This window comes from Phalacrocorax carbo, chromosome 24 (assembly GCF_963921805.1).
Source record: "Phalacrocorax carbo chromosome 24, bPhaCar2.1, whole genome shotgun sequence".
In the NCBI taxonomy this organism is placed as follows: domain Eukaryota; kingdom Metazoa; phylum Chordata; class Aves; order Suliformes; family Phalacrocoracidae; genus Phalacrocorax; species Phalacrocorax carbo.
The window spans coordinates 7,779,263-8,059,601 of NC_087536.1; the positions used below are offsets into that span (position 1 = coordinate 7,779,263).

General features: G+C 48.9%; 6 protein-coding genes and 2 long non-coding RNA genes across 14 annotated transcripts in view; 4 read left to right on the plus strand and 4 right to left on the minus strand.

Moving 5' to 3' along the window:
* Positions 1–19,945: 19,945 nt before the first annotated feature.
* On the minus strand, positions 19,946–71,775 carry KAT6A (lysine acetyltransferase 6A). Of its 2 annotated transcripts, XM_064472694.1 has the most exons (19): positions 71,637–71,775; positions 69,753–69,802; positions 68,869–69,639; positions 48,591–48,699; positions 47,909–48,024; positions 47,581–47,662; positions 46,421–46,556; positions 44,412–44,725; positions 43,092–43,210; positions 41,693–41,740; positions 39,857–39,972; positions 37,507–37,648; positions 36,914–37,075; positions 35,888–35,981; positions 34,338–34,569; positions 32,986–33,196; positions 31,271–31,963; positions 30,189–30,504; positions 19,946–25,040 (listed from the first exon to the last, which is right to left on the minus strand). In XM_064472694.1, exons 3-19 carry the CDS (start codon positions 69,469–69,471, stop codon positions 22,453–22,455), a joined length of 6,081 nt encoding a protein of 2,026 aa, XP_064328764.1. In that variant the 5' UTR covers positions 69,472–69,639; positions 69,753–69,802; positions 71,637–71,775; the 3' UTR covers positions 19,946–22,452. The 2 variants fall into 2 exon arrangements, with proteins under 2 accessions (XP_064328764.1, XP_064328765.1); XM_064472695.1 differs by lacking the exon at positions 41,693–41,740.
* A 4,383-nt stretch (positions 71,776–76,158) lies between these two features.
* Positions 76,159–85,109, plus strand: AP3M2 (adaptor related protein complex 3 subunit mu 2). Its single transcript, XM_064472700.1, has 8 exons — positions 76,159–76,519; positions 78,710–78,881; positions 79,414–79,551; positions 80,091–80,176; positions 80,791–80,924; positions 81,796–82,003; positions 82,855–82,999; positions 83,431–85,109. The coding sequence occupies exons 1-8, from the start codon at positions 76,247–76,249 to the stop codon at positions 83,529–83,531; spliced, it is 1,257 nt and encodes a 418-aa protein (XP_064328770.1). The 5' UTR covers positions 76,159–76,246; the 3' UTR covers positions 83,532–85,109.
* On the minus strand, positions 84,156–102,359 carry PLAT (plasminogen activator, tissue type). 3 transcript variants are annotated; one of them, XM_009515023.2, is made up of 14 exons: positions 102,173–102,359; positions 96,464–96,565; positions 95,406–95,445; positions 94,871–95,002; positions 94,360–94,473; positions 93,837–94,011; positions 93,181–93,272; positions 92,748–92,922; positions 92,328–92,413; positions 91,723–91,918; positions 91,089–91,225; positions 90,860–91,000; positions 89,278–89,426; positions 84,156–88,416 (listed from the first exon to the last, which is right to left on the minus strand). In XM_009515023.2, exons 2-14 carry the CDS (start codon positions 96,542–96,544, stop codon positions 88,258–88,260), a joined length of 1,677 nt encoding a protein of 558 aa, XP_009513318.2. In that variant the 5' UTR covers positions 96,545–96,565; positions 102,173–102,359; the 3' UTR covers positions 84,156–88,257. The 3 variants fall into 3 exon arrangements, with proteins under 3 accessions (XP_009513318.2, XP_064328768.1, XP_064328769.1); XM_064472698.1 differs by lacking the exon at positions 102,173–102,359 and adding an exon at positions 100,526–100,630; XM_064472699.1 differs by lacking the exon at positions 102,173–102,359 and adding an exon at positions 98,820–99,096.
* A 1,919-nt stretch (positions 102,360–104,278) lies between these two features.
* On the plus strand, positions 104,279–118,068 carry IKBKB (inhibitor of nuclear factor kappa B kinase subunit beta). Its single transcript, XM_064472697.1, has 21 exons — positions 104,279–104,461; positions 104,544–104,638; positions 105,358–105,475; positions 106,227–106,296; positions 109,154–109,242; positions 109,728–109,817; positions 110,184–110,308; positions 110,627–110,734; positions 111,031–111,160; positions 111,619–111,813; positions 112,062–112,176; positions 112,536–112,659; positions 112,920–113,071; positions 113,184–113,245; positions 114,322–114,431; positions 114,695–114,744; positions 115,318–115,417; positions 115,606–115,753; positions 115,964–116,091; positions 116,816–116,906; positions 117,455–118,068. Exons 1-21 carry the CDS (start codon positions 104,357–104,359, stop codon positions 117,521–117,523), a joined length of 2,274 nt encoding a protein of 757 aa, XP_064328767.1. The 5' UTR covers positions 104,279–104,356; the 3' UTR covers positions 117,524–118,068.
* A 206-nt stretch (positions 118,069–118,274) lies between these two features.
* Positions 118,275–133,954, minus strand: VDAC3 (voltage dependent anion channel 3). The gene is made up of 9 exons (XM_064472706.1): positions 133,851–133,954; positions 129,211–129,282; positions 128,090–128,139; positions 123,986–124,138; positions 122,808–122,860; positions 121,213–121,440; positions 120,159–120,309; positions 119,018–119,075; positions 118,275–118,766 (listed from the first exon to the last, which is right to left on the minus strand). The coding sequence occupies exons 2-9, from the start codon at positions 129,275–129,277 to the stop codon at positions 118,675–118,677; spliced, it is 852 nt and encodes a 283-aa protein (XP_064328776.1). The 5' UTR covers positions 129,278–129,282; positions 133,851–133,954; the 3' UTR covers positions 118,275–118,674.
* A 1,020-nt stretch (positions 133,955–134,974) lies between these two features.
* POLB (DNA polymerase beta) lies at positions 134,975–150,139 on the minus strand. Of its 4 annotated transcripts, none has more exons than XM_064472702.1 (15): positions 150,002–150,139; positions 149,865–149,922; positions 149,686–149,752; positions 149,096–149,170; positions 148,505–148,563; positions 146,998–147,047; positions 146,514–146,565; positions 145,503–145,557; positions 145,345–145,417; positions 144,786–144,856; positions 144,025–144,111; positions 141,904–141,968; positions 141,242–141,381; positions 140,477–140,583; positions 134,975–138,791 (listed from the first exon to the last, which is right to left on the minus strand). In XM_064472702.1, the coding sequence occupies exons 1-14, from the start codon at positions 150,060–150,062 to the stop codon at positions 140,489–140,491; spliced, it is 1,008 nt and encodes a 335-aa protein (XP_064328772.1). In that variant the 5' UTR covers positions 150,063–150,139; the 3' UTR covers positions 134,975–138,791; positions 140,477–140,488. The 4 variants fall into 4 exon arrangements, with proteins under 4 accessions (XP_064328772.1, XP_064328773.1, XP_064328771.1 ...); XM_064472703.1 differs by having other exon boundaries at positions 134,975–139,228; XM_064472701.1 differs by having other exon boundaries at positions 134,975–140,583.
* LOC135317094 (uncharacterized) lies at positions 150,138–170,629 on the plus strand. The gene is made up of 5 exons (XR_010376207.1): positions 150,138–150,418; positions 169,856–169,906; positions 170,155–170,249; positions 170,450–170,490; positions 170,577–170,629. It is a non-coding gene; the product is annotated as an uncharacterized LOC135317094 (long non-coding RNA).
* Positions 170,630–276,346: 105,717 nt separating this feature from the next.
* Positions 276,347–280,339, plus strand: part of LOC135317091 (uncharacterized) — a 20,654-nt gene continuing 16,661 nt past the window's right edge. Inside the window, exons 1-2 of the long non-coding RNA XR_010376203.1 lie at positions 276,347–276,381; positions 276,471–276,511. This is a non-coding gene — a long non-coding RNA (uncharacterized LOC135317091). The remainder of the gene's footprint in view (positions 276,382–276,470; positions 276,512–280,339) is intronic.

Below are 280,339 nucleotides of genomic sequence, written 5' to 3' on the forward strand. Positions count from 1 at the left end.
CCCCTCAGTGCCTCCTCCCCCTCCAGCGAGCCCTTGCAGCAGCAGGGTCTGCCCTGCCCTGACATCCCCCCCATCCAGCTGCCCACAGCTGCCTGTATTCGGCTTGTGTTCCACCCGCCAGCCGCCCCCCCATCACAGCGCTGCATTTCCCTCCTGCCTGGAAATGTCAGGAAAGGACACAGGCACCGGCTCTAAAATGCCTGGCTAGCTAAGTGCTGCACAAGCTGGTCTTCGCTTACAACCGACTTCAGTATTTGTGGACAACTATTTACTGGGAAAGGGATGGACTTCCCAAGTCGAACACAGTTCATTATATATTAGCTCACATTATCTGAGAGACTAAGCTCTCTTGGCACCACATCCTGCAAAGGGCAAGGCAGACAGTGAAAGAAGAAAAAGGTAAACACCAGAGAGGAACGGCTGCCTATAAATGTTCCGATTTTTCTCATTGGGCCATTTGAGAAATTTCTTGGTCTGTGCCCGTTGCAAGGAACCATGCTGAGCTGGAAATTCCTGTAACCTCCCCCCCCCATGAAGGAACGTTGAGATCAGTATGATTTCTGCATTGCCATTTTCCTTCCTGCGCACAAATGTGCCGTCCACTGTCCTCTGCCATCCCTCCCCCATACTTAATGCGAACACTGGAAAGAAAATACGAATGCTGGGAGCACAGATGCTCCAGTCACAACCAGCGCATGCTGCATTGCAACCTAATAGAAAAATGCTAGAGGGTGATTGCGAGCAGCAGCGAGTGAAATTGGACAGAGTTTAGTCAAAGGTAAGTTTGAAACAGCCTCTTCTTCCTGCTGACTCTGTACCAGAGAGACACAGAGAGAGACGGGTTGGAAACCTTGGTGGGTTGAGAGAAATATGCCTCTTATAGGGCTCAGACAGCAGAGCAGTACAGCACAGCGTAGCACCGATGGTTTTTTTACTCCTGACAGCATTTCCAATTGCACAGGACTCCAGCGGCAGGTCAGATAAACAGCATCAGAGGAAGTCGTCACACACAGCCCCTGTACTTCACAACCCAGCCTAAAGCAAGAACTAAATATTTATTAGGCTTCTATGAATCAGAGGTCTGACTCTCCTGACAGTGCAGCCAGCTGACGTCATCCTCCCCAAATCCTGACGGGACTTGCTTCCCCAGCAACCTTGACAGAGCTCGGAGGGTCACGGTTACCTCGTAGTCGCACAAAGCAGTTCTGCGTTGGCGCACTGGGCAGAGGTGGGTGCCGATCTTCCGCAACTGCTCCATCCCCCAGCGCACCGTATCACCTGCAAAGGAGCTCCTGCTTCGCCCCAGTTTGCCAGCAGCTGTGCATACAAAACACCTCCCCAGCTTTACACACTGGACATTTGCAGCAGAAAAGATTCAACACCGTACTGCTGCATTGAACCTAGCACACACAACCCACAGAAAGATTTAAGAGCACCCTTTGCTTTGCAAAATCCTTTTGAAAGCCTACATAATAGCTAGATAGTTAACAACCGAGCCCATTCCTAGTCACAGAGTTTAATTCTTTGTCTACACTGTCCCTCTGGTTACATTCAGAGTGGTAAAGCCAGGGCTTCCTTGAGCCTCAAAGTCTTTGGCTGTCCTGACATCCCATGCCCCTTCTCCCCGCCACCACACAGCAGCATCGTGTTCCAGGCAGAAAATACCAATTACTTTGCAGGGAAAAGTGCCTCAGAGAGAGAGTGCTGGAGTCCAGACACCAAATCGTGGCTGCAAAGGGCTGCTGCCAATAGCTGGAGCCTGGCTGGAGCATCTGGTCTCCTCACGGCCTCACCTTGTGCTGATCTCACATGGTCTCTTAAAGGTGCCTTTTTCAAGCTGTGCCACTCCACAAGCTGGTTAACTCCTCCGGGAAGGTGCCTGCATGGTCACTGCTCTTGCAGTGCAAGGAGAGGCAGGAGGGACTTCAGCCGATGGAACGGACAAAACTTGCAGTGGGAGACAACAAAAGTTGCAGCTGGAGCAGTTCCTCTAGGAGCAGGCAGGGGAGGGAGACACAGCAGCTTTGTGCTCTGAGACTCTGCAGGTAGCATCGTCCTTTTGCTTGCTGGTGAGCTCCAGCTTGCAGGTTAGATAGCAACACAGCCCCCAGCAGCCAGTGAAGCCCTGGGTGGCTGACAGTCCTCACGTCTTTGGCAGGATTTACTGGCATGAATGCAAGAATCCAGGTAGTCCAACCCAGCAACTGCACCAGGCCAGGCACCCATGGGGGGAGTGCACAGTGGTGCTCGGAAGTCCACTTGCCCTGGGGATATTCTGAGCCCTCTGCAGCCCAAGTCTGCTGAAATCCTTTGCCCTCCTTCTGTCCATCACTCTGTTCCCTGCAGCCCCTCTAAACCCGGCGCAAGCTGAAGGCTGCTGCTTAGTGACAGCCCTTGGAAAGGACGGCAGGCAAGCAGAGAGAATAGCCCCAGTGGCTTCTCCTTGGCAGCACTCCAGCAGCAATTTCTCACCCCAGTTTCTCATATGCTTATTGCATAATTCTGACAGAGGTGTCTGGATTTTCCAGCTCAGGAATCCTAAGCTTGGACTGAAGTTCCACCCTGATACAGCTCATCAGTGAACAGCAGGTGAGCAAGCTCTCTCGCTTGCCACACAACAAGCACAAGCATGGCCACCCTATGTGGCCTCTGATTGTCCTGCTACGGAGTCATCTGTAATTGTTCCTCTGTCTGATTGAGCTTGTGGCTGTTGTGCCAAACCCTACTTGACTTGTTCTGTTTCCCACATTTCCCTAGCTTCCTAAGCAAGCAAAATTTCTTTAATGTAAAAGCATTCTCATTAGCATCCTCCACGTCATAGAATCATAGAATCATTTGGGTTGGAAAAGACCCTTAAAATCATCAAGTCCAAACACTGCCAAGTGCACCACTAAACCACGTCGCTAAGCTCCACTTCTCAGAGGTGCCCATCCAGGATCTAGACCCTCTCTCTCAACTTACCTCACACACCTCAGCTTGGAGTTTCTTCTGACAGTTGATGTCAGCCAGATATGTTTACATTTATTCCTTATCCATGCTTGAGAATACAAAGGAGGTCACGCAATCCTCTGTGCTCCCTTTGCCCTTTCCCGCCACTTCATTCTAGCTGGTGGAAGAGCTTTCTCTGCCACAGCTCCTCCAAACAGAAACACCTCCCCCCTACCCCCCCACTTCAAACTCTCACAGATTTCTTGTCTCCCTTCTCTGAAGCGCCCTCCCAGCCTCTCCTGCTGGGATGTATTTCAGTGCGTTAATAGTGAGCACTAAAATATTTCCTGCTGCAGCATGCAGAGGAAACACTGCACCAAGTATGGGTGCCAGCCTAAACTGCGGAGAGTCATGAACCCTCAAACTGGTCTGTGTGCTGTTTCCAGGAAACGGACGACTAGAAAAAAGGTAAGGTTTATGTGGAATGTTTCTTATTAGGAATCATTTTCTTTTACCATCCAAGACCGGATGGTGCAAGACGCTCTACAAATCCATAACGAGACTATCTTGCACTTGGACACTTGCAAGACAAAGAAACTAGACAGGAGTGGAAAGGGAAAAGCGGTTTGGTCCCTCCCCCAAAGAAAGGAGAAAAAAAAAATAATTATAAGTTCAGGCAGCCTTGTCCTCTATTCTTTAGATGCCCAAGCAAAGCTTATTCTGAATATACTGAGAGGATGTATCACATCTTTCCTAGTAATAATTTATCATTTAAACATTGACAGCAATTACCGTAGGAGTTTCCTTCTGAGCTTTTGGTTAGATTGTTATTTCATCCCGTAGCCACAGTTATGCTTGACACAGACTGCACCTGCTCTCACATGTGCACCTGCGGAGTTCTTTGGACATCATTAGCATTGCTGCTGTTACTGAAGTGCTATTGGTCTTGTTTGCTGCATAGCACTCTTGTCGTAGATGTTTTAGAGGTTCCAGCTTCCTGCTCCATGAATCCCATGTGCCCACTCACCCACTGAACGGCACAGCTGGCATCTGCCTCTTCGTACTCCTCAGATGAAGGTCTCTGCCCCTCTTCGTGCTTGACTGGATATTTGGCTGAATTTGGTACCAGGATAAGTATATTTCAATAGGAGGAATGATTTTCATAAAAGTATTAACTTTTTTAAAACTTCTTAGTGTCAGTCAAAGCTTGTCAGGTTGCAAGGCACTGCGGGCACTAGCAATCTATCCTGGGGGCACTTGGTACAGCTGCAAGTTTCCTGCAGGTGCGTGTTTGACAAAAAGGGCAAGCCAAGTGCTCTGGGCCCCAGTTTGGGGGTTAGACATTTTAGGCCCTTTCTAACACCTGTTCGGTGAGCTCTGGTAATGCTTCCAGAATTCCTGGGAAAGGTTTTGGTCCATTTTCTGCCTTTAGTATATAACCACAACACCAAGCCACATGCATCCCAAAAAGGACTCGGTACCAGCGTGTTCACATAACAAGTTACAGACCTGCCTCGCAAATTGCGTCAAAACATCACATTCTCACAATGTGTTCTGCTGCTCCCGCTAACCCTGCAGAAGGCAGGACTGGGTCTTTTAGTTGCTCTGTGAGACTTCCAAGTGAGGGCTTTCTGCCTCTCGAGGTAGCCTGGCCACAGCGCACCTGCAGTGAAAGGAAGGAGGCATTCCTGACCATCACTACCTCCCAGAACCACAAAAAAAAAAAAAAAAGACAGGTAGCTGCATCCAAAGCACAGATATTTCTACTGTCTGTACCGCTTGCCTTCAGTGCAGCTGGCCACATCAGACTCCACACGCAGCCCAGCAGCGCTGAGTGGCTCTGGTCCCTGTCAACCAGCCATCCAAGCAAAATGCACAGAGATTTGAAGCTAGGGTACTGCGTCAGGAAGAGCAAGAAGCCAACCCCGATGATGTTTGGCAAATTCTCTAACGGCAGTAAACTTCTGTTATTCAATTCACACCCTCCTTTGCTCACAGGCTGCTGTCACACCTGCCTGTCTGCAGGGCACCCTGAAAAGCCACTGCCACATTATGCTAGACCTCATAATTCCCCAAATTCAGTGCTTGCGCTAAATTTGGGACGGGCGGGACTGTGGAAGGCTTGCTCCCTGGGGCCGTCCTCTGACTGAGGTGACCTCCCGCTGCGCTGCAGAGCCCACAGAGCAGGAGCACTCTTCAGGACGTGTCTGGCTGTTTAATAGACAGCTCGGCCCAGAACACAAGTGTGGTTAGGCTGCACAGAGAGCAAGGGCGAGTGACAAGATACCATTCCTTAAATCATTGATGCCACCCCTGTCAGATGAACCATCAGCTCTCATCATCTGAGTTACAAAGGTTGGGGGCAGGGAATACTGTAGGAGCAACAAGGTTATACACCTGGACTGTCCCTGTGCTCTCAGCACAGGGCAAATGAGGCACACACCACGAAAATGAACAGTACGAGGTCAGTCAGGTTCTCATTACATGCGCTTAATACAAAAGCCAAGAAATTGCCATGGAAACTAAAAAGCAACAAATATAATCACGGTCCAAGGAGAAGAGTTCTGGGCCACCCAGGATTAAGTAACAGAACTCACTGCCTCCAGGTGTCGCAGGACACAAGGTTCTTGCAGGATTCAACTGTGTGTTTTGTGGGACACAAACACACGAAAATGGCTGGAAAAAACCTCCTGTGCCCCAAGACACAGCATCAGCTTGCATGGGATGAGAAGAAACTTGTTCTGGGGCTGTCGTCTCCTTCCTCTGGCATGTCCACTGCTTTGTGTCATGCAAACACGTCCTTGGATCACAGGTTACCGCTCTAGTAATAATTTGCATGGCAGTGGTGCGGGGTGGGCTCTGTCATAAACCAAGACACTGAGATGCTGCACTGAACAAACACAGAGCAAATAAACAGCCTTTGCCCCAAACAGCCTATATCTGTGTATGCAGCAGGAGGCAGCAGGCGGGCACAGGTGGAGGAGCAGAAGGACCCAGTGGCACAACAGCAGTTTCAGTCCATTCCAGCGGCCAGTGCAGGAGCCCTTCGAAAGAGAGGCCTTTTGCATAGACACGTGCACCAACGTGTTCTGGTAGCCCTCAGCTTGGCCCCAAGGAGACTTGTACAACAAACCACTACCACTAGAGACACTCAGGTGCTGGGGACAGGGGGATAGGAAGAGACCCCTGGCCCAAATGCAAGATCTCCTGGTTTGGTGGTTCTTCACACCAGAACACCTGTACAGCCCTCTGGCAACGTGAAGAGAGAAGCTGCTGTCAGCCCCGAGGATAAAAGGCCCTGCAGGGAAAAGCTTTGGGCCTGCATGCAGTAAGCAGGTATCACTGAAGAAGGCAGCATCCAAATTGGCAGTGTGGCAACTGAAAGACCCCCCACCCACGTTCCCAGCTGCTGTCTGCAGACTTCACATCTGGCCAGAATGTGTCCACTGACCTCCCCCTGACTAGCTGCTCTCTGCAGGCACAGACCCCTCCTGGGCTGCGCTGGTCAGATGGCCCGGCATTAAGAAAAGCAAACATCCTTACACCCAGCTTTGGTCCCAGGAGGGGCCCTGCCCACCCTGAGCATAGTCACCGAGCTGAGAGGCAGGCAAGCCTCCCTTGCCAGCATGTTCCCTGGATTCACCACTCAGCAAGGGACAGCTGAAGATCAGCTCCTCCTCAGTGCACCAGAGCCCTAATTTCTGCAGGGAGACCTTGCTCAGTGCCCCCGTGCTGTGGAAATCCCAAACAGTATATTACACAAAGCTTGTTTATTGCTGTAAGGTCTATCCCATCCCAGCGAAACAGACCCCTTTGGGAGTGTTGGAGAAGCGGTGCTTCTCCAGCTCCCTCGCTTGCGTCAGCATGTCTTGGCAGCAAGAGGAACTCAGGTCTCTCACAAGGAGCTGGCAAGAAGGTGCCCTCTCTAGTACCTTCCACATGAGGAAGCCCAGACACATCACAGGTGTCTTTGGATCTCCCAAACCATCACCAAGACACATGTGCACTGTGCTTCTGGGTGGGGGACGCAGAAGGGAAGAGGACGGTTTTCTCAAAGACTCACAGAGTGAGTCTTCACCAGAACAGGGATGAACGATGTCTAGGAATTCCAGTGTCCAGGACTAGCCCAGACAGCCTGAACCAGCAGTTGTCCAGCAGCGTGGTAGGAAGAATGAAAGTCTGAGTGCTGGTTAGCAGTGCCTGTCCCCAGCATCTCAGCAAGACTCTTCTCAGGACTCTCAGGGCACAGCTATTGATGTGCTCCAAGCACTACAGCTCTGCTGTGAGGCTTTTGCTCAGGAGGGGCACATGGAAATCTCCAAGTCTTTTGCTAAAGGCAGAGGAGAAGCCCATCTAAGGCATCCCTGTATTGCAACCTCCTCTCACATATATCCTTGATTACCCTTGGTTTCACCTTTCTCCTCACTGCCTCTCTGCATTGATGCATAGCACATACACCCTCGGGTTCTGCTGTGAGAAGAACATCCAGCTCAAGAGGTCTTCAAGGGGCAGCAAAGCTATCTTAGCAACATGCCTGCTCCTGCAGGAAGGTGGTGGCAAGAAAAAACTGGCAGTGACTTTCCAGAGAGGAGCTACAGCCTGGAACAGCTGGCGGACCCAAGGCTCCAGCACGTCAGTGTCAACAGAGGGGAAAGACACCTCTTCTTGCTCCTGACCCCCTGCTCACCTGCTGCCAGCAAGTAACATGCCTTAGCCAGGAGCGGTGACCTGTCCCACTCACAAATGTAGGCTGCCCTAGGCAGCAGCAGAGCTCTCAGTCCCTTGCACAAAACTGCTTTCTCTGCTAGTGGTCTGCTCCTGCTGCGCCCTCGTTTCAGTGTTCTGGCAGAGATCAAGCAGGGCACGGAGGAGGCATCAGAACTGCTCCTTCACTAAAGAAAGGGGTCTCTTGCCCCTTTGCTCTGCAGATGCAGGGCAACTCTGGGAAACTGCATGAAGCTAGAAGCCAGCAATTTTATCTTAGAGATCAAATCTGTTACTGGGCTGAGTGAGCCTCTTTAGCTGCCTTGACAAACCCCTCACTTCCCTTCTCCCTTCACCAGGCTTTTTTATAATGCCCCCCTCCCCGCCCTGGCCCCCAAGCTGTCAGGGCAAACAGCAGATTCCTGGCCCCAAAAGTTGTCCTGTGTGATGGACTGTTTCTTGTGCTGAGTGCACATAGATTTGTACAGGGACCAGGCTGCCCCTCTGTCACCTCTCCCCCGCCGCCCCCCCCAGCACAAACAGTACTCGCTGCCACAAGCACGGGCATCTGGATATAGGGCTGCTTGCCCCAGTGCCACTGACCTTTTTCTTCCGGTCCCGAGAGCGGTTCCTGCGCTTGCGATTGGATTCTTCCTTCTCCTTCTGCTCCTGCAGAGCCTGAGCCTCAATATCTTTGATTTTCTTCAGCTGCTTAGCTGCTTGAGCCATGGCCGGTCAGACTGCAGTTCTCTCCAGAGCTCACACCTGCACTTCCCAGACAGCACCCTCCAATTCCCGGCCAAGAAAGTCCCTTCCCCTAGCTCAAAATGCTGTCAACCCAGATGAGTGTGAAACCGGTAATGAGAGGAAAATAGAAAGCAGTCAGCAAGCCCCAAAGGGCAGCCGATGTCTCCAGCTGATTGCTAGATGGAGCCTGGGACACCTTTATAAAGCATTAATAATCCTAAATCCAGCTGTTCCAGCGGTTCTGTGCACCATTGCAGAAGCCCCTGACTGCCCTGGCACATCATGCAGGATCCTCCTTGTGGGACAGGACACCGGGCTGGTGCTGGCCGCTCTTCCTCACTGTCTCTCCTGCAGTACGAGAAGAGATGCAGGCAGTCAGCCACAGGAAGGAAAATAACTCTCAGCAATTAATGCATGAAGACAATAGAGAAACCCTGAAAAAGGAGGCTGATGCCTTTCATCCCGAATTCTGTGTTCCCTGTAGCAATGCATGAAGAACTGTAACCTGCATGTAGTCAGTCAGTGGCTTTACCACTGCAGTGCTGCTGAGGCAGGCACATATTCCAGTCTCTCCAATTTTCTTCCTCTCAGTCACTCTCTGTGCAGCAGCCGCATCACTCGCTCACTCTCTGGGTTATGATTCCAGCTTCTTTCGAGGGGAGCAATAGGGAATCGCTGCACTGGTTAGGAGGCAGGCAGCATCTCTGCTCAGAAAACAGCCGATACTGCAAAGGATGTGCCAAGTACTGGAGCAAAGTGCAGCTTAACAGCATCCTTTCCTCCTCGCATCTCTCCACTGAGAGAGCAGCAAGGGGAGGGGAGGGATCTTGGCTGTGAATGGGAGACAGAAACCAAGGCTCAGTCTGCTCTTTGACTACACAGGACCAGAAAAGTAAACCAGAGCCACCAGCTCCTGCCCATCGAGGCATCACCAGAGCTCAAGTCCTCTCTGAGGACCCCAGGTCAAGGCTCCTGGAGAGTCAGCAACCCCTTCTCCACATGCCTCTGTACATTTCACCTGCAGCTGCCTTCCAAAAGCACAAACAGTTCCGTGACGGAAGCCGGGCTCAGGCCTGGAGGTGTAACTGGTTGCTCCACACGGCACCAGTGGGTGAGGGGGCCAGGATAAAATGGGGGTGGACTCTTTGGCGGTGACCGTAACATGACCTGCAGCGAAGGGTGCTTTTACTGTTCAGGCACTTCTGAGCAGCCCTGCCTTTATCAGGTCAATTTTTGTCCCTCAGAAAAAACTGTCTCCTCTGTCCAAACCCATGGGCAAAGCCCTAGCAAAATTATCTGTCCAGGTGGAAGCCCTGCACATGCTGCACTTTTCTGGCACGGTACCCCCAGTCTAGACAGAAGGGGTCCCTTTTGTGTCAAAAGATGGCGAAGCAGGGATTAATGTCCATTTCTCAGCAACTACTTGACAGCCACTTACAGGCTATTTAGACTGGCAAGAAGCTGAGATGCAGACTTACTGTACTGTACAGACTAACTGTACAGACACTACAGGTCACTTTTCTGTCCCAGTAAGTTTTCCTGCATTTCTTTTCCTTTTAATGTTCCTTCAGTTCTGTGGTTTCACCCCCAGACCAAGGAAGGTGATAAAAACAGGAAACAGACTGGCATATCATATAGTTTTTAAAGAATATGATGACTGAGAATATAGAGAAGGTCCTAAAAAATATGAAGAATAGGAAATCATCAAATTTTACAAGGCTTTTCCAAGGACAGCTTTAGTTCTGTGTACTGTACCCACATGGATAAATAATTGACTCAAGTCTAGATACAGCTGCACATCTTTATATAGCAACATCGTGTGAATGCCCATGCAAAAAAAAAATTGCAGAATTAAATAGAAGCTGCATAGTGAAAGGCGCCACAGATAGGAGGTGCCAGGAGCACAGCTGCACTAATTGCACCTCTTCCACATGAGCACTTTGCAGACCAAGTGAGGCAGAGGCCAAGCACAAAAAGAATGACCTGTGGTCAACAATAGGCATGCAGGAGGCAAAACAGTTGTCACAATTAACCATAATATGCTGAGAGCTCCTCACTTCTGTACGCTTGACTTTGCATCCTAAACCAGCTCTCTGCTAGTTTAGAATTTTCTGACGAATTTCCTAATTTTTCAAACAGGGAATGAAGCCAAGTTCTGCTTTATACAACAGCGTCAGTTCCCACCCCATGTACTCACTAGTGTTTGGGCACCAGCCTTGCAGTGCTGTGGAGCACACCGAGCTCCGAGCATGGCTAGCAAGGCTGTAGTGAGACACTGCTGCGGCTTTACGTCTCACCCCTAACCTGAGCCCTGCCTTCCAGGTTCCAGCACTTAAGCTGGGTCAGACTTCAGCAACCCAGCCCCGCCACGTGGCAGGGTCCGCACGCTCGCAGGCAAGCGATAGCTGTGCGACACTCCAGGCTTTGGTACAGGCATCCCTTTCTCCCTGATGTCAACAAAGCATCCGCTATAGACGCATCGAAAAGGCATCAGGCGCGGCAGTACACTCAGTCTGCCTGCATGACTGTAGGACAGTGCCTCCTACAAACAGATCCCACCTCTTAACTCCTTATAAGCCAGAATAGAATGAGCACAGGACAAGAGTACTAATCATCAAGGGAGAACAGGGATACGGGGAAAAAAGACACAGAAGTGAGTGGAGTCACGCTTTTGCTGGTCGAGGGGACAAAACCAGAAAAGCACCTTCCTGACCCTGTCTGAAAACCTGCTCCCCCCTCAGTGTGCACACAGGAGGAAGGAGATCCAGTCTCACAGACGGAACAGGAATGTTTTAATGAGCTCCTCAATTCTGAGTTTGGGATTCTGTCTCAACATATTACAGGCCACAGGCTGAAAACCTCCATCACAGTCAACCAGGTAGTTAGCAAAGCCAGTTCAGTGCGGAGCCCCTTGCATCCTACCGACTGTTTTCCTGCAGCAAGCTTTGTGGCTGCCCCATGCTTGCCACTGACTGCATAAAGCTGCGGTCAGGAAAGAGAGGTGGGGTCAGAGGAGGAGGGCAAGGTGCTGGGACCTTGCTATCTCTCCTAGGTTTACCGGAAGTTACACGTAATGTATTTTTTCATACATTTCCCAAAAGCCGTTGGTTCTGAAGTCAGAAGAGTATAAATTTTCCAAAAACAGCTTTAAACCCTTAATGATTGCAGAGAAATGCTGAAAAGGATGGGTTGGATGGAACCCACAAGGTGAAGAGCCAACTGCCCACCCCAAAACCTTTTTAGTGCTGAATTATCCTTGTGTCTTAAAGAGAATCCTTATAAGGACCTGGGGCAATTCTCCAAAGCTGGTGAATGAGCCTGCCACACATGATTCCAGGCAAACAGGCAAAGGGCACACACGTTCTCTCCCCCTTTCCCTCCACTCAGGCTCAGAAACATTGTTTGCCTTCCTTCAGTTCCCCTGTACACCAGCTTTATTCTATACTTGAGGCAAAATTCAGACAGCTCAAGGACCAACAAGCACAATCTTTAGATCGGTCTTTACCAGTGAGGACTAGATGCGGTCTTTACCAGTGAGAACCACCATCAGAGCTTATGGAGCAGGCATGGTATTTTTCCCAAGCCTGTGGCAGAGATCTGCAGTCTGCATAGCTCTGGCCTACTGCAAAAATTACCCACGCAGCTTGTTGGTATCAGAAGATGGTAGAACGTCACTAAGAAATGTCTGGATATTACAGCAACTAGCAATGGCTACAGGAGAAAGATGCTGCACGGAATGATCCAAGAGGCTTCCATAGAAGAAAAATGGAGGAAGTTAATCCTGTATTGATTGAACTCTTCAGGGCATGCAGAAATCAGATTTGACACCGTTTCTGCACCAACTGCGCCTGCTTCCCATGAACAGTTTAAAACACGAGAGGGTGTGAGCACTACACTGCTGCAGCCACTGCTCTCTGTGTAGGCCCGGCTGCAGGGAAGGGCTCAGAGCCACGCCGGTTAGCTGAATTCTCCTTCACCCCAGCCCTGTTTATACAGCGGGCCCCGGCTGCCCAAGCCTGTTCCTGCGATCGCTGAGCTGCCAGATCGCCACCAGTGAGACCACATGGAGACCAACGGACCTAGCCTGGTATCTGCTTGGTTGAACTACCTCCTCCAGCCTACGCTTTACAGTACTGCTCCCCGTGAGATCAAAGCGGCGATCTGGAGGGTTACAATGACTACGGAGCAATTCCACAATGCATCACTGCCACTCCAGGAGCAGAAAGTCGCTTCAGCTTGTTTCAGATGAAAGCTAGTTACAAATACCACTGAGACCCCAGCACTACAGCTGGGACAAGAATTGACCACAAATTAACATAGCACAAATCTGGTATCTGTGCAGTAGGACAGACGTCAGGGGATGCTCAGCGGCTACAGCATGAACCCGGGCACTAGCACCAGGTGCATCTTACAGTCCTACAGCCTGAGGCTGGTAGGCAGCGTGCACAGTTACAGCACACACCAGCCGTGGCACGAGCCCTGACCCCAGGACACACGAGCAAGTGTCCTAGTGTGCAGTCTGTACAGCAGTGCAAGTCCTAACTCTAATGGTCGTGAGGGAACAGCACGTTGTCATTGGGCTAGCAGTATGAACCGAGGGCCTCATGCCTGGTCTAGGAGAGAAATGGACTCTGGAGACTCAGCAGGGGTAATGGCTCAAGCTGCTGGTTTCAGAACAGTGAAACTCAAGATTTCTTTCTATAGTGCTTGTCCTAAGTTTTTTCCTCACTGGCAAATAACCCGGGACTGACGGGTAACATGCTGAGGCAAGTCAGCCTCTGCGTGCCCACAGCTGCAGAGGACACTACCTAGCTCGGAGGAGAGGCCTCTCAGCTGCTAAAAAGGGAAATTCCTAAGTTTGCTCTGGGCAGGAGGAGCAGGGCAGCCACTGCCACCAGCTCCGGGCAGTACATGAGGGAAAGGGCAGGCCTGCTCCCACACCTGCCAGCACCACTGTGCATTCAAGGAAACGCGATGGAGAAGATGCTGACTAGGGCACGACTCTTCTAGTGACCAAGAAAGGACCATGCAGCAGAAGAGCTAAGAACCCTCACCTCCATCAGTTTGTTGAGCCTAGGAGTCTCTTGGAAAGTTTTTCATGTTGTCACTGCTGCTTTATCCTGCTATCCCATTTGCTGGCTTGTGCATCAGGCGCTGTGTTCTTTCTTTTTCCACACAGTGAGAAACATGTGAAGGAGAATGTGTGAGACCTCAGTTGTCTACTTCCCTTTTCCTCTTCCAGGCAGCTTTAGGCAGTGTTGCCAGATGTGCCAAATAAAGGGCTGCTTGGCTCAGAAAAAGCAGCAGCAGTAAAGAATAGGGACATTTAATAAACTCAGAGGGTAGAATTCTAAAAGCCATCTAAGAAAGAAGTTGTTATTAACCAAACAGACCTGGGACATACTATTACAAGCTAGCATTACAGCTCAGAACTTAACAGGGTTCAGGAGAACTCAGAGATACACATGCAAGTGCTTGGAGTGACCATAAGGGAGACATTTTTCAGAGAAGGTGCAAGTCCCATTAACAAAGGCGTAATTAGCTGCCAAGTCAAAGAAGGCCTCACACCGTGGGCAGGCTATTCTGTAAGTGCAGACCCTGATAACTAGTTGAGTGGCCATTTTTGGGGCCTGGATACGCTTAGGCATAGCTACCCTAGTGTTCTTCACCTTTGCCTGCAGGCTTACATGTGATAATTCCTCCAGACACCTTTCTTTGGATGCTCAGCTGCCATCCTGTTTAATACAGAATAAAGCATGCGTTCAAATAAAAATAGGGAAAAGATGCTAATGATTCTATGAAGAGACATGAAATGCTTACAGCAAGGCTGGAAGGAACCTCTCAAGTACTGACAGGCAGACATTTTAGAGGGCAGCTCCGCCAAGCACCAGAATTGCACTAGAATTGTCTGCGCTTTGCTTTAGGTGACCCTGCTTGAGCAGGGGGTTGGACCAGATGACTTCCAGAGGTCCTTCCCAACCTCACTCATTCTGCAATTCTGTGATACACGAAGGGACAGCACGTACTAGCACAGAATCTCCAGACTGGAAGGAAGGTGATAAAGGAGCAGAGAAAACTGTGACCGATATATATAACACACAAAATTAAAAAATAAAAATTCAACATTTCACACGAAAGAAGAAGCAGAAGCAGCATATTTAAAATAACAAAAAATAAATCTACATTCTTTCTACTTGACATAAAAATGAACTATGGAATTCACTGCTATGAGATGCTGTGAACACCAAGCCATACATGAGTTAGATAAATTTGGGAAGAATAGGTCCCTCACGGAGTATTGAACATGTTGGTCTGGGCACAGTCTCCTTCTCTGGAGGCCCTTAAAGCACAGCTTGACTAGAATGCTGCAAAGAGGTGCTAACGGGAAGGTGAGATGCAGAGAACTTTCCAAAAGACTGTTCCTGGCCATAGCATTTATCCTAAAGCACCCTCCCTCTTGCCCTATGCATTACTGCGCGGCTGATCATGACTGGAAATCCATTAGACACATGAATTGCAGAATAACCCTAGCCCCTGCCTGCCCACAAAGCAGAGCAGGGAATTATCTAGACTCCAGACAGCCCCAGGTTTAGACTCCATCTGTAAATCAGAGGGATTATTGACCTACTACCCTTGAGGTGCCCTGAAGGGCACCAACAGCATCATCTGCCACCCCCAGAAAAGGAGGATGCGCTTGAGCTGATGAGTCGCTTTTACCAGTACAGCTGAGAGGGATACCCATGCTTTTCCAAGGCCAGAAATGTTACCCTGTTCAAACTAATTTTCCTCACCACCTGAGCCAGAGTAATATTGTATTCTTCAGAACGTGACTATGGCACAGTGATCCACAGCTGTACATACACTGTCAGAGCCTCCAGGCGGTACCCCGTAACATCACAATTCTTTCTACCTTCCTCCTGCACTAACATTTGCTGCTTAGATTCACCGAGCCCTGCACAGTATTTGTGATGAAGGCTCCTGAGGACAGTGGTCATGTTTCCTAGCAGATCAAAGTGCCCGTCTCACAGCTGGATAGACAGAGGGATGATCAAGGGTGTCTGCGATGGCCTCTAAAGACACTGTTTTTTCAGTGTTTTCCTTTGTCCCCAGTCTTTCAACCATCACCTGCTGACCCCTTGCTGTATATGCCCAGGCAGTTCTGATCGCTTTCTGAGGACCAAATTCTGCGGTTTGCTTTGGTCTGGAGAGCATGCTCACTAACACAAACCAAAGGAGGACAAGGACACTCCTAAAGCGACTGCAGTCTTGCCTACTTCAGACTGCAGAAGACTTTTTTCAGAAGGGAACACAAAGCAACTCGAACTTGCTGCTCTGGAGAACAGCTGACTGAAACCCTGGTTTGGGAAATCTGATGTCCAGTATGAACTCAGTTCTTCCTTTGTAACACACTTTTCCCTTTCCCCTCAAGACACCAGAGAGGTTTTCATCCCTATTGAATTCTAGGTCCGGAGTTATCATCCTGGTACAACCCTAGCTGCTAGCATTTGAAGTTATATTTAGCTCTCTAACTTGAGGGGGAGTGACATGCCTGCTAAATGGTCTTTGGAGTCAGTGGTGGTTGTTTTTGAAACATCTGTCTTGAATTCTGACAGCATGATTTAAATTCTGAGTTAACTGGATTTAGGTATCTCTGCCATACACGTAAGATTGTCCTGTGCAGAGGCTTACACTCGTGGTGTTCTAAGTTGTGAAGCATTTGCCCTATGACTGATGCCAAGATTTTATGTGCTGTAAGTATATGGTTGGTAGAAAGGGACCCTAGAGATCTGCTGTACATGAAGAGAAGCTCATCTTCTCCATTCGTGCTCTTTCAGCGAGGACTCAGGACAGGACAAGTGGGAAATGGACTTAGTAGTAATTTCACTTAACTCACCATATAATTTTTTGTCCAACAGCGATTTTTCCTTCCTTTGGAGGAGTTGGGGAAATATCTGGAACAGTGGATGTGCCATGTCTTGTTGCTGCTTGTTCCTATTGGATAAAATGGGGAAACAGAGGATGACAGGGTTTCAGTAAGCAGACTCCCTCCTTTAGTGGAAAGGTACCATCTGCATATACTAGCCAGCATGTTAGTAGAAAAGAAAATTTTCAAGAGCCTTATTTAATTATTTAGCACAGAGCACCAATTTTATCACTTCTTCCTTGAGAACAGATTATTTGTCGTATGATAACTCTCTGGTACCTCAGTCAAGAGTATGGGATTCTACCGTGTGACACAAATAAGAAACATACAGACAACAGAGTCACTGTTCCACAGAGTTCACAGTGTATAGTATTTGGCAAGGGAGAACAAACAGATACTGACAGGGGAACCCTTAGGAAAATGATCTCACAAAACGAACAAGGTCATTAAGTGCCAATTCCACATACAGAGCTCTCCTCTGGAATAGGAAGCACAGAAACAGATTCCCGACTCTGCAAGGTACTGCAGCTCTTTCAAGAGATCAAACATGTAGCTGGAGTCCTGCCCTGCTCTAGGTGAAGATCAATGTTTGGTGAAGTTGCTGAGATTCTCTGTGTTAGGGGCAAAAGGATTTTACATTCAAAGCTCAACTTCAGGCAGCTATTTTTAGGTAAATTATTCTGGCTGACAAGCTGTGAAGATAAAAGATGCTGCAGGCCCCACCTTACCTGCTGTAAACTTGGTCTGCCTCAGTCTATCTGCATTCCTCTATTCCTGCAGAGATAGGATCTCAGCAAGCAGCTCTCTCCCCGAGATAGGAACCTAATTACGATGGTTCTGTTCTTTTTAGCATTTTCTTAATTATCTCACTGATGAGCTTTCAGAACCATCAGACGCCTTTAAGAGAATTCTCCTTTCAGTTAGCCTCCTTCAAAACCACAACACGATTCCCGGGCAGTAGTTTGCATGTTCTAGTGGCTTGCATTCAAACTCCTTCCTGCATACTGAGAGTTGGTAGCAGACATTTTGGCCCACATATCAACTAATTTATAGCAAACCTGACAGTGCTGCATGGACAACTCTCACGTGTCCGCAGTATCGTATCTGGCTGTGGCAATCAGAACCTGCAGCAGCAGCAGCTCTTCACACCACGCTATAAGGTACTAAAGGTTCTTGCACTTCAGGACAGTCTGATTTCAACCCTGGTCTAGCTTGGCAACTCTATCTTAAAAAAAAACTCAACAAAAAACTCCTCCCCTATTTAGTCGTTCTCTAGCGGTATGATTTGATAATTTGTATGACAAGACTCTAAAAAAGAGGTCACCTTGTTCATGGCTTCTATATGTGGTTATCATCAAGTTAGCCCACACAAACAGGTTTTCTTTTTTTTTTTTTTTTGTGAACAAGCAGAGGCTACAGTACAACCTATTTGATCAAATAATACTTTTAATAAACATTTCTTAAGCAGCCGCTACTGTTTATCAGCTCATTAACTCTGGAGTCACATTTCCCTGATCTTGTTTATAGATTTCCATAAACGCTTTTGTTCCTTGGCCCATAAAGCCAGAAAGTTGTTATAAATTGTTATGCTCCTATCTAGGCATTTGCTTTTTATTTTAAAAATAGTTTCAGCTACCTTAAGAACCAAGAAATGCACAAGAATTTTGATTTTAATTATTATTAGCATTGGCCCTGCTCACCTGTAGCTTGACAGCTTGTGTTTAAGCACTGCAATTTGAAAAGCATTTCACATCAGCATGTGTAACAATGATTTGGTGCCAGGGCATCAGATAGAGACTTTGAATTGCCCTACTTGTCAGTTTATGATACAAGCATTTAACTAGAACATAACTATGCTGTTATTTCACGGAAGTCATTTGCCCTCACCATTTCGAATTCTAGAGTTACCTAAAGCAGCAGAATTACACTCCAGTCGAATCACTCAGCACATTAATTCTGGAAGTCAAAGCCATTTTGAATTGCTGGAGGACATGCAACTGTTTTCAGTTAGTATTTTCTTTTAAAAACCATAAAAACGAGAGATGTTTCTGAAAATTAGTACTAAATAAAAGCTGACTCCAACAGTATCATTTTTAGGTAACAATTCAAGCTGAGCACATTTTAATGGTCAAATCAAATCTGCTAAATTCAGTGTATACAGAAAATGACAACCAAAAGCCAAAAGACCCCAAGCCACAATTGTTTAAGTATGGAAATAACAGGGCACACTGGGGTGGCACCCACCTCATAACTTTGCTACTGGACAGTGCCAAAGCTTCCTTTAAGGAACAACTTAAAACACCTAAAAGTAAGCTAAGAGCAGTTAGACACACCTTTCTGGCACAGAATGGTTCAGTCTTAACTCCAGCACTATGGGAAAGTAATCATATACACGCAAACACACAGGATGCGCATCTGCCAAGATCCGGATGTCTCTTACCTGTAGCACTGCTGATGCGCTCACTGAAATTCACATGTGATTAAAGCAGTGAAAACCTTAATCACAGGTCACCTTCTCTCTCCTTCATGCTTGCATAACCTAAAAACTGTTGTGAGAATAAATGAATTAATCGCCCAGAAGCGCCACCGTACTAGTAACTTCTGTGTCTTGATGTGTTTGATCTGGGAATTAATGTGTCTCAATAAAACACTATAACGAGTCCAAGGGAAAATATATCTGCTTAAAGGAAGATGCAGCATCATCCTCACCTTACGCAAACTTGTGTTCCGTCTTGGTGAGGACTGGAGATACGAAAAGTGCATCAAACTTAATTTTACTAGTTCTCAAGATCCTTTTCCTTTATCTACCATGACACACAAAGACAATTTGCTTACTTGAAGACATACTTTTGACAGCACATCTGTGGGAAAGCCTTTGGAAGGCTCCTGTCGCCTCTCCCCACGCGTCCCCGTTCCCCATGCCCTGGAGCCCCCGCCGGGCTGCAGGGTGGCCGGTGCCCTCCGGAGCCTTGGGCACCAGAAGCAACGGGCAGCCTGCCCTCGAACTGCCGAAGGAGGCTGCGTCTGTCACGGGGCAAGGCTGGCAGCCATCGCGCGCTTGCTGGGACTTTGCTTCCATCTAGCGTTTCGAACGTTACGCGCCGGCGGAGAACCCGCAGCGACGGAACGAGCCGGACGGCACCGCCAAGCTCGCGGCCCATCCAACGCTGCCTTGACGCTGCAGGGTAAACGTTCTAGGTAACATTTCTAGTTCTCCTATCCAAAGTGCTAATTATAAGGACGAGAAAGCAACTGGAGGGGTGGGGCAGAAGCTCCAAACACACATGACAATTTTTTTAATTGCACAAGTCAGAATTCTCAAGTGATTGTATGAACGAAGCTGGCGAAAAACAGCCAACGCACTTTGCTTAAGCTTCGGGCAGCCCTTGCAGAGAGGAATTTAAAGGGGATGATTTCTGGAGAAGCATTCAAGTTTTTAGTTCTTCTTCTTATTTTTAATCTTTCTCTGATTAGAAGCTGTAGATAAAAACTAACACGGTCAGAGATCTCGCAAGTAAATGCCAAGTACCGCCTCTCTTCCAGATCAAAAGGCCAACAGGGAATCCCATTCCTGGGACCCAGGATCAGTGACGGAGTTCACCACTCAAACAGAAGAAAAAAAACCCACATGCACAACTGACATCCAAAATGGCTCAACATAATTTATTTTTTATGTTAAAATGTACAGAGTTCTTTTGAAAGTACTTGCTAGAAAGGGGAAAAAAAAGTGATATTACATACAAGGAGAGGAAGGGAGACCATCCAGCCAGGAGCGTATGACATGGAGAATTACAAAGGCATCTAGGCACCCCTTCCCCTTAGCTTACAAGTCACCATGAACAAAGTACAAAGAGGTTACAAAACAGGAAAAGCAAATATAAACAGACAGGAATAGACTCAGCTTCATTTGTACATGCGGCTTTTAGAGGCATCTGGAGCTCCTATTCACACACTCTAGAGATCTCTTTAAAGAGAATTTTTATCTTTCTTAAAATAGTTTTTAATATTCTACAACAAAGATAAAAAATTTTAAAGATGGAATGAAATGAAAAAGCTCTTATTTTTAAAAGGCATCAAAGTCACTAACAGTGAGATTTTTTTAATTTCTTTTAGAAGATTACCCAAGTTATCTTGCTAAAAATACATATTTTTTTTTTTTTAAACAGAAGTGAAAAAATGGTAGGTACCAATATTACTGCGTTGGATAATTTCTTTTTATATATAGAAAAGAACATTTTTTTTTTCTACAATAGTTCTACAATCACAAAGGCTTGTGGAAAAGGGAGCTGCCCAATTGATAAAAAAACCATACAAAACCAAACCAAACGTAACAGCAAACAAACTAAATTCACGGCCCTCGTTTCAACAGCTTCTCCTCCTGTCTTGGACCCCCCACCCCCCACCCCCCAGCAACCAGGAAGCAGTGACACAGCTGAAGATCTAGGAAGGAGAGGGCAGCACAGTGCGCTTTCTACATGGGTTATTTGGAACTGGAATAGTATATACAGAGAAATGGGGTCCTACACAGCCTTGTACATGCTCAAAACTAAACAGAAATAAAAAGTGGAAGTCCTTTGAATTCTGCCTTTTACGGTTAGCAGTTATTGGAGGAAAGTCCATTTTAGTGCATCTGAAGAAACCCCAACTTTCTTTTAGACTCTTTTGGTTTAAAAACAAAAGAAATTAGTCTTATTAATGTGTCTGTATTTCTACTTCATATACAATAAAAAAAGAACTTTACATTAAAGGGTATCCCTTTTTGTATTGGGTGACATGCCAGCAGTGTAGCCAAAAAAGAGTGTAAATTGGATTATGCAGCAACAAACAGCAAGAACTTGCTGCCTGCGTCCTACTATGATGTTTGCACTGTTTCACTCCTATAAAACAGGCCGATTCCCTTCTTTTCCCACACTAGATAAAAGTGTGGCTATTCCTATAAAACGGGTCTCAAACATAGTGGGAGGATCGGGGAAAACATCACCGACTCCCCCAGAGCATGGCACATTCAGCAACTTCCTACGCCATACCAGGAATGGAAGAGTGACAAGGACACCACAGGGTACTCGTCAAGTCACTTAAAACGCACACTTTCTATTCCAAGATTACCTACGTAAAGAGATTAAGAGGCAGACCACTGGAAACAGCTGCTTTTGAGCTCAGCCTGACTCCAAGGCTCAGAACCAAGACCCTTGGCATTTCGAAGTACATACTAAAGCAGAGTTTAGGATCTCAGAGTTGTGGCTGACTTGCAGTTCACCAGAAGAGCCTGCAGCCGTTTTCTTGTCCTAAGAGACCATTAACCACCCCATCCTCCTCACGACTGCATATGAGATACAAACGGTTCTCTCTTGAGATGCTTCCAGTAGTTCAGAGTGACAGAACATGTGCGCATGCATGCACGTGTGTGTGCACATGCATGTCTGGGTGGTGAACGGGATCATTTTAAAATTACATATTTTCAGCATGAAACATACAATTTCAATTAACTCATCTACAAAAACACCAATGTGAATAGCTTATTGTTTACATGTAACTCCAAATTGTACTGAGGGCGAGACAGTCAGGGAAAGTTAAAAGATTAAAATTTTTTCCTGACTTGCAGAAATAAAGAGCTTCATTTATCCTCTGTGTCCCCTTCCAAGTCTCCCAATAAGTGCCTCCTGCTAGAAGTAGGAAATGCTAGGTGGGGTTTAGAGGGAAGAGTTATTCTTTGAGATGTCAAACATTTTACATGACTGCAGCACTAGAAGCTGCGTACAGAGGGGCACAGGGGAGGGAGAAGGACATACATTTGAAAAAAATTTAGAAAGATGATTTCACTGTTACACATATTCTGTCCACATTGTCAGCAAAGTAAGGCTCTTTTAAAATTATGAAAAGATTTTGTGCATGTTTTCCCCTCTAAAAAACATCTGTAAATGATTTTAGCTGTAAAATGTTTCAGGATTGTGAAGAAAACAAAACACAAAACAAAAAAAATCCAAAAAATAAAGACCAGGCTTCCTAAAAAATAAAATAAACCAAAGAAAATCCCTCTAAATCTACAGCAATATTTTTACTGGAAAAAGGTCCGTTTTCTCTGGTTCGTCAGTATAAAAGGTTCCTTTATTTATATATATTTCAGTTTTTAGGATGCAAGTTCATCTTGCTCATCTTCTCATGTATGGTCCATTGAGAGACTGCTTGGGCACTCCAGCAGCATTCATGTAGCTGTGATGGGAGGGGCCAGTGTACATCATGTTCCCATGAGGATTTGGCTGCATAGGCTGCTGGGTATAGGCCTGGCTCCCCATCATTCCCATCTGCATCTGCATAGGATACTGTGCTGTCTGGTTCATGTAGGCAGGGTTACTATGGTAACTGCTGTTCATCATAGGCTGCGTCATTCTGTAGCTGTTCATGGCATTCAGGGTGTTCATATTCATGGAATTAACATTGTAAGGGGTGGTCGGCATGAGGTTGACTCCCATGTTCATACCCCGCTGAACAGCTAACGTACGAGGACCAGCCTGCATGGCAACTGCGGGTGGGCTGCGGCCGTAGAGCTGCTGCTGGTGTGCAGTTGCAGAGGGCAGTGGTGCTGATTTAGAGCGGATGGAAATGTGCCCCTTGACCGGCATTTGCCCCTGCAACCTCTGTGTGTGTGGAATACCAATATTGGTAGCAGACATATTACACTGAAGCAGAGGTGATGTGAGGTTCATGGTGGTGGACGCCAGGTTTGGAGGGGGTGTCATAGTGGCTTGTGCTTGTGGTGTGCCTGCTAACGGATGAGAGGGAGCTAGCTGAGCCAGTCCTGTGTTGGACAGAGAAACGCTGGTTGCATAGGAAGTCACAGCAGGAGAATGGCTATAAGGCATGGCATGAGGGTCCATAATGGTGTTTGTCAGCTGCTGCAATTTGGCTAAACTGAACGTGGCTGACGGCTGTGAATAGCTCCCAGCACCAAAATCCCCCGGAATCCTCTCATAGATACTTATGTTACCAGTGCTTCCTGATTCAGGTATTTCCATGATCATAGGTGCTGGGGTGAAGCTGTTGTTCATGCTACACTGCGACAGTGGAGGTTGCTGCTGGGGTGGTGGCGGGGGCTGCGGCTGCTGTGACTGAGGCTGTTGCTGTTGTGGCTGTGTTGTTGGTTGCTGGTTACTCGGAGGCCTTTCTACTACACAGCTCTGAGGTGACTTGATATTGCAGTTTGCTGCAGGCTGGACAGTGTTTTGCTGCATCATGCTGCAACTGCTGCCAATGTTTGCCATTTGCTGAGTGACAACACAACTGTTCTGAGTGAGGCTGCTAGAAGACGACAGTCCTCCGTAGGAACAGCTGCTCTGGGAAGAGTTATTTCCACAAATACTGCCTCCCATAGTGGAGTCATAGCTGCTGGGGTTTTCATAATTCTCTGTAGTGCTCTCAATGCTGCCAAGGTCACTGAAGCCACTATCCACCACCTGCTGAGAGTGGTCCGATACTGAAGGCACATCCATCATGGGGCTGGTCTCCATGTTCTGCATAGAGGGTGCGGACAGGGATCCTTGTTCAGGACTTATCTGGGTGTAACTGCTCTCCAGAGCAGGCACATTTGGGCTACTGACAGAACGTACAGACTGGCTGGGGTGGGACTGAACAGAGGATATTGGACTGTTATGCTCTGAAGCCTGGCAATCTTCAACCATTGATATCTGAGGATCCTCCTCAGTCTGGGTGTAACTCTGCAAAGTCTGACAAGCTGCAAGAGTTTCTTCACAGTCCTGGTAAGCTACATCATGCTCATTGCTTTCCTCCTGTGTCAAGGACTGGACTGCCTGAACAGTTTCAAGATCTAGTTCACTATGAGGAATCTCTTCCTCTTCCTTTAATTCAATCAACCCTTCTTTGTTACTTTGCTCTTCTTCGTGATCATCTTCAGACCCAGGGACATGCTCTGAGCCCACCGATGTCTCATTGGAAGCCTGCTCTTCCTCAGAATCTGCCTCTGCTTCATCTTTTTCTTTTGCATCTTCTCTACTGCTTGGTATGCTTGTTTCTAAAAAACATTCTTGCACCTGAGGCTCCTCCTTCACCCCTTCTCTAACAGGCTGTTCCTCCAATTCTTTTTTCTTCACAGACTCCAGATGACCGTCATCTTCATCATCAGCATCATGATCTTCATTTTGATTTGTCACTACTGCAACTTCCTCTTCTTCCTCATGGTCATGCTCAGGTTCGTCTAGTTCTTGCTGTTCTTCTTCTAATTGCCTTTGCTCTTCTAAAACCCGTGGCTTCTCCTCTACCTCCTCTTCTATCTCAGGCTCTTTTACTTCTGGCACTGGACTGCTGTTGCTATCTACAGGAGAAACTGCTCTTACTTCACTGCCAGCTATATCTTCCTCTTCTCCCTCTCCCACTTCTTCTGTTTCCATATTCACATCTTCTTCTTTCCTTTCCTCAATAAGAGGCAACTCTTCTTTCTGCTCAACACTTTCTTCCTTATCTGAAATTTTGGGCTTACGCCCTGGTTTTGAATTAGCTACCACCGCATCAACTCCTTCATCCTGAACTGATGGTGGCACCTTTTCCCGGTTCAGTTTAAAACCTGGTTTTCGACCAGGTCTCTTCTTCCAGTGGACTGGTTTTCGGCTTTTCCCTTTTGGCCATCCCTTCTTCTTTTTCATGGGTGTAGAAGTATCTGGCTCAAGTGAAGAATCCTTTGCTTCACATTTTCTCAGCATAGATAACGGTTTCAAAGTTGGGTTACCTGAAAACACAAATTAAAAGATACTGTTCAAACATTTTTGTTTGACCTGAGCATTCATGGAAGCTTTCCCAAGCATTCCCATCCTGTTTATCAGCTTTATGTATCAATACTAGCTTATAGATTTATTGTGAAGGGTAACAAGAAATTGCACATCACATTTTCAGAGAACACCAATGCTTTCAAGATTTTGCATGGTCAAAGCTCTGAGCCTTTAATACACAATTCAAATTAAACACTAGGCTATATGAAAAAGTCCTGGAAAGACTCACCACCCTTTACGAATTTTATTTATACAATACGTTCACAGATTAAAATGTTCCAGTGTAAGGGAACACGCGAAGTTGCAATAAAAGCATGTTTCCATTTAGATCTGTATTTTGTGAATTGGCTGAAGAAAGGAAATACTTCCACTTTTTTCATGGCTTATGCTTTTAAATGCCAATCAAAATACACAGATGACTGAATTTGGCTACTTTTTTTTTTTAATCTGAGCAATCACTAAAAGGAAGCTGAATTTCTCTCTCATCTTTTATTTGATGAAGCAAGTTTTGCATTTCAGTAACTTTCCAAACACTAGAATAGGTTCAGACCTTATCCAGCCAGAAAGGAATGTGATCATTTACTGAGAACTTACTGAATACTGTAAGGTATTCCTGAATTAACTTTGTTTTGAACCTGTCAATTAGGATGGTCAGTGACATTTTACACAACTGTTGGTGAACTACTGCAACAGTTAATTCATTGACACTAGTTGATAATCACACTTTGTCACCTGAATTTCTGTTTTTAGACACTGAGTTTACTTAATCTGCTTTTGTATTAGTTTTCCTTTTACCTGCTAGGCAGAAAATCTCTCTTACCAATTAACAGTGCTCACCCGAGTAATCTGTAAATTTATCAGGTCACTCTTTTGCTTTCTTTGAATCTATGATTACAGAACATTTGATCTCGAGTGTCAATCACCCCACGACTATTCTTTCAATTATTCCAGTTTATCAATACTCTTATCAAGTGTGAATAACTGAGTAAAGATGGTTGTAGTAGTTTTAACAAAGCTAAATAGAGAGATGACAGGATGTCTCTACTCCACTTGAGATTCCCCTGTTCATATATTTAAGGATCATTTGAATCTCTTTGGCTTTGAGGTAGAAAACCATGCTAATTACTGGACACGACCTTCAAATACTCTCTCTCAGACTTTGTCAGTGAATTGCCCTTCACTTCATTTACCAAATCCCTCTTTTTCTGTCAGCAGCTATGTTATTTTTTAATCTATCCATAAAACAGCAGCACAGACACATGACGCAGACCAATCTCCCTTAGAATAGAATAGTTCTGTTGGAATGGACCTACAACATCTAGTCCAGCTGCCTTACACCCCACTAAGAACAAAGCTGCTTAATTACTCCTTGTTTGCAGTTTGATTTATTTAATATGTATTAGTTTGATTCTGTAACATTTCAGCAAATGGTTTTGATTAAGTCAAATACCTCCCATGACACTAAGTACGTAACATCAATTACTCTTATTAACCAAGCCGTAGACTTGTAAAAATACACCACTGTATGACAAATACATTCTTCACATACCAGTGTTCATTTGTATTGCGCAAAGAACCCTCCCAGGACTTTCTACAGATTAATAAGCCAGTCACCCTGCTATTTAAATCAGGATGAATGTCACACTGACGGGCCTGTAATTAGGCTGCTTATCCCACTATATGGATGTAAGATCAATTTCCCCCCCAATATTCAGAGTGCATTTATTCACACTTCTGCCCTTTCTACCATCTTAAAAAATGCTACTGATTCCACGCTATGAATTTCCCAGGAAGAGCTGTTTTAAGTCCACAGTTATGGAACGAAGGTGAAACTAAATAATATGCTTCTAGTAGTTCACAAACACTTCTTAAAACCTAATCATAGGTCAGCTGAGTTACTCTTGCCCTTTGCTCAGGCAGGCATTTATTCTGAATATCTCTGATGAGAAGCACTCTGAAAAAAACCTGCATATTAAAAAATGAATTTAAAGCAAATACTGAATTCAAAATTCAACAACTGCTTTAAGTCATCCATAAAACAAATATTTGGAATGTTAATAGAGGGGAAAAAAAGGGACTGTCACAGTCAGCATTTCACTGGGCAGGAAGAAGAAAACACTACTTTCACAGTATTTGTTAAAACATTAATACTTCAGCGCTTAAAAAAAAATATCTATTCCTCTTCCCTTTCTTTCACATTTCCTATCTACTAGGAGAGGATTAGATTTACCACCTCTTAGGTAAGGACCCTTTGCTTTTATCTGTACTGTCATGGATTTAATATTTTTAGGAATAATAATAAAAAAAATTATGTTACGATGGCAGGATCCCCTTATAATAATGTAATACAAAAGGTGTTCGGACTGGTCACCCCAGTACGAGACAGACATGGAGCTAGTGGAGAAAGCCCAGCAAAGGGCCACGAAGATGCCTAAGAGACTGGAACGTCCCTCTGATGAGGAAAAGCTGAGAAGAGAAGGCTGGGGGCGGTGGAATCTTATCAATGTGTACAAATACCTTAATGTAAAGAAGATGGAGCCAGGCTCTTTTCAGTGGTGCCCAGTGCCAGGACTAGAAGCAATGGGCACAAACCGAAATACAGGACGTTCCTTCCGAGCATTAGGAAACGCTTCTTTACTGTGACTGAGCACTGGAACAGGCTGCCCAGAGAGACTGTGCAGTCTCCCTCCTTGGTGATACTCTAAAGCCATCTGGACATGGTCCTGAGCAACTGGGTCTTGGTGGCCTTGCTTATGCAGTGGGGCTGGACAAGATGACCTCCAGAGGTCCTTTCCAACCTCAATGGACTGTGATTCTATGATTTTTACCATATGCACTTGACATCATCTTTGCAAAAGAATATGGATTTGATGACCACTGAAGATTTCATGTGCATCATTTTTTAGGATATTGAGAAATATATGTACATGCTCATTCAGTTGCACTTAGTTAAACATCAGTGTGCACGCAAGCTTGAACAGAAGATCCTTACAGTATTCACATTCACGGTAAAACTTACAGGTAGAACTAAGAAAAGCAAAATAATACAGCCCAGCCTATTACAGAGCTCCATCTTCCCCTATGCAACACTAATCAAGTTGCACAGAATTGGTAGAATATAGAGAGACAAGCTTTATTTGTTTTCTACACCACAGAAAACACTCTGTCTTCCAGAATGCCTAACCCTTATTAAACACTGGCCTCAAATCACCACACCACACTACCCATTCTCACTGTGGCACTGACAGGAATCTGAACCAATTTGAATTCTCATCAGACACAAAATTTAAGAGACTGCAATGTTACATTTCAGAGAGAATCTAAAACACTTCCAGTGCACTGCTTCAGCCAGATATTAGGTTCTCAGGGAAGAATCTAACTCAAACCACCCTTAGTGAGAAAGTTTTTGGGTTTTTTTTAAAGGCAATTACAAGCAGGTTTCTGTAGTGATGGGAAAACTTCCAAGAAACTCTAAGCTTCCTACAATATTCTTAACTCATAGTTATGATTGCAATAGTCTAAATCTGAACCAAGTATTAATGACTACAATCCTATGTTTCTGAATTGTCATAAGGCAGTGCTGCCCCCCTCCACCCAGCTTAATTTTTTATCAGAAAATGCCAGCTGCTTATGGTGACTGATTATCCCCGTGGGATAACATGTTTAGGTAATTCAAAGTATGCTGTATTTTCTCCAAGATCATTGCAGTCTTACTATGTATGTGCAAAGGCACCTGCATTAAAGGCATAAGCAGCCAACAGATACTGTTAGATGTCAGGAGCAGCAATACCCTAAAACAGTGTGCTTGCTATATTACTTCAGAGGTTCTGACAAATTTGCAGAAGTTCAGGAAAAAAAGCAACAGAAGTGACACAAGGGAACAGAAAGCACTAAATTAAAGTATTTATAAAGTAGGTGAGCAAGAAATTTATCTTTGTAGTATATAACAGGTGTGAGTTAAAACAGTGGCTTTCCAAATACCATTTTTGATCCCTGGGCACTCTATGGACTGTTTGTAGTCTGCAAAAGATGGTTAAAAATCATTGATGTATTTTACAAAGCAATACATGTGTGTGTAATCTCTACAAGGACCTGCATCTCCAGCAGAAATTTTCAGAAAAGCACAAATGAAGACGACTGAAAATCACTTATCTGAGTAATCTGATATGAGTAATCTGATCACAACAGAATTAAAAAACCAATTGTGTAAGATGACTGTGCATATATTCCCACTGAGCAAACAATGCTGCATCAACATGTGTTTGCACTAAATGTACATAGTTATGTGCTATAAGGATGGAAGGGTAACTGATGTTAAATGGACAGTACACATGCTATAATCATATTGTCGCTTTCAGTATTTAAGTACTTTTGAAGAAAAATTCTCCTCTGCTAACCACAGGCTAGTTGAAAGTAATAAATTAATGAGTTCATTCCATTAATGATTTTTTATTGTGGGACAACAGCACTGTACTTCTCTTTCACACAGTTCTTTGTCTTTATTTGGCTGCCTGCCTTGCTCCATGCAGACGATTAAGAGGAGAAAACATGTAACAGCCATAATGAAGTTTACTAATGGATCATCTGAAGGAGAGATGTTTCTTTTGAATTGTCAGTGCACTCTAAGTAACCAGTTCAAATCAAATTATTTTATGAACTGAAGGTTCAGAGAACTTTAAGGAGATACGAGAAGCTGAGAGGCAGGACATGCAATGCCATGAAAAGGATCTCAGAAGAGAGAATTTATTATTTCTCTTTGCTACAGAAAACTGAGGGCTCTCCAATTCATTTCTGTTTTACTTCTGTAAGCAGCCCTGCTGCATGGGTTCTTCCACAATGACAGATACCAACTTCACTAGGAAAGCTGTATCAGAAGGACACCCTGTGATCAGGTCATTGCTAGTAAGATAGTTAAAAGCATGCACCACATTTTCATAGGACTTGGGAATGTCTGAGGCTGATTTCACTGGTAATGTACGCCTAACCCCTCATTTTGGCTAGAAGTTACAAGACAAGGTAAGCAGCTTGTTCCTCATGAGCTAGTATCATCTGACACTCACTGGCACACTATCTGTATCAAACTTTCAACAGCATACCACCAAACATACCATTAGTGTCATCAGACTCCTCCTCATCTTTGGACTTCCTCTTAGAAGAGGGTCTATGCCTGAGTGTGTCTGGTGAGGCTAAGTGCCGAAAGTATCCACTGGGCAAAAGTTCATTCTCCTCCTCTTCATCCTCCTCCTCCTCTTCCTCCTCCTCAATCTCGAAAGTAGGCTCTAATCGGGGCATTGGACGTTCAGAGTCTGAGTCCTCAAATGGTTCATCCAGCACTTCTGTGGTCTCCGAGATTGTTTCAGTGACAACACTGCTGTTGTGGTGCTTACGCTTGCGGACTCGCCTCTTCCGATGAAGAATTGGTTTCTGAAAGTGGAAGGTGGAGAAGAGAAGACGTTTCATCACGTGCAGTGGAAATAAACCACTGATAAATAGAGTTCAACAGTCTAAATAGGACCAGAGTGTTCCCTTCAGACTTCACTAGAAATACTGACTGGCACCTGCCTGCAGTTAGAGAGATGTCAAATACAATGCGAGATGACCGACTTCCATGACGATTGCTAGACTGACGCTAACGGCCCACCCATAACAGCTGAAAGTTCAGAGACACTACAACATAGATGTCAAGAGTTTAGAATAAGCTGCAAAGATGATATAGAAGAGAACTTTTTACTGCAGCGTCCCACGAAGAGAGGATTGTTAGTCACGTTAATAGAATTCACATCTCCATGGTTAATCATTCCAAAGACTTTATGCTGTGATTTTAGTTGTTTAGATAGCATTTGTGTTTTGCAAGCTTCTTTTAAAAGTAGGACCATATCTGTTTCTACTTTGTGTGACTGAGTAAAACTTTAATAACCAAGGTGGAAAAGTCAAAAGCACAAGTTAGAATTAAAAAAACCCAACAACAACAACAAAAAACCCTCCAAACTACCTCTGATTCTACAAAAACCATTGCTACAAAAAAGCAGCAGAAAGTACCCTCCAGAGCGAGCTCTGGAACGCTGAGCAGACACTAGCGGTATGCTTAATACAGTAGCTCATGAATTGCACAGTCCTTCATAAGGCACCAACATACTGACAAAATAGACTGGATGATATAATCAGAGACAACAAGAAATAAGGCACACACCTTTCGTTTTAACGTTGGCTTGGTGAGAACAGGTGGAGAGCTTGATCGAGGACTCACAGGCTCATCATCTTCCTCTTCACTACTCTCACTGAAACACCTTAGAAGTGCCCTATCACCATCGCTGTAGCGGCGGGGTAATCTGTCACAGTCCTCTGGGAATCTACACTTCAGCGCCTCTGTGTTCTTTTTCAACTGCCCTCTCCACCTTTCCATACCTTCGCTGTACCGCCGACGGGGAATTGCAGATTTTTCACCTTTGCCATACTGCCCCTGGGAAACTGCAGATTTTTCCTCATCTTCAGCATACCGGCCTCTTGGGGCTGGAGACTTCTCCTCACATTCACCACATCTCCCCTGCAAGGCTACTGACTTCTCCTCACAGTCACTGCACCGGCCTCGTGAGGCTGCCGATTTCTCCTCACATTCACTGCATCGCCCACTGGGAACTGCTGTTTTGTCCTCAATGGGCAATATTGGCTCTTTCTCACAAAAGGGCTCCCGCAGTTTTTTGCCCTTGCGGTTCCATCGACCTCTGCGTGATGGCTGACTGTTTGCAGGAAGACTATCCAGGGGAAAAATGTGCTTGTTTGGCCGTGCAGAATTGGCTGGAGCAACAATGTCTGGCTTTTTTTCACTCTCTGTAGGCGAGTAAGGCTCTTGCTCTTTCTTCTCCCATGACACAGATTTTACCATCTGATTTAAATAAAAACAAATAGATTTCACACTTACCATTTAAGCACGCATGTCTATCCTGAATTCAATTCCACAAAGCTTTTGAACAAGAAGTCAGAAAAGTTTAACAAGAATGACTTTCAAGAATCTGAGAATAATGGAAGAATTGACCTTTACGAGATTCTGACTGTGCGAACTGCTACTCCTTTCCTCCCAGCTCAATTACCTTCCCCACAAGTGACTTCAGTCAGCAGCAGCCATCCAGTGGCCTGCTGCAATGCAAACATCGTCTTGCTACATTCAAACACAGTATTTGTGTAATTTTCAATTAAAAAGTGAGACAAACTTGAAGCTGTTTTTCAATTAAAACTCACAAGTAGTTTAATGTAAATACAGTAACAGCACATAATTTGCCTCTTAGTGTTCTAGTCCGGGCTCATCACCTGATGTGAGGGGGCAGCCGTTCAAGGACAGCAGCCTAGATTTCAGAAACCTTCGCTGCTCTGTGGACAGTAATTCTAAAGCTATTAGTGGTTCTGCAAAAGCACACAGCAAAAACCTTTGGTGAAAAAAGGTTTTTTTGATTCATTTCCATTTATGCTATTTGTCACTTACAGAAACAGTGGATCCTTCAAACCTCCACGTATTTCAATAATTTGGTGAGAGACCAGGTTGCTTGCGAGTGGTAGGCAGGTTTTTGGTTTGCTTGGTTTTTTGGGTTGGTTTTTTTTTTTTTTTTTTTTTTTTTTTTAATACTGCCCCCTTCCCCCCCGCCCATACTGCAAAAATCATTAAGGGTACAAAAAGCCTTTTTGCTCTTTTCAGAGATCATCTTTAACGTTCCTCTAGACTATGCCTCAATGTTTTCCCTATTTTTAGCTTCTAATCTGAAACTATAAAGATACATGAACTAATCATGACTGCATTGCTTTTTACAATTATGCCAAATGCCCAAGCTTGGCATTTGAAATCTTGTTAGTATTGCCTGCAAAAGCACCAAGCGTAAACTACATGCCACAGAGAAGAAACAGATTCATTCTTACACTGGTCTCTGGATCCTTTTCTTTCTGCTGTTGTTGCTCTTCATTTTCCCCATCCTCTGTCTCTTCTTCTTCATCTTCAGACACAACTGAGTTGGAAACTATAACAGGTGTCCAACGCAGACATTCTGCATCCACATCTATAGGTCGGACATTAGTTCTAAGCTTTGCCATATGTTCCTGGATAAGTTTCTCCCGACGAATGATCACAAATCTAAACAGTAATAATACTCTGATCAACAACAGGCTACGTACTATAGACGATGTCATGTGAAACAGATATAAAATATTACAGAAAAATCTGTGTACTCCCAGTCAGTGCTGCCATGAATAACTTCAGAGAGGACAGAAAGCTCATTAGAATTGCACAATTTGCAGTACTGTCAGACTACCAGAGAAAACATCTCAAAACCGAGACAATGTTGCTAAATTCTATCCACTTCTTGTTCATGGTGAATCCATTATCCTTCCAGGATAAAATTAATCTGCAGAGTATCACTTTTATTATGTGTTAAATGGACAAGGGGTATGACATTCAGGGAACAGGCAACATAAGGTGAAAGATGCTGAATGGTAAAAAAAGGACGGCTTTAAGAAGTTACAATCCCACCAGCAGAGTGGCGTTTATTCAGGAGTCTCGGAGTAATATCACTGATTAAAGTATACTGTGAAACAAGGACAAAAAAGCGTTCTCAAATAACTTCAAGATTTCCAAATAAGTTCCAAGTTTAACACAAAACACAACAGAATACAACCCCATTCCCAAAACTGCTATGGTCTGAATCAAGAATAGTTCCCCATATTTCACTTGACTTGTACACTCAGCTGGGCAAGCAGACTACCTCTGCTCTATATCCACACACCTCATTTCTCCCAGTGATCTATCCACTGTTCAAGCATCCCACGTTAATCCACAGAGTTAATGGCATCTTTGAGGCACAGAGAAAAAAGGGGGGAAACAACTGTCTGCTTAGTGACTGGAAAAAGGAACATATTTCCCTCTAGAGAAGGGAAGTTGCTGTTCTTTCCTCTGTTTCGCAAGTATGTTAGACTGATTATGCTGAGGGACCCCAACAGAACATGGCCAAAAGACCAGCTTGCTTTCTCTCACAGCTGCAAATTACTCAGAAGTTCCGCAGCTGGAGATCCACACAGCTGGAAACATGGTCCAGCTTCGGCATTGAACAATTCTTGCATCGTACGTGAGCATCATAAATCTCTACAGCCAGTAGCTGGACGCTTAAGTCTTAAATAAAAATAAAGCTTATTAGATGTGACTTGTCTCCAAACACTATTAAATTTCATTCAAATACATTGGAAGCTATTTGGAAATACAACTGGACTCCTGTACTCACTGATCACTACGGAAGTCAAGCATTCGTAGGTGATGTAAAGTGGAAGTGATATCTTGAGGGCAGATCCCAGTCAGTTTACTCAATTTCTTGATGCTTAATTGCTTGTCACGTTGATGATAAAGGCACTCCAATATTACGCTTTTCCAATAAGCCATATATGAGAGGCGCCCCAGGTCTGACAGGGGCTTCTCTGGTGATCCTGCTTGACCCTCACGCTTTGAAAGCAAATAGCCTAAAGATATACAAGAAAAAAAATTCAAAAAATTAGAATATATAGCTTCTGTTTCCACCCCAACTTTTACAAAGGCATTTTCCAGAAAGTAGCTGAACGCAGCCTACAAGATATACATTATAATTTTGAAGGATACACTGAGCGGTCTGGCCAATTTTTTTTTTGTTTAAATTCCTGTTATTCAATGATAGAGTATGAGATTTCTATGTTGCCATCAGACATTGGCTATGGGCAATGCCACGAGATGGCAGCAGTTGCCTACCTAGAAACTATACCAAGCCTGAAGTACACCGTCTGCCGAGTATCTTTGAATTGCAATAGCAATTCTGAAGACGACAGATGGAAAATGTATTTTAACCATTTAAAACTAATATGGCAAACAATTTTCTTGAAAATTCTCAACTGTTGAACTCCAAGGCCATACTGGAGAGTACCAAGCTCTATCTGCAGACACTTAATCAATTTAAGACAATGATAAACTGCACAGGTTCAATAGGGACCGAGAGGTTATATCCTCCCTGGTATGACAAAGAGGGGAGGGGTGAACCGGCAGACAAATGTGTCTTCTCACTGCTGCTCTAATATAGCCCACATCTGCCGATTTCTCAAGATACATCACTGGAGTTCCTTTGTTTCACCAATATTTTCAGGAGAACAACTACTTATCTACATAAGGATATTTACCAGCAAAATCATTCTAATGCAATTATACCGGTAGGGTTTTTCCTCTGGACATTGATTCCAAAATTAGCATGTCCACAGGGAGTGCTACACTAGATTGCACTCAGCATAATGAGAGAGACATAGTTACAGTGGGAAGTTTCCCCATGAACTTGCTGAGATCCACTTATGAATCTGAGAATTGAGTATTCAGAGCCTAAGTATGTCTGGTTTTGTTGCTCTCAAAGCTAAACTAATAACTATGACTATCTTTTGCTTAAGACACTTGTTCACTTAATCAAGCTGCTGAAAATTTCAGACTGTGCAGTTTTAGGGTTGGTTTTCTATAGGAGGAACTACATGCACAAAGTAAGCTTCTGCTAAAAGCGCTACACTGACACATGCCTATAGTTTCCACCATAAGTTGCTTACACAGGAAACATGAGAATTAGAGGAAAAATTATCAATTTGCCTTTAGAAAGGAAGCTTTCCAACAATAAGAGTAAACTGTGAAGTTCAGATCATTTTCTGAGCTTTAGAATCCTTTGCCCCAAGATGTTTTTTAATTTGAAAAATATCCTCCCTCCACAGTTAAGCCTTTCTTTAAAACATGAAAAAACTAAAAAAAGTGGGGGGGGGGAAAAAAAAAGTTCCTTACTGAAGTCAATTAGGAACCTGCCATAGCCCTTACGCTGGTATTGTGGAAGAATCATTATACACGAAACATTGTACTTCTGTTGACAGTGTTTTTCCTGTTGGAAAAAAAGGAGGAAATGAAGACACCAGTGAGAAATAGTAGAAATTGTTCTGTACAAGTCCTTAATTCTATAGCAAAAACTGAGACAGAAAGCCACAGTCAAAGCATCTTAGGAACAACAATGTACATGAGCCAAGGAAGACTTTGAGAGAATAATATTAAGACTCTACTACCATCATTTCAGTTCAGAAAAACAAAAGAGAATGAAACCTTGACATAATTACCACCTTCTGCTTAGATACAATACAGTATTTACTATGCAGCCCATGTTCTTTAAAGTTCAAAGCATAAATCTGAAGGCAGCTAAAGTCACTGAAAAATATTCTAGCGAATCTTCAAACATTATAACCATAACATACTAAAATCCAATCTCAAATCTGCTGTTCAGAAGACTGAAAGGAAAAGCTTCAATTAAAGCTATTTTTAAATATGTAAAACAATTACAGATAAAAATCTTAAGAAAAGGCCTATCTGAAATCTCAGCCCTGTTCCATCAAAAAAATAAAAAGGTTTGAAATGAGGTGCAAAATTGCCACACTTGTTTGGAAAACAATATATTTACAGAAGGAAAGATGAGACAGAACTACTTGGTAACAATGTCTCTCTCACAAACAGTACTTCCCATCATCACCAAGAGTAGGAAGTAATTGGAAGAGGTGGGGGTTTTTTAGCTACTAGATGCAGTAAAAGTTCCTTAGAGAATATATGCTATTCAACATCATGAGAAAACTTGTTTTTATTAGTAGGTGGTCTCTGAATGTAAGATAAGTAAAATCTGGTTGCAACAGGTGTCTGTATCTGTATTATCTAATGCATTATATAAAATGCAAGGGCTTACATCACAACAATTTAAGGACTCTGAAGCAGCATTTCTCACCATAGCAAATGCAGTTCCAAGTCTGAAGTACTCAAATACTTAATACTTGCCTTGGAAAAGTAGCCAACAAGATGACAGCCCTTGACATCATTCTGTGTCAGCACGTAGAAAAGAAATGGCTCCACATCGTAATAGAGAGTCTTGTGGTCCAGGAAGAGTTTGGCTAACAAGCACAAATTCTGGCAGTAGATAGTGCTGACATTGCCATCAACCTTACAGAAACAAGGAAAAGTGTTGTCACTCCGTTTGCTGTCATGCAAGGACATGATTCATTTGGGTCTCCCTGTACATTTGAAATGACTAATGTGAGAGGAAGACTGTCACAGGTAGCACCTCAAAGGACTTAAACTTCCACAGCATAACATGGCCAAGTCACTGTTAAATTCATTAGCTTAAGAGAACACTTAAAATGCTTTTTCCTGACATGAAAAAGCATTTTACAAAGCGAGCCTTCTCATATGTTTTATGGATGAATAATCTATACGTGAGGTCAGCTCCCACTGCTTGCTTGTGGTTATTCACTCCTAGCAACTGAATGCTTCAGGAATGAAGATCTTTAGGGCTACGGAAAACTTATCACACAACTGGGTGCTAAAGATCCTATTTTATAGATAAAAGTGAGTGGCTTAGTTACCTAACTTACCTCAAAGACTGAAATATTGTTTTTTCTGTAAATTTCATTGGCTGGAGGATGAAACCAACCACATTTTTTCATATGCTGTTGGAGAATAGTTCTGCTTTTCATATACTTTAGACAGAATTCACAAAGGTACAACTTGGGTAGTCTGTAAGCAGAGACAAAGAAAGATCAAAGACCAAAGATACAGACTTTTGTATAAAATTTCTCACTCCTGCAGATAGAGAACTTGATGAAAACAGACCCAGTATATACTGACCTTGTGTATGTGCTAATCAGGCCAAAATCACCTTACCATACTTAAAGTCACAGTACTTATTCTGTAACAAATGCATGTTAAGAAAATGTCCTCCATAATTACTTTTACATGATTATGTCAGAAGAAATACATGCATCAACTAAAATCCTAGAAAAAAAGCAGCAGAAACCCCATAGTTTTGCACTAGTGACACTAGGATAGATTAGATAAATAGTTCCTGTTCTCTCCCTTCCCCTCCTCAGAAGACAGCTGTGTGTACTCCTGAGCAATGGGTCACACCAGCATCTATTTGCTTTATAACTATTTTCCATACTACATTGACATGAACAATTTAAATCACAACAATATTGGGACACTTGCATTCAACTCTATTTACATACTCTAGCTTGAGCCGGGATGCTATTTTCAGTTACCTGTAATGCCTTTAGCAGAGCTAGAATAATTCCTCATGACAGACCACATGCTCTTATTAAATGGTAGAATAAAGAGTTTTATTCAATTTTCTCTCAAGCTATGGCCCTTAGAAGTTATTCCTCTTTCTGAATCAAGTTAAATTGCAGTTTAGACAGATTGCAAAGTTCTTAAAGCAAGAGAACATTAAAACAACTACACATGCATCACAGCAGAACAATCCTTCAGATGCCAAAACGTGTAACATTAAACACTTCTTTAGCTGTGTTGAACTACATACAGCATAAAAAAAAAATCATATGTCCCAGTAATTCCGGCAAAATTTCCATCTATTTTTCTCTTTCAACTCCTCTAGATAGTTTACAGCCATTTCTAATCAAAGAATTTAATACACAGTTAACATCCTATTCCCTAAAAAAATTTATTATTTTTTATCATGAGGAGTGCTGCAGTTGATTCGCTGGAGGGAAGGGATGGCACCCAGAGGGACTCTGACAGGAAGAGTGGGCCCATGTGTACCTCGTGAAGTTCAGCAAGGCAAAGTGCAAGGTCCTGCACCTGGGTTGGGCAATCCCCAGTATCAATACTAGCTGGGGGATGAATGGATTGAGAGCAGCCCTGCAGAGGAGGACTTGGAGATACTAGTGCATGAAAGATTGGATATGAGCCAGCAATGTGTGTTTGTAGCCCAGCCAGCCAGTCATATCCTGAGCTGCACCCAAGGATGTGTGACCAGCAGGTCGAGCGAGGTGACTCTCCCCCTCCACTCCACTCTTGTGAGGTCCCACCTGGAGTACTGCATCCAGCTCTGGGGTCCTCAGTACAAGACACGGACCTGTTGGAGTGAGTCCAGAGGATGGCCACAAAAATGATCCAAGGGCTGAAATACTTCTCCTATGAGGAAAGGCTGAGAGAGTTGGGGTTGCTCAGCGTGGAGAAAAGGCTCCAGGGAGTCCTCATTGCAGCCTTTCAGTCTATAAAGGCGCCTTATAAGAAAGACCAAGAGGGACATTTTACTGGGGCCTGCAGTGATAGGACAAGGTTCAATGGTTTTAAAGTGAAAGAGGATAGATTTAGACTGGACAGAGGGAAGACATTTTTTATAATAATTGTGGCCAGACCCTGGACCAGGTCACCCAGAGAAACTGCAGATGCCCCATCACTGGAAGCGTTCAAGATCAGGCTGGGCAGGGTTATGAGCAATCTGATGTACTGAAAGATGTCCCTGCCCATGGCAAGGGGGTTGGACTAGATGGTCTTTAAAGCTCCATTCCAGCACAAACCATTCTATGATAGCACTTGTAAAGAACCAATGTACTCTGAGAGTCAGATACTCTAATCACTTACATGCTTAATAACAGCCCAGTACCAGGTCATTTAGCTCAGGCTACTCCCTCCTCAGAGCATGGAATATGTCAGTTCTTTGGGAATCCACCTAATCATATATTCCTGTGGCAGTTCGAATGCTCACAGCATATGCAGGTTGTTACAGAGAGCTTATCAACTTTTTGACTCAGCCTAAAAAGACCTTAAGAAATCTATTAACTACCATGAAAAGTATCTGGATTATGTGTACTTTGATTTTGCCCTACATTCAGATAGAACCTTAAGATTTCTATGCCTGTTGGAGTACAGCTTTCCCATAAACACTGAAGCAGAACAAAGGAGAAGAATGTTCAGTCATACCTCGAGTATTCTTGTGGATATGGGGAGGAGTACCAGGTCTGGATTTCATACTTGCCAAATTCAATGACAGAAGGGCATCGGACTTGTGGATCAGGAGGCCCAGTCACCCCTACTTTCTATGCAAGGATGAAAAAAAAGAGCTTTTGTGAATTTCCAAGTGAAAGACTTCAAAGCTGAAATGAATTAAAACATCCTTATCTACACAGTCCACCCTAACTGAACTTACAGAATTAAGAAGATGCAGACGTTGCGTTCTGACACTAAAAACCAGTACCAGTCACACTTCAAGCGTGTGATTCACAAAAAAGGAAGAATTAGTTAAGCATTGTCATACCACATACCTCCACTACCTTTCACTCTGTTTCTTGTTGTAGTTCTAAATACAAATTAGTACACAGGAAAATTTAATAAAATCTTTTTTTTCAGTCCTGTTGCTATTTCCTTTCTTGTTATTTCAATAGCCATGAACAGAAACACATAACCTGCTCCTGCTGTTAAGATCTAGAATATTCAAGTATCTAACTTAACACATCAGTGTGTTCCCAGCTCTGCAACTACATGTACTACTGGGAATGCAGTATCTACCAAAACAATATTCACGGTACAGCTACCTGCTTATCATCATAAGTGCAGAAGACTTAAAGAAAAACCTCAAATTATTTATTAGAAGAAAAAAACAAATAGAAAAGATAATATTTTTAAATTACTTACACAACCTCTATTTCCCCTGTCTCTCTGATAGTAACTGTATAATTTATGGGAACTAAAAATAAAGGAGCTAAATGCTCTGCTTTTGAAGAAAACAAACATTTTGTCAGTTCATGAAGATTTTCTCTCAAAAGATTGTCACTCACACAATTAAAAACCCAAATACTCCCACTGTTCTTGCATTATCATATGAACCACCTGGACTGCAAAGCTATTAATAAATGAGACCACGTTTCATGCAGGAGGTCAGAAACTAATGTGAAGAGAACCAGTGAATTACCTATATGCACATTTTTGATTGCTTAATTAAACAGCTATACCCAGGACAATGGTTTAGGGTTTGAAAGGCTAACATTCAAAATTAACATTTTTCTAAGTTTCCAAGTGGGACTGGTGTAGGCAGAAGTCACCTCAGAATCTAACCCTAGGCATACACATTTTACAGAGCTCTTATTTAGATAAAAAAGAACAGTAATCTCCTAATAAAATATTTAATCCAAGAGCTCCAAATAAAGCCATCAGTAACTCATTCATGTTTCCTTCTATTCTTACTCAGAAGATAAACAGAATATTTCAGTAGTCTGCTAAATAAGGTCTTAGGGCTTACTACCTGCATATGATCCACAACCACCTAACTCTTTTTTTCCCCCCCATCAGTTTATGGATTTATTCCTTAGGCTTTGCCTTTCATGTTAGACTACCTACTAGGACAGAAACTCGATAAGAGAGTCAATTTATCTTACTTCAACTCAAAAGCTAGGTTTAATAAGAACAAACTCCCTAGTACTTAAGAAAAAAAAATTAAGACAATACTATTAAATAAGCACAATCTTGGATGCTGAATGCTTTTGCTATTTGTGAGGATTCTACAAGGAAAGGAAAGCAGAACCTCTGCATTTTTGGTAACTGATACAAGGTTGCACGCAACACAAGAATTTCACACCTTGGTAGAACAAACCACCAAAAGAGCAGTTTATGAAGACAGCTCTTTATAACTATGATAATCTGCAGTCAAGCACTTCCTGCACTGTAGTTTCAAAGGAATCACTATCATCACCCAGTACAATAGGTCAATAACAATTATAACAGGGATCTGACAAGTCTTAAGGAAAACGGAGTAACATGGACCTGCAACGAGTCCTCCACCCATGCCTTCCTTGCAGCAACAAACCCATCCTGCAAACGAAAGCCAACACACGTGTAGAGACCCAGCTCCCATCCAGCTGTTAACAGACCACAGTCATTAGAAGAAAGCCCTCTATAGCAGACTCCTGCTGCAGCCTCTATGCTAGCTGCAGAGAGCTCTGAACAACTTTCTTCTTGACCATTTAATACGCAGTATCTTTTCCTCAGCTCACTCAAAAGCCTTTGGTACGTCACTCTGTATTTCCATTTTCTTTGGTGAGGCAGTTAGCTCAACGTACACGCAGAGTCCCTGTATCAGCTGTATCACAACTCTGGTCAACCCTTTCCTCACCAAAACCAACCAACCAGCCACCTTAAATTTAAAATATTTAATCTACAAGTATTTTCCCCACATGGAGGGGGGAATATCTCTCCAAAACTTGCTCCTTCTTCTAAGCAGATGTTTGGAGATTAATATTTTCTCTATTCTGGGTATATTTCCACACATTTCATTTTAGATCTTCAGTTATTTTTCTAAAACATAATTATGGTCACAAGCTGTACTCTCATGTGCAATTTGCTCAACCCTGTATTAAAGTTTGAAATAAGCAGCGTGTTGTACTTGCACTTCAATAAGAGAGTTAACTGCACTTCATCTTAGTCCACTTTATCACACACACAGTGTAGTTTGGACTTACCACAATTCATTGTTCATTAACTCTGTTGGTACAAGACTATATTTAGTACAGTGGAATTAAATCAGCCTATGACAGAATCATAGGTAAATAAACAGAAGTCAGAAACTGGAGAGGTTTAAAAGTACAGTTACATTTAGTGAAGGACTGTTCAGGGAAGTCAGGGCATAAAGTCAATTGACCTCTTTGGCTTCAGAAGGAGTTAAGTCATAAGACCATTCAAGTTATTGAAATGTACAGGTAGAAAGATACACACACATTAAACACATATATATGTGCATATACACACATGCAGTAATGCCCTATCCTGCTCCATAAGTTCAATTATCTAGAAGAAGGATGTTTTAATTAGCTAGAGGCCCTATGTACACCATGTTGCTAGCAGAGTCCCATATTTTATTTTTTAACAGTCCACACTTTTTACCAGCTATTTAACAGCTCCATCTTCTGATACAACTAAATTCACAGCCCTCAAGGGTTTTTAGATGCCCACTTTAACCTCTGCCACTCTTATGCACGCTTTTATATTATCCTTCAGCTCTCTTGAGATCAGTTTCCCATTACTCTCAAGCAGCAGAAACCAAGCACATTAGCTTCCATGACAGACTGACTCATCTGGAGTCTGTATTTCTTGTTGCTGGGATGGGGTGAGGTTTGTTTAAATCTTGTTTACAGATTTGGTACAGACACTGAAAATTTAACTTTACCTGCAGTGCTTGTTCCTGAATATCTCTAAACAACTCCATGTCTTTTTCAGTTAAGACATCCTGGCTCCCAAAAAAACGCTCCTCATTTTCCTGTTTTCCATCCCAGCCATCTTGATTGTCTGTAAATAAGAGAAAATTGTCTTCACTTACATTTACAAGGGAGTACTTGCTTTTTAGTGCAGCGACAAGCACCTTCTGGTTGTATTCACACACTGTGCTGAGGTTTTTGATGGGATTTTTCTATTCAGATTTGGGACCACAAAGGAAGAACCAGTTCTGGATTTGTGATCATGTAAGAAGTACTGTCATATATTTAACCAGGTCCAAAATTCACCACTTAGACATTCATAGTATCATGAAGGCATCTGTAACAATGAGACAGCTTTGGATAAACGGCTTACTGCTATGCCTGTTTCTCACAAACAAGGATCACAACTATTTGAGTGCTGTATCTGGTGCAACCAAAACCAGGACTTCTAGGTTCATCACCCAAGAAACACCCCTTCCACAAAAAAAGCAAGCAAAACCCAAAAGACACTCTACCTCACCCCCAAAACATAAAGATACGTTGTTGTTCTAGCACCAACCAGGCTAATGCACATAACTATTCCAAAGCAGTACAGTTTGTGTGTTACTGTGGAGTACTTTACATCGCTCGCTTAGGAACAATTCAAGCTATGAAACTGTTCAACAAGACTGTTTCAACAAAATCTGATACAGAGATCAAATCAAGGTCTAGTCATAGATTAAAGTCTTAAGCTAGAAAAGAAAACAAGGAAAGTAGAACTGTGTTCAAAAGAAGGGATGCTCTCCAGCAAAAAGGCGCCAAGCTGCACAAAGCAGGCTCCTCTCTGGCTGAGAAAAATCAAGAAATATTTGCATACAAGCCTATACCATAGACTGGAAACTCATGGGTCTGTCAGACTGGTTTTAATTATCTGTTTCCCATCTCATACTTCTACCTTGCTGTTATTTTTGTTAACCACTCCCTACGTTACTGCTTTCAAATGTGACATTATTTAGCACCTTTCCTACGGCTATGTGCAAGCCCCTCATTACCAAAGGGAATTTTACCTCACAGCAATCATTTAATTGCTTATCACACCTTGCCATCATATATAAAGAGGCAAAGGTCTCTAGGATCGCTTCCTTTTTCCAACAGGTATTCCACCTCAGAGCACCAAACATCACTGCATTTGAGTGTTAACTTTCAGCTCAACGTTTCCAGCCTCTAACAATTCTGTTCACTTCAACATCCTAGCCTTTGAACATTTTCTTGGTGTACAGGATACTTACATTGGCAGGGTGAAAAATCTTTACCTGTGGGCCATTCTGAAGTGCTAGATTTCCTGGTACCCTTTTTCCTGATCCTATACTGCTGAGAGTAGTCTACCACTTCCCCTCGAGCTTTTCGTCCATCAGGGGAGGGAGTGAAGAATTTAGTAAGGCCATCTATAAGCCCTTTGGTTTTCTTGTTAAACTTCAAGGTGGTGCTGCCATCTCTGCAGAAGTCCAAGATGTCTGTCTGCTCCAGGTATCCTCCTTCTGATGATGCTGACTGGCTAGACAGAGCGATCTTACGCTTCCGACCCCGACCAGGGCCAGTTCGAACTTTGCTGAAAGGGCCTTTTGATCTAAAGAATGAGAAGGGAAAAGGTATGGTCAGAAGATTTGGAAAAGTGGTTTGTTCTGGGTTGCACAGTGGACCACCGTCTTCCCTGCTTATTTATCAATCACAGAGAAGTTAAATGTGAACTAAGAATTTAATAATAAAGGAGTTGTCAAGAGCCTGTGTACCCTAGAGGAGCCAGGATTCTAAATATCTCAGTAGAAGTACTGTACTATTACTCCAAACTGAATATTATGTGCAATTAATTTGAGTATAAACAAGATTTTCACCAAACTTAATATTTAATTTTAAAATCAGTAGCCAGAATTAATACATTGTACAGAAGGTTTCAACTTACGCAGTCATTGAACATCTACACTTGTCAACGTTTTTGTACTGATAGGAATTTGTCATAAGGATTACACCGAGAGTTAACGCATGCAGGACATACGCATTAGCTAAGAACATACACCACTGATGGTCAGCTTAGCAGAAAGCAGCACTGATCTCCAAGCATCTGCTGTCTTTCAGGCTGAAAATTTTAAAACTCTATTGAGATAACCAAGTATTTAACATTTCTCAAAGTGACTGCCCTAGACTGTGCTGTTTCAGGAAGCTGACTGTTTTTAGCTACAATCTTTGCAGCTACAGAGGATAGAAATAGGCTGCTTTTTCCTACAAAAAACCAAACCAAGGATCTGTGCATATTTCTGTGGATATATTTTTCAAGTGAAATGATGGAACAAAGGCAAAAGAAATTGTGAATAAATCACGATAAAAAATTGAGACAAAACAGCAATAGCAGATAGCTAGCTTTCTTTTTGCCCCTCTGAATTATATCAGGGGTTCCCCGAAGTGAAGGTATTACACAGACCAAAAAGATTAGGATATTTAAGGGAGACATTCCCTCCACATTTTTATAAGCATTGAGCTTTGTAAGGTTTTTTCCAGAACATACTTTGGTGCTATTGGTTAGAATCAAGTGTCAGTTCAACCTTTTTTTTAAGTTCATCTGATGCCCAAAATGGAAGTTCTTGTCACATCCTTCTTCATTGTTTTGTCCCCTGCACAGTTAATTGTGCCGTATCACAACAAGCACTGCACAGCAATCTTAATTCAAGGAAATTGCTCTGGCTGAACAGTTACCCAAATAATTCCTGCCCACCCAAATCCGATTCCCTGACGACCAGCTGCCCCACAACCACCATGACATGGCCACACAATCTGTCCCAGCACAATAGAGTGCCCCACTAATGCAGAAACATGAGGAATGGAAGCAGCAAGGGGCCAAGTATTTTCTGGCAGCAGTGTCAGATTAAATATATGTCAAACAACAACCTCACATACTTTATTGCAGATTACTTAGTTTCTCTAAGCATCAGAAAGGGTTCTTGAGAAATGCAAAGCAAAATAGTTATGCTGGAAGAAGCAGCCACCCAGCAAAATAGACTCGACACAAACAGCAAAATTCATCTATGACTATACGGAATAGTTCAAAACTAAATAGTAAGTTAATACGAAGAGTCAAAAATCTAGGCAAAAGGAAGCACTGAGATTACTTCTAGTCTTTCACAGCACTCTTCAGAATTTCTGTATTAAAGAGTAATGAAAAGCCATCCATTGTAAAAGAAAAACTTCTCACAGAGTAGACCAGACACTTCAGAAATATCCACTGCCCTACAGAATCTCACACCTTACTCCTCCTCATAGAGAGACTTACGTTGTATTTTGATTCTTTAACCTGTTTTTGGGACGTCCGATTGGGTTAGCATAGCGTCGTTTTATCTGTGCTGCCTTCTTGTGTAAAAGTTTCCTTCCTTTCTTCCGTGGCCGACATATTTGACATATCCACATACCTATAAAGACACAAATCCTCATCACTGAATGCAAGGGACAGCTATATAGGACAAGAAGGGCAGGTCACAGGCCCTCCAACAGAAAGGGTAGGAACAGTACCAAAGGCCCCAATTATCACATTTACGTGTAAGAAAAATTATGTGTATATTCCAGCAATCTAAACTCAAGTCCATTTCATTTCCCACCCCTCTCCCCCAGATATTCTTCCCACAACCATACAGGAAGTCTAATTTGCAGCATGTTATCAGAAAAACGTAAAAAAGTAACACATTTCATTATCCAACATCATGCCTACAACTATACCACTTCTAACTATCTTCTATAGGTAAATTTTCCTTTAACTCTTAAGGAAGAATCTTCCATAGATAACCTGCCTTCTGGTGGAAAAGAGAAGTTTGGTTGTACTCCAGGATTCTCTATCGTCCAAACAGATGTGACTTCAAAAACTTAGAAGCCCATCTCTTTCTTTTGTACAAGATCATTTAGAAGATCATTTCATCAATGATCAACGGAAACAGATCATTTTAGTCTGCAAGGATCACTTCTATTCCCTCGAACCTCAAAGATTAACACAGGAAGTTCCACGTCAACATGAGAAAACCCCCTTCCCTGTGCGGGTGCCAGAGCAGTGGCACAGGCTGCCCAGAGAGGCTGTGGGGTCCCTTCCCTGGAGACATTCACCCCCCGCCTGGACGCGGTCCTGTGCCCCTGCTCTGGGGGTGCCTGCTCCAGCAGGGGGTTGGATGGGGTGATCTCCAGAGGGCCCTTCCAACCCCCGCCAGTCTGGGATTCTGTGATTTTTTTCAAAACCCTTCACAGACAGTAATGTACAGGAAGCAGGAGACAGTGGAAAATCCCGATGTGAAGCTCTGACCCATCTCTAGTTTCTAATACCTGAAAAGCAATGCTGTAAAGAACAAACTAAATGTAGCTAAAAGAGGACCAAATATGTGGAAGCACTTTCTACCCACTGATCTCTTCCAACACCATCTTAAATTACCTTTTTAATCACAAAGTCCTCACCTTTTGGCATCCTGGTAAGAGGGGGGTCACAGCACTCCATGTGAAAGCCACGGTCACATGAATCACAAAATAGCATGTTATCCTGTTGAAGACAGATAAAGTTAATCTCTCTTTAGATGTGCATCAGCACCAATTTGTCACCGTCTCAGAGAACATGCACATAGTTTTCAACTACAGACATATCATGGTATTTCACAGGTCTCAAAGACTACCAGACTCAAATGAAAGCTGCAAGTATTTGACTATGGAACAATTTTATTTTGTAGGTTAACAGAACGATCACATGACTGATATCCTCTTCATTCAGTCCATATTCCACTGTACTCACAGCATTTTTGCCCTGATCTCGACAGGAACTGCATGTTTTGCACTCAATACACTGCCATCGCAAAGCTTTCACTCGAACTGTCAACTCCGGAGAGAACTTCAAACAGGACGGATGACCTACAGAAAAAGGAGAAAATTACACCAGTATAATCATTCCACTGCTGTTAATGCTCACAGATAGCTCACAGAGAGATTACGTTATCAATTACATATTACCATGCAGAATTTTGGTTATCCAGATACTTCTATTTTTAGGTGCTTCTATTCTTATCTACTTATAACACAAAAACAATACCCTAGATAGCAAGCGGCGGGCCCACATACAAAAGAACACCAAGATAATTTTTCATAACTGAATTGAGAAACCTGATAAAACTGGTCATCATTACCACATTTCTAAAGAAACCTCCAGTAGCCAAATGAACTATTTCCATTAGGTTAACTTAACTGTCTCCCCTCTGGGAGCCTGAGCTTCAGCTGAACTGCATTCCATGCCACAGATGCATACTTCTCATATGTATGGGTCAGGAGTAGTCACTATACTAGATTTCTCTGTCTCAAGTGGCAAGGTTATTTATAGATGCATACTCCTCATATGTATGAGTCAGTAGCAGTCAGTACACCAAGCTCTTCTGTCTCAAGTGGACGGGTTATTACTAGCAGCACTGTAAACGGTCACCTACCACTGTTGCCACAGTCAGCACAAGAGATGAGCTCTTCAGGTTTCTTCTCCCGATTTTGCTCTTTTGTACCAAGGCAGAAACTGCAGATTGGAATTGGTTCAGCAACCGGCTGTGAGGAAACCAGACAATAAAAGCACTGAGTATATCAAGGGAACAAATCTTAATACACAAAATCACACAGACATTTATATCACACATAAACAGTACGCAATACGTGCTGTCTCTCACAGTTTTTAGTGGTCCTCACCATACAATGCTGCATTAACTGTAACCTGAATAGAAGTCAGATCTCCAAAGACAAGAGACAATCCCAGGTACAAAGAAAAAGAGAATGGAATTCCAGGGCTAGGGGGAACCTGGAAAAACAAGCTGGGGAAAAGGGCTACACATTAATAAATAATTGAATGCAAAGTTAGAAGAAGTTGGTGCCTTAATTTGTCAACAAATGAATGAGCTATGAGGTGATGCAGGGGTGGAAAAAGGGCACAGAACACAGGGGCCTTAGAAATTCCCAACAGCTATCCAGAAAGCAGTAGTGCAATCGTCAAAAGTATTTGCAATACTTTACCTGGAAAAAAACGTACTATAGAACAAGTAAGCAACTGTACAATTATTAACATGGTTATGAAAATGAAAATAAAAGGAAGTTCTCTTGTAAGAAGTTATATGAGTATGCTGTTTAGCACTCAAAAGCAGCACACAAAAAGGTTTGCTGTCTTTGAAAAAATTCAGGGGAGTGTTAAACATTATGTAGGGGAAAAGATGTATTCAAGATGAGGCACAACACTAGAAAATAACAAATAGATATTAACTAGTCAACAATACATCTGGCCTCGAATAAGCAGGAAGCTCTTAAACCAAAGGTCTGACATTCTACAAGAGCCTCAAAGAAGTAACAAGTGCAATAACTGATTGTTTTAAAGTGGCACTTGATCAACTAATGAGAGGGAAAGAATAGCCTTATCTCCAGTAACATTAAGTGCTGGATTTCATAATCCAGCAAATTCTTCCTAATTTGATTCTGCACTTTCCAGAACAAGTCTGTGATTTATAGTTTTCAAAGCAAAGAATTAAGCAAAATTTAATTTAAATATATAACAAATACATGCTAAAATCACATTTAAAACACTGGAAACATGAAAAATGTTATATTATGGTAGATTTTGAGACACATTCTTTGGATAGCTGTATCATGTTACAGCTAATGATTTTACACATACCTTTTCCAGAGTATATTATGCAGCTACACATGTACATACTGTTAATTCTTGTATGGAAGCATATGCCAGAAGAACTTCAAAGAATCTTAATTCTGGCTAAGCCAGAGCAAAAGCTATATCCAGAATAACTTCTTGCAGAAATCAGGTTGGTTTATATTACAGTAATATAGAAACTGGAAGTTTCAACCTATATCTTTACTTCGGTGTACAGACCTAGTATACTTACAGACTGAGGCATGTTCCTTAAAACATCTGCTAGATGGAAACGATCAGAACACTTTAGGAAATCTGCTGCTTCAGAATTAAGCCACACAATTCAGAATGACTACTTGGGAATGAAAGCCCAACGTTCCTCACCCTGAACACAAGTATTTATCTTAGCCTTTGGGTAAATTCCAGACAACGTTGAAGTGTAAACTAATATGAAATCACCTGCCCACCAAACTATTTCAGTCTGAAACACACAGGTTTAGTTAATTGAAGGATTCCAGTTTCTGCTCCTTTTGAGAGAGGGAGAAAACAAGACAACTGTAGATAGTTATGCCAAGCATACAGATCATTAACATCCAAAGTGGGAGGGAGAAACTAGCATCTTCACTTCCACGAGACGTTAGGAAGCATTTTTCCAGCCTTATCACCACAGTAATGCTGGCTAGAATCAGCTATGTAGGGCATCCCCTATCCTCTGTTAACACAGAGCAGGGACTCACTGTACACTGAGGAATATTTACTACCTCTTGGAAAAAGTTATTATTAACTAATCTTCATCTTTCCTGTAAGAATAACAACTTGTTCTTTTTTTGCTATTTTATTCACATTTCAATACTACACAAAGTAGATAAGGACCATTATTCCCATTTTCAGATAAGAAAATGCTCAGAGAAAATTCCGTAAGTAATGTCAACAAGCAGATCAGCATGAGAACTAAAGAATGCAGTGATCCCTGTGTAGGCATCTGCTGGTCCTCTCTGGAAGAAATGCCGTGATCTTGATCCACCACAGACTTGCAGTAAAAAGGTTTAGAATCCTTTAGAATACAATTTGGCATGTTCATTCATCCTTTATACTTGGTCATGTATTAGCTCAGTCAGTTAAAATTAAAAAAAAAAAAAAACTAAAATGAAAAATTTACAGAACTCTAGATCTTCCTTTAAATAAAGCAAATGGTAACTTCCACAATATTACAAGTGTGGTTTTGCCAGAAATGGACTCAGTGAACATAATGTCACATCCCAGAGTCATTCTTTTTCCTCTGATTTCAGTCCGAGGTTATGATAAAGTTTCAGAGAATCTCAACTACATTGTACCAGTCTTTCAGGCAGAAAGTAAATAGGAACATCGATTCTTTCTAATAGTTAAATTTAATGTGACTGGACGTTCAACAGCATCGATTTCCCTGTATGTATCGCTAAACCTTACTGTCTGACACAAACAGTTTACTGATTTTTAACTGATAGTTAAGAGCCAATGTGACATTTAAGTTGCACTATCAAACGCTGAGGTTTACATCTGGTATTAAAAAAAATAAAAGCAATGAAGCAGAAAAAGGGTTAAGAATGACAACCAAACCATGACAAAACATTTATGTTACTCTACACAGTTTTGTCAGCTTTGAAGTTACCAATTCAAAGCAGAAATAATTAAGACTGCCAGAAATACAAAAAGAAGTCATGATTCAAAACCCCAGCACTTCCTTGCTCTGAATATAGAATAATCTCAGTGAGACCGTAATAGAACGGAACAAGCACAAAGTGTTGGTTTTCTTAATACAGAAGGGACAATATACTTTCAGAACTGAAATCTGCACAAAATTTCAATCTAAATTGCTTACATATCTCAAGAAAACATTTATGGCTTTCGTTCAAAGGGCTGTAAAATGATGAGATAATTCAGAGACTTGAAGTGAGCCTAAAATACCTAGTCTGCAAATCTGGATACATAGAATCAAACTCCTAAAGCTAAGTATTCAGAAATGCTGTTAACACGTAGTTACAATTAAACAACCAGAAGAATTTAATTTTCCACCGTATTTGTAATCACGGTAGCACCTGGAGAGACTACTTATTGATCGAGAAGGGCCGTACCCCCACATCATCAGACAAAGAAACCAGGCAAATCATATCTGCGATCACAGAGGAAGCACTGATGTTACCACCATCCCTTACAGATCGCATCAAGAATCTGCTTGGTTTAACACCTGCAAGTGTAGTGAAATGGACTTAATTACGCGGTCATACCTTATTAACTGTATTACTGAACTGCAATATAACCACAGGTAAGACATCCAAACTTTTGGAACTACTGAAAGAGCACATAAATACCATTTGGTAATTATGTTTCTCTCTTTTTTTTTTTTTTCTTTTGAGAAATGAAGGAGAACAGCTTTACTACTTCTGAAGGAGTCATACGCTACAGCCCCTAACGAAGTGATGTAGTTTGAAAAACTGAATCCCTCACAAAGCATGATGTATAAAAGGCGATTTCTTCCCTCTGGTCAATGTCACAGGAGACACCATGGAATGAGAAAAAAAATCACGTGAAAGAAGAAAAGAAGATCGCAAGATTTTTGCCAGCAGTATTAGGTGTACGTGAAGGACACAGTAAGAATTAACAAATTATTATTGGGCAGCAAGTAAGAGAAATAAGGAGAACAGAACAACCTACAAGAAGGGGAAGAGAGAAACAAATGGCAAAAGGCTCCTTGCAGGGAGCAGATGATAAAATAGCATATTATGCAAAAAAGGAATAAATATTTCCTATCTATTTTTGCTTTCTATGTTTAAATAATACAGGCAAAGACAAGAAGAATATAAAACAGAAATTAATTATCAAGGTTATGATTAGGATTGTATGTCTAGCTCCAATATTCACATACTAGCAGGATGTGGAAATAATTGTCAAAGGACAGACAATAAAATTATTTAAGAATAGATGACCTACAGAAATGCATATACTCAAGAATGACTGAGAAATGAATTGGACACTAAATTTAGGTATTTATACATGGAAGAAATATAAACATATTTACATATTAATACAGAGCAACCTTTCTGACAAAGCAACAGCAGATGAACCAATTCCCAACAGTCAGATAGGCACAGTCTTAAACTATTACTTGACTTGCATATAGAAAATAAAGATAAAACAAGAGAAAACCATAGTCAGCAGATGTATAGATAATAAGAAGCTCTCCTAAATGTATTATGGGTAAAGAATCCTAAGCACAGCTTTTCTTACAAAACATCACATTACTGAAAACATAAGAAAGGCAGAAATATTCCACAAGTATTTCTTCTTTTTTTGAGAAAAAAGCTTCTGAGGTAATCCTGCCACATGATGGCAATGAGATGCCCTCCTTGGCAACCCTAAGTAGTTCCCATTCAAAAACCTCCCCAAAGTTACAGTTCATATGCCAACAGCTGATGCTACTAGCACTTCAAGCCTTTATGGTGCTTATTAAAGAGCTCTTTCTGTACACCTTTGAAACAAACAAGAACTAACAGCTTAAATACATCCTTTCTGCCCATACCTTCTTACCTAGTGGGAAGCCTTGTGGCACTGAACACTGCAGTCCTATATATTTATTAATCAAAGAACAATAGGAGAGTAAAAGGAATTAAAAAAAAGACTCATTAAATGTATGATGCAGAAATATTGTGCATATAAACCCATTGTATACTTCAAGCAATATTAACTACACCACACCAAAATTCACACGTTGGCCCAAACTTTCATTTAAATTATATGTCAGCCTCTACCATGAATACTGTTTGATATAGTCTTAGATGACACATGCCCACAAGTTTGAATCTCTAACCAAGTACATGCAATTCATTCACACAAGAACGGACATTTCACAAGCAACAGCAGACATTTCTGGATACAAGTGACACCGTTATCTATTTAAGTTATCAACCCCTTTAACATCAACTGCATATTCATATCTTGGTGGCCCCAACGCTGCGGTTAGTTTTTGCAGAAGTAATTTTAAAATATCAACTTGCTAAACTGCTTGCTAAACTGCATGCAGAGCACACTGGAATAGTTTTTGCGGAGCAGAATAACACTGAGGGCAATTTCACCCCTTTTGGCACAGAAAAGCCAGCAGCAACGAACAGTGATATCACATGCTACATTGTACAGGAACATAAGTGACATATCATTCAATGTAATTTCTGGAAGCAATCTGATCGAAGGTCTGACAGACATCCAAGCTCAGAAGAGACTGTAGATGGCTATGCCCCTTTGAACGATATTTAGAGCTACTGCCTTTCTCCTGATGGCAAAAACCAAGCAAACAACTGTTCAACAGTGCAGGCTACATTATCAGCACCAGTGAATGGTGTTGGGAACTCCACTCTGACTTTTTGATCCAAGAGACTACAGTATTTTTTTCCCCAGAAGTAAACCACACGGTTTGACCCAGTGTTTCTTTTTATTTGTCTCAGACCCATGACTTTTTTTTTCTTAAAATGCAATCCCCTGTAAGAAACTGCCATGGTTCCTGGAAATCAAAACCTAGGGGTTAAACTACTAATATAATCTGACATGCTTTACAGCAGTCTAGTACATTAATGAGGCAGTTTGCCTTTGGAGGGGGTATGGGGAGGAAGATTACCATACCAGATTTATAAAAGTGTCTTTTATAAACATATCTTTAGTCAATCAATGGATCGTTGTCAGAATGAAAACTTCCTGAGCTGCAGACCTATGTTTAATACATGAAACACCTGCTACTCTCCAAGCCTTTTGCTGAAGGTTTTACCACTACATCCTAAAAAACATGTCAGCTTCCTGCTCCTTTAATTTGCTCCCTCACCTTCCATGAGAAAGGCTAGTACGGGAAGAGACACAGCAGGGAGGGAAAAAAAAATGTACCTGGAACTTAAAGCAGAAGTCAAGTCTGGTTTTTGTTTTAAATAAGAAGTTACTATTTTACAGCATACAGTAAGCAACACGGCAGTCTCAGAGACACTCCCTGACAAAAGTCTGTCAGAGCATGAATTACATGATCTACTAATGGACGAGTTATATTTCCTTCGGAACAAGTGTTTACTCCAGGCAGCAGTACCCCAAAGTGTACTCACTCTTTTTCCTGGCCGGCAAGGACACCTCTGCTTTATCAACAATGATCTCCACTTGTCTTTGCTTTGATTTACTTGGTTGTGCAAAGGAAACAACATTTCCCTTTCTCAAATTCTGTTATTAGAGTTCAACTTCAGCACAGCAGTTACACTGAAACTGAACAACTCCAACGCTCTCATTGTCATTTCAGCTACTTTCATTCAGCTGTGTGTATGCACTACTACTGAGTATCACCCGATATGAGTAAGGGAAGATTATTTTTCTTTTATCTCTTTGACTTGAAGGCAAAACTTGAAGCAATTGTGCAATCCAGGGCAGCTGATCATTCTACTGAAATGTTTTAGAATTTGATTATAATGTAACAACAACATGACACTAAAGAGCAGCGAGCATGAAAAAACAGGTACAACCAAGTAAGCTTGTGTCTGATGTATTTCATCACACTGCTATCCTGCTTCACTAAGGAAAAGACTCAAAATTACTTTCCTAGTCCACACACTTTCACTTGCATTCTTTTCTTTTGCTCATGTCTGCATTGCATTTGTATTTGCAAGTCAATATCATTAAACTGCATTTAGCTATGCTTCTATTCACCTTGTACATGCTTCTATCCAACTTCACCTACGAAATCCTGATGTGGCTGCGGCAAAGTATGTGACACTAGCCAGAAGAAACCTAATTTGTAGGAAAAGGTGACTTACAAATAAAGTTAATTCAAGTAATCAAGAAACCAGACTTTAATGATACTCCCATGACTGCCATACAATGTTGCATCAGGGAGTCCTCTATACCACCGGTGAAACAGAGTTGGTGTAATATACTTTGTCCTTACATTAAAAAAGAAGCAGCACTACCACGGCCCCTGCAGACTTGTATACAAGTTACAGGGAATTAATTGTATTAGCAGTTCACATCTGAATTGTTTCAGATTCAATGATAGCTTCACATGATTACATACGCATTCCAGCCATGTGACTGAGGTAGTTACAAAATGCCTATATGACCATAATAGCTGCATATTCCTCGTGAAACTTTAGAAGACATGAATGATTAAAATTGTTATGGTTCTCCCTGTTTCTTCTTTTTCTCTACGTTCTTGACTAGCAAAGTTTAGCAATGAACTTCAATAGCTGTCTTGCAATTTTCTTCTTCTTGAATATAAATGCTTTTCTGTGAACAAGAGGAGCAGAAGGTATATACCATTTCACTGAAAAAAATTTCCCCAAACACAGCTGGCCTCCTCTAACAGTGGCTGTCCTATATCATTTGTGAAAACAACCTTGTGAAAGCAAAGCTGGAACATTCATGTAACTTTTCAGGGAAGAACTAAACTATTTCATGTATCCTCTGCAAGAAGTTCATGAGTAATTTAATCAAAGAGAATTTTATAGAACCTCTGTACAGTCAACAGTCTAAGATAGTCTTTCTTATCTCTTCCAGCCAGTATTTGTGCACACCCTGTTCATCCCCATAGTCCTTTAAATTTGGATGTCCACATGTAAACACTGTCCAGCTTTAGAATTACCAGATCAAAGAATATCCTTCACAGCTTCAATGTTTCCTGTATTTACCACTTCTGACAAACTGCAAACACTTAACATTTAAAAAACAAATTAGGTACAGTTTGGGGAACAAGGAATAAGATTCTACTAGAATTCAAACTGTTTTAGAATAGTTCATTAAATTAGAATAACTTTGAAAGTGGAGATCAGGATTACTCGTCCAAAGCTTCTGTGTGAGACTGTGATGCTAAGTATAGAGAGATTTCACTGCTGCTGTGTTTGTTCAGCAAAGAACATCCTGGCAAGTGAAAAACGCAAGCACACAATGAAAGATTCGTGAAAACAAGACTGAAAGCAGCCAGCTCAGTTTCATACTGCAAACTTTTGGCAGACATTCAACTCCTTCTGCTGTTTTTCTCACAAGCACATCTATCTGTGTGATGTCACCAGATTCAGCGAGGGAGGGAGCCAGAACAAATTGGACTGACAGTGTCTTACAGCCTGCCAGCCTCTCAGCACATGTTGTTACTATACAAAGGATGTGTAGAAACCAAATGTGCTCCACAGAATCACAGACTGTACCCCCTCCCAAAGGCGATTAGAGAGAAGTGCCTATGGAAAAAGTGGGAGGGGAAGAATTTTAAAACCTCAGTTTTGGCCAATCCATCTGCTTTGTAGTAATTTTAGTTTAGGAAAAGTGAAGTAGGGAACTCCTCAAAACTCAGAGCCAACTCTGTAGCCTGCACTGTCACAGTGGTCACTGTCAGTAACCTCAATGCACTTTACTTCCTGCAGACATTTTAATACCATCAGAGGCTCACTAGATACCAGGACTGTCTTTGCCCCATCATCACACATCTGCTTGTAGCAGTCATTGTGGTTGGAGTCGAGTAGGTGTAAAAATAAGGCCAGTCTAAAAGAAACACATAAACTCACACCAACTTTTTTTTTAAAAAAAACTTTGCTCTTCAAGACATCCTGCATGTGAACCCTCTGGAGAGGGAGAATCTACCACAAAACCATCCCCACTACAGTACATCTGTTTCTTAGCTAAAAAGTTATCATCCAGGAGCACTGATAGATGGCTTCTGAGAATTCATGCTAGGTAATGATTTTTTGCGTGTCTGTTTTTAAACAAGTGACAAACCATTACTCTTCACTTCAAATAGCCCATGCTGTTGCAAAGGTCTGCCTCAAATGCTGAAGCTACTGGAAAGAAGTAGATGAACCATAAAAGCCAGAGGGGAAGCACAACCTACACCATGTGAAGAAAATTATTTAAAACATGAGGAAACATGTTTCAGTGAGCAGGACATCACGGAGCTTGGATTCCATGCCTTTTGGATCAGTGGCTGGAGAAGAAAATTGCTTGAGTTCCAGACCTCAATAAAAATCAGAACTAATGTATTTTATATTACCAAAGTAATTTTACAAATAATGTTCTTTTGTTATATATAGGGAGAACAGCATAATTTGGGAAACACTATTCAGTAATACCAACTTCTGGCAGCAATGGGTTGGTTTTTTTACCTGGAGAATGACTAACCCTCCTTCTGAGTTGCCAAATCACAATTATGAACATTCTCTCCAGACGGTATGGTGAAAAAAAAAAAACCACATGAAGCAACCAAGAGTAAAACTAGAAATTCCTTAAAATACTCTTTGTGCACCAGAACACAATGCTAAATGTATTTTAATAGATACATGAAAAACTATTACAAAAACACATGCATGTATGATTCCCTGTGTCAATGGATATTTTGTCTCCAATTCACTTAGCTGAGTCTCACTTGAAAGAAAGAAGCGTATTTATGTGGCAGAATGATGGCCTGAAACATGAGGCTACATTAAAACAAATGTAAAGGAAAAAAGATTAAAAAAGCATACAGAAGAAACGACAAGCGTGAAATACATACATCTTCCTTAGAGAAACAGGGTCATTTAGAAAGAAAAATCAAAGGACATTCAAAATAAGTGCTGCTGGTTAAGGAAGGACTATTACAATAGAGAGAACATCCGAAATGCTGCTACAAGAGTAAAGTGAAGTGTGAAGGTTAATAGCTTAGATTCCAGTGCAGTATATACAGGCTGCATTCTATGCAGTGGTTATGACATTTGGAAACGTAAAAAAAAGGCAAAAAAGCAATGTGGATACTACTCGGGGCTGAGACGCAAACTGAAGAAATTGCCTTACTATGCACATGATAAGAACTTTACAGAATGCCAACTGGAAATATTTAGACAGTCAATTGTTAAATAACCTTCCCAGAGCTAACAAGTCCTCTTATAAGAGGATTAAAAAAATTCAAGATTTGTACGTCACAATCAGAATCACATGCCAAGACTTCCTGCCTGCAAACTGGGGAGGGTGGGGGGGTGTGGGAAGGGAAGGGAGGCTCAAATTTCTTTATTTGCAGTATAAACTCCCTTCATTTGACACTGATTCAGGAACCTGGCAGTTTAAGTTCCTGAAGTTTTCTTTACCCAAAGCTATATAGCCTGTAAGCCCTCTCCTATATTTTGTCCCAGCTTCCTAATTTTCAAGAAAATAAAGGATGCTGTCTTATGAGCAACAAATGTTTATATCACTCAATTTTAGATAATATTTCAAAGAACTCTCAGACTTCCACTGCTGCAAAAGCCAAGCACACCCCTCAATTCAGCAGCTAACTAAAATCATGACTCCTCTTATTGGAAACAGTTTGCATTCTGTGATACTTTCGTTTTCACAAGAAAATAAGGAACTTCAGTATTAACTTTGGTTCCTAACAAATTACTTTGGGGAGGAGACTTTTTAAACACCTAAGCAATTTCTGTGCATATAGGTAATTATTCCATCTTTAAACACTGTACGCTGCTTTACTTCAACATTAGCTGCATCCCTAAAAGAAGAGAAAATGCTTCAGTTAGAAAACAAACCTGATGAACAAAAACATTTAACAGAATGCAGGGGCCCACCGTAACAGAGGGGCCCACATCGTAACAGAGAAGGTACAAAAGGAACAGTGAATAAGAATATCGTGCATGTTAAAAATATCTGATACAAAGCTGCTATTTGCAGTTTACTCAGGATACCCACACAAGTGCAAGTATGGACCAAATCCTTTTTTTTTTTTTTTTTAAGATCTACCACCTTGAACAGGAAATCGGAGAAAAAAAGAAAACAAACACTCTGCATGTAATTCTTTGCTATCAAAATCCACTGCTCAATATAACACTCTTGTCAGTAAGATTTAACCAAGTCCCATGTTCTTGACCCACAGTTCTCATTCAGTGCTATTCTCCTTCCCCGCACCCCACAGACTGCACAAGCACAGAGCACTCCCACATGAGCAGCCCTATGCAGCAGGTGTTACAAAAACCTAAACAGGAGCAGATAAAACCTTTTCCAAACAGGTCTGCTGCTGAGAGGGACTGCCCACGGAAAGGTACCCTGAATTTGCAAAGCCGGGTGAAGCCTGTGCTGAAGTAAGGCAGTCAGTTGCTGTATTTTTACACATGTATATTAGAAAAAAAAAAACCACAAAAACAAAAAAACAAACCAAAACCAAGAAAAACAAAGCAAAACAAAGCAAAACAAAAACCATCCACAAAACACAGCAGCAGCACAAAGCGAGTGCATCTACTTTTTCCCTGATATCACTAAAGGTTTTGCATGCACCTTAATGATTAGCAGCTTCTGAAACTTAGTTGTTATAACACTAAGCAGCACAATTACCTTCTTTCCTTCCACACACACCTTCAAGGAATTCACTGAGTGCAGACAAGTTCAGATCTCCAGCACTCCAATCGAAACACCTCATCATTAAACATCCAGGACTGAGTCTCAAAGACTGACGAGAAACCTAATTCCTGGAAGAGGCTGTATATTGTTGAAGAATTTTGAGTTAAACCCCCACCCCCACATCTAAAAGCTGTATCCATGACCAATTTTTCTGAACTTTTAAGATTAGATGGGACAGTTTAACAGAGATGGGGAGAAATGCATAGAAATGGTGATTTCCTTTATAATTCAGAGCACCTTTAGTTTTGACATAATTTCCATTTTACACATGGATAAATGGAGGGAGAATGGTGACTCACCTTGCTGATAAAGATTTAAAAGCAAAGATTCCAGAAAAGGAAGAGCTTCATTCTCATATTTTTAATAACACTTGTGCAGGTACTACCTGTTTACCAAGATCCATAATTCATTCTACCCAATTTTCAGAAATAGTGTGAACTGATAAAGGTGTTCAGAATTAGAAGTTTTAGTAATTCATAGGGGTTCACAGAAACATGCTTGGAAGATCCAGTATTTTCAACCCAGAATTCATCGTTCCTGCATGGTTCCACAGGCTGGTTAACCGGCCTTCGAAAGTAACTCAGACCAAGCAAATATACTACCAATGCGATTCTGTTTGCTATGTGAGGGTCATTCTTTCTGGACACCCATCTCCCTCCTTTCTTTTCAATCTCACTACAAGTCCAGATTTACCACAATAGCAGGAATAATGGAAAGACTGCCAGATTCTTGGACAATGAAACAAGCAACGAGCTACAATTTCACACCCAATGCCTGAAGCAGAATTAGTAACTGTTCCAAGGAAATGTTCACATAGTCAGAAAAAATTGGTGAGGACAGAAAAATTAAGTCAGATTTACACAACAAAAAAAGAGAAAACCTAAGTAGGTGGAACAATGACTAACATGACTTATCACAACTCATTAGGATAAATTTAGTTTGAAACCCTTTAACAAGGCAAATAGGGTATCTACCCACCTACTCCACAGAGGACAGAGGTCAAAGAACTCACACATAGGATTCGTTTACCAGATTTTCTGTTGATTGCATATTTGTACTTGTTTTAAGAACATGGAACCTATCTTTCAACTAAATTGGCCTTCCTTCATTTAATATTTATACCTTTTTAACTGTTTTTCCCGCCACCACTATGACTTAAGATAAAATTGCTGGGAAACTAGGGGAAGGGCAGGGACAGAATTATCTGCCCTCATTCTCTCTGATGTTTCTTCCCTCGCTACATAACAAAGCTAACACTGGAATCAAGCTGTTGTTTATTTAGTAATGTTCTCTATAATCTACCCTCCTCCTTGTCTGACTATACTTTAAAGCTTTGTAGTAAATAAGGTTCCTTTATTAACCAATCACTTGATATGTGTTATTCTGTATCTGTCAATCTCCAAGACAGCCAACTAGTCTCCTCCTTTTTAACCAGCTAGCCTATGCTCAGCTTCTGCTGAAACTGTATCAGAGAATGCAGTTAAAAACGCTTCCTCCCCAGTAGTACTCTATTGACATAGGTACTCAACACAACATCTGATGTCTTCCCACAGTCACAAACTTTGCCTTTAAGTTACCGCTACTCCAGATATTGCCAGAGCCCCTCTTGGTATCATTCTGCACCATTTCACCCTAAATGCACAGCGTCGTAGCATCCATTCATAGCTGCCCATGACAGTAACATTTCTGACATCCTACATTTGCTCTATTGCTAAGAGCTACTTCACCTGTTCACTAATCACGTGAATCAAGTTCAAAATAATTTTTTAGCACTTGAATTTCCAGAGTTACATAGAGTACAGATGGAGGCCATCTGTTATCAACCACAATTTTTTTTTAGACAGAACTACAGCCTTCTCTTCCACAGAACCAGCTGGAAGAGAGTGAATCCTAATCCTCCTCCAGCTGGGAGCCGAAGCTTGAAGAGCGCCCTTGGAGAGCAAGGGTGAGCTCTCAAAATGTAATTACAATGCTCTGGTTGCACATCATTTACGTACTCCACCCAAAACAAACCAATCCACAAACAACTTCCTTACCAGTAATGGGACAGTCCTTTGCTTTAAGACATGGAATTAACAGTTATTAACCTAAACCAGGCACAATATAGCAATAGCTATTGTATGCTTAAAGGCCTTCAAAACAACTACGATGCCGTCAAAGCATATGAACTTTCTAAAAAGATACAAGAAGTTTGGCTTCATGTGATAAACACGAGTGCACACTGGGATCTAGCACTATTATTTGCAAGAGGGAAGGCCTAAAGGATGCTGCATGTATAATAAGCCATAGATTAAGTGACTGATAAGTACCAACAGATATAAATAGCAACACAAAACTAGGAAACAGACATGACATAAGGAACACGTGTGACAGCAGCACAGGGAATCTGCTTTAAATATTCTTCCTATTTTACAGCCACAGAGGTTTCCCTCTTTTTTTCAGGAAGCACTTTCAGAATTTTGTTTTTATACTCTCAGCAGTACTACAGGACAATATTAAGAGATTTACTTAAAGGCTGCTAAGCCATACCCGTTTTAACTGACACAAAAGACAGCTTCAAGGAGAGTGCAAATGGAGATCAATTAATACCATCTGTATTTTCCTTTTAATTGCAGAAGAAACAGTCCTACTATTGTCCTGAGATCAAATTTCAAATGCTCTGGAAACATCCAAAATGTACCTCAATTATTTCACCTTCTCCTTCAGTTAGCCTATGTGTTAACATACAATTTTCTTTTAGTAATAACACTTTTACAAAAATTCTTACAGCCTTTTAACCTGTATTCTGTGGCAAGTGTCAACAAAACAAAAGCAGAGCAAGATGTCTTTAGAGCTTCCAGCCTTAAGACCTGTATCTTAGTAGAGCTTAGCTCCTCATAACAGTACACCAGGCAAGAGCTCTCTGCTCTTAAACAGTACCAAATATTACTGTATTGTAGTAATCTTGTAGTAGTGCAGCAATTCTTGCATTGTAGTAACATTATAATTACAGCATATATCATATATATAAAGTAATAAAATAACTATATTAAACAGTACTTATTAATTTTAGTCGTACTGCAAAAAAAAATCAGGCACGGACCACACAAATGGTAAATGTACTTCCTATTTGCTAAATACATTATTACTATTTTTGTTGACAGTGAATGGATAAACAGAACATGCAGGGTAGTGAAACAATAGACTTTAGCATTCTGGGAATAACAGCTTTAGCATTTATCAAAAACTGCTGATTAAGAAGGTAACACAGTTTGCTTGCACTTTTATACAGGTACGACATTCTGATCTCCCACATCCTCACACATTTTTGACTAAAGCTCATATTCAAGCTGTGGCTAGGTTCTTCCTTCTAGTTTGACCACCATGCTACACAATTTTAAAAACACACTAAATGATTCCAAAGGAAGACAGACCCTGCAGTAAGTGCTACCATAATACACAGTCATAATTTTTGTAGTCCCCAGATTATTAATGCATTAGTTTTGTAATGACTAAAAGACATGATTAAAATTTTCAGCATGTAGCTAATATACCATGACCTTTGTTACACAGGTAGTATTATCTTGTGCTCTCCACCTCATGAGTGTTGTCTTATTTCATATTAAATGCCAACTTTCTAAAACAAGATGCTTTTCAGTTACACTTTTGTAGAGTGCCAATACAATATGCCTTGAACTACTAGGTACCATAGCCCTAGAAATAAAGGCTACTGTACCAATGAGAAGTGTTCAGGAAGACAACCCAGGGCTTTCAAGACCAACAGAGGTTCAGTGAGCTCTTCTGCTTCAACAAAACAGAAAGGGAAAGAAAAAAACAAAAGAAGAAAAAAAGGCAGCAAAATTATCTATTTCAAAGTTTCTGGATCAAAATAGACTCTTAAAGTATCACAATCTGCAATTATTTCTAAAGGATGTAGCACACAACTGCATAAGAAGTTTCTCACAATTAAATATATAATATGCATTTGATAGCCATACATAAGCATCAGATACTCGTTACTTTTCAGGCTTCAAGTGCACAAGGACCATATTTCAAACTAAGTGCCTGTAAGAGAGAGAAATCAGTCTCTCTTCTCTGGCAAATGCAATGCACCTTTTGTGCCAAAAAGTAAACAAAGAAATAAAGGTATCAGTGGTACAGATAAACCAAAGGTATAGCAGGTTGCATGGCCAACTCAATAGCATGCAACCAAGGCCTCTGATGATGTGCCAGTTCACAACAGAGATGATTAAAGAGGCTACCGCCCTGCATCGCCCTCTCTGCCCCTTCATCAGCAATTCTCTCCCTCCAGCAGCAGCTGAATTTCACAACACAGAACATTAACTTGAACTAACAATTTAATTTAATAGTAATGAACTGAGCTACAAACGGCAGCAGTTGAGGAGCAAAACATTACTTGCTTTATCTTTGCAATGGCTATGGTAACCTCTGGCAGAGACGCAAGGTGCCAGTACGAATAAGATTAACTTCCTAAATCATCTCTATAGCACCTGCCCCAATTATGAACAACAACAAAAAAACCACCTGAACCAAAACTAAAAACCCAATCAAGTGGTGGTGCAACATCCCAGAAAATTTCATCAAGATACTCTAAGTTTTTTCTGCATACTCATGTCAAACCTTATTCCCAAAGACATCTCAATAGCCAGTATATGTTAAAACAATATCATTGTTTATTCTGTTTAGCTTTACAAAGATGACAAAAAAATTCTGCCCTCAGCTATCTAAAGATGCGTGGCATTCATTTAAAGGTAAGTTATGGTTTCCAAAGCAGTGCCGAAACAATATTCTCTCCCACCTCAGAAAAAGCATTTTTAAAAATCATAATTAGTAGAAAGTTTCAAGAAATAAAACTGTTCCTCTGAACAAATACTAACATACAGCAATTTTTCCTCAAGGAAAAAATACTTTCAAAAGTAAAAATCCAGGTTCAGTCTTCAAGTGTACTAATTACACATGAAACAGAAGTGACAGCTATACTTTACAGAAATCTTTCATGCATATTTAATCAGGGCTTTACTGTAGAAATTGTACTTTAACAGTGGGATTACTTATTTTAGAGTCTAGCTTGCACAGTATTGCTCATTCCCTACCGATGTCACTGATGGATGGTGGACTCAGCACCGAATGTTCTTTGCTCCATGCTTATCACCTCTTTGGGTGACCTAATGTGGGAGGCCTGACATCTACACTTCCTCACTTCCAGCTACGTTGAAGATATAGTGCTTGCCTGATACTTACCCAAGAGGCAGCAACTCAGCTGTCATTACAATTTCAGTATGAACTCCCTTTACTTTTACATATTGAAGCGATTTATCACCCCCCCATCCCCTTCCTTCTTTCCACAACAGGGGCAGGTATTGTGAATCTTACCAGTCTATCACCTATCATCGAAACACCAAAGTCAAGTCCAGCATTTACTCCAAAACACTACAAGGAATGCAAAAATAGCTCTTAACTGCAATTCCCATTTTAGCTTCTAAACTAGAGGAAACTGAAAAGAAAGAAAAGGCCACTTCCCTAAAGCCTACACTAGTGAAGGCACACATAGCACTTAAAACTGAAATTAAAGACAGCTTTTCTTTTGTCAGCCATTGTCACTAACAGATAAGCAAATTTCAGCACTGAGCTCTGCCCATCAGCAGGGTTGTTTTTTTTTTCTGTTGCTTGTTTTCATCCAAGTAGTGCTTTTAGGCCAGGGATTTCAAAACCATAATGTCAGCAGCATGTCATTACTACCTGGTAAACCATGATAATTTGCCAGGGTTTTTTTGCCCTTGAATGCTAGAATGTGGTATTCACAGAACACTGAGATAAAAAATAAGACCTGGAAAAGAGCAAATAATATTTACTAAATAAAGTTTCTGTATTTTGTTTAAAAACTATAAGCTTCAACTTTCATAGACCTCCTTCAAGGTACTCTGTTTCATAATGCACAGGAAAATACCCAGAACTGAATGTTCACTTCTAGACAGATAAACAGAGTGACACTACTATCAGAGACAGGCAAGCACTTGCAGCTGAGTGGAAGCTACATTTCAACAAATGAAAGGAAGACATATTACACCTTTAAGATTCATAAATTTGGATCATATGATATATGGAGAGTTCTTACATGGATGTTAAAGACCAAACAGTGCAAAGAGCAAAAGATTAACAGAGAACAAGAGACAGGTCATGAGGATTTCGCAGGTTTGGGAGGTTGAGCTGGTGTTCATGTTGTTGCCAAGGCTCTTCTAAGAACCAAGAGAAACATTGTCACAATACTCCCAAAGAATCTGTAATGAATAATTCCATTACAGGGAGAAAAAAACCAAACCAAACCAAACCAACAAAAAAAACTCCAAACAAACCAACCCACAGCCACCAACAAATCACACCACCCCAAGAAAATCCCTCACCACTCTCAAGCACTCAATAAGTCAAGAAAATTACTACAGCATAGTAAGCCTTTTGCATCTGCATAACTGGTTGAGATTTAACACAAAATAGCATTAAGGAAGATTATCACATACTGCCTGCATTTAAAACAAACAGACAAAAAAAACCAAAACAAAAACCAACAGTCTTAAAAATCCTGTAGAATAGAGACTGATCTTTTGCCTTCTACTAGCTTGCCAGTCAATTAATGCTGGCAGAATCTACGTAGATGTTTTAATACCATACCTTGAAAATTACTTAAGAAACTCGTATGAAACTCAGCATGGGTTACACAGCACAGGGATGGCACATGAAGAGCAGAAATCTAGGATGCTAGTTTAAAACACACACACACAAAATATATTGAAGAATTTACTGAAGAAATCCCTTGCAAAATTTCTACTACATCTACTGTGCATACTAATGTTACTAACAATCCTCCTAGTGTTCAAGCTGCTCAGACCTGAGCAGGTGGAAAGCAATTAAGGAGCATATGTAACAGCGTAACACGCACACACATACACATGTGCATGTGTTTATATTTATGCACACATGCACACAGAAGAACTCGATACACATATTGGTCTGGGGTTTTTGTCCCCTTGAAAAAATTCAGTATTTATAGTAGCCCATATTATCATTCACCCCTCTGAGACATCCCATTTTAAGAAAACCCCAGGGAACATTTAATCTGAAAGAATATCAAGCTGGTCCTGAGTTTTAGCACATTACAAGAAGACTCAATAGCCTGCAAAACATAGTATGTTAATAATAATATGCACAGCTAATATTTTTCCACTGTTAGTACCACTTTCAATCCAGCTGCCTCATGTGCCAGGCTTGTTTACATGCAGTTTTCATACCATTTTACAGCTACACTGATTTTGTTACAGATATAGCCAGAGAAGTACATAGGAAACATTTGTAGACAGAACCCTAGAAAAAAGGATAGAGGAAGCTGCTGGAATTTTCAGCATAATACTTACTTCCTACATTCCCCCAGCCCACAACACAACACACTGACTAGTTAGGTACTCTGTCCACAGTAGAGCTCCCACAGTTAAATTAGAACTTCAGAGAAACTTTACTGGTGATAAAAAAAAAATCTGCACAGCTGCTTTAAGAAGTCTCCTACAGTAGTTTTAAGCCTTCAAACCCTAACAGATCATAAAGCAGCACTCTCACCAGAGAGCAAAGCTGACTTGAAAAAACATGAGCAGCACACACTCACAGAACTCATCCCCAAAGAATATATTTACAACAATTAAAGATTTCCAACACTGCTGAAAAATGTACCTATTATGGACAGAAAAAATAATTCTCACATTCTAGAAGTCCTGGAGACTAGTAGTGCAAAGGTATGAATTACTGGCAAATTGTTCTTCAATAAGCAAAGATGGACACCCGTTCTACTCTGCTTCCACAGTAGCACAAGTACAAGAAAGATACTGACTGGGTATGAATTTCACTCCAACAGCTTAATCTTGAGGTTGGAGTGGAGGGTCAAAGACCTTAGGCATGCAGAAGAATGGAAGAAAGAAGGGGGAAAAAAACCATAAAAATAAGAGAAAACAATAGAAAAATACTTTGGTTTGTATAATGGACTGTATTTAAGAAAGGTGAGGGAGGCATACAAAATGGAGAAGTCCATGAGTGCTCATTCCAGCACTTCCATGCTCTCTACACCATCTGATTTCACTCTTCTTTTCAGCTTCTGTATCCTATATACCTTTTCTTCCTATTTCACAACAAAACTGTTCTGGGACAGAAAGTGGTTTTTACACTGTGAACAAAGAAAGCCTCTATGACAGCATTAGGTGGCAATTGCTAATGAGCCCTTCGCTATGTTATCTGTATTCAAACAAGAAGCCAAACTGGCAGTCAAATAAAAATGTGAAAATAAGGATGATCAAGTTTGCTTTGCAAATCCACCTCACCTTAAAGTGAGAAAGCTTACTTCCTATGTTTTGCTAACATAACTAGAGTAAGCCTGTTATCATGCACTTGATTCCACTGTACAGAAGCGTTAAGAAGTAAATTCCCCACAGGAGGTCATTTGCAGTTTTCAGGTCCTAAGTACAAATCATGATCTATTACGCTTCCTCTGATCACGCTTAGAAATATGGACACAGTAGGACCCCGAATGCACATTAGTAATTTCTAACTTGCGAGATGCAAGTTAAAACAAATCACTGAACTCAGACTGTGACTCTGTATTGACACATTTCATCAATCACAAGAAAATGCCCATGCAAACTGTATCTTACCTTATCCTTTTCATGGGGAAGGAGACACACTGGAGGGAGACAGGAAAGAGACTCAAAACTCTCCTTCCCATCAGCATTAGTGGTTGCTTTAGTGTTGAGTTGGTACAGAGGTCCATCTTTAAGGAGCCTACCATGGCCAACAGCACGTTTGACAGCTAATCGTAATTGCTGGTGAAAAATGGAGGCAGCGCTACCTCCAAATAACGCAGACACATCTTTCTGACTTTTCAGAAAGCGCTCGATGTTCTTCAGGGATGACCCGCTAGACTCAGCCAAGCCCTCAATCGCCCGTTTGATAAGTTTATTCCAGTCCACGTTTGGTTTACCATCCAGTTTGCCATGGTTCCGAGGCTTCGGAAGTGCTATTCTCCCAGGATTATCAGGATCCTTGTAGGAGTTGAGACCCTTGTTGGAGACTTTTAAAATAGTTCCATCTTTAACACTCAACTCTAACTGTTCCAGAACAGTTTTGCGGTCCAAGCCGTGCGAAGATGACACTGCGTTGCATATTCTCTCCTCTGAAGGACGCTGTTTTTGCTTCTTTACCTTTTTGATTGCCTCCAAAATCCACTCTGTATACAGCGGGTTGGCGAGTTTTACCATGGTGAAGAATTCTGTATATCCATAGAGTCGTTATCCTTTATCCCGATGCTGAACAAGTTTCACACGATGAGAAAACAGATTCTCGAGTGATGGGAACCAGCTAACCATAGCATACACGTTTTCTGTTCTGAATGACTCCTCCTTTCTCAAACATTATTTGTTTTCACACTGAAGACAGGGAAGCAAAACAATTAGATACTTCCTCACTCTCTCCAATAAATCCCATATCAGCTTTAGAGAAAGTTTTTCCACAAAGGTATAAAGATTTCAGGATATCTTACCTCAGCTTCTGGTCTGCACACTCACAATCAGAAGAGCTGTAACATTAGGCCTGGAAGAAAACAAGAAGAGAGACATTGCCAAAGAACAGTTAGAAAAAAAAGTGGAAAAAAAAGATTACAGCCAGCATTAATTCATTAAACACACAGCACAGCTTTGATCCACTACTACAGTTCTGAAACACCGAAGTAATACATAAAGTTTTATCTTCACTACTAATAAAAGCATGCTTTAACACTGAAATAATTCCACACAGCCTAAAGAAATCAGTATCAATTCTATGCCAAGTTTTATATCATTGCTGAGCACAACCTAAATTAATATGGGGGGGCAGGGACACCCACAGCAAAAATCTTTAAAAAAGAAGCAGCTCTTTGCATTTTTGCACATGGAAGACACTGCCTGAAACTTCAATAGAAAGCAGTAAGAACAGCCAAGGGTCTTGAACAAGCAGCAAGAAACTTTCAGAGCTGTTCCAGGAGCATAATCATAGGTCTGATTCCCTCCTGCTAAGAAAAGCTATGACAGTTGTTCCATCAAGGAAAAAAAGTGAAGAAATGCAGCTGGAGATTGTAATTAAATGTTCCACTTTCAGAGACCATAGAAGTCTGGCTCAGTCAGTCAGAAGACACATAGAAGAAGAATATAACATTATAATCTTCAATATAGATGAGGCACACTGAAAACACTTGAGGACAAAGTAACAGGTGACCATACACAATAAAGAAGGAATGCTTATGACTGTGCTACTTAAAGGTGCAGATGGAAGGGTACGAGGCTCTATTTCGCAGCCTTTAGTCGTCTTTGCCAAAGACTTTTTCTGAGTGCAGTAACGGTATGTTGTGCTGAAGTTCTACTGCAAAAGTATGCGAACCGAGAACGATTTATAAACTGTTTATTACAGGGAAAAATGATTTTCTGCAAGGGAAGTTTTAGCACAATCTAGTCGTCAACACAGTTCTCCCATTCTGCTTTCTAGTAAGTACCGAAGAATTTATTGACACGCAGAACACATTTGCATACAGACATCAGACTCAACGGCACAGCTCCATACAGCCAGCACTGGAAAGATTCAGAACTACTGTTTAGACCAGGAAGGACGCAGCGCTCGCCTAAAGTTCTCTCACCACAGACGTAAAAAGGGCAACACGGTGCCCGAGGCCCGGCTGCCGGGCCGAGCAGAGCCGCACTCCCGGGGCGGCCAAGCCCGGCGGACCCGGGGCCGCGGAAGGCGCCGGTTCTGCCCCGGCGGAGCCCCAGGCGCAGGGCGTTGCGTAACTGCCCGCCCGGGCGACACCGGGACGGTCCCAGCGCCGGGTCCCCCGCCCGCCGCCAGCCTGACGAGCGGCCCCTGCACCTGCTACCGCTCGTCCCCATCCCCGTCCCGGCCGGGCCCGCGCACGGCGCCCCGAGCAGCGCGCTGCCTGCGCCGAGGGGCTCGCGCCGGCGGAATCGGGAGGACCGGGGCGCAGGCCGCAGCCCCAGCAGCCAGCGGGCCCGTGCCGTCCTTCGCCCTCCGCGGAGGCGGGCAGCACAGCCCGGCATCTCGCACCAGTCCGGCCGGGCCCGCGCCCGCCTCAGCCGCACTCTCTCGCCCCAGAGACGGAGAGGAGCTCGGCCCGCGCCCCCGCGGCCCGCGCCTCCCGCCTCATCCACGCCGTGCCGCGGCCGCCGCCTCCCCAGGGCGCGGGCCCGGCGGGCCCCAGGGGAGCGGGCGGCTGGGTCCGGGCCTGGCGCAGAGCGGCGGCGGGGCCGGAACAGGCCGCGAGCCTGGAGCGCCCAGCGGGCCTTCCCCTTCCCCAGGCCGCCGAGCTCGCCAACCGCCGGTCTCTAAGCTCCCCAACACCGGGCACCCGCGCCGGCGTAGTCCCGTCGGCGCTGCTTACCGAGGCCTGCGAGAGACGGGAACCGAGAAGCAAAGGCCGGACGGCGGCGAAGCCCGAAACTGACACGGCGGCCATCTTGGGTCCAGAGCTCTGCGGCGGCGGGAGGGGGCGCGAGAGGGGAACAGCCCGCGGCGGGCGGGGGTGCGCGAGGGGAACAGCGCGGCGGTGCGGGTGGGGCCGCCGCCGGGAGGAGGCGCGGTGTGGGTGTGCGGCGGGAGCGAGGGGCGTGCGGCGGGCCGGGCCCGCGGCGGCGGGAGCGCGCGGCGGGGAGAGGCGGAGCCGCTCCTGGGGCAGCCGGAGCGGCCGGGCCGCCGCCCCGGGGCCGGCTGCCGAGGGCGGCCCGCGGCGCCATGTGGGCAGGGTGTGCGGGGCAGGGTGTGCGGGGCCGGGGCGGGGGGGGGGGGCGGTGCTCGCGGACGGCTGATTGGAAGCAGCGCTTGGCGGGAGCCGGGACAGCGGCTGTCGGTGCCGTCTCGCTGTGGCTGTGGGGAGCCCTCCGCAACCGCGGGGCTGCGACCCGGGTACGGCTACCGGCAGCTCCGGCTGCCGAGAAGCGGGCGGGAACGGCTGGGCGGCGGGGGGCACGGGCCCCTCTGGTAATACGTGGTTATTAACCGTAGGGTAGGAAATCCATCTCTTAGGCTTAGTTAAGCTCGCGCTTGCAACAGTCAGTCGGGGTTTTTCTCGTCTAAAGGTCCTGAAGTGGTGCAGGATGCTGAAACAATACCGTTTGGCTTGGAGAGTGGGTACGCCTGGCCTGTGCCTCTCATCTGTGCGCGTTTAAAGACTGCTCTATCGTCGGGCATCTTTGTGAGGTAATTTGTGTGACTTTCTGACACCTTTGATACGTTTTAGTTCGTAGAGTCAAAATACGCGGCCAAAACTTTGGCTGTTCTACACGGGAATAGGTATAGGAGCTGGCTAGGTACTTCGGTCGCGGCTCTGCAGAGCTGCCTGCCTGCCACTGAAATCCAAAGGGGTCTGTCTGGGAGCCGAGGTCCACCCTTGACCGATTTGTAGAACAACATGGTTCTCTTCCGCTCCGCAGAGGTGTAACTTTGGGCTGGCATGTGCTGAAAGTTGGCAGAAATGAGCAAAGAGCAAATTCTCATTTTACAGCATTCTCTCCTAGGTTATATTTGGTTGAAAGAATCTCATTTTCCTGTCTGTCTTGAATGGCTGTGTGCTGCGTGCAGTTCTCTAACCTTTTCTAACCTTTGGCTCATTTTACGAGTTGTGTGTACGTGTTGTAAAGTAGGCATTTTTCACCATTGTCTTAAAGGACAGCTATTGTGTAAAGCTTCATGTGAACTTCCCTTTGTAGCCAATGAAAAAAATATCTTAAGAAACATTGTGGAGACAGAGTTGATGAGGCAAACTCATGATGTTTTCTGAATAGCTATGGTTAACGTTTTGAGGTGAGAAATTTCTGTTTTGAGCAAGAGGAACTCTTGGTGTTTTAACAGACTAGGTTTTTCGGTGCAAAAGTTAAATGTTCTCAGTGAGTTACTTATTACTTGAAGCCAATGGAGTTTGAGACGCTCTCGAGGTACTGTACAAACAGTTCTGTTTCTGCCATGTAGACTATAGAGGTTTGGCTTTGTCTCGTCAGAGTTGGATTCTCCCTACAAATTAATCTCCCACCTTTTCCCAAGCCTTCACTGCACTACCTAGCAACAACTAAAACATCAGTGTGTTATCAACATTGTGTTCATACTAAGTCCAAGGCACAGCACTGCGCCAGCCACAGTGAAGAAGATTAACTCTACCCCAGCTAAAACCATGACAGGGTGCTTCTATGCTGTGTGGCTTCCAGTGCCTTAAAGTACAAGGCTGTGGTGCTGTATTAAGAAAAGCTAATGGAGATATAAATGTAACTTCCAGATATGAAACTCAAGCAAGACTAAGAGGATTCAGTATATACCAGTGAAGTGCAGTTGCATTCCTACAACACAGAGTATCAGTCTGTAGACTCTATTCTGTTTCAAAACTGGCAGTAGGTTATTATTAGCACCCTTGAAAAATTCATTGTTCTTGTTGACTATTACAAGTAAAAAGCCTGTTTTTTTCTACTATCTTTTCTTATTTTCACAGCACAGGCTAGCAGTTAAATCATCAAAATACCTGCATATGGCAAACTACAGATGGTAAGGAATTGTTTTATCATAAGGATGGCACACGTTTTGGCAACACCATTTTGTAGCACCGCTCTTTGTGCTTAGGTTTCTCTGGGAGTTCGTGTACTGTGGCTCAAGTATAGTACCCTTCAATGAGTGGTTTTCAGACTGTCGGTAAATAACCAGCAACATGAAATTACGTTCTGATAGCATCTTCTGCCATGTTCTCCGTTTAGGTTCCAGTTTATATAAGCTCCCGAGCCACTGTGGGGACTGACATTCAGGAAAAAACATGCTAACAGTAACTAACTCTGCAGCAGTAAACAGTGGTGTAACTGCAAACTGTTCTCTGCAGGTGCCAGCAATATACTTTAATAAACCTGTCTGATCTTAAGGCAGAAATGTATTTTCCCCTTCCCCTCAACAACCTTTTCCTTTGGTGTGCAGAAATAATTAATTACCCTATGGTTGCTTTTGTATTGGCACCAATGCTCTTGATGGCTAAAGAAACCAAAGTAACTGTAGGAAAAATACAGAAGTGGCAGCAAGATGAACTGGGTAAAATACTAACAGTTGTGATGATGGGTGCAAGCAGAGGGAAATGGCAATTTTTAAACAATGTCTAATGCAGTCAAGACTGAATTGCATTTCATGAGACAAAAAATAAATGCCTGTGTTGAAAACACATATCGCAGGACTGTTGATTTTAAGGTCCATTTTAAAATCAGAAAGGTTTGAGTTTCTCAGAGAACCAAATGTATAAAGACTTGTTGGTTAGTTCAACCGTGTGCTGCTGCTTCTTTCTGTCTGTGACATCTATATGACTCCCACTAATACAGTCTCTGAGAGCCTCACAGACTGATACAATAATCTTTACAATACAAAAGTAAAGTGATTATATTAAAATCATAAATAATAACTTTAACTTTTGAGGTGCTGTAATTAAATGACTAATTATTACCCCTTTGTGGCTCTCAAATGTGTAATTCCCAACAGTGATTTGAATTAGACATTTAAAAAACCTTATTTGATGCTTAAAAATGCATTTGGTACAAATCATGGCTGTAAAGAAGAAATTAATATCTAGGTCACTAGGCAATATTGGAGTAAATAAACTGACCTCCGGCCCATTTGGGGCGGGGCGGGGGGAAGCTACAGCATATCAACAGAAAATAAGATCTGATATAAACTCTGAACTGTGCTGGGTTTTGCGTTCTGACCTAATCAGTCCATTCACCTTACTCCTCTTCCAGGCACGGTGATGTCACTGCTTAGGAGGTGTGCCCACCGTCGTGAAGCATCATCAGGTGTAAAGGCTCAGCCCCGAGCCTTTGAAAGCTTGCGCAGCAGCACTCACCAGCTGGCAGTTGCCTCCCTCCCCACGTAACACAGGCAGTGTGCTCGGACAGCTGATTTGCTGCCATAGAAAGGACATCTTTTTTGTTGTTCTTGTATTTATGTTTGTTCCCAGCAGAGAAGTAAAATTGGAGAGTTATTTGTAACAGCATCTGCCTGACTCAGAAGCCCAGAGGTCTGCTATGTGAACGGAGACACCTGTTTTAGTTACACTAAGGAATCGCTTGGCGTGGAGTTTAGATGCGTTTTTGCATGACAACTGCCATTTTCGTGCCAGCTGGATTCTGTTTCCAGTAGCATTCCTACTCCGCAGCAAACAAACCGGCGAAATAATCACGGAAAACATTCCACTAGCTGCCCCTCGCTGCAGGAGGTGGGTTACTTCGCATGCTTCACAGACCACGCTACGGCGTTGGCGCAAAACAAGGGTGCCCCTAATTCGGAGCCGGTGCGGTTGTCGAGGCCACGGGCCCCGGTGGCCCCAGGGTGGACTGCTGTTCTGACCAGCCCGCCTGAAGGTAAGGGGACGAGCCGCGGCCCCCGGTCCCGGGACGGACGGCCTGACCGACAGCCGCGCCCCTCCACCCCCGCGAAGCGGGTGCCGGCGGCCTGGGGAGGTGAGCTCCGCCCCCCCCCGCGCGCCCCCGCCTAGCCCTTCGGCGCGCGGGCCTGCCCCGCGGCGGCGCCCCCTGCCGGCCTGCGGCGGGTGGCGCGCGTCCTGCGTGAGCGGTGGGCGGGGATCGCGACGCGCGCTCAGGGGCGGCCCGCCCCTCCTGGGGCCTGCAGCCGGCGGGGCATTGTTGCAAGACGTTGCGGGGCGCGCTCCCGGGCCCGTCCGGACCCCTGGCACAGCTACTCCCGCGGCCGTATCCCAGCGCGGCGTCCCGTTCTGCTGCGTTACCGTCCGTACGCCTGCCCCCCGGCCTGTCGGGCGTGGCCGTTAGCGGGCCGCCCAATCAGAGCGCTCGGTGCCGAACCTCCGCCGGGAGGGGTCGGGAGGAGGCTTGTGGCGCTGCCAATCGGCGCGCCAGGGGGCGGGGCTTCCGGCGCCGCGGGGGCGGGGGTCGGCAGCGGGGCCTGGCTGCGGGTGCTGACGCGGGGCGGCTTGGAGGCGCCGGCCGCCCGCCCGTCGCAGCCATGATCCACAGCCTCTTCCTCATCAACGCCGCGGGGGACATCTTCCTGGAGAAGCACTGGAAGAGTGTCGTCAGCCGCTCCGTCTGTGACTATTTCTTCGAGGCGCAGGAGAGGGCCTCGGAGGCGGAGAACGTGCCGCCGGTGATCCCCACGCCGCACCACTACCTCCTCAGCGTCTACCGCCACAAGATCTTCTTCGTGGCCGTCATCCAGAGCGAGGTGCCGCCGCTCTTCGTCATCGAGTTCCTGCACCGCGTCGTCGATACCTTCCAGGTTCTGCCGGCGCGGCCGCGCAGGCCCCCTCGGGCGGAGGGTTGGCTGGTGTCTGCGGGGATGAGGGGAGGGGGAGCCCCCGGTCCCTGCCGTGCTGCAAAGGGGAGCGGGGCGGGGGGGTGAAGGGGAGCCCTTCCAGTCAGCAGCAACTGGTTTTCTCTTTTTCCTGTCTCTCGGTTCTCATCCTGCGCCTGCGAGGATCTTAGAGCGGGTCTTGAGGGCTTGTGGTGGTGCGGAATGCGCTGCCTAGGGTGAGGGTGGATTCAAGATCAGCCTGTGCTCACAGGAAGGACCTTTAAGCCATCAAGATTTATATTTCTGTTTTGCAGCCTTGTCTCTTCTAGGAGCTGTGAACTAAGATCGAGCTGGCCTTGTTCTCACAAGGAGTTTTAGCGATTCATAGCTATGTGCTTCAGTCAGTGACAACCTACCTATGTTCGTATATCTAGCGATATTTCTTGCAAGCGGATTTGCCTCCTCAAGAAGTGGGTCGGAGGAGTTGCCCCAGAGCAGCCATGTTCCCTCTGTGCTGTGGCTGACATGGCTGCCGGTCAGTTTAGGGAGACAGTGAAGATGTCTGTCTTCTGCCTGCCAGCAGCAGATTGTGTAGTCTGGATGTGGAATGTCTTGTGACCAGCATCCTTCCAGAATACAGGGAGGTCAAACTTGTACCCAGCCATATAGCTTGGTCAAACAAGTATCATGTGAGCTTTTTCTTCCAGGCACCGGTCAGAACCTGAGCATAGGCCAAGTCACGTCCCGCTGAGTTCAGGGAGTGGACTGGCTGTTTGGGGCAAAAATGTAGCAAGTCCGTCACTTAGATCTTGGTTTTTACGAGGGGGTGAGGCGTGAGTGTGTCTTCACTGGCTTGGCCGTGTGTTATAATCTGATATGTCTGAAAAAGAAGTAGTGTTTTGTACACAGTTTGTGGATATTCACGCTCTGTGCGGAATGCCTGATCTCTTTAACTGCTCTGAGTAACTAGAAGCTCAGGTTTGTGTTTGCATGCGCATGCTCGCTTTCTCTCTCTGGAAAGCTGCATGAAGTCCCCACAGAATAAAACTATGAGTAAATTAAATGTCCAATTTTTAAAATTGCTGAATTATTGGGACTGCTTCCTGTAACATATGCTGAATCTTGAAAGATCTCCACTTGGTTTGCTATAGCACATTGTGTTACAGGTTAACAATTTGACTTGGTATCTTTTTACTGCAAACTTCAATATTGAAAATTATTGTTTTGGAGTGGGAGCTGAAGAAACAGTAGAGGAATTAAGCTGGGGAATAAACTGGTCTGTGGATCTTTTATGATTCATGTTCTAGGGTTCTGCTTTATACACCTCGTAAATTATTAGGAAGGAGGGGTTTGTTACATGGATAGAATTATTTTGCAGGCTTCAGAATACTGGACTTCTGCTATTAGTCCAATACATCTCAGGATGTGTAAGCAGTCTGTACACCCCAAGTGGTATGAGAATGAAAAAACACAGGTAGTGTGTTAGATGGGCTTCAGAAGTATTCTTCTATAAAACAAACATGGACTTAAGCAGAATGAGCAGAGAGTTTGAAGCTGTGCTTCCCGTATATACCACATCAAAATAAATTCTAGAAAAATATTTACAGAAATGAAGTTAGTAATTGTATTATTGCCTATATGTATGCAAGCATTATAACAAAAATAAATTAAAAGCTTTGATGAGGAGAGGTTGAATTCCTTAAACAGCAGTGCTGCTTAGTTAAACTATTGAGAGTACTGTGGGTAAAGACTAGGGCAGTTGAGGAAAGATACACAATACTGGAGTCTAATGAAAGGTGTCACTGCACGCAAGTCAGTAGTGGCTGCAGGAAGAAAGTTTTTCATATTAATATTGCTGCTTAATCGGTTGCAACTGAACTGCATCCAAGTGCTAATTAAAAAATCTGTTAGCTGTCAAAGGATATTAATAAGAGCAATTGGTAAAGCAGTGATTTGCCAGCGTGCTGGGGCAGTGGCAGAGGTATGCTCAGAGTTGTGCGTGTCTGTTGGAGCGGTCAGCCTGTCTGATGTGCTTGTACAAATACATGGAGTTTCAGTGTTGTTTCCCCTCCCTCAGGAAGAGGCTTGATTTATTTCTGTGTGGGAGGACACCGACCTGAATGATCACTAAAACTGTTTCTCAGAGATTGTTGAGTAATTATTTCTTTTGCACAGGATTATTTTGGTGTCTGTTCAGAGGTGATGATCAAGGACAATGTTGTGGTGGTTTATGAGGTGCTGGAAGAGATGCTGGACAACGGCTTTCCATTGGCAACAGAGTCTAATATTCTTAAGGAACTGATAAAACCTCCCACTATCCTGCGAACAGTTGTCAACACCATCACAGGTACAGGGAAACAAAAAGCAGATAAACTGGGGAGGCTGTGTGACGATATTCCTGCATAAGAAAATTAGGACATGGGTGAAGAAGATTTATCTTGTACTAAACCATTCCAAACCCCAGCCATGGGTGTACTTAGGGAGTCCTGCGGTAGTGCTTTGCTTTGAGGTTCCTTCCAGTTGCAGCACCAGCTGCACTCCCCCCTTGCCTCCTTCCCTGAAACAGACAGATTACATTTCCAGGTACAGCCATGACATGACTTCCTGGATGGGTTAATTTGGTGTGGGTTTTTTGTTGGGGTGGCTTTTTGTTCTGTTTTTAGCTACACTTCCCCATGCCTTATGTGGTATGCTTTAGCATTGGATGTGAGAGAGATGTAAATTGTAGAATACAAACAGTGAGTCTGGAAGAGTAATTGCTCTCCTACAAAGAGAGAGAGGTTCTTGGAGATTAATTACAATTAAATTATACGAGGCCAAGGACTTGTTCCAGAGCATTGTCTAACTTTTGTGGTTGTTGTGATGCCTTTCTTTTCCAGGAAGCACTAATGTGGGTGACCAGCTTCCTACTGGACAGCTATCAGTGGTGCCTTGGAGACGTACTGGTGTAAAATATACTAACAATGAGGCGTATTTTGATGTGATTGAGGAGATAGATGCAATCATTGACAAATCGGGTATGGAAGTTGCTTCTGGCTAAGATGAGGGTAACTTGTCCTGATAGTGCCTGAAGAGCAATTTAGGGTTTCACAAAGGAGCTCCCCCATAAGTGTGGGAAGCTCTATTCCTTTTCTTGCGCTGGAATGTTGCCAACTTCTAGGTGCTGTTCTGTCAAAAATTTGAGAGAGGTACCAAGGTTTTCACTTGTCCTTGTTCCTGAGGTCTTGTAAGCAATTCTTTATTGGGAAAATAGTGCTATGCGCAATTTTAATTCGCCTTCTATCTCCTTTGCTTTTGTGCACCTTAGTCTTGTTAGAATTGGGAGCTAGTTGTCATTGGCCATTAAAATGGATGTTGCTGGTGTCAGTGGTTCTTATTTGCATGCATCTACTCTAGAAGTTGTTGAGAATGAGAAAAAATGTTGAGTGGGCCGTATAATGTGCCATGACATTTCATAAAAATAATAAATTTCCTCCCTCCCCATTAATAGTTTTTCCACACTGGGATTTTTTTGATCAGGTTCACATAACCTCCCATGTTTACTGTATTGTCGCAGGTTCCACAATTACTGCTGAAATCCAAGGGGTGATTGATGCTTGTGTCAAGCTGACTGGGATGCCAGACCTTACCCTCTCCTTTATGGTAAAGCTCAAGGATGTATCTTTACTTAAGTATTTTGAAAAGGGTTTTGCAGCCCTGCTACTAGGATCTCAGTCTCATGCTGATGGATTCCAGTAGATCAGAACCTGGGTATGCCAAACAAAAAGAGAAAGAACTGACAATGGAAACTCTTGGTGAACTTCAACAAATTTGAGCCTAAAGGTTTTATTTTCAGATTCTTTGTTAAAAGTACTGTTAGAGTGTGCTGTGACTTAAGTTTCTAAGATATGGTGCTTTGGGCAGATATCCTAAAGGGTTAACTTTTTTATGAGTATGCATCAATGTAATTATTTGACATGACTGAATTTTCTAAGATAGGATAGAGGTTACTGAGTACTGCTATCACAGAATCATAGAATGGTTCAGGTTGGAAGGGACCTTTACAGGTCAGCTAGTCCAACCCCCTGCAGTGAGCAGGGACAATCACACAGATGTAACACCATCAAATGGCTTAATGTTTCTGACTGTAGATACCTTCAAGAGGGCAGAGCGCATCAAATGGTAGGACCTTCATGGACAGAAGATTGAGGAGAAGAAGAGGAGGTTATTTTAAGTAGTACTGCCTTCACTAACTTTGTGACTTTCTTTTATTTCAGAACCCTCGGTTACTGGATGATGTCAGCTTCCATCCATGTGTGCGTTTTAAGCGCTGGGAGTCGGAGAGAATACTGTCCTTCATTCCACCTGATGGAAATTTTCGCTTGCTCTCCTACCATGTCAGTGCTCAGAAGTAGGTGATGAATGTAGTGCTGTGAATTATGAAATTTGGATCTTTCTGGCTTGGGAGAAAAAAAAAAAAAGGAATTGCTTTTAAAGATCAGGTGGCATGTTGTGCCAAATGAAGCAGAGATGTGTGGTACCTTGCACTTCTCCTTTTTAAAAACACATTTTCTCCTTGTTTGAAAAATGCTGGCTGACCAAAAAGAAATGACAGAATCACTGCTCCAAAGACTGGTAGCAGATGAACAAGCTAGAGAGGGAAAGAATTAGACAGTATGGAGTAATCAAGGTGTTGATTTTCTATGTTTATTAAAAACTTCTAGAATAAAACAAGATAGTTTGGTAATCTTTTTGGGGTTTTGGCATCTCTCTTAATAGAACTACAAGTTCTTCACTGTTTGCACTCTTTTCTAGAAGCAGCTTACTGAATACTAATTGGAGTTAGAGATGCTAAAGCATTTTGTTAGACTTTGTTGACTTGTCTCAAGTAGGTGAAAGGAGTGGGAAATCCAACTGAAAGCACAAACATGAAGTTCAAGTGCTGCTGCACCGCCTGGAACTACTTGCCAGCTTGGTTGTGACATGGCAAAACATTCCGCATTCCTTGCTCAAGTCTCCTGTTACATTGGATGTAGTTACTTGTCCTGTAGAGAGGTAGAAAACTAAGATACAGCAAGCTTGATTAAAAGAAGTGTAATTAAGACTTGAGAACAGGATTCTGACTTTGCTCTTACATCGAACAAATGAGCATTGGGTTTTCCTTCTCTTTTAAGGAGATTGGTTTCCAGTGTTTTCAGTGTAGGAAGGAAGGACTGCATTAGGAAAAGCAAAGATAAAGGTGAGAGATTGACAAGGACTTTATTTTCATGTCTTTATTCTAGTCTTGTGGCAATTCCTGTCTATGTTAAACACAACATCAGTTTCCGTGATAGCAGCTCACTGGGACGTTTTGAGATCACAGTGGGGCCGAAGCAGACTATGGGGAAGACTGTAGAGGGAGTGATGGTCACTAGCCAGATGCCAAAAGGTGTCTTAAATATGACCCTCACACCCTCTCAGGGAACACACATCTTTGATCCAGTTACAAAGGTAAGAGGAAAGACAGAAATTAGATTTATTATTTTTTTTTAATCTTTTTTAACTTTCAGCAAATGAAGCAAATGAAGTTGAGCTGTTCATGCTTGTGTCAACACTTCCTTGAACGTTGCTTTTCTGAAGGCAGTATCTTTTATTGGGTGAAAACTTTATCTGGACAATTGCATCCTAGAAGTTGTCTTAATCCCCACAACATATAGGTCAATGTCTTGAGCGAATTGTAGTTCTGGTTGCTTGGTGTGTGCAGAAAATCCAAGAACTGGTATTGTATGATGAGGCATTAGTCTGGTGGATGGTTTACAAGCTTCTGCATATCTAGTTGTTATGCCTAGTACTGCATGATAGACTTGGTCCTTTGCAAAAATGGAGGATTTGGGCTGGTTAGTGGGTTTCAATTTGTTTTGATGTTCTAGTTTTGTTGTTTGGTGGTTGTCCCTGGAGTTCACTGCCTTCCCCCCCCCCCCCCGGCCTTATTGCAAACTTAAAGTTGATTGTTTACCCACAGTAGAGCCTCAAGCAACACTGCTTCAGCCACTTGGAAAGGAGGCAATTCTGCATTAATTTTTGTCACTGTTACACACATGAAATGGGGCCTGTAGCACAAGTAGTGGAAATATAATTCATGGTAGGCTTTTGGGGAACCTCATGGAAAGACAGAGGGAGAACAGAGGTCCAAGGCTGCTGCTTCTTAAGCCTGTACTGTGTCTGTCCAACATGAAAGGCAAGATAGTAAGACAAAAACCTTTTCCATAAAGCAACATTAAAAGCTGTCATTGGAAGGGGACTATTCTTTAGAGGGTGTTGTAGCATTTCTGCTTCACTGCTGCATTTTCTGTTCCTTGAAGTTGCTGTCCTGGGATGTGGGGAAAATAAACCCTCAGAAGCTGCCAAGCCTGAAGGGGAGTGTGAGCCTGCAAGCTGGGACATCAAAACCAGATGAAAACCCCACCATTAACCTGCAGTTTAAAATTCAGCAGCTGGCTATATCTGGTAAGTGACTGTCAGGTAAAGAAGCTGAATATTCTCTGCTGTGTCAGTGCTCACTCTGCAGGTAGCTGAAGTAGCTCTGCAGGACTTCTGAAGTACATCCTATTTTAAATGTGTTCTTTAAGTAAAAAAATTGCATGCTTTGACTACAGATACATGGATTTGTTCTCTCTGATGCTCTGTGAAACAGCCTATCTACATTTCCCTGCATTTCATTCTTTCAGGGACCTATAAAGAATTCTAGGGTATGGGTGTAATTGTAAAGAATTATTCTGACAATTAGCAGTTGTCAGCTTTTCTCCGTTCTGTTTACTGCTTGCAAAAACTTTCCCTATGCTTTCCGCACCTCTAGTATGATCTTCTGTTCCTTTATCCTGAAGGCCTGTCTGCTTTGTTTGTGGCAGCAGTCTTATGCTGTGTTTGTTTACCTTTAGGACTGAAGGTGAATCGCTTGGACATGTATGGGGAGAAGTACAAGCCCTTCAAGGGGATAAAATACATGACTAAGGCTGGCAAGTTCCAAGTCCGAACCTAGAGGATCCCGATAGTGAGGAAGCGTACTCTCCTATTTCTCTTGTCCGTGGCTGTTGGATGCAGCCTCTTACCCCATCCATCTGTTTAGGGTTGCTCCCTTGCCTGTAGTAGCATGAGCAGGAGAGCCAGTGCTTAGGGTGCTGGGGAGCAGGGAAAAGTAAGATTGACCTGAAATCATCTCATCCCTCGCTGAGTCTGGAGAATTTGGAAAGATGCAGATGGGAGAGGTGTTCAGGTCCCTTGGGATTAGAGAGTCAGCTATGTAAGCTTGTATCACCTTCATTTTGCTGTCTTAAAGGAAGTTCTAGGGATTTATTGCCTTTTGTAACTCCTTTTCCTTATATTTTGTCTGGCTCTATCCCTTTGAAGATGATACAAAGTTGAATTTCCACAAACTTCATCTCCAGTGTGTTGGTCTGGCATCTGCCCTTCTCCATCACTGGGCATTAGGGTGGAGACACGTATAGTTCTTGGAAGCAGAGAGATCATCTAGCCTCATTCTGCCTCAAAGAGACTGGAAGAAGTGGAAAAGTAGATTGTCCCACCTGGGATGGGAAGTTAAGAAGCCTGAGATTGGGGATGGTGCCACAGAGGGAAGAAGGGAAGATGTGGATGCTTTTTCTAGATATTTCATAAGCCATCTTGGTCATCAGGTATCTTGAATCTCTGGAGATGGACTGGAAACCCACCCAAATTTTAGTATGATATTTTATGAAGGGCTGACTGTAGCACACGTGATCTTGTAACTGATGGGTGGTGACATCTCAATGTAATTCTGCATCTCTTCTTATTTCGTCAGTATTTGAAGGTAGGGATTCTCCTAGCTTCTTTAGGGACTCAGGGAAGATACAGACAGGCGGGAGAAGTTTTGTGGACACACAGCACTCTGATGGAAACTGAAACTGTGGCTAAATGAAGATGATTGCTATTGTAACTTGTTGGAACCTCTTTTTGTCTCTGCCTGCCTATTACAAATGAAGGTGATACTGCTGTTCTCCTGCTCACCGACGTCTTTCCTTGAGATAATTGTGTCCTGGTACCTCTGTAGTGTTTCTGGCTGTCCTACCTCATTCGAGTTCCTGTACCAATCAGCTGCTGTGCAGGTGAATTCAAGCCTACGCTGGATTTTTCACTGGGACCATCTGTTCTGCAGGAGCTGTTGCTGCATCTGCCATTCCAGTCTGAGCTTCATCTGTACAGCAAAAATATGAAATGAGAGGCATCTGCACTGTTCTTTATTGTCTGTAATGTGCTCATTGGCCACTAGATGCCAATGTGTTTTCTCTGTGGCAGCAGAACTTGTCCCTAAGCTGCTGTGCAAGTGACTACAGGTCAGGTGGCTGTGCAGCATGTACAGTTCATACGTGTGAACAGAACAAGGTGACCCTAAATGAAGGATAACATACATTCTGATTTGCATGTGATGCACACTTGCAGCGGATGAGTGGCATCTTGCTTGTGGAAATGCAAGTTCCAGTGCAACTGATGAATGCCATAGCAGGTGGCCTTACTGCTGAGCGTGTTCAGTGCAAATACCACCTTCAGCAAGGGCATCAATAAAATTCATTTTTACATGTCATCTGTGTCATTTCAGAGTGGTTTGTGTGGGCTTTACAAGAAATGCAGTTGGTATTTGAGGAGGAAGGTAAATAATGCCAATTGGATTGTGGCTAGTTGGTGTCTTAGGGAGATAAATGTCTGTCTGTAGTTGGGAGTGTAAGCTTGGGACTGAGTCACTGTCTGAAAAGCTACAATTAATTACTTTCTTGGTAATTTTTCTTAACGTTTCCCCAAAGGACTACTGAGCTCTTCCTAGACCCTCAGTGAAATTGTCTTTAGGAATGCAGCTAAACCATTTTTGTTCGTGAGGTAGGGTTTTGGGTAGCAGGCTAAGGGCTGTGCTTTAATTATGAAGACAGTGAAATACCTCTTCACCTTCCTGCTCAAGTACTGCTATCATCCTTTGGCTTTGTAGCTTTGTTTTTTCAAGTATCTTTTCTTCCGTGCTTAAGTGATTCTTGTTACTTGAGATCTTGAAAGGCTGCTTATATGCATAAGGGTGTCTGGCATAACCTTATGACAAGCTTTCTGTATCAGTCTGACATGTCTGCAAGTTGCAATGGAATGAAAGATGAAGTGGGGAGCAACATCAGTGAGATAACTTGGTAGATGATGATAAAAGGAGTTTTGGAGGGAGAAATACAGAGTGTTGCACTTCAGTTACAATAAATGCTGAAAGAACTTGAACGTGATGATACCGACTGTGAAGTGAGTGGAAAGATGAGGCAAGCAGATGGCAATCATTATTGTCTTAGACCTTGTCTCAAGACGGTGCTACTCTGTGCTGGAAGAGGACAAGTAGGATAAGAAGAGGAAAAGCTGATGTAGAGGTGGAAACCATCTTGGGGATTTTTATCAGGGAGGGATGTAATAGGTAAAGAAGCCAGAGAAATGCAGTCAAATGCACTGAGGTAGGTGGCAGCAACTTTTGAGAAATGAAATGCGAGAAGTAAGGTTGGAGAAACATCAGTTCTAGTTAGTGGACTGGTATTTAGTAGATCTCACAGATTAAGGATCTGTTACAAAATGAGAGATAAAGAAGCATTTGGAAAAAAAATTGAGTCTATTCTGGGCCCTTTAAGTCAGCTACAGAGAAGATGTCACAGAAGACAGAGCAGGGTGGAAGGAAGTAGCTAGTACAGAGATGGCAGCTAAGGCTTGCATAGCTCTCTTATTACCTTGGATATTTCATCTAAGGGTACTTTCAAGGAGCTGGTAATGGCTGTGATGTAAAACTGTTCTCTGCAACTTATATTTTTGAAGGATGTATTTTTCTAAAAGATAGCAGTATCAGGTGTGGTTCAGTTACATTTTACTGGTGGCTGTTAGATCACATCAAGCTCAAATAACGTATTTAATAGACTGAATTGTCAAACAAAAGTTGTGTTCTTGAGGATACTTACCTGTGTCACTCATCGGAACAGTTTTGGGTGTTTTACAGGCTGCAAATATTTGGCAGGCTTGTGAATGGCAGGATAGTGAGGCATAGCAGCACTTGGAAATGGGTTTAGGGGAGAGGAATGGAAATTAAGTTGTCTTTTTCTCAAGGTTTATACTTAATAAAATACAAATAACAACAAAAAAAATCACACTCAAAAACCTGCACTGTGACTCTTTTTCAATAAAAATCTTGGGTTTGGTTTTTTTTTTGGCCTTCCACTGGCTGGAATATGTGATTCATTGCTGAAGCTAACTGGACTTATACCCCTGTTTCTCTGAGGACATTATGGAAGATCTCTTCGAGGTCAGTTTCTAAGGTGGTAGCTAGAAAGACATGGACCATTTGTAAAGCTGCCATTTACAAAACCCATTTGAGGAAGTAATGGCTGTCGTTACCAAATCTCTCTTCTGTACTTAGTTTCTCTATGTGACTGGAGGCTGTCCTAGTAGATCATCAGAGAGTTCCTTAAAACTGTGAGAGTAAACATTTTGAGTTACAATGTTTTGCCTTTCCCAAATAAAGCAGACTAGTTTTCTAGCTACAATGCCTGATTGATACTAATGCTAAGCTCCTTTTGTAGCCTCAATATAATGTTTTTCCTTTTGTAAAATGGTAGCCACACCTGCTTCCTCTTACTTTATACAACAATTGGACAGGAAAGAATCTCTCAAAGAGGCTTAACTCTTAGGATGTGTATAGATACCATTTAGCGTCACACAGCAACTGCAATGCAAGTAAGTAATGCTTGATTATTGAGATTCTAGTTCATGGTGACTTGGTTATACCTGTCCTGCTTTCTGTTACGTGACCTATGCAGCCTTGTGACGTTTGACCTGATCTTTACTTGGGGATGTAAATCTAGCAGCTGCCTGAAATTGCCATCATTACAGTTACCCTTTGCCCCACCCTGCTGTGCTAAAGAAAGAGCTTTTGCTTTCATGTCAGATGATAATGCATAGAAATTTTAATAGTCAAAAAGTAATGTGTTGATTCTGTGGCAGATAAGGCTGGTGGTGAGATTTGTACCTGTTCGATATTTATTTAAGTATTTAGTTCCTACCAGGAGGAAAAGCAAGTGGAAGAATGGAATGTCCTAACAAGTGTGCCATCCTGGATTTGCTCAGAGAGTTTAAGCTCAGACCCAGTTAATGAATGAGTTCCAAATTGAAAAAGCAAGTAGTATATTGATATGGAAATAAGCAGCCCATGCCTACAGCCTTGCTCTTTCTATTGGAGTCAAGCTGAAAGCAGCTTAAATAACCAAAGTAAAATAGTATAAGGACAGAGCTTAAGCCTGACTGGAATGTCTTCCAAATTTACAGCCAAATAAGGAGGGAGATGAAGTTTTCAGAAAACAAAATCTGTCCCCTTTGCCTTCAGTTCACACCCATTCCCAAAACAACATAGCTGTTCACAGGATGCATGATTCTCTCTCTTGGTTTATTCTCTCAGGCCAAAATTTATTTTTAATTGTACTCATGTGATCTGATGCAGGGAGAAAGCTTGGGGGTGGGGGGGAGAGGAGTGTTAGTTTCCGGTTACCTGTAACAAGGAAAGGAGAGTGATTTGAGAATGTGCCCTTCCCACATGCTGCAGTTTGTCGTCATCTTGTACTGAAAGTCACAAGCATCTGGACCAACAGAACGCCCTGTCAGCGTCCTTAAAGCACCCAGATGGAAGCTGGGAGGGCATGGCCGCAAGAGTGTGGATAGTTCGTTTTTCTTTCTCAGGGTTTCATGTTGTCCTGAATCCAGTCAAGATAACGATTCACATTTGTATAAACACCAGGCATGTCTTTGCGGCCACAGCCTATTCCCCAGCTGATGATTCCAATTAGATACATACGATCATCCTTCATACAGACCAGAGGCCCTCCAGAGTCACCCTACAGAGAAGCAGCAGGTTAGTAACAATCTCCTTTTTTGTTTGTTTGCCTGTTTTTGTGTTGGTTCCCCACACACACACACTGACTCTAGTGGTGTACTTGTGTCTACGGAAATACCCTACGCAGCACACTCAAAAATCAAGAGCTCTTAGTAACAGCACTTTCACATAAGCCACTTTTGTGTTCCAGACTCCCTCAGTGCTGCTCCCATGGGGAGAGACCCCAACTAACACTGAAGTGTCTAACTTTGTATGGCGTTCATTTATGACATGTAGGTGAGATGTTGATGAGAACGAGAGGAATGCTCTTATTCAAGCTATGAAGGTCCAGGGTGGTGTTTTATACTGCTGTGTGTAACAGTAAAACAAAATTATTAAAGAGTGTTTTTAAACAGAAAGGATGCGGATTGAATGCATGCCCTCCTTTTTCCTCATGTTTTAGGTGCTCATTCTCCACCATCTTTTGGCCTTTATTTTTCTTTTCTCTGTTTTTCAGTAGAGCAGCACCCCCTTCCTCTTACAGAACCTCCTGCTGAGTGTTTTGCATGCTCACATAAGAGAAAATATTAGGAAGTGCTGCTAAGGTGGAGTTTCCTGCTCAGTTTTGTGCTATTTCCTACATTTGGGACTTTCAATCTGTATTGTTCTGGTTTGCTTGGTTAGATGTAGCCTGCTTTCCCAGCTATGAGGGGCAGGGGATGAAAAAAGAATGAGGAGCCATCAGTTCTGTTCAGTGAAAGTCTACTAGAACTTCCGCGTAGCCAAGTGCAGAACTTAAAAAATTTTCTGAGGCTTTTTGTTTGGTTAGCTCCGACTATCAAGGACAGACCTAAAAAGAAAAGAGGACCAGAATTGGGTTTACCTTGCAGGCATCATCAAGGTTCCTCGTGTCTCCTGCACATAACATATTGTCTGTAACTGTCCGGTTGTCGAGATGCTGTGTTGTGCACCGACTGGCTGGAAACAGTCTGACATGGCCTTCTTTCAGGTGCTCTGAATAGAATGGAGAAACTGGAAGAAAAATGACAATATAGATATGTATATATGTCTGTGTGTATATATTTAAAAACAAAAATTGCGGTTCCGTTTCTGTAGTTTAGGGGTGTGGGGGTGGCTAAAACATTTCCTTGCCAAAGGGTCATCTTTAATTCTTGGGGGTTCTGCTTTGCTAGTGACAACAGCTTAAATCTGGCTGAGAGAGAATATTGCTTCTTTAGCAAGCTTAAATGCTAAAGAGGTTTTTGTAGGCTCCAAATTAAGGACTGCTGGGTTTCTTGGATGTGTAAGTCATCTTTGCACAGTTACATCAATCCAAATGAAATCACAGGAAGTGTCTATGAAAATCACTAACTGTATGGAACAGGATCCTGACTTTTTAACGTTAGTCCTGCACTAACAAAAATCAGATGCCCTGTCGTACACGATACTGAGTAACTGGACAGGAATGTATGTTTGTGTTATGTTGGAATGGAAGGGATTTGTTTTTTTTATTTTGGGTGTTGGTTTTACTCTCCTGCATAGCTGCAGTTGCACAAAGCTGAAAGTTGGCAGGATTGTTGTTTTTCCTTCTAGCTTTGAATTACAGTTGCAGCATCCTTTCCCTCCCAGAGAGTTTATCCTGTACTCTCTGTAGGCAATGCTGAGGACTAGCTTTAAAAGCACTTTAAAAACACTTTATGCCACACTTATATGTTAAATCTTTAAGTCTGTTCCAAAAACCCTATGGGTTCAAATCACAATTAGATCTTGTTATGATGGTTGCTTTGCAGTCTCTGTCTCAAAGAGTTTACAAGATAGAGAATAAAAAGACATTAGTAGAAAGTGCCAGTAAAATAAGAGCTGGGTTTTCTTGTTTGTTTTAAATGTAGGTCAGCCTGTGTATAATTTCAGACAGGTTTTATTCCTGTTTGTTGTAGCTCATTTTTCAAAGCATTTAGCCAGCCTCCTAATATATATCTGGGACTGTTATTTCTTTAGTTTGTTGGGTTTGGTTCTTTTTTTGCTAATCACTGTACAGCCAACGTATCTTTAGAATAATGCAACTGCCTGTAACTGTGTAGTATATTAAATCTTGACAGAAGTGGATTTATGTCAGAATGACAATATCTAAATATACTCAGTACGGCCGAAGTGTGGTAGCCCAACTGCAAATTTTCTGTCTTTCCTCCCTTATCCATTGTGCCATTTTTTTGTGTTTCTACTGTTGGAGAGTATCAAGGAAGACTCTACTAGCCCTTGCAGTTGACAGAACTCAGATGAATGAAATACAGCAAAACTTGTGTTTGTGTAAGTTATCTCCCACTTATGCTGTGCTGATATAAGCCTATATAATAATTCAGGGGTCACACATTAAGTGATGCTAAAGGCCCTTGTTTGAGGGCAGGGGACCCAAACTTCAGACATAGTATCTTCTACTTACATGTAGACATGTATCTTCTACTTACATTCTTCACTTCTGCCATAACCAGAGATCTCACATTCAGTCCAGTCAGGCAGCTGCAGTTCTCTTGCAGGGAGGCAGGCAGCACGGACAGTGTCTGTTTCAATAGCACAGTCTTCTGCATCTGAGTTCAACTGCAGCAGAGCTGAAGAGGGAAAAATATCCCCATGTCATTAACCACGAACTTGAGCCAACTATGACCTTTCCAGTCATGAGGTCAGAAAAGTTCTTACCAATATCATTGTTGAAATTTTCTGAGTCAAATCTCTGATGCACAATGTAGTTCTTCACTTGAAACTTTTGTTCATTTTTCTCGGGAGTTGCTCGGGAGGTCCTACCCAGCACAACCTTCAGCTGATTTGTACTAAAGCTGAAGAACAAGAGTCTTACTTCATTCCCCTGTTAACTGGAGTGGACCCTTCCCTTGAAGATGTGCTGTTGGAGCTTCTGCTTCTCTTATTTTAGCACTATTACTAATTCATTACCCAGGCAGTTTGACCTCAAGTGTCCTATTTGCCTTTGTTTTTTGCTCTAATTGCTTACAGTCATCATGGCAAAGTTCCTCTGCCAGCCCCTAATTGTTCTCAAGTTTCAGATGGCTCTGCATCTGCACTGACAACTTTGTTCTTCAGCTATTTGATATTCTGCTGTGGTACCTTAATGCCATGCTGCTAGTTTGCCCAATAAATGCCTGTCTGTAACGCTCAGCACAATTAACTCTATAATCTTTAGTGTAGAATGACTTACTGGGATAAAGAGCTTGCTTTTTTTTTTTTTTTTAAGTCTTTTACACTTCGAGTAAGGCTATACTGGATGCTTTCCATATTTATTTTTTTTTCCCCAGGCAGTACTGAATTGTCAACTTACCCTTCCTCAAAACAGTGAGCAGCTGACAAAACCCAGCAGGAACTGATCAGAATTCCTCCACAGAGGAAGTGCTCTCCAGGTGCTTGGCGATACTTCACAAAGATGGCAGCTTGCCATGGGTGAGCTGCAATGTCTGCATAGGAGCCACCTTTAATCCTGTACTGGCGTACTCTGCGCTGCCTTAAGCCACAGGTGGCTGTGGATGACAAACCCAGAAATTGGCTTTTTTTTTCAGGCACTCTTGCTTTGAGTGAGGGTTAAGAGCCTGTTAGTTGTCAGTGCACGTTGAGGCAGCCTGGCGTGAACTGTTTAGTATCTATCTGACTCATTCCTGTCTCTTAGGAAACTTGTAATCTGATTTGAAAAATACAGTAAGGAAACCCTGCCTTTTCTGTCCTCCATTTTTGCAATCTTCCCTTCTGGCAGGGAAAAAAAAGGCATTTCTGTGAGGATGGAGCCACAAAATCCCTTTCTACTCCAAAAACCTTTTTTTTCTTTTCCCCCAACTCTTATTTTACTGTAAGAGGCTTGAGTTTAATACAAATGACATGCAGAACATTAATGCCTCAAAGAAAGAGAAGCATCAGGAGCGCTAGGATCCTTACAGCAAGTAGGCACATTGCAGTACTCCCATGTGAGCTGATTTCCTTTCAGTACATGGCACCAGGGCTTGCTGTCATTGTCAGGATTCCTACAGCACAGGGAAGAGAAGAGATATTTGTGTTATTAGATGCAGAGAGTTTGGGGAGACCTAAAGGTGGCACTGTGACCCGAGTGTAGTCTTTTTGATTGTTCTAAAGATACAGAGGGCCCTAGGGACATGTGGAATCTGCATTTATGGGGTCTGATGTTAGAGAAGCATAGGTAGGTCAGGTGGAATAAAATTGCTATTGTGAGTGAGCTTTATTCCCAGCAGTAATGTATTTCCTGTGCTTTAATAATGCATGTAAAAGACCAGAGCCCTGCCTCAAGAGTACTGCAAAGAAATTTGGGTTTTTTTAAAAATTCTGTAACTGACTACATACCGGCAGAAATTGTGGCTTCCAAGGCCCAGCTGGTAAGCGTCTCTTCTCCAAGCAGTATATAACTTGTTGATAAGGATTCCAGAATTCCACCTCAGACAGGTAGCTCCGGAACTGGTAACACTGTGGCTGCCTCGGTAATCTGTGCCTCTTCCAGATTTGCAGTTGATGTTCCCAACTTCAATAAGAAAGCTGCACGTTAACTGATGGATGTGAACCCACCAGCTGTTCCTAACTGATTTCTGTGAAGGCATCTATAGATTAGCTATACTTACGTCAGTCTCTCGGTGTCATAAATATTAAAAGCTTAAACATGATTTAACAAGGGAGTCTCAACTTTTCAGGCTACAGAAACCGAGTAAGTCCACAGAGAACCCTTGTATACGCAGTGAATCACAGAAGCTCTGAAGTCCCTTCCCTATCCCCCTGCATGTACCTTTTGAACAGGAGGGCACACTGCAGTGTTCCCAGATGTACTTTCCCCCTTTATAGATATAGCACCAAGGTCTGGAATCCTCATCTGGGTTTCTGAAAGAGTTATGATATTATGCATCATTATCAAGCTATTGTTATTAGTCCCATGTCTGCCACCTGGTTCGGTAGCTTAATCCTGTTCTGTGGTGAAGACATGGACTGAACCATCAGAAGTCATTTGGATTGCTATTTTAATTATAAAATTGTAGAGTACACGGAGGTGAGGATGAGACAGCCAGTAACTAGCAGGAGTGGACAGCTTGTTCAATTCATGTGCAGGAAGCACTATATTTTTAGAATTTTGAGCAGGATCTGAAGCTGCAGGAAGCTGGCTTACAAAGGAAGTTTTAGGCACTGAGAAGGGACAAGGGGGAAAGACTCTGGGGTGAGAGATGTATGTATTTTGTAGCCTGTCATAAGCATCAAGCCTAGATAGATCTGAAGTTCAGGTATGTCTACAGAAGTTGCAATCGCTGCTCACGGGCTGCACTGTATTTGCACCTGTGCCGAGTGTTCTCTGCTTGGTATTAGACTGTTGCAAACAGCTGTTTCTTTGCTCCTAGCTCCTAGAATGGGCTGATTCCTGTGGCTCTGACCTGTGTGCCATCAGCCCCTCACCTGCAATAGTTGTGATTGCCCAATCCCAGCTCAGCAGCATCCTCTCTTCGGCTGCTGTATGTCCGGTCCATCAAGCCATTGCTATTCCAATTTAAACATTCAGTTCCACTCTCTGTCATGCTCCATGTACCCCTGTATGTTACTCCAGCATCTTTGTAGCACTTGACTTCAGTATCTGAACAAAAGGGCACAAAATGTTACTGTAAGGTCAGCATCCCAAACTCTGCTTTCCCAGTCTTTGCTCTGTTTAAACTTGGCTCCCAAGTGTCTTGTCTAGTAAGTCAGTGAAAATGCCTTGCCAGGCAGACTGTAAGTATACACAAAAGCCTTCAGCTCCAAAACACAGAGTTTTATTAAGATGAGAACAGGCCATGTGTCCTTCTTAAAAGTTCTTTATAGAATAAAAAGAGGCAACTTAACAAAGAGCCTAGTATACAGCAGCAGCTTCTGGGTACCTCATCCTTCTGCACTGCAGAGCTAAACCCAGCAGCGTTGCTCACAGTAATTGAGATGGCATACTTGCCTATTTCACACTGCTTCCCAGAGAAACCTTGGTGGCACTGGCAGATGAAGAGCTGTGGGGAATAATACGCCTGTGAACACTGGCCCCCGTTGTAGCATTTATTTCTAGTGCAGGCTGTGGAATAAGCAAAAGCCAGGAAATACAGTTAGAAGTAAGAAGCTGGCAATATATACCCATCTTTCCTCTCCTGTCAGTCTCCTTTAGCCTGTTGTATTTTTCCCTGCCTACCTGTTATTGTCATGTACTTACAGTCTTTTCATGTAGTGCTTACATTCCTCCTTTGCTCCATTCTCCCCACATACACTATTAGGAGCCTTCCTCAGACTCTTGCCCACTCCCGCTTAGTCCTGCCTGAGTCAGTATATAGTAGTATTTTCATTTCTATCCTGTTCTATTTCAAGCCAAGTTTTCTGTGTGATGACTCCTTCCCTGACAGTGGAGTTCTTCTTTAGGATGATTAGATGGACAGTCTCTCATCCCCCACCATTTCCTTTCTCTTTTTCATACTCACCTCTGACAGGCACAGTGTGGCAGCGACTCCGACCACTGTCGCACCTACAGTATTCTATTCTGCTCCCTGAGAGCCTGAGCCAGGTCCCCCTGTGCTGGTAAATTTCTCCAGATGAACTGTCTGTGCAAATGGCTGTAGTTGGAGAAAGGAAATCCTCTTTTAGAGATTCAGGGAAAAGACCTGACTGAGCAAAAGAACTGTCTTCTCTTTCCAGGACAAAAGTATCCATGATGGGAGCATCTAACGGGCTGCCCTTCTTCCTCCTCAGACCACAATTCTCCTGTCTCTCTCACTGCTGTGTTACTGGATGTACTTTTCCACTACTGACCGGCCTCTTTTTGAAGAGCAGAGGGAGGGCAAAACTTTGTTCTTTGAGTTGTGGGTGGTATTAATGGTCTGGTATTCTGCCTTCTGAATCTCTCATCCAGATAACCATGACAAACAGCTTTCAGGCTCCATTCGCTCAGCATCATCTGCTTCCCCCTCCGGGGTTCGCAAAGCTCCAGGTAACAAGGTTGTAGTTTGCCTGGCTTACCTCTAGATCTGGCTCCCCGTTTGAAACGTACGCGCAAGCCCTGCAAGCAAAGGAGGTTAATTCTGTGAGTAACTGCTCTCCTAAGAAAACTGAGAGAACAAGTGCCTCCAAAGCGCCAGCCCTCTTCTTGAGGGCTTGTAAATCAGGGGAGCTCTGAGCAACTGTCTGCCCCCCCGACAGTCCAATGAAGAGTGCCTTTAGTACGTCAGCATGGGTACAGAGAACTGTAAATCACTGAGTTGCCACAGTTTACCAGGTGATTGCTCGTCATCTGAACGACATGAACTTGGGATGTGCTGTATTTGCACCGTGCACGAAGTGACTATGTGCGCTTGGGGCGTTGCAAGTGCTAACTAAAGCTTGTCAGCTTTCTGCTATTTGAAGGAGGTTCAAGCAAATAATTTCCAAAGAAGTAAATGTGAACAAGCAGTTATTTTTGCTCATTGACATGCAGTTTCCCCATAAGCCTCTGTAGCTTGATTACCTTTGAGAGATGTCTCCTGCAGCCAACTAAATAAATATTTTGGATAAAGTGTTGAGGAACAAACCAATTTAGAAAGCTTCTTTATCAGGCCACAAGAGAAAGAATAACAAAAAGAAAGAGGAAGGCTGGGATAGAAAGTTTTTGAGAAAGAGACTAAGCATTTTAGCACTGTGTAAGGTTTACTCAAGCTGTACAATGCAAGGCTTAAAGTGAAGGGACATGGGAACAACTGATGTCCAGTTCTAAGTCAGAGTAACGATGAAGGTGATAACAATAGAAAGACAATTAAAGGGTGATCACAATAGGACTCTTAATTGAAAGGTGGCAGTGAACAGATACACCAAGAAAATTTGGAGAAGACTTGCTTACTGACATGAAAACCAGCCAGGATAACACCTTACTGAAAATCCCAGCTTAGAGGTAGACTACTTTGTAAAGTTTTCCTTCCTCTGCTTTCTAATGATAGAACCAGATTCTCCTGCTGCCTGATGCAGACAGCTGGAGTCTGGTAAGGAAGTGCTGCTGGAAACGCAGGAGGATGGTAACAGCATTATTTGATGAATTAGCCTCTTACCTGGCACTGAGCAGTGATGGTTGCTCCCACCAGCAGGAGGAGACATGGCAGTATGCCTTCCATTCTGAGTGTTTTCCACATCACCTCCGAATCCCTGGTTATCTATAGAGACAAAAGGAAAAATAAGATGTTGAACAAAGGCATTTTACAGCGTGAATGGAGTTCAAGGTCATGAATTTAAATCAAGGTTTTAAATTATGAAAATTCTTCTTATGTTAAAAACACACTTTCTAGCCTGCAGTTCTCAGCCATGTGGGCTAGCTGTCCTGGCGTCCCTGGTCAGGGGAAATGGCCAGGCTGGACCCAGACATGCTTTTACTTGATAGACTACAAAACCAGACAAGCTAAAGCACACCCTTTGGGATCCGGAGGAAACTCAGTGTTTCCTGGGGAATAACACTGGTAGAAGTAAATTCCAAGTCGTTTTTCCCAAGGTTGCTGGAAGCCAACGGTATCATGTGCATTATTACAGTGATGGACTTGTCTAATGAAGGAGTGTAATGCTGACTGGAAAGTGTTGCTTGAGATTCAGGTCACTGAGGCCTATCGAAGAGGTCGCTTGCAGGGGCACAAACATCTGCAGAGTCAGTCTGTGATAATAATGGTTTAAGAGGATTTGCATTTCTGCGGAGACTGCTTCTTTGAGTGAGAGCGAGGGCTTTTCTGTTGTGTAGAGGATGCGCCAGCAAGGAGACTTAGGTTGTTGATAGGTAGGGACAGCACTGCCATGTCTTTGATTTTCAGTATTCCTACAACTTCTCCCCGGCTTAGCTTTTAGTTTCTACTGTTGTCATATGCTTTTGCTAAAAATGGAGAGTATGGCAATTGGGTTTTGGCCTGGCATTCTCATTTATTGGTTGCAGCATTTCCTTCCTTGTGTCACTTCCATACACTCACAGCTACATCTTACTTCCTCTAATCCGTTCAACAGCTTTACACTTCAGACAAAGCCTTCTCCCATCCCACATGAAGAGTTTCTGCTTCCTCCAGACTAATTTACATAGTCTGTCTCCTACAGCAGTAGCCTTGGGAGAGAACCTCCAATGGTCTGTGGGTGATCATCAGCTGGTATGGTGTGGCTGGGATTAAGGCTGAACCTGGGTTTCTGCCTCCATTCATCTCATTTGCTTTGAAAATCTACTTCTCTCTTCACTCATCAGAGGATGATTTCCTACCTGGTGAAATTGCTGCTCTGACCTGGCCACAGATAGCTATAGGAAGGACATTTGGGTACTGTGATCCATCTGTAATCCTTCCTACTGTAGCAAAATTTATTTCTGTCTGGCCTTGAGCCTGCAAGTTTCTTGGCAGAAGAGTGAATTTAGATCTCTGTAGCCACTCACTGCAGTGAGATGCACTACCCTCTTGGGTACTAGTTTCCCCTCCCCCAGTTTGCTTCCTGACAAAGGAGGAAAAATTATTTCTTTCACTGAAGCCAAGTGCCTGTGTAAGCACTGACTTGTTTAGGACAGCTGCTGGCCAGACAGAAAATTCTCAGCAGCTCATAACGCAGTGGCATCTTGAGCATATACAAAACTTTACCACTGAAATTAAGCAACACGGGTTTTTTCCCTTGCTGTAATAAACACCATTTCTAATCTCATCCTCATAGCAGAAAAATGCACTGGATGTGACAGACAGAGGCAGTGAAGGGCTTTCTGAGGTGGTCTGGTGCCTATGAAGGCAGTGCACTTTGCTGTGGGCTTCCAGCTCCTCCGATAACCCCTGTAGGAAAAATCCCTGAGAAGATGTATTTTGCCCATTCTTTTATCTTGGTGACCTTGTAGTAACTGTAAAAGAACAGGCAAATGGATGTATAAAAGAGAACTCCAGTAAAGCCTGACCTTAGCAGCATGACTTTGGTAGCTAGCAAAGTTCTATTTTATATTTAGAAACACTGCTGAACTTACGGACTTTAGATGAGGATTTACTGGTACGCCACCAGGACTCTGTTGCGGAGGGAAGAGGCTGTTGTTCATGGCAAAGCTTAAACTAGTAAGATGGATACAAATGATTTTACAGTGTCAGAAGTTTAGCAACTTAGTGCCCTTAGGAGTTTTTGGAAACATGGCATTATATAGTAAGGTCCAATACATCTATTAAAAATTATGAAGGTATTATAGATTTTCACAGCTGAGTAATAGCTTTTAAGGACTGGAGTTGTCATTACTATGTAATCCGAAATCTTTACAATAAGACAGATAACTTTACCACAGATTTGCTGACTTGAACCCATAATTTTCTTCCTAAAAGTAATAGTTACTTTACTGCATGCAGGAGTATCTCTTTTTTACAATTGAACGAGACATAAGTAATCACTAGCGTGAACAGATTTAGCCTGATCCTCTGTACTAACCAAAACCGCTGCAGCAGTCAGTCTAGATGGCCGAGATGATGAATCACGAGAGCGCGATGTAGATGGGAACCCCCCTGCTTTGAATGAGCCCAGCACCAGAGGTTCATTTTCTCTCTTGCTTTGAAAACATAATGCCTCCTATACAAACCGAGAGCTGGGAGCAAGGTAGAGTAGCAGGCAAGAAGACAAAATTTCGTTCCCAACCTCTGCAATTGATCTGCATTTCCAAATCTTCTAGATAATATTCAGGCACTGTCTCCCTTACTATCAGCTTTTTATCATCTACATTGTATGATCCCTGAGCAAGTAGAAAGCTACTCCAATTATTTGAGAAAACTACTACTTTCAGAAATTAGGAGCTCAGGCTCTGTTTATGTAAAGCCAGAGAAGGCAACTGGATAATAGCTGATGAAATTGGAGTGTGACTAATATTAACAAATTAGGATTCAAGGCTAAAAAGGCAGAGAGTTTGTGGGTTGTTGTTTGGTTGGTTTTTTTTGAGATTTATTCAAAGAAAAAGCAAAAGGCACAAATGCTACAGTCTCTGAAGCAGAACTGGGAGTACAGCAGGACAGTTTAGGCTGTGGTTTCTCATCATTAGACCACACAAAGAGGAGACTTAAGTTGCAAGTCAGACTGAAAAGATTCACAGGAACAGCTTCCAAGAACCTTAGTTACTCCAAGTCTTGTCACACAAAGGTCACACCTTGATGATGAGATCTTTGTAATTCAGAGCATATCTCAGGGATTTGTATTAGTACGCAGACTTTGTGGTATACTTTTTATATACTTTTAAGCCCTTTCTCACCTCTTAGGAAGCATTTTGCATTGTAGAGCAAGCCTTTTTAAAAGCTGTAAGAGCTATTTCCAAACAGGCATTGACTTCAATTGAATTGGAACTAAATCAGCAGCGTTCCCAAAGCTGAAGCGGACAATCTGAACTGCTACCCAGAGTCATCTGGTTGCTGCTGTAACCCTGTGCTGTATTATCCTTACTTCCTGCAGCTGGAGCTCATTACTGGAGCTATGCAGGCTTGTGTTCGGCATCCCACAGGAGCAAGCTTTTAACTTGCTAATTGTTAGTACTGCTGGTCATCTTTGTTGCTGTCTGTGGAGAAGGCTTGAAGTTCTTAGAGCTTTAAGAAATTAGATTCTGCTAGCTGAGACCTTGTTATGGGAAGGTTCATTCAGTGAAGCTACTTACCTGAGTTGAGCTGCTTTGTTAGAGTTTCTCTCTAGGAAGCACTGTAAAGAACTGTTGAGTCCTCATTTCTGAGGCCTGCTGAGATGCCCCCAAAACAAGGCAACACTGGTGAAATAAGATTTTTTTTTTTTTTTTTTGTGGGAGGACAGAGTGTCAAAGCTGGCTTAAGTTAGAGGAAGTCCCAGCTGCGTGAAACCAGCAGGAAACTATAGCTAGTTTTCAGGGGGGAGGGGGAGACATCTTTCAAATTAAAAAAAAAAGGCATTTCAGTCTTGGAGACTGACATGAAAGGAGGAGTCCCTGTTTAAAAAGCACCTGCATCAAGTTTACGGTTATAATTAATTTTATCCCATATCTGCTTGTATAGCAGACTATTTCTAGTCTTACACAGCACGTGCTTATACTGCAGAATGTGACAGACAGTCTCCCTAAATTCACCTTGCATTGGATGCCACATCCTTTCTTCCACTTACTCCTGCTGCCCCTGTTCAGGCTAGCTTACCTTACAACGCTGCAGCCCGCCCTTCCCTCCTTCCCCATCTCCATGGGGGATGCCTGTCCATCCACTGGTGGCTGCTGTCCCACCGTGCATGGAGGACTGGTAACAGATGTTGCCAGATGTTTATTTTCCGTTTTGGGAAAGGTACAACTTAGGCCAGTCAATTGGAATGTTCCGAATGATAAGCCCTATCAAACTGAAACCATATGGGTCTTTGAAAAATACCATGTTTACAAGACTCTAAGCAGAAATCTGCAAGCAGTGTGCTTTCTGGTAGGGTTCTCCTAAACAGTTCGTGCCCTCTGCTCTCACCCTTTCACAGTATCACAGAATGGTGGGGTTTGGAAGGGACCTGACCTCTGGAGATCATCTTGTCCAACCCCCGTGCTTGAGCAGGCACACCTAGAGCAAGGGGCACAGGAACACATCCAGGCAGGTTTTGAATGCTTTGCTTCATCTCTGATCAAAAATACTCTAGCAATAAGCCAGAGGCCTAGATGTGGTGCTCTGACATTTCGATTCTATGCTTTCAAGTACATTTGGACATAAAGATATAGGATATCCTAAATTTATCTCTTTGCTGAAGCATCAGCAGCAGGAATACTTTAAATCCCACATATTAATTTATTATTATTATCAGCCCTTCTGAGCATTAAGAGTGTATTATCCTACCAATGTGGAATAAGACCTAAAAAAGGGATGTATTTTATCAAGGTCGAACAAAAAGTAATTAATAGAAATTAAAAGTAGCTCTCCCCCCCCGGCCCCCCGTATGCCTCCCAATAACCTAGTATGTCCGTTCCAGAATACTTTGATTCTGAATCTACAGCACTAATAGCTTTCTTGCTGATGAACAGCTATCTTGATCTAGGTCAAGCTAAAGACTGCAAATCCTTGCTGCTTTTCCCTGCCTTCTGGAGAAAGAGCTTCTGTATCCCTTTCCTAAACTGAGCAGGTGAATATCAGAGTCGTACAATTTCTCTTTAAAATATAACAGTGGACAGACTTCTGCTTTTGGAGAAAAGAATTTAAAAAAAACAAACCAAACCAAAGTAAGATTCTGTAGTCTTCGAAGACATCAGAGGAAATGGATGTTTCAAACTCTGGCTTCGTTTTGGGAATCATTCTCAATATTTCCTGTGGTTTTGGCCGCATTTGAAAAGAAGCGTGTTTAGGGAGAACTGAAGAAGACCCGCCCTCCTCCTCTTTGTCCCTCCATTACCCTGGTTGGGAGCCTGGTGTGAAAGGCATAGTCTGATCTCTCCCAGGAGGACGATAAATTATTCTTTCACAGCTAGCTCTCTGGGTCTCTCCTTACCATCAAGATGTTTGTCGGTAACTCTTCCTTTGTTTTAAGTTCTTCTGCTAATGTTCTTTGTGCAGGGGACTCCTCCCTGCCAACTGCTCAGAGCCTGAGGCTGTCAGCCCTTTCCCTGGAATAGCTGAAGCTTGCTTGAAACAAAAAAAAGCTAGCAGCTTTACCCAGCATTATGAATCTCTTCAAAAGCTGAAAGGCAATAGCTCAGTTAACTACCATGGTGCTTCAGTGGGATTAATTAAATATTATTATTTAATAGTATTTAATGACAATGCCACTGATGTTGAAAACGGGAAATGCACTTTCTGAAACAGGTGCTGAGCAGTACCTACCTTTTTGCCTTTTTCTCGTCTGTATTCTGCTGATGATTTCCTTTCCAGACCCGTCTGGGGTTGTTTTTTCTGCGCCTCTGCTCTGATCTCTCCGAACAGCTCCCGTCCTACTTAAAACTCCACTCGAGGGGGTGGAGACTCGAGAGGGCAGTGGGGCGTGCTTCCCCCCAGCCCTTCCAGAGGATCGGGGGATGGTCTGGGGCAGTGCCCTGTGGCCAGGCTGTCAGAGAGTCTGTGCGGGACAGAGGACAGCTTGCTTGCAGAAGTGAGCAGGGTGTGCTGGATTTTACAGCCAGTTTGTTTGGTTCTTTCTCTCTTCCAGTCAGAGAGCAGATGCAGCCTTCAAAACAATTTTTCCCCATTGACCACCTTAAGCTTCAGTGACGGCGAGAATAGCATGTATCTCGTATGACAGACAGTCCCATCGTGCTGCCAGGAACGTGAGTGCACAGCTGTATTATTTCTAACATGACCAGGGGTCTGCAATCTGCAGACTTAGTCCTAGTACTGAGAAAACTTTAAAGCAAGAGCGTAGCGTGCTGTGCTCTGAATGGCATCCCTTGAGGATCTTCAGCAGAGACGCCCTGACCTGTATGTGGAGCAAAGCATGCCATGAACAATGCCGCTGGGAGGAGAAATGGTGAGAGGAGCTCTCAAGCTAAGTGGGGACAATGAGCAAAGCCCCTGAGGATCGTTAGAGCGAAATAAGGAATAGCATGTTGAGGACCAAAGAGTTAAATATTCGCTGATACTGTCCATCCTAGAAAACGAAGATCTCACCAGGGTGGGGTCACAGGTGCCAGGTTATCAAAGTGCGGCAGACAAATCTGAATGATCGGTTTAGAGCTGAACTTAAGGCTGCCTTTTGAAAACTGTCAGTGGTGGTGCAATTGTTTTAGTACTAGATGTGTCCTGACTTTTAGGAACTCATTCTCTAGAAATCAGGTTCCTGTTACAATTTAGTGTAAGCACAGACATAAGAAATGATGTGTGAAGGACCTCTGTCTTCGGGAAGGAGCTGCACAGAGTCTTCAGTTGGGAAGCGTGGCAACGATTATTTTGCATATTGGAGAAGATGAAACACTGGTGACTCAAGGTTTAGCTCTTCTCTGTACGGAAATCTGTGTCAAGATTACCACATGTATTTCCCTGAAAGTCGCAGTGCTGGTGGTAACATTACTGCCATAAGTCTGACTTAGAGCAGCTGTGTTTGACTGTTTCCAGAAGGGACTGCCAGTTGTTGAAAAAAAGGCGATTGGACACTGCTGAGAACAGCTATTTGCTGCAGGACTCCTAGATTAAAGATGCTAACAAAGTAATGGCTGTGGGAGTTTTCAGAAGCTATTATTTCCTGGCTTTTCACACCTTAAGGACAACTATAGCTGTCTAGAGAGTGTGGTGCGGGTGCCATTTGTAGTGCTTAACATATTTTAGGAAAGCCAGCAACAATAGCATCTCCTCTCTTGAGGACCATCTACTGGTTTACCTCTAAGCTGATCCTGTTTCGGGATAGAGCTTTGGCAGGACTGCTTAACATTAGCGATGAAATGTGTCATCGTGACATCCTACAGCAGGCCTGCATCCCCCCAGCGGGACCCCCCTGTGCCCGGTGGCCTTTGCGGGTTCAGCGCGTGCGACTGGCCGTGCTGCGGGTCCGGCTGTGCACCTCCCTCCCTGTACTGTTGGGCATCTTCACAGTGGCCTTGCAGTGCTTCACGCCAGCCGGCCCGGAGGAAGCTGTATCTAAACGACGTAATGCACGGAACAGTGTTTTGGCTTGGGTGGTGAAGTGGGGAACTGAGATAAAGAGCATATTTCAGTGCGTTTAGCAGATTTTAAAGATGCTGTGGGAAGGAGAGCAGCTCTGTGATTTTCCTTAACTCGCCCACGAGCTCTGTTTTGCTTTCACCCCGAGTCCCTGACTTCAGGAAGGATGGCGGCCGCGACCATGGCTACGACGCCACTGTTCGGCAGGGTGGGCTTGGCGACAGGGCCGGGAGCTCCCGCCCCACGCACCTGCAGATGCGCCCGGGCAGCGCGGCTCCTTTAAGGGCGGGCGGGCGCGCGCCCGGGCAGCGCGGCTCCTTTAAGGGCGGGCGGGCGCTCGCACCCCCTGCCGCCGGAGCCGGAAGCGCCGGTGGAGGCAGCGCCGGGCCTGTGGAGCCGAAGCGCGGCGGCCCCGCCATGAGCCGGCCGCCGGCCCTGCAGGCGCAGACCTGCGGCCCCTGGGAGATGAAGGAGCGCCTCGGCACCGGCGGCTTCGGCAACGTTGTCCGCTGGCACAACAAGGTAGGCGACGGCCGCCCGGCCCGGCCCGGCGTGGGGCCCGCGCGGAGCCGAGCCCGAGCCCGAGCCCGTGCTGTGTCCGCAGGAGACCGGCGAGCAGGTGGCCATCAAGCAGTGCCGGCAGGAGCTAAGCCCGCGCAACCGCGACCGCTGGGCGCTGGAGATCCAGATCATGAAGAGGTGAGGCGGCCCGCCCCGGCGGCGGGCCCGGGCCTGGGCCTGGCGCTGCCGGGCGGAGCCCGGTGCCCGCTGGCCGCCGGGGCGGGGCGGCGGGGGCGGCCGCCGGCGCGGAGCTAACGGCTGCGCTGCGGGAGCGGCTGTCGGCCGTTTGCCGCCCGACCCACCGCGTGGGAGGACGCGCTGGAGAAAGCCTCGCCTGTGTTTCGTCAGAGTCCCGGGTCCTGGGCTTCCTCCTTCGGGGCCGCTGCCGCCGCCCTCAGCGTTACAGCCGTTCTGCCGCGTAGCTGCTCTTTTGCCTAGCTTAGCGCCTGTGCTGGGCTGACCTTCGGGGCTTGGGTTGACTTTGTGGGACGCAACGGTCCGATCGCCGCTTGGGTCTTTCCTGGAGGGCGGCAACAGGCTGCATCACGCTCCTTCGCAAGGCGCCTTCTGTGGCTCCTCGGTAGATCTGCTGTGCACGCGCATCGAAGGAACGGGCTGGCGGCACGTGAAACGCTAAGAGTTGGGATGAGTCCATGGACCACAGGTCCGTGAAGGATGGGTGAATTGCAGACCTTTAGAATTTGCTAGTTCAGCTTCTAAAAGGATTAACATCTTTGTAAGAGTTTGCGTGATGACTGTGAGCATGATAAACCGCAGAGCTGTTGCAGAACAATCGTCTTTCAGGTGTTACTCTGGCTCTGCTCATCCTGTGTACTTGCCCCATTTCCACTCCTTAGGCTGAACCATCCCAATGTGGTGGCTGCCCGGGACGTCCCTGAAGGGATGCAGAAGCTTGCACCAAATGACTTGCCCTTGCTGGCCATGGAGTACTGCCAAGGTGGAGACCTCCGCAAGGTGAGGTCCCTGGGGTGGTGACCAAGGGCAGGGTCACCTTCTCAGCCGATCCTAGGGTTTCTGTTGAAGTTTCCCTGCAAAGCCTCTTTACATCCTGATATGCCCTAATTCTTGTCATGGCATCAATAGGTTTTGGTGGGTTGGTCCTTGATAATACATTCAGCTTTTGAAGACCTAAGTGCTTTCAGAAACTCTTCACGGTTGTTTGGCTGCAAGTGACCCTGTGAGGAGTTTGCATGTAGAGGATGAGGGCATGTGCGAGGGATGCACAACAGGACGCGAGTATGGCCAAGACCGTCGTAGGGCAGGGTACATTTGTGGGCTATACCATTCCTGGGGGTGATTAACTCTTATCTGTCATAGGAAAAAATAACACGTTAATTTTAATCTTATTGTTTTTCTGACCTTTGCTATAATCTGTCTGTAGATAAAACCCAGAGTTTAGAGCTGAGATATGAGTTGCTACTGCCAGGCACAGGGGAAATTACTATGAAAGATGGAGCAAGCAGAAGGAAGAGAATAGGGATGACGCTCACTTCTTTCACCTAATCTTTTCTCCTCCCATGTGGTCAGACCAAGGCCTGAAGCTCGAATTGCTGCTACTGGAGATGACGATCCCATAGAGTTTTGTGCCTCTAGAGAACTCCATTGCTGTTACTGGAATGTCTTGTATTTGTGAGCGTTTGTGGGTCTGTGAGCCTCACGTGGGATACAGGAGGGAAAGATTATAGTCTGTGTTGTTTTCTTGCAGTACCTGAATCAGCTGGAGAATTGCTGTGGCTTACGGGAAGAAGCTATTCTCATCTTGTTATCTGATATTGGTAAGTGGTAGCAATACCTTCAGTTGTCTGAACTATGGAAGCCCTTTCAGTGCTGAATCCACTCTAAGAATATGCAGCAGTGACCTTAATGACTCCATCTTAGACTGACCTTTGTTCAGAGTAGACTTGTTTCCTGTCTTGTTCTGCCAACCCTCCCTGTGGGAGAGCCAAACTTTGATTGTTGTTCTTGAAAATGTAGAGATGGATTTTCTTGCCCAGCAAAAATGCCAGTCAGGATTTCCTGGAAGGTTCTGGGTAGCTGAATGCTCGCCAAGTGAGTCTGGATTATGTTGCACATTCAGTCTCTACCCTCAGTTTAACAGCTGATGATCAGGACTTCAGAGTATGTGTGATCAGTGTGTTTCCTTAGCATTTGGGCTACTGCTATGTGGAATATTAGATAGTTCTGGTGCAAAGATTGCCAAGTGCTGTCTAGAGACTTTTGGGTGGAATTTTTTAGGCAAGTGATGTTGTGATCTTACTGAGTTGTGGCTGAGGCAAAACTGGACAGGTGCTAAGGCTTTAGAGAAGATACTTAAGAAATGCATGTGAGACAGATGTATGCTTAGAAAGTGAGCTTGTGGCAAGAGAACAAATGTGCATTTATCATCGCTTTTATTGCAGGTGTGGCTGTTAGGCATTATCTCCCATCCTTTGTGTTCCCAGAGTATTTATAGTCTGCTGCCTCATCCTTACACTCCTTAGTGACCAGGAAATGATACTGAGTGCTGACCAGAGACAATGGCAGATCATGTTTAGAGTGAAGTTTGTGTTCACGTGCTTATATGTGTATGGGAAGAGCAACGGACCCAAGTTTTCAATTTTATAATCTGAATTGTAGCTGATAAGGAATTTTTCTGACTATTGATATAATATTGGTAAGTGTTTTCCTGATCACCTACAGTGCATGCCTAGTTGGTCTTTCTAGGGTTACTGTCCTTCAGGAGAAGGACAGTTATATTGTTGGTAACTCCTGAAAGTCTAGCTGGATCATTTTGCACTGAACAGGAGGGCTCTGCCTGGGAATGCAACGCTGTCAAACGGGACGTGAGGTCTCTGAGAGCAGAAAAGTGAGTCCCTTTGGCCCAGGGCTGAGTCATGGCCAAAAAGCCCAAACTGGGAATGGTGCCAAGTTTTGTGTTCCCTAGCACCATGATTTTTTGCAGGAGGGGAGATATATTAAGGTATTAACCTTGAGCAAGTGTGAGAAAATGAAGGGCACTTATTCTGCCTTTGTGTATTCTTAAGATGAGATTTTTGTCTTACTAGTACTGATGGAATTCATCAGTCTGCCAGTAGTGGGGTCTCAGTGGTTCTCAGCAGACAAAATATGTTGTATAGAAATCCCCTATGAAGAATTCTGCAGGTGAAATGGGGAGAGGATCACCTTGTGGGCGGGACAGAACAAAGTGTTTGGTAGAGCAGCTTTTGAATTCTAGGTTAAGACTGTTAAAGAGACAGACAGGTAAAGAAAAGCTGACAATAGCCACTTGATTGCCCAGCCAGGATATTAGCACTGATGAGTTAATCTGTAGGTGGTCAGGAGAAGTTTTTGTCTCTCTGGATTGGGAGCCCATGTCCTTATGGGAGATTTTAACTTCCCAGACGTCAGCTGGGAATATCATACTGTTGTGATGAGCGGTCTTGGAAATTCTTGAAGTTTGTGGGAGATAACTTCCTGTCACAAGTATTCAGCCAACTAGGAAAGATGGCCTGCTAGATTTGCTATTTGTGAATAGAGAAGAACTTATGGGAGAAGTGATGGTAGGTGGCTGTCTTGGCCATAGTGATCATGCAACGGTTGCGTTTAAAATCTTCAGTGTAATGAGAAAAAAGGACAGTAGAATTGCTACCCTGGACTTCAAGAGAGCAAAATTCAAGCTGTTCAGGGAGCTATTTAGCAGAGTACCCTGGGAATCTGCTTTTGAAAGCTCAGGAGTTGGTGAGTATTGGTCAGATTTGAAGAACCACCTTTTGGAACCACAGGAGCAGGCAATTCCAATGTGTTGTAAGTCAAGCAAGCAGGACAGAAGAGCAGCTTGGCTGAACAGGGAGCTCGTCGTGGAGCTCACAAGGCAAAATGAATGGTATGATTTCTGGAAGTGAGGTGAGGCTTTGCAGGAAGATTACAGAGCTGTGGTTCATATATGCAGGGAGAAGACATGAAAGGCCAAAGCTCAATTTGAGTTGAAACTGGCCAGTGTTATGTCAGACAACAAGAAAGGCTTTTTAAAGTCCACTAATAGCAAGAGGGGGGTTTAAAGAAAACATTGGACTGGTACCTGTTGAAAATGGTCACCTGACTAATAGGGATGAAATAAAAGCAGAGACATTCAATGCTTTTTTTGCTTCAGTCTTTAATAATACTGACAGACCTTGGGCTGCCCAGTCCCCTGAGTCAGAGGACCACGAGTGTAGGAACAGTGACTTTCCCTTTGTGGACACTGAAATTGGTAAGGGCCCAACTGTATCAACTGAATGTTCACAAGTCCGTGGGGCCTGATGAGATTCACTCCAGAATACTGAAGGAGCTGGCAGATGTTAGGGCAGGACCACTCTCAGTCACCTAGCAAAGATCTTGGGAGCCTGGGGAGGTCCCTGCTGCCTGGAAGCTAGGAAGCGTTATTCCAGTTTACAATTGAATATGGGTGAGGGAAGACCCAGAGAGCAAACTCTGTGTCTAGAGGTGTTTGACACCAACTTTTCCTCTTGCATTTGGTGTTTCATTATGTATCTGATTGTACAAGAATTGATCCCAAAGCTGTGCTTATACTAGGTAGAAATGAATCCTGACTGAGCTCATGCTAGGTACTATTAGTTACACTCGTAATTACAAGTAGCTTTTTCTGTGTCTCAGCTTCTGCTCTCAGGTACCTTCATGAGAACAGGATCATCCACAGAGACTTGAAACCAGAGAACATTGTGCTGCAGCAAGGAGAGCAAAGGGTAAGAAGGAACCAGGTGTCTCTGCCTGCACAGGCAAGTAAGTGTAGGAACAAGCATGTCCTTCATTCAGTTACAGCGGTAGCGGTCCCTGTGCAGGAGCACTCAGCCCTGGCTAACAGGTAGCTCAGATCTGTGTGTCACATGAACTAGTGTCCTGCGTGCAGCTGAGACGAAAGGTCGTATTAGACTCCTGGTAACACCTGACATTTTGACTTTTGATTATTAAGGAAAGAACCAGGCTGTACTGATTAACCAAAGATCTGAATTAGCAGTGATGTCTCCAGCTTTGTGTGTATCAAGCCAATGGCAATTTACATACTTTGTGGTTTTAGGAATCTACAGGAGCCTCCCATTTCCACTTTGATCTCTTCGTTGGCACCTTTCCTGCATGTCTTTGAAGAGTTGAACCTTTTATTTCTCTGCTGTATGGTGTGCTTTTAACAGGACTTCTCTCTAGTGTTCTTATTTTCTGTTGTGTGTTTCAGTTAATACACAAAATCATTGACCTTGGTTATGCTAAGGAGTTGGATCAGGGTAGCCTATGCACTTCCTTTGTTGGGACTCTACAGTACTTGGTAAGGAAGGAGCTCAGCTGGAAGAGCAGCTACCACTTTGCAGTGGGATAGAGTTCACTGTTATTAGGCTTTGGGCTGGGATGAAGTACTTGTCCTGGTATGGGGTATGTTTGGGGGGGCGCTGCAGCTAGCAGAGGTAACTGGTTTTGTGCTGACGCTGGGTTTTCAGTGTCTGCTAGCTATGTCTGTTATAAATAAGCAGGAGCGCCAATAACCTCTGCTGTTCACTCTGAGACAGTCTCAAAGCTCATAAGAGGCAGAGCATTCAGCACCGTCTTTAATCTGTTGTACAAATGTTAATGAGCTCTTAAGGGATAGAGCTAAGAGGTGGGTGGCTTTGTCTCATGTGTGTGTAAACTGTCTCAGGCTCCAGAGCTGCTGGAACAGCAGAAGTATACGGTGACGGTGGATTACTGGAGCTTTGGCACACTGGCCTTTGAGTGCATTACAGGCTTCCGACCGTTCCTACCCAACTGGCAGCCAGTGCAATGGTGAGATGGGGCCAGGCGATGAGAGTGCGTGCAATGTGACCTGTTTACAGTAGAATTGTGGTCCCTTGATTCTTAGGGCAATATCCCTATGTTCCTTGTCCTTATGGAGACTCCCTTCACAGGAGTTTGACCTACCTGAGCAAGTTCAGCATCTCTGATACTTGCTCTTTTGGATCAGGACTGACTCCTGCCGGTCAGGCAGCAGAAACCAAAGCGGCATCTGTATTACATCCATAGAGTAGCTTTTAAAGCCTTCTAACATGCGGGCTGGGAAAGGCAGGCAATTGTTTCACCAGTGTACTTTCTTGAATTCATTAGGCATACAAAAGTGCGACAGAAGAGTGAGCTGGATATTGTTGTTTCAGAAGACTTATCTGGAGAAGTCAAATTTTCTAGCAGCTTACCCTGCCCGAACAATCTAAACAGGTGAGGACTAGGAATCTCATTCCATACTGGGATACCTTGTTTCTTCTGCAAAAGGACCAGGTTTATATTATATGCCTTACTATGTTAATCTGAATAAATTGAGTGCATGACACAAACAATGCTTGTGTCCTTGTCAGACTTGTGTAGTTGCGAGTCTCTCTTTCTGCCTTCTAAACACTGCATTTGTGATCAGGGTGGGGAAGTTATTTGTCAGTCCTGGTGCAGGGACCAGACTGTATGGTGACTCCAAATGCACTTTTACCTCTTCTGATCTCCTTCTTGTTTTGGTCCTTCAGTGTTTTGGCTGGGAGGCTGGAGAAATGGCTGCAACTCATGTTAATGTGGCACCCACGGCAGAGAGGTACAGATCCTACCTATGGACCCAATGGGTGTTTCAAAGCTTTGGATGACATTTTGAACTTGAAGGTGAGCAATGGGTCTGTATTACCCTGAAAAGATTTCCAGAGAGCAGTTGTCCATAGACCATGAGAGAAGAGGCTTGAGTCATAAACCTGGGAAGAGGAACAGCACAGAATCTCATTTAGCTGTCTCCTGGTAGTGATAGGTGCTTTCTTCTTGTTTATTTGAGGGTAAATACACCCTGAGCTTGTTGGGAATAGCAAACAGCTTCTGTGTGTGCTCAGTATCACATTCTGGTGCAGGATTCTGTGGCTGAAGCTGTTCATTTGCCATGTGTCCTCTCCTCCAGTTGATGGAGGACAAGGACTTGGCATAATGTTATGAAGTAGCTGTGAAGTGATTTCTTGAGCCCTGCAAGTGCTTTGAACAGTTTATCAGTGGCCAGTGTCTCAGTCCTGGGATCTCTGCTCAAACATGACCAATGTGCCTCCAGCCCTTCTCATGTCACACTACTCTTCTTGTAGTTGCTTCATGTTTTGAACATGGTTACGGGAACTGTACACACCTACCCTGTGACAGAGGAGGAGACTCTGCAGTCAGTGAAGGCCAGGATCCAGTCAGATACAGGAATCCCAGAACAGGACCAGGAGCTACTGCAGGAAGCTGGACTTGCATTATTTCCTCAGAAGCTGGCTGCTAAACATATAGCTGATAGCAAGGTGAGCCTGGATACTCCCATGCTGTTGAGTGAATCAGCAGGCACTGCTCTCACTTCAGGAGCACTGCACTCCCTGCTGTTCTGGCAGGCTTTCGTCATAGTAACCACACAGACCTAACAGCCCTTGCAGAATAGGCACCCTGTTCCCTTTGGTGTTCAGTCTTTGGCTGAGGAGGAATGTTCTGTTTATGGTGTTACTGAGGCTTGCGTTTTCTGAGAGAACCTAGTTGGGTCTTATGTCTTCTGCAGGTGAATGATACTGCAGCTGCAGACACAGATCTCCTCTTCCTCTTTGATAACCAGAAAGTTGCCTATGAGGCTCAGGTTGCCCTGCGTCCTCATCCGGAAAGTGTTGACTGCATCCGTAAGGACTTTCTCTAGCATGAGTGTGAGAGGTTGTCTGTGTTGAGAGGGCTGCCTGTGTTTTGTGGGTTGTATCATGTGCAAAGAGTAGAGAGAGCTTTTGCATATTGGGACTGAAGAAGCTGTAAAATGGACGGGCATAGCATTCATTTATTTTGTCAAAATAAATAAGGAGAGGAAGTGTTTGATTTTGATATACTGGGGAAGCTGCATTAAGGTTTAGCCAACTATAGGCTTGGCAAGAGGTAACATGCCCTTCAAAGGAGTGATGGTTTGGTTTGGTTTGTCATGTGATAACACCACTTTCAGGCTTCATGCTGATACGTGCATTTCCCTCCTCCCTCTCCCCTCTGTTTCCAGTTCAGGATCCAAAGAAGAATCTCCACTTCTTCCAGTTGCGGAAAGTGTGGGGTCAGATCTGGCACACAATCCGGATGCTGAAAGAGGACTGTAACCGGCTTCAGCAGGGGCAGCGAGCAGCCATGTACGGTGGCAGTTTCTCTAGAATACTTGTCTCTGCCTTCTGCTCCCTGGTGAAAGGGAAAGGACAGGAATGGGACCCCGTTGGAACGGGGAAGCCCATGAGCAGAGTCGTTAACAATAATGAAAAGCTGAGAGTTCCGTCCTCTGACACAACTGCTTTTGTGCTCACTGCTACACTCTGAAGTATCTGCTTTTGATATAAATGGAAGTCTGTGTTTTTTAGTTTGGGAGGGTAATGAGACCTTCTTGTTGTCCATGTAGGATGAATCTGTTACGTTACAATAGTACCCTCTCGAAGATGAAGAATTCTATGGCCTCCCTTTCCCAGCAGCTGAAAGCAAAGCTGGACTTCTTTAAAACAAGCATCCAAATCGATCTGGAAAAGTATAAAGAGCAGATTGAATTTGGAATTAGTGAGTATAGCATCTGGCAAACAGAGGTCTTTTTATGCCTCTTATCCCCACAAAGTATCTACCTTTGCTTTTCCGGGTTCATCAGGAAATCACTCTTCTTTCATTCCTATAGCTTCTGAGAAGCTGCTGTTTGCCTGGAAAGAGATGGAACAAGCTGTGGAACTTTGTGGGCGCGTATGTCTCTAAATCTAACTGCTTATCCTCAAGAAAAAGAGGCCTGTTTTTATTTCATTTGTTTTGGTGGTTGTTGTTGTTTTGTTTTCTTCATTGTCCTCCCTTAAATAGAAACAACTTCTGTCTGGGCTGATTCCAGATTGACATTGCCTTGGTTTGGGTGGCACCATTTTTGTCCATTGCCACTACCTCATGAAGCTCACTGTGTTTGTTAAGGCTTAGGAGGGGGAAAAGGGAGATCTTGGGGAATGCAAGAGATGTTGCAGTGGTTGCACTCAGATGTCCTGCTAACCCAGTCCTGGAGCCAGGATAGCTGAAAAGAGGATACGGAACATAGGTTAAACTGAGCAGGAAAGCAAAAGCTGAGATGAGTGAACACAAGAATTTTAAGCATCAGTCTTGAATTTTGAAAAGGCAACAGTTTGTTTCCCATTCTTGGTGCATATTCTGCACCTGCTCCCAGTAATGCACTCAGCCTTTTGACGCAAGACAGTGTAACCCCTGTAAGTAGGGCCAAGGACCATCGCTGACAGAAGAGCAAAAGGTGACTAGCTGATTGCTTATGCTTTTCCAACACTGGGTGGTCCCCTGTTGGGAGGAGGCAGAGGGCAGAATGCCTGTCTGATAAGAGGCAGCTTCTGCACATGATGAATGAGTTCAAGTGAAAAGCAGAATTTGGGGTGCCAGGAGTGGATGTGGTTGTGTGCTGAGGGAAAAGGGGAAAAGTTGTGATGGATAGGATGAGAGAAGAGATCTGGAATAGCAGAAGAAAAGGAGGCATGGTGGCCTGGGAACGAGCAGTACATTTACTACAAAGTCTGACCCTTCAATGGCTATTTGTCGTAGCCCAAATTTTTTATAAAAAAATTATTGAAAGTGGTTTTATCCCAGAGCACCAAGCTAATTTCCTTGAATTGAAATTACTCATATTATCATTTGTCTTTGACCAAGGCTGCTGTTTGCATCTTGCTGACGTTAGTCTGTAGAAATGTAAATGAGAAGGGAAGAGCCAGTGTGAGTGGTAGTGTGTCTTAGCATGAGACTGTCCCATTGCTTACGTTCTTCCCTGCTTTCAGGAGGATGATGTGGATCAGCTAGTGAAGAGGATGATGGCCCTGCAGACAGACATTGTGGACCTGCAGAGAAGCCCGCTAGGTCGTAAACAGGGAGGAACACTGGAGGATTTGTGAGTTGAACTACCTCAAACTTCAGGTGCAGGAGACTTGCTAGCTAAGCTTATTCGCTGCAGGACAATGAAAGTGCTCTCTCTTCAGCCCAAATTATGGGGGACTGTGAGGACTCTGACACTGAGAGACAGTGTTTGACTCCTTACTTGTCATCAGTCTGAAATGGCAGACTGGTATATAACAGATATGACTTCTTGAACTACTTGTTTGTAACTTAGGTTCTAGAGAAGTCCTTTGTGTTCTGTGCCTTTTTGTCTTCTAGAGAAGAACAAGCCAGAGAGCTGTACCGGAGATTGAGAGAGAAGCCAAGAGGTAAAAGACATTTTAGCTCAAAGTCAGCTTGCTTTTGTGTGGGTAGTAACTTCGGAGATGCAATAATGAGCACTGAGAAAACATTCTCTACGTTCTAGGCCTGCCTGTGTGCTCTGCCTGTATGCTAGCTGCACATGGACTCTACTGCATTCACTTTTTTCTTTTTTTGAGGGGGGAGTGAGTGAGTCAATTTTAAACTAGGCCAGCTTTGCTTTCTTGGTGCCTTCTGAGCTCTTCTTGAAAATCCTCTAGAGGTCCTCTCAGAGCAAGCTGTTGCTGCAAGCATACACTGCTGCTTCAGTGTAGGAAGGATGAAAGATGTAGCTGTTCCACTGAGCACCTGTGCAGCCCCAAGGCGTTAGACCCACCCTGCCAACTCTGCTTTCCAGTTCTTATCGTTTTGAAGAAGGTGGTGGTGGCTAAAATCCAGTGCAATTCATCCCACTCAAACTTGCATGACCTTAACTTGGGATGTTTCAGGATTGAAGCAGCAGTGGAAACAAGCCACTAAGAATCTTCTCACTCTGTCCTATAAGCCTAGCTTTCTGTGTAATACTCTGACTTCCATTCCAGATCAGAGGACTAGTGGTGACAGCCAAGAAATTGTGCGACTGCTCCTACAGGCAATCCAGACCTTTGAAAAAAAAGTCAGAGTCATTTATGCTCAGCTCAGGTGAGCTTTGTAGTGTCAGCTTTTATTGAGGATTGAGAGAAAGCATTTTCTTTTTCAGAAAGAGGTTTTGTTCTACAGGTTTAAAAACCGGTGCATACAGCTAATGAGATCACACAGTGTTACACAAAACAAACTACAGAAATGTTCCCCTACTTGCCCATGTGTGATCTGATTATTTTCTCTAATAGCAAAACTGTGGTTTGCAAGCAGAAGGCACTGGAATTGTTCCCCAGAGTGGAGAAAGTGATGAGTCTGATGAATGAAGATGAGGAAACAGTTGTTAGGCTTCAGGAGAAACGACAGAAAGAACTGTGGAACTTGCTGAAAATTGCTTGTGTAAGTAAAATAAAAACTCCAGTTTAACCTGAAAATATGGTTTGTAGCACAGGTTACTTAAATAATGAATGGTAAATTTAGTATGTCCTATGGTTCTTTTCTCTGATATTTTGAATTAGTATTAAAGCCAAGTTCCAGGCTGGCTCATACTCTTGGCTGCTGGAAATTAGTGGAAATAGTTGCAATCTGAAATCTTTTTTGTTTCTTCAGAGTAAAGTACGCGGTCCTGTTACCGGCAGTCCAGAGAGCATGAACACCTCACGTCTTGGTAGCCCTGGTCAACTGCTGCTGCAGGTCCCTTCTGGAACTTACAATTTATCAGAATCTGTCAGGAAAAGGTGAGGCAAAGTCTGGAGTTTGTAGCGATGGCATTAGCAGCTACAGAAGCTGGGGCTCCTGCTTTGTGAAATAATGACATGCAGGCTTTCTCACATCTTACACTTTGTGTTCAGCTTCCATTGTCAGCAGTCTTTTCTACCTAGTAGCTGGACTTCCTGGGGCTTGTGATTCTTCCTTATGAAAAATGGAATCATGTATCACTTCACTTCCCCCTGCCTCAGTAATAAAGGGTTTGTTTTATCTGGAATAGTTAGGCTCACTTGAAGTACACTGCCAACAAGAATTGTTGGAGCGCTGTCATGTAAGGTGATAGCTGAGCTGTATCATAGAGGAGAGATTGCTATGACCAAGCACGTGTAGTTCTGGCTTGCCTGAATGAACTGGGTTACCAGTTGGAATGACAGACCTTGATTTGTTTACTCGTATGTTGCTTAATCCTCTAGTTTATAGGCTGTTTTGCAACTTTTCCTCTAGCAACAGTGACTCCACACAGTAAGAACCCAACTCTAACTTGGAATATGCTTCCTTTCCCATGGGCCAGTAAATCTGGGGATGCCACTGACTTTCCCAGTGACAATATAAATTACTAGCTTATGAGCTGAGTGGTAATGGTTAATGTTCTTCAGTGCTCTGCAGCATACCTGCATTTCTTTACGGTAGAGGCGGCATCTCTTTAAACAAAACTGCCATGGAAAATAACTGTGTAATAATTGTCTCTTTCAGTGAGGAGCTACTGCTGGAATCACAGAAACTCTGTAGCCAACTAGAAAATGTGATGCATGACACAATGAAGGATCAGGAGCAGAGCTTCATGGTAACATAACTGATATTTTTCTATAAATGGACTGGGGAGACTCATGGCTTCAAACTTCTGCTTGTGTAACTCTGCCATGAATAAGTAATATGGCTAATAGAAATATGCATATGACTTCTGAAGAAGGAGAGAGTAGGAGTTGTTGGAGATAAGCACCTCCTCCCCCACTTGGACTGCTGATGGACATATTCCTTTCTTGCTGGGGACTTAAGTTGTGCTGGACAATAAAGGCTGGGGGAAGGTACTTGGCTGTTGTAGGAAAATACTGCAAAATTGCACTCCTAAAATCGGGATGGTCTTGTGGTGGCAACAGGTTGGTAGGCAGGGATGGCTATTTAATGAGGCAGAATATTGAAAAGAAGAAAATATTAAGAGGAAAAATAAGTAGCTTAAGGGTTTACTTTACAGGAGTTGCACTGGGTCATCATTAAACTATATTGACCCACTTGTTCACAGTAAAATTTATGAGTCTCTAAACTGCTTTATTCTGGAGAACTCTCAACTGTGTAAACTAGTGTTGAACTTTGTAGTTCTTGTTTTTTCTTTAGGCTCTGGATTGGAGCTGGCTGCAGCTTCAGGTAGAAGAAACAACCAGTCCAGAACAAACCCAGATGTAAAATCACTTCGGTTGCCTCTGAAGACATGCTACTTCAGGAAGCCAACTGTGAAAAGCTGCTGCCTCTGAGAAGGGAAGTTCAAGTGCCTCCTTCTACTGTCACCTACTGCTTATGTGATACACACAGCCTCGCTTTTAGTATCCACCTCTTGGACAATTTTTTTCACAAAGATACAGTAGGAAATGCCTTTTCTAACTGCTTGGAGAAAGTGCTTAATTGTGCCTTAAGACAGCAGCTATTTCTATTCTCTGTCCTGATGTATCTTCCCTTAGGCATGACAGGTGGTTGTTTTGCTGCCTTTTAGGCTTTCTAATGAGCAGTGGCCAACGCATGCAGTCAGCTTGCACAGTCACTGGTAGATGCTACCTTCCTAATATACTTGAACTGTGAACTTAATTTCTTAACTTTGCTGATTTGCACTTTTTTCCTTAAGTGTAACAGTTGTACTTACCTAATACTTGTTTCCTATATGGGAACGAAATTATCTACCATGTAAACTTTTGGTTTGCTCTTTTTGATACCCTCAATAAGATTTTAATGGAAAAGCTGCTTTCACTGTGCAGGTCTCTAAAACATGAGAGGTGTAAGATGTTATCCTAGAGACCACAGTGTAGATGTACAGTTTAACAAAGCATTTGCAGATTATCTATTAACCATGCTTAAAGTTGCACAAAAAAAGAAAAAAAAAAAAGCACAGCTTGGTGGAGCATAGCTTTTTTTCAATCTTGCTGAGAGACAAGACACACCAACATTACATTCCAACTGTGACCAATTTATTTCATTCTGATGTAAACCCAAATTTCCACTACAGCACAGAGACCACCTTTTATAAACGGTTGTGAAGTATAGGACATGCAGGATGCAATACACTAATGGGGAGAGGTGGAATTTTCTTCTGTTTTTAGGAATAGATTTAAAATATGGGAAACTGAAGCGAAATGTGGCACAAACATCATAACTTCCATGCATACCTTCAAGTATCTTCCTTCGTGCTGGCACTCTGTGGACTTCAGTGTTGGGTTAAAATGATTCTTTGGAAGAGTAGAAAGTTCACACCTCTTGAAATTTCAGAGTAATATTAAGGCCGAAACACACTGGGCACACCTCCTTTGCCTTCCAGAGCACCACCTGTTGTTTTACTTAAAGCTGCATTAAGCTTCCAGCTCAAATCCCAGCCCAACTTTGTGACCTCCAGCACTGAAATTCTTGCCATCAATCAACCCTGAGAGGGTCAGCTTCACACCTAGGAAAACAAGTAATGAGACCCTTTGTACACCACTATCCCCGTACAGTGCCCTCCCTCAAGTACCTGAGCCTCACTAATGTGTCTTAGTTGCTGTAGGAACTTCTATACGTACACATCCTTTACTTCCAGGAGCCTATGTAAGATTTCTAGCATATTTGTTTATCTGCTTGGTTCCAGAGATGATGACAGTAAGATAGCCCATAGTGTAGTACAAGTACTCTTTGCTGCTACCAGCTGAACTTACGTACCAGGTCGGAGGGCGTGAGTGTAACCAACTCCAATCAGACTGGCATTGTTCACTTTAGCCTACAGGAAACAAAGAAATCACAATACTTATATGCTCTGTGTATTCAGACAGCGGTGTCCCAGTGCCCTGAGAAGGTGCCTTATGCATTAACTCTTCAGCTACTTGTAGACTAACCTCTAGCAGCGGCCTATGCCAATCTTTCTTTTCCTTTTCTCCTCAAGAGTTTCCAGTTAAGCTGTAACAGGTTTAAGTAATAGGTCTAATCTCTCCCTCAAATTGAGACCCATTATGCTGACAAAAGGCCATGCTGTCCTTCACTGCCCCAGGCATTGTCTGTCTATAGCCTTTAAAGGGCTAGTTACAGCAGTCCCTTAATAGCTAATGCAGTCTGTCTTGTTCACAAATTACTTAGTAGTGATTTTTTTCAATAAGCAACAAATATATGAATATATGCAAACCCATTTTTGCATTATTAAGTTTTGAGCTGTTTGCAATAATATTTAACGTCTTTAATTTTGGCTAAATTGTCCTGGAGCTAGTTCTTGTTTTGAAGCATAACGACTGCTACTTCAGTGCTTAGCATCAGAATGGGCACAGTTACTTTTATTCAATCCTGCTTTGCCATGGAAATGTTTTGTCTCCTGAACCTCCCTCTCTCGCTATTGGGACTTTTTTTTTTTTGGCCCTAACATTTCTGCAAGAATTGGCAAGCATAAGTAATAACACTTACCTCAGGACCTCAGCTGACTTTCAAGGGTTAACCGATTGTCAGGAGAAGCCTGTAAGCTGAGCTGAACTTCCATGATTTTACTATAGTACAGTTTTATATTATGCATTAGATAAGAATTAAAGGGATGCTGCATCCTCTCATTACCTTTTGAAAATGCATTATACACGGGCTCCACGCACACTAGTCAGACTAGTGACTCTCCATGGAGAAATAAAGAAGGGCTTTAGATTTTTTTTTCATCGTTTCACAAATATGACCTGTGAGGTCCCAATTTAAAGTTGAGCCACAACAAAAGCCACAGTTTGACATCTACTGTACTCCCTCAGTAACCATTTGAAGCAACTACTTCACACCACAAATTTTCAGTAGTTAAGGGAGCGTGAAATATTCACTCCTGTTACAAAATTCTTACCACAATGGAAGTCTTCTCATCCAGTTGGTACTTAGCAGCAATACCAAAACGTGTGTTGTTACTGCCAGCAGTCCATGCAAGATTGACTGATGTCTCAACCTTATTATTAACCTTCTGATAAATAGACCCACCAAACTCGGTGCCATCGTTCCTGTTTGTAATAAATAGATGCAAGCCTGTCAAGCCTTGCCTTGTTTAGTAAACAGTAACTCTTTAGATTTACCCTTCCCCTCAATCACTTCATCATTATCTCTTAAAATGAACCGAGAGCTCCAATAGGTCCCTGGACCCATGCTCATCATCTTCCTAGCTGGAGCTGGCAGACTCCTGCTAGGATGGGTTTTTTACCCAAAACAAAAGTTTTGCTTGCAGACTGGAACAAGACTTTCCAACAGCTGAGCCTTATGGTTTGATGTTCTAACAAAAATAAAAAGAAAACCAACCCAGGTAACTTGCTTGTCTTAAGGTAAGAAAGCAAGCCTGCAATAACGCATAAAAAGGGACAAATCCAGGAGACTTAAGTCAGTATGGGAACCATGTTGTTGCATTGCAGTTGTTTAAATGCACCAGCTTCAAAGACACTCAGAGCATCTGAATGCCAAGAGCTAAACTGTGATGACAGCTGGCAACACCAGAGCACAATGCAACACACACCTCTCGCTGCCAGCTTGGGCACTTCTGAGCCAGAAGCTTTCTGTCTGGTGGGGAGGGGAGGAAGGTACAGTAGCTGAACTGAAGGCTCTTTTATCTAGTGCCAAAATAGAAGTTTACAGATTTTTAACTCCAAATTAACATTATAAAGTGCCTTTACACCACTCTCTTATATATACTAAAACCAAAACTACCCTGAAACAAGGTCTCAAAAGACAGCCAAGAGTTGGAAAGTTGCCTCTGCTTTAGTTGTACTGAAGATGAAAACACCGAATATAGATTATTTCAAAACAGCATCCCCTGCCATCCACCCACCTGTCATCTAACTCCACTAATGCTCACTATTCATCTAGTTTGGACCCTCTGATAATGCTTTTCTAGGCTCAGATAATACAATACTTACACATTAGTGTGCAGCTGAAAGTCTCCTGCCTTATATCCCAAGGCAAAGTTATTTTGTGAAAGCTTAGACTTGGCAGTGTCAAAAGCCATCTGGTAGCCAGCAAGCCAGCCTTCATAGCCCAACACTGCCCAGCCATAGATGGTTGGTCCAGAGAGATCAATGTCTATATTGCAGCCTAGATTTACATATTCTCTTTTGTAGGAGGTCTTCAACTTTCCACTCTTCTTCCTGCAGAGAGAAACATGGCATTTTATTCCTGGTAGCATACAAGTATGTATTATGTAGTTTTATTCAGGTATGTACGTCCCTTAAGGCCAGTTAATTAAATGACTGTAATGCCTACTCAAAGCCTAATATTTAACAGCTCCTAAAGAGGGCATGGGATAAGGGTATTACGTATATTTATGTGGTACCACTTTCTGCTCCACCATCTTAAACTCCTTAAAATCCTCAAGAAGCAAAACAGACAAAACCGTTTCTGCTTAATGCTCTAAAAAACATCAGGTCACAAATTTTGCTCTCCACAAGTGACTGCAATGCATTATGGCATCATCAGTTTCTTTCAAGAGCATCTATGACACCCGGCACCGATAGCTGGCCTTTCTGTCCTACAGGGACCTTTTGTCTGCTTGCTTTCCTTCATATACAGTGTTTGCTTTCCGTCCTTTTTCACTGCTGGATACCAGCCTTCTCTGTCAAAAATCAATTTCCTCATCCTCCAGACATCATCCACTTAGCCTTTTTCTGTCCCTCTGGAGAAGCCTCTTCCTCTCTCTCCAATGTGTCTTTGTGCTCATTTATTTTGCTAAAAAATTAAAACTTAACTGAGACAAAATTTTATCACCTCCTTAATCCTCTCTCCAACCTCCTGGCTCTCCCACTGAAGACAGAGAGGAACACCATGCTGCCTGTCACCCATATCCAGACCTGGGGTCTCATTTTTGACTTAGCTTCTAATTCCTTTCATCCAAGCAGTATTTCAAACTGATTTTTCTGATAGGCACTCCCCAACAATGAAGAAACACCAGTAATTATTTACAAAGCACTCTCAAGCTTTGTGCATTATCCAGACATAAACACCCCTCCTTTGTTCTACTGCCTACCAAAAATCAATACACAATAATTGAGGAGGACAAAAAAGTGCTATTCCACTGCCTTCTATAATACCTGTGTAGTTCTACCTCCTCATTCAGTTGTGCATAGACATCTGCCCAAAAGCATCAGGGAAGAAAAGTTGGTTTGTGTTTTTAAGGCACTGAGTTGACAGCAGTACGACTGTCAACACCACGACAAAGATGGTACAAGTTAAGTGGTCCATGTAAGGCCTAGTTGTTTAAGCGGAGCGTTACAAAAACGTTAATACCTACTGCAAAACAACAAATTTGCCAATGGCCAAAAAGCTGAAGAACCATTTTTAACAGATCCTGTCCTTCTGAGTCCTGTATTATCCATTGCCTTTAAAATATTCTACAGTGCCTGCAGAATATTCTACAGTAAATTTTGAGCATTTACACAATGACCAGAATAAGCATTTCAAATTCAAAGTTATGGAAAATTCTAGCAATCCTTAGATAAAGGCAACAGAAGATAATTACCCTGTGTTTGGTACAAATGTAGTGTCAAGAGCCACTTTCAATCCTTCAGCCAACTGCAAAAAAAACCAGAGATGTCTGCTCAGAACTCTGCTGAAACATGGTTTGCCACTACTAGAATGCTACTTCCTTTCTAAAGAGAAGACAAAACATGACCATAATGTCTCTGACATGTTTTGGAATGAAACCTGAAAATGCTGTATGATGAGGGATTAAAATTTGGACTTTTCCTCTTCACAATGAGGCCCTGTAATAGCACACGCTTTTTAGACATGTTATTACAGGAAAATTTCAAGTTTAGTATTGAAAAGAAAATTGATGAACTATGTTAAAAGAAAGAGAACTGTTCAGTTAATGTTTGCTTATTCCCTATGGTTCCAACAATCCATACGGTAGCTCAAGAATCTCAGAATCTACAACTATTCTTTTAAGACACAGTACTACTTGACGGGCCAAACCATGTACCTGCCTCAGGTTTCCCACCCTTGTTTTGAGCTGGACAGCGTTTTCCATTTTAAGGCACAGGTAAAAGTGCAAAACCGTAAATACAGAAGCTGATGGCCATACGTGGCGGAGGGCATCACAGAACTTTTACTGCCTTTGGCACCATTACCTTACATTGCAGGCATTAAGTGAGAAGCATGAAGCTATTACTTTGAAAAAGAACTGAGAGTGCTTGTATGCTAGCAACTCTTTGTGTAAGCAGCGCCAAGCTGCAAATGCTAATCCTTCTCTTCAATCTTACAAAATACATTCAATCTCAAGGCAGCCAAACTTAAGTGCTTATGTATTAGCGCATTTAAAACTACGGGACCCCTCTTTTGTTTTTCCTGCATGACTGCAGCAGTGACAGTTCTGCAAAGTTAGAGTGCATCTTTAAACAAAAACTATTTGGAATGGATAGTTGTGATATTCATTCAACCAGCTAGATAATTTTGCATGCCCGTAACTGAAGTAACTCTGTACCTTTAGATCATTGCTGTGGGAACTCTTGCGCGCACGCACACACGCCCCCATTCATGATGCTTTCAGTCTGTGCATTCTGCAAATATAAGTAACTTCTTTCTTTTTAGTACTCCAGATAGTTTTGCGCAACTTTCACTCTTCAGTGTTTTTTGCTGAACTTAATAGTTTCTCATACCAGTTGCAAAAACATTTTCAGAGTATCTACTTCCTCTTACCTGATCCTCCATGGAAACTTCTGTTCCCAATGTGTTATCTGTGTTCCACTTCTGGGTGAATGTAAGTCCATAGTCTTTGATCTTATATTTGGTCTCTAGACTGCCTGAGGCCTTGCCTGTGTCTGTATTGGAAGAACCAGCTGCAGTGAATTCCTGCCAAGAGCATAATATGAGTTTCAGCACACTGATATTTAATTACATTCAGCTTTTCCACTTGTCAAGTGCCAGCACTCACACTTGCGACCCTTAGGCCTTTTGACAGAACCCTCAAAATCCTCCTCCTCTTCCCTGTCCTCACCAAAAATTGTTCACTTTTGCATCACAAAATGCTAGTCCTTCTGGCATCTCTCTTCTGGGTATTTCTTTTATTGAGGTGTACTGATAGAGCCCTGGAACTTGCCTAGGTTGGAAAAAGTACTATTACACAAAGACCTGACATCTTCACTTACTTTTCATTTGCATCATGACTTGATTGCCTGCTCCCCTCCTCTAAATCTTACCACACTTTTTACCTAACTTATCCACCGATCTCCCTCACACCAAAAAAACCACATTTTTCCGCTGTCTTTTTTCTGCTCCAAGGTGGCGATCGTTATTTCAACATTCCACAACTTGCTCTGTACCTTCACATGGATCCATACCCAGATACAAAAAGATACTTGCTCGAGATACAAAGCTGATCATATCCTTGGGCTTTTCCTCACAATCTCCTCTAATTCCCTTTACCATCTTACCAGTACTGTCCCAATTGTGCATGAAATAGCACCCATTATAGTCCTTCTGGAAATCCGCTTTCCCTTAAGAAAAACAATCCTACATCCAACTTACACCGCTAGATGAATAGCAAAAAAAAAATAATTTATTTTTCTCTCATTTCTCCAAATACCTTGTGCGTTAATTCCTTTTCATTCTTTTTTCTTTTCCCCCCGTCAGCAGTGAAAGTGTCTTCTGGAGAATGGTTATTGATGCTTTTCACACCAACAACTGCACCCTAACATTCTTGTTTCCCCTATCCTTTATACTGTTGTCACTTAGACTCTTCATATGCCATGTTGATGACTTTAGCACCTTCTCCTTCAACCTAACTTCTCTGTCATTACCTCAGCCAGCAACTGCACTTTAGAAGCTAGGTCACCCCTTTGTAAGGCACCTTAAAATTGCAGACCTTTTCTCCTTCACAGAATCGGAAAATAACCTGACCTAGCAGCACCTTGACATCCCTCCATCAGGCTGCTCCTTCACTGACTAGTGTAATTGAGTCAACAACTTTGAATTTTGCATAATAAGTATCTTGTAACATGTTGTCCATTGCTGTTTGGCCAGTCCCCCACACATCAGAGCTTCCTGTTATTTAGGGGACTTGAAGTCTCAATAAATACCTCTCCTCCTGAAATAACTCAGAGGTAGCCTGCTCAGTGTTTCATGCACAACACAGTATAAAGCAATGAATATTTTTGCAGTAGTAAGCCTAAGGTGTACGAGCTAGGTTTTAAGAAGCATTTGAGAACTGATCTTATTTCAGTTGTCCTCATCTCTCAAATATTTTCCTTGTAGAAAGGTAATTAATCTGCCATTACATTTCCAAGTAATGGAAATGGCCTCTTTTGAAGTTTAAATATTGAAAGATACAGTGCTTAAGAGATGACAGTATCCACTGCCAACACATCCAAGCTTTGGAACCCTGACTTTCCAGATCAGTCTCATTCCAGGACAGTATTCTTGGATGCTCCGTATGTTACGTTCACAATTCTGGACTTTGCAGAGTGTGTACAAAGACTGTCTGTAAATGGTTTTGAAGTGCCAGGGAAGTACAGCCAGGTAACATTCCTTACACACCATGGGGGGGTGAAAACAAACAAAAAAAACCCCCACACTTACTCCGGCCAATGCACTACTACAACAGCACAACAGTTTTGTTACACATCTAGCCAGCTAACAGAAACACGTGATGCAAGTCAGGATGTGTTAGAATATCCTTTAAGACATAATTGCTACCCACTGCTCTAATGTCACTTCCACAAATTCAGTGTAAAGACATCTCAAACCTGCATCAGAATGCAGAAGTAACTTTCTTCTAGTCTTACGGCAGGTAACTGTTTAGAAAGGCTGGATTTGTTTCTCAGACCAAGCAGAGGAAAGATTGTAAAATGCTTTTCTCACAGCCAAAGGAAAAAAAAACCCTGTGCTGTCATATGATCAAAAGCCAAAGGATTTCACCAGGTGTTAGAACTGTATCTGCTTCTGGAAGCAGAAGGCACACAGTCAGCATCTGCTGCCATTAGTCTTTAACTGCCTAAACTAGAGACATCTCATCAAGCCATCTTGTGTAGAAGCATCTCTTGAATTTTTTTGTAGATAAAAATCAAACTCATTCTGGCTCCATGTCACACTCTAGTCAGAATCAGCAGTCAAGCTCAGCTTCTCGTTGACCTTCTAGTCTAGGTGCCTGGCACCTTCAGGAACACCATGTGCTTACTATACCAAACCATTTGCAATCTATGAAACAGTTATAACCAATAGGCACTATCATTGTTGTTTTCTAAGTCCACAGGAAAAACATCCAAAACATTTCTGTGTCATAACAATCAGAGGTACTATTAGTATCCAAGTACGAATTCAATCTCACATTTTGTTCCTAACCTCGTCTCCGTCCCCAAAACCCCATTTTGTTGCAGCAGAATGCTCATTAGAAACACTAACAAGCACAAAACCTGAAGCAACAGACAACTGTATTAGTACCATATCTATCTTCTTTTCCCTCCTGCTGTTTTTACAGTGTTCTTATTGCAGATTGTTGGACAAAGATTGCAAATGGCTTTACATACATGGATCATGCAGCAGGTTAAGAGCTAGGGACACAATCGGACTTCATGGCGTGGATGATAACAGGAGTAAAAACAATGAAAAGGTTTACGAATGACAGTATGCACCACAGAAAACCTCTCTAGACAAAGCAATAAAGAGCCAGCATGCCAAAACAGTCACTATTCTTACCAGCTGGATAAACATCCAACATGAAAGTTGCATGGAAAAGTAAAAGCCCATTTTAGTACTTAATGCGGTTGTTCATATTCCATCACATTCAGAAGACAACGTAATTAACCATTAGCATATTGTTTGAGAATCACAACTTCCAGCCTGGAAAACTATGCATATCATGATATGCATGTCAGTAACTGGTAGCAGTCATAGTATAGAGACCACATAGTTCCTCATGCCTCCACATTCCTGGTGCACAATGCAAGTAATCCATCAAAAGCTCAACCGAGACAGAATACAGTAATATAAAAGGGATGACTTACACCATTTGCATGCAAGAAGAATGCAAGAGGAGGAGGGAGCTAAGGCAAATATGAAATAGGCTGAAAAGCAGCACAGTTTATCAACCAGAACAGCAGCAAGCACATACAGACCTTAGACTTGGTGTAAGAATAAGCTTATCTAGTAAACAATATATGCCTGTGGTTAAAGCCAAAATTACAAAATCTATTCCTGGTTTTGCCAGCACCCTTGTGAAATCATGAGGAAGCTCCACTTCCCCATCATTAAAGTGGGGATCATAGTATTTTCTAGTTACCTGAAGTGCTTAATTAACATCTATAAAATGCTCTCAAGTTGTACATAAAGGGTACTGCAGGAGGACTATTCAGTTTTAATTAAGTCTTGCATTGTAAGCACAGTGGAGGTGACTGAAAATGAAGTTAAACCATGGCTCTTATTTGGCCCTTGGCCTTTTGGATAAAAAAACCCAGTCTGGACTCAAAATCCTATAAAAACCAACAACAGCAGAGAAACTCAGTTGCATTCATAAGCAGAAATGAGAGCTATTTAGGGTGGCCATGGGAACTGGGAGGAAAGCCACATGTCCACAACAAAATGTGGGAAAATTCTTGCACGCCGTGGGAAAATTCTTGCACGCCATGGGAAAAGTAGTACTGCTACATCAGTTCCACACATCATTATAGAAATACCTCAGTCACCTACAGGTTTCAAAATGAGAACAGAGAAGCAACACCTGCTAGCAAGTTATTACCACCAAGCAGCTCAGGAATTTGTCCTGGAAACTGTCCAATGCTAGTGATGGTGAAAGCCCCCAGTACTTACCACCCCAGTGGAAGACTTGGTCTTCAACTCTAGCTTGACCATTCCAAATCCTGAAAATAAAAGAGTACACAGTATCTGCTCCACTGCAATATACAGTTATTGATCTTACTGGGGAATGCCTGAAGGAATTTTGACAATTCAAAGTGGGTGGCCTCATAATTTATAGTCATAACAGTCACCCATCATCAAGTATCTCCACCTTCCGTAGCTACCTGCAGCCTGGGACCAATCAAGAGTTACCATTTCTTCTGATTTACTCAATTTACTTGTATATATCTGATTGCAGGGCAGGAATTTTTCTTCTTCCCTTCTCTGAGAAAAATGTGTTTCAACTTACTTCGACCACTGCCATATACAGAGATACTACTGTGTTCTTTTTCTTTCTAATCTGCTATGAATCTAGGCAAATACCTGACCCTTGCACAGAGCAGAAAAGCCTGAAACAACTGCCGCTAAAGCAGGGAACTTGAGTCGAGCTTTAGCAAAGCCTGAACTCCAGGGTAGTAGACCCAGACCAGAGTTCTTTTTCATTTTATAGAACATAATGGATTTGGGATACAAATGCAATCTTTACTACACACTCAGAAAACCAGATAAAAAACTTCAACACTTTTAGTACTGCTCCCAGAAAAAGGGAATAATATCAGAATATCTCCATTGAAATTCTTTGAAGTGGAATGCAAATATTGTGAAATTATGTCCACTGTAGCTATGACAATAGGCTAGCCTGATTAACATAAAGATCATTCTACCTCAGGAACCCGTTTGTTGCCACATATGGTCTCCTATGTCAATCTACACGAGTTTGACTGACTTAATGCCTCTAAATACAAAAATCGGAAAGTAAAAAAACCCAAACCCAACCATTCTTCAGAGACTGTTCTGGAGTGCATTTTAAGGTCAAACTCATAGCTTTCCCCTCTAACTCTTTGCCTACTGCAACATCTTCACAATACACATCTGAAGTTCAAATTCAGAAGGGGCTAGATGCTCCAGGCCTCTGCTGAATTCCTACCACAGGGCATTTAGGGGATCTCTGCGGTACTAATGTTTTTTTTGTCATTTTCAAGGCACCTAAGAAAAAATACAAAAGGTTATTGAACCACATTCCTGTTACTTACCATATCCCTTGTTGAATACATCCCTGGCAGACTTTCCCAAGTCAATGTATGATGGTGGGACAGCCATTGGATCTGAAACATATTGGAAGCTGTAAGAATATCTTAGGTTTAACAGCATAAAATCTAAACTATATTCAAAGCATTTATAGATGTCTGCCACTAGTACTGTCTGCGTACTTCACCAGTATGGAACTGCATGACCTTTGAAGAACATTCATCAAAGTCATCCTTGCATCACTGTTGCTTGGTCAGAAACAAAGAAACTTCAATTCAAAAAAGTTAGGAGAGCCAATCCTTTATTCAGAATCACTAAACACTAGGAACAGTATCACATTCAACTACATATGTAGGCCTCACATTCTTACATTGCAAAAATTGCTCACAGGAGCTTATTGCTGTTCCAATAAGGAGCAAACATTGCTTTCATCACAGGACCCTTTCAGAAAAGAACCCAAAGTGGCAAAGCCACATCAGCACTGAACAATCCCAAAGGAAAAGATACCGGACTTCCGTGGGCACTTGTGACTTGTTAGAAAGTTTTTTCAGAGATCTGTAAAATATAAGAGATCTCTGTACACTGTCCAGTATCCACCAGGGAGTATTTCTGCATTGTGTATGGACAGCAGCAGAACCTACATTTTCTAATACAGGTAACTGTTGCAACGACTTTGGAGGACAAAACGCAACAGGACAGGCATGTGATATTACAGCTTGCATGACATATTTAATGTTAGTTACCACAATTTAGGGATTATGCATCAGAAAATCCACATTAAAAGAAGCAGGAAGACTCTTCCCCAGTGGAAAATTAGTCTTCCCCTTCTAGACTAAGTGTGCATGAATGCAAAGGCACAACTGCTCCAGAAAAGAAAAGCTACCAATGATGATGCTTCTGTTTGATTTTAAGGGTAACTGCCACTTAATCCTTTGTACAGATGATACATTTATTGCTACTCTTCTCTGCAACACCTGACACCAGAAATCCCTGATCCCCCATTGTTACTTATACCATACATAAAGACTAATCTAAAAAGTAATAACGCAAGCAAAACATGTAAAATCATAGAATCGTTAAGGTTGGAAAAGACCTCTAAGATCATCAAGTCCAACTGCCAACCCAACACCATTATGCCTCCTAAACCATGTCCTGAAGTGCAGCTTGATGCAACTTGAGGCCATAAAGACTAGTGACAGGACGAGAGGAAATGGCCTCCAGCTGCATCAGGGGAGGTTTAGATTGGATATTAGGAAAAATTTCTTCACTGCAAGAGTGGTCAGGCACTGGAACAGGCTGCCCAGAGAGCTGGGGGAGTCACCGTCCCTGGGGGTGTTCAAAACACATGTAGATGTCACACTTTGGGACATGGTTTAGGAGGCATGATGGTGTTGGCTTGATGGTTGGACTTGATGATCTTAGAGGTCTTTTCCAACCTTAATGATTTTATGATAGTTACTTAGCAGAAGAGACCAACCCCCCCCTCACTCCAGCCCCTCTCAGGCAGCTGCAGAGAGCGAGAAGGGCTCCCCTCAGCCCCCCCTTCTCCAGGCTAAACCCCCCAGCCCCCTCAGCCGCCCCCCAGCACACTTGTGCTCCAGACCCTGCCCCAGCCCCGCTGCCCTTCTCTGGACACGCTCCAGCCCCTCAAGGCCCTTCTTGTCCCGAGGGGCCCAAACCTGAGCCCAGCATTCGAGGTGGGGCCTCACCAGTGCCGAGCACAGGGGCCCCATCCCTGCCCTGCTCCTGCTGGCCACACCAGTGCTGACACAAGCCCGGGGGCTGGTGGCCTCCTTGGCCACCCGGGCACTGCTGGCTCATGCCCAGCCGGCTGTCAGCCAGCACCCCCAGGGCCTTCTCCGCCGGGCACTTCCCAGCCCCTCTGCCCCAGGCCTGGAGCGTTGCCTGGGGCTGGTGTGACCCAAGGGCAGGACTCGGCACTTGGCCTAAAGTCATCACTAATCTCGCTAAACTAAAAGATTTAGGACTAAATCCCTAAATGCGTCACTTCTCTTCCACCATTTTAGTTGCTTACCGGTGTACTCAGTTCCTCTGTCACAAACGCAACAGTATCTCTATTAAGCAATTAAGTCCTGTTTTCAGACAGCTAGCCCTTTCCTACAATGAAGCACTCGGGCAACTTATACCCCTTAGCAGACAAATGCTCTATGGCCAGTGTCTTAATAACTAACCTGCACTACGGATCTATCAATACATGGACTTGACCCTTATGGGTCCCTTCCAACTTGAGATATTCTGCGGTTCTATGAATATATACCTGTGGGGTTAGAGGATCTAAAATACACGACTGCAGGTTCCTTAGCTGAAGATTAGTACACAAAACAGGTATTTCTCAAAATTAGTATGTAAAAAGGCCTTTTTATCTGTCAAACATGGAGGGAAAATTAGTGAATCACTAAACTGACAAAAGAGAAACAGAACATGTATTTTTATGACAGCATAGTTGAAAATATTACAATAGTTTTAGCAATACAACTATGGAGCATATTTTTCTTTAAAACGTTGGTTTTTCACACAAATCTCTCAATTCAGAAGTTTGAACTCATATTTTAAATTTTGGTTTGGGGGATTTTTGGTTTTGGTGTGCTTTTTTTGTGTTTTTGTTGGTTTGTATTGTTTTTTAACAGGTTTATCAGAATAGTTCAACCCACTGATTTCAAAAGCTTAGTAACTCAAGTTTTTGGACCAAGGCTGATGCCTGGACATTTTAACATGGTGATACTCTACACATGCAGTAACTGCCTAACCTTGAACTTTGAACATTTTTTTCCAGCAAAAAACAATATGAAACATAACTCCTCGCATAAGAATTCACAACACACAAGCAGATTTAAAAAAAAAATGCTCTTTAGTCACAGCTGGCTTTCAGGGACCTGTCCAGCTGTTGCAAACATGACAGGAACACTCCATAACCATGTGGATTTGTAGCTGACCTCCAAACCACATAACCTATTTTCAGTTAGAAGTTTGACAACAACCAGCAGTAAGCCACAACACATTCTGGGAATTGGGACTGACCTATTCAGAGCTTAGAAGACATCAGTCTAACTTCCAAATTACTTGGAGATGTTATATCGAACAAAAGCAAGAGCTTAAATAACAACCCCCCCACCCCAGTTTCTGAAAACATGCCACAGCTGGCTTTCATGCTTTGCTGGCTGTTTTCCTCAGAGAGGGGCACGGGCTTTAGAAAGACAAATGACAGCGGAGCTGACCACCAAGTAGTCCTGAGGCTCTCCTCACCAGCTTCACTGAAAACACTTCAAGTAAAGGAGGACTTTACCATCCTGCTCTGCACGTTCTCAACCTAGATCTCACCCTTTTGGCTGATGCCCTGTTCTGTTTACACATCATTTTCATAAGGCTGTTGAGACATCTTGGATATTGTGAGCCAATTTACTCTCCTAATGTCTCCTCCCTTTACACTATACAGCCATATTTTCTGTATTCTACATGTTTTATTGTATATGTTAAATATTATGCAAGTATTTAATCAGTATTAAAAAAAATATTCTTCAGGTTAGCTCATGCTGAAATACAGAAATTCTTTGTTAATAACAAGCAGCTCTGCTTGCAGGCCAGAACTGTTCAGAGGAACTGAGCTCACGCAGCTATTACCACTAAATTTGAATCGGTCTCCATCAAGCAGATGCGATGACAACAGCTGACAAAATACAACGTAAAGCGGGGAAGGGAATATTGAGCCAGAGATCTAGAATTAAGCCACGGTGCTCGTTTTTAGCACCTCGTTTTTAAACAAAGCCTCCTTAATCTTGTGCTTTGCCTTTCCCTCCCACAACACCGCAATCGGTACACCGCCACGGGAGAACATATATCGAGGAATAAAAGGTCGGGGACACCTGACGCTCAACGACGTCACCCTCAGATTCAGCACCACCGCAAGCCACCGCACGCGCCTGAGCTGCAACGCACACCACCACATCGGGAGTTTCGATGAAGAAAGAAACGTCAGAATGCCCCCACCGGCCCGCCGAACGCACGCAAGAAAAGCGACGTACACAGGGCCGAAGGAGGAGAGCTGCCGTGCGCGGGGCCGGGCCCCGGCGGGCCCCGCCGCGCACCATGAGCCGCGCGGGGCGGCCTGGGCGGCCACCAGCGCCACGGCACAGCGCTCACGACGGGAGCGGCGCGGCCGCCGCCGGCGGCTCCTCCTTCTCCTCCTCCCCGGCTGTTACTGAGGCGCGTTGCGCAACGGATAACGGAGCGCGGCCCGCCGGACCTCCCCGGGTTCCCCCTGTCCAGGCGGCCGAGCCTCGGGAACGCTCGGTCGCTGCGGACCCCGCAGGCTCGTGCTTTCCGGCCGAGAAACCAAAGCGGCCGGCAAGACGCTCGGCCGCCCACCGAGCGAGAGCCGGCCCGCTCCCCGGGGCCATCGCCTCAGCCGCACGCGGCCGGGTCGCCAGCCCCGAGGAGGCGGAAGCGCCGGCCGGAGCGAGCGCCCGGCCCCCTCCCTACCCGGGGCTCTGGCCCAGCCCCGCCGCAGCAAGGCGACCCGAGGGACGTCCGCCTCAGCTCCGACGACGCCAGCGGGCTCCGCCCGAACAGCGCCGCGGGCCCCGGTGGGTCCAGTCCCGTCCCGCCCCGGTCCGGGCCCCGCCGCTACCTGCCGGCCGCGCTGCCTCCAGATGCAGGTCTCAGCGCCCCAAAGCCCGCATGCGCCGCGCCGGCGCCGCGCATGCGCATCAGCGGGCCTCCCCGTGCATCGGCCCCTCCTGTCAGGGCGGGAGCCGCCCCCGCGGGGCCGCCCGGGGAGGGACTCCGTGCCGCCGCTCCGCACCACGCACCCTCGCGGGAGCGGGCCGGGCCGCTGTACCCCTCTGTAGGAGGGCTTCTCAGCGCCAGGCCCCGCCGCTGGTGCAGGAGACGGCGGCGAAGCGGCCCGAGCCGACGCGGGACTAGGCGGCCAGCAGGCGGTGGTAACGCCCGCTCGAGAGACGGAAGAGCAGCCTGGTATGAACGGCCCCGGGTGCCAGGACGGCCTCTCTTCACCCAGCCCGGCACGCAGTCGGTGCGAGACTACAGCGGGTGCTACAGCTCCTCTCACCCCCCTCAGCTCCCTTACCAGCCAGCTCCTCCGTCGCCGCCAGCCCTCTTTCGAACTCAGCCTTATCTTCCCTGAGGCTAAGGAAGGAGCCAGGCATACCCAGTCTCGGTCTAAGACCTTGCAACTGGGACAAGAGGGAAGACTGACAGCCTGTATCATTCCCCATCCCCAAAAGCTAGCCTGCGTTAGGGTTATGTACGCCTAAGGTTACGTACGCACAAACAACAGTATCTGCCCACTTACATAAGTTCACTATGATAAGCACAAGGTTGGCAGCTATTGCCTCCTGTGATCACCAGGTACCTTGCAGTCCCACACTGCAGGAGGAGGAGGGCAAGAACTGTAGGCCAGCCGAAGAATAACGGCCAGTTAACCAGGGAGGGCAGTGGGGAGAGACACACATTTATATTTATATATCTCAAGAAAAACAATACGAGCAAGCCATTTTTCTCACACCTACTAGAATTCACTGTTACAGAAAGAGACTGCAAGGCCAGCAAATTCTGCCTCAAGTCCCAAGACAAAGCAGTGTTCTAGGCTACCTGTTGAGGATGATGGAGAATGCATCAGTGTAATGCCATGTGCCACCCGCGAAACATTTGTAAACACGGTAAGCTTGTGTTACTGCTTTTTGATGCTCTTAAAATTACAGCTGGAAAAAAACCAAACAGGATTACACATGATGAAATTTTCACTTTGTTTATTCCCATTGACTATTGAAGAAAACACTGAATACATCAGCTATAGATATTTTTACTATGAGGCATCAGAAGACTTCGCATAGTTAACTTCTAGTCACATTACATACCACTGCATTCATTAGGGCTGGGGAACATTCCCAGAAAATAAACTCCCAATAGGAAAAACAGAAGAAAATAAAGGGATAAACAAGAGTATCAGTCTATAATCTCTATTACCAAGAGTGATGAACACTAATTCTATAAGAACAAGTAAAAATGTAATTGTTTCATAGGCTTAAGTCAGATAAAAGTAAGAAACAGTTGCACATCTGTTTCTGTTTCGTCATTCAAGTCAGGTTAAGTAGCCTGGCAATACAGGTGCAACCTCCTCTCTGCCCCATAAAGGCAGATACAGGACCTAATAATTAACAAATCAAGAAAAGCATTATGTAAGTAGCAATAGTCAATTTGACTGTGTATAAAATAGTCTTGCCTTTTCAAGGTTGCAATTCTGCAATACATTTGCCCTATACTTCTACAAGGTATTCAAATACCGTAGCAGCTACACAATCCATGCTGATGCTTTATAATACTTCAAAGTTAGTAGTTTGCTTTAGTTAAGTTTTAAGTTAACCAACAGAATTCCTGTCCCAAATACAACTAGTAATGCAATCTTGACGGGACCTCCTCTCACATCCAAAATAGTCATTACCTTTCACAAGGATTTAAGGGGAGTTATAAAATCAGAGCTGACAGGTTTGCATATTAAAAAGGGCAGATCGACTCTATAGGAGTGGTAGAAATGCATCAACTAATCAGAGTAGTTGTCTTGATAATGGCAAGTTCAACAAAATATAGCACACTGCAACTGAAAGTACTACAGCACATCTAGAAACAAAGAACACCGGTCATGTGCAACCTGAGAATGGTCACATTAGCATGTGGCCATATTGAAAAGTTTTAGAAGTAAGGATATGGAAAAGAGCTTAGCATAAGCTTCAACACTGCACCAGGACACTCAACACAGAGATAAGGAGATACAGATACTAGTATCAAGCAGGGGCATTGGACAAGATGGTCTCCAGAGGTCCCTTCCAACCCCTACCGTTCTGCGAATCTGTGAAAGTGGTATTCTTTAGGAGTGCTTCAGGACACAGCCAGCTTTCTCATTCTGGTGTCTACACATAAGATACAAAGAACTAGAAACAGATCAGAAGAAAGATCTAGCAGACAAATATGCAGTTCTCAGTGGGCAAATGTCTACATCAGTTCCAAAGTTCAATCTCTTAACTAAGAGAAGGCTGGTTAACCAAGAGAAGAGGTGCAGTCTGTCTTCAGAAGCAGGACGGTTGCTGCTAGATTAAGCAGTTGTCAAATAATATATAAAATTGTCTAACATAGGCTTTTAAATTGGGTGGTTGGGTTTAGTGTCTGTGTTTGTGGTTTGTTTTTTACCTGCTAAAAAAAACTAGAGACCACTTATTCTTCATCACTCAACATTTCTGGATCAAGGCTTGATGTCAAAAAAAAAAGTAACACTTACATAAAAAATAGGATCTATGGCCTTCATTGAGAACGGATCTTTCTGTCTTTAAAGATTTATGCGGGTAGAAGTCTGTGAATGATTAAAAATATCAGGAGAAAGAGATAGGTTGATTGTTCTCTCAAGGTACCAGGACAAATGCACCACAAGGCAAAGTATCCCTACTCTTCAGAGACTCTACAGTCTCTCATCAGAATTATCATCTCCTTTCTCTACTCTCTAGGGAAATTCAGTGCCATTTCTCCTCTTCCTGTCACAGCATATCTGCAACATGTGGCTATTTGCTCTCAGCTGCCTCCTCCGACACTAAATTATCATGAGAGCTACACCCACAGTGCTGTTCTGTATTAGTGCTTCCTTTACTTTGTAAGTAAAAGCAAGGTCCATCCTGACAAAAGCCTATGCCTGCAAACATAACCTCCATTGTGTCACATGCAATGACAACATTCTTTTGTTTTAGACTCACTTATGAGGAATAGGATAACAGCAAAATTCTCATAACAGTAATCTAGTTAATGTGCATAGTAATGTTCTTGGGGAAAAAAAAAAAGTGGAATGCTTTCTGCTACCACTGTCTTTGGGCAACACAAAGCTCTCGGGAGCTCCCAACATTTGCAAACAGTCGTCTGTGTTGCTGTACCACTCAAAGCCCATTAAATGAAGAGTTAAGCACATAAAATAAGAACTGCAAGTACTCACACACCTGCTTACCCAACTGGAGAAACGGATACATAGAAAAACTATTCTGGAGAACTTCCAAGGAATTCTCCAGAATATGTCACCGCACTCTAATCAGAGACATAGAGAACAAAGACAGAGGCAACTGTAGAACACACTCTACACAGCCACACATTCTCCTGGTTTTAAAAGCCACAAGAGCAGTTCTTACAGCCAGTTTCAGTTGGACAAACTCTATAGGGAGGACATTAGCAGATACATCATTTAGTAAAAGAAAAGCACACCGCTTTTAACACAGCAAACTCGGCAGCAGAGCCAGTGCAGAGGAGGAATAAAATAATCCCTTTACATACATCAAGAATTTCCACACGTTTACAAAGTCTCTCCATACCTCGCCAAACCCGTAATAGATGCTTAGCCAGTAAACAAGGATTAGTTGGTGGATAAGAGAAATATCCACAAAGGAGATACAAATTTGTTCAGAACTGGCAAGGGAGGGCTCTTGTATAAAAGAAACCACACTTCAGCATACATGATGGTGTAACGTTCTGTGTTCCTTACAAGGGAAAACATGGAAACCTTTGGATTTGCTCTGGTTCTCTTAAATAATTTCCGTAGGACATTTGGGGCTGAATAAAAGGAGAAAGCCAGAATGAGGCAGGGGAAGAAGGTCACTAATCCACAGCCAGGGCATGTTAAGCATTGATTTGTCACAGGGAAAGCAGCTAGGAGGAATCTGTGGACAAGACAGAGTGGCTGAAGAAAGGACAGAAAGGCAGATCAGATGCTGCTTGTCATAGGCCAAGAGGGAGAAAACTGCCTTTGCACCTCAGGCTGTGCTTCTGGGCTTTACAGCGCACATCATTTCCAGACCAGAATCTGCAAGCCAGTTAGTTCCAAGTGACACTGCTCAACATCCAGAATTTTTTTCAGCGCTGTGACTGTGGCTTCAGTTTGTCTTGTCAAACACTAGTCAGCAGAGCAGCACAACTGATCACACCTAAGCACCTGCCAAAAACCTAAGACATTAGTAAAGCAAAGCAGTATAAAGGATGGGCATTTTAATCTAGAGTTATTTGTGCACTGTGACACAAACTCAGGTCTCCCCTTCTGCAAGCTAACAGCAGCAACTAAGGAAACATCAGCCTGCAACACATAAGCACCTTAACACCTTAAATTTGTTTCAGTCCATAAACCTGAATGATAAGCAATTGTGTGTCAAATAGGCTGATGCGGTGCTAGAAGATTGAATCCTGTCCTTTCTTCCTAGGCAAGCAAGTTAAGTGAGGATCAGTTTCTTCAAAAAGCTCAAAAGAGTATTTTAAAGTCTAGATCCCTCAAACATTTCCACCTGGCATCAAAATGACCTGTAACATTTAAGAATGCTGCAAAAAAGGCAACTGGCCCAGCAGATTTCACATTCTCCATTATTGGAGATTTTTGACAGCAGCCAACAAAGACATGAATAATGCTTTAAAAACTCCACTTCAAGATCAGGCGTCGTCTTCCAAAGACATGTAGCCCGTTTCCTTTTCCCATTTGCTCCAGTTATTGCAGAGCTTGAATACAACATCCTTGTCCGATTTTGAACTTGAAATCCTACAGAAAATTGTTAGTTATGTCTGGCTTGAGTGTTACATGCATTCTATAGTCACATAAAAATGTGGCATTTCAATAGCACCAATGATAATGACTTTGCATTCTGTAACTATGTGCCAAGGTGCAACTTCAGCACTAGAATTTATGACATTTCTGCCTTTCATGTTTCTCATTAAATTTTGGTGTTCTGATATATTTTTAAGTAAAAAAATATTAGAGCAGGTAGCTGTGCAACTAGGCACGTGGGCAGTCTTTTTTAGCCTGATTTCTATGTTCCGAAAAGCCTGCCTCAACTTGTTTGCTGTCTAGTCGGGAGTCATAATTCATTGTTTTGCATAACAAATATTAAAAGTTTTTTATACTTTCATCTACTCAGTGCAGGTAGGAAACACACTTCTAGGTGCTTTTTTCCACCCCCCACCCCTTCAAATATGCATCTGAAAAGAAAAACATAAACATACAGAGTCAGAGATCTCAGCGCCTTAAGAATAATCTTATAATAATTATGGCACTTAAGTGCTGTAAGAATAATGCTCTCCTAATACAATTCTCCTAGTCTCCTGAGATACATATGAAACAAACTGGTCTCATACTGCAGTTTCAGAACTATTTAAAGTTTTCTTAATTGTACTAATTCACTCCCATGGCCAAATCTGATTATGGTTATTTATAAAGTGGCTGCTACTACACACAGACACTGTAGATTATATACTCAAGCAATTTAGGCTGGCAGCTTCTATTAGCAGAACGTTTAATTGAGTATTCCAGGACACTCTACAGACATAAACTGCATTAAAAAAGAGAAATCACACATATTAGCGAATTTGCAATAGCAGTAGTTTTACTTCCAATCCTTTCAACCTCAATGTAAATAGCAAAAAAATGTACATTATTTCCTCCAAGAACTGCCCACGTTTTAGATATTAGATATTAAGCAGTTAGTGATGTTTGCACAGAGTATGTCTGTGTATATGATATTTAAACATGGGAGCGTCAGAACTCTGACCATCTTTTTCAAAACTACAAGAAACAAGCTAAGGAGGCTTTGTTCAGTTGTAAATATCCAGACTTTTCTAATAATGAATGATCACAGCTCAAGGGCTACTAAAATTGTTAGAAAAGACCTAATAGCTTGATCACCACAGGTGTTATCAAATCAAAGCACATAGCCTTTTATAAAAGGCTAATATTGTTTTGTAAGACTTTCCAGTGACTCCAAAGAACCAGCATTAACTTTGATTGACAGCCACCATCTTCAAACCAAGCCACAAAAAATTAAGTTAGATGAAACATTTTGCCTTGACATCAGACCTTTCTGCTCATCAGGAGTTTTATAGAAACCTGTGTTTTATCATCTGATCATTTTTCTCTAAATCCCAAAGCAAAAGACAATATGCGTTCTCTAAGGGGTCTGGACCACCACATCACCTTCCTCACAGGTTCTTCTAGTATCGCAGCCCATTCAGTTAAACACAGTGTTTTAATCAGCTTTGGCAGGGGAGGGAGGGAGGGAGGGATCAAAATGAGACCTTACAGGATTTAATCTTCACTACACATTCTGTGCTAGTGCCATGGACTTGCTTTAAACATCAATAATGTACCCTTTTTGCAATAACATCCAAAGAAAGAATATACACTTTGTATGTTCAGGAGAAGCTATGAAAACATGTCGCTAGGTTACAAACCTAGACAAGCAGTTATTCACTCCGATCCTTTGGCTCTCGGTATTTCCACTGGATGTAGTCAAAGATGTCTTTTTCACATTCTACTGGCAGGGCCTCTCCAGCAACTCCTGCAAGCAAATTACAGGTGCTATTTGAAAGGTAGAAGGTCTGTACAATCCTGAAATACCAAATGCATTGCAAGATTAAGACAAAACTGCTGTAAGCAAAAGAGACTTAGAAAAACAAAATAAAACACTCCCCACAGACCTTTTCATGCAGCGTTTAGGTACACATCTCATTAGTGTCAAAGGAAATAAGGTAATGAATTAACTTTGGGGCCATGTGGTTATGCAGTTAAATATATTTATATTTGTGTCTCTGTGTGTTTATATATGTGTGTGTGTATATACATATATATATATATATATATATATATTCAGCCCCCCTCCAAAACAAAGCCACTGAAGGACATGACATATCTTGTTAAAGAGTGGGAAATCATGTATGTGTTGTGCATGACACTGAAAAACCAATCTTTAGGTCAGTAAGACTTTAAGTAGATTAAATGGCCCAAAGAGGTAACTGTGTGCCACAACACAGCCTGTGCGTAAGTAGGGTGCCTCCTCCTGCTACAACAGTGTCCAGTACCAGAAAGGACACTGAAAACCTTAATGAACTACAGTATTTATCAGAAGTATCTGCAGTACACAGAGAAATGAATTTAAGGAGACGATCACACAAAGCACGTAACAAGAAAGAATCCTCTGTACAAAGGCCCAGACTGACCAGTGACACCCAAAGGACGGATTGTATACTCATTGATCGTGAAGCCCTTTTCCAGAGCATGAGCTCTCATGTTCTTATTGAATATATCACTTCCTGTGAAATACAGTACACCACAGTAATACTGATCTTTGGGGATAAGCCTAGAATAAAAGTGGAAGAAAAGTACAGATTTAGAACAAATATATAGCAAAAAAGTTACAAGACATTTGGAAAGCAGCCATTCAAACACTGTTCTGGGTATACTTCCTATATACATGCACTCATTCTGCAACTCTGAGCAGTTCACCTTCCCATAAGCCAGATGCAGGAATGAAATGAATTGCATATCAAAGAAAGGCTCAGCACATCTACCCTGACCCAGGAGTCACTGGTGTTCAGCTACTACACTGTTACGGTGCTTGCACACCTGGATACAACATCATGATTTAAACTACAGCATTCTTGCTAATGACCTGCTGTAGATAACTGGCAGTTGTACACCAGCTTCCATGCTGCAAAGAAATTAGAAACCCAGTAAACGCTATGTTCATGCCTTTTCCAACCTATACGATTCTGTGATTCTGAACATGGAAGCAGACATCTGAATGCAGAACTTGATGCAAATGCCTGCTATGTAGCAGACAGTTAGAGGGGCTTTGGGGTTTTTGTTTCGGTGTGCGTACCGGATATCAATTCTCCTATGTGGATAGGCTGTTCCATCATCTTTATTTGGCAGCTGACAGACACCCTGTGAGGAAGGAAAACAAAGCAAGAAATTAAAAAAGAAATTAAACAGATTTGAGATCAACCTTCACCTCCCCACCCCTAAACAACCTCTAAACAATCCTCAGTCATCCTGGAGAGCAGTTAAATGCCCGCTGAACATCTTAAATATTCTACTAGAACAACTGGATGTCACAGTACCATGAATTTCTGTTTTACACTGCTAAGAGGACCATAGTTCAGTGCAGTGTATAACTACTGCTTCTGAAGTTTTTGTTACAGCAGGAAGGATCACAGGACTTCATTTCTCATTCTTCTGCCCTATTATCAGGCCTTTCAGTATGCACAAACATCAGCATGTTAAGGAAGACACAGACAAAGCTCAAGCTAATAGAAATTAAAAAGAAAGAGCTTGAGAAATCCTCTGCCACTTAATTTCAAACTGCTTTGTAATCTTCATGCAATTCACATACCAGCTTTTTCTTTTCCCCCCCCAGCCTATGATCACCTTAAATGACAAAGCTGTAGCGGGGAGGGACAGGAACCATAAAGAATGATGAGAAAAGTTTACATACTAAGCCATTTCACCAACTGCAGCTTCATGCTAAGACTTCTCTATTCTTAGCTTTGTTTTGAAAGCTTAACGTTTCTTATGCTTTTAAAATTATGTTGTCTGTCTCCTTAGTGAGACTTGCTTTTCTTGGATTCTCAGCTGCAGCCATATTTCCCTTTTTACAACATTCCTTTCTTAGATTCCACTTCGAAGACAAGAGCTATTCTGCAACTGTTTAAGACTGACAGGATTATACAGAGTAAATGGTCACACTATAATGAGCTTGTTGAACTGTGAATGCAAACTGGGAATGCAGTGTCTCTGCTCCTTTTTTGGCCCACAGATGTACATAGCTTTAAACTCACATGGTATTCACACTTAAACCATTTGGCAAGAATGAGAGCAACTTTCACGTATTCCTTTGAGAGATCAGGATTCAAAAAAAAAAAAAGCCATCAGGTTTCATTCCCTCTCAGAACACAACACAAACTAAACTCAAGACAAATTCTCAGAGTTTTTTTAGCTCTTATTTTAAGCAAAACTAATCTGACAAACAAAAAAATAAAATAATCAAGTGCTCCAACAGCCCCTTTGATCTTGGGAAAGCAAGTACCTTTAACTGTAGTATTACATATTTAAGTGTTTATGCCTTCCAAAAGATTAGCTGAATATAATGGTATCTTGATTCTTGTATAGGAACTCTTAAATCACGGACCTTTGGTGAACCCTCCTGCAGGACCACTCCTCTGAGCTTCCAAGCAATTCCATAAAGCAGTATGAGTGACTGACAGGAACTAACTAGTCCTCATTTCCACTCAGCATTGCTTATGGTTCTACACTTCTCTGTTAGAATTAACTTTTAACTAGCCTGTAAGATCAGAATACCTGGGGCCTGTAAAGAAAATTAAGTGAAGCAAGATAACACCCAATCCACATGTTTACGGAAAAGAAAGTTTTGCTGTGAGCAAGGGACCTAGCAAAATGAATGTTCCTGTAATTCATTACTTTCTTCATGCATCCCACATATTCCCTATTATATCCTGAGTCTAGCAGCTTATCCATTCTATTTGCTCTGCCAACTAAATTGACAAAAAAAAAAAAAAGAGACAAAAGTATATTATATATTAGATTAAACAAGGTAAACTCAGGCCCGAGATCAAAGATAGTGCTTCCAAGATCTTGAGGACAGAGTTACAAAATTGGTCACTGGTGCAAGTGAAGAAGTGAGGTTGTGCTAAGGTTCTGGAGAAACATCAAGCAAGAGGGACACAACTGGCATTTTGTGATGAAGGTTATGTCAGTGGGGTTCAGAACTACGTGAATATTGTAGATTTTTCTAATACTGAAATCTTACCATAAGAGATTCACCAAGAGTTAACTGCAGAAAGTTTTTATGGGGGGGGGAAGGAAGAGAAATTAAAAAAAAGTTTAAGAAAATCACAACTCCAGCAGTCTAAACGACATATGTTGTCTATGTCCTAGCTTCTGTCAGGAAAGGTAACGTCCCTCACCATCAAAAATGCCTTACCATGAACTTGGTGTCACCTTTAGACAGCATATCTGTGACAAAGTGGACTTTTTCCAGTTGTTCTACAACTTGACGCAGAAGTTTTGACTAGGAAGAGTGACAACACAGAAGTTTTTTCACAAGTAACATGAATGTCTTCCCCGTTTACCAGACAATGGCCCACATAAGTACAGGACATCCCTATAATTATTATTGTACATGCAGTTTGACCCAGAGGGGAAAAAAGATAATACTGAGACACAAATTTCCACAAAAATCCCAATTTTCCACCAAAATTGCTTTCGTTGGAAGTGACAAAATTCATCTCTAGGGTTGAGTTTCCAACTTTTAAGCAACATACCTATAGAAGTAACACAAGAAATACAAACTGTCATTAAGACTTCTCTACAGTTAGTCCCAAAAGATTACAAGAGCAGCAGGACATTTGCTTCTTTATCCAGATAGCTGTTAACAGTTCTACATTGTAAAAGCACATGAATTCGAGGGGGTGGGGGAGTGTGGGTAAAAGGAAGAGGAGGGACAGAAGGATAAGAGTAAACACACTGAATAGTTTTGCAAGAGGAACACAACATAATATACGTACCTGAGAATTGATAACAACTCCTCCAAATAAACATGGTGATCCAAGGAAGACTTTACTATTACAGTAACAAAAAGATGGAAGAAGCTGCAATACAATCTGACTACGTATCTTCTGAATTAAAACATACCCTTGTGGAAGTAATGCACAGTACTGATCCACAGCAGCAGAGAAAACACACCTGTTTGGATGATTCAGATGTGAAACTTGGATGGGTTAGGAGAACATCCATGTCACCACTTGACTCTGCGCCTAGGCAAGTAAGAAGCAAAGAAAAATCTCTCTGCGTATGACAAAGTATACTAACATTAGTGAACATCCATATAACCTACTCCTATAAAGTGTTTTTCTGGTAGAAAAGAGTCAGTCGCTATTCAAGACAGTTGTGAAAAAATTGTCTTAAAGTAAGAGAACCTTGTTCATCCATCAAAAAGTTTATATCCCTACGTATCTCAGAAGACACACAAGAATTGCTTGCTGCACCCTACAGCGATAAAACACAACTGTTAATGTAAAAGCAAAGCACACAATTCACATGTTACAATACACTACTCTTTATGGAGGCAGGGTGGAGAACCAAGGATTTATGCAGGTGTTTCACCACTGAACTAACCAGTTAAGACAATACTGACAGGATAAAGCCAGGTTCCAACATAGCCCTTCCCTCTAGAAGAACAACATATATCGTAAAGTGCCTTGCTTATTAGCACAAAATAAACATAAGATCACAGAGTACCAACCTCGTCTAAAACTGCCACAAACTGTAGCAATATAGTCTGGGTCCAGCTTCTTTACCTCTTTCAGCACAATTTCCTATGTAAAAAGGAAAGGTGTGTTTAAAGGTGTCACTCATTCACTGGCCATCAGTGCCTCACACCCTCGATAAAGACATTCTTACCTGCATTTGCAGCATTTCTTCCCTCGGGATTCTTTTCTCAAAATCTTCAAAATATCTGCATATATAAAAATAAAAGTGTCTGACAGTGGCAAGGGTAGCATCTTAAAACTTTAGCCAATTAAACGTGTATCAGAGGAAAGAATACAACTTATGGTACTGTCACATCTCAAAAAGGTCACCATTCTCTCCAAACATCTTAGAAAACATCTTGCCAAGCAACAGTAAAAACTCACAACTGCAACAGTGACAATGCTTAGAAGATGGTTTCGTTGCAACACTGGAAGCAGACCCAAGGGCAACGTGTGCACTAGCAAGATGGATAGGTCAGGTGAGTTTTCTTATACTCACTTAACAGTGAAAGGTTTTCCCTTGAATGCTCACATATACAAAGGCAGGGATGCACCCACGAGTGCTGAGGGAGCTGGTGGATGTTCTTGCTGAGCCACTCTCCATCATCTTTGAAAGGTCGTGGAGGACAGGAGAGGTGCCCGAGGATTGGAGGAAAGCAAGTGTCACTCCAATCTTCAAAAAGGGCAAGAAGGAGGACCTGGGAAACTATAGGCCAGTCAGCCTCACCGCCGTACAGCTCCTCCAGAACTAGAACACTGGAACAGCCACACAGCAAGCAGCATCCAAGCTGCTAAGTATTGAGGGGCAGGTACATGTTCTGCCTGGCATTCTCAAGTTCAGACATGCAAAGGTCTTACCTTGCTCACAGCACGTAACAAAAAATAGCCTGGGTCACCTTTATGCAGATGCCCAAGAAGCATCATTGCAACTTTGCCAAAGTGATTCTCCATGAGCTAACCAGAGAAGTACTTTGAAATTAATTGCCTTCTGGATGGAGGCTAAGCCTACTGAATTTCAACCCCAATGAAACAAAAGCTCTGAAAAGCACGTTGAGCACACGGAGAGAAGAGAACCTTACTTGGCCTGTGTATCCTTACATTACATCCTGGTGTCTGAAGGAGTCATTAGAAAAGCCAAGCACTTGCACCCAAGAAAGCTTACTTCAACCCGATTCGCTGGTGATGGGTCAGCTTGTGCTCATTTTTTCTTAGATCTAGAAGAATTAAGAAAAACAAAAAAAAAGTTACTTGAGGACCAAAAAAATCTTACAGTTAAGTTTCCACCAATGCAGTGACAATACACAGGAAAAATCCATAACAAGAAAACAGCAACCTCAAAACACAAAAGGAGGAGATTTTAAACTGACTACTGAACAGCTGATAAGATGCATAGAGCACTCCCCAGTGAAGACGTCAATAGACTATTCACCTCAAAGCCAAAACCCTTGTTGTTTTCCATGTAATCTGTAACTACTTTACTTCGGATATGTATGTAATGCCTTTGGCCTGTGCACTAACTTTAGCATCTTATACACCTTCCTCAAAGCCTAGGGCATATATGCTATTGCAGTACCACTGCAGAACAGGCAGCTTGACAGAAAAACACATTACTGGAGTGTAAACTGAGGATCCAAAGTTACACTTACCTTCTAAAGTCTTAATTCCTTCCTCGACAAACTTCCTCGCAGCAGCAGGACTGCAAAGAGACAAGGCAATCTGCCATCAGGAACAGCAAGAATCTTACAGCACTGAAAAGGACATTAGAATTCACTGTAACTGGCCTAGGTTCCTCAGGGGCAAGACTAAAGTCACTTCCAATGCTTACCCTCTTCCCAGCATATGCATTTTTAGTTAGTACTTTCAATCAGCAGAGATGGCTATCCAAGGCTTGGCCTGCACATTTTTTTAGCATTGATATAACTATAAAGCGATGAGTAATTGTTAAAAAGAAACAAACAAAATCTCACCGAATAGGCAGTATTGCTTTAGACAACACTGAATGCATGATACAAACTACTTTAACCACAATCAGTCTCTGAACCAGCTTAAGGCAACAGCAACACAGAAGTGCCTTTAGACTAGCACTTAAAAAAACCTGACAAGCCTCCAGTTTGCAACCTAGAGTACAGCAAAGCGGTCCCGGCTCCATTTTGGCCAGAGAGTTTGCCTTAAGCACAACACTCAAGTGAACGATTAAACCTTCTTCCCCTTTAAGGGTTTGTCATTATTCTGCATGATGCTGTGGGGAAAGAACAGCATTTCAAGTGCAAAAGAGGCGTTCGAGTAATGTTATACCTATATACCTATCCAATATCCCACTGAGAACCATCAGCCTAGAAGCATAGTCCCCTCCTGGGGGACTACCCTCCAGCTACTCTAGAACCCCACGGTTATAGCTACACCACCCTTAAAGACTTTGAATCCACTTGCTCAATAAAACTCTTACATTACAATAGAATATCAGATCTTGACCTGCCATTTAGTTCCTTTCTCACCCTCTTCTGCATCTCTTGCTGGATTCCAGGCCAAGAGGGGCAACTTCCACTGTCCCAAGACAGGACAGCACCCCAGCTTCTCCTTCTGCACCCCATACCAATTTCTCAAAGGCATTCTCAAATCTCAGCATATTCTCAAACTTTGAGTGCATTTTAGAATTACATGAGAACAATTGCATTCCCTACCCTCAAACTCAAAGGTTTCAAATGTTGCACAAGTGCTTGATGGTTTTTTGGGGGTTTTCTTTGTTTGCTCTTGTTTTGTTGCCTGTTTCAGGGCTGTACTACTTCTACAAACGCATGACAGAGCATTGTTGTCCCTGGGCCCAACTTCCCACCAAAGGTCCCAAAGGGACTCTTCTCAGTCCTTCAGGGTTCTGTTCTTGATGAGCTCATCTCTCCTTTCCCTCTCAGCTTGCACACAGAAGCTTCCCGCTTCCATTCCCCTACTGCAAAGTCTGTAACTGATGATTCTAAACTCTTTCTTCTCAGTCAATCTTGTCATCACAACTATGGTGTCTCAGTGTGGGCGCTACAGCATCAGCTCGAACTCATTCTCTTCATTATTTGCAATCACCCAAATTCTGTTTGTAACTCCACTAAATAAACAGAAGAAGGAAAAAATCCAAAACCAAAAACCAAACAAACAAAACTTTACCCAATGCCAGTAACTCGGGTCAGGAGATTGATAGATGCACTCGTATCGTCTTGTCGAATCTGCAAAAACAAAACCAGTGCAAACCAAACCCTTCTTTACTCCATTTGTAATAAACAAAGAAATCTTGAGAAGATCAAACAGCTTAATCACACTCTGCTTCGGAGCTTTGCTATAATCAATGCAATACAGTACCAAGCGTAGTACTGTGTATTGCAGTGATGCTGTATATACCAAGCCTGAAAACTGCCCGACCACCCATGCTAAGGTGAACAGCACGGTTAAACCACAAAACTCCACAGCATTCCAGAGTCAGAACTCCACTTCTCACAGAAGACATTCACATGCTGATTATATAGCCTAAAATATTTTCATAAGTAGTCATTTTTGAGGCTTTGGCTGAGCTTCTCATTCCCTGCTTCCTATTTGCTGTAGGCTCCACGTCCACCATGCTTAAGCTTGACATCAGTCTCTTGAGGGACGACAACAGAAATTGCACAAAGCAAACAGGCTAACTTTGCCAGTTACAAAGAAAAGCAACTATTGAGAAATCTCACAAAGTCTTTGAAAAGGGCAAAAGGAAAAGAAACCCACCTTTTCCAATTTGCGTAGTTTTCCAGTGGATAAGAACTCATCAATCTTCTCAGCTATTTTAGCACCTACTCCATCCTAAATATTGGGGGTGGGGGGAGGACAAGTTAACTTTGAGATAATGTAAAACCATTATATCTAGACAAAAAGGAAAGCTCCCCAGAATTCAGAGGGCGGAGAGAACAACTCTGAGAAGGCCACTGAGACCATAATAAAATATTGGACCATAACGGAGCACAAGAATTCAAGGGTACAACGCAAACACCATAATAGGAACTGTAAATCAAGGGCTATGTTAAAAGTTCCCCCAAAGCAATAATTTTGAAGAAGGCGTTGCTTATTTCTGCTCAAGTTCCCCAAATTTAGCGAAGCAGTGACAGAACAAAGGGGAAACCTGCCACAGCAGAATCCCGATGCAGGCAGACTCAGCTGGAGTCCCCCGTTGCAGCCGCCAGACCCGCCACAGCAGCTGCACCGCGACCCCGCTCGGCCGCCGGAAGGAGGGATGGCACCGGCGGGCTCGGGCTGGCGCTGCCCCCGGGAGCCCCCAGCACCGCACCCCGGGCACCGGCAACCTGGGCGCGAGCACCTACCAGCTTCTTGGCTTCAGCCCCGCTCCGGATCTTGCTGGGATACCGGGAAATAACCGAGGCCGCTTTCCTGCGGAACACCGCCGGTCAGCGCCCGCGGGCGGAGGGCGCTGCCGGCGCAGCCGGCGGAGCGACGGGGCGGGCCCCGAGGCGGGTCGGCGGCGGGGAGGGGGAGGCGATACCTGTAGGCGTTGTACTTGTGGATGGCCCGGTTCACGTTGCGCTCGTAATTAGCCAGCTCTGCAGAGAGAACTACGGTGAGGGCCGGCGGCCCGCCGCCGGCCCGCCCCCGCCCCCGGCCCCGGCCACCCACGCCTACCGGTGAGGAAGTCGGTGATGCCCTCGTTAGGGCTCTCCTGGGGAGCCTTGCGCTTGCTCATGGCCACCGGCAGCACCCGTCGGCGGAAGCCCGGGCCCGAGATGGCAGGACGGTGCTTCCGGCGGTGACGTCATAGAGCGCGGCTGCCTTCAGTGCGCATGCGCTGCGCCTGCCCTTCCGCACGCAGCCCTCTGCAGGGGGCCCGGCGTCCTGTGGGTGCAGCTGCTGGGGGCGGCGCGGTGGAGGAGCCCCGCAGAAGCTCTGAGTACGCAGGCGCGGGGCAGCCCGGCGCGGCAGCAGTCGCCCGTTCCCCGCATCGCGGCCTGGCAGCACGGCTCTGCGCGCATTTTGCTCTGCCTCCCGGCATGAACGGACTGTTTGGCGTGGGCCCCTGGTGTTGTCTGAGAAGCAGTTTCAGTGAGTGAAACAAGCCCCTGCTTCTGTTGCTGCCCTGGCTAGAGTTTGTTTCACATTAGCTCAGTCTCTCCGGGCTCTGGGGGTTTTAAACACTCTGGCTTTTATCCGGGCTTTGCTGGATGCTGCTTTCTGAGCAGCTGGAGATGACTGAAAACTTGGTGTGCTGCTGGTGGTGTGTGCCTGTATTTTCTAGGAAAATCTCATCTCAAGCCCATCTCAAAAATACCTCTGGTTCCAAAGTAAATTATTTGCTGTAAATCACCAACAACTCTGAGTCATCTTGACAGTCTCTCTGACTGATCTAGTTCTGTTAAGAACTAGATCTGTCCTAAAGGGCAGAAAACATGGAAATAAAACAAACATGGAAATAAAACAAACATGGAAATAAAACAAACATGGAAATAAAACAAACATGGAAATAAAACAAACATGGAAATAAAACAAACATGGAAATAAAACAAACACGGAAATAAAACAAGGAAATACAGGAAATGTATGAGAATCTGTGTGAAGCAGCCAAATTAACACCTAAGTAACTAGAACAAAAATAGATTTCAAAGCACAATAGAAAACACCCTGGGTGATGTGTCAATTAAAGAGATGAGGTTATTGAATCTCTGAAAAACCTCAAGAGGAGGATCTGAGTCAATGACCGACATATCTGGAGTACCGGATACCAAACAGAAACTATACTACAGGACGGAAAATAAATAGACTGCAGTAGAGCAAAAAGATGGCTTCAGCAAAGGCTCTGACAGAACAAGAGGCATTGTCACAGGGATTAGAGAGGTCCCAAAGGGTCAGAGAGACCAAAGAAGTCTTGGGGATGCAATGAGCTCAAAAGGTAATTGAACAAAGTACAGATGTTGTTGGGGGGACCAAAAGGAGGGGCTCCAAACAGGTGAGAGGACAGGCTGACTGGGGTAACCGATGTGGACTCAGAAAGGGTTTAGAGGGGAAAAGAGGGGTGCAAAGTGCACTCCTGAGCTAGAACAGAGCCCTGGGCCATAGGGGATGTCTCATGAGAGCTCGGCAAAGGGAGTGAAGGAGTCCTGAAGGGGCCCGAGAGACTGAAGAAGATTCAGTGATAACAATGAGGAACTCTGAAGGGGATTTCAACGTAGTACAGACGTCATGGGGCCTGAATGAAGGCATTCTAAATGGCAAAAAGTAAGATAAGAGTGCTCTGAAGAGCACACCCCATCCCCCCTCCCCCCCCCAACCCCATAATGGGTGCTAAAGTGCCGCAAGAGTGCTGTGGAGTACAAGGACTCAGGTGACCTTGTTATAGGGAGTAGAGGAGTTAGGAGGGGACAGGCTAAGAGAAGAAGGCTTGGAGACATAGTGAGAGTCTTGGAGTCTCAGGAGGCACCTAAGCACGCTACAGATGACTGAGTTAGTAACTGTCGTGGTTTAGCCGGCAGCTCAGCCCCACACAGCCGCTCGCTCACTCCCCCACCGGTAGCTGGGGGAGAGAATCAGAAGGGTAACGCTCTTGGGTTGGGATAAGAACAGTTTAATAATTAAAATTAAAAGAAACAACAACAGAAATGCAATGTAAAGGAGAACAACGAGAGGCGCAAAGCCCCGGGTAGGGGGGAAGGGAGGGGAGAGGGGGAACGAACCGCCGGAACAAACCGCCTGCGCCGCAGCCGCCCACCGACCCGATGCTGCATGCTCCCAAGCTGCAACCTGCCCCGCCCCCCCATATACTGGTCATGGTGTCACGTGGTATGGAATGAACCTGCCATTGGCCAGTCGGGGTCAGCCGCCCCCACCACGGCCCTGCCCCTCCCAGCCCCCCCGCCACGCGGCAGAGCGCGGGAAGCCGGAAAGGTAGCCGACCCCCACAGTGAGGAGAATTACCCCCTTCTCAGCCAAAACCAGCACAGTAACTTAATGGAGACACCCTCAATGGCAGAGAGAAAGATAAAGGGGCACTGCATAACAAAAAAAATGGAAGGCTCTGTTAAAACAAGAAAAAATCGCAAGGGAGATAAAGTGCTGCAAGGTGCTGTGGAGAATGAGGAAGGTGTCAGGAGGCATTGTGACTGTGAGGAGAGGGGTGGGGGGTGGCAGATGAAAGGCAGCTTGGGACAACAAGGAGGAACTCAGGTGATAATGTGAGCAGAGTACAGATGGTCTCAGGTGGCCAGGGACTGAATAGAGGAGTACCAGATAGTGTAGAGGAACAAATGAGTGCTCTGTGGCTCAGAGTGGTACGAAGTGGATGTGGAGCACAAGGAAGGTCTTAGGAGGCATTATGACTGGGATAAAAAGTGTTGCAAGGGAGGCAGAGACACAGAAAAATATTTGGGGACATGAAAACTAAATCCAGAGGAGATAGGAACTGAGTAAATACATCATCAGAGAGCCAGGGAATGGATAGAGGCACAGCTGGAGGGAAGAGAGTACAGAATGACTGGGCTGGGTCACAGATATGGACTCAGGAAGTCTTCAGAGGGAACAAGAGGGGTGTGAGGCCTTAAGTGTGCAGAGGGCAACCTCAGAGGTATCAGTGGTCATTGTGACGCCATTAGAGTGGTCCCAAATGGGCCAGAGAGACCAAAGAAGGCTGCAGGACACAGAACAGTACAGATATCCTCAGGAGGCTGGGGACCAAATGGAGGTACCCTAGATGGCAGACAGTATGAGTGCTCTGAGGCACAAGCAAACCTGAGGATGGGGTTTGGAAGTAACAGAGTGGATCAAAGTCCGCTACAGAGCTAAAACAGGGCTGTGAGAGGCAAAGGAGGTCTTTGGAGGCATGCCAATTGGGAGCAAAGAGGTCACAAAAAGCTCAGACAGGAGAGCTTGAAAGGGAGTTGAAGTGCTACCAAAATGCTGTGGAACACAAGGAAAGTTTTGGGAGGCATCCTAGATGGCATAGAGAAGAAAAATAATGCTCTTTTCTTTTGAATGGAGATATTGGGAAAGGTGCAATAGCAACAAAATGAGTGCAAAGGGGGCTTATGGAGCTAGAACTGTGCTGTGGAGGAACATCTAAGACCTCAGAAGACATTAAGAAAGTAGCACAGGGCTTCTGAGATGAACACACAAAAGAATGCTTGAGGACATGATAAAGAAATCCAGAGGAGATTTGAACAGACTACAGATTTCCTCAGGGGACTGGGTACTGAACAGAGGTACCCTAGCTAGTATAGAGGACAACCTGAGTGTTCTGGAGATGAAAGATGGCATCAGAAAGGTTGTCAGGGAGCAAGAAGGGTGCAAAGTGAGCTACAGAGTTGAATAGATGGCAGTGCAGCATAAGGATGGCCTCAGTAGGTGCGATGGTGGTAGATGGGAGGAGTAAAAGAGAGACAGAAAGCAGCTCTGGGAAGCAATGTAAAACTCAAGAAGATACCCCAACAATATACAGATGCCCTCAGGGGATGAGCAACTGAATGGAGATATCCTCAATGGCAGTGGATGAGGTAAGAGAGCTCTGGGCCACAGAGAAAGCCTGAGGAAGGGTTCTGTTTGAAGAAGAGAGACACAGAGGGCTGGGGAGCTCCAAGGGTGCCATGGGGCGCAAGGATGGTCTCAGTAGGCATCATGAAAGGAACAAGATGGTTCTCGAGGGCAGGGGGAATGTGGACATAGAGACAAAGAAGGGATTCCATACAAAACGAGGTGCTTGGGAAGGGATCTGAACAGACTACACATGTCCTCAGGGGACAGGGGCCAAACAGAGGCATCAGACAGGGCTGAGGAAAGGTAAGAGTGCTCTGGGGCAAAATGAAAGCCTGAGGAAGAGTTGTCTCTGAATAAGACACAAAGCCTGCTGCAGAAGTAAGAGATGACCATGTAACACAAGGATGCTTGCGGGAAGCATTGTGACAGAAATAGAGGAGTGCTGAGGTGGCTGGAGTCAGTGTGATATTTTCCCTAACACCGTCTTTCTCTTCACACATTTTATACTATTTCTTATCTTTCTGGTAGAGTCTGAGTGACTCTAGTCATACATTCCTTTGACTGGTGTAAAATTTTCTTGCTTTGCTTTTAAAGGTGTAGACTAGAAAAGATCCAGGCACATGCCCAGTGAGGGGTGGTTGCACCTTAGAGACGGGTAACTTTTGGGATAGAGGTGTGTTTCGTTATAATATTATAATGAGGAAAGTTCACCAAAAGGACAGCATTTTGTCAAAAGCATGACGGACTGTTGGCCCAGGGTAGCAAATACGCAGCGCACCAGCTCCAGGGTACCACGAGTTCCCATTTATCACAGAGCCTGGCCGCGATGCCTCCACACTGCTCCACCCTCCGGGCAACTCCTCTTAGAGTCAGGACGCCAAGTTCTCGTGGCATTGCTGACATCTAAGGTTACTAGGGAACTTCCATGGAATGGATTCCTCACATAGCTGCACTTCACCTTGAAAGCGTCTTCAATGCTGTACCTTTTATAAAAACATAAGTTTAATTTCTAAGTCGCCTCCAGCAATTATTCCACAGAAGCATAGAAAGAAAATGGAAAAACTAAGGGAGACCCAACAGACAAGAAAGAATTAAAAAAATAGGGATTGGAACTGGATAACAGCAGATGTAGAAGAAAAAATTTTTAAATCAACAAGATTAAGGAAATAAAGGAAAAAAATTAAAAAGCAGGAACAGCCAACTAAAAGACATAGAAACAAATTTTAAGTAACAGGGTATGCACATACTAGAATGAAATAAAAAATAAAAACAACAAACTGGATAAAAGTAGACATAGAAAAAAAATGTAAAAGCAACCTGATAGGACAGACAAGTAATAAGGAAAAATAGGGTTAGACACCTTGATAATAGTAGACAGAGAGAGAAAATTTTTTAAGTGACTGGGTAAAGGACAGACTAGACTGAATTAAAAAATAAAGATGGCAAGCTGGATAAAAATTGATGAGGAAATAAAATTTAAAAGCTACAGGATACAAGACAGACAGGAAACAACTAGAAAATAGGGAAATAAAAAATAAATAGAAACATCTCTAAAAGTAGATATGGAACAAAAATTTTGAAAACCGCATGACACAGGAAACAGGAAAACACTGAAAAACAGAAAATTATGTAAAAGCACCCCTAGAAAAAAAAACATGAAAATGAAAAGAATTGAGAGTTAAAAAATTGAAGAATAGGGATAGTTAACTAGATAAAAGATATAAAAAGAACTTAAAAAGCAATGCAGTTCATGACAGGCAGGAAAGAAGTAACAAATAGAAACAGGAACTGGGTAAAAGTAGACATAGAGCATTATAAAAGAGACAGGATTAAGGAAATCAATGGGAAGAAAATAGGGACACTGAACTAAAATGGAGACATGCTAACTAAATTTAAAAACCATCAGGGTGCATGGCAGACAAGAAAGAATTAAAAATAGGGATGGGGGCTTGATAAAAGTAGACATAGACAATTTAAAAAGCCCTGACACTAAGGCAAGAGAATAAAACACTGGAAAATGAGAGTGAAGGGAACAAAAGTGGGCATAGGAGGAAACCATTTAAAAAGTGAGGGGGATGGTGGAAATAAAGAGGAAAATTCAAAAATAGGGATGGCAAACCGGAAGAGGTGGAAAAAGAAAATGTCAAAAGTGATGATGCTGAAAAGAAGACAAATACTTCATCTGCAAGTAGAAAGCTTTAAAAGCCAAGAGCTTAAGAGAGGAAAGAACTAAAAAATAGTAACAATGAGTTAAAACACAGACATAGACAGGAAATTTAATAAGCGATGGCGCTAAAGGAAAGAGAAGATATAATTAAAAAATAATGACAGCAAATGGGCAAAAAGGTACACAGAAAGAAGATTTTAAAAGCAACAGGGATTAGGGAAATAAAGGAAAAAATATGAAAAGATAAGGATCATAAATTAAAATGGCAATTTTTATTAAATATGTAATTATATATTAACAATTTTTACATTAAATACAATAAATATAATAAAATAATTTATTGTATAGTCATATATTATTTTTATATAAATTAAAATATAATAAGCACAATAATAAATAAAGCCATAGTAAATATATAAAAATATATGATAGAAATTTATTAAATGACATTTTAAAAAGTGCTGGCACTAAGGGAGGACCTGAAAAGTAACAAATAAATGCAGTGAAGGGGACACAAGTAGGCAGAGCTTTTTAAAAAGCAATGCTGGGCCCTTCTGGACCCCTCTTACCAACAGACCTTGCCCCTAGCAATAACATTTCCCCCCCCTTTTTTCTATGCTGTGAACTTAAGGCAGGTGATAAAATTTCCTGTTGCTCTTCCAGCTGCCTTTATACTCTCCAATGGTCACCCCTCCCCTTTCCCAGGTGACTGTGGGAGGGGCGGTGCGTGGGGTCTGGGGTATATGAGCCACAGCCTCTAACCAGGGAGCTTGTTTTGTTCTTGGGTTTTGCTGGTGTTGGTATTCTCTTGTTCCTTTGAGTGGCTGTGGCTTTTGAGCTGCCTCAGTTCTTTGGGTAGGTGTGTTTTGATATTTAGGGAAGTGAAGGTGTGTGTTTGTGGTAAGGATTTTAGAGCTTGGTAATGCTTGGCAGTATCAGTGCTAGAAAGTTCCCTTGTGTCCTACTTGTTTTTTTTTCTTGTATGATTTTGTATTGGGTGTTTAGGGGCGGTAAGAGGGTTTAATAGTGTGGTGTTCTGTTTGGTTTTTTCTATGTAAATGTGTCTTATTTTGCTGGAATTTCTGACTTCAGAGAACACAGGGCAGACCTTGGAAGAGTAACAGCAGACACAGGGGCTTCAGGACTGCAAGTACAGGGCAGGAGCTATCAGGAAGGGGTGGGGTTCCTTCCCTGACAGGTCAGGAGAAGACTAAAGCTTTAGGTCTGGGGCATGGTTGCAAAAGGGAGGTGGGTTCATTGGCCTTCCTTAGATGGGTGTTGCCATTGGATTTGGGTGTTGATGAGGTGTCTCTGTTTTGGTGTCTTGGCAGCTGATGTGAGGTCATGACAAAGTCATGAGAGACAGAGCATAAACTGTTTGGGCCTCCCCATTGCATCCCACGGCACTGAATGTCAGACAAGTCTCATCTCAGGATGCATGAAGTACATTAAGGTACACTGAAATGTATGCTCTGGAGCTCTGAGGTCTCTGCTCTTCTGTGCCTTTTGTGTACTTCATTCCCTGACTTAATTTTTGCATCTGTCCTTTCACAGTCCATCTGTACACCACAGCCGTGATTACTTAGAGGCATTGACTAGTCACTTGTTTCCAGCACAGGCTTGTGTTGCTTCTTCCCTGGAACTTCTTGGACAAGAGGATGCGTGTTCTTTATGCTCATAACAATCTCCAGCTGGGGATCTGTCTTTCCTTGCAGTCCCAGGCATGCAGGCTTTTTCTGTAATTAGCTTTTTGCCTTCTTCCTTAAGTCTCCAATGAGGTTTGCTCCAATAGCAGTGATAGTGGTGATGTTCTCTTGCTTACCTATTGTGTGCTTAGCACCAGTTTCTGCAGCCATAAAGTGTCCATTTTATATTTGTGAGTCACTGTGACACAATGCTTTGGTTTTTCACGGGCTGATTGCTGCTGCTATAATTCCCTAAGGGGCTTTGTAGGGAACTGGGATCAAGGGTCTGGAGCTTCTTTTGTGCTGGAACTCCTGTTCTCATGGCTTTGTCTGTCAGGCAGTCTCAATTGCCGTGTGGTACAACGTCCTGTCTCTGAGGTTTCTACCTTCTGATACTTTCTGGGTTTTGGTTAGAATTTTTTGGCAGGATTTCTTTTGTTTATTCCTGCAGGTAAAGTCAGGTCTTCTTTTGACATAGAGGTCCCTGTGGCTCTTATAATTCCCCTTCTCCACCAGATACCTCCACCAGTGTTCCCCATTACAGGAGGGGCAGAAAGGGGAGCAGAGCGCTAGGGCATCGGACTTCCTTTGGCAGTATAGGCACCCAAGGGGCAGCCTGCATTCAAAGAACAGCAAGAGGATATCTGTGTTAACTGTCAACAGAGGAAGTAAGCTTCTTTTCAAGGTAAGGACATGAAGTAGAGTCATTATTTGTTGTGTTTTCTTTTCATCACAGGGGCAGGGAAGGGCTGGGAGATGCATAAATTGGAGATTTTCTGGAAATCCCTACAATGATAGTGCCTAATAAAGAGAAATCATTCTTTAATCTAAAAGAAAAGAGAGCAGAATAAAGGCACAGGCAGGATAAAAACCCCCCAAATTTAAGAAGTGAGAGAGATTAGGGAAATCAAGAGAAACGCTTAAGAAATTGTCGTGGTTTAGCGGCAGCTCAGCCCCACACAGCCGCTCGCTCACTCCCCACCGGTAGATGGGGGAGAGAATCAGGAGGGTAACGCTCGTGGGTTGGGATAAGAACAGTTTAATAATTAAAATTAAAAGAAAACAACAGTAGAAATGCAATGTAAAGGAGAACAACGAGAGGCGCAAAGCCCCGGGGGAGGGGGGAAGGGAGGGGAGAGGGGGAACGAACCGCCGGAACAAACTGCCCGCGCCGCAGCCGCGCGCCGCCCGCCGACCCGACGCCGCGCCGCCTCCGTGCTCCCGCTGCAACTGCCCCCACCTCAATATATTGGTCATGGTGTCACATGGTATGGAATGAACCTGCCATTGGCCAGTCGGGGTCAGCCGCCCCCACCATGGCCCTGCCCCTCCCAGCCCCCCCCGCCACACGGCAGAGCGCGGGAAGCTGGAAAGGTAGCCGACCCCCACAGTGAGGAGAATTAACCCCTTCTCAGCCAAAACCAGCACATTCTCCACCCCTTATTCCATACCATTTACACCATGCCCAGGTCCCATATAATGCAATATGACCATACCAACCACCACCCCTCCCCTTCCCATCCTTTAACATAATACACAGACATCATTCCCTTAGTTCATGGACCTTCCCTGTACAATGTCCATTAAAAATGTCCATTGAGTTCATCCAGTCCATGACTCTGGGCTCCATCTGTTGTATCAGTCTTTCCGGGTGGGAGAGATGGTGTGTGGCGTTGGGTCGCTGCATACCGAGTCAGTCATCGTTCCATCACTGCTGCATGGCTTGTTTCATAGTTGATCTTCCATGGGTTGGGAGGCTCGTACTCTGATATCATTGGTACAACACAGAGGTGACACACAGTATTATATAGCAGTTCACATTGTGCCATGCAGTTCATTGACTGTTTTCACCCAAAATCAAATCCCCTTGAGGCACACATCGGATTTCTCCATCCTCCCGCATCACCCACCAAGTGCACCCAGGTCCTTGAGCAAAAGCAATCCCACAAATGGGTTTGCCTTTGCCGGAGGCAGGAAGAACCCAGACTGTTTTGCCCAGCATACTTTTTGTGTGCACTACAGGGACTCTATCCCCTTCCACAGTACGTAAGGATTCTGACTGGGCAGGGCCAGCTCGGTTGGCAGATCCCCTCGTGTTGACTAACCACGTGGCTTTTGCTAAATGTGTATCCCAGTGCTTGAATGTTCCACCCCCCATTGCTCTCAGTGTAGTTTTTAACAGTCCATTGTACCGTTCAATTTTCCCAGAGGCTGGTGTGTGACAGGGGGTGTGATACACCCACTCAATGCCATGCTCTTTGGCCCAGGTGTCTATGAGGCTATTTTGGAAATGAGTCCCGTTGTCTGACTCAATTCTCTCTGGGGTGCCATGTCGCCACAGGACTTGTTTCTCAAGACCCAGGATAGTGTTCCGGGCAGTGGTGTGGGGGACAGGAGATGTTTCCAGCCAGCCAGTCGTTGTTTCTACCATTGTAAGCACATGGCGCTTGCCTTGGCGGGTCTGTGGGAGTGTGATAGAGTCAATTTGCCAGGCCTCCCCATATTTATATTTCAGCCATCGTCCCCCATACCACAGAGGCTTTACCCGCTTCGCTTGCTTGATTGCAGCGCATGTGTCACATTCGTGGATAACCTGTGCAATAATATCCATGGTCAAGTCCACCCCTCGATCACGAGCCCACCTGTATGTTGCATCTCTCCCTTGATGACCTGAGGTGTCGTGGGCCCACCGAGCTAGAAATAGTTCACCCTTATGCTGCCAGTCCAGATCCACCTCAGCCACTTCAATCTTGGCAGCCTGATCCACCTGCTGGTTGTTCCGATGTTCTTCAGTGGCCCGACTCTTGGGAACGTGAGCATCCACATGACGTACCTTTACAACCAGGTTCTCTACCCGGGCAGCAATATCTTGCCACAGTGCGGCAGCCCAGATGGGTTTGCCTCTGCGCTGCCAGTTGCTTTGCTTCCACTGCTGCAGCCAGCCCCACAAGGCATTTGCCACCATCCAGGAGTCAGTATAGAGATAGAGCACTGGCCACTTTTCCCGTTCAGCGATGTCTAAGGCCAGCTGGATGGCCTTTACCTCTGCAAACTGGCTCGATTCACCTTCTCCTTCAGCAGTTTCTGCTACTTGTCTTGTAGGACTCCATACAGCAGCCTTCCATCTACGGTGCTTTCCCACAAGGCGACAGGACCCATCAGTGAACAGGGCGTATTGCTTCTCATTTTCTGGCAGTTGGTTATACAGTGGGGCTTCTTCAGCACGTGTCACCTCCTCCTCTGGTGATAATCCAAAATCTTTGCCTTCTGGCCAGTCCATAATCACTTCCAAGATTCCTGGGCGACTGGGGTTTCCTACTCGAGCCCGCTGGGTAATCAGTGCAACCCATTTACTCCACGTAGCATCAGTTGCATGGTGTGTAGAGGGGATGTTTCCTTTGAACATCCAGCCCAGCACTGGCAGTCGGGGTGCCAGGAGCAGCTGTGCTTAAGTACCATCCACTTCTGAAGCAGCTCGAACCCCTTCATATGCTGCCAATATCTCTTTTTCAGTTGGAGTATAGCGGGCTTCGGACCCTCTGTATCCCCGACTCCAAAACCCTAGGGGTCGACCCCGGGTCTCCCCTGGTGCTTTCTGCCAGAGGCTCCAGGTAGGGCCATTCTCCCCGGCTGCAGTGTAGAGCACATTTTTTACATCTTGTCCTGCCCGGACTGGCCCAAGAGCTACTGCATGGACTATTTCTCGTTTAATCTGTTCAAAGGCTTGTCGTTGCTCAGGGCCCCATTTGAAATCATTCTTTTTCCGGGTCACTTGATAGAGAGGGCTTACAATCAGGCTGTAGTGTGGAATATGCATTCTCCAAAAACCCACAACGCCCAAGAAAGCTTGTGTTTCCTTTTTGCTAGTTGGTGGAGACATGGCTGCTATTTTGTTGATCACATCCATTGGAATATGACGACGACCATCTTGCCATTTGATTCCTAAGAACTGGATTTCTCGTGCAGGTCCCTTCACCTTACTTTGTTTTATGGCAAAACCAGCTTTCAGAAGGATTTGGACTATTTTCTCTCCTTTCTCAAAAACTTCTTCCGCTGTGCTGCCCCACACAATGATGTCATCAATGTACTGAAGGTGTTCTGGAGCTTCTCCCTGTTCCAGTACAGTCTGAATCAGTCCATGGCAAATGGTAGGACTGTGTTTCCACCCCTGGGGCAGGCGATTCCAGGTATACTGGACGCCCCTCCATGTGAAAGCAAACTGTGGCCTGCACTCTGCTGCCAGAGGGATTGAGAAGAATGCATTAGCGATATCAATTGTGGCATACCACTTGGCCGCCTTTGACTCCAGTTCGTATTGAAGTTCTAGCATGTCTGGCACAGCAGCACTCAACGGTGGAGTGACTTCATTCAGGCCACGATAGTCTACTGTTAGTCTCCACTCTCCATTAGACTTCCGGACTGGCCATATGGGGCTGTTAAAGGGTGAGTGGGTCTTACTGATGACTCCTTGGCTCCTCAGTTGGTGAATGAGTTTATGGATGTGGATCAGAGAGTCTCTGTTGGTGCGATATTGCCGCCGGTGCACTGTTGTGGTGGCGATTGGCACCTGTTGTTCTTTGACCTTCAGCAACCCCACCACAGAAGGGTCCTTTGAGAGACTGGGCAAGGTAGACAGCTGTTCAGTTTCCTCCGTCTCCAAGGCAGCTACACCAAAAGCCCACTTGTAACCTTTTGGGTCCTTGAAATACCCTTTCCTGAGGTAGTCTATGCCAAGGATGCACGGAGCCTCTGGGCCAGTCACAATGGGGTGCTTCTGCCACTCATTGCCAGTTAGGCTCACTTCGGCCTCCAATACAGTTAGCTCTTGGGATCCCCCTGTCACTCCAGCAATGCTGATGGGTTCTGCCCCTATATAGTTCGATGGCATTAAGGTGCACTGTGCTCCGGTGTCCACTAAAGCTTTATACTCCTGTGGGTCGGACGTGCCAGGCCATCGGATCCACACAGTCCAGTAAGCCCGGTTATCCCTTTCCTCCACCCGGCTGGAGGCAGGGCCCCCCTAGTCCTGATCATGGCAGTCACAACTCACTTCCTGCAAATGTGAATCAGGAGTCCTTCTATTACACTTAGAAATAAAATCTGCGCTTCTACTCCTCTGTCTGGGGACTTGTTCACTGGAAATTGGAGCAGCGGCTTTCCTGGAAGAGCCCCTCTGAGTGACTGTTCTTCCTTGCAGTTCATGCACTCGTGCCTGTAGGGTCGAGGTAGGCTTGCCATCCCACCTCATCATGTCCTCTCCGTGGTCACGCAGGTAGAACCATAGGGTGGCCCGTGGTGTGTGTATCCCCTTCTTTGAGCCAAAGGACGCTTATTCCTAACAGCTGAGACACTGCTCTGTCGAGGTGGGGAGTAGGACAGATCTTCTTTGAGTTGCTGGACCTCTTGGGATAGTTTCTCCACAGCAGAGACAAGCGAGGAAGAGATATTTGTGTCGTAATCTCGGAGCCTATCTATCACCTCTGCCACTGTTGGTGTCTCGTCATCTTTCCAGGACATCACTGCCAATGAGTTTGCATGCGAAGATGGTGCGCTCCGTACAAACTTCCGCCACATGGGTCGTGTGCACTCGGCTTCATCTGGATCTTTGGATGACTGTTGATCGTCCAGGTCACCATAAATCACCTCAAACACAGCTAATTCCCTTAGATACTGGATGCCTTTCTCCATAGTTGTCCATTTTCCTGGGCGATATGTAACATCTTCTTTAAAGGGATACCTTTCCTTCACTCCAGACAGGAGTCGCCTCCAGAGGCTGAGGGCTTGTGGCTTTTTTCCTATTGCTTTGTCAACGCCCCCTTCCCCAGAAAGGGATCCCAATTGTTTGGCTTCTTTTCCCTCTAGTTCCAGGCTACTGGCCCCGTTATCCCAGCATCGGAGCGGCCAGGTGACAATGTGCTCACCTGAACGACGGCTATAATCTTTTCGCATATCTCGCAACTCGCTTAAGGACAGGGATCGGGTGGTCTCTATTTCATTTATTACTTCTCCCTCCTCTCCCCGCGATGGCCCTGGTTCTTCATCATCCCGTTCTAAACGAGTTGATGTCCGCTTCCAATATTTTGTCTTGTGTATGGGGGCAACTGATACTGGTACGGGTTTATTTTCTGAGCTAGCTCCGGTACTTGTTGTGGGGGTTTGAGTGGCTGTAGTGCCTGTCGTCCGGGCTGGATTGTCTACAGTGCCAGTCACTTTGCATTTCAATCCAGAGACCTTCTCTTCCCCTTGGGGGCATTGAATGCTGTTGAGCAGGGCTCGGTATGCATGGGCCAGACCCCAGCATGTTGCAGTTATCTGTGTCTCTCTGGAGTTCCCAGCGTAACAACATACTTTCTCCAAATATTCTACTAGTTTTTTAGGATTCTGCACTTGTTCGGGGGTGAAACTCCAAAACACTGGGGGTGCCCACTGCCCTAGGTATTTGCCCATGCTATCCCACATGCCCTGCCACTCGTAACTATCAAGCCTCGGGGCAGATTTCTGGGTGATATTCTTCAGTTGCTTAGTCAAAACCAAAACAACCTGCCCAAAAGCTAACAATAAGTGCACCTTAACCACCCAAGGATGTTCAAGATACAAAAGGTTGTTGTAACAAAGGCACAGACATCATAGAACAAAGTTGCAAAGGTATTATTCTGTATTTCCTCCATATAAAATCTCTCAGAGGAGGAGGTATAATTGCTAATTGCCTCAACAAGGTGGTATCCGAAGTACAGTAACGGTTTCAGCAAAAACCCCAAATACCAGATAAAGCTGAAAACGAGTGTTTGTATAACAAATCTTGTAGGCAAAACATTACTAATCACAGCAGAACACAGCAGACTCAACAAATCAACACCAATCTGTAACACCAACTGCAAAAAAGACAACATGGTGCTGTGACCAGCAGCTGTTGTTATCTCCAACCCTTGAGCCCCACGTTGGGCGCCAAAAAGACTGTCGTGGTTTAGCGGCAGCTCAGCCCCACACAGCCGCTCGCTCACTCCCCACCGGTAGATGGGGGAGAGAATCAGGAGGGTAACGCTCGTGGGTTGGGATAAGAACAGTTTAATAATTAAAATTAAAAGAAAACAACAGTAGAAATGCAATGTAAAGGAGAACAACGAGAGGCGCAAAGCCCCGGGGGAGGGGGGAAGGGAGGGGAGAGGGGGAACGAACCGCCGGAACAAACTGTCCGCGCTGCAGCCGCGCGCCGCCCGCTGACCCGATGCCGCGCCGCCTCCGCGCTCGCGCTGCAACTGCCCCCACCTCAATATATTGGTCATGGTGTCACATGGTATGGAATGAACCTGCCATTGGCCAGTCGGGGTCAGCTGCCCCCACCATGGCCCTGCCCCTCCCAGCCCCCCCCGCCACGCGGCAGAGCGGGGGAAGCCGGAAAGGTAGCCGACCCCCACAGTGAGGAGAATTAACCCCTTCTCAGCCAAAACCAGCACAGAAATTAAGGCCAGCCAAATAAAATTTTAAAATCAAAGGGACTACTAAAGGCAAGAAACTTATAACACATGAATAGAGGCAATGGTCTCAAAGTAGGAGGAGAATTTTGGCAGCCAATAGGGTGAAGGAAATAAGGAAAAAGGTTAAAAAACAACAAGGGTGAACTAATTCAGAAATGTAGAAAGACAATTTTAAAAGGAAGGTAAGGAAGGAAAGAGAAGAAATAATTTAAGGAAAGAGCAAAAGGGCTAAAAGTAAGCTCAGAAGGAACGTTTAAGAAGCAAGGGGTATGAGGGACAGAAGGGGAAAGCTTAAGATGTAAGAAGAGCAAACTAAATGAGGTAGAAAGCAAAATGCAGAAGCAAAGGTACTAAGAGAGAGAAGTATTTTTTAAAAGCCAGCAAACGGAATTAAAATACCCCTAGAAAGAACGTTAAAGACATGAGTGTTAGGGTAATAAACAAAATTAGAATGAAATCACGATGGCGAAATAATCAGAAGAATGGCAAGAAAAAGTAAAATGTGAGAGGGCTAAGGAAAAATGAGAAAAAAGTTTAAAGATAATAACAGAGAAGGAGAGAAAGGTAGAAAACTTCAAAAGAAAAGTGGTTAGGAGAGAAAAGAAATTACAAAGCAAACGGTGATTTGAAAAGCAGACATATCCTCCCTTACCAGAAAGAAGAGCGGCACAAAGGCGCGGGCAGGGTACAAGAAGAAATTCAAGAAGTGAGAGGGATTAGGGAAACCAAGAGAAACACTTATGTATTTGGCTGGCCCAAATTTCTTTGAAAAAGCAAAGGGATGACTAAAGGCAAGAAAGTTATAAAACATGAAGACAGGCAATGGCCTCAAAGTAGGAAATTATGGCAGCCAATATAGTAATGAAAAAGAAAAATTTAAAAATGAGCAAGGGTGAAGTAATGTGGAAAGGCAGGAAGAAAATGTTAAAAGCAAGGGCACGAAGGCAAGGGAAGGTGTAATGAAAAGTTAAAGACAGTGAACATGGAAGAAGGTACAGAGGCAGAAGATGGAAATAGCGATGGGGATTAGGGAGAGGAAGGAAAGATATGTAAAACTTGGGACAGGGAATTAAAATGGCAATTTAATGAAATACTTGATCGTCTATATTTTTATATATGTAAGAGTAATAAATTTACTACTGTAAACTATAATTCTCTCCACATATTTTGATTACCTGTCAATAAAAATATAAGGAAAATAATAATGAATAAAACTTTAGTGAAAATGTAAAAACATATTATACATCTTTATGAATGATAAATGAAAATGGAAGGACATTTTGGAGAGTGCTGGCACTAAGGGAAGACCTGCAAATGAACAAAACCCCAGAGTGAAGGGGAGAGAAATATAGGGAAGGGAATGAGAGTGGGCACAGGAAATAACTGAATTCCAAAGTGCAGGGGATTATGGCAGTGAAGAGACTAAATGTAGACAGAAAATTTTAGAAGCGAATAGTTTGAAGGGAATAAGGAAAAAAAATTTAAAATAGCATGGTTGTACTTTTCCCAAAATGCAGAATTAATTTTTAAAATCAAGATTACTACGGAAAGAGAAAATAGAAATTGCAAAAACAAGGAAAATTAATAAAATTATTCTCAAGACAAACATTTGAAAAGTTAGTCTTTGATGGGTCATAAAGGAAATTATTTAAAATCTAAGGACATCCCGTGAACGTCTTGTAGAATAGAAAGGTGAGGAACAAGACACTTTAAAAATACAAGGAATAAGTTTTAAAAGATGGCAAAGGGAATTGACGTAACCCTAGAAAGAATATTCAAGAAGCCATGATTGTTAGGGAAATCAAGGAAACTTGTATGAAATCAGGATGGTGAGCTGAACCAGAAGCATTGAGAAAAAAGTAGAAAGCAAGAGGTCTAAGGAAAAACAAGCAAACACAATATTAGAAAATAACTACAGCAAAGGGGAGAAAAATAGCAACCTTTAAAAGCCAAGTGGTTAATAGAGGAAAGAACTAACAAAGAGTAATGATGAATTAAAACAGAGACATAGGCGTGAAGTATAGATAGCAGTGTCACTAAGGAAAGAGAAGATGTAATGAAAATGTAAAGACAGGGAACAGGGAAAAGGTACCTAAGAAGCTTGAAAAAGCAAAAGGGATTAGGGAATAAAGGAAAAACATGAAAAAATAGGGACCATTAGTTAAAGCAACACTTCTATTAAATATAGAATTTTTTGTATTCTTATATGTATAACAATAATATCCTAAATATATAATTATATCTTGACATTCTTATTATATAGAAATAAAAATATAATGAAGATTATAATATATAAAACCATAGTAAAAATTATAAAAACATATTATACATTTTTATGAAATGATAAATGGTAATGGAAAGACGTTTGTAAAAGTGCTGACACTAATGGGAGACCTGAAAATTATTTTAAAAAAATGAGACTTAAGGGGATACAAGTAGACAGAATATTTTAAAAATCATTGCGGGGCAGCTTTGCCCCCCTCTGCTTTAGTGACAAGGCCTGTGTGCCCTTCATGTTTCCCAGCTGAGTGTGAGAGGGGTGGGTGGGGTTTGGGGTAGATGAGCCACAGCCTCTGATCAGGGAGCTCATTCTGTTCCTGAGTTTCTCTGGAATTGGTGCCCTGGTGTTCTTTCAATGACTGCAGCTTTTGAGCTGTCTCAGCTCTGTGGGTGGGTGCGTTTTGACATTTAGAGAAATTGAGGTGTTCGTCTGAGGTAAGGACTTAGGAGCTTGGTAACACTTGGCAGCATCTATGCTAGAAAGTTCACTCGTGTCCTACTTTTTTTCTCATATCATTTTGTATTGAATGTGTAGGGGTGGTAAAATGGTTTAATAGTGTGGTGGTTTGGGTTTTTTTCATTGTAATTGCATTTTATTTTGCTGGAGTTCCTGTCTTTACTGAAGAAGGAATCTTGGGTTTTTATTCTAGTTTTGCTGTTTACTGTTTAAGTTCTTGGCTTGTTCTCTTAATAGGCCTGCTAGTGAGATGCTGTGGTAGGGGTTAGGGTGAGTATGTTGTATGCATCTGCATCTGTATATGGAGTTTTAGCATTTCTCAAGAAAGTAGCAGGGACACAGGGCATAGTACTTTCAGAGTATGGAGCAGTTCATTGATACCATAGGTCGGCAAATGTAAGAACCCTCTAAAACTCAATTTGTAGGTTTAGAAAGCAGGCGTTCTTTATTACGGCACAGGGGATTGTTCCACCTAGTGCATGCGCCAAGTTGTTTTACTACAGGAGTTACATGCAATCGAAATATAAATTTTCATTAAATTTCTAGGAAAATTACTATATTTGTAATCTTCTTGGAATGCATTAACATATGCAAATGTCCTTAACGGATGCGCATTCATGTTTATTAGTGGTCTTCAAGGGTCCTCTGGTGGTCATCGATACTCTTCCTCACCATGTCTGCTGGTTGAACTCAGTCTCTGGGCATGCTCAGTTCATTTTTGGCCTCGTTACAGAATTCTTCCTGATACTGAACTAGCTTATTCTAGTACATTCCCCGTGTTTATTCTATTCAAGGATACAGCTCCTCCAGCCTCCCTTCTATCTGTGCACATATAGCAAGTTCTAAGACTATCTTATTTGTGAGGTATTTTACGTATTTCAAACTTAACTCTTGTTCCAATTAGAGGAGGCTGTATGTTCTTCTGAAGCTGGTATCAGGTATCATCACTGCTTTTCTGTATTGCCCACAGAGTATGTTGTCCCTAGAACCTTTGCAGCTGCAGCAGGTCCCTCGCAGGTAATAAGTGTTAGTACTTCACTCACTTTGTGGGCCTGTAGCAGGAGTTGTCGGGAAGGGGTGGGGTTCTTTCCCTGACAGTTCAGGAGAAGAGAAAGTGGGTTCTAAAGTTTTAGGACAGGAAGATGGCTGGGAGAGGGAGGTGGGTTCATCAGCCCTTCTCAGATGGGTGTTGCCATCAGATTTGAGTGTCGATGAGGTCTGTTCCGTTTTGGTGTCTCAGCCACTGACGTGAGGTCACGACAAAGTCACGAGAGATGTGGCGTAAACTGTCCGGGACTCCTCATCACAACACGCAGGGCTGAGTGTCAAACAAGTCTCACCTCAGGTTGCATGAGGTACATCAAAATGTACACTGCAGAACTCTGAGCTCTCCACTCCTCTGTGCGCTTTGCATACTGCATTCCCTGACTTTATTTTTGCCTTCACTGGAACTTTTTAGAAAAAAGGGTGTGTGTTCTTTGCACTCATAAGGATCTCCAGCCAGGGGTCTGTATCTTATTGCAGTCCCAGGCATGCAAACTTTTTCTGTGATCCCCTTTTTGCTTTCTTCCTTAAGTGTCCAATGAGGCTTGCTCCACTATTGGCAATGGCACTTATGATCTCTTTTTAATCTATTTTGGTGTTAGCAACAGTTTCTGTAGTCATAAGGTGTCTGTTTTAGATCTGAGTCACCATGACATGCCATCGTGGTTCTCCCATCAGCCGTAATGACTGTAGTCATCCAGACTGAAGCTGGCAGCTAAAGTGCTGGCTGAGAAGGCTATATCTTAAAGGCCTTCAGACTTATATGTGTGTAGGATTTAATGTGTTCTCTTTAACGGCAGGCTGTGCTTGGGCTCTAGATGGTATTCCTACCTGGGAAAAAGACCTGTGGATTGGTGAAGCTGTTGCTGTGCATCCAGGTGACTTACACCATGTTCTTTGCTCTACTTGCAGAGGAAGAGTTGTGCAGGGTGATAGAGGAAAGCTGGGGAACACTGTAAGAAGGTAAGTCAGTGTGTAGTATATAGGAGGAAGGTGTAATTGAAAACTAAATGACACTGTAGTGGATTTTTTTTTGGGGGGGACGGGACTGGGAGGGATGTTTGAAGGCAGTAAGGAATGAGCCAAGTGTGAGCTGGACAGAGGAGATGAGTCAGGCAAGGTGAGATGTAATTAGTGGGCTGAAATAGTGGTTCCTTTTGAGGTGTTCTATTGATGGTGAAGCTAAACCTTGTGTTGCTTGCATGTTACAGGTGGTGGGCGAGCCTTAAGGTGGCACCTAAAACTGATGGGGGCTGGGCAGGCAGGATGTCAAGGAAACGGAGTGTGAGAATGGCATTCAGTATGGGTAGGTTGCTATTCTAATCAATATCTTAGCATGTACTTCCTTGTTTAGGACTTTACACATGCTCCATGCAGGTTTCATGGGGGAGATGCTGCATGCTGATCAGAGCTCTGTGAAGGTGAGGGGGTTGTGGTCCAGGCTGTTGTTCAAGACCAAGGTGTTATATGGCAACTCAGTCGAAGCATTTGTCTTTGGTTTTGCAGGTTGCATGCGGGCTGCCTTTGGGATTGGATGTGCATTTGAGGTGAGCTGGGTCGCAGAGAGGAGCGTGGAGCTGGTGACTTTTTTGGAAGTGCAACGGTAACTTTCTGTGCCCCTTGGTATCTCTAGGCGCTGTGAGGGATGGCGAGTGTCCAAGTCCGGAATGGGCACAGAGCAGGTGAGTGGAGCAGCTGGGTGTGTCTGAGGTGGGGGATGCTGCGGGATAGGTCCATGTTGAGTGATGTGATGCTGACTGACAGCACTGTTGGGTGTGGCTTGTGGTTTTTTCAGATGATGACGAGGCACCTGGTGACTGGAGGACCGATCCAGTGGGCTGAGTGTGCGCTTGTTCTTTGGAAGGATGGGTGGACCGAGACTCTTGTCCCCCTGAAAGCTAAGTTGAGGCAACAGTGCTGGGGGGAGGGGTCGGGGGAGGGAGGAGTGCAAGGGTAGCGGTGGCAGGAAGGGGCTTTAAAGATGGCGTAGGGGAGAGGGCTGTCCAGGCAGCAGTCACCTCTGAGCAGGTAAAGGGAGTGGGTGGTTCTTCAATGTGGCAGGAACATGTGCCGGGCGGGGCAGTTCCAGGCTGCATGCATAACTGTGTAGCGTGTGTGTTCTGTGTTGGGTGTTGTCAACCTTCCTTGGGTCTCAATTGTTCTCTTTGCTCTCAAGGAGCGAGGCGTGTGTCTCGGTGGTGTTCCTAGGGACCGGCGAGGCCCTAATCATGGGCAGAGCGCACATCGGGCACTTGTCTTTTGGCATTGCAAGCTTTAAGCATGGACTGGTCTGGTGTCTTGGATGGTTTCGTACGGTAGTCTTGTGTGTCGTCGTTCCAGGCTGTGTGAGTGGCTCTGCTCCATCGCTGTCGCCTTTCAGGGAGTGGCATTTCTTCCCTGCTTCCTTATGTGCTTAGGTCTTGAAGCCAGGCTGCTTGCTCATCCATCCTCTCCTTTTGAGAGTAGCTTCTTGTCATGTGCCACGAAGCTCTCGTAGTTTTCTGGTATTGCCTGCGGGCATCCTCACGTCACTGTCAGGGTCCCCTGGTCTACTTGCTGGCTGGGGCTTTTCCATCCAGTTCATGTTCTTGCCAAGAGTTTTCTTTCATCCTTGCAGTGCATTGTGTGTAGTGTTCTGTGTAGCGCTGGTGTGTGCTTGTGTGTGCTTGGCTTGGAGCTGCCCTGCTGGGGGTCTAGACTCAGGGGTAGGGGGCCGAGAGAAGAGAGTTTATGGTTCATGTGTTAATCTGATGAGGGTCTTGGGGCAAAGGTTGTACCATCATTTTGGCTTAAGTAGCCATCAGCAGTGGGTGAAGACAGTGATTTCTGTTCTGTTTTGTGGGTGCCAAGGGGATGACAGTAGCTGTCTGGGAGAGGCAGCTAGAGTGTAGGGCAGACTGCATCTCAAAGGTGTGCAGGCTTGTATGTATGTAGGGCTTCTTGTTTCATTTTAATGTAGTTCTATTAATGGCAGGCTGCGGTTGGGCTCTCGATGGTGTTCCTGTGTGGGAACAAGGCCTGTGTCATGGTTAAGCTATTGCTGTGCTTCCAGGTGACTTGTTTGATACTGGTTTTGCAGATGCTGAGGGACGAGGCATGCAGGGTGATGGAGGAGAGCTGAGGGGAGTGTTGTGAGAAGGTGAGTCAGTGCGTAGTATGTAGAGGGAAGATGTGACTGATGGCTATAACTCATTTGCTGTAAATTTAGGTTTTTTGGATTTGAAGTCAGACAGCAATGAGCGAAACAGGATCTGGGTACTGGAGGTGTCGGGTAAGGTGAGCAGTGATTGGTTGTCTGAAGCAGTGGTTCTTTTTGAGGCGCTGTGTTGCTGATGAAGCTATAAGCAACCAGTGTTGTTTGGGCGTTACAGGTGGTGGGCGACCATCCACGCGGCAAGCAAACTGGCAGAGGCCAGCCGGGTGAGCTGTCGAGGTAAAGGAGTGCGAGACAAGGTCAGGGAAGGTAGCAGTTTTAGGCAGTATCTCAGGAGGTGCCTTTTTGCTTGGGTTTTTGCAGGTGCTGCATGGAGGCTTCAGAGGGCAGACACCACATGCTGATGAGAGGTGTCCTTGTTGAGTGATGTGATGCTGACTGACAGGACTGTTGTGTGTGGCTTGTGGGGTTGTTTTGTTTTTGTTTTTTTAGATGATGAAGAGGCACCTGGCAACTACAGGTCTGATCCAGTGGGCTGACTGTGCTTTTCTTGTTGAGGACGGGTTGAGACTCCCAGCCCTCTGAAAGCTAGGTCAAGGCAGTGGTTCTGGAGGAGGGGTCAGAGCAGGGAAGGGGAAGCTTGGCCATGGGAAGAGAGGGTTTTAAAGGTAGCGTAGAGGAGAGGGCTGTCCAGAAACCAGTCCCCTTTGGGCAGGTAAGGGAAGCAGGTTCCTCCTCACCATTATGCTAGTTTGTGCCAGGCAGGGCGGTTCCAGGCCCTGTGTGTTGCTGTGTAGTTTGTGGTGTGTGTTCAGTGTCTTAGACTATCCTCAGGTCTTGATGTTCTCCTTGCTCTCTAAGAGCAAGGCACCTGCCTCAGGTACCATCCCTAGGGCCTAGCAAGTCTCTAATCATAGGCACAGCACCCATCGGTCACTCCTCTTTTTGCCTTACAAATTTAATGTGTAGATCGCTTTGGCGTTTCAGAAGTTTCCGGACAGTCGTCTTGTTTGGCGTCATTCCTGGCTGCATGAGCAGCTCTGCTCTGTAGCTGTCCATTTGCAGGGAGTGGGATTTCTTCCCTGCATCCTTAAACACTTAGGTCCTGAAGCCAGGCTTCTTGCACATACATATTCTCGGTTTTTAGTGGAACTGCTTGGCATGGACTATGACGCTGTGCTGTTTTTCTGGGGCTGCCTTAGGGCCTCCTCATATCACTGTCAGGGTCCTGTACATCTTGTTGCCTGACGAGCTCTTCCATCCAGGTGCTGTTGCTCTTGCCAAGAGCTTTGCCTCATCTTTGAGGTGTGTTATGTGTAGTGTTCCGTTTAACGTTGGTGTGTGCCTGTGTGTGTGGCTTGGTGCCGCCCTGCAGGGGGTGTAGCGTCAGGGCTAGGTGGCCTGGTGCTGGGAGCCTATGGTTCATCTGTCGATGTGCCTGGGCACTTGGGGGAAAGGTTGTACCATTATCTCAGATTGGGTGGCTGTCGTCTGCAGGTGAGGACTGGAATTGCCATGGTGTTTTGTGGGCTTGGAGGGGATGTCGGTAGCTGCCTGGGAGAGGGAGCTAGTGTTGTAGCTAAGCAGATAGCATCTCAAGGGTGTTCCACCTTGTCTGTGCATCAGGCTTAACGTTTGATTTAATGTCTGTCTCTTAATGGCAGGCCGTAGTTGGGCTCTTGAGGGTGTTCCTACATGGGGACAAGACCTGTGTCATGGTGGAGGTATTGCTGTGCATCCAGGTGACTTGTTGGGTATTGTTTTTGCAGATGCTGAGGGATGGAGGAGAGCAGGGGGCAGGGAGTGCTGCGAGCAGGTGGGTGGGTGTGTGGTGGTTATGGAGGGAAGATGTGACTGGCTCTATGACACTGTGTGTTTGGGTTACGGGGTTTTTTGTTTATATGTTTTTTGGCTTTGAAGTTGAATAGCAATGAGCCAAGTGGGATCTGGGCACTGGAGGCAAGTTGGGCAAGGTATTATACTGTGCTTTGATATATTGGGGGCCACCAGTGATGACAGGTGCAGTGTGTGATGCTGGAATCTGTGCAGAGCAGGTGAGCAGATGGATGTGTTCCTTCTGAGGAGCGGGATGTTCTGAAAGAGTCTGTGTTGAGCCATGCGATACTGCTGGCACTGTTTTGTGGGTGTGGTGGTTTCTCTGTTTTTGGGTAGGTTTTTTGGGTGTGGGGTGGGGTGGGTTGGTTTGTTTGGTTTTTTGGATCGTGGAGAGGCACCTGGAAACTGCTGGAATATGCTGGTTAGCTGATGTGGTTTTCGCTGAGAAAGGATCCAGAACCTGAGCCATCTGAAATCCCCACAGTGTTTGGAGATCTTTGGAGATGATGTATTTGGCAGTAGAAGTCATCAGCACAAGACTTACCACTGGGTTTTTTTTTTTTGTGGTGTGGTTTTGGTGTGGATTTTTTTTTTCCTTTTGGTTGGGGGGCAAAAAAAAAATCCACTTCATTCCGTACTCTAAATGTTGATGGCACTGGTAGTGTTTAGGGTCTCAGTTGTAACAACTGAGATCATAAAATGGCATTTGTCTGCATGCTTCAGTTCAGCCAAATAACTTAGCAAATATGCAAGTCCTTTTTGGTAGCTTTAGGTATTACAGCACTGTAGATTTGACACCCCCTGCCCTGGACAATAAAACCACATATATGATCTCTTAACTCATGGATATGTCTATCATAAATTAAGCTTTAAAAAAAGCTACCATTGTATGATTTTATAAACTGACTTCCATTGTTTAAACTCTAAGTACCAAATAGCTGTAGTGTAAGACGTATTAGGTGTATGTAAGCAGTGAGGTATTTGTTGGAAATGTTCAACAATAGATGCAACTGAATGTTTTGGGTTTTTTCCCTTGATATTTTGAGGGAGTGTTATGAAGTACTTGATCTCTCCCTTGCTTTCAAGGGCACATTTCAACAGCAGTTAGGCAGCATCTCTCTAAGGCAGTGCAGCTGGCCAGGTGTCCCTCCTAACTCCATAACACACAAAACCCTCCTAGTCAAATAATTATTGGGAGTTTTGGAGATGGTTTATTGACAACATTACATTAACACATGTGGAAGATTAACACAGAAGGAAAATTGAATGCTTTTATAGCATAAGTATTTTAACTGGATTTGTATAAACATACACACCCCTTTTTAGGTTGCAGTGAATTACTGAGATTTGGTCTTTAATTGTTGTTTTACTCTTTAAAGTTTGACACTTTGGGCCTCACTGAGCAAGCACGATGTGCAGCAGCAGCAGTGAAAGAGCTGTAGCTGTGGCGGTGAATCTGTAAGCATAGATTCTTGTTACGCTATAGCATTGCCCTGCAGTCTCATAGGGTTATCTCCCTGCAGCAGTGCCATAAAGAAGGGATGAGACTTGTGTGGACACCAGCAAGAATGTTTAGTTTGATACCATTTTGAATAGGTTTTTAATAAAAATAGCTGTTAATAGTGTTAAGTGTTCTAATCACTCAAAATTTTAAAGGATGTGTTGTGTTTCAAGCTGATCCATTTACTTAGAAAACTCCATTGACTGAACTGATATATTATGCCTTAGGCTGATAACAGTTTGTATTTTGATCTGCTCTAATTTTTTTTAATATGCTGAAATAGTTACAGATTTTTGCTTTTCCAACATCTTGATGAAACCATCTCTGTATGCTCAGTAAATACCTTCCCACCCATGCTTGCTTCCTGTCACTTGGGGCACACTAATGTCACTTTGTGTGGGGGCAATGATGCAGCAGAGGAGCGGGTGAGGGATGTTAGATGATGGTCTGTGTAGGGCCACTGTGGAAGAATTACAAGCTGCACACAGCTGTGAGAACGCAACCTCGAAGAAGGGAATGGGGAGGATTGTTACTGCACAACATGTTGTTGGAATCCCAGAACCGCCGTTAGCTGGCAGAGCACGTACCCGGCAGGCCTTGTTGCATGCGCTGGCCACATGTGTGGCAATGCCTAGGCAGTACTTTTTCCTTGAATCTGCTGAGGGTATAAAAAGGGGCAGCTCAAAGCAGAGAGAGGGGGGAGACAGGGCACACTCTGGGAACCACAGGGGACACCCTGAAGGGGTGCCGCACCTTCCTCCCTTCTCCGCGATGACCTTGCTCACGGTCACCCTCCTGCTCGGCGGTGTCTCGGGTGTAGTGGGGTTGGTAAAACTCTCATGAGGGGAAAACAATATGCTAGTAACTGGTTATGCAAGGCTATAACAGAGCAGTAAATACTGTTGTGCTTTTTAAATATCATGTTGGGTGAATTTTGTGCATAGGAATCCTGCTAACCTGTTACAGATGGGGGTGTAATGGGGGGGTCCCTCCCCAAAGAGTCATAGGGGCGTTATTAAATATTATAAACTATAAGTACAGGTGTGTGACATTAAAATAGAAGAAACGTTTTTTCTAGTTTGAATTCCTTCTTCTAGATAGTTTAAAATGCAAAAAAATATTTTTTATTTTATGTCTATGCAAGTTTTTTATATTTTAAGATCCTGTACATGTTTCTACTTGGAATATAAAAAATTTCAATTTCTTTATACTATACAGTAGTAAAAGGTTTATTTTAAAGGTGTTTTTATTTATAAGTTAATATTGTTTTTTCAAAATATATAAAAATAAGTCTGACTCAATCAAGCTATCTGAATTTAGTGTGTGTTCTATAATAAGTCTCTCACAGGGTCACAGGTTGGAAGGTTCTCAGGGATCACCTAGACCAACCCTTCTGGTAGATATTCTATGTAATCTAAATAGAATAAATTAAGTGTAAGCAGGTATAGATATAAGTAGATATCTAAGTCTAAATAGAGAAGTGTAAAAAGATTAGTGTCAAAATATGTAAGTTTAAACAGATAGCTAATCTAAATAGAAGTTCTGATAAAGTGTTAATTGGTATGTCTAAACAGAGATGTGTAAATAGTCTATAGATGTATATAGATATAGTCACAATAGATAGTGTAAATAGATATCAAGTTATGAAACATCTATGTATTCCCTAAATATCCATAACTGTAAGTAGTTACTTAAGTGTAAATATCTCCGCTATATAGGGTTTTTATAACAGTAAGAAAAACACTATCTATAGAAAGGTTTCAGAACCTCAAACCCCACCCCCCACCCCCCCCCCGCCTTCATACGTACTGAAGTTATAAAAGCGCTTTCTAAAGCTGCCCCTTATCGCTTTTCCTTTTCCTCTCCCAAGCCAGGGCCCATCCTCCCAGTTGGTGACTTGCTCCTGCAGGGCTGCGCTCGCAGAGCGAGAGCTGCTGCCACAGCACTAATGCACCCCCAAATCCCCGATTCTGGTCCACCTACCTCTCTGGTGCCCCAAAAGGTGTTGCTGTTTTGCCAGTTCTGCCCTGTACACTTCACCTCTTCCTCTCTTGTTCCCATGTGCCTTGTTCTGGCTCTTCCCTCTGTCCTTCCTCCCTATTTATTTTTTTTCCTCTGTCACACTGCCTTTGGGCGCTGACCCTGGCAGCCAGCTCACTGCCACAATTCATGTGCATCAGAAAGGAACGAGGCTTCGCTGCCTCCTGCGCATTCCCAGATGCGTTTGCAGCCCCTGGGCTTCGGGGTGAGTGGCTGCAGCTGGGTCCAAGGGAGAAGGTGATGTGCTGTTGGATGCAGCCGGTGAGTCCGAGGACAGGGCTGGCCCTGCTGTGCCAAGGGGCTCTAGCTGGGGAGAGGGCTGCCTGGACGCTCCTGCCTGCAGGAGCTGGCGGAGGAGTGAAAGGAAGGGTGTTCCACAGGCAGCTGCCTCCAGCAAGGAACAGCGTGTCGTTGAGCAAGGAAGGATCCGTCCCGGACAGAGCACGCCACCAGCACAAGGTATCAGGATATTGGCACCTCTGATGGCTGTATGCATCGGCCCCCGTGTGCCCAGGAAACATGGTCAGAGAGGAGTGTCGGGGCACCCGCCTCCTGCTCCGGGAGGGGCATGGTTTGGGCAGCCAGCACTGTGGAGGGGGAAGGGGCAGAGGGAGAGACAGAAACCTCAGGGCTGTGAAGGTGTCCTGCCCACAACATGAGCGGCAGTGAGTCGCACAGCTCCTCCCATGCACCTGGGCCTATCCCTGCTATGCTTTTCCCGGTGTCTGTCTGCCTCCTTGCCTGTCCCTGCCTCTGTCTCCTTCTCAGGCTGCACAGCTCACTAAAGCTTTTTGGTCCTCTGCCAACACTGCCCTGCACCCCATCACCTTCTATGTGTCCTTTCTATACCTCTCCTTTTCTGGCTCCACACCTGCTATTATTTCTTTCTTCGCTATTATTTCTTTCTTCCCTATTACTTGTAAAAATTGCATTTCTAGGTCTGCCTCTACCCAGCAACCTATCTCCATTTCAGTGACTCCATCTGCTCTGCCCCGGCTTGCTCTTCCTACATCCTTTCTCTGTGGCCATCTATCTGTCTCCCTCTCTTGATATTTAACTTCTACCCACATGGCCAGAACCCCGTTGATTTTTACATTTGCGCTGTCTGTCTACGTTCAGTTCCGCGTCCACGTTTGTTTCTTCCTGCCTGTCCTCAACTAAATCACTTCTTCAATTTTGTTTGTCTTCATTGATTTAGTTTGCGGACCCTATTTCTTACTTTTTCCTGTCTGACCCTTACCCCATTGCTTTTAAAATTCTCTTTCTAGGTTTAGTTTTACGAAGCTGCCAATCCCTAATTTTAAGGGTTATTTGTTGGTCATGCACCCCATTGCTTTTAAAATATTTTATCAAGGTGACTGTTTTTTTTTTTATAGAGTTAATAAGGTTGGAAAAGACCTGTGATATCATTGAGTCCAATCATCAACCCAACACTACGGTGCCTCCTAAAGCACGTCCTAAAGTGCCACGTATACACATCTTTTGAATGCCTCCAGGGAGGGCAACTGCCCCACCTCTCTGGGCAGCCTGTTGCAATACCTGACGACTCTTCGGGTAAAGAAATTTTTCCTAATACCCTATCTGATCATTCCCTGATGGAACTCGACACCATTTCCTCTTGTCCAATCGCTAGCTCCTTTGGGAAAAGGAACCTACACCCAGTTCACTACAACCTCCTCTGAGCCTCCTCTTCTGCAGACTTAAACAACCCCAGTTCCCTCAGCTGCTCTTCATAAGACTTCTTTTCCAGACCCTTCCCCAAGCTTTGTTGCCCTTCTCTGGACATACTCCAACTACTCAATGTCCTTTTTGTACTGAAGGGCCCGAAAGGGAACACGATACTCAAGGTGCGGCCTCACCAGTTAGTTAATTAGTTTTCTCACAAGTGTGTCAGTCGATAAAATTGAGTTACGATTATTAAAACCACAAAGGTGACAGGAGTCTCACAGATCGGGTCTATTTCTGAAAATGTATTCATCCCATGCAAATGTCATCGGGATACAGATCATCTGCACTTCATGCTCTGACAAGACAAGATGCTGAGACAGGGATGAGCTCCAAAAGGACTGCTGAAAAGAAAAAAAAAAAACGCACTTCATGAAGTCATGGGGGTTTTTTTTTTTTTGCGTTTGGGGGGGCGGGGTGGCTTTAACAAAAGAGTGCAGTGTTGGCTGGCAGCAGCCTGCAGAGCGTCTTTAGTGGCTGATCTCTCCTTTTCTTCTCTTCCACTCCCCTTTCAGGGCTGTAATTGTCATTTGGATAGTTTTAGAAGAGCAGTTAAGTTCCTTGCCTGTGTCTCAATGTGCTGGTAATACCAGGAAGGTGAATGCTTGAACCTGTCGGGCGGGTGGGAATAATTTGGCTGCAGGTAGAATTTCTGAGGGAAGACCAGCAAAACCAGGAAGCAAATAGCAAGTTCCCAAAAAATGTGTGGGTGTCAAACACAAAAGTTTTATTGCCGAATGTTTTTGGCAATATGTTCCAAATGGCTATTTCTGGTAAACATAAATTTTCAGGAGATTCAGGGTTGTGTGTGGCAAAACATGTCCCTCTGCTTTTGTGTCCTGCCGCACAAACGGCCGGCGGCAGGGCTCTTGTTCCCCGCTCTCGATATTGCCACAGCAGGGCTGTGATATTTAGACCTAAGTGGGGATGGGTTTAGGAATGGAAGGAGAGAGAACGCCTGTGTTCTGTAAGGGCTGTGAATGCTGACCCTTTGTCTCCGTCTGCTGCTTTTCCTGTGCAGGTGATGAAGCTGTTTTACTTTTCTCTGTTGTTCCTGGTCTAAATAGCTGCAAGGCTGTTGCCGCTGTGGGTGTGCAATTTGTGTTGCTGTGTTTCTGTGGAGTCCTAGCCACGGCTCGCTTCTAGCGTGGCCAAGGGTCAAGGTAGGGCTTTCAGCTTAAAGCTTCAGAAGCGCTGCGCGCTGGGATGGGTGTAGGTGACACTGCTGTTGCGCCTGCAGCTGTGCTCTCAGGGATGCTGGGCGGCTCCGCATCAGACCGGCGAGGTGCCCGTGGACCTCCGTCGGGCTGCGCCCTGGGTGCGCGAGCGTGCTGTGTGTTTGCTGTTCCGGCTTGTATGTGCGAGGGCTTAACGTTTGATTTAACGCATTTCCTTTAACGGCAGGCTGTAGTTGGGCTCTAGATGGTATTCCTACGGGGGCGCAAGAGCTGTGGAATGGTTAAGCTGTTGCTGTGCCTCCAGGTGACTTGTTCAGTAACACTGTTTTTCCAGGTGCAGATGGACGAGTCGTGCAGGGCAACGGAGGAGAGCCCAGGGGAGCGCTGTAAGAAGGTGAGTCTGTGTGTAGTACTGGAGGGAAGATGTGACTGATGGCTATAGGGCTCCATTATGGGTTTTACTCTTTTATTTTTATTTGTGATCTGAGGGTGCTAAGCGATGAGCCGAGCGTGATCTGGGCCCTGGAGGTGAGTCAGGCAAGGTGACCGGTGCTTGGTGGGCTGGAGTAGGTGTTCTTTTTCAGGTTATTCAGGGTTTTTTCTCCTTCTCTTCACATTCCCATCCCAATTTGGGGCCGATTCCCTCAAACGGGGACTTCCCCCTGCTTATGCAGCCTGGGAGCTGCTGCCTGGGCACAAAAATACCTCAAACCCCCTGACTCTGGGTCTGCAATGAGGGGTGAAAAAACAGGAAGAATTCTGGTGGAAAGAAAACAACTTGGAGCTTCTGGAAAAGCCAACTCCAGCTGGATTTGTGCGGCTGGAAAGGAAAAAAAAGGGGGGGGGGAAGGAACAACAACCTAAAAGCACCCACCAACCATTCTCATGCACAAAACCGAAAGTGAAAATGACCATTTTTTGTAGGGCAAAAGCACAAAAAATCCCCACAGAACTCAGTAGTTTGGAAAATCAACCCAATTATTACATTATGTGAAGAAGGCGGGGGGGAAAAAAAAGAAAACCAAAACCCTATCACAACCCTGATGCCACATGCCTACAAGCAGTTCCTGGGGCTTATTCTGCGGGGGTGGGAACCCAACCTTGTTCCCCAGGTTTGCTGTGCTGCTTCTCCTCCCTCGGGCATGGGCGGGGGGGGGCAGTGGCATGGACAGTAGCAAGCACCAGATTTTTTTAAGCAGTCGAGAGGAAAGGACTGAAATGCTCGAGACGCTTTGCTGTTTGGTGCAGAGGCAATGAACGGTGCTGCTGGGGCTGCGAGGGGGAAAGGTGCAGAGGAATAGAAGCTCTGTGGATGCAGCCAAGTTACGGTTTCTGGATGGTATTAATCGAGAAGAGTAATTCAGATAATGCTGCTGCCCAGCGACCAGAGTTGGGTACTGAGCCCGGGAGCCGCGCACGCGCGGTGGCGTCCCTGTGATCCCCATTGCTCTCTCCGCAGGTGACAGCCCTGCGATGCTGCGGTGCCTGCGAGGTGATGCCGCCGTGCTCGTTGCTGCTTCCTGGTAAGGAAAGGCCTCCTCCGCTCCTGCTGCAGCGTGGTGGTGTGTCGGACACGATTCCCTGTGTCGGGTGAGGCCTAGGGCTGCCGGCGAGGTGAGCGAGCCCCTTTGGTGGGTGCAGGGGTGTCTCCTTGTGTGCCTGCACTACTGGGGCTGGTGGGATGGGAAGCTTCAAACGACCTGCCGAGGCAGGCTTCTGGTATGCTAAAGGCGAGCGGGTGAGGGCAGCCCCAGGAGTTACCCGGGAGCTGATAGAAGGGAAGAGGGAAAGGAGGAGGAGGAGGAGGAGGAGGAGGATGACCTTTTCCCCCTGCCCAGGGTGCAGAAGATAGCCGACTCCCCAGCTCACCAGAGCTCCCCCTCAGCCTCCCCTGGCCCCCCTTGCCCCGTGCGCCTGCCCCCAGCTCCAGCACGAGCGAGCTAGGCTACGTGCCTAGGAAGCCTCATCTCGTAAGAGCTGTAAGACACCCTTGTATTCTCTTTAGGTGGAGGTCGGCCTAGAGTCTGGAGCTGCAGAAGAGGCAGGGCGGAGAGGAGGGGAAAGAAGCATCTGAACGGCTAAATTGTGCCAGCAGCGCTGAGAGCGAGAGTCGCGGTGAGTCCTGGGCCACTGGGGCCCCGTTGCCTCTCTTGTGCGTCCTGGGCCCTCCCTGTCTCTCCCCCGGCCCCCTCTCTTTCCTTACCTGCTGCAAAAAATTTTTTTTTTGCACCCCCCCGCCCCTTCTTTCTCCATCTCGCTCTGAGTGGCTCCCTGCCTCCCCGTCTTTTCAGGCCTCCCTCTCTCTGTCCTGTAGCCTGTGGCTCCTTTTTCTATCTCCGCCTCTCTCTGCCTGGCTCTGGCTCAGTTTTTTTATTCCTCCTGCTCTGTCCTGTAGCCTGTCGGTATTTTGTCTTTCTCTGGCCCTCTTGGTCTGACTCCGTGTGTTACCGAAAAACGCGGTAAAATCGGAAACAACTCCTCAATGCCGATTTAGTATTAAAGAGCAGGCATTCTTTATTCACGGTGCCAGATGCATGGGGGATCGCTCCTCCTGGCGTGCGTACCTCACACACCTTTCCCGTACAATTTGTAGATCAAAATTTTACGTATTTATACATATTATCGTCCTGTCTACTGATTTGTACAAACTTGCTCGTCCCGTATGTAAATCACTGCGCAGGCTCGGTGGTGGTCCGTGAGTCGGTGGTCGCGATCTCCCCCTGCCAGAATTGCCTTTTACCTTCTTGGCTGTTAATCTTGGCAGTCTTGGCTAGTTTTCTCAGTCCGCTACACGAAACCGCGTTTTGTCATCCTTTTCTGACAGAAGCACGTTGTCTGTTGTTCTGCTGACATTAACGATCGCCTAGGGACTAAAATGCAGATCGACAGATGCGCTGATTCGTACGCTCCGTGTTCCCGTAATGGAACACCGTCTCTGGTTGGTTGATTTCATTGCTTTGGTGACACCTGTTCCTGTTGTTCAGTTTCTTCTTTTTTGGCTTAGTGTGATTCTCTCTGTGATTTTGTGTTTCTCTGCCTCGCTTTTCCCAGCTCCCTGTCCCTCTCTTTGAATACCCGTTATCCTTCACCAGCTCACTCTCCCTTGGTTGCCATCCCCGTTTCTGAGTTCCTCCTGCTTTGCCACGTAGCCTGTGACTTTTTTCTTAATCTCTCTGTCTGCCTCAATGCTCCCGCCGCGCTTTTTAATTCATCTGCTCTGCTCTGTACCCTGCTACTGTTCTTGCCTTTCTGAGTTCTTCTCTGTCCAGCTCCCTTTCCCTATTCATGAATTCCTGTTCTTCCTGCAGCCACCGCTGTTCCCTGTGATCTCCGTCTCTCTCTGTCCAGCTCCCTGTCCCTAGGTTTTAATTCCTGCCTCTGCCTGCCGTAGCCTGTCTAGATTTTTCTCTCGGCCTCTCTCTCTGTCCGGCTCCCCCTCTCTGTGTTCTAATTCCACGTTCTCTGTCACGTAGACCCGCGCTATTTGTTTGTCCTCATCTCTCTCTGTCCAGCTCCTTGCTGCTATGTTTTATTTCTTCCCTCTCTGTCTGTCTTTGTAGCCCATTGCTGTTGTTGTGTGGTTTTTTTTTTTTTTTTCCCACTTGTTTCTTCATTTGTCTCTGTCTGCCTCCCAGTGCCTGATCTTTAATTCCTCCTTCCCTGTAGGCCGCTGTTCCTTTTTTCCATTCTACATTGTGTTCTCTTTGGTCTCCTGTTCTTATTCATCGATTCCCTCCTCGCTGCCCTGTGGCTTGTCCCCATTTATTGTTGCCCCTCTCTCTGGCTTCTTGCCCCTGTTTTTAAAATTCCTCCCTCTCTTCTCTCTTCCCTCTTGGCCGTGTGATCTTCAGCCTTTCTCTACCTCTTTCTGCCCAGCTCTCTGTGTCCATTCATTAATTCTTCCCTCTCTGCCCTGTAGCCTGTAGCTTTTGTCCTTTCTCCATCTTGCTGTCTCTGGCTTCCCCATGACCCTATTTTAGAATTGTTTCTCTCTTCTTTCTGTATGCATTGTGATTCCTTTTGCTCCCCATCTCCCTTTGTTTTGGGTGTTTTTTTGTTGTTGTTTTTCTGGCTCCCTGTCCCTAATTCTTAATTCTCTGCCTTCTCATGCTCTGTACCACGTAGCCCCATGGTTTGTTTTGTGGTGTTCCCTCCCCGGCCCCTTCCCTCCGTCGTTGGCTGTCTCGGCTCCCTGTCCCCGTGGCTTCATTCTTCCCTTTCTGCCCTGTTCTTGTGGCTTTTCTTGTCTTTCTCCATCGCGCTCGGTCCAGCTTCCTGCCCCTATTCTTCTTTCCTCCCTCGCTGTCGTGCTGCCTGCCCCAGGTTCTTTGTGCGTCTCCAGCCTGCTCCTCTTCCTTCTTTGTTGGTCTGTGTCCTGCTCTTCCCTCTTTCTGCTGCCTCTCTTCCCCTCTCTCTGCTGCTTTTATCTCCACCTCCGTCAGGCTCCCTGTCCTTCTCTGGCCGTCCTGTTCCCTGCCTCGTGCCTTCTCACTACACGCACACACACCCCCCGCCCCCGTACAGCCGGCTGCCTCCCTTCCCTTCCCTTCCCTTCCCTTCCCTTCCCTTCCCTTCCCTTCCCTTCCCTTCCCTTCCCTTCCCTTCCCTTCCCTTCCCTTCCCTTCCCTTCCCTTCCCTTCCCTTCCCTTCCCTTCCCTTCCCTTCCCTTCCCTTCCCTTCCCTTCCCTTCCCTTCCCTTCCCTTCCCTTCCCTTCCCTTCCCTTCCCTTCCCTTCCCTTCCCTTCCCTTCCCTTCCCTTCCCTTCCCTTCCCTTCCCTTCCCTTCCCTTCCCTTCCCTTCCCTTCCCTTCCCTTCCCTTCCCTTCCCTTCCCTTCCCTTCCCTTCCCTTCCCTTCCCTTCCCTTCCCTTCCCTTCCCTTCCCTTCCCTTCCCTTCCCTTCCCTTCCCTTCCCTTCCCTTCCCTTCCCTTCCCTTCCCTTCCCTTCCCTTCCCTTCCCTTCCCTTCCCTTCCCTTCCCTTCCCTTCCCTTCCCTTCCCTTCCCTTCCCTTCCCTTCCCTTCCCTTCCCTTCCCTTCCCTTCCCTTCCCTTCCCTTCCCTTCCCTTCCCTTCCCTTCCCTTCCCTTCCCTTCCCTTCCCTTCCCTTCCCTTCCCTTCCCTTCCCTTCCCTTCCCTTCCCTTCCCTTCCCTTCCCTTCCCTTCCCTTCCCTTCCCTTCCCTTCCCTTCCCTTCCCTTCCCTTCCCTTCCCTTCCCTTCCCTTCCCTTCCCTTCCCTTCCCTTCCCTTCCCTTCCCTTCCCTTCCCTTCCCTTCCCTTCCCTTCCCTTCCCTTCCCTTCCCTTCCCTTCCCTTCCCTTCCCTTCCCTTCCCTTCCCTTCCCTTCCCTTCCCTTCCCTTCCCTTCCCTTCCCTTCCCTTCCCTTCCCTTCCCTTCCCTTCCCTTCCCTTCCCTTCCCTTCCCTTCCTTCCCTTCCCTTCCCTTCCCTTCCCTTCCCTTCCCTTCCCTTCCCTTCCCTTCCCTTCCCTTCCCTTCCCTTCCCTTCCCTTCCCTTCCCTTCCCTTCCCTTCCCTTCCCTTCCCTTCCCTTCCCTTCCCTTCCCTTCCCTTCCCTTCCCTTCCCTTCCCTTCCCTTCCCTTCCCTTCCCTTCCCTTCCCTTCCCTTCCCTTCCCTTCCCTTCCCTTCCCTTCCCTTCCCTTCCCTTCCCTTCCTTCCCTTCCCTTCCCTTCCCTTCCCTTCCCTTCCCTTCCCTTCCCTCCCTTCCCTTCCCTTCCCTTCCCTTCCCTTCCCTTCCCTTCCCTTCCCTTCCCTTCCCTTCCCTTCCCTTCCCTTCCCTTCCCCTCTGCCCAGCGCCCTGCTCCTCACCTTTGGTGGCCTCCCCCTCTGCCCAGCAGCCCGTCGCTCCAGGAGCCAGGCGACGGACGGTCCCTTCCCTGCCAAACGCGGACAAGTGCGTGCCGTGGTTTAGCCCCAGCTGGCAACTCTGCACCAGGGAGCTGCTTGCTCGCTCCACCCTCAGTGGGCTGGGGGAGAGAGCTGGAAGGGTAAAAGTGAGAAAAATCATGGGCTGAGATCAAGACTGTTTAATAGGTAAAGCAAAAGCTGTGCGTGGAAGCAAAGCAAGGAATTAATTCACTCCTCCTTTTCGGCAGGCAGGTGTTGAGCCACCTCTGGGAAAGCAGGGCTCTGTCATGTGTCATGGTTACTTAGGGAGAGAAATGCCGTAGCCCCCCCCCCCCCCCCCCCCCCCCCCAAGGACTCCCCCTTCTTCCCCCAGCTGCATGTGCTGAGCATGATGTCAAATGGTATGGAATATCCCTTTGGTCAGTTAGCTGGGAAAGCTTTCCCAGCTGTCCCAGCCTACTTGCTGGTGGGGCACTGAGAGAACCAGAAGAGGCCCTGACTGTGGAAGCAGTGCTCAGCAAGAACCAAAACATCTCTACATTATTAACGGTGTTTTGAGCATAAATCCAAAACGTATCCCTTCCTAGCTACTGTGGAGAAAATGAGCACTATCCCAGCCACCACCAGCTCCGTGCGGCTGCGGCAACGGCGGCCGAGGTGGCCTTGGGGCAGGGGGAGCGTTGGGGACCCTGAGCCACGAATCGCTCCTGGGACTTGTTACGTGCGCGCCTGCACCAACAGCTGCCCTCTCCTTTGGCCTGAGGGCTGCGTTTGCGCTCCCTTGGCGTGGGGCAAGGGGCTGTGACGGAGCCCAGGGGAGGAGGTGGTGCACTGTGGGGGTGAGGGGAGGGGGCCCCCCGTTGCTGCTGCGCCTCAGCTGTGGGCGGGGTCTGGCTGGAGGAGCCCCAGGTGCGGGCAGTGGGGCTGCCGGTGCCGGCTCCTCCCTGGAAAAGGGGTGGTGCCCTGCTCCGGGGGGCCAGTGTGAGCCGAGGGCGGGGCGGAGCGGAGCTGTGGCCGAGCGTCAGCGGGCTGCGAGTGTAGCGAGGGAGGAGGTGAGCGGGGGCTGGGTGGGGGGCCGCTGCGTGCCGGGTCAAGCCCCGAGGAGGGCTGCGGCGGGGCAGCGGCGGGTCGGAGCGGGCGGTGGGGAGAGCGAGGCTGTGCTGAGGGCTCGGTGGGGCTTCCGGGTGCATCGGCGGGAGGGACGGTGCCCCGCAGGGTGAGAGAGCGGGGAGGGCGGGCTCGCGGCGTGGCGGGAGCTGTGGTGGTGCGTGTGGCGGCTGGGCGGGCGGCCATGTTGTGGCGCAGAGCATGGCGGGAGCTGTAGTCCTTGTGGCGGGGGGCTGCCGGGCGGCCATGTTGTGGCGCAGAGCATGCCGGGAGCTGTAGTCCTTGTGGCGGGGGGCTGCCGGGCGGCCGTGTTGTGGCGCAGAGCATGCCGGGAGCTGTAGTCCTTGCGGCGGGGGGCTGCCGGGCAGCCGTGTTGTGGCGCAGAGCATGCCGGGAGCTGTAGTCCTTGCGGCGGGGGGCTGCCGGGCGGCCGTGTTGTGGCGCAGAGCATGGCGGGAGCTGTAGTCCTTGTGGCGGGGGGCTGCCGGGCGGCCGTGTTGTGGCGCAGAGCATGGCGGGAGCTGTAGTCCTTGTGGCGCGCGGCTGCCGGGGCGGCCGTGTTGTGGCGCAGAGCATGCCGGGAGCTGTAGTCCTTGCGGCGGGGGGCTGCCGGGCGGCCGTGTTGTGGCGCAGAGCATGGCGGGAGCTGTAGTCCTTGCGGCGGGGGGCTGCCGGGCGGCCGTGTTGTGGCGCAGAGCATGGCGGGAGCTGTAGTCCTTGCGGCGGGGGGCTGCCGGGCGGCCGTGTTGTGGCGCAGAGCGTGCCGGGAGCTGTAGTCCTTGCGGCGGGGGGCTGCCGGGCGGCCGTGTTGTGGCGCAGAGCATGCCGGGAGCTGTAGTCCTTGTGGCGGGGGGCTGCCGGGCGGCCGTGTTGTGGCGCAGAGCATGCCGGGAGCTGTAGTCCTTGTGGCGGGGGGCTGCCGGGCGGCCGTGTTGTGGCGCAGAGCATGCCGGGAGCTGTAGTCCTTGTGGCGGGGGGCTGCCGGGCGGCCGTGTTGTGGCGCAGAGCATGGCGGGAGCTGTAGTCCTTGTGGCGCGCGGCTGCCGGGGCGGCCGTGTTGTGGCGCAGAGCATGGCGGGAGCTGTAGTCCTTGCGGCGGGGGGCTGCCGGGCGGCCGTGTTGTGGCGCAGAGCGTGCCGGGAGCTGTAGTCCTTGCGGCGGGGGGCTGCCGGGCGGCCGTGTTGTGGCGCAGAGCGTGCCGGGAGCTGTAGTCCTTGCGGCGGGGGGCTGCCGGGGCGGCCGTGTTGTGGCGCAGAGCATGGCGGGAGCTGTAGTCCTTGTGGCGCGCGGCTGCCGGGGCGGCCGTGTTGTGGCGCAGAGCATGCCGGGAGCTGTAGTCCTTGCGGCGGGGGGCTGCCGGGCGGCCGTGTTGTGGTGCAGAGCGTGCCGGGAGCTGTAGTCCTTGCGGCGGGGGGCTGCCGGGCGGCCGTGTTGTGGCGCAGAGCATGGCGGGAGCTGTAGTCCTTGTGGCGGGGGGCTGCCGGGCGGCCGTGTTGTGGCGCAGAGCATGGCGGGAGCTGTAGTCCTTGTGGCGGGGGGCTGCCGGGCGGCCGTGTTGTGGCGCAGAGCATGGCGGGAGCTGTAGTCCTTGCGGCGGGGGGCTGCCGGGCGGCCGTGTTGTGGCGCAGAGCGTGCCAGGAGCTGTAGTCCTTGTGGCGCGCGGCTGCCGGGCGGCCATGTTGTGGCGCAGAGCGTGCCGGGAGCTGTAGTCCTTGCGGCGGGGGGCTGCCGGGCGGCCGTGTTGTGGCGCAGAGCGTGCCGGGAGCTGTAGTCCTTGCGGCGGGGGGCTGCCGGGCGGCCGTGTTGTGGCGCAGAGCATGGCGGGAGCTGTAGTCCTTGTGGCGCGCGGCTGCCGGGGCGGCCGTGTTGTGGCGCAGAGCATGCCGGGAGCTGTAGTCCTTGCGGCGGGGGGCTGCCGGGCGGCCGTGTTGTGGTGCAGAGCGTGCCGGGAGCTGTAGTCCTTGCGGCGGGGGGCTGCCGGGCGGCCGTGTTGTGGCGCAGAGCATGGCGGGAGCTGTAGTCCTTGTGGCGGGGGGCTGCCGGGCGGCCGTGTTGTGGCGCAGAGCATGGCGGGAGCTGTAGTCCTTGCGGCGGGGGGCTGCCGGGCGGCCGTGTTGTGGCGCAGAGCGTGCCAGGAGCTGTAGTCCTTGTGGCGCGCGGCTGCCGGGCGGCCATGTTGTGGCGCAGTGCGTGCCGGGAGCTGTAGTCCTTGTGGCGGGGGGCTGCCGGGGCGGCCGTGTTGTGGCGCAGAGCATGGCGGGAGCTGTAGTCCTTGCGGCGGGGGGCTGCCGGGCGGCCGTGTTGTGGCGCAGAGCATGCCGGGAGCTGTAGTCCTTGCGCAGTGGCTGCCGGCCCTGTCACGGGGCTCGCCGGGGCGCGGCGGGAGGCGCGGTGTTCCGGCGCTCGGGTGCCGGGCGGCCGTGCCGCGTACGGTAGGCGCGGTGTATTTTTGGGGTTGGATTCGTGTTGATTTCTGGGGGCTTCCAGGTGCGGCCGCTCCCCGAGAAGCGGTGAGTTCCCCGGGAGCTGACAGAAGGGAAGAGGGAAAGGAGGAGGACCTTTTCCCCCTGCCCAGGGCGCAGATGATGGCCGCCGCCTCCCCGGCTCACCGGAGCTCCCGCTCAGCCTCCCCTGGCCCCCCCCTTGCCCCGTGCGCCTGCCCCCAGCCCCGGCACCTCCCCTGAAGCGTGCTGCGTAGCCCTAGGCCGCCCCCAGGCCCTGTCGTGAAGGCAGCGAGCCGGCCCTCGAGCGCACTGGATTCCCCCTCGGCGCAGGGGCCCTTAGCAGTAGCGCGGGGAAGGGGCGGTGTGTCCAGAAGCCCCTGCGCAAGGAGGGGCTTTGGCCAGGGTCGATCGACGGTAATGACGGTCGCTGTTTCTTCTTTCCCTCTCGCAGAGACCGTGCTGAGGACGTGGTTGTCTGTCCTTCCCCTGGGGATGCCGTTGACTGCAGCCGTCTCAGGCTTGCGTGGCTTCTCTCTGCCCGGCGTTGCCATCCTCGCAGCGCGGGGGCGAAAAGGGACACACGGAGCCCTTCCCGGCTGTGGACAGGAGCTGCCTCGGCTGAAGCTGGAGACGCCAACGAAAGGTAAAGCAGAAGAAACTGAAGGCGCTCTGGCTGCCAGCTGCCTTCCTGCCGCAGGCAAGAGAGAGCCTGTCCCTGCAGGTGAGGGAGGGAGGATCCCCCTTCGTAGCCCGCAGCGGGCCAGGCCACCAACGTGCACCGCAGGGTCTGTACGCGTAACCGGGAGTTGGGTACGGGCGTGTAGTGCACGAGCGAGCTAGGCTACGTGCCTAGGAAGCCTCATCTCGTAAGAGCGGTAAGACACCCGTGTATCCTCTTTAGGTGGAGGACGGCCTAGAGTCTGGAGCTGCAGAAGAGGCAGGGCGGAGAGGAGGGGAAAGAAGCATCTGAACGGCTAAATTGTGCCAGCAGCGCTGAGAGCGAGAGTCGCGGTGAGTCCTGGGCCACTGGGGCCCCGTTGCCTCTCTTGTGCATCCTGGGCCCTCCCTGTCTCTCCCCCCTGGCCCCCTCTCTTTCCTTACCTGCTGCAAAATTTTTTTTAGTTTTTTTTTTTTGCACCCCCCCCGCCCCTTCTTTCTCCATCTCGCTCTGAGTGGCTCCCTGCCTCCCCGTCTTTTCAGGCCTCCCTCTCTCTGTCCTGTAGCCTGTGGCTACTTTTTCTTTCTCCGCCTCTCTCTGCCTGGCTCTGGCTCCGTTTTTATTTTTTTATTCCTCCTGCTCTGTTCTGTAGCCTGTCGGTATTTTGTCTTTCTCTGGCCCTCTTGGTCTGACTCCGTGTGTTACCGAAAAACGCGGTAAAATCGGAAACAACTCCTCAACGCCGATTTAGTATTAAAGAGCAGGCGTTCTTTATTCACGGCGCCAGATGCACGGGGGATCGCTCCTCCTGGCGTGCGTACCTCACACACCTTTCCCGTAGAATTTGTAGATCAAAATTTTACGTATTCATACATATTCATTATCGTCCTGTCTACTGATCGGTACAAACTGGCTCGTTCCATATGTAAATCACTGCGCAGGCTCGGTGGTGGTCCGTGAGTCGGTGGTCGCGATCTCCCCCTGCCAGAATTGCCTTTTACCTTCTTGGCTCTTAATCTTGGCAGTCTTGGCTAGTTTTCTCAGTCCGCTACACGAAACCGCGTTTTGTCATCCTTTTCTGACAGAAGCACGTTGTCTGTTGTTCTGCTGACATTAACGATCGCCTAGGGACTAAAATGCAGATCGACAGATGCGCTGATTCGTACGCTCCGTGTTCCCGTAATGGAACACCGTCTCTGGTTGGTTGACTTCATCGCTTTGGTTACACCTGTTCCTGTTGTTCAGTTTCTTCTTTTTTGGCTTAGTGTGATTCTCTCTGTGATTCTGTTTTTCTCTGCCTCGCTTTTCCCAGCTCCCCGTCCCTCACTTTGAATACCCGTTATCCTTCACCAGCTCACTCTCCCTTGGTTGCCATCCCCGTTTCTGAGTTCCTCCTGCTTTGCCACGTAGCCCGTGACTTTTTTCTTAATCTCTCTCTGTCTGCCTCAACGCTCCCGCCGCGCTTTTTAGTTCGTCTGCTCTGCTCTGTACCCTGCTACTGTTACTTGCCTGCCTGAGTTCTTCTCTGTCCAGCTCCCTTTCCCTATTCTCGAATTCCTGTTCTTCCTGCACCCGCCGCTGTTCCCTGTGATCTCCGTCTCCCTCTGTCCAGCTCCCTGTCCCTAGGTTTTAATTCCTGCCTCTGCCCGCCGTAGCCCGTCTAGATTTTTCTCTCGGCCTCTCTCTCTGTCCGGCTCCCCCTCTCTGTGTTCTAATTCCACGTTCTCTGTCACGTAGACCCGTGCTATTTGTTTGTCCTCATCTCTCTCTGTCCAGCTCCTTGCTGCTATGTTTTATTTCTTCCCTCTCTGTCTGTCTTTGTAGCCCATTGCCGTTGTGTGTTTTTTTTTTTTTTTTTCCTACTTGTTTCTTCATGTGTCTCTGTCTGCCTCCCAGTGCCTGATCTTTAATTCCTCCTTCCCTGTAGGCCGCTGTTCCTTTTTTCCATTCTACATTGTGTTCTCTTTGGTCTCCTGTTCTTATTCATCGATTCCCTCCTCGCCGCCCTGTGGCCTGTCCCCATTTTATTGTTGCGCCTCTCTCCCTCTCTCTGGCTTCTTGCCCCTGTTTTGAAAATTCCTCCCTCTCTTCTCTCTTCCCTGTTGGCCGTGTGATCTTCAGCCTTTCTCCATCTCTTTCTGCCCAGCTCTCTGTGTCTATTCATTAATTCTTCCCTCTCTGCCCTGTAGCCTGTAGCTTTTGTCCTTTCTCCATCTTGCTGTCTCTGGCTTCCCCATGACCCTGTTTTAGAATTGTTTCTCTCTCCTTTCTGTACGCATTGCGATTCCTTTTGCTCCCCATCTCCCTTTGTTTTGGGTGTTTTTTTTTTGTTGTTGTTTCTCTGGCTCCCTGTCCCTAATTCTTAATTCTCTGCCTTCTCATGCTCTGTACCACGTAGCCCCATGGTTTGTTTTGTGGTGTTCCCTCCCCGGCCCCTTCCCTCCGTTGTTGGCTGTCTCGGCTCCCTGTCCCCGTGGCTTCATTCTTCCCTTTCTGCCCTGTTCTTGTCGCTTGTCTTGTCTGTCTCCATCGCGCTCGGTCCAGCTTCCTGCCCCTATTCTTCTTTCCTCCCTCGCTGTCGTGCTGCCTGCCCCAGGTTCTTTGTGCGTCTCCAGCCTGCTCCTCTTCCTTCTTTGTTGGTCTGTGTCCTGCTCTTCCCCCCTCTTTCTGCTGCCTCTCTTCCCCTCTCTCTGCTGCTTGTATCTCCACCTCCGTCAGGCTCCCTGTCCTTCTCTGGCCGTCCTGTTCCCTGCCTCGTGCCTTCTCACTACACGCACACACGCCCCCCGCCCCGTTCAGCTGGATGCTGCTTTTCTCTCCTCCTACTGTCCTGTGCTCGCCCTGGGCCCTGCTATCTTCCTCCTTTTCTTGCTTCTCGTCCTCACGTGCCCACCCTTGGGCTCCTCCTTGTCCTCATCGGCCCACCCTCTGGCCCCTCCCCCTCCTCCTCAGCCCGCCCTCGGGCCTGCTCTTGGGCCCTCTATCTTCCTCCTCGGGCCCCTCCTCCTCTTCCTCTGCCTGCCCTTGTGCACCTGCTCGTTGTCCTCCTCCTCCTCCTCCTCTGGCCCTCCCTTTGGTCTGACCTGTGCAGTGTGATAGAGCAGAGCTGAGTAGAGCACACTAAGGCAGCAGGTCCCTATGCAGGATTAAAGGGAAGATGCAAGTGAAGGGTATTTGAGGAGCATTTCAGGTGAGCTGGGTTGCAGTGAGGAGGAGCATGGGGCTGGTGACTTCTTGCAAGGAGAGCGGTGATTTTGTGTCTTACGGTATCTCTAGGGGCTGCAAGTGATGACAACTGTCTAAGTCTGGAAGGGGCACAGAGCAGCTGAGCGGAACCCCGGGCTACATGTGAGGTGGGGATGATATGGGAAAGGTCCGTGTTGACTGATGTGTTGCTGACTGACAGCACGGTTTGTTGTCTGTGGGTTGGGAGTTTGGTTTTTTTTTTTTTCTGAGAGTGAAGAGGCACCTGGCAACTGCAGGATTGATCTAGTGGGCTGCTGGTGTTTTTCTTGTTGAGGATGGATTGAGTGTCCCAGCCCTCTAAAAGCAGTGGTGGCCTTTTCTGGACTTGCTGTAGAGTAAGGAGGGGAATGCTGTGGGAAGTGTCTGTGATGTGATGCTGATCGACAGCACTCTCCAGCCTTTTTTTTGGTTGTGTGTGGGGTTTTTTTTTTGGATGATGAGGAGGCATCTGGGAACTGCAGGACAAATCCAGTGGTCTGACTGTGCTCTTCCTTCTTGAGGATGGATTGAGCTTCCTGGCCCTCTGAAAGCTAAGTTGAGGCAGGGGTGCTGGGGAAGGGGTCGGGGTAGGGTGGGGACAGGGTTGGCCACGGCAGGAAGGGGTTTTAAAGGTACCCTAGGGGCGAGGGCTGTCCAGGAAGCAGTCCCCTTTGGGCAGGTAAGGGGAGCGAGTTCCTCTTCAGCGTGGTGCTAGTTTGTGCTGGGCAGGGCTGTTCGGGGCTGCGTGTGTTGTGTAGTTTGTGTGGTGTGTGTTCGGCGTCTTAGACCTTTCTCAGGTCACGATGTTCTCTTTACTCTCAGGAGCACAGCACTATCCCGAGGGGCTGGCAAGGTTCTAATTGTGGGGCTGGCGCCCTTTGGGTGCTTCTTTTTTTGCGTGTTACAGTTTAAAGTGTGGATCGCTCTGTTGTTTGAGGAGTTTCTGGGCAGTTGTTGTCTGCGACATCGTTCCCAGATGCGTGAACAGCTCTGCTCTGTCGCTGTCCATTTTCAAGGAGTGTAATTTCTTCCCTGCATCCTTACGTTCTTAGGTCTTGTAGCCGGGCTTCTTCTGCACCCTTCGTCTCAGTTTTGAGAGGAACTTCTTGTCACGGGCCCTGACGCTCTTCTAATCTTTTTGGATCGCGTTAGGGCCTCCTTGCGTCACTGTCAGGGTTCCGCAGGTCTTGTTGCTGGACGAGCTCTTCCGTCCAGTTGTCTCTCTGTTTGCCGAGAGCGTTCTCTCGTCTCGGAGGCGCGCAGTTTGTAGCGTTTCTCATAGCGTTGGTGTGTGCGTTTGAGTTTGTCTCGGACCGCCTTGCTGGCCCTGTAGAGTCGGGTAGGTGGCACAGCGATGAGAGGTTAGGGTTCATCTGTTGCTGTGCCAAGGCTGTTGGGGGAAAGGTTGTACCGTCATCTCGGATTGAGTGGCCCTCCTCAGCGGGCGAGGACCGTAATCACCGTGACATTTTGTGGGCTCGGAGGCCGTGACCGTAGCTATCTGGGAGAGGCAGCTAGAGTTCAGCTGAGCAGATTACCTCTGCAGGGTGTTCAAGCTTGTACGTGCGTAGGGCTTCATGTTTGAAGTCATATGTTTGTTTTGATGGCAGGTTATAGTCAGTCTTCAGGAACCGTTAAGGTACTGCTGTGCAACCAGGCGACTTGTTTGGTATTGGTTTTGGAGATGCCGAGGGACGAGTCGTGCAGGGCGACGGAGGGGAACTGAGGGGACCGATGTAAGCGGGTGAGGTGGTGCGTGGTGTATATAGAGGGAAGATGTGACCGATGGCTCTATGACTCTGTTGCTCCTTGCGTTTGTCTTTTGTTTTGGGTTTGAAGTAGCGTAGCAATGAGCAAAGGAGGCAAGTCGAGCAAGGCGAGTGGTGATTGGTGGGCTGAAGTAGCAGCTCTTTTCTGAGGTGTTGTGTTGCTGGGGAAGTTATAAGCAATGCGTGTTGTTTGGGTGTTACGGACGGCGGGCGAGCTGGACACGGCACCTGGAAGTGGCGTAGGCTGGGAGGGAGGCTGTCGAGGGAAAGGGGTGCGAGACGGGGATCGGTGCGGGCAGGCTGTGGCATCGGGCAGCATCTCGGGAGGTGCCTTTTCGCTTGGCTTTTTGCAGGTGCCGCTGGCAGGCTCGGAGCGGTGCTGCCGCGTGCCTATGAGAGGTCTGAGAAGGTGGGGCAGCGGCCAGCATCTGAGACCAGAGAATGCTGTGGTCCGTCGTCGAGCTCTTCAGTTTTGTAGGTAACACGTGGGCCGTCTTTGGAACGGCGTATGAGCATTAGAAGCGAGCTGGGTAGTAACGAGGAAGTCACGGGGCGGTGATTTCTCACGAGCGTAACGGTAGTTTACTGTGTGTTGATACATTTGGTGCCACAAGCGATGACGGAAGCGGGGGGTGATGCTGGAATCTGTGCAGAGCAGGTGAGCCGATGGGCATGTTCCTTTTGATGAGGGGGGTGCTCTGGAAGAGAGCTGTGTTGACCCGTGTGATACTTATTGCTGGCTCTGGTGTTTTTTGGGGTGTTTTTTTTGTTGGTTTTTTTTTTCACGTGATGAAGAGGCACCTGGCCACTGCGAGAATATCCTGGTTAGCTGGTGTGTTTCTTGTTGTGAAAGGATTCATAATCTGGCCCATCTGAAAGCCCCACAGTGTGACTTTTGTTAGGAAGAGATCTTGAAAAATTGAGATATTTCTTATTCAGTGAGGTTGCATTCTATGAACTTGCCATCAGAGTGCATCTTAGAGACAATGTCTTTGTCAGTAGAACTCATCAGCACAAGACTTGCGAAGTACTGCTTTTTTTTCTAAGATGAAAAAATCAATGGTCCTTGCGGAGATCCAAGCACAGCACATACTCCAAAGGTTGATGGCATTGGTAGTGCTTGGGTTCTCAGTTGTAACAGTCGAGATCCCATAAAAATACGGTTCCCCTGCATGCTTCGGTACAGCCAAACGCATTAGCATATCTGCCGGTCCTTCTTGGTAGCCCCATGTATTGCAACACTGGGGATTTGATTTGCGTGGGTTTTTGTTGTGGTATTTTTTTCCCCCAAAAGAAGTAAAACCGTATCGGGGATCTCTTAACTCACCGATTCTTCTGTCATAAATGAAAGTTTAAAAAAAGCTAACAGCGTCTGATTTACGACATGACTTGCGCTGTTTCAGCTGTAACTGCCGAGCAGATGTAGGGTACGATTTGTTAGGTGTAATTAAGCAGGTAGGTATTTGTTGTAAATATTTAACGAGGGGCGACTGAATGTTGGGGTGGGGGCGGTTTTTTCCTGCCGGTATTTTGAGGGAGCGCTCTTAAGTATTTTATTTCAGTCTCGCTTTCGATGCGCGTTTCCCTGGCAGTTCAGCAGCATCTCTTGGGCGGGGCAGCTGGGCGGACGTCCCTCCCGACTCCATAACACGCCAAAACCCCCCAGTCACGTTGCTGCTGTGTATTTTGGAGATAGATAATCTTATGGCGGGTGTGAACGGCTGTGCGAGTTAAATGAACGCAGAAGGAAAATGGAAAGCTTTCAGAGCCTAGACGCTCATATTGGATGTGCGTAAACACGCGCCCGCCTTCTCAGCACAAAGTGCATTACTGAGATTTATTCTTAATTTTTTACGTTACTCTTTCAAGTTTGACACTTCGCTTCAGGCTTCATGGAGCCAGGCAGCAAGACGTGCGGCGGCAGGGCGAGGGCTGTAGCTGCTGCGGCGGATCTGTAAGCGGAGGTTCTGGTTCCGGTACAACTTTGCCCCGCAGCCTCACGGGGTTATCTCCCCGCAGCGGTGCCGTAAGGAAGGGATGAGACCTTTTCCAGCACCAGCCAGAGCGTTCAGTGTTACGCGAAGAATCTGTTCAAAATGGTATCGGTTAGTCTTAATACCGTTTTCAAGTGTTCCAGTCCCTCTAGCTTTTAAAGGATGTGTTGTGTTTTGACGTGACCCGTTTGCCCAGAATCTTGCTGCGGCTCAATTTCCTTCCTATCCCTTGTGCTGACTGAGCTCCTCCATTTTCTTCTGTGCTATTTTATTCACGTGCTGAAATATAGTTTGGGATTTCTGTTTTTCAGATGTCTTCTCAGTGTCTCGTGATGCTCAAGAGATGCCCCCCGGCCCGGGTTTGCCTGCCGGTCATTAAGCGTGGTGAAGGTAAGGGGCCATCCCTCTGCCTGGGGGCTCCCGGCTCTGTCTCCAGCGGGTGCCCCGCAGGTGCAGCCGCTTGGGCTGCCTGGTGGGGAGAGTCGGGGCTGTTTGTCGCCCCGGGGAGCCCGTCCCAGCGCGGGAGCATGGCCGAGCAGAGCCCGAGAGAGACATGACACTGTCCTCTGGCACGCTCCCGCTCCGCCGTGGGGCGGCCGCTAGCCTGCGGACAGGGGCTGGGGGGGCTGCCCCACCTTTTAGATTTTAGCAGAGCTCCCCTTTTTTTGGGGGGTGGGTGTGTGTACCTTTGCAAATGACACTATTAATGAGCTGCAGGTTGGAGCAGATTCCCTTGTTTAGTGCCCTTCTTGGGGGTGAATCACAGAATCTCAGGTTGGAGGGGACCTCAGGGATCACCTAGTCCAACCTTACTATAATAAAATAGGGGGAGTCCTGGGGGGGTGATGATGTCATGCAGGGCACCCCAGTGTCACTGGGGGAGCTGATAATGCATCAGAGGAGCAGGTCAGTGTGTGTGTGGGTCATCTAGGGGTTCCCCCCCTCAAAAAGGGGGGTTGCAGCCCAAAAACGCCTGAAAATTCAGGGGTCTATTAAGAAAAATATTTTAAGCCAACGTAGGTGTGAGGCACTGAATTAGAGAAAACCTCTTATTTTATATATATTGAAAAGTATTATTACTTTATAGATGTATAAATGGATTTTAGGATAGAAAGAATTCTACATTGAGATACAGGATTTTAAAATACAAAAGTAACTCGCCTGTCTACATATATTTAAAATAAAAAATAAAGGAGTTTAAAATGAAGAAAAAGGATTTATGAAGGAATTAAAAATAGAAGGAAGTCTGACTAGAGTGAGCATCTACACTTACTGTGTGTTACATAGTCTAAGTAGATGTCTAATCTAAATATAGATTATATATATAGTGAAATAAATAAGTCTAAATACATGTAATTGTAAGTAGATGTCTAAATAGAGAAGTTGAAAAAGATGAAAGTGTCAGAAAAGTATAAGTAAGCAGATAGCTAGTCTAAATAGGTGTTCTATATATGTATTGATATGTAAGCCTAAACAGGTATGTGTAAATAGCTATTCTGTGTAAGTGTAAATATAGCCAAGAGTAAACATATCTAAATAGATACGTGTAAAATATATGTATTCCATAAGCATATGGATGTGTAAGTAGACACATAAGTGTAAATGTCTATGCTATTTAAGGTTTTTAAAATGCAAAGAAACCCTATTTATACACAGGATTTATAAATTTGACAACCCCCCTCAACTCCCCCCATCAAGTGAAGATACAAATGCGCTTTCAAATGCTGCCCCTCTCGCCTTCTCCTTTTCCTATCCCAGTGTGGGCCTGATTCCCCCAAATGGGGATTTTCCCCTATGGGGCCGCATATGCGGAGTGGGAGCTGCTGCCAGGGCACAAAAGAACCCCAAACCTTTCGAGTCTGGGTCTGCAGTAGTGGGGGGTGGTGGAACCAAAGCAAAGAGAAAAACACTAAACAAAAACCCAAACAGTTTTGGGGAAAAGAAAACTGGAAGAGTCAACTCCAGGTGGATTTGTGCAGCTGGAAAGCAAGAAAATGGCTGGGGGGTATGAAAGGGGGAAGGGGCTCTTAAGATGCAAAACCAGAAGTTAACTGTTCTATCTCTGAATGCTTATCCAGCTGAAAGTTAATTGTTGCGGAACGCTTATCTAGCCGCTGTGTAAAATAATTAGCAAGGAGGCCTGGAATCCACCTGCGAAGGACAAATTCCTGACAAGGATAGAAAATTGTCTAAAGAACCAGGTAAAACAGTAGTTTGGACAAGTGTCGAGATAACTGAGTCTGCGCAAAACCAAAAGGTTACTAGCGGTGATGAAGAGGAGCCAGCAGCCTTCATCTTTACTACCCCCGATCACCACCACGAGGAGGCACTGTGCAAGCTCAGTTGGGAAAGATTTATGGAAACTACTTTTTTGGCTAATTTTAATATGACGTGGGGAAAGGTCATGCATATCTATAGGCGTATTGGGAAATTGTATGTATCTGTAATGCTTTACTATATAAATGGAAGACAAACTATCACACAGGCATGCATGATTTGGTGGGACTACCCCCCGTGCTGAATAAACATACCTACTTCACAATCTTACAGATTGTGGAGTCCGCTTTCCGCACATCAGGTAGGTGGGCTGGGGAGTGACAAAACACACACCACAAAAAAAACCTACAAAAAACTCCAAATGAAGAAACCCACAGAACAAACTGAAAATCACCAATTTTTGTGGTTCAAAAACACACACACACCCCCCCCCCCACTTTATACAGTATTTTTGAAGAACAACCCCAAGTTTTATATTATGGGGAAAAAAAAAAAGGACCCAACCCACAAATCCCCAAGAAACCCAGCAAAATGGAAAACAACACAACCCAAACATAACATAAAAACCCAACACCCCAAAGCAATAATTGACCAACCCAACCCTATAAAGAAAAAAACACCATGAAAATCCTAATTTGGAGATTACTAGGTGTGAAACACCTGCATTTGGAAGGGCATTTCTGGGGCTTGTCTGGAATGGGTTTCCTGCAGTGCGTCAGTTATCTGGAGTGGATCGTCATCTGCAGGTTATCCCAGGTGAGTTGCCTGTTGTGGATTATCCTGGGGGGACCCCCTGGTGTCAGTCATCCCCATGCACGTTCCCCATGGCGTGTCTGCCCAGACATGCCCCTGTCCGGCAGTGTCCGCCTCCTCCCCCACCCTTCCTCTGCGTGTGTCTGTGCCCTCCCTTCCACTGAAATGGGCCTCCTGCATGAGGTTTTCTCCTGTGTGGGTTTTTTCTTGGTGACATGCCCTCACTTACCCTGCTCTCCTGTTGCGTGCTCGCTGAAGCCTTGTGTTTATATGCTGGATGAGCAGAGCAGGGTCCTGGCAGTGCAGAGGCGAGGCGCTGCCAAGCCAACGAAGCCCAAGGCTCAGCAGCGCACAACTCCTTTGCAGGGCAGCCGCTGGCATCTGGTCTGCCTGGCTGCCCTGTGCCCCGACGCACAGCTGCCCCCCTCACCCCGGGCAGCCTGCCTTCAGAAGGGCAGCTGAGTTCCCCTATTTTATTCCTTTAGGTTTGACACTTTGGGCTTCATTGCGTAAGCATGATGTGCAGCAGCAGCAGCGAAAGAGCTGTAGCTGTGGTGGTGAATCGGTAAGCATAGATTCTTGTTACGCTATAGCATTGCCCTGCAGTCTCATAGGGTTATCTCCCTGCAGCAGTGCCATAAGGAAGGGATGAGGCTTTTTCTAACACCAGCAAGAATGTTTAGTGTGGTACCATTTTGATCAGATTTTTAGTATAAATAGCTGTTAATAGTGTTTTCAAGTGTTCTACTCACTTAAGCTGTAAAGGATGTGTTGTGTTTCAAGCTGATCCATTTACTTAGAAACCTCCTTTGACTGAACTGATATACTATGCCTTAGGCTGACAACAGTTCTGATACAAGGCAGGACCCCATCGGCCTCCCTGCCAACCCAGGCAGACCACCGCCTCACGTTCAGCCGGCTGTCAACCAGCACCCCCGGGTCCTTCTCTGCCGCACAGTTTTCCAGCCGCTCTTCCCCAAGCCTGTAGCATTGCATGGGGTCGTTGTGACCCGAGCACGGGACCCGGCACTCAGCCTTGTTAATTCTCATAGAGTTGACGTCAGGCCATGGGTCCAGCCTGTCCAGATCCCTCTGCAGAGCCTTCCTACCCTCAAGCAGATGAACACTCCCGCCCAACTTGGTATCATCTGCAAACTTACTGAAGGCACACTGTCCCCTCATTCAGGTCATTGATAAAGACATGGAACAAGGCTAGTCCTAAAGGTGACCCCTGGGGAACAGCGCTCATGACCAGCCACAAATTTGGTTTAACCTCTGTCACCACTACTCTTGGGGCTCAGCCATCCAGCTGGTTTTGTACTCAAGGAGTACACCTGTCCAAGCTAGGAACCACCAGCTTCTCCAGGAGAATGCTGTGGGAGACAGTGTCAAAGGCTTTACTGAAGTACAGGTAGCTAACATTGACGGCCCTTCCCTCATCCACTGGGTGGGTCACCTGGTCATAGAAGGAGACTGGGTTGGTCAGGCAGAACCTGCAGTGTCTGGGCCTGATCCCCTGCTCATCCTGTATATGCCTGGTGAGCACACTGAAGGTGACCCATTACTACCCTGGTGATAAACAGCCAGTCTACTAGAGACTGAGGCCAAGAAGGCATCAAGTACCTCAGTCTAGTCCTCAATGGCAGCATTCCCCACCCCGGCCCCCAGTAGAGGCTGGAGATTCTCTTTGGCTCTCTTTCTGTTAGCATATATGTAAAAGCATGTTTTGTCATCTCTAATAACAGTGGCCAGTTGAGTTCTAGCTGGGCTTTTGCCTTCCTGGTTTGCTCTCCGATTGGCATAACAAGCTCTGTGTTCTGTTCTTGACTTGCCTACCCATTCTTCAAAAGCAGTAAACTCTCCTTTCCCCGCCCCCCGAGCCACCGCAAAAGCTCTCTGTTCAGCCAGGCCTGTCATCTTCCTGCCCGTTTGTCTTACTGCACACGGGGACAACCTGGTTCTGCACCTTCCAGATTTCCTTCTTCAACGTCCAGCCTTCCAGGACCCCTTAGCCCTTCAGGACTTCCTCCCAAGGAACCCTTTCAACCAGCATCCTGAAGAGTCCAAAGCCTGCCCTCCGCAAGTCCACGGTATAGATTTTGCCAGCCCCCCCTTCCTTATTTTGCCAGGCATCAGGAATTCTATCAGGGTGCAGTCGCTAGGCGCAAAATGGCTTCCAACCCCCCCATCTCCCACCAGTCCTTCTGTTTCTAAAGAGCAGGTCAGTCGAGGCACCTCCCCAGTAGGCTCATTTACCAGCTGCATCAGGAAGTTACCTTCCACTTGCTCCATGAACCTCCTAGACAGTTTCCTCTGCTGCGTTTTCTTTCCAGCAGACATCTGGTAAGTTCAAGTGCCCCATGAGAATAAGGGGTAGCAACTGGGAGAGTTCTGCCAGCTGCCTGTAGAATTCTTCAGCTACTTCTTCATTGCAGTCAGGTGGTCTACAGCAGACCCCCAGCTGGATATCTGCCTTGTTGGCCTTTCCCCTCATCCTTACCCATAAGCCGTCAACCTCATCCTCCCAATCATTGAGCTCTCTACAGCCAAAACAGTACGTAACATACAGAGCCACCCCACCACATCTCCTTCCTTGCCTAACCCTTCGTAAGAGATTAGAGCCATCCGTCACAGCACTCGAATCGTACGAGGCATCCCACCGCATGTGGTGAGAAACCGTACTAGGAGCAGCTAAAGTCACTTGGTTTATTAAGCCTAGAGACAGGGAGACCTCATCTCCCTCTGCAGCTTCCTCACAAGGGGTGGAGGAGGCGCAGGTGCCGATCATTTTTCTCCGGTGACCAACAATAGGACCTGAGGGAATGGCAGGAGGATGGGCCAGGGGAGGTTTAGGGTGGGTATTAGGAAAAGGTTTTTCACTCAGAGGGCCACGGAACAGGCTCCCCAGGGAAGCAGGCACAGCGCCAAGCCTGACAATAATCAAGTAGCACTAGGGCAACACCATCAGAGGCATGGGGTGAATTTGGGGTTGTCCTGTGGAGGGAAAGGAGTTGGACTCTAATCCTCGTGGGTCCCTTCTGACCCAGAACGTTCTATGATTCTGCGATGTCTGCGACGGCAAGAAAATCAAAGCTATCCCGCTGCACAACAGCTTCTATCTCCCGCCTTACGGCATCTATGCTGCGTGCATCGGGGTAGACCTGCTCAAGGTGGGATATTGATTTCACCCTCGAGCTCGGCACGCCGCCCCTAGGCTCTTCTTTAGTGAGCCTGGCTATATCCCTTCCCCTCCAAGTCTCCCTTAAAGCCGCCTCCCCGAGCCCTGCAAATTCCCAAGGAAGAATGCTTTTCCCCCTTTGAGATAGCTGAACTCCTTATTCAATCCCTTTTAATTTTTTTCCAGTGGTACCCTAACCACCCTTTTTGTTCTTTTTGTGTACTATTATCACCTTTACTGTGGTCATTTGTTCATTTTCAGCTCTTTCCTTAGCACCATCGCTTTTAAAATTTTATGTCTGTCTTTTATTTCTATTACTATTTTTTAGTTGTTATTGTCTCTTAATCCCTTGGCTTTTAAAGTTTCCTACTTTTGTCTCGTTCGCCAGTGTTACTTCTCAATTGTTTTTCATAGCGATCTTGCTTTTTACATTTCCTTTGCACGTCTGTTTCAGGTCACTGTCCTTATTGCATAAGATTGTCTTTATTTCCTAATACGCACTGCTGCCTAGGCTTTCTTTCTACAGCAACCTCAGTTCTCTTTGCTGTCTTTGCAAAATTATTTCTCGTCTCTCTTTAGCACCCTCGCTTTTTCCATTTCCTTTCTACCTCCCTTCTAGGTTACCGTCTCTGTTTTAATTTTAATTTTTTCTTGTATTTTCCTATAAGTCCTTCCTTTTTAAATGTTATTTATAAGTTAACTCTCATTCCTCTGGAAGTTTAAAAAAAGTTATTTCTTCTATTTCACTAATGACCTTGCTTTTTCCACTTACTTTCTACATTTCCATTTTACTTGACCGTTGCTGCTATTAATTTTTTCCCTCATTTCTTGAATCGTATTTTCCTCTAAAATTTTGTACAATTTTATCTGGTGTCTTTATGTTTTAGTTATTTCTTGTCCTTAGTAGCAGTACCTTTGCTTTTATAATATTTTTCTATTTTCCATCCCTATTATTAATAGTTTGCTCTAGGTTTCCCTAATCCCTGTCACTTTTTTAGATTTCTTCCTTTAGCCCGTTTCCTGTGCTTATTTTGCTCTGTTTTCTTTCAAGTATATGTCTTCCCTTAACACCATCACTTCACCAGTTTTCTTCATCCGTTTGCTGTCCCTATGTTTTAAATTTTATCTTTATTTCCATAACCCCCCTTGCTTTTTAAACCTTTTCTATGCCAATTTTTCTCCCTTTGCTGTCTTTTTAAAATTATTTCTTCTCTTCCCTTAGCGTCACAGCTTTTAAAATTTGCTGTCTCTTTTAGATGGCTGTCCCTATCTATTTTTGCCCTTCCTTTTCCTAATCTCTTGCTTCCTTAATATTCTGTCTACTTTTATTCCCTTTGCTGTTTCTCAGAATTATTTCTTGTCTTTCATGAGTACTGCTGCATTTTAACTTTCTTTCCGCTCCCGTTTCAGTTTCCTGTCCGTCTTTTCATTTTTCTCTTTGTTTTTCTAACATCCCACACTTGATTTTTTTTTTTCCCCTACATCTCCCAGTCACTTGGCCTTTGGTGTTTTATGTTTTTCCCTATTTCTTTACTATCAGTTTTTAACTCCTCTGCCTAATGTTATCCATTGGCTGTATTAACACTTGAATAATTTCTTGTCTTTTGTTAGTGTCGCAGCTTTTAAAATGTCTTCTTCTACCTCATAGGCCTTTTACCTCACCGTCTTAGACGTTCCCCAGCAGCACATTGTTGTTGCAATCGCACCTCTCCAAGACATCTGTTCCCAAAAAAGAGCAATCTTTTCCTTTTCTATGCCATCTAGGATGCCTCCCGAGACCTTCCCTGTGCTCCACAGCATTTTGGTAGCATTTACTCTCCTTTTCAATCTCTTACCCCGCGAGCCTTTCGTGACCCTTCTGCTCCCAGTCACCGTGTGTCCAGAGAGCCCCTTTTCATCCCACAACCCTGTTTTAGCTCAGTAGCGGACTTTGGTCTTCCCTTGTTATCTCTGAACCCAGTCGTCGGGTTTGCTTGTGCCTCGGAGCACTCTTAGCATACCGTCTGCTGACTACGGTACCTCCAGCCGGTCCCCAGCTCCTGAGGAGATCTGTAATCTGGTCACATCCCTCCAGACCGTATCCTCATTTCCCAGAGCATTCTTTTGTCTCTGCGCCTCATCCGGCACCCCTCAGGGCGCCGCAACACCTACCGGCCCCTTTGAGGTCGCATTCTGCGCGCTTTTAGCTTTGCTGTGGCACTCGCACCCCTCTCTCACCATCTGAAGATTTCCCGAGTCTGTATATGCTGCGCACAGCAGTCATTCTGTCCTTTCTTCCTCCTGTTTGTGCCTCCATTTGTTCCCTGGCTTTCTCACGTTGCGTTTACTGAGCTCAGATGCCCTCTGGATGTAATTGTCACATCCCCAAATACTTTTCTGTCTCTCTGCCTTCCTCAGGACATCTTCTATCCTAGTCACAGTCCTTTCCTAGACTCTCCTCAGGCTCCAGCTCCAAGGCTGCTTTGGTGTCTTGGGCTCCCTCGGGACTCCTCTGCTCCGTTTGCTGAGTTCCCACGAGACATCCCCTCATAGAGATAGCCCAGGACCCTGTTCTAGCTCAGAAGGGCACTTTTCACCCCTCTTTACCCTCCAGCTCTATTCCTGAGTCGGTATCTGTTACCCCGATCACTTTTTTCTTAATTCTTTGCCGCCCCCCTGTTCCGGCTCCCCCGAGAACATCTGTTAGTTTGGTCAATTCCCTTTTGAGCTTCCTGCATTCTCACCACTGCTTTAGTTTCTCTGGTCCATTAGAAACTATTCCTATCCCTGTGACAACGCCTCTTGTTCTGCCAGGACCTTTCCTAAAGCCATCTTTGTACTCCACAGTAATTAATTTGTTTTCTGTCTTATAGTATGTTTCTCTTTGGTATCTGGTACCCCAAAAATGTCTACGGGTGGCTCTGACCTTCTCTCGAGGTTCTTGGAGAATCAATAGCCTGGATCTATTTTTAGCAACACACATCTCAATGAGTTTTTATTGCACTTCCCCATTTATTCTTTATTTAGCTGCTTATATGCTCATTAGGACACTTCATATAACTTTTGATACCATTCCTGTATTTCCCTTTTGTAATTTTTGTCCTTTGAGACTGCTATCAGTCTCTTAAGGAAATCAGTCAGAGAGTGTCAAAATTACTCTGAATTATCAGTGATTTATAGAAAATAATCTCATTTGAGCCAGAGATTTAATTCACTTTGCCATTCAGTCATATCTAGACTATAGCTCTGCTAGTATATAGATAGTATGTGTGGTTTTGCTAGAAATGAACCATAATTGTATAATTCTTCTGTTTTACAGAAAAGTAAAACATACAACTAATGGTCATAATAGTGCTATTATAATCCAGGAGCTGCTCTTCTATATAAATTATTAAGACAGACATGGTTTTTCCCTGTATACATCCCAGGAAAATGAAGTTTAATTTCTTACCTGGCCACATTGCTGATGCAATACACGTAGGTGAAGAAAAACAAATAGTAGTACAATTACAGTAAGAACCACTCTTTTTGTCTTCTTCCATGCTGTTAACATAAAGCACTCGAGAAAACTCCCTGCTGTTCCTTCAGCTGCCTTTATACCCTGTGGTGGTTCACCCCTCCCCTTTCCCAGGTGATTGTGGGAAGGGTGGTGGGCAGGGCCCGGGGTATATGAGCCACAGCCTCTGGTGAGGGAGCTCACTTCCCTCCTGGGTTTCTCCAGTGTGGGTGCTTTGGTGTTCTTGTACTTAATTGTAAGTTTTGAGCTGTTTAAATATTTTTGGATAGGTATGTTTTGATATTTAAAGACATGCAGATGCTTGTGAGAGGTAAGGCTTTTAGAACTCAATAAGGGTTGGTGGCATTTAAATTTGAAAGATCATTTGTGTCTAAACTTATATGTTTTTCCTTATCTAATACTGCATTGGAGGTTCAGGTGTGGTAAGATGGCTTGATAGTATGTTGTTCTGTTATTTTTTTCTTTTTAGTTTTGAGTATGTTTCTTTTTATTATTGGAATTCTCAACTTTATTGAATCTTAAAATTATTTTCATAAACTCTCTTGTGTAATCTAGAAGGTGTTGACATTAACTGTTAAGAGTATTGATAAGATGCGGTAGGGGTTAGGGTGAGTGTTCTGTATGCATTTATGTATGGGAATTTATATATGCTGTTTCTTTAAGAAAAGAAGAGCAATACAAGTGTATAGTTAATATCCATAGACTTCTGTAAAACCCTCTGTAGGCTTGTGCAGAGCCAATAGCCAAAAGCAATGGGAACGGTCAGTAACTTTAGTAGTATTTTGTAGATGTTAAGGGGATGACTGTAGCTGGCAGCTAGAGTGCTAGCTGAGAGTACATCCTAACGGTCTTCAGGTGTGTACGTGTATAGGGTGTAATGCTTGAGTTAACGTATGTCCTTTAATGGCAGGTGGTAGTTGGGCTCTACATGGTATTCCTACGTGGGAGCAAGACCTATGGATCGGTTAAGCTATTGCTGTGCATCCAGGTGACTTCCACCATGTCCTTTTTTTCCAGAGGCGGAGGAGGAGTTGTTCAGGGTGACAGAGGAAAGCCGGGGAAATGCTGTAAGAAGGTAGGCCGGTGTGTGGTATATAGAAGGAAGATGTGACTGACGGCTGAATGAGTCTGCAGTGTGTTTTGGGGGGTTAGAAGGCAGTAAGGAATGAGCCAAGTGTGAGCTGGACACGGGAGGGGAGTGGATCAAGGTGAGAGGTGATTGGTGTGCTGAAGTAGCGGTTCTTTCTGAGGTGTTGTGTTGATAGCGAAGGTAAAAGTGACCTGTGTTACTTGTGTGTTACAGGTGATGGGTGAGCCTCAAAGTGGCAGCTGGAACTGACAGAGGCTGGGCAGGCAAGCTGTCAAAGAAAAGATGTGTGAGAACGGGATTCGGCGTGGGTAGGTTGCTGTTGTGGGTAATATCGTAGCATGTATCTTCTTCCTGAAGTTTTTGCACATGCTCCATGTAGGCTTTGTGGAGAGACACAGTGTGGTGATGAGACCTCAGCGAAGGCTACGGTAAGCGGTGATGGGTGGGCTGAAGCGTAGCGATTCGTCCCGAGGGGTCGCGTTGCAGGTGGTTGTGAGCAACGTGCGTTTGGCTCTTGCAGGTGGTGGGCGAGCCTCAAGGTGGCGACCGTATCTGATGGAGGCCAGGCAGGTGAGCTGTCGAGGGAAAGGTGCGTGTCTGAGATGGGGGCGGTTGGTGCGGGTGTCCTGAGAGTCCCGCAGCACCTGAGCGGGTCCTTTTTTGCTTGGGTTCTTGCAGGTGCCGCCCGCAGGCTTCGGAGGGGAGACGCCGCGTGCCGCCGAGAGGTCCGAGAGGTGAGGGGGTTGAAGGCCAGGCTGTTGTTTGAGAGCAAGGTGTCTGTCGTACGGCCACTCAATGGAAGCGTTTGTCTCTGGTTCTGCAGGTTGTGCGCCGGCTGCCCTTGGGCCTGGATGCGCGTTTGAGGTGAGCTGGGTCACAGAGGGGAGGGGCGCGGGGCTGGTGTGGTTCGTTCTTCCTTTTTTGGCAGAGCGACGGCAACTTTGTGTGTCCTGTGGTATCTCTAGGGGCTGCAGGGGATGGCGTTCGTCCTCGTCCGGAATGGGCACGGATCAGCCGGGTGCACGTGAGGTGGGGGACGTTGCGGGGTAGGTCCTTGTTGAGTGACGGGATGCTGACTGACGGGGCAGTGTGTGTATTTTTGTTGTTTTTGTTTAGATGATGAAAAGGCAGCTGGGACTTGGAGGACCGATGCAGTGGGCTGCCTGTGCGCTTGTTCTTCTGAAGGATGGGTGGACTGAGACTCTCGGCCCCTTGAAAGCTAAGCTGAGGCAACGGTGCTGAGGAAGGGGTTGGGGGAGGGAGGGGTTTTAAGGATGGTGCAGCGGAGCGGGCTGTCTGGGAAGCGGTCCCCTTTGAGAGCAGGGAAAAGGAGCATGTTCCTCTTCAACGTGACGGGAACGTGTGGCGGGCAGGGCGGTTCCAGGCTGTGTGCGTTATTGTGCAGTGTGTGTGTTTTGTGTTGGGTGTCTCCGACCTTCCTCGGGTCTCGGTTGTTCTCTTTGTTCTTTAGGAGCCAGGCAGGTGCCTCGGCAGCGTTACTAGGGCCCGGCGAGGCCCTAGTCGTGGGCTCGGCGCCCATCGGGCGCTTCTCTTTTGGCGTCGCAAGCTTCAGGCGTGGATCGTTTTGGCGTCTCGGACGGTCGTCTTGGGCGGCGTCGTTCCCGGCCGCGTGAGCGGCGCCGCTCTGTGGCTGTGAGTTTTTTGGGACTGGCACTTCTTCCTTGCATCCGTAGGCGGTTAGGTCTTGAAGCTGGGCTGGTTGCGCGTCTGTCGTCTCGGTGGTGAGAGGAAGCTCTTGTCACGGGCCATGAAGCTGTTGGCGTTCTCTGGTGTTGCCGTAGGGCCTGCCGACGTCACCGTCGGGGTCCTGCAGGCGGTCTTGCCGGACGGGGGTTTCCGTCTGGGTGTCGTCGTTCTCTCCGAGAGCTGCCTCTCATCCTTCGGGGTGCGTTGCTTGTAGCGTTCTGTGTAGCGTTGTTCTGTGTTTGTCTTGGAGCCGCCCTGCCCGGGGATGGAGAGTCAGGGCAAGGTGGGTGGTGCTGGCATCTAGGGATGCGCCCAGGCTTTGAGCGGGGAGGAGTTTTGCAGCCGTCTTGGATCAAGTGGCTGTTGTCGGTGGGTGAGGGAAGTAATTCCTGTTGGGTTTTGTGGGCTGGGCCCCCAGGGAAGAACCGTAGGTGTCTGGGAGAGGGAGCTGGAGTCTTAGCTGAGCAGGTAGCATGTCAAGGGTGTTGTGGTTTGTCTGTGTGCTGGGCTTAATGTTTGATGTATTGTGCTTATGTTTAGGAGCCGCCCTAGTTGGGCTCTCAAGGGGGTGTTCCTACATGCGATCGAGACCCGTGTCGTGGTTCAGCTGTGGCCGTGCATGCAGGTGACTTGTTTGACATCGGTTTGGCAGGTGCCGAGGGAGGAGTCGTGCAGGGTGATGGAGGGCGGCGCTGTCAGCAGGTGAGTTGGTGTGTGGTGTAGCTAGAGGGAAGATGTGGCTGTTGGCTCTACGAGCCCATTGTGGTAATTTTTCTTTGGGCGCATGCGAGGAGCCGAGCGGGATCTGGGCACCGGAGGGGAATCGCACAGGGTGAGCGGTGACGGGTGGGCTGAAGCGTAGCGATGCGTCCTGAGGTGCCGCGTTGCAGGTGGTTGTGAGCATCGTGCGTTTGGCTCTTGCAGGTGGTGGGCGAGCCTCAAGGTGGCGACCGTATCTGATGGAGGCCAGGCAGGTGAGCTGTCGAGGGAAAGGTGCGTGTCTGAGATGGGGGCGGTTGGTGCGGGTGTCCTGAGAGTCCCGCAGCACCTGAGCGGGTCCTTTTTTGCTTGGGTTCTTGCAGGTGCCGCCCGCAGGCTTCGGAGGGGAGACGCCGCGTGCCGCCGAGAGGTCCGAGAGGTGAGGGGGTTGAAGGCCAGGCTGTTGTTTGAGAGCAAGGTGTCTGTCGTACGGCCACTCAATGGAAGCGTTTGTCTCTGGTTCTGCAGGTTGTGCGCCGGCTGCCCTTGGGCCTGGATGCGCGTTTGAGGTGAGCTGGGTCACAGAGGGGAGGGGCGCGGGGCTGGTGTGGTTCGTTCTTCCTTTTTTGGCAGAGCGACGGCAACTTTGTGTGTCCTGTGGTATCTCTAGGGGCTGCAGGGGATGGCGTTCGTCCTCGTCCGGAATGGGCACGGATCAGCCGGGTGCACGTGAGGTGGGGGACGTTGCGGGGTAGGTCCTTGTTGAGTGACGGGATGCTGACTGACGGGGCAGTGTGTGTATTTTTGTTGTTTTTGTTTAGATGATGAAAAGGCAGCTGGGACTTGGAGGACCGATGCAGTGGGCTGCCTGTGCGCTTGTTCTTCTGAAGGATGGGTGGACCGGGACTCTCGGCCCCTTGAAAGCTAAGCTGAGGCAACGGTGCTGAGGAAGGGGTTGGGGGAGGGAGGGGTTTTAAGGATGGTGCAGCGGAGCGGGCTGTCTGGGAAGCGGTCCCCTTTGAGAGCAGGGAAAAGGAGCATGTTCCTCTTCAACGTGACGGGAACGTGTGGCGGGCAGGGCGGTTCCAGGCTGTGTGCGTTATTGTGCAGTGTGTGTGTTTTGTGTTGGGTGTCTCCGACCTTCCTCGGGTCTCGGTTGTTCTCTTTGTTCTTTAGGAGCCAGGCAGGTGCCTCGGCAGCGTTACTAGGGCCCGGCGAGGCCCTAGTCGTGGGCTCGGCGCCCATCGGGCGCTTCTCTTTTGGCGTCGCAAGCTTCAGGCGTGGATCGTTTTGGCGTCTCGGACGGTCGTCTTGGGCGGCGTCGTTCCCGGCCGCGTGAGCGGCGCCGCTCTGTGGCTGTGAGTTTTTTGGGACTGGCACTTCTTCCTTGCATCCGTAGGCGGTTAGGTCTTGAAGCTGGGCTGGTTGCGCGTCTGTCGTCTCGGTGGTGAGAGGAAGCTCTTGTCACGGGCCATGAAGCTGTTGGCGTTCTCTGGTGTTGCCGTAGGGCCTGCCGACGTCACCGTCGGGGTCCTGCAGGCGGTCTTGCCGGACGGGGGTTTCCGTCTGGGTGTCGTCGTTCTCTCCGAGAGCTGCCTCTCATCCTTCGGGGTGCGTTGCTTGTAGCGTTCTGTGTAGCGTTGTTCTGTGTTTGTCTTGGAGCCGCCCTGCCCGGGGATGGAGAGTCAGGGCAAGGTGGGTGGTGCTGGCATCTAGGGATGCGCCCAGGCTTTGAGCGGGGAGGAGTTTTGCAGCCGTCTTGGATCAAGTGGCTGTTGTCGGTGGGTGAGGGAAGTAATTCCTGTTGGGTTTTGTGGGCTGGGCCCCCAGGGAAGAACCGTAGGTGTCTGGGAGAGGGAGCTGGAGTCTTAGCTGAGCAGGTAGCATGTCAAGGGTGTTGTGGTTTGTCTGTGTGCTGGGCTTAATGTTTGATGTATTGTGCTTATGTTTAGGAGCCGCCCTAGTTGGGCTCTCAAGGGGGTGTTCCTACATGCGATCGAGACCCGTGTCGTGGTTCAGCTGTGGCCGTGCATGCAGGTGACTTGTTTGGCATGGGTTTGGCAGGTGCCGAGGGAGGAGTCGTGCAGGGTGATGGAGGGCGGCGCTGTCAGCAGGTGAGTTGGTGTGTGGTGTAGCTAGAGGGAAGATGTGGCTGTTGGCTCTACGAGCCCATTGTGGTAATTTTTCTTTGGGCGCATGCGAGGAGCCGAGCGGGATCTGGGCACCGGAGGGGAATCGCACAGGGTGAGCGGTGACGGGTGGGCTGAAGCGTAGCGATGCGTCCTGAGGTGCCGCGTTGCAGGTGGTTGTGAGCATCGTGCGTTTGGCTCTTGCAGGTGGTGGGCGAGCCTCAAGGTGGCGACCGTATCTGATGGAGGCCAGGCAGGTGAGCTGTCGAGGGAAAGGTGCGTGTCTGAGATGGGGGCGGTTGGTGCGGGTGTCCTGAGAGTCCCGCAGCACCTGAGCGGGTCCTTTTTTGCTTGGGTTCTTGCAGGTGCCGCCCGCAGGCTTCGGAGGGGAGACGCCGCATGCCGACGAGAGGTCCGAGAGGTGAGGGGGTTGAAGGCCAGGCTGTTGTTTGAGAGCAAGGTGTCGTACGGCCACTCAATGGAAGCGTTTGTCTCTGGTTCTGCAGGTTGTGCGGCGGCTGCCTTTGGGCCTGGATGCGCGTTTGAGGTGAGCTGGGTCGCAGAGGGGAGGGGCGCGGGGCTGGTGTGGTTCGTTCTTCTTTTTTTGGCAGAGCGACGGTAACTTTGTGTGTCCTGTGGTATCTCTAGGGGCCGCAGGGGATGGCGTTCGTCCTCGTCCGGAATGGGCACGGATCAGCCGGGTGCGCGTGAGGTGGGGGACGTTGCGGGGTAGGTCCTTGTTGAGTGACGGGATGCTGACTGACGGGGCGGTGTGTGTATTTTTGTTGTTTTTGTTTAGATGATGAAAAGGCAGCTGGGACTTGGAGGACCGATGCAGTGGGCTGCCTGTGCGCTTGTTCTTCTGAAGGATGGGTGGACTGAGACTCTCGGCCCCTTGAAAGCTAAGTTGAGGCAACGGTGCTGAGGAAGGGGTTGGGGGAGGGAGGGGTTTTAAGGATGGTGCAGCGGAGCGGGCTGTCTGGGAAGCGGTCCCCTTTGGGAGCAGGGAAAATGAGCATGTTCCTCTTCAACGTGACGGGAACGTGTGCCGGGCAGGGGGGTTCCAGGCTGTGTGCGTTATTGTGCAGCGTGTCTGTGTTTTGTGTTGGGTGTCTCCGACCTTCCTCGGGTCTCGGTTGCTCTCTTTGTTCCTTAGGAGCCGGGCAGGTGCCTCGGCAGCATTGGTAGTGCCCGGCGAGGCCCTAGTCGTGGGCTCGGCGCCCATCGGGCGCTTCTCTTTTGGCGTCGCAAGCTTCAGGCGTGGATCGTTTTGGCGTCTCGGACGGCCGTCTTGGGCGGCGTCGTTCCCGGCCGCGTGAGCGGCGCCGCTCTGTGGCTGTGAGTTTTTTGGGGACTGGCGTTTCTTCCTTGCATCCGTAGGCGGTTAGGTCTTGAAGCTGGGCTGGTTGCGCGTCTGTCGTCTCGGTGGTGAGAGGAAGCTCTTGTCCCGGGCCGCGAAGCTGTTGGCGTTCTCTGGTGTTGCCGTAGGGCCTGCCGACGTCACCGTCGGGGTCCCGCAGGCGGTCTTGCCGGACGGGGGTTTCCGTCTGGGTGTCGTCGTTCTCTCCGAGAGCTGCCTCTCATCCTTCGGGGTGCATTGCTTGTAGCGTTCTGTGTAGCGTTGTTCTGTGTGTGTCTTGGAGCCGCCCTGCCCGGGGATGGAGAGTCAGGGCAAGGTGGGTGGTGCTGGCATCTAGGGATGCGCCCAGGCTTTGAGCGGGGAGGAGTTTTGCAGCCGTCTTGGATCAAGTGGCTGTTGTCGGTGGGTGAGGGAAGTAATTCCTGTTGGGTTTTGTGGGCTGGGCCCCCAGGGAAAAACCGTAGGTGTCTGGGGGAGGGAGCTGGAGTCTTAGCTGAGCAGGTAGCATGTCAAGGGTGTTGTGGTTTGTCTGTGTGCTGGGCTTAATGTTTGATGTATTGTGCTTATGTTTAGGAGCCGCCCTAGTTGGGCTCTCAAGGGGTGTTCCTACATGCGATCGAGACCCGTGTCGTGGTTCAGCTGTGGCCGTGCATGCAGGTGACTTGTTTGGCATGGGTTTGGCAGGTGCCGAGGGAGGAGTCGTGCAGGGTGATGGAGGGCGGCGCTGTCAGCAGGTGAGTTGGTGTGTGGTGTAGCTAGAGGGAAGATGTGGCTGTTGGCTCTACGAGCCCATTGTGGTAATTTTTCTTTGGGCGCATGCGAGGAGCCGAGCGGGATCTGGGCACCGGAGGGGAATCGCACAGGGTGAGCGGTGATGGGTGGGCTGAAGCGTAGCGATTCGTCCTGAGGTGCCGCGTTGCAGGTGGTTGTGAGCAACGTGCGTTTGGCTCTTGCAGGTGGTGGGCGAGCCTCAAGGTGGCGACCGTATCTGATGGAGGCCAGGCAGGTGAGCTGTCGAGGGAAAGGTGCGTGTCTGAGATGGGGGCGGTTGGTGCGGGTGTCCTGAGAGTCCCGCAGCACCTGAGCGGGTCCTTTTTTGCTTGGGTTCTTGCAGGTGCCGCCCGCAGGCTTCGGAGGGGAGACGCCGCATGCCGACGAGAGGTCCGAGAGGTGAGGGGGTTGAAGGCCAGGCTGTTGTTTGAGAGCAAGGTGTCTGTCGTACGGCCACTCAATGGAAGCGTTTGTCTCTGGTTCTGCAGGTTGTGCGCCGGCTGCCTTTGGGCCTGGATGCGCGTTTGAGGTGAGCTGGGTCGCAGAGGGGAGGGGCGCGGGGCTGGTGTGGTTCGTTCTGCCTTTTTTGGCAGAGCAACGGTAACTTTGTGTGCCCTGTGGTATCTCTAGGGGCCGCAGGGGGTGGCGTTCGTCCTCGTCCGGAATGGGCACGGATCAGCCGGGTGCGCGTGAGGTGGGGGACGTTGCGGGGTAGGTCCTTGTTGAGTGACGGGATGCTGACTGACAGGGCGGTGTGTGTATTTTTGTTTTTGTTTAGATGATGAAAAGGCAGCTGGGACTTGGAGGACCGATGCAGTGGGCTGCCTGTGCGCTTGTTCTTCTGAAGGATGGGTGGACCGGGACTCTGGGCCCCTTGAAAGCTAAGTTGAGGCAACGGTGCTGAGGAAGGGGTTGGGGGAGGGAGGGGTTTTAAGGATGGTGCGGCGCAGCGGGCTGTCTGGGAAGCGGTCCCCTTTGAGAGCAGGGAAAAGGAGCAGGTTCCTCTTCAACGTGACGGGAACGTGTGGCGGGCAGGGGCGTTCCAGGCTGTGTGCGTTATTGTGCAGCGTGTGTGTTTTGTGTTGGGTGTCTCCGACCTTCCTCGGGTCTCGGTTGCTCTCTTTGTTCCTTAGGAGCCGGGCAGGTGCCTCGGCAGCGTTGGTAGTGCCCGGCGAGGCCCTAGTCGTGGGCTCGGCGCCCATCGGGCGCTTCTCTTTTGGCGTCGCAAGCTTCAGGCGTGGATCGTTTTGGCGTCTCGGACGGTCGTCTTGGGCGTCGTTGTTCCCGGCCGTGTGAGCGGCGCCGCTCTGTGGCTGTGAGTTTTTTGGGACTGGCACTTCTTCCTTGCATCCGTAGGCGGTTAGGTCTTGAAGCTGGGCTGGTTGCGCGTCTGTCGTCTCGGTGGTGAGAGGAAGCTCTTGTCACGGGCCACGAAGCTGTTGGCGTTCTCTGGTGTTGCCGTAGGGCCTGCCGACGTCACCGTCGGGGTCCCGCAGGCGGTCTTGCCGGACGGGGGTTTCCGTCTGGGTGTCGTCGTTCTCTCCGAGAGCTGCCTCTCATCCTTCGGGGTGCATTGCTTGTAGCGTTCTGTGTAGCGTTGTTCTGTGTGTGTCTTGGAGCCGCCCTGCCCGGGGATGGAGAGTCAGGGCAAGGTGGGTGGTGCTGGCATCTAGGGATGCGCCCAGGCTTTGAGCGGGGAGGAGTTTTGCAGCCGTCTTGGATCAAGTGGCTGTTGTCGGTGGGTGAGGGAAGTAATTCCTGTTGGGTTTTGTGGGCTGGGCCCCCAGGGAAAAACCGTAGGTGTCTGGGGGAGGGAGCTGGAGTCTTAGCTGAGCAGGTAGCATGTCAAGGGTGTTGTGGTTTGTCTGTGTGCTGGGCTTAATGTTTGATGTATTGTGCTTATGTTTAGGAGCCGCCCTAGTTGGGCTCTCAAGGGGGTGTTCCTACATGCGATCGAGACCCGTGTCATGGTTCAGCTGTGGCCGTGCATGCAGGTGACTTGTTTGACATCGGTTTGGCAGGTGCCGAGGGAGGAGTCGTGCAGGGTGATGGAGGGCGGCGCTGTCAGCAGGTGAGTTGGTGTGTGGTGTAGCTAGAGGGAAGATGTGGCTGTTGGCTCTACGAGCCCATTGTGGTAATTTTTCTTTGGGCGCATGCGAGGAGCCGAGCGGGATCTGGGCACCGGAGGGGAATCGCACAGGGTGAGCGGTGACGGGTGGGCTGAAGCATAGCGATTCGTCCTGAGGGGTCGCGTTGCAGGTGGTTGTGAGCATCGTGCGTTTGGCTCTTGCAGGTGGTGGGCGAGCCTCAAGGTGGCGACCGCATCTGATGGAGGCCAGGCAGGTGAGCTGTCGAGGGAAAGGTGCGTGTCTGAGATGGGGGGGTTGGTGCGGGTGTCCTGAGAGTCCCGCAGCACCTGAGCGGGTCCTTTTTTGCTTGGGTTCTTGCAGGTGCTGCCCGCAGGCTTCGGAGGGGAGACGCCGCATGCCGACGAGAGGTCCGAGAGGTGAGGGGGTTGAAGGCCAGGCTGTTGTTTGAGAGCAAGGTGTCTGTCGTACGGCCACTCAATGGAAGCGTTTGTCTCTGGTTCTGCAGGTTGTGTGCCGGCTGCCTTTGGGCCTGGATGCGCGTTTGAGGTGAGCTGGGTCGCAGAGGGGAGGGGCGCGGGGCTGGTGTGGTTCGTTCTTCCTTTTTTGGCAGAGCGATGGTAACTTTGTGTGTCCTGTGGTATCTCTAGGGGCCGCAGGGGATGGCGTTCGTCCTCGTCCGGAATGGGCACGGATCAGCCGGGTGCGCGTGAGGTGGGGGACGTTGCGGGGTAGGTCCTTGTTGAGTGACGGGATGCTGACTGACGGGGCGGTGTGTGTATTTTTGTTGTTTTTGTTTAGATGATGAAAAGGCAGCTGGGACTTGGAGGACCGATGCAGTGGGCTGCCTGTGCGCTTGTTCTTCTGAAGGATGGGTGGACCGGGACTCTGGGCCCCTTGAAAGCTAAGTTGAGGCAACGGTGCTGAGGAAGGGGTTGGGGGAGGGAGGGGTTTTAAGGATGGCACGGTGGAGCGGGCTGTCTGGGAAGCGGTCCCCTTTGGGAGCAGGGAAAAGGAGCAGGTTCCTCTTCAACGTGACGGGAACGTGTGGCGGGCAGGGCGGTTCCAGGCTGTGTGCGTTATTGTGCAGCGTGTCTGTGTTTTGTGTTGGGTGTCTCCGACCTTCCTCGGGTCTCGGTTGCTCTCTTTGTTCTTTAGGAGCCGGGCAGGTGCCTCGGCAGCGTTGGTAGTGCCCGGCGAGGCCCTAGTCGTGGGCTCGGCGCCCATCGGGCGCTTCTCTTTTGGCGTCGCAAGCTTCAGGCGTGGATCGTTTTGGCGTCTTGGGCGGCGTCGTTCCCGGCCGCGTGAGCGGCGCCGCTCTGTGGCTGTGAGTTTTTTGGGGACTGGCGTTTCTTCCTTGCATCCGTAGGCGGTTAGGTCTTGAAGCTGGGCTGGTTGCGCGTCTGTCGTCTCGGTGGTGAGAGGAAGCTCTTGTCCCGGGCCGCGAAGCTGTTGGCGTTCTCTGGTGTTGCCGTAGGGCCTGCCGACGTCACCGTCGGGGTCCCGCAGGCGGTCTTGCCGGACGGGGGTTTCCGTCTGGGTGTCGCCGTTCTCTCCGAGAGCTGCCTCTCATCCTTCGGGGTGCGTTGCTTGTAGCGTTCTGTGTAGCGTTGTTCTGTGTGTGTCTTGGAGCCGCCCTGCCCGGGGATGGAGAGTCAGGGCAAGGTGGGTGGTGCTGGCATCTAGGGATGCGCCCAGGCTTTGAGCGGGGAGGAGTTTTGCAGCCGTCTTGGATCAAGTGGCTGTTGTCGGTGGGTGAGGGAAGTAATTCCTGTTGGGTTTTGTGGGCTGGGCCCCCAGGGAAGAACCGTAGGTGTCTGGGAGAGGGAGCTGGAGTCTTAGCTGAGCAGGTAGCATGTCAAGGGTGTTGTGGTTTGTCTGTGTGCTGGGCTTAATGTTTGATGTATTGTGCTTATGTTTAGGAGCCGCCCTAGTTGGGCTCTCAAGGGGTGTTCCTACATGCGATCGAGACCCGTGTCGTGGTTCAGCTGTGGCCGTGCATGCAGGTGACTTGTTTGGCATGGGTTTGGCAGGTGCCGAGGGAGGAGTCGTGCAGGGTGATGGAGGGCGGCGCTGTCAGCAGGTGAGTTGGTGTGTGGTGTAGCTAGAGGGAAGATGTGGCTGTTGGCTCTACGAGCCCATTGTGGTAACTTTTCTTTGGGCGCATGCGAGGAGCCGAGCGGGATCTGGGCACCGGAGGGGAATCGCACAGGGTGAGCGGTGACGGGTGGGCTGAAGCGTAGCGATTCGTCCTGAGGTGCCGCGTTGCAGGTGGTTGTGAGCAACGTGCGTTTGGCTCTTGCAGGTGGTGGGCGAGCCTCAAGGTGGCGACCGTATCTGATGGAGGCCAGGCAGGTGAGCTGTCGAGGGAAAGGTGCGTGTCTGAGATGGGGGCGGTTGGTGCGGGTGTCCTGAGAGTCCCGCAGCACCTGAGCGGGTCCTTTTTTGGTTGGGTTCTTGCAGGTGCCGCCCGCAGGCTTCGGAGGGGAGACGCCGCATGCCGACGAGAGGTCCGAGAGGTGAGGGGGTTGAAGGCCAGGCTGTTGTTTGAGAGCAAGGTGTCTGTCGTACGGCCACTCAATGGAAGCGTTTGTCTCTGGTTCTGCAGGTTGTGCGCCGGCTGCCTTTGGGCCTGGATGCGCGTTTGAGGTGAGCTGGGTCGCAGAGGGGAGGGGCGCGGGGCTGGTGTGGTTCGTTCTGCCTTTTTTGGCAGAGCAACGGTAACTTTGTGTGCCCTGTGGTATCTCTAGGGGCCGCAGGGGGTGGCGTTCGTCCTCGTCCGGAATGGGCACGGATCAGCCGGGTGCGCGTGAGGTGGGGGACGTTGCGGGGTAGGTCCTTGTTGAGTGATGGGATGCTGACTGACAGGGCGGTGTGTGTATTTTTGTTTTTGTTTAGATGATGAAAAGGCAGCTGGGACTTGGAGGACCGATGCAGTGGGCTGCCTGTGCGCTTGTTCTTCTGAAGGATGGGTGGACCGGGACTCTGGGCCCCTTGAAAGCTAAGTTGAGGCAACGGTGCTGAGGAAGGGGTTGGGGGAGGGAGGGGTTTTAAGGATGGTGCGGCGCAGCGGGCTGTCTGGGAAGCGGTCCCCTTTGAGAGCAGGGAAAAGGAGCAGGTTCCTCTTCAACGTGACGGGAACGTGTGGCGGGCAGGGGCGTTCCAGGCTGTGTGCGTTATTGTGCAGCGTGTGTGTTTTGTGTTGGGTGTCTCCGACCTTCCTCGGGTCTCGGTTGCTCTCTTTGTTCTTTAGGAGCCGGGCAGGTGCCTCGGCAGCGTTGGTAGTGCCCGGCGAGGCCCTAGTCGTGGGCTCGGCGCCCATCGGGCGCTTCTCTTTTGGCGTCGCAAGCTTCAGGCGTGGATCGTTTTGGCGTCTCGGACGGTCGTCTTGGGCGTCGTCGTTCCCGGCCGTGTGAGCGGCGCCGCTCTGTGGCTGTGAGTTTTTTGGGGACTGGCGTTTCTTCCTTGCATCCGTAGGCGGTTAGGTCTTGAAGCTGGGCTGGTTGCGCGTCTGTCGTCTCGGTGGTGAGAGGAAGCTCTTGTCCCGGGCCGCGAAGCTGTTGGCGTTCTCTGGTGTTGCCGTAGGGCCTGCCGACGTCACCGTCGGGGTCCCGCAGGCGGTCTTGCCGGACGGGGGTTTCCGTCTGGGTGTCGCCGTTCTCTCCGAGAGCTGCCTCTCATCCTTCGGGGTGCGTTGCTTGTAGCGTTCTGTGTAGCGTTGTTCTGTGTGTGTCTTGGAGCCGCCCTGCCCGGGGATGGAGAGTCAGGGCAAGGTGGGTGGTGCTGGCATCTAGGGATGCGCCCAGGCTTTGAGCGGGGAGGAGTTTTGCAGCCGTCTTGGATCAAGTGGCTGTTGTCGGTGGGTGAGGGAAGTAATTCCTGTTGGGTTTTGTGGGCTGGGCCCCCAGGGAAAAACCGTAGGTGTCTGGGGGAGGGAGCTGGAGTCTTAGCTGAGCAGGTAGCATGTCAAGGGTGTTGTGGTTTGTCTGTGTGCTGGGCTTAATGTTTGATGTATTGTGCTTATGTTTAGGAGCCGCCCTAGTTGGGCTCTCAAGGGGGTGTTCCTACATGCGATCGAGACCCGTGTCATGGTTCAGCTGTGGCCGTGCATGCAGGTGACTTGTTTGACATCGGTTTGGCAGGTGCCGAGGGAGGAGTCGTGCAGGGTGATGGAGGGCGGCGCTGTCAGCAGGTGAGTTGGTGTGTGGTGTAGCTAGAGGGAAGATGTGGCTGTTGGCTCTACGAGCCCATTGTGGTAATTTTTCTTTGGGCGCATGCGAGGAGCCGAGCGGGATCTGGGCACCGGAGGGGAATCGCACAGGGTGAGCGGTGACGGGTGGGCTGAAGCATAGCGATTCGTCCTGAGGGGTCGCGTTGCAGGTGGTTGTGAGCATCGTGCGTTTGGCTCTTGCAGGTGGCGGGCGAGCCTCAAGGTGGCGACCGCATCTGATGGAGGCCAGGCAGGTGAGCTGTCGAGGGAAAGGTGCGTGTCTGAGATGGGGGGGTTGGTGCGGGTGTCCTGAGAGTCCCGCAGCACCTGAGCGGGTCCTTTTTTGCTTGGGTTCTTGCAGGTGCTGCCCGCAGGCTTCGGAGGGGAGACGCCGCATGCCGACGAGAGGTCCGAGAGGTGAGGGGGTTGAAGGCCAGGCTGTTGTTTGAGAGCAAGGTGTCTGTCGTACGGCCACTCAATGGAAGCGTTTGTCTCTGGTTCTGCAGGTTGTGTGCCGGCTGCCTTTGGGCCTGGATGCGCGTTTGAGGTGAGCTGGGTCGCAGAGGGGAGGGGCGCGGGGCTGGTGTGGTTCGTTCTTCCTTTTTTGGCAGAGCGATGGTAACTTTGTGTGTCCTGTGGTATCTCTAGGGGCCGCAGGGGATGGCGTTCGTCCTCGTCCGGAATGGGCACGGATCAGCCGGGTGCGCGTGAGGTGGGGGACGTTGCGGGGTAGGTCCTTGTTGAGTGACGGGATGCTGACTGACGGGGCGGTGTGTGTATTTTTGTTGTTTTTGTTTAGATGATGAAAAGGCAGCTGGGACTTGGAGGACCGATGCAGTGGGCTGCCTGTGCGCTTGTTCTTCTGAAGGATGGGTGGACCGGGACTCTGGGCCCCTTGAAAGCTAAGTTGAGGCAACGGTGCTGAGGAAGGGGTTGGGGGAGGGAGGGGTTTTAAGGATGGCACGGTGGAGCGGGCTGTCTGGGAAGCGGTCCCCTTTGGGAGCAGGGAAAAGGAGCAGGTTCCTCTTCAACGTGACGGGAACGTGTGGCGGGCAGGGCGGTTCCAGGCTGTGTGCGTTATTGTGCAGCGTGTCTGTGTTTTGTGTTGGGTGTCTCCGACCTTCCTCGGGTCTCGGTTGCTCTCTTTGTTCTTTAGGAGCCGGGCAGGTGCCTCGGCAGCGTTGGTAGTGCCCGGCGAGGCCCTAGTCGTGGGCTCGGCGCCCATCGGGCGCTTCTCTTTTGGCGTCGCAAGCTTCAGGCGTGGATCGTTTTGGCGTCTTGGGCGGCGTCGTTCCCGGCCGCGTGAGCGGCGCCGCTCTGTGGCTGTGAGTTTTTTGGGGACTGGCGTTTCTTCCTTGCATCCGTAGGCGGTTAGGTCTTGAAGCTGGGCTGGTTGCGCGTCTGTCGTCTCGGTGGTGAGAGGAAGCTCTTGTCCCGGGCCGCGAAGCTGTTGGCGTTCTCTGGTGTTGCCGTAGGGCCTGCCGACGTCACCGTCGGGGTCCCGCAGGCGGTCTTGCCGGACGGGGGTTTCCGTCTGGGTGTCGTCGTTCTCTCCGAGAGCTGCCTCTCATCCTTCGGGGTGCGTTGCTTGTAGCGTTCTGTGTAGCGTTGTTCTGTGTGTGTCTTGGAGCCGCCCTGCCCGGGGATGGAGAGTCAGGGCAAGGTGGGTGGTGCTGGCATCTAGGGATGCGCCCAGGCTTTGAGCGGGGAGGAGTTTTGCAGCCGTCTTGGATCAAGTGGCTGTTGTCGGTGGGTGAGGGAAGTAATTCCTGTTGGGTTTTGTGGGCTGGGCCCCCAGGGAAAAACCGTAGGTGTCTGGGGGAGGGAGCTGGAGTCTTAGCTGAGCAGGTAGCATGTCAAGGGTGTTGTGGTTTGTCTGTGTGCTGGGCTTAATGTTTGATGTATTGTGCTTATGTTTAGGAGCCGCCCTAGTTGGGCTCTCAAGGGGGTGTTCCTACATGCGATCGAGACCCGTGTCATGGTTCAGCTGTGGCCGTGCATGCAGGTGACTTGTTTGACATCGGTTTGGCAGGTGCCGAGGGAGGAGTCGTGCAGGGTGATGGAGGGCGGCGCTGTCAGCAGGTGAGTTGGTGTGTGGTGTAGCTAGAGGGAAGATGTGGCTGTTGGCTCTACGAGCCCATTGTGGTAATTTTTCTTTGGGCGCATGCGAGGAGCCGAGCGGGATCTGGGCACCGGAGGGGAATCGCACAGGGTGAGCGGTGACGGGTGGGCTGAAGCATAGCGATTCGTCCTGAGGGGTCGCGTTGCAGGTGGTTGTGAGCATCGTGCGTTTGGCTCTTGCAGGTGGTGGGCGAGCCTCAAGGTGGCGACCGCATCTGATGGAGGCCAGGCAGGTGAGCTGTCGAGGGAAAGGTGCGTGTCTGAGATGGGGGGGTTGGTGCGGGTGTCCTGAGAGTCCCGCAGCACCTGAGCGGGTCCTTTTTTGCTTGGGTTCTTGCAGGTGCTGCCCGCAGGCTTCGGAGGGGAGACGCCGCATGCCGACGAGAGGTCCGAGAGGTGAGGGGGTTGAAGGCCAGGCTGTTGTTTGAGAGCAAGGTGTCTGTCGTACGGCCACTCAATGGAAGCGTTTGTCTCTGGTTCTGCAGGTTGTGTGCCGGCTGCCTTTGGGCCTGGATGCGCGTTTGAGGTGAGCTGGGTCGCAGAGGGGAGGGGCGCGGGGCTGGTGTGGTTCGTTCTTCCTTTTTTGGCAGAGCGATGGTAACTTTGTGTGTCCTGTGGTATCTCTAGGGGCCGCAGGGGATGGCGTTCGTCCTCGTCCGGAATGGGCACGGATCAGCCGGGTGCGCGTGAGGTGGGGGACGTTGCGGGGTAGGTCCTTGTTGAGTGACGGGATGCTGACTGACGGGGCGGTGTGTGTATTTTTGTTGTTTTTGTTTAGATGATGAAAAGGCAGCTGGGACTTGGAGGACCGATGCAGTGGGCTGCCTGTGCGCTTGTTCTTCTGAAGGATGGGTGGACCGGGACTCTGGGCCCCTTGAAAGCTAAGTTGAGGCAACGGTGCTGAGGAAGGGGTTGGGGGAGGGAGGGGTTTTAAGGATGGCACGGTGGAGCGGGCTGTCCGGGAAGCGGTCCCCTTTGGGAGCAGGGAAAAGGAGCAGGTTCCTCTTCAACGTGACGGGAACGTGTGGCGGGCAGGGCGGTTCCAGGCTGTGTGCGTTATTGTGCAGCGTGTCTGTGTTTTGTGTTGGGTGTCTCCGACCTTCCTCGGGTCTCGGTTGCTCTCTTTGTTCTTTAGGAGCCGGGCAGGTGCCTCGGCAGCGTTGGTAGTGCCCGGCGAGGCCCTAGTCGTGGGCTCGGCGCCCATCGGGCGCTTCTCTTTTGGCGTCGCAAGCTTCAGGCGTGGATCGTTTTGGCGTCTTGGGCGGCGTCGTTCCCGGCCGCGTGAGCGGCGCCGCTCTGTGGCTGTGAGTTTTTTGGGGACTGGCGTTTCTTCCTTGCATCCGTAGGCGGTTAGGTCTTGAAGCTGGGCTGGTTGCGCGTCTGTCGTCTCGGTGGTGAGAGGAAGCTCTTGTCCCGGGCCGCGAAGCTGTTGGCGTTCTCTGGTGTTGCCGTAGGGCCTGCCGACGTCACCGTCGGGGTCCCGCAGGCGGTCTTGCCGGACGGGGGTTTCCGTCTGGGTGTCGCCGTTCTCTCCGAGAGCTGCCTCTCATCCTTCGGGGTGCGTTGCTTGTAGCGTTCTGTGTAGCGTTGTTCTGTGTGTGTCTTGGAGCCGCCCTGCCCGGGGATGGAGAGTCAGGGCAAGGTGGGTGGTGCTGGCATCTAGGGATGCGCCCAGGCTTTGAGCGGGGAGGAGTTTTGCAGCCGTCTTGGATCAAGTGGCTGTTGTCGGTGGGTGAGGGAAGTAATTCCTGTTGGGTTTTGTGGGCTGGGCCCCCAGGGAAAAACCGTAGGTGTCTGGGGGAGGGAGCTGGAGTCTTAGCTGAGCAGGTAGCATGTCAAGGGTGTTGTGGTTTGTCTGTGTGCTGGGCTTAATGTTTGATGTATTGTGCTTATGTTTAGGAGCCGCCCTAGTTGGGCTCTCAAGGGGTGTTCCTACATGCGATCGAGACCCGTGTCGTGGTTCAGCTGTGGCCGTGCATGCAGGTGACTTGTTTGGCATGGGTTTGGCAGGTGCCGAGGGAGGAGTCGTGCAGGGTGATGGAGGGCGGCGCTGTCAGCAGGTGAGTTGGTGTGTGGTGTAGCTAGAGGGAAGATGTGGCTGTTGGCTCTACGAGCCCATTGTGGTAACTTTTCTTTGGGCGCATGCGAGGAGCCGAGCGGGATCTGGGCACCGGAGGGGAATCGCACAGGGTGAGCGGTGACGGGTGGGCTGAAGCGTAGCGATTCGTCCTGAGGTGCCGCGTTGCAGGTGGTTGTGAGCAACGTGCGTTTGGCTCTTGCAGGTGGTGGGCGAGCCTCAAGGTGGCGACCGTATCTGATGGAGGCCAGGCAGGTGAGCTGTCGAGGGAAAGGTGCGTGTCTGAGATGGGGGCGGTTGGTGCGGGTGTCCTGAGAGTCCCGCAGCACCTGAGCGGGTCCTTTTTTGGTTGGGTTCTTGCAGGTGCCGCCCGCAGGCTTCGGAGGGGAGACGCCGCATGCCGACGAGAGGTCCGAGAGGTGAGGGGGTTGAAGGCCAGGCTGTTGTTTGAGAGCAAGGTGTCTGTCGTACGGCCACTCAATGGAAGCGTTTGTCTCTGGTTCTGCAGGTTGTGCGCCGGCTGCCTTTGGGCCTGGATGCGCGTTTGAGGTGAGCTGGGTCGCAGAGGGGAGGGGCGCGGGGCTGGTGTGGTTCGTTCTGCCTTTTTTGGCAGAGCAACGGTAACTTTGTGTGCCCTGTGGTATCTCTAGGGGCCGCAGGGGGTGGCGTTCGTCCTCGTCCGGAATGGGCACGGATCAGCCGGGTGCGCGTGAGGTGGGGGACGTTGCGGGGTAGGTCCTTGTTGAGTGATGGGATGCTGACTGACAGGGCGGTGTGTGTATTTTTGTTTTTGTTTAGATGATGAAAAGGCAGCTGGGACTTGGAGGACCGATGCAGTGGGCTGCCTGTGCGCTTGTTCTTCTGAAGGATGGGTGGACCGGGACTCTGGGCCCCTTGAAAGCTAAGTTGAGGCAACGGTGCTGAGGAAGGGGTTGGGGGAGGGAGGGGTTTTAAGGATGGTGCGGCGCAGCGGGCTGTCTGGGAAGCGGTCCCCTTTGAGAGCAGGGAAAAGGAGCAGGTTCCTCTTCAACGTGACGGGAACGTGTGGCGGGCAGGGGCGTTCCAGGCTGTGTGCGTTATTGTGCAGCGTGTGTGTTTTGTGTTGGGTGTCTCCGACCTTCCTCGGGTCTCGGTTGCTCTCTTTGTTCCTTAGGAGCCGGGCAGGTGCCTCGGCAGCGTTGGTAGTGCCCGGCGAGGCCCTAGTCGTGGGCTCGGCGCCCATCGGGCGCTTCTCTTTTGGCGTCGCAAGCTTCAGGCGTGGATCGTTTTGGCGTCTCGGACGGTCGTCTTGGGCGTCGTTGTTCCCGGCCGTGTGAGCGGCGCCGCTCTGTGGCTGTGAGTTTTTTGGGACTGGCACTTCTTCCTTGCATCCGTAGGCGGTTAGGTCTTGAAGCTGGGCTGGTTGCGCGTCTGTCGTCTCGGTGGTGAGAGGAAGCTCTTGTCACGGGCCACGAAGCTGTTGGCGTTCTCTGGTGTTGCCGTAGGGCCTGCCGACGTCACCGTCGGGGTCCCGCAGGCGGTCTTGCCGGACGGGGGTTTCCGTCTGGGTGTCGTCGTTCTCTCCGAGAGCTGCCTCTCATCCTTCGGGGTGCATTGCTTGTAGCGTTCTGTGTAGCGTTGTTCTGTGTGTGTCTTGGAGCCGCCCTGCCCGGGGATGGAGAGTCAGGGCAAGGTGGGTGGTGCTGGCATCTAGGGATGCGCCCAGGCTTTGAGCGGGGAGGAGTTTTGCAGCCGTCTTGGATCAAGTGGCTGTTGTCGGTGGGTGAGGGAAGTAATTCCTGTTGGGTTTTGTGGGCTGGGCCCCCAGGGAAAAACCGTAGGTGTCTGGGGGAGGGAGCTGGAGTCTTAGCTGAGCAGGTAGCATGTCAAGGGTGTTGTGGTTTGTCTGTGTGCTGGGCTTAATGTTTGATGTATTGTGCTTATGTTTAGGAGCCGCCCTAGTTGGGCTCTCAAGGGGGTGTTCCTACATGCGATCGAGACCCGTGTCATGGTTCAGCTGTGGCCGTGCATGCAGGTGACTTGTTTGACATCGGTTTGGCAGGTGCCGAGGGAGGAGTCGTGCAGGGTGATGGAGGGCGGCGCTGTCAGCAGGTGAGTTGGTGTGTGGTGTAGCTAGAGGGAAGATGTGGCTGTTGGCTCTACGAGCCCATTGTGGTAATTTTTCTTTGGGCGCATGCGAGGAGCCGAGCGGGATCTGGGCACCGGAGGGGAATCGCACAGGGTGAGCGGTGACGGGTGGGCTGAAGCATAGCGATTCGTCCTGAGGGGTCGCGTTGCAGGTGGTTGTGAGCATCGTGCGTTTGGCTCTTGCAGGTGGTGGGCGAGCCTCAAGGTGGCGACCGCATCTGATGGAGGCCAGGCAGGTGAGCTGTCGAGGGAAAGGTGCGTGTCTGAGATGGGGGGGTTGGTGCGGGTGTCCTGAGAGTCCCGCAGCACCTGAGCGGGTCCTTTTTTGCTTGGGTTCTTGCAGGTGCTGCCCGCAGGCTTCGGAGGGGAGACGCCGCATGCCGACGAGAGGTCCGAGAGGTGAGGGGGTTGAAGGCCAGGCTGTTGTTTGAGAGCAAGGTGTCTGTCGTACGGCCACTCAATGGAAGCGTTTGTCTCTGGTTCTGCAGGTTGTGTGCCGGCTGCCTTTGGGCCTGGATGCGCGTTTGAGGTGAGCTGGGTCGCAGAGGGGAGGGGCGCGGGGCTGGTGTGGTTCGTTCTTCCTTTTTTGGCAGAGCGATGGTAACTTTGTGTGTCCTGTGGTATCTCTAGGGGCCGCAGGGGATGGCGTTCGTCCTCGTCCGGAATGGGCACGGATCAGCCGGGTGCGCGTGAGGTGGGGGACGTTGCGGGGTAGGTCCTTGTTGAGTGACGGGATGCTGACTGACGGGGCGGTGTGTGTATTTTTGTTGTTTTTGTTTAGATGATGAAAAGGCAGCTGGGACTTGGAGGACCGATGCAGTGGGCTGCCTGTGCGCTTGTTCTTCTGAAGGATGGGTGGACCGGGACTCTGGGCCCCTTGAAAGCTAAGTTGAGGCAACGGTGCTGAGGAAGGGGTTGGGGGAGGGAGGGGTTTTAAGGATGGCACGGTGGAGCGGGCTGTCTGGGAAGCGGTCCCCTTTGGGAGCAGGGAAAAGGAGCAGGTTCCTCTTCAACGTGACGGGAACGTGTGGCGGGCAGGGCGGTTCCAGGCTGTGTGCGTTATTGTGCAGCGTGTCTGTGTTTTGTGTTGGGTGTCTCCGACCTTCCTCGGGTCTCGGTTGCTCTCTTTGTTCTTTAGGAGCCGGGCAGGTGCCTCGGCAGCGTTGGTAGTGCCCGGCGAGGCCCTAGTCGTGGGCTCGGCGCCCATCGGGCGCTTCTCTTTTGGCGTCGCAAGCTTCAGGCGTGGATCGTTTTGGCGTCTTGGGCGGCGTCGTTCCCGGCCGCGTGAGCGGCGCCGCTCTGTGGCTGTGAGTTTTTTGGGGACTGGCGTTTCTTCCTTGCATCCGTAGGCGGTTAGGTCTTGAAGCTGGGCTGGTTGCGCGTCTGTCGTCTCGGTGGTGAGAGGAAGCTCTTGTCCCGGGCCGCGAAGCTGTTGGCGTTCTCTGGTGTTGCCGTAGGGCCTGCCGACGTCACCGTCGGGGTCCCGCAGGCGGTCTTGCCGGACGGGGGTTTCCGTCTGGGTGTCGTCGTTCTCTCCGAGAGCTGCCTCTCATCCTTCGGGGTGCGTTGCTTGTAGCGTTCTGTGTAGCGTTGTTCTGTGTGTGTCTTGGAGCCGCCCTGCCCGGGGATGGAGAGTCAGGGCAAGGTGGGTGGTGCTGGCATCTAGGGATGCGCCCAGGCTTTGAGCGGGGAGGAGTTTTGCAGCCGTCTTGGATCAAGTGGCTGTTGTCGGTGGGTGAGGGAAGTAATTCCTGTTGGGTTTTGTGGGCTGGGCCCCCAGGGAAGAACCGTAGGTGTCTGGGAGAGGGAGCTGGAGTCTTAGCTGAGCAGGTAGCATGTCAAGGGTGTTGTGGTTTGTCTGTGTGCTGGGCTTAATGTTTGATGTATTGTGCTTATGTTTAGGAGCCGCCCTAGTTGGGCTCTCAAGGGGGTGTTCCTACATGCGATCGAGACCCGTGTCGTGGTTCAGCTGTGGCCGTGCATGCAGGTGACTTGTTTGACATCGGTTTGGCAGGTGCCGAGGGAGGAGTCGTGCAGGGTGATGGAGGGCGGCGCTGTCAGCAGGTGAGTTGGTGTGTGGTGTAGCTAGAGGGAAGATGTGGCTGTTGGCTCTACGAGCCCATTGTGGTAACTTTTCTTTGGGCGCATGCGAGGAGCCGAGCGGGATCTGGGCACCGGAGGGGAATCGCACAGGGTGAGCGGTGACGGGTGGGCTGAAGCGTAGCGATTCGTCCTGAGGTGTCACATTGCAGGTGGTCGTGAGCAACATGCGTTTGGCTCTTGCAGGTGGCGGGCGAGCCTCAAGGTGGCGACCGTATCTGATGGAGGCCAGGCAGGTGAGCTGTCGAGGGAAAGGTGCGTGTCTGAGATGGGGGGGTTGGTGCGGGTGTCCTGAGAGTCCCGCAGCACCTGAGCGGGTCCTTTTTTGGTTGGGTTCTTGCAGGTGCCGCCCGCAGGCTTCGGAGGGGAGACGCCGCGTGCCGCCGAGAGGTCCGAGAGGTGAGGGGGTTGAAGGCCAGGCTGTTGTTTGAGAGCAAGGTGTCGTACGGCCACTCAATGGAAGCGTTTGTCTCTGGTTCTGCAGGTTGTGCGCCGGCTGCCTTTGGGCCTGGATGCGCGTTTGAGGTGAGCTGGGTCGCAGAGGGGAGGGGCGCGGGGCTGGTGTGGTTCGTTCTGCCTTTTTTGGCAGAGCGACGGTAACTTTGTGTGTCCTGTGGTATCTCTAGGGGCCGCAGGGGGTGGCGTTCGTCCTCGTCCGGAATGGGCACGGATCAGCCGGGTGCGCGTGAGGTGGGGGACGTTGCGGGGTAGGTCCTTGTTGAGTGACGGGATGCTGACTGACGGGGCGGTGTGTGTATTTTTGTTGTTTTTGTTTAGATGATGAAAAGGCAGCTGGGACTTGGAGGACCGATGCAGTGGGCTGCCTGTGCGCTTGTTCTTCTGAAGGATGGGTGGACCGGGACTCTGGGCCCCTTGAAAGCTAAGTTGAGGCAACGGTGCTGAGGAAGGGGTTGGGGGAGGGAGGGGTTTTAAGGATGGTGCAGCGGAGCGGGCTGTCCGGGAAGCGGTCCCCTTTGGGAGCAGGGAAAAGGAGCAGGTTCCTCTTCAACGTGACGGGAACGTGTGGCGGGCAGGGGCGTTCCAGGCTGTGTGCGTTATTGTGCAGCGTGTGTGTTTTGTGTTGGGTGTCTCCGACCTTCCTCGGGTCTCGGTTGCTCTCTTTGTTCTTTAGGAGCCGGGCAGGTGCCTCGGCAGCGTTGGTAGTGCCCGGCGAGGCCCTAGTCGTGGGCTCGGCGCCCATCGGGCGCTTCTCTTTTGGCGTCGCAAGCTTCAGGCGTGGATCGTTTTGGCGTCTCGGACGGTCGTCTTGGGCGGCGTCGTTCCCGGCCGTGTGAGCGGCGCCGCTCTGTGGCTGTGAGTTTTTTGGGACTGGCACTTCTTCCTTGCATCCGTAGGCGGTTAGGTCTTGAAGCTGGGCTGGTTGCGCGTCTGTCGTCTCGGTGGTGAGAGGAAGCTCTTGTCACGGGCCATGAAGCTGTTGGCGTTCTCTGGTGTTGCCGTAGGGCCTGCCGACATCACCGTCGGGGTCCCGCAGGCGGTCTTGCCGGACGGGGGTTTCCGTCTGGGTGTCGTCGTTCTCTCCGAGAGCTGCCTCTCATCCTTCGGGGTGCATTGCTTGTAGCGTTCTGTGTAGCGTTGTTCTGTGTTTGTCTTGGAGCCGCCCTGCCCGGGGATGGAGAGTCAGGGCAAGGTGGGTGGTGCTGGCATCTAGGGATGCGCCCAGGCTTTGAGCGGGGAGGAGTTTTGCAGCCGTCTTGGATCAAGTGGCTGTTGTCGGTGGGTGAGGGAAGTAATTCCTGTTGGGTTTTGTGGGCTGGGCCCCCAGGGAAGAACCGTAGGTGTCTGGGAGAGGGAGCTGGAGTCTTAGCTGAGCAGGTAGCATGTCAAGGGTGTTGTGGTTTGTCTGTGTGCTGGGCTTAATGTTTGATGTATTGTGCTTATGTTTAGGAGCCGCCCTAGTTGGGCTCTCAAGGGGGTGTTCCTACATGCGATCGAGACCCGTGTCGTGGTTCAGCTGTGGCCGTGCATGCAGGTGACTTGTTTGACATCGGTTTGGCAGGTGCCGAGGGAGGAGTCGTGCAGGGTGATGGAGGGCGGCGCTGTCAGCAGGTGAGTTGGTGTGTGGTGTAGCTAGAGGGAAGATGTGGCTGTTGGCTCTACGAGCCCATTGTGGTAATTTTTCTTTGGGCGCATGCGAGGAGCCGAGCGGGATCTGGGCACCAGAGGGGAATCGCACAGGGTGAGCGGTGACGGGTGGGCTGAAGCGTAGCGATTCGTCCTGAGGTGTCACATTGCAGGTGGTCGTGAGCAACGTGCGTTTGGCTCTTGCAGGTGGTGGGCGAGCCTCAAGGTGGCGACCGTATCTGATGGAGGCCAGGCAGGTGAGCTGTCGAGGGAAAGGTGCGTGTCTGAGATGGGGGCGGTTGGTGCGGGTGTCCTGAGAGTCCCGCAGCACCTGAGCGGGTCCTTTTTTGGTTGGGTTCTTGCAGGTGCCGCCCGCAGGCTTCGGAGGGGAGACGCCGCATGCCGACGAGAGGTCCGAGAGGTGAGGGGGTTGAAGGCCAGGCTGTTGTTTGAGAGCAAGGTGTCTGTCGTACGGCCACTCAATGGAAGCGTTTGTCTCTGGTTCTGCAGGTTGTGCGGCGGCTGCCTTTGGGCCTGGATGCGCGTTTGAGGTGAGCTGGGTCGCAGAGGGGAGGGGCGCGGGGCTGGTGTGGTTCGTTCTGCCTTTTTTGGCAGAGCGACGGTAACTTTGTGTGCCCTGTGGTATCTCTAGGGGCCGCAGGGGGTGGCGTTCGTCCTCGTCCGGAATGGGCACGGATCAGCCGGGTGCGCGTGAGGTGGGGGACGTTGCGGGGTAGGTCCTTGTTGAGTGATGGGATGCTGACTGACAGGGCGGTGTGTGTATTTTTGTTTTTGTTTAGATGATGAAAAGGCACCTGGCCCTTGGAGGACCGATGCAGTGGGCTGCCTGTGCGCTTGTTCTTCTGAAGGATGGGTGGACCGGGACTCTGGGCCCCTTGAAAGCTAAGTTGAGGCAACGGTGCTGAGGAAGGGGTTGCGGGAGGGAGGGGTTTTAAGGATGGTGCGGCGGAGCGGGCTGTCTGGGAAGCGGTCCCCTTTGAGAGCAGGGAAAAGGAGCAGGTTCCTCTTCAACGTGACGGGAACGTGTGGCGGGCAGGGGCGTTCCAGGCTGTGTGCGTTATTGTGCAGCGTGTGTGTTTTGTGTTGGGTGTCTCCGACCTTCCTCGGGTCTCGGTTGCTCTCTTTGTTCCTTAGGAGCCGGGCAGGTGCCTCGGCAGCGTTGGTAGTGCCCGGCGAGGCCCTAGTCGTGGGCTCGGCGCCCATCGGGCGCTTCTCTTTTGGCGTCGCAAGCTTCAGGCGTGGATCGTTTTGGCGTCTCGGACGGCCGTCTTGGGCGGCGTCGTTCCCGGCCGCGTGAGCGGCGCCGCTCTGTGGCTGTGAGTTTTTTGGGGACTGGCGTTTCTTCCTTGCATCCGTAGGCGGTTAGGTCTTGAAGCTGGGCTGGTTGCGCGTCTGTCGTCTCGGTGGTGAGAGGAAGCTCTTGTCCCGGGCCATGAAGCTGTTGGCGTTCTCTGGTGTTGCCGTAGGGCCTGCCGACGTCACCGTCGGGGTCCCGCAGGCGGTCTTGCCGGACGGGGGTTTCCGTCTGGGTGTCGTCGTTCTCTCCGAGAGCTGCCTCTCATCCTTCGGGGTGCGTTGCTTGTAGCGTTCTGTGTAGCGTTGTTCTGTGTGTGTCTTGGAGCCGCCCTGCCCGGGGATGGAGAGTCAGGGCAAGGTGGGTGGTGCTGGCATCTAGGGATGCGCCCAGGCTTTGAGCGGGGAGGAGTTTTGCAGCCGTCTTGGATCAAGTGGCTGTTGTCGGTGGGTGAGGGAAGTAATTCCTGTTGGGTTTTGTGGGCTGGGCCCCCAGGGAAGAACCGTAGGTGTCTGGGAGAGGGAGCTGGAGTCTTAGCTGAGCAGGTAGCATGCCAAGGGTGTTGTGGTTTGTCTGTGTGCTGGGCTTAATGTTTGATGTATTGTGCTTATGTTTAGGAGCCGCCCTAGTTGGGCTCTCAAGGGGGTGTTCCTACATGCGATCGAGACCCGTGTCGTGGTTCAGCTGTGGCCGTGCATGCAGGTGACTTGTTTGACATCGGTTTGGCAGGTGCCGAGGGAGGAGTCGTGCAGGGTGATGGAGGGCGGCGCTGTCAGCAGGTGAGTTGGTGTGTGGTGTAGCTAGAGGGAAGATGTGGCTGTTGGCTCTACGAGCCCATTGTGGTAACTTTTCTTTGGGCGCATGCGAGGAGCCGAGCGGGATCTGGGCACCGGAGGGGAATCGCACAGGGTGAGCGGTGACGGGTGGGCTGAAGCGTAGCGATTCGTCCTGAGGTGTCACATTGCAGGTGGTCGTGAGCAACATGCGTTTGGCTCTTGCAGGTGGCGGGCGAGCCTCAAGGTGGCGACCGTATCTGATGGAGGCCAGGCAGGTGAGCTGTCGAGGGAAAGGTGCGTGTCTGAGATGGGGGGGTTGGTGCGGGTGTCCTGAGAGTCCCGCAGCACCTGAGCGGGTCCTTTTTTGGTTGGGTTCTTGCAGGTGCCGCCCGCAGGCTTCGGAGGGGAGACGCCGCGTGCCGCCGAGAGGTCCGAGAGGTGAGGGGGTTGAAGGCCAGGCTGTTGTTTGAGAGCAAGGTGTCGTACGGCCACTCAATGGAAGCGTTTGTCTCTGGTTCTGCAGGTTGTGCGCCGGCTGCCTTTGGGCCTGGATGCGCGTTTGAGGTGAGCTGGGTCGCAGAGGGGAGGGGCGCGGGGCTGGTGTGGTTCGTTCTGCCTTTTTTGGCAGAGCGACGGTAACTTTGTGTGTCCTGTGGTATCTCTAGGGGCCGCAGGGGGTGGCGTTCGTCCTCGTCCGGAATGGGCACGGATCAGCCGGGTGCGCGTGAGGTGGGGGACGTTGCGGGGTAGGTCCTTGTTGAGTGACGGGATGCTGACTGACGGGGCGGTGTGTGTATTTTTGTTGTTTTTGTTTAGATGATGAAAAGGCAGCTGGGACTTGGAGGACCGATGCAGTGGGCTGCCTGTGCGCTTGTTCTTCTGAAGGATGGGTGGACCGGGACTCTGGGCCCCTTGAAAGCTAAGTTGAGGCAACGGTGCTGAGGAAGGGGTTGGGGGAGGGAGGGGTTTTAAGGATGGTGCAGCGGAGCGGGCTGTCCGGGAAGCGGTCCCCTTTGAGAGCAGGGAAAAGGAGCAGGTTCCTCTTCAACGTGACGGGAACGTGTGGCGGGCAGGGGCGTTCCAGGCTGTGTGCGTTATTGTGCAGCGTGTGTGTTTTGTGTTGGGTGTCTCCGACCTTCCTCGGGTCTCGGTTGCTCTCTTTGTTCTTTAGGAGCCGGGCAGGTGCCTCGGCAGCGTTGGTAGTGCCCGGCGAGGCCCTAGTCGTGGGCTCGGCGCCCATCGGGCGCTTCTCTTTTGGCGTCGCAAGCTTCAGGCGTGGATCGTTTTGGCGTCTCGGACGGTCGTCTTGGGCGGCGTCGTTCCCGGCCGTGTGAGCGGCGCCGCTCTGTGGCTGTGAGTTTTTTGGGACTGGCACTTCTTCCTTGCATCCGTAGGCGGTTAGGTCTTGAAGCTGGGCTGGTTGCGCGTCTGTCGTCTCGGTGGTGAGAGGAAGCTCTTGTCACGGGCCATGAAGCTGTTGGCGTTCTCTGGTGTTGCCGTAGGGCCTGCCGACATCACCGTCGGGGTCCCGCAGGCGGTCTTGCCGGACGGGGGTTTCCGTCTGGGTGTCGTCGTTCTCTCCGAGAGCTGCCTCTCATCCTTCGGGGTGCATTGCTTGTAGCGTTCTGTGTAGCGTTGTTCTGTGTTTGTCTTGGAGCCGCCCTGCCCGGGGATGGAGAGTCAGGGCAAGGTGGGTGGTGCTGGCATCTAGGGATGCGCCCAGGCTTTGAGCGGGGAGGAGTTTTGCAGCCGTCTTGGATCAAGTGGCTGTTGTCGGTGGGTGAGGGAAGTAATTCCTGTTGGGTTTTGTGGGCTGGGCCCCCAGGGAAGAACCGTAGGTGTCTGGGAGAGGGAGCTGGAGTCTTAGCTGAGCAGGTAGCATGTCAAGGGTGTTGTGGTTTGTCTGTGTGCTGGGCTTAATGTTTGATGTATTGTGCTTATGTTTAGGAGCCGCCCTAGTTGGGCTCTCAAGGGGGTGTTCCTACATGCGATCGAGACCCGTGTCGTGGTTCAGCTGTGGCCGTGCATGCAGGTGACTTGTTTGACATCGGTTTGGCAGGTGCCGAGGGAGGAGTCGTGCAGGGTGATGGAGGGCGGCGCTGTCAGCAGGTGAGTTGGTGTGTGGTGTAGCTAGAGGGAAGATGTGGCTGTTGGCTCTACGAGCCCATTGTGGTAATTTTTCTTTGGGCGCATGCGAGGAGCCGAGCGGGATCTGGGCACCAGAGGGGAATCGCACAGGGTGAGCGGTGACGGGTGGGCTGAAGCGTAGCGATTCGTCCTGAGGTGCCGCGTTGCAGGTGGTTGTGAGCAACGTGCGTTTGGCTCTTGCAGGTGGCGGGCGAGCCTCAAGGTGGCGACCGTATCTGATGGAGGCCAGGCAGGTGAGCTGTCGAGGGAAAGGTGCGTGTCTGAGATGGGGGCGGTTGGTGCGGGTGTCCTGAGAGTCCCGCAGCACCTGAGCGGGTCCTTTTTTGGTTGGGTTCTTGCAGGTGCCGCCCGCAGGCTTCGGAGGGGAGACGCCGCATGCCGACGAGAGGTCCGAGAGGTGAGGGGGTTGAAGGCCAGGCTGTTGTTTGAGAGCAAGGTGTCTGTCGTACGGCCACTCAATGGAAGCGTTTGTCTCTGGTTCTGCAGGTTGTGCGGCGGCTGCCTTTGGGCCTGGATGCGCGTTTGAGGTGAGCTGGGTCGCAGAGGGGAGGGGCGCGGGGCTGGTGTGGTTCGTTCTGCCTTTTTTGGCAGAGCGACGGTAACTTTGTGTGCCCTGTGGTATCTCTAGGGGCCGCAGGGGGTGGCGTTCGTCCTCGTCCGGAATGGGCACGGATCAGCCGGGTGCGCGTGAGGTGGGGGACGTTGCGGGGTAGGTCCTTGTTGAGTGATGGGATGCTGACTGACAGGGCGGTGTGTGTATTTTTGTTTTTGTTTAGATGATGAAAAGGCACCTGGCCCTTGGAGGACCGATGCAGTGGGCTGCCTGTGCGCTTGTTCTTCTGAAGGATGGGTGGACCGGGACTCTGGGCCCCTTGAAAGCTAAGTTGAGGCAACGGTGCTGAGGAAGGGGTTGGGGGAGGGAGGGGTTTTAAGGATGGTGCGGCGGAGCGGGCTGTCTGGGAAGCGGTCCCCTTTGAGAGCAGGGAAAAGGAGCAGGTTCCTCTTCAACGTGACGGGAACGTGTGGCGGGCAGGGGCGTTCCAGGCTGTGTGCGTTATTGTGCAGCGTGTGTGTTTTGTGTTGGGTGTCTCCGACCTTCCTCGGGTCTCGGTTGCTCTCTTTGTTCCTTAGGAGCCGGGCAGGTGCCTCGGCAGCGTTGGTAGTGCCCGGCGAGGCCCTAGTCGTGGGCTCGGCGCCCATCGGGCGCTTCTCTTTTGGCGTCGCAAGCTTCAGGCGTGGATCGTTTTGGCGTCTCGGACGGTCGTCTTGGGCGGCGTCGTTCCCGGCCGCGTGAGCGGCGCCGCTCTGTGGCTGTGAGTTTTTTGGGGACTGGCGTTTCTTCCTTGCATCCGTAGGCGGTTAGGTCTTGAAGCTGGGCTGGTTGCGCGTCTGTCGTCTCGGTGGTGAGAGGAAGCTCTTGTCACGGGCCACGAAGCTGTTGGCGTTCTCTGGTGTTGCCGTAGGGCCTGCCGACGTCACCGTCGGGGTCCCGCAGGCGGTCTTGCCGGACGGGGGTTTCCGTCTGGGTGTCGTCGTTCTCTCCGAGAGCTGCCTCTCATCCTTCGGGGTGCGTTGCTTGTAGCGTTCTGTGTAGCGTTGTTCTGTGTGTGTCTTGGAGCCGCCCTGCCCGGGGATGGAGAGTCAGGGCAAGGTGGGTGGTGCTGGCATCTAGGGATGCGCCCAGGCTTTGAGCGGGGAGGAGTTTTGCAGCCGTCTTGGATCAAGTGGCTGTTGTCGGTGGGTGAGGGAAGTAATTCCTGTTGGGTTTTGTGGGCTGGGCCCCCAGGGAAGAACCGTAGGTGTCTGGGAGAGGGAGCTGGAGTCTTAGCTGAGCAGGTAGCATGTCAAGGGTGTTGTGGTTTGTCTGTGTGCTGGGCTTAATGTTTGATGTATTGTGCTTATGTTTAGGAGCCGCCCTAGTTGGGCTCTCAAGGGGGTGTTCCTACATGCGATCGAGACCCGTGTCGTGGTTCAGCTGTGGCCGTGCATGCAGGTGACTTGTTTGACATCGGTTTGGCAGGTGCCGAGGGAGGAGTCGTGCAGGGTGATGGAGGGCGGCGCTGTCAGCAGGTGAGTTGGTGTGTGGTGTAGCTAGAGGGAAGATGTGGCTGTTGGCTCTACGAGCCCATTGTGGTAACTTTTCTTTGGGCGCATGCGAGGAGCCGAGCGGGATCTGGGCACCGGAGGGGAATCGCACAGGGTGAGCGGTGACGGGTGGGCTGAAGCGTAGCGATTCGTCCTGAGGTGTCACATTGCAGGTGGTCGTGAGCAACATGCGTTTGGCTCTTGCAGGTGGCGGGCGAGCCTCAAGGTGGCGACCGTATCTGATGGAGGCCAGGCAGGTGAGCTGTCGAGGGAAAGGTGCGTGTCTGAGATGGGGGGGTTGGTGCGGGTGTCCTGAGAGTCCCGCAGCACCTGAGCGGGTCCTTTTTTGGTTGGGTTCTTGCAGGTGCCGCCCGCAGGCTTCGGAGGGGAGACGCCGCGTGCCGCCGAGAGGTCCGAGAGGTGAGGGGGTTGAAGGCCAGGCTGTTGTTTGAGAGCAAGGTGTCGTACGGCCACTCAATGGAAGCGTTTGTCTCTGGTTCTGCAGGTTGTGCGCCGGCTGCCTTTGGGCCTGGATGCGCGTTTGAGGTGAGCTGGGTCGCAGAGGGGAGGGGCGCGGGGCTGGTGTGGTTCGTTCTGCCTTTTTTGGCAGAGCGACGGTAACTTTGTGTGTCCTGTGGTATCTCTAGGGGCCGCAGGGGGTGGCGTTCGTCCTCGTCCGGAATGGGCACGGATCAGCCGGGTGCGCGTGAGGTGGGGGACGTTGCGGGGTAGGTCCTTGTTGAGTGACGGGATGCTGACTGACGGGGCGGTGTGTGTATTTTTGTTGTTTTTGTTTAGATGATGAAAAGGCAGCTGGGACTTGGAGGACCGATGCAGTGGGCTGCCTGTGCGCTTGTTCTTCTGAAGGATGGGTGGACCGGGACTCTGGGCCCCTTGAAAGCTAAGTTGAGGCAACGGTGCTGAGGAAGGGGTTGGGGGAGGGAGGGGTTTTAAGGATGGTGCAGCGGAGCGGGCTGTCCGGGAAGCGGTCCCCTTTGGGAGCAGGGAAAAGGAGCAGGTTCCTCTTCAACGTGACGGGAACGTGTGGCGGGCAGGGGCGTTCCAGGCTGTGTGCGTTATTGTGCAGCGTGTGTGTTTTGTGTTGGGTGTCTCCGACCTTCCTCGGGTCTCGGTTGCTCTCTTTGTTCCTTAGGAGCCGGGCAGGTGCCTCGGCAGCGTTGGTAGTGCCCGGCGAGGCCCTAGTCGTGGGCTCGGCGCCCATCGGGCGCTTCTCTTTTGGCGTCGCAAGCTTCAGGCGTGGATCGTTTTGGCGTCTCGGACGGTCGTCTTGGGCGTCGTTGTTCCCGGCCGTGTGAGCGGCGCCGCTCTGTGGCTGTGAGTTTTTTGGGACTGGCACTTCTTCCTTGCATCCGTAGGCGGTTAGGTCTTGAAGCTGGGCTGGTTGCGCGTCTGTCGTCTCGGTGGTGAGAGGAAGCTCTTGTCACGGGCCACGAAGCTGTTGGCGTTCTCTGGTGTTGCCGTAGGGCCTGCCGACGTCACCGTCGGGGTCCCGCAGGCGGTCTTGCCGGACGGGGGTTTCCGTCTGGGTGTCGTCGTTCTCTCCGAGAGCTGCCTCTCATCCTTCGGGGTGCATTGCTTGTAGCGTTCTGTGTAGCGTTGTTCTGTGTGTGTCTTGGAGCCGCCCTGCCCGGGGATGGAGAGTCAGGGCAAGGTGGGTGGTGCTGGCATCTAGGGATGCGCCCAGGCTTTGAGCGGGGAGGAGTTTTGCAGCCGTCTTGGATCAAGTGGCTGTTGTCGGTGGGTGAGGGAAGTAATTCCTGTTGGGTTTTGTGGGCTGGGCCCCCAGGGAAAAACCGTAGGTGTCTGGGGGAGGGAGCTGGAGTCTTAGCTGAGCAGGTAGCATGTCAAGGGTGTTGTGGTTTGTCTGTGTGCTGGGCTTAATGTTTGATGTATTGTGCTTATGTTTAGGAGCCGCCCTAGTTGGGCTCTCAAGGGGGTGTTCCTACATGCGATCGAGACCCGTGTCATGGTTCAGCTGTGGCCGTGCATGCAGGTGACTTGTTTGACATCGGTTTGGCAGGTGCCGAGGGAGGAGTCGTGCAGGGTGATGGAGGGCGGCGCTGTCAGCAGGTGAGTTGGTGTGTGGTGTAGCTAGAGGGAAGATGTGGCTGTTGGCTCTACGAGCCCATTGTGGTAATTTTTCTTTGGGCGCATGCGAGGAGCCGAGCGGGATCTGGGCACCGGAGGGGAATCGCACAGGGTGAGCGGTGACGGGTGGGCTGAAGCGTAGCGATTCGTCCTGAGGTGCCGCGTTGCAGGTGGTTGTGAGCATCGTGCGTTTGGCTCTTGCAGGTGGTGGGCGAGCCTCAAGGTGGCGACCGCATCTGATGGAGGCCAGGCAGGTGAGCTGTCGAGGGAAAGGTGCGTGTCTGAGATGGGGGCGGTTGGTGCGGGTGTCCTGAGAGTCCCGCAGCACCTGAGCGGGTCCTTTTTTGCTTGGGTTCTTGCAGGTGCTGCCCGCAGGCTTCGGAGGGGAGACGCCGCATGCCGCCGAGAGGTCCGAGAGGTGAGGGGGTTGAAGGCCAGGCTGTTGTTTGAGAGCAAGGTGTCTGTCGTACGGCCACTCAATGGAAGCGTTTGTCTCTGGTTCTGCAGGTTGTGCGGCGGCTGCCTTTGGGCCTGGATGCGCGTTTGAGGTGAGCTGGGTCGCAGAGGGGAGGGGCGCGGGGCTGGTGTGGTTCGTTCTTCCTTTTTTGGCAGAGCGACGGTAACTTTGTGTGTCCTGTGGTATCTCTAGGGGCCGCAGGGGATGGCGTTCGTCCTCGTCCGGAATGGGCACGGATCAGCCGGGTGCGCGTGAGGTGGGGGACGTTGCGGGGTAGGTCCTTGTTGAGTGACGGGATGCTGACTGACGGGGCGGTGTGTGTATTTTTGTTGTTTTTGTTTAGATGATGAAAAGGCAGCTGGGACTTGGAGGACCGATGCAGTGGGCTGCCTGTGCGCTTGTTCTTCTGAAGGATGGGTGGACCGGGACTCTGGGCCCCTTGAAAGCTAAGTTGAGGCAACGGTGCTGAGGAAGGGGTTGGGGGAGGGAGGGGTTTTAAGGATGGCACGGTGGAGCGGGCTGTCTGGGAAGCGGTCCCCTTTGGGAGCAGGGAAAAGGAGCAGGTTCCTCTTCAACGTGACGGGAACGTGTGGCGGGCAGGGCGGTTCCAGGCTGTGTGCGTTATTGTGCAGCGTGTCTGTGTTTTGTGTTGGGTGTCTCCGACCTTCCTCGGGTCTCGGTTGCTCTCTTTGTTCTTTAGGAGCCGGGCAGGTGCCTCGGCAGCGTTGGTAGTGCCCGGCGAGGCCCTAGTCGTGGGCTCGGCGCCCATCGGGCGCTTCTCTTTTGGCGTCGCAAGCTTCAGGCGTGGATCGTTTTGGCGTCTCGGACGGCCGTCTTGGGCGGCGTCGTTCCCGGCCGCGTGAGCGGCGCCGCTCTGTGGCTGTGAGTTTTTTGGGGACTGGCGTTTCTTCCTTGCATCCGTAGGCGGTTAGGTCTTGAAGCTGGGCTGGTTGCGTGTCTGTCGTCTCGGTGGTGAGAGGAAGCTCTTGTCCCGGGCCATGAAGCTGTTGGCGTTCTCTGGTGTTGCCGTAGGGCCTGCCGACGTCACCGTCGGGGTCCCGCAGGCGGTCTTGCCGGACGGGGGTTTCCGTCTGGGTGTCGTCGTTCTCTCCGAGAGCTGCCTCTCATCCTTCGGGGTGCGTTGCTTGTAGCGTTCTGTGTAGCGTTGTTCTGTGTGTGTCTTGGAGCCGCCCTGCCCGGGGATGGAGAGTCAGGGCAAGGTGGGTGGTGCTGGCATCTAGGGATGCGCCCAGGCTTTGAGCGGGGAGGAGTTTTGCAGCCGTCTTGGATCAAGTGGCTGTTGTCGGTGGGTGAGGGAAGTAATTCCTGTTGGGTTTTGTGGGCTGGGCCCCCAGGGAAAAACCGTAGGTGTCTGGGAGAGGGAGCTGGAGTCTTAGCTGAGCAGGTAGCATGTCAAGGGTGTTGTGGTTTGTCTGTGTGCTGGGCTTAATGTTTGATGTATTGTGCTTATGTTTAGGAGCCGCCCTAGTTGGGCTCTCAAGGGGGTGTTCCTACATGCGATCGAGACCCGTGTCGTGGTTCAGCTGTGGCCGTGCATGCAGGTGACTTGTTTGACATCGGTTTGGCAGGTGCCGAGGGAGGAGTCGTGCAGGGTGATGGAGGGCGGCGCTGTCAGCAGGTGAGTTGGTGTGTGGTGTAGCTAGAGGGAAGATGTGGCTGTTGGCTCTACGAGCCCATTGTGGTAACTTTTCTTTGGGCGCATGCGAGGAGCCGAGCGGGATCTGGGCACCGGAGGGGAATCGCACAGGGTGAGCGGTGACGGGTGGGCTGAAGCGTAGCGATTCGTCCTGAGGTGTCACATTGCAGGTGGTCGTGAGCAACATGCGTTTGGCTCTTGCAGGTGGCGGGCGAGCCTCAAGGTGGCGACCGTATCTGATGGAGGCCAGGCAGGTGAGCTGTCGAGGGAAAGGTGCGTGTCTGAGATGGGGGGGTTGGTGCGGGTGTCCTGAGAGTCCCGCAGCACCTGAGCGGGTCCTTTTTTGGTTGGGTTCTTGCAGGTGCCGCCCGCAGGCTTCGGAGGGGAGACGCCGCGTGCCGCCGAGAGGTCCGAGAGGTGAGGGGGTTGAAGGCCAGGCTGTTGTTTGAGAGCAAGGTGTCGTACGGCCACTCAATGGAAGCGTTTGTCTCTGGTTCTGCAGGTTGTGCGCCGGCTGCCTTTGGGCCTGGATGCGCGTTTGAGGTGAGCTGGGTCGCAGAGGGGAGGGGCGCGGGGCTGGTGTGGTTCGTTCTTCCTTTTTTGGCAGAGCGACGGTAACTTTGTGTGTCCTGTGGTATCTCTAGGGGCCGCAGGGGGTGGCGTTCGTCCTCGTCCGGAATGGGCACGGATCAGCCGGGTGCGCGTGAGGTGGGGGACGTTGCGGGGTAGGTCCTTGTTGAGTGACGGGATGCTGACTGACAGGGCGGTGTGTGTATTTTTGTTGTTTTTGTTTAGATGATGAAAAGGCAGCTGGGACTTGGAGGACCGATGCAGTGGGCTGCCTGTGCGCTTGTTCTTCTGAAGGATGGGTGGACCGGGACTCTGGGCCCCTTGAAAGCTAAGTTGAGGCAACGGTGCTGAGGAAGGGGTTGGGGGAGGGAGGGGTTTTAAGGATGGTGCAGCGGAGCGGGCTGTCCGGGAAGCGGTCCCCTTTGGGAGCAGGGAAAAGGAGCAGGTTCCTCTTCAACGTGACGGGAACGTGTGCCGGGCAGGGGCGTTCCAGGCTGTGTGCGTTATTGTGCAGCGTGTGTGTTTTGTGTTGGGTGTCTCCGACCTTCCTCGGGTCTCGGTTGCTCTCTTTGTTCTTTAGGAGCCGGGCAGGTGCCTCGGCAGCGTTGGTAGTGCCCGGCGAGGCCCTAGTCGTGGGCTCGGCGCCCATCGGGCGCTTCTCTTTTGGCGTCGCAAGCTTCAGGCGTGGATCGTTTTGGCGTCTCGGACGGCCGTCTTGGGCGTCGTCGTTCCCGGCCGTGTGAGCGGCGCCGCTCTGTGGCTGTGAGTTTTTTGGGACTGGCACTTCTTCCTTGCATCCGTAGGCGGTTAGGTCTTGAAGCTGGGCTGGTTGCGCGTCTGTCGTCTCGGTGGTGAGAGGAAGCTCTTGTCACGGGCCACGAAGCTGTTGGCGTTGTCTGGTGTTGCCGTAGGGCCTGCCGACATCACCGTCGGGGTCCCGCAGGCGGTCTTGCCGGACGGGGGTTTCCGTCTGGGTGTCGTCGTTCTCTCCGAGAGCTGCCTCTCATCCTTCGGGGTGCGTTGCTTGTAGCGTTCTGTGTAGCGTTGTTCTGTGTTTGTCTTGGAGCCGCCCTGCCCGGGGATGGAGAGTCAGGGCAAGGTGGGTGGTGCTGGCATCTAGGGATGCGCCCAGGCTTTGAGCGGGGAGGAGTTTTGCAGCCGTCTTGGATCAAGTGGCTGTTGTCGGTGGGTGAGGGAAGTAATTCCTGTTGGGTTTTGTGGGCTGGGCCCCCAGGGAAGAACCGTAGGTGTCTGGGAGAGGGAGCTGGAGTCTTAGCTGAGCAGGTAGCATGTCAAGGGTGTTGTGGTTTGTCTGTGTGCTGGGCTTAATGTTTGATGTATTGTGCTTATGTTTAGGAGCCGCCCTAGTTGGGCTCTCAAGGGGGTGTTCCTACATGCGATCGAGACCCGTGTCGTGGTTCAGCTGTGGCCGTGCATGCAGGTGACTTGTTTGGCATGGGTTTGGCAGGTGCCGAGGGAGGAGTCGTGCAGGGTGATGGAGGGCGGCGCTGTCAGCAGGTGAGTTGGTGTGTGGTGTAGCTAGAGGGAAGATGTGGCTGTTGGCTCTACGAGCCCATTGTGGTAATTTTTCTTTGGGCGCATGCGAGGAGCCGAGCGGGATCTGGGCACCGGAGGGGAATCGCACAGGGTGAGCGGTGACGGGTGGGCTGAAGCGTAGCGATTCGTCCTGAGGTGCCGCGTTGCAGGTGGTTGTGAGCAACGTGCGTTTGGCTCTTGCAGGTGGTGGGCGAGCCTCAAGGTGGCGACCGTATCTGATGGAGGCCAGGCAGGTGAGCTGTCGAGGGAAAGGTGCGTGTCTGAGATGGGGGCGGTTGGTGCGGGTGTCCTGAGAGTCCCGCAGCACCTGAGCGGGTCCTTTTTTGGTTGGGTTCTTGCAGGTGCCGCCCGCAGGCTTCGGAGGGGAGACGCCGCATGCCGACGAGAGGTCCGAGAGGTGAGGGGGTTGAAGGCCAGGCTGTTGTTTGAGAGCAAGGTGTCTGTCGTACGGCCACTCAATGGAAGCGTTTGTCTCTGGTTCTGCAGGTTGTGCGCCGGCTGCCTTTGGGCCTGGATGCGCGTTTGAGGTGAGCTGGGTCGCAGAGGGGAGGGGCGCGGGGCTGGTGTGGTTCGTTCTGCCTTTTTTGGCAGAGCGACGGTAACTTTGTGTGCCCTGTGGTATCTCTAGGGGCCGCAGGGGGTGGCGTTCGTCCTCGTCCGGAATGGGCACGGATCAGCCGGGTGCGCGTGAGGTGGGGGACGTTGCGGGGTAGGTCCTTGTTGAGTGATGGGATGCTGACTGACAGGGCGGTGTGTGTATTTTTGTTTTTGTTTAGATGATGAAAAGGCACCTGGCCCTTGGAGGACCGATGCAGTGGGCTGCCTGTGCGCTTGTTCTTCTGAAGGATGGGTGGACCGGGACTCTGGGCCCCTTGAAAGCTAAGTTGAGGCAACGGTGCTGAGGAAGGGGTTGCGGGAGGGAGGGGTTTTAAGGATGGTGCGGCGGAGCGGGCTGTCTGGGAAGCGGTCCCCTTTGAGAGCAGGGAAAAGGAGCAGGTTCCTCTTCAACGTGACGGGAACGTGTGGCGGGCAGGGGCGTTCCAGGCTGTGTGCGTTATTGTGCAGCGTGTGTGTTTTGTGTTGGGTGTCTCCGACCTTCCTCGGGTCTCGGTTGCTCTCTTTGTTCCTTAGGAGCCGGGCAGGTGCCTCGGCAGCGTTGGTAGTGCCCGGCGAGGCCCTAGTCGTGGGCTCGGCGCCCATCGGGCGCTTCTCTTTTGGCGTCGCAAGCTTCAGGCGTGGATCGTTTTGGCGTCTCGGACGGTCGTCTTGGGCGGCGTCGTTCCCGGCCGCGTGAGCGGCGCCGCTCTGTGGCTGTGAGTTTTTTGGGACTGGCACTTCTTCCTTGCATCCGTAGGCGGTTAGGTCTTGAAGCTGGGCTGGTTGCGCGTCTGTCGTCTCGGTGGTGAGAGGAAGCTCTTGTCACGGGCCACGAAGCTGTTGGCGTTGTCTGGTGTTGCCGTAGGGCCTGCCGACATCACCGTCGGGGTCCCGCAGGCGGTCTTGCCGGACGGGGGTTTCCGTCTGGGTGTCGTCGTTCTCTCCGAGAGCTGCCTCTCATCCTTCGGGGTGCGTTGCTTGTAGCGTTCTGTGTAGCGTTGTTCTGTGTGTGTCTTGGAGCCGCCCTGCCCGGGGATGGAGAGTCAGGGCAAGGTGGGTGGTGCTGGCATCTAGGGATGCGCCCAGGCTTTGAGCGGGGAGGAGTTTTGCAGCCGTCTTGGATCAAGTGGCTGTTGTCGGTGGGTGAGGGAAGTAATTCCTGTTGGGTTTTGTGGGCTGGGCCCCCAGGGAAAAACCGTAGGTGTCTGGGGGAGGGAGCTGGAGTCTTAGCTGAGCAGGTAGCATGTCAAGGGTGTTGTGGTTTGTCTGTGTGCTGGGCTTAATGTTTGATGTATTGTGCTTATGTTTAGGAGCCGCCCTAGTTGGGCTCTCAAGGGGGTGTTCCTACATGCGATCGAGACCCGTGTCATGGTTCAGCTGTGGCCGTGCATGCAGGTGACTTGTTTGACATCGGTTTGGCAGGTGCCGAGGGAGGAGTCGTGCAGGGTGATGGAGGGCGGCGCTGTCAGCAGGTGAGTTGGTGTGTGGTGTAGCTAGAGGGAAGATGTGGCTGTTGGCTCTACGAGCCCATTGTGGTAATTTTTCTTTGGGCGCATGCGAGGAGCCGAGCGGGATCTGGGCACCGGAGGGGAATCGCACAGGGTGAGCGGTGACGGGTGGGCTGAAGCGTAGCGATTCGTCCTGAGGTGCCGCGTTGCAGGTGGTTGTGAGCATCGTGCGTTTGGCTCTTGCAGGTGGTGGGCGAGCCTCAAGGTGGCGACCGCATCTGATGGAGGCCAGGCAGGTGAGCTGTCGAGGGAAAGGTGCGTGTCTGAGATGGGGGCGGTTGGTGCGGGTGTCCTGAGAGTCCCGCAGCACCTGAGCGGGTCCTTTTTTGCTTGGGTTCTTGCAGGTGCTGCCCGCAGGCTTCGGAGGGGAGACGCCGCATGCCGCCGAGAGGTCCGAGAGGTGAGGGGGTTGAAGGCCAGGCTGTTGTTTGAGAGCAAGGTGTCTGTCGTACGGCCACTCAATGGAAGCGTTTGTCTCTGGTTCTGCAGGTTGTGCGGCGGCTGCCTTTGGGCCTGGATGCGCGTTTGAGGTGAGCTGGGTCGCAGAGGGGAGGGGCGCGGGGCTGGTGTGGTTCGTTCTTCCTTTTTTGGCAGAGCGACGGTAACTTTGTGTGTCCTGTGGTATCTCTAGGGGCCGCAGGGGATGGCGTTCGTCCTCGTCCGGAATGGGCACGGATCAGCCGGGTGCGCGTGAGGTGGGGGACGTTGCGGGGTAGGTCCTTGTTGAGTGACGGGATGCTGACTGACGGGGCGGTGTGTGTATTTTTGTTGTTTTTGTTTAGATGATGAAAAGGCAGCTGGGACTTGGAGGACCGATGCAGTGGGCTGCCTGTGCGCTTGTTCTTCTGAAGGATGGGTGGACCGGGACTCTGGGCCCCTTGAAAGCTAAGTTGAGGCAACGGTGCTGAGGAAGGGGTTGGGGGAGGGAGGGGTTTTAAGGATGGCACGGTGGAGCGGGCTGTCTGGGAAGCGGTCCCCTTTGGGAGCAGGGAAAAGGAGCAGGTTCCTCTTCAACGTGACGGGAACGTGTGGCGGGCAGGGCGGTTCCAGGCTGTGTGCGTTATTGTGCAGCGTGTCTGTGTTTTGTGTTGGGTGTCTCCGACCTTCCTCGGGTCTCGGTTGCTCTCTTTGTTCCTTAGGAGCCGGGCAGGTGCCTCGGCAGCGTTGGTAGTGCCCGGCGAGGCCCTAGTCGTGGGCTCGGCGCCCATCGGGCGCTTCTCTTTTGGCGTCGCAAGCTTCAGGCGTGGATCGTTTTGGCGTCTCGGACGGTCGTCTTGGGCGGCGTCGTTCCCGGCCGTGTGAGCGGCGCCGCTCTGTGGCTGTGAGTTTTTTGGGGACTGGCGTTTCTTCCTTGCATCCGTAGGCGGTTAGGTCTTGAAGCTGGGCTGGTTGCGCGTCTGTCGTCTCGGTGGTGAGAGGAAGCTCTTGTCACGGGCCACGAAGCTGTTGGCGTTCTCTGGTGTTGCCGTAGGGCCTGCCGACGTCACCGTCGGGGTCCCGCAGGCGGTCTTGCCGGACGGGGGTTTCCGTCTGGGTGTCGTCGTTCTCTCCGAGAGCTGCCTCTCATCCTTCGGGGTGCGTTGCTTGTAGCGTTCTGTGTAGCGTTGTTCTGTGTGTGTCTTGGAGCCGCCCTGCCCGGGGATGGAGAGTCAGGGCAAGGTGGGTGGTGCTGGCATCTAGGGATGCGCCCAGGCTTTGAGCGGGGAGGAGTTTTGCAGCCGTCTTGGATCAAGTGGCTGTTGTCGGTGGGTGAGGGAAGTAATTCCTGTTGGGTTTTGTGGGCTGGGCCCCCAGGGAAGAACCGTAGGTGTCTGGGAGAGGGAGCTGGAGTCTTAGCTGAGCAGGTAGCATGTCAAGGGTGTTGTGGTTTGTCTGTGTGCTGGGCTTAATGTTTGATGTATTGTGCTTATGTTTAGGAGCCGCCCTAGTTGGGCTCTCAAGGGGGTGTTCCTACATGCGATCGAGACCCGTGTCGTGGTTCAGCTGTGGCCGTGCATGCAGGTGACTTGTTTGACATCGGTTTGGCAGGTGCCGAGGGAGGAGTCGTGCAGGGTGATGGAGGGCGGCGCTGTCAGCAGGTGAGTTGGTGTGTGGTGTAGCTAGAGGGAAGATGTGGCTGTTGGCTCTACGAGCCCATTGTGGTAACTTTTCTTTGGGCGCATGCGAGGAGCCGAGCGGGATCTGGGCACCGGAGGGGAATCGCACAGGGTGAGCGGTGATGGGTGGGCTGAAGTGTAGCGATTCGTCCTGAGGGGTCGCGTTGCAGGTGGTTGTGAGCAACATGCGTTTGGCTCTTGCAGGTGGCGGGCGAGCCTCAAGGTGGCGACCGTATCTGATGGAGGCCAGGCAGGTGAGCTGTCGAGGGAAAGGTGCGTGTCTGAGATGGGGGGGTTGGTGCGGGTGTCCTGAGAGTCCCGCAGCACCTGAGCGGGTCCTTTTTTGGTTGGGTTCTTGCAGGTGCCGCCCGCAGGCTTCGGAGGGGAGACGCCGCGTGCCGCCGAGAGGTCCAAGAGGTGAGGGGGTTGAAGGCCAGGCTGTTGTTTGAGAGCAAGGTGTCGTACGGCCACTCAATGGAAGCGTTTGTCTCTGGTTCTGCAGGTTGTGCGCCGGCTGCCTTTGGGCCTGGATGCGCGTTTGAGGTGAGCTGGGTCGCAGAGGGGAGGGGCGCGGGGCTGGTGTGGTTCGTTCTTCCTTTTTTGGCAGAGCGACGGTAACTTTGTGTGTCCTGTGGTATCTCTAGGGGCCGCAGGGGGTGGCGTTCGTCCTCGTCCGGAATGGGCACGGATCAGCCGGGTGCGCGTGAGGTGGGGGACGTTGCGGGGTAGGTCCTTGTTGAGTGACGGGATGCTGACTGACGGGGCGGTGTGTGTATTTTTGTTGTTTTTGTTTAGATGATGAAAAGGCAGCTGGGACTTGGAGGACCGATGCAGTGGGCTGCCTGTGCGCTTGTTCTTCTGAAGGATGGGTGGACCGGGACTCTGGGCCCCTTGAAAGCTAAGTTGAGGCAACGGTGCTGAGGAAGGGGTTGGGGGAGGGAGGGGTTTTAAGGATGGTGCAGCGGAGCGGGCTGTCCGGGAAGCGGTCCCCTTTGGGAGCAGGGAAAAGGAGCAGGTTCCTCTTCAACGTGACGGGAACGTGTGCCGGGCAGGGGCGTTCCAGGCTGTGTGCGTTATTGTGCAGCGTGTGTGTTTTGTGTTGGGTGTCTCCGACCTTCCTCGGGTCTCGGTTGCTCTCTTTGTTCCTTAGGAGCCGGGCAGGTGCCTCGGCAGCGTTGGTAGTGCCCGGCGAGGCCCTAGTCGTGGGCTCGGCGCCCATCGGGCGCTTCTCTTTTGGCGTCGCAAGCTTCAGGCGTGGATCGTTTTGGCGTCTCGGACGGTCGTCTTGGGCGGCGTCGTTCCCGGCCGTGTGAGCGGCGCCGCTCTGTGGCTGTGAGTTTTTTGGGACTGGCACTTCTTCCTTGCATCCGTAGGCGGTTAGGTCTTGAAGCTGGGCTGGTTGCGCGTCTGTCGTCTCGGTGGTGAGAGGAAGCTCTTGTCACGGGCCATGAAGCTGTTGGCGTTCTCTGGTGTTGCCGTAGGGCCTGCCGACGTCACCGTCGGGGTCCCGCAGGCGGTCTTGCCGGACGGGGGTTTCCGTCTGGGTGTCGTCGTTCTCTCCGAGAGCTGCCTCTCATCCTTCGGGGTGCATTGCTTGTAGCGTTCTGTGTAGCGTTGTTCTGTGTGTGTCTTGGAGCCGCCCTGCCCGGGGATGGAGAGTCAGGGCAAGGTGGGTGGTGCTGGCATCTAGGGATGCGCCCAGGCTTTGAGCGGGGAGGAGTTTTGCAGCCGTCTTGGATCAAGTGGCTGTTGTCGGTGGGTGAGGGAAGTAATTCCTGTTGGGTTTTGTGGGCTGGGCCCCCAGGGAAGAACCGTAGGTGTCTGGGAGAGGGAGCTGGAGTCTTAGCTGAGCAGGTAGCATGTCAAGGGTGTTGTGGTTTGTCTGTGTGCTGGGCTTAATGTTTGATGTATTGTGCTTATGTTTAGGAGCCGCCCTAGTTGGGCTCTCAAGGGGTGTTCCTACATGCGATCGAGACCCGTGTCATGGTTCAGCTGTGGCCGTGCATGCAGGTGACTTGTTTGACATCGGTTTGGCAGGTGCCGAGGGAGGAGTCGTGCAGGGTGATGGAGGGCGGTGCTGTCAGCAGGTGAGTTGGTGTGTGGTGTAGCTAGAGGGAAGATGTGGCTGTTGGCTCTACGAGCCCATTGTGGTAATTTTTCTTTGGGCGCATGCGAGGAGCCGAGCGGGATCTGGGCACCGGAGGGGAATCGCACAGGGTGAGCGGTGACGGGTGGGCTGAAGCGTAGCGATTCGTCCTGAGGGGTCGCGTTGCAGGTGGTTGTGAGCATCGTGCGTTTGGCTCTTGCAGGTGGTGGGCGAGCCTCAAGGTGGCGACCGTATCTGATGGAGGCCAGGCAGGTGAGCTGTCGAGGGAAAGGTGCGTGTCTGAGATGGGGGCGGTTGGTGCGGGTATGCTGAGAGTCCCGCAGCACCTGAGCGGGTCCTTTTTTGCTTGGGTTCTTGCAGGTGCTGCCCGCAGGCTTCGGAGGGGAGACGCCGCATGCCGACGAGAGGTCCGAGAGGTGAGGGGGTTGAAGGCCAGGCTGTTGTTTGAGAGCAAGGTGTCTGTCGTACGGCCACTCAATGGAAGCGTTTGTCTCTGGTTCTGCAGGTTGTGCGGCGGCTGCCTTTGGGCCTGGATGCGCGTTTGAGGTGAGCTGGGTCGCAGAGGGGAGGGGCGCGGGGCTGGTGTGGTTCGTTCTTCCTTTTTTGGCAGAGCGACGGTAACTTTGTGTGTCCTGTGGTATCTCTAGGGGCCGCAGGGGATGGCGTTCGTCCTCGTCCGGAATGGGCACGGATCAGCCGGGTGCGCGTGAGGTGGGGGACGTTGCGGGGTAGGTCCTTGTTGAGTGACGGGATGCTGACTGACGGGGCGGTGTGTGTATTTTTGTTGTTTTTGTTTAGATGATGAAAAGGCAGCTGGGACTTGGAGGACCGATGCAGTGGGCTGCCTGTGCGCTTGTTCTTCTGAAGGATGGGTGGACCGGGACTCTGGGCCCCTTGAAAGCTAAGTTGAGGCAACGGTGCTGAGGAAGGGGTTGGGGGAGGGAGGGGTTTTAAGGATGGCACGGTGGAGCGGGCTGTCTGGGAAGCGGTCCCCTTTGGGAGCAGGGAAAAGGAGCAGGTTCCTCTTCAACGTGACGGGAACGTGTGGCGGGCAGGGCGGTTCCAGGCTGTGTGCGTTATTGTGCAGCGTGTCTGTGTTTTGTGTTGGGTGTCTCCGACCTTCCTCGGGTCTCGGTTGCTCTCTTTGTTCTTTAGGAGCCAGGCAGGTGCCTCGGCAGCGTTGGTAGTGCCCGGCGAGGCCCTAGTCGTGGGCTCGGCGCCCATCGGGCGCTTCTCTTTTGGCGTCGCAAGCTTCAGGCGTGGATCGTTTTGGCGTCTTGGGCGGCGTCGTTCCCGGCCGCGTGAGCGGCGCCGCTCTGTGGCTGTGAGTTTTTTGGGGACTGGCGTTTCTTCCTTGCATCCGTAGGCGGTTAGGTCTTGAAGCTGGGCTGGTTGCGCGTCTGTCGTCTCGGTGGTGAGAGGAAGCTCTTGTCCCGGGCCGCGAAGCTGTTGGCGTTCTCTGGTGTTGCCGTAGGGCCTGCCGACGTCACCGTCGGGGTCCCGCAGGCGGTCTTGCCGGACGGGGGTTTCCGTCTGGGTGTCGCCGTTCTCTCCGAGAGCTGCCTCTCATCCTTCGGGGTGCGTTGCTTGTAGCGTTCTGTGTAGCGTTGTTCTGTGTGTGTCTTGGAGCCGCCCTGCCCGGGGATGGAGAGTCAGGGCAAGGTGGGTGGTGCTGGCATCTAGGGATGCGCCCAGGCTTTGAGCGGGGAGGAGTTTTGCAGCCGTCTTGGATCAAGTGGCTGTTGTCGGTGGGTGAGGGAAGTAATTCCTGTTGGGTTTTGTGGGCTGGGCCCCCAGGGAAAAACCGTAGGTGTCTGGGGGAGGGAGCTGGAGTCTTAGCTGAGCAGGTAGCATGTCAAGGGTGTTGTGGTTTGTCTGTGTGCTGGGCTTAATGTTTGATGTATTGTGCTTATGTTTAGGAGCCGCCCTAGTTGGGCTCTCAAGGGGTGTTCCTACATGCGATCGAGACCCGTGTCGTGGTTCAGCTGTGGCCGTGCATGCAGGTGACTTGTTTGGCATGGGTTTGGCAGGTGCCGAGGGAGGAGTCGTGCAGGGTGATGGAGGGCGGCGCTGTCAGCAGGTGAGTTGGTGTGTGGTGTAGCTAGAGGGAAGATGTGGCTGTTGGCTCTACGAGCCCATTGTGGTAACTTTTCTTTGGGCGCATGCGAGGAGCCGAGCGGGATCTGGGCACCGGAGGGGAATCGCACAGGGTGAGCGGTGACGGGTGGGCTGAAGCGTAGCGATTCGTCCTGAGGTGCCGCGTTGCAGGTGGTTGTGAGCAACGTGCGTTTGGCTCTTGCAGGTGGTGGGCGAGCCTCAAGGTGGCGACCGTATCTGATGGAGGCCAGGCAGGTGAGCTGTCGAGGGAAAGGTGCGTGTCTGAGATGGGGGCGGTTGGTGCGGGTGTCCTGAGAGTCCCGCAGCACCTGAGCGGGTCCTTTTTTGGTTGGGTTCTTGCAGGTGCCGCCCGCAGGCTTCGGAGGGGAGACGCCGCATGCCGACGAGAGGTCCGAGAGGTGAGGGGGTTGAAGGCCAGGCTGTTGTTTGAGAGCAAGGTGTCTGTCGTACGGCCACTCAATGGAAGCGTTTGTCTCTGGTTCTGCAGGTTGTGCGCCGGCTGCCTTTGGGCCTGGATGCGCGTTTGAGGTGAGCTGGGTCGCAGAGGGGAGGGGCGCGGGGCTGGTGTGGTTCGTTCTGCCTTTTTTGGCAGAGCAACGGTAACTTTGTGTGCCCTGTGGTATCTCTAGGGGCCGCAGGGGGTGGCGTTCGTCCTCGTCCGGAATGGGCACGGATCAGCCGGGTGCGCGTGAGGTGGGGGACGTTGCGGGGTAGGTCCTTGTTGAGTGATGGGATGCTGACTGACAGGGCGGTGTGTGTATTTTTGTTTTTGTTTAGATGATGAAAAGGCAGCTGGGACTTGGAGGACCGATGCAGTGGGCTGCCTGTGCGCTTGTTCTTCTGAAGGATGGGTGGACCGGGACTCTGGGCCCCTTGAAAGCTAAGTTGAGGCAACGGTGCTGAGGAAGGGGTTGGGGGAGGGAGGGGTTTTAAGGATGGTGCGGCGCAGCGGGCTGTCTGGGAAGCGGTCCCCTTTGAGAGCAGGGAAAAGGAGCAGGTTCCTCTTCAACGTGACGGGAACGTGTGGCGGGCAGGGGCGTTCCAGGCTGTGTGCGTTATTGTGCAGCGTGTGTGTTTTGTGTTGGGTGTCTCCGACCTTCCTCGGGTCTCGGTTGCTCTCTTTGTTCCTTAGGAGCCGGGCAGGTGCCTCGGCAGCGTTGGTAGTGCCCGGCGAGGCCCTAGTCGTGGGCTCGGCGCCCATCGGGCGCTTCTCTTTTGGCGTCGCAAGCTTCAGGCGTGGATCGTTTTGGCGTCTCGGACGGTCGTCTTGGGCGTCGTTGTTCCCGGCCGTGTGAGCGGCGCCGCTCTGTGGCTGTGAGTTTTTTGGGACTGGCACTTCTTCCTTGCATCCGTAGGCGGTTAGGTCTTGAAGCTGGGCTGGTTGCGCGTCTGTCGTCTCGGTGGTGAGAGGAAGCTCTTGTCACGGGCCACGAAGCTGTTGGCGTTCTCTGGTGTTGCCGTAGGGCCTGCCGACGTCACCGTCGGGGTCCCGCAGGCGGTCTTGCCGGACGGGGGTTTCCGTCTGGGTGTCGTCGTTCTCTCCGAGAGCTGCCTCTCATCCTTCGGGGTGCATTGCTTGTAGCGTTCTGTGTAGCGTTGTTCTGTGTGTGTCTTGGAGCCGCCCTGCCCGGGGATGGAGAGTCAGGGCAAGGTGGGTGGTGCTGGCATCTAGGGATGCGCCCAGGCTTTGAGCGGGGAGGAGTTTTGCAGCCGTCTTGGATCAAGTGGCTGTTGTCGGTGGGTGAGGGAAGTAATTCCTGTTGGGTTTTGTGGGCTGGGCCCCCAGGGAAAAACCGTAGGTGTCTGGGGGAGGGAGCTGGAGTCTTAGCTGAGCAGGTAGCATGTCAAGGGTGTTGTGGTTTGTCTGTGTGCTGGGCTTAATGTTTGATGTATTGTGCTTATGTTTAGGAGCCGCCCTAGTTGGGCTCTCAAGGGGGTGTTCCTACATGCGATCGAGACCCGTGTCATGGTTCAGCTGTGGCCGTGCATGCAGGTGACTTGTTTGACATCGGTTTGGCAGGTGCCGAGGGAGGAGTCGTGCAGGGTGATGGAGGGCGGCGCTGTCAGCAGGTGAGTTGGTGTGTGGTGTAGCTAGAGGGAAGATGTGGCTGTTGGCTCTACGAGCCCATTGTGGTAATTTTTCTTTGGGCGCATGCGAGGAGCCGAGCGGGATCTGGGCACCGGAGGGGAATCGCACAGGGTGAGCGGTGACGGGTGGGCTGAAGCATAGCGATTCGTCCTGAGGGGTCGCGTTGCAGGTGGTTGTGAGCATCGTGCGTTTGGCTCTTGCAGGTGGTGGGCGAGCCTCAAGGTGGCGACCGCATCTGATGGAGGCCAGGCAGGTGAGCTGTCGAGGGAAAGGTGCGTGTCTGAGATGGGGGGGTTGGTGCGGGTGTCCTGAGAGTCCCGCAGCACCTGAGCGGGTCCTTTTTTGCTTGGGTTCTTGCAGGTGCTGCCCGCAGGCTTCGGAGGGGAGACGCCGCATGCCGACGAGAGGTCCGAGAGGTGAGGGGGTTGAAGGCCAGGCTGTTGTTTGAGAGCAAGGTGTCTGTCGTACGGCCACTCAATGGAAGCGTTTGTCTCTGGTTCTGCAGGTTGTGTGCCGGCTGCCTTTGGGCCTGGATGCGCGTTTGAGGTGAGCTGGGTCGCAGAGGGGAGGGGCGCGGGGCTGGTGTGGTTCGTTCTTCCTTTTTTGGCAGAGCGATGGTAACTTTGTGTGTCCTGTGGTATCTCTAGGGGCCGCAGGGGATGGCGTTCGTCCTCGTCCGGAATGGGCACGGATCAGCCGGGTGCGCGTGAGGTGGGGGACGTTGCGGGGTAGGTCCTTGTTGAGTGACGGGATGCTGACTGACGGGGCGGTGTGTGTATTTTTGTTGTTTTTGTTTAGATGATGAAAAGGCAGCTGGGACTTGGAGGACCGATGCAGTGGGCTGCCTGTGCGCTTGTTCTTCTGAAGGATGGGTGGACCGGGACTCTGGGCCCCTTGAAAGCTAAGTTGAGGCAACGGTGCTGAGGAAGGGGTTGGGGGAGGGAGGGGTTTTAAGGATGGCACGGTGGAGCGGGCTGTCTGGGAAGCGGTCCCCTTTGGGAGCAGGGAAAAGGAGCAGGTTCCTCTTCAACGTGACGGGAACGTGTGGCGGGCAGGGCGGTTCCAGGCTGTGTGCGTTATTGTGCAGCGTGTCTGTGTTTTGTGTTGGGTGTCTCCGACCTTCCTCGGGTCTCGGTTGCTCTCTTTGTTCTTTAGGAGCCGGGCAGGTGCCTCGGCAGCGTTGGTAGTGCCCGGCGAGGCCCTAGTCGTGGGCTCGGCGCCCATCGGGCGCTTCTCTTTTGGCGTCGCAAGCTTCAGGCGTGGATCGTTTTGGCGTCTTGGGCGGCGTCGTTCCCGGCCGCGTGAGCGGCGCCGCTCTGTGGCTGTGAGTTTTTTGGGGACTGGCGTTTCTTCCTTGCATCCGTAGGCGGTTAGGTCTTGAAGCTGGGCTGGTTGCGCGTCTGTCGTCTCGGTGGTGAGAGGAAGCTCTTGTCCCGGGCCGCGAAGCTGTTGGCGTTCTCTGGTGTTGCCGTAGGGCCTGCCGACGTCACCGTCGGGGTCCCGCAGGCGGTCTTGCCGGACGGGGGTTTCCGTCTGGGTGTCGTCGTTCTCTCCGAGAGCTGCCTCTCATCCTTCGGGGTGCGTTGCTTGTAGCGTTCTGTGTAGCGTTGTTCTGTGTGTGTCTTGGAGCCGCCCTGCCCGGGGATGGAGAGTCAGGGCAAGGTGGGTGGTGCTGGCATCTAGGGATGCGCCCAGGCTTTGAGCGGGGAGGAGTTTTGCAGCCGTCTTGGATCAAGTGGCTGTTGTCGGTGGGTGAGGGAAGTAATTCCTGTTGGGTTTTGTGGGCTGGGCCCCCAGGGAAGAACCGTAGGTGTCTGGGAGAGGGAGCTGGAGTCTTAGCTGAGCAGGTAGCATGTCAAGGGTGTTGTGGTTTGTCTGTGTGCTGGGCTTAATGTTTGATGTATTGTGCTTATGTTTAGGAGCCGCCCTAGTTGGGCTCTCAAGGGGGTGTTCCTACATGCGATCGAGACCCGTGTCGTGGTTCAGCTGTGGCCGTGCATGCAGGTGACTTGTTTGACATCGGTTTGGCAGGTGCCGAGGGAGGAGTCGTGCAGGGTGATGGAGGGCGGCGCTGTCAGCAGGTGAGTTGGTGTGTGGTGTAGCTAGAGGGAAGATGTGGCTGTTGGCTCTACGAGCCCATTGTGGTAACTTTTCTTTGGGCGCATGCGAGGAGCCGAGCGGGATCTGGGCACCGGAGGGGAATCGCACAGGGTGAGCGGTGACGGGTGGGCTGAAGCGTAGCGATTCGTCCTGAGGTGTCACATTGCAGGTGGTCGTGAGCAACATGCGTTTGGCTCTTGCAGGTGGCGGGCGAGCCTCAAGGTGGCGACCGTATCTGATGGAGGCCAGGCAGGTGAGCTGTCGAGGGAAAGGTGCGTGTCTGAGATGGGGGGGTTGGTGCGGGTGTCCTGAGAGTCCCGCAGCACCTGAGCGGGTCCTTTTTTGGTTGGGTTCTTGCAGGTGCCGCCCGCAGGCTTCGGAGGGGAGACGCCGCGTGCCGCCGAGAGGTCCGAGAGGTGAGGGGGTTGAAGGCCAGGCTGTTGTTTGAGAGCAAGGTGTCGTACGGCCACTCAATGGAAGCGTTTGTCTCTGGTTCTGCAGGTTGTGCGCCGGCTGCCTTTGGGCCTGGATGCGCGTTTGAGGTGAGCTGGGTCGCAGAGGGGAGGGGCGCGGGGCTGGTGTGGTTCGTTCTGCCTTTTTTGGCAGAGCGACGGTAACTTTGTGTGTCCTGTGGTATCTCTAGGGGCCGCAGGGGGTGGCGTTCGTCCTCGTCCGGAATGGGCACGGATCAGCCGGGTGCGCGTGAGGTGGGGGACGTTGCGGGGTAGGTCCTTGTTGAGTGACGGGATGCTGACTGACGGGGCGGTGTGTGTATTTTTGTTGTTTTTGTTTAGATGATGAAAAGGCAGCTGGGACTTGGAGGACCGATGCAGTGGGCTGCCTGTGCGCTTGTTCTTCTGAAGGATGGGTGGACCGGGACTCTGGGCCCCTTGAAAGCTAAGTTGAGGCAACGGTGCTGAGGAAGGGGTTGGGGGAGGGAGGGGTTTTAAGGATGGTGCAGCGGAGCGGGCTGTCCGGGAAGCGGTCCCCTTTGGGAGCAGGGAAAAGGAGCAGGTTCCTCTTCAACGTGACGGGAACGTGTGGCGGGCAGGGGCGTTCCAGGCTGTGTGCGTTATTGTGCAGCGTGTGTGTTTTGTGTTGGGTGTCTCCGACCTTCCTCGGGTCTCGGTTGCTCTCTTTGTTCTTTAGGAGCCGGGCAGGTGCCTCGGCAGCGTTGGTAGTGCCCGGCGAGGCCCTAGTCGTGGGCTCGGCGCCCATCGGGCGCTTCTCTTTTGGCGTCGCAAGCTTCAGGCGTGGATCGTTTTGGCGTCTCGGACGGTCGTCTTGGGCGGCGTCGTTCCCGGCCGTGTGAGCGGCGCCGCTCTGTGGCTGTGAGTTTTTTGGGACTGGCACTTCTTCCTTGCATCCGTAGGCGGTTAGGTCTTGAAGCTGGGCTGGTTGCGCGTCTGTCGTCTCGGTGGTGAGAGGAAGCTCTTGTCACGGGCCATGAAGCTGTTGGCGTTCTCTGGTGTTGCCGTAGGGCCTGCCGACATCACCGTCGGGGTCCCGCAGGCGGTCTTGCCGGACGGGGGTTTCCGTCTGGGTGTCGTCGTTCTCTCCGAGAGCTGCCTCTCATCCTTCGGGGTGCATTGCTTGTAGCGTTCTGTGTAGCGTTGTTCTGTGTTTGTCTTGGAGCCGCCCTGCCCGGGGATGGAGAGTCAGGGCAAGGTGGGTGGTGCTGGCATCTAGGGATGCGCCCAGGCTTTGAGCGGGGAGGAGTTTTGCAGCCGTCTTGGATCAAGTGGCTGTTGTCGGTGGGTGAGGGAAGTAATTCCTGTTGGGTTTTGTGGGCTGGGCCCCCAGGGAAGAACCGTAGGTGTCTGGGAGAGGGAGCTGGAGTCTTAGCTGAGCAGGTAGCATGTCAAGGGTGTTGTGGTTTGTCTGTGTGCTGGGCTTAATGTTTGATGTATTGTGCTTATGTTTAGGAGCCGCCCTAGTTGGGCTCTCAAGGGGGTGTTCCTACATGCGATCGAGACCCGTGTCGTGGTTCAGCTGTGGCCGTGCATGCAGGTGACTTGTTTGACATCGGTTTGGCAGGTGCCGAGGGAGGAGTCGTGCAGGGTGATGGAGGGCGGCGCTGTCAGCAGGTGAGTTGGTGTGTGGTGTAGCTAGAGGGAAGATGTGGCTGTTGGCTCTACGAGCCCATTGTGGTAATTTTTCTTTGGGCGCATGCGAGGAGCCGAGCGGGATCTGGGCACCAGAGGGGAATCGCACAGGGTGAGCGGTGACGGGTGGGCTGAAGCGTAGCGATTCGTCCTGAGGTGTCACATTGCAGGTGGTCGTGAGCAACGTGCGTTTGGCTCTTGCAGGTGGTGGGCGAGCCTCAAGGTGGCGACCGTATCTGATGGAGGCCAGGCAGGTGAGCTGTCGAGGGAAAGGTGCGTGTCTGAGATGGGGGCGGTTGGTGCGGGTGTCCTGAGAGTCCCGCAGCACCTGAGCGGGTCCTTTTTTGGTTGGGTTCTTGCAGGTGCCGCCCGCAGGCTTCGGAGGGGAGACGCCGCATGCCGACGAGAGGTCCGAGAGGTGAGGGGGTTGAAGGCCAGGCTGTTGTTTGAGAGCAAGGTGTCTGTCGTACGGCCACTCAATGGAAGCGTTTGTCTCTGGTTCTGCAGGTTGTGCGGCGGCTGCCTTTGGGCCTGGATGCGCGTTTGAGGTGAGCTGGGTCGCAGAGGGGAGGGGCGCGGGGCTGGTGTGGTTCGTTCTGCCTTTTTTGGCAGAGCGACGGTAACTTTGTGTGCCCTGTGGTATCTCTAGGGGCCGCAGGGGGTGGCGTTCGTCCTCGTCCGGAATGGGCACGGATCAGCCGGGTGCGCGTGAGGTGGGGGACGTTGCGGGGTAGGTCCTTGTTGAGTGATGGGATGCTGACTGACAGGGCGGTGTGTGTATTTTTGTTTTTGTTTAGATGATGAAAAGGCACCTGGCCCTTGGAGGACCGATGCAGTGGGCTGCCTGTGCGCTTGTTCTTCTGAAGGATGGGTGGACCGGGACTCTGGGCCCCTTGAAAGCTAAGTTGAGGCAACGGTGCTGAGGAAGGGGTTGCGGGAGGGAGGGGTTTTAAGGATGGTGCGGCGGAGCGGGCTGTCTGGGAAGCGGTCCCCTTTGAGAGCAGGGAAAAGGAGCAGGTTCCTCTTCAACGTGACGGGAACGTGTGGCGGGCAGGGGCGTTCCAGGCTGTGTGCGTTATTGTGCAGCGTGTGTGTTTTGTGTTGGGTGTCTCCGACCTTCCTCGGGTCTCGGTTGCTCTCTTTGTTCCTTAGGAGCCGGGCAGGTGCCTCGGCAGCGTTGGTAGTGCCCGGCGAGGCCCTAGTCGTGGGCTCGGCGCCCATCGGGCGCTTCTCTTTTGGCGTCGCAAGCTTCAGGCGTGGATCGTTTTGGCGTCTCGGACGGCCGTCTTGGGCGGCGTCGTTCCCGGCCGCGTGAGCGGCGCCGCTCTGTGGCTGTGAGTTTTTTGGGGACTGGCGTTTCTTCCTTGCATCCGTAGGCGGTTAGGTCTTGAAGCTGGGCTGGTTGCGCGTCTGTCGTCTCGGTGGTGAGAGGAAGCTCTTGTCCCGGGCCATGAAGCTGTTGGCGTTCTCTGGTGTTGCCGTAGGGCCTGCCGACGTCACCGTCGGGGTCCCGCAGGCGGTCTTGCCGGACGGGGGTTTCCGTCTGGGTGTCGTCGTTCTCTCCGAGAGCTGCCTCTCATCCTTCGGGGTGCGTTGCTTGTAGCGTTCTGTGTAGCGTTGTTCTGTGTGTGTCTTGGAGCCGCCCTGCCCGGGGATGGAGAGTCAGGGCAAGGTGGGTGGTGCTGGCATCTAGGGATGCGCCCAGGCTTTGAGCGGGGAGGAGTTTTGCAGCCGTCTTGGATCAAGTGGCTGTTGTCGGTGGGTGAGGGAAGTAATTCCTGTTGGGTTTTGTGGGCTGGGCCCCCAGGGAAGAACCGTAGGTGTCTGGGAGAGGGAGCTGGAGTCTTAGCTGAGCAGGTAGCATGCCAAGGGTGTTGTGGTTTGTCTGTGTGCTGGGCTTAATGTTTGATGTATTGTGCTTATGTTTAGGAGCCGCCCTAGTTGGGCTCTCAAGGGGGTGTTCCTACATGCGATCGAGACCCGTGTCGTGGTTCAGCTGTGGCCGTGCATGCAGGTGACTTGTTTGACATCGGTTTGGCAGGTGCCGAGGGAGGAGTCGTGCAGGGTGATGGAGGGCGGCGCTGTCAGCAGGTGAGTTGGTGTGTGGTGTAGCTAGAGGGAAGATGTGGCTGTTGGCTCTACGAGCCCATTGTGGTAACTTTTCTTTGGGCGCATGCGAGGAGCCGAGCGGGATCTGGGCACCGGAGGGGAATCGCACAGGGTGAGCGGTGACGGGTGGGCTGAAGCGTAGCGATTCGTCCTGAGGTGTCACATTGCAGGTGGTCGTGAGCAACATGCGTTTGGCTCTTGCAGGTGGCGGGCGAGCCTCAAGGTGGCGACCGTATCTGATGGAGGCCAGGCAGGTGAGCTGTCGAGGGAAAGGTGCGTGTCTGAGATGGGGGGGTTGGTGCGGGTGTCCTGAGAGTCCCGCAGCACCTGAGCGGGTCCTTTTTTGGTTGGGTTCTTGCAGGTGCCGCCCGCAGGCTTCGGAGGGGAGACGCCGCGTGCCGCCGAGAGGTCCGAGAGGTGAGGGGGTTGAAGGCCAGGCTGTTGTTTGAGAGCAAGGTGTCGTACGGCCACTCAATGGAAGCGTTTGTCTCTGGTTCTGCAGGTTGTGCGCCGGCTGCCTTTGGGCCTGGATGCGCGTTTGAGGTGAGCTGGGTCGCAGAGGGGAGGGGCGCGGGGCTGGTGTGGTTCGTTCTGCCTTTTTTGGCAGAGCGACGGTAACTTTGTGTGTCCTGTGGTATCTCTAGGGGCCGCAGGGGGTGGCGTTCGTCCTCGTCCGGAATGGGCACGGATCAGCCGGGTGCGCGTGAGGTGGGGGACGTTGCGGGGTAGGTCCTTGTTGAGTGACGGGATGCTGACTGACGGGGCGGTGTGTGTATTTTTGTTGTTTTTGTTTAGATGATGAAAAGGCAGCTGGGACTTGGAGGACCGATGCAGTGGGCTGCCTGTGCGCTTGTTCTTCTGAAGGATGGGTGGACCGGGACTCTGGGCCCCTTGAAAGCTAAGTTGAGGCAACGGTGCTGAGGAAGGGGTTGGGGGAGGGAGGGGTTTTAAGGATGGTGCAGCGGAGCGGGCTGTCCGGGAAGCGGTCCCCTTTGGGAGCAGGGAAAAGGAGCAGGTTCCTCTTCAACGTGACGGGAACGTGTGGCGGGCAGGGGCGTTCCAGGCTGTGTGCGTTATTGTGCAGCGTGTGTGTTTTGTGTTGGGTGTCTCCGACCTTCCTCGGGTCTCGGTTGCTCTCTTTGTTCTTTAGGAGCCGGGCAGGTGCCTCGGCAGCGTTGGTAGTGCCCGGCGAGGCCCTAGTCGTGGGCTCGGCGCCCATCGGGCGCTTCTCTTTTGGCGTCGCAAGCTTCAGGCGTGGATCGTTTTGGCGTCTCGGACGGTCGTCTTGGGCGGCGTCGTTCCCGGCCGTGTGAGCGGCGCCGCTCTGTGGCTGTGAGTTTTTTGGGACTGGCACTTCTTCCTTGCATCCGTAGGCGGTTAGGTCTTGAAGCTGGGCTGGTTGCGCGTCTGTCGTCTCGGTGGTGAGAGGAAGCTCTTGTCACGGGCCATGAAGCTGTTGGCGTTCTCTGGTGTTGCCGTAGGGCCTGCCGACATCACCGTCGGGGTCCCGCAGGCGGTCTTGCCGGACGGGGGTTTCCGTCTGGGTGTCGTCGTTCTCTCCGAGAGCTGCCTCTCATCCTTCGGGGTGCATTGCTTGTAGCGTTCTGTGTAGCGTTGTTCTGTGTTTGTCTTGGAGCCGCCCTGCCCGGGGATGGAGAGTCAGGGCAAGGTGGGTGGTGCTGGCATCTAGGGATGCGCCCAGGCTTTGAGCGGGGAGGAGTTTTGCAGCCGTCTTGGATCAAGTGGCTGTTGTCGGTGGGTGAGGGAAGTAATTCCTGTTGGGTTTTGTGGGCTGGGCCCCCAGGGAAGAACCGTAGGTGTCTGGGAGAGGGAGCTGGAGTCTTAGCTGAGCAGGTAGCATGTCAAGGGTGTTGTGGTTTGTCTGTGTGCTGGGCTTAATGTTTGATGTATTGTGCTTATGTTTAGGAGCCGCCCTAGTTGGGCTCTCAAGGGGGTGTTCCTACATGCGATCGAGACCCGTGTCGTGGTTCAGCTGTGGCCGTGCATGCAGGTGACTTGTTTGACATCGGTTTGGCAGGTGCCGAGGGAGGAGTCGTGCAGGGTGATGGAGGGCGGCGCTGTCAGCAGGTGAGTTGGTGTGTGGTGTAGCTAGAGGGAAGATGTGGCTGTTGGCTCTACGAGCCCATTGTGGTAATTTTTCTTTGGGCGCATGCGAGGAGCCGAGCGGGATCTGGGCACCAGAGGGGAATCGCACAGGGTGAGCGGTGACGGGTGGGCTGAAGCGTAGCGATTCGTCCTGAGGTGCCGCGTTGCAGGTGGTTGTGAGCAACGTGCGTTTGGCTCTTGCAGGTGGCGGGCGAGCCTCAAGGTGGCGACCGTATCTGATGGAGGCCAGGCAGGTGAGCTGTCGAGGGAAAGGTGCGTGTCTGAGATGGGGGCGGTTGGTGCGGGTGTCCTGAGAGTCCCGCAGCACCTGAGCGGGTCCTTTTTTGGTTGGGTTCTTGCAGGTGCCGCCCGCAGGCTTCGGAGGGGAGACGCCGCATGCCGCCGAGAGGTCCGAGAGGTGAGGGGGTTGAAGGCCAGGCTGTTGTTTGAGAGCAAGGTGTCTGTCGTACGGCCACTCAATGGAAGCGTTTGTCTCTGGTTCTGCAGGTTGTGCGGCGGCTGCCTTTGGGCCTGGATGCGCGTTTGAGGTGAGCTGGGTCGCAGAGGGGAGGGGCGCGGGGCTGGTGTGGTTCGTTCTGCCTTTTTTGGCAGAGCGACGGTAACTTTGTGTGCCCTGTGGTATCTCTAGGGGCCGCAGGGGGTGGCGTTCGTCCTCGTCCGGAATGGGCACGGATCAGCCGGGTGCGCGTGAGGTGGGGGACGTTGCGGGGTAGGTCCTTGTTGAGTGATGGGATGCTGACTGACAGGGCGGTGTGTGTATTTTTGTTTTTGTTTAGATGATGAAAAGGCACCTGGCCCTTGGAGGACCGATGCAGTGGGCTGCCTGTGCGCTTGTTCTTCTGAAGGATGGGTGGACCGGGACTCTGGGCCCCTTGAAAGCTAAGTTGAGGCAACGGTGCTGAGGAAGGGGTTGCGGGAGGGAGGGGTTTTAAGGATGGTGCGGCGGAGCGGGCTGTCTGGGAAGCGGTCCCCTTTGAGAGCAGGGAAAAGGAGCAGGTTCCTCTTCAACGTGACGGGAACGTGTGGCGGGCAGGGGCGTTCCAGGCTGTGTGCGTTATTGTGCAGCGTGTGTGTTTTGTGTTGGGTGTCTCCGACCTTCCTCGGGTCTCGGTTGCTCTCTTTGTTCCTTAGGAGCCGGGCAGGTGCCTCGGCAGCGTTGGTAGTGCCCGGCGAGGCCCTAGTCGTGGGCTCGGCGCCCATCGGGCGCTTCTCTTTTGGCGTCGCAAGCTTCAGGCGTGGATCGTTTTGGCGTCTCGGACGGTCGTCTTGGGCGGCGTCGTTCCCGGCCGCGTGAGCGGCGCCGCTCTGTGGCTGTGAGTTTTTTGGGGACTGGCGTTTCTTCCTTGCATCCGTAGGCGGTTAGGTCTTGAAGCTGGGCTGGTTGCGCGTCTGTCGTCTCGGTGGTGAGAGGAAGCTCTTGTCACGGGCCACGAAGCTGTTGGCGTTCTCTGGTGTTGCCGTAGGGCCTGCCGACGTCACCGTCGGGGTCCCGCAGGCGGTCTTGCCGGACGGGGGTTTCCGTCTGGGTGTCGTCGTTCTCTCCGAGAGCTGCCTCTCATCCTTCGGGGTGCGTTGCTTGTAGCGTTCTGTGTAGCGTTGTTCTGTGTGTGTCTTGGAGCCGCCCTGCCCGGGGATGGAGAGTCAGGGCAAGGTGGGTGGTGCTGGCATCTAGGGATGCGCCCAGGCTTTGAGCGGGGAGGAGTTTTGCAGCCGTCTTGGATCAAGTGGCTGTTGTCGGTGGGTGAGGGAAGTAATTCCTGTTGGGTTTTGTGGGCTGGGCCCCCAGGGAAGAACCGTAGGTGTCTGGGAGAGGGAGCTGGAGTCTTAGCTGAGCAGGTAGCATGTCAAGGGTGTTGTGGTTTGTCTGTGTGCTGGGCTTAATGTTTGATGTATTGTGCTTATGTTTAGGAGCCGCCCTAGTTGGGCTCTCAAGGGGGTGTTCCTACATGCGATCGAGACCCGTGTCGTGGTTCAGCTGTGGCCGTGCATGCAGGTGACTTGTTTGACATCGGTTTGGCAGGTGCCGAGGGAGGAGTCGTGCAGGGTGATGGAGGGCGGCGCTGTCAGCAGGTGAGTTGGTGTGTGGTGTAGCTAGAGGGAAGATGTGGCTGTTGGCTCTACGAGCCCATTGTGGTAACTTTTCTTTGGGCGCATGCGAGGAGCCGAGCGGGATCTGGGCACCGGAGGGGAATCGCACAGGGTGAGCGGTGACGGGTGGGCTGAAGCGTAGCGATTCGTCCTGAGGTGTCACATTGCAGGTGGTCGTGAGCAACATGCGTTTGGCTCTTGCAGGTGGCGGGCGAGCCTCAAGGTGGCGACCGTATCTGATGGAGGCCAGGCAGGTGAGCTGTCGAGGGAAAGGTGCGTGTCTGAGATGGGGGGGGTTGGTGCGGGTGTCCTGAGAGTCCCGCAGCACCTGAGCGGGTCCTTTTTTGGTTGGGTTCTTGCAGGTGCCGCCCGCAGGCTTCGGAGGGGAGACGCCGCGTGCCGCCGAGAGGTCCGAGAGGTGAGGGGGTTGAAGGCCAGGCTGTTGTTTGAGAGCAAGGTGTCGTACGGCCACTCAATGGAAGCGTTTGTCTCTGGTTCTGCAGGTTGTGCGCCGGCTGCCTTTGGGCCTGGATGCGCGTTTGAGGTGAGCTGGGTCGCAGAGGGGAGGGGCGCGGGGCTGGTGTGGTTCGTTCTGCCTTTTTTGGCAGAGCGACGGTAACTTTGTGTGTCCTGTGGTATCTCTAGGGGCCGCAGGGGGTGGCGTTCGTCCTCGTCCGGAATGGGCACGGATCAGCCGGGTGCGCGTGAGGTGGGGGACGTTGCGGGGTAGGTCCTTGTTGAGTGACGGGATGCTGACTGACGGGGCGGTGTGTGTATTTTTGTTGTTTTTGTTTAGATGATGAAAAGGCAGCTGGGACTTGGAGGACCGATGCAGTGGGCTGCCTGTGCGCTTGTTCTTCTGAAGGATGGGTGGACCGGGACTCTGGGCCCCTTGAAAGCTAAGTTGAGGCAACGGTGCTGAGGAAGGGGTTGGGGGAGGGAGGGGTTTTAAGGATGGTGCAGCGGAGCGGGCTGTCCGGGAAGCGGTCCCCTTTGGGAGCAGGGAAAAGGAGCAGGTTCCTCTTCAACGTGACGGGAACGTGTGGCGGGCAGGGGCGTTCCAGGCTGTGTGCGTTATTGTGCAGCGTGTGTGTTTTGTGTTGGGTGTCTCCGACCTTCCTCGGGTCTCGGTTGCTCTCTTTGTTCCTTAGGAGCCGGGCAGGTGCCTCGGCAGCGTTGGTAGTGCCCGGCGAGGCCCTAGTCGTGGGCTCGGCGCCCATCGGGCGCTTCTCTTTTGGCGTCGCAAGCTTCAGGCGTGGATCGTTTTGGCGTCTCGGACGGTCGTCTTGGGCGTCGTTGTTCCCGGCCGTGTGAGCGGCGCCGCTCTGTGGCTGTGAGTTTTTTGGGACTGGCACTTCTTCCTTGCATCCGTAGGCGGTTAGGTCTTGAAGCTGGGCTGGTTGCGCGTCTGTCGTCTCGGTGGTGAGAGGAAGCTCTTGTCACGGGCCACGAAGCTGTTGGCGTTCTCTGGTGTTGCCGTAGGGCCTGCCGACGTCACCGTCGGGGTCCCGCAGGCGGTCTTGCCGGACGGGGGTTTCCGTCTGGGTGTCGTCGTTCTCTCCGAGAGCTGCCTCTCATCCTTCGGGGTGCATTGCTTGTAGCGTTCTGTGTAGCGTTGTTCTGTGTGTGTCTTGGAGCCGCCCTGCCCGGGGATGGAGAGTCAGGGCAAGGTGGGTGGTGCTGGCATCTAGGGATGCGCCCAGGCTTTGAGCGGGGAGGAGTTTTGCAGCCGTCTTGGATCAAGTGGCTGTTGTCGGTGGGTGAGGGAAGTAATTCCTGTTGGGTTTTGTGGGCTGGGCCCCCAGGGAAAAACCGTAGGTGTCTGGGGGAGGGAGCTGGAGTCTTAGCTGAGCAGGTAGCATGTCAAGGGTGTTGTGGTTTGTCTGTGTGCTGGGCTTAATGTTTGATGTATTGTGCTTATGTTTAGGAGCCGCCCTAGTTGGGCTCTCAAGGGGGTGTTCCTACATGCGATCGAGACCCGTGTCATGGTTCAGCTGTGGCCGTGCATGCAGGTGACTTGTTTGACATCGGTTTGGCAGGTGCCGAGGGAGGAGTCGTGCAGGGTGATGGAGGGCGGCGCTGTCAGCAGGTGAGTTGGTGTGTGGTGTAGCTAGAGGGAAGATGTGGCTGTTGGCTCTACGAGCCCATTGTGGTAATTTTTCTTTGGGCGCATGCGAGGAGCCGAGCGGGATCTGGGCACCGGAGGGGAATCGCACAGGGTGAGCGGTGACGGGTGGGCTGAAGCGTAGCGATTCGTCCTGAGGGGTCGCGTTGCAGGTGGTTGTGAGCATCGTGCGTTTGGCTCTTGCAGGTGGTGGGCGAGCCTCAAGGTGGCGACCGCATCTGATGGAGGCCAGGCAGGTGAGCTGTCGAGGGAAAGGTGCGTGTCTGAGATGGGGGCGGTTGGTGCGGGTGTCCTGAGAGTCCCGCAGCACCTGAGCGGGTCCTTTTTTGCTTGGGTTCTTGCAGGTGCTGCCCGCAGGCTTCGGAGGGGAGACGCCGCATGCCGACGAGAGGTCCGAGAGGTGAGGGGGTTGAAGGCCAGGCTGTTGTTTGAGAGCAAGGTGTCTGTCGTACGGCCACTCAATGGAAGCGTTTGTCTCTGGTTCTGCAGGTTGTGCGCCGGCTGCCTTTGGGCCTGGATGCGCGTTTGAGGTGAGCTGGGTCGCAGAGGGGAGGGGCGCGGGGCTGGTGTGGTTCGTTCTTCCTTTTTTGGCAGAGCGACGGTAACTTTGTGTGTCCTGTGGTATCTCTAGGGGCCGCAGGGGATGGCGTTCGTCCTCGTCCGGAATGGGCACGGATCAGCCGGGTGCGCGTGAGGTGGGGGACGTTGCGGGGTAGGTCCTTGTTGAGTGACGGGATGCTGACTGACGGGGCGGTGTGTGTATTTTTGTTGTTTTTGTTTAGATGATGAAAAGGCAGCTGGGACTTGGAGGACCGATGCAGTGGGCTGCCTGTGCGCTTGTTCTTCTGAAGGATGGGTGGACCGGGACTCTGGGCCCCTTGAAAGCTAAGTTGAGGCAACGGTGCTGAGGAAGGGGTTGGGGGAGGGAGGGGTTTTAAGGATGGCACGGTGGAGCGGGCTGTCTGGGAAGCGGTCCCCTTTGGGAGCAGGGAAAAGGAGCAGGTTCCTCTTCAACGTGACGGGAACGTGTGGCGGGCAGGGCGGTTCCAGGCTGTGTGCGTTATTGTGCAGCGTGTCTGTGTTTTGTGTTGGGTGTCTCCGACCTTCCTCGGGTCTCGGTTGCTCTCTTTGTTCTTTAGGAGCCGGGCAGGTGCCTCGGCAGCGTTGGTAGTGCCCGGCGAGGCCCTAGTCGTGGGCTCGGCGCCCATCGGGCGCTTCTCTTTTGGCGTCGCAAGCTTCAGGCGTGGATCGTTTTGGCGTCTCGGACGGCCGTCTTGGGCGGCGTCGTTCCCGGCCGCGTGAGCGGCGCCGCTCTGTGGCTGTGAGTTTTTTGGGGACTGGCGTTTCTTCCTTGCATCCGTAGGCGGTTAGGTCTTGAAGCTGGGCTGGTTGCGTGTCTGTCGTCTCGGTGGTGAGAGGAAGCTCTTGTCCCGGGCCATGAAGCTGTTGGCGTTCTCTGGTGTTGCCGTAGGGCCTGCCGACGTCACCGTCGGGGTCCCGCAGGCGGTCTTGCCGGACGGGGGTTTCCGTCTGGGTGTCGTCGTTCTCTCCGAGAGCTGCCTCTCATCCTTCGGGGTGCGTTGCTTGTAGCGTTCTGTGTAGCGTTGTTCTGTGTGTGTCTTGGAGCCGCCCTGCCCGGGGATGGAGAGTCAGGGCAAGGTGGGTGGTGCTGGCATCTAGGGATGCGCCCAGGCTTTGAGCGGGGAGGAGTTTTGCAGCCGTCTTGGATCAAGTGGCTGTTGTCGGTGGGTGAGGGAAGTAATTCCTGTTGGGTTTTGTGGGCTGGGCCCCCAGGGAAAAACCGTAGGTGTCTGGGAGAGGGAGCTGGAGTCTTAGCTGAGCAGGTAGCATGTCAAGGGTGTTGTGGTTTGTCTGTGTGCTGGGCTTAATGTTTGATGTATTGTGCTTATGTTTAGGAGCCGCCCTAGTTGGGCTCTCAAGGGGGTGTTCCTACATGCGATCGAGACCCGTGTCGTGGTTCAGCTGTGGCCGTGCATGCAGGTGACTTGTTTGACATCGGTTTGGCAGGTGCCGAGGGAGGAGTCGTGCAGGGTGATGGAGGGCGGCGCTGTCAGCAGGTGAGTTGGTGTGTGGTGTAGCTAGAGGGAAGATGTGGCTGTTGGCTCTACGAGCCCATTGTGGTAACTTTTCTTTGGGCGCATGCGAGGAGCCGAGCGGGATCTGGGCACCGGAGGGGAATCGCACAGGGTGAGCGGTGACGGGTGGGCTGAAGCGTAGCGATTCGTCCTGAGGTGTCACATTGCAGGTGGTCGTGAGCAACATGCGTTTGGCTCTTGCAGGTGGCGGGCGAGCCTCAAGGTGGCGACCGTATCTGATGGAGGCCAGGCAGGTGAGCTGTCGAGGGAAAGGTGCGTGTCTGAGATGGGGGGGTTGGTGCGGGTGTCCTGAGAGTCCCGCAGCACCTGAGCGGGTCCTTTTTTGGTTGGGTTCTTGCAGGTGCCGCCCGCAGGCTTCGGAGGGGAGACGCCGCGTGCCGCCGAGAGGTCCGAGAGGTGAGGGGGTTGAAGGCCAGGCTGTTGTTTGAGAGCAAGGTGTCGTACGGCCACTCAATGGAAGCGTTTGTCTCTGGTTCTGCAGGTTGTGCGCCGGCTGCCTTTGGGCCTGGATGCGCGTTTGAGGTGAGCTGGGTCGCAGAGGGGAGGGGCGCGGGGCTGGTGTGGTTCGTTCTTCCTTTTTTGGCAGAGCGACGGTAACTTTGTGTGTCCTGTGGTATCTCTAGGGGCCGCAGGGGGTGGCGTTCGTCCTCGTCCGGAATGGGCACGGATCAGCCGGGTGCGCGTGAGGTGGGGGACGTTGCGGGGTAGGTCCTTGTTGAGTGACGGGATGCTGACTGACAGGGCGGTGTGTGTATTTTTGTTGTTTTTGTTTAGATGATGAAAAGGCAGCTGGGACTTGGAGGACCGATGCAGTGGGCTGCCTGTGCGCTTGTTCTTCTGAAGGATGGGTGGACCGGGACTCTGGGCCCCTTGAAAGCTAAGTTGAGGCAACGGTGCTGAGGAAGGGGTTGGGGGAGGGAGGGGTTTTAAGGATGGTGCAGCGGAGCGGGCTGTCCGGGAAGCGGTCCCCTTTGGGAGCAGGGAAAAGGAGCAGGTTCCTCTTCAACGTGACGGGAACGTGTGCCGGGCAGGGGCGTTCCAGGCTGTGTGCGTTATTGTGCAGCGTGTGTGTTTTGTGTTGGGTGTCTCCGACCTTCCTCGGGTCTCGGTTGCTCTCTTTGTTCTTTAGGAGCCGGGCAGGTGCCTCGGCAGCGTTGGTAGTGCCCGGCGAGGCCCTAGTCGTGGGCTCGGCGCCCATCGGGCGCTTCTCTTTTGGCGTCGCAAGCTTCAGGCGTGGATCGTTTTGGCGTCTCGGACGGCCGTCTTGGGCGTCGTCGTTCCCGGCCGTGTGAGCGGCGCCGCTCTGTGGCTGTGAGTTTTTTGGGACTGGCACTTCTTCCTTGCATCCGTAGGCGGTTAGGTCTTGAAGCTGGGCTGGTTGCGCGTCTGTCGTCTCGGTGGTGAGAGGAAGCTCTTGTCACGGGCCACGAAGCTGTTGGCGTTCTCTGGTGTTGCCGTAGGGCCTGCCGACGTCACCGTCGGGGTCCCGCAGGCGGTCTTGCCGGACGGGGGTTTCCGTCTGGGTGTCGTCGTTCTCTCCGAGAGCTGCCTCTCATCCTTCGGGGTGCGTTGCTTGTAGCGTTCTGTGTAGCGTTGTTCTGTGTGTGTCTTGGAGCCGCCCTGCCCGGGGATGGAGAGTCAGGGCAAGGTGGGTGGTGCTGGCATCTAGGGATGCGCCCAGGCTTTGAGCGGGGAGGAGTTTTGCAGCCGTCTTGGATCAAGTGGCTGTTGTCGGTGGGTGAGGGAAGTAATTCCTGTTGGGTTTTGTGGGCTGGGCCCCCAGGGAAGAACCGTAGGTGTCTGGGAGAGGGAGCTGGAGTCTTAGCTGAGCAGGTAGCATGTCAAGGGTGTTGTGGTTTGTCTGTGTGCTGGGCTTAATGTTTGATGTATTGTGCTTATGTTTAGGAGCCGCCCTAGTTGGGCTCTCAAGGGGGTGTTCCTACATGCGATCGAGACCCGTGTCGTGGTTCAGCTGTGGCCGTGCATGCAGGTGACTTGTTTGACATCGGTTTGGCAGGTGCCGAGGGAGGAGTCGTGCAGGGTGATGGAGGGCGGCGCTGTCAGCAGGTGAGTTGGTGTGTGGTGTAGCTAGAGGGAAGATGTGGCTGTTGGCTCTACGAGCCCATTGTGGTAACTTTTCTTTGGGCGCATGCGAGGAGCCGAGCGGGATCTGGGCACCGGAGGGGAATCGCACAGGGTGAGCGGTGATGGGTGGGCTGAAGTGTAGCGATTCGTCCTGAGGGGTCGCGTTGCAGGTGGTTGTGAGCAACATGCGTTTGGCTCTTGCAGGTGGCGGGCGAGCCTCAAGGTGGCGACCGTATCTGATGGAGGCCAGGCAGGTGAGCTGTCGAGGGAAAGGTGCGTGTCTGAGATGGGGGGGTTGGTGCGGGTGTCCTGAGAGTCCCGCAGCACCTGAGCGGGTCCTTTTTTGGTTGGGTTCTTGCAGGTGCCGCCCGCAGGCTTCGGAGGGGAGACGCCGCGTGCCGCCGAGAGGTCCAAGAGGTGAGGGGGTTGAAGGCCAGGCTGTTGTTTGAGAGCAAGGTGTCGTACGGCCACTCAATGGAAGCGTTTGTCTCTGGTTCTGCAGGTTGTGCGCCGGCTGCCTTTGGGCCTGGATGCGCGTTTGAGGTGAGCTGGGTCGCAGAGGGGAGGGGCGCGGGGCTGGTGTGGTTCGTTCTTCCTTTTTTGGCAGAGCGACGGTAACTTTGTGTGTCCTGTGGTATCTCTAGGGGCCGCAGGGGGTGGCGTTCGTCCTCGTCCGGAATGGGCACGGATCAGCCGGGTGCGCGTGAGGTGGGGGACGTTGCGGGGTAGGTCCTTGTTGAGTGACGGGATGCTGACTGACGGGGCGGTGTGTGTATTTTTGTTGTTTTTGTTTAGATGATGAAAAGGCAGCTGGGACTTGGAGGACCGATGCAGTGGGCTGCCTGTGCGCTTGTTCTTCTGAAGGATGGGTGGACCGGGACTCTGGGCCCCTTGAAAGCTAAGTTGAGGCAACGGTGCTGAGGAAGGGGTTGGGGGAGGGAGGGGTTTTAAGGATGGTGCAGCGGAGCGGGCTGTCTGGGAAGCGGTCCCCTTTGGGAGCAGGGAAAAGGAGCAGGTTCCTCTTCAACGTGACGGGAACGTGTGCCGGGCAGGGGCGTTCCAGGCTGTGTGCGTTATTGTGCAGCGTGTGTGTTTTGTGTTGGGTGTCTCCGACCTTCCTCGGGTCTCGGTTGCTCTCTTTGTTCCTTAGGAGCCGGGCAGGTGCCTCGGCAGCGTTGGTAGTGCCCGGCGAGGCCCTAGTCGTGGGCTCGGCGCCCATCGGGCGCTTCTCTTTTGGCGTCGCAAGCTTCAGGCGTGGATCGTTTTGGCGTCTCGGACGGTCGTCTTGGGCGGCGTCGTTCCCGGCCGTGTGAGCGGCGCCGCTCTGTGGCTGTGAGTTTTTTGGGACTGGCACTTCTTCCTTGCATCCGTAGGCGGTTAGGTCTTGAAGCTGGGCTGGTTGCGCGTCTGTCGTCTCGGTGGTGAGAGGAAGCTCTTGTCACGGGCCATGAAGCTGTTGGCGTTCTCTGGTGTTGCCGTAGGGCCTGCCGACGTCACCGTCGGGGTCCCGCAGGCGGTCTTGCCGGACGGGGGTTTCCGTCTGGGTGTCGTCGTTCTCTCCGAGAGCTGCCTCTCATCCTTCGGGGTGCATTGCTTGTAGCGTTCTGTGTAGCGTTGTTCTGTGTGTGTCTTGGAGCCGCCCTGCCCGGGGATGGAGAGTCAGGGCAAGGTGGGTGGTGCTGGCATCTAGGGATGCGCCCAGGCTTTGAGCGGGGAGGAGTTTTGCAGCCGTCTTGGATCAAGTGGCTGTTGTCGGTGGGTGAGGGAAGTAATTCCTGTTGGGTTTTGTGGGCTGGGCCCCCAGGGAAGAACCGTAGGTGTCTGGGAGAGGGAGCTGGAGTCTTAGCTGAGCAGGTAGCATGTCAAGGGTGTTGTGGTTTGTCTGTGTGCTGGGCTTAATGTTTGATGTATTGTGCTTATGTTTAGGAGCCGCCCTAGTTGGGCTCTCAAGGGGTGTTCCTACATGCGATCGAGACCCGTGTCATGGTTCAGCTGTGGCCGTGCATGCAGGTGACTTGTTTGACATCGGTTTGGCAGGTGCCGAGGGAGGAGTCGTGCAGGGTGATGGAGGGCGGTGCTGTCAGCAGGTGAGTTGGTGTGTGGTGTAGCTAGAGGGAAGATGTGGCTGTTGGCTCTACGAGCCCATTGTGGTAATTTTTCTTTGGGCGCATGCGAGGAGCCGAGCGGGATCTGGGCACCGGAGGGGAATCGCACAGGGTGAGCGGTGACGGGTGGGCTGAAGCGTAGCGATTCGTCCTGAGGGGTCGCGTTGCAGGTGGTTGTGAGCATCGTGCGTTTGGCTCTTGCAGGTGGTGGGCGAGCCTCAAGGTGGCGACCGTATCTGATGGAGGCCAGGCAGGTGAGCTGTCGAGGGAAAGGTGCGTGTCTGAGATGGGGGCGGTTGGTGCGGGTATGCTGAGAGTCCCGCAGCACCTGAGCGGGTCCTTTTTTGCTTGGGTTCTTGCAGGTGCTGCCCGCAGGCTTCGGAGGGGAGACGCCGCATGCCGACGAGAGGTCCGAGAGGTGAGGGGGTTGAAGGCCAGGCTGTTGTTTGAGAGCAAGGTGTCTGTCGTACGGCCACTCAATGGAAGCGTTTGTCTCTGGTTCTGCAGGTTGTGCGCCGGCTGCCTTTGGGCCTGGATGCGCGTTTGAGGTGAGCTGGGTCGCAGAGGGGAGGGGCGCGGGGCTGGTGTGGTTCGTTCTTCCTTTTTTGGCAGAGCGACGGTAACTTTGTGTGTCCTGTGGTATCTCTAGGGGCCGCAGGGGATGGCGTTCGTCCTCGTCCGGAATGGGCACGGATCAGCCGGGTGCGCGTGAGGTGGGGGACGTTGCGGGGTAGGTCCTTGTTGAGTGACGGGATGCTGACTGACGGGGCGGTGTGTGTATTTTTGTTGTTTTTGTTTAGATGATGAAAAGGCAGCTGGGACTTGGAGGACCGATGCAGTGGGCTGCCTGTGCGCTTGTTCTTCTGAAGGATGGGTGGACCGGGACTCTGGGCCCCTTGAAAGCTAAGTTGAGGCAACGGTGCTGAGGAAGGGGTTGGGGGAGGGAGGGGTTTTAAGGATGGCACGGTGGAGCGGGCTGTCTGGGAAGCGGTCCCCTTTGGGAGCAGGGAAAAGGAGCAGGTTCCTCTTCAACGTGACGGGAACGTGTGGCGGGCAGGGCGGTTCCAGGCTGTGTGCGTTATTGTGCAGCGTGTCTGTGTTTTGTGTTGGGTGTCTCCGACCTTCCTCGGGTCTCGGTTGCTCTCTTTGTTCTTTAGGAGCCAGGCAGGTGCCTCGGCAGCGTTGGTAGTGCCCGGCGAGGCCCTAGTCGTGGGCTCGGCGCCCATCGGGCGCTTCTCTTTTGGCGTCGCAAGCTTCAGGCGTGGATCGTTTTGGCGTCTCGGACGGTCGTCTTGGGCGGCGTCGTTCCCGGCCGCGTGAGCGGCGCCGCTCTGTGGCTGTGAGTTTTTTGGGGACTGGCGTTTCTTCCTTGCATCCGTAGGCGGTTAGGTCTTGAAGCTGGGCTGGTTGCGCGTCTGTCGTCTCGGTGGTGAGAGGAAGCTCTTGTCATGGGCCACGAAGCTGTTGGCGTTCTCTGGTGTTGCCGTAGGGCCTGCCGACATCACCGTCGGGGTCCCGCAGGCGGTCTTGCCGGACGGGGGTTTCCTTCTGGGTGTCGTCGTTCTCTCCGAGAGCTGCCTCTCATCCTTCGGGGTGCGTTGCTTGTAGCGTTCTGTGTAGCGTTGTTCTGTGTGTGTCTTGGAGCCGCCCTGCCCGGGGATGGAGAGTCAGGGCAAGGTGGGTGGTGCTGGCATCTAGGGATGCGCCCAGGCTTTGAGCGGGGAGGAGTTTTGCAGCCGTCTTGGATCAAGTGGCTGTTGTCGGTGGGTGAGGGAAGTAATTCCTGTTGGGTTTTGTGGGCTGGGCCCCCAGGGAAGAACCGTAGGTGTCTGGGAGAGGGAGCTGGAGTCTTAGCTGAGCAGGTAGCATGTCAAGGGTGTTGTGGTTTGTCTGTGTGCTGGGCTTAATGTTTGATGTATTGTGCTTATGTTTAGGAGCCGCCCTAGTTGGGCTCTCAAGGGGGTGTTCCTACATGCGATCGAGACCCGTGTCATGGTTCAGCTGTGGCCGTGCATGCAGGTGACTTGTTTGACATCGGTTTGGCAGGTGCCGAGGGAGGAGTCGTGCAGGGTGATGGAGGGCGGCGCTGTCAGCAGGTGAGTTGGTGTGTGGTGTAGCTAGAGGGAAGATGTGGCTGTTGGCTCTACGAGCCCATTGTGGTAATTTTTCTTTGGGCGCATGCGAGGAGCCGAGCGGGATCTGGGCACCGGAGGGGAATCGCACAGGGTGAGCGGTGACGGGTGGGCTGAAGCGTAGCGATTTGTCCTGAGGTGCCGCGTTGCAGGTGGTTGTGAGCATCGTGCGTTTGGCTCTTGCAGGTGGTGGGCGAGCCTCAAGGTGGCGACCGCATCTGATGGAGGCCAGGCAGGTGAGCTGTCGAGGGAAAGGTGCGTGTCTGAGATGGGGGCGGTTGGTGCGGGTGTCCTGAGAGTCCCGCAGCACCTGAGCGGGTCCTTTTTTGCTTGGGTTCTTGCAGGTGCCGCCCGCAGGCTTCGGAGGGGAGACGCCGCATGCCGACGAGAGGTCCGAGAGGTGAGGGGGTTGAAGGCCAGGCTGTTGTTTGAGAGCAAGGTGTCTGTCGTACGGCCACTCAATGGAAGCGTTTGTCTCTGGTTCTGCAGGTTGTGCGCCGGCTGCCTTTGGGCCTGGATGCGCGTTTGAGGTGAGCTGGGTCGCAGAGGGGAGGGGCGCGGGGCTGGTGTGGTTCGTTCTTCCTTTTTTGGCAGAGCGACGGTAACTTTGTGTGTCCTGTGGTATCTCTAGGGGCCGCAGGGGGTGGCGTTCGTCCTTGTCCGGAATGGGCACGGATCAGCCGGGTGCGCGTGAGGTGGGGGACGTTGCGGGGGTAGGTCCTTGTTGAGTGACGGGATGCTGACTGACGGGGCGGTGTGTGTATTTTTGTTGTTTTTGTTTAGATGATGAAAAGGCAGCTGGGACTTGGAGGACCGATGCAGTGGGCTGCCTGTGCGCTTGTTCTTCTGAAGGATGGGTGGACCGGGACTCTGGGCCCCTTGAAAGCTAAGTTGAGGCAACGGTGCTGAGGAAGGGGTTGCGGGAGGGAGGGGTTTTAAGGATGGCGCGGCGGAGCGGGCTGTCTGGGAAGCGGTCCCCTTTGGGAGCAGGGAAAAGGAGCAGGTTCCTCTTCAACGTGACGGGAACGTGTGCCGGGCAGGGCGGTTCCAGGCTGTGTGCGTTATTGTGCAGCGTGTGTGTTTTGTGTTGGGTGTCTCCGACCTTCCTCGGGTCTCGGTTGCTCTCTTTGTTCTTTAGGAGCCGGGCAGGTGCCTCGGCAGCGTTGGTAGTGCCCGGCGAGGCCCTAGTCGTGGGCTCGGCGCCCATCGGGCGCTTCTCTTTTGGCGTCGCAAGCTTCAGGCGTGGATCGTTTTGGCGTCTCGGACGGTCGTCTTGGGCGTCGTCGTTCCCGGCCGCGTGAGCGGCGCCGCTCTGTGGCTGTGAGTTTTTTGGGACTGGCACTTCTTCCTTGCATCCGTAGGCGGTTAGGTCTTGAAGCTGGGCTGGTTGCGCGTCTGTCGTCTCGGTGGTGAGAGGAAGCTCTTGTCACGGGCCACGAAGCTGTTGGCGTTCTCTGGTGTTGCCGTAGGGCCTGCCGACATCACCGTCGGGGTCCCGCAGGCGGTCTTGCCGGACGGGGGTTTCCGTCTGGGTGTCGTCGTTCTCTCCGAGAGCTGCCTCTCATCCTTCGGGGTGCATTGCTTGTAGCGTTCTGTGTAGCGTTGTTCTGCGTTTGTCTTGGAGCCGCCCTGCCCGGGGATGTAGAGTCAGGGCAAGGTGGGTGGTGCTGGCATCTAGGGATGCGCCCAGGCTTTGAGCGGGGAGGAGTTTTGCAGCCGTCGTGGATCGACTGGCTGTCGTCGGCGGGTGAGGGAAGTAATTCCTGTTGGGTTTTGTGGGCCCCCAGGGAAGAACCGTAGGTGTCTGGGAGAGGGAGCTGGAGTCTTAGCTGAGCAGGTAGCATGTCAAGGGTGTTGTGGTTTGTCTGTGTGCTGGGCTTAATGTTTGATGTATTGTGCTTATGTTTAGGAGCCGCCCTAGTTGGGCTCTCAAGGGGGTGTTCCTACATGCGATCGAGACCCGTGTCATGGTTCAGCTGTGGCCGTGCATGCAGGTGACTTGTTTGACATCGGTTTGGCAGGTGCCGAGGGAGGAGTCGTGCAGGGTGATGGAGCGAGGCGCTGTCAGCAGGTGAGTTGGTGTGTGGTGTAGCTAGAGGGAAGATGTGTCCGATGGCTCTATGACTCCGTTGCTCCTTGTGTTTGTCTTTCGCTTTGGTTTTGAAGTAGCGTAGCAATGAGCAAAGGAGGCAAGTCGAGCAAGGCAAGTGGTGATTGGTGGGCTGAAGTAGCAGCTCTTTTCTGAGGTGTTGTGTTGTTGGGGAAGTTATAAGCCACGCGTGTCACTTGGGTGTTACGGATGGCGGGCGAGCTGAACACAGCACCTGGAAGTGATGTAGGCCGGGTGGAAGGCTGTCGAGGGAAAGGAGTGCAAGATGGGGATTGGTGCGGGCAGGCTGTGGCATCAGGCGGCATCTCAGGAGGTGCCTTTTCACTTGGCTTTTTGCAGGTGCCGCATGCCTATGAGAGGTCTGAGAAGGTGGGGCAGCGGCCAGCATCTAAGATCAGAGAATGCTGTGGTCCAGTGTTGAGCGCTTCAGTTTTGTAGGTAACACGTGGGCCGTCTTTGGAACGGCGTATGAGCATTAGAAGCGAGCTGGGTAGTAACGAGGAAGTCACGGGGCGGTGATTTCTCACGAGCGTAACGGTAGTTTACTGTGTGTTGATACATTTGGTGCCACAAGCGATGACGGAAGCGGGGTGTGATGCTGGAACCTGTGCAGAGCAGGTGAGCCGATGGGCATGTTCCTTTTGATGAGGGGGGTGCTCTGGAAGAGATCTGTGTTGACCCGTGTGATACTTATTGCTGGCTCTGGGTTTTTTTCTTTTTTACATGATGAAGAGGCACCTGGCCGCTGCAAGAATATCCTGGTTAGCTGGTGTGTTTCTTGTTGTGAAAGGTTCATAATCTGACCCATCTGAAAGCCCCACAGTGTGACTTTCGTTAGGAAGAGATTTTGAAAAATTGATGGCAAGTTCATAGAATGCAACCTCACTGAATAAGAAATATCTCAGAGTGCATCTTAGAGACAATGTCTTTGTCAGTAGAACTCATCAGCACAAGACTTGAAGTACTGCTTTTTTTATTTTTTTTAAGATAAAAAACTCAATGGTCCTTGCGGAGATCCAAGCACAGCACATACTCCAAAGGTTGATGGCATTGGTAGTGCTTGGGTTCTCAGTTGTAACAGTCGAGATCCCATAAAAATACGGTTCCCCTGCATGCTTCGGTACAGCCAAACGCATTAGCATATCTGCCGGTCCTTCTTGGTAGCCCCATGTATTGCAACACTGGGGATTTGATTTGCGTGGGTTTTTGTTGTGGTATTATTTTTTTCCCCAAAAGAAGTAAAACCGTATCGGGGATCTCTTCACTCACTGATTCTTCTATCATAAATGAAAGTTTAAAAAAAGCTAACAGCGTCTGATTTACGATGTGACTTGCGCTGTTTCAGCTGTAACTGCCAAGCAGATGTAGCGTACGATTTATTAGGTGTACTTAAGCAGGTAGGTATTTGTTGTAAATATTTAGTGAGGGGCGAATGAATGTTGGGGGGGTGGTGGTTTCCCGCCGGTATTTTGAGGGAGCGCTCTTAAGTATTTTATTTCAGTCTCGCTTTCGATGCGCGTTTCCCTGGCAGTTCAGCAGCATCTCTCGGGCGGGGCAGCTGGGCGGACGTCCCTCCCGACTCCATAACACGCCAAAACCCCCCAGTCACGTTGCTGCTGTGTATTTTGGAGATAGATAATCTTATGGCGGGTGTGAACGGCTGTGCGAGTTAAATGAACGCAGAAGGAAAATGGAAAGCTTTCAGAGCCTAGACGCTCATATTGGATGTGCGTAAACACGCGCCCGCCTTCTCAGCACAAAGTGAATTACTGAGATTTATTCTTAATTTTTTACGTTACTCTTTCAAGTTTGACGCTTCGCTTCAGGCTTCATGGAGCCAGGCAGCAAGACGTGCGGCGGCAGGGCGAGGGCTGTAGCTGCTGCGGTGGATCTGTAAGCGGAGGTTCCGGTTACGGTACAACTTTGCCCCGCAGCCTCACGGGGTTATCTCCCCGCAGCGGTGCCGTAAGGAAGGGATGAGACGTTTTCCAGCACCAGCCAGAGCGTTCAGTGTTACGCGAAGAATCTGTTCAAAATGGTATCGGTTAGTCTTAATACCGTTTTCAAGTGTTCCAGTCCCTCTAGCTTTTAAAGGAGGTGTTGTGTTTTGACATGACCCGTTTGCCCAGAATCTTGCTGCGGCTCAATTTCCTTCCTATCCCTTGTGCTGACTGAGCTCCTCCATTTTCTTCTGTGCTATTTTATTCACGTGCTGAAATATAGTTTGGGCTTTCTGTTTTTCAGATGT

Coding starts and splice junctions, on each gene's coding strand:
- IKBKB (XM_064472697.1), top strand. CDS start 104,357: ATGAGCCGGCCGCCGGCCCTGCAGGCGCAGACCTGCGGCCCCTGGGAG. Junction 109,243..109,727: donor TGCAGCAAGGAGAGCAAAGG/GTAAGAAGGAAC, acceptor TGTGTGTTTCAG/TTAATACACAAAATCATTGA. Junction 116,092..116,815: donor TCAGAATCTGTCAGGAAAAG/GTGAGGCAAAGT, acceptor TGTCTCTTTCAG/TGAGGAGCTACTGCTGGAAT.
- PLAT (XM_064472698.1), bottom strand. CDS start 100,615: ATGCACGGTGGGACAGCAGCCACCAGTGGATGGACAGGCATCCCCCAT. Junction 95,446..96,463: donor CCATCACTGCTCAGTGCCAG/GTAAGAGGCTAA, acceptor CTTTGCTTGCAG/GGCTTGCGCGTACGTTTCAA. Junction 93,273..93,836: donor GGCAATCACAACTATTGCAG/GTGAGGGGCTGA, acceptor TAACTCTTTCAG/AAACCCAGATGAGGATTCCA.
- VDAC3 (XM_064472706.1), bottom strand. CDS start 129,277: ATGGCTGTCCCACCATCATACATTGACTTGGGAAAGTCTGCCAGGGAT. Junction 128,140..129,210: donor TGTATTCAACAAGGGATATG/GTAAGTAACAGG, acceptor TTTTATTTTCAG/GATTTGGAATGGTCAAGCTA. Junction 121,441..122,807: donor ACATTTGTACCAAACACAGG/GTAATTATCTTC, acceptor TTCTCTCTGCAG/GAAGAAGAGTGGAAAGTTGA.
- KAT6A (XM_064472694.1), bottom strand. CDS start 69,471: ATGGTAAAACTCGCCAACCCGCTGTATACAGAGTGGATTTTGGAGGCA. Junction 47,663..47,908: donor GAGATCAGGGCAAAAATGCT/GTGAGTACAGTG, acceptor TGTCTTCAACAG/GATAACATGCTATTTTGTGA. Junction 39,973..41,692: donor GGGTGGAGGACTCGTTGCAG/GTCCATGTTACT, acceptor ATCCTTGCATAG/AAAGTAGGGGTGACTGGGCC.
- POLB (XM_064472702.1), bottom strand. CDS start 150,062: ATGAGCAAGCGCAAGGCTCCCCAGGAGAGCCCTAACGAGGGCATCACC. Junction 146,566..146,997: donor AGGAATTAAGACTTTAGAAG/GTAAGTGTAACT, acceptor TAATTCTTCTAG/ATCTAAGAAAAAATGAGCAC. Junction 144,112..144,785: donor CATCTGAATCATCCAAACAG/GTGTGTTTTCTC, acceptor CACTCTTCCTAG/TCAAAACTTCTGCGTCAAGT.
- AP3M2 (XM_064472700.1), top strand. CDS start 76,247: ATGATCCACAGCCTCTTCCTCATCAACGCCGCGGGGGACATCTTCCTG. Junction 76,520..78,709: donor GCGTCGTCGATACCTTCCAG/GTTCTGCCGGCG, acceptor TCTTTTGCACAG/GATTATTTTGGTGTCTGTTC. Junction 79,552..80,090: donor TGCAATCATTGACAAATCGG/GTATGGAAGTTG, acceptor GTATTGTCGCAG/GTTCCACAATTACTGCTGAA.